Source organism: Rhipicephalus sanguineus, chromosome 4, assembly GCF_013339695.2.
Source record: "Rhipicephalus sanguineus isolate Rsan-2018 chromosome 4, BIME_Rsan_1.4, whole genome shotgun sequence".
Classification (NCBI taxonomy): Eukaryota; Metazoa; Arthropoda; class Arachnida; order Ixodida; family Ixodidae; genus Rhipicephalus; species Rhipicephalus sanguineus.
In genome coordinates this window covers 77,138,111-77,353,095 of record NC_051179.1, presented here as the reverse complement: position 1 = coordinate 77,353,095, position 214,985 = coordinate 77,138,111, and the positions used below count along the sequence as shown (strand labels likewise).

General features: G+C 47.4%; 2 protein-coding genes across 3 annotated transcripts; both read left to right on the top strand.

The window, feature by feature from the left end:
- Positions 1-55,722: 55,722 nt before the first annotated feature.
- LOC119391308 (uncharacterized) lies at positions 55,723-122,626 on the top strand. Its single transcript, XM_049415237.1, has 2 exons — positions 55,723-56,999; positions 122,261-122,626. Exons 1-2 carry the CDS (start codon positions 55,824-55,826, stop codon positions 122,624-122,626), a joined length of 1,542 nt encoding a protein of 513 aa, XP_049271194.1. The 5' UTR covers positions 55,723-55,823.
- Positions 122,298-191,288, top strand: LOC119390266 (T-box transcription factor TBX2). Of its 2 annotated transcripts, none has more exons than XM_037657842.2 (5): positions 122,298-123,167; positions 176,326-176,593; positions 187,284-187,433; positions 188,207-188,283; positions 189,194-191,288. In XM_037657842.2, the coding sequence occupies exons 1-5, from the start codon at positions 122,743-122,745 to the stop codon at positions 190,191-190,193; spliced, it is 1,920 nt and encodes a 639-aa protein (XP_037513770.1). In that variant the 5' UTR covers positions 122,298-122,742; the 3' UTR covers positions 190,194-191,288. The 2 variants fall into 2 exon arrangements, with proteins under 2 accessions (XP_037513770.1, XP_037513772.1); XM_037657844.2 differs by having other exon boundaries at positions 122,299-123,167; positions 187,287-187,433.
- The last annotated feature ends 23,697 nt before the right edge of the window (positions 191,289-214,985 follow it).

Sequence of the window (214,985 nt, the reverse complement as noted above, 5' to 3'; positions counted from 1 at the left end):
AGGACGGGGGTTTCTGCCAAGGCATCTTCTCATACCGAAGTGCAAGCTTAACCTTCATTCTCTTCGTTGAGGAAATAATTGCTTTTTTGTGTGTGTGTTTAGCATAGAAGAGGCATAGGCACGAAGAAGCTGGTCGTTCAAGAAGAAGAAGAAGAAGAAAAAAACAAGTATCGCATCAAAAAGACCGAAACTCAATGGGGTATACCAAAAAGTATTTGAGAACGAAATTCGATTGCAATGGCTGTTTCTAGCATTAATGGGTAAAAGTACAGTCGTGATAACGTCGACTGCTATATAGTGCAGCGGCGATATGCGTTCGGCTCTTTTTTTTTTACATTTCGTCTTGATTTACAAAAAGAAAAAAAATGATGCACGAATCGAGTGTTTGAAATGAAATCTGTGTACTGCATGCTTAACAACAAATGCGCAGGATAAGCTTACATAAGCCTGTTTCAGTAGAAAACTCGGGGATCAGCGCGACCAAGCGTTTCGTCACAAACAGCTGGAGGCAGGTCTTCCGTGCGTTCGGCGCCGGAGGGAATAAATTATGCACACATGAAATGCATACAATGCACCTCACGGCCGCGCGCGTTGTGAATAAGCAGGTGATGCCAGATAAATACGCATGGCTATTCTTTTTTTTTTTCGTTGAAGAGGGACATATATTCAGCAATCCTGCTGAATTCTATATATTTCTTTTTTTTTCTGCAATACAATACGAGCTATTACGCGAGGACATCGTTCTAATATCTTCGTACTGATTGTTTTTTCTGGCTATTGAGTTAGCCGGGATATTGCAGACTTTTCCCACTTTCTTGAAACTTTCGTTTCTGCAGTGAGCTAGAAGAGGAACCGAACGATCGAGGGGGCATGGCATTTTTTTTCAGTCAATACAGCGTGAGGCCAACATACTTTTCCTTCATTTCGTGGCTTCATTGTCTACTGCGCGTATGCTGTTCTGTTTTCCGCTTTTGCAGCGGTGAATGAAATCACGTGGCTCTAAGTTTATTCAGGTTAAAGCTGATCGACGTTTGTATCTTCATTCTCTCCCGTATAGCCCAAACTTTGTGTCTGCGGTTTGTACAACTTTAAATGTACAAGTCGTGAATTCAACTATCCAAATGAAGGAGCTGATGAATGAACAGCTGTACTAAAGAGCTAACGAAGGGGGCAGAAGGTAAATTTTCATGACACTGTTATGTACCAAAAGACTGACTCGTGCATTGGTACACGACTGGTGCATCGGCCAAATAACTTTGAACGTGGCTCTGTCATCATGCATGCCCGAAAGTCAAAAGAAAATTCCAGAATACTTGTAGTATACATGCGCTAAAAAAAACTAAGAAGTCATTAGAAGTTCTACCGATAGAACCGCGTTACATGTTTGCTTTGTGCATTTGTGCTGCAACACATATATCTATAGTACAACGATCGGTGCATGCAGATTTTTTTCTTCTGATAAACATTGAGATATTTCGCGGTTATCTCCGAATTGGTCTTGCTCAGCTTTGGCGGCGTGGTCGCATTTTCTGGTCCTGAGTGTCCTCCAGTTGGACAATTATTTCAGGTTTGTTCAGGCTGTGAAGCACACGTGAATGCGTCGCTATTGTATACCCATAAATGGTATATATAGTGAATACTGGTCTAGGAAGTGACGCTTTCCTGACGTCATAGCAACTATGATTGCGACACTCATTATGGCGAGGGACAACGATGAAGACAAATACGACTAACAGCAACGCCACTCCAATTTTCAAAATTTGTTCCTTATATAGAAAGTTTTCGGCAAAAAAGTCAGGCCGTCGGTATATATAATTCGCGAGGGACGAGTTCACCGCCGTCGCCGTGATGCCATGGAAATTACTGAACGTAACTGGCTGGCGCATCTCCGCAGATTATCTTGCAGTTGGAGAGGGACCTGTTCACTCGAAATACTGTTTTTCCGAGGTTGTCACATACAGTTGTACAGGTACATGCAACTTGTGCACGTAGCAACGCCAGGCACTACCATGGAATTGCAAATTGCTTGGCAGTTGTTCGTTCGTTATGTGATTTGCCTTGATACGCAATAGACTGTTTTTCTTTCTCTTTTTCCGCTTATCACCATTCAACAGGTGTTTGAATGATGCGTAATAAAAGATTACATCGCGGGTAAAGAAAGTACACCAAATGGATGCTCTGAGCTGTGCTTGGATGGGTGGTCTTCGTTTGAAAGCAATAAAAATAAAATAAAGTTGCTAAAACGGGCCGTGTGGTGTGTCTTTCTTCCTTCCTTGCTCATGTCTCTCATTTGCACGAGAAGAAGAAAGCATGTCAGACCATGTCACCAAACCGAGAGAACATTTCAACAGCTGGACAGTTTAATGGCGATTCGCCGTCCGTTTACGGAGCAGCGCGTAAAAATTGAGGGTGTGTCATGGTTAAGAGCGTGTCGCTAGTCAAATTCATTGGCAATTCAACTGCACAATCTCTGAGTGAAATCGAATATTCGAAGAGGTGGAAGTAGATCCAGTGCTTATATAGTCCACTAAATTACTTCAGTAATCACCAGACGAACGAAATGAACAAGTAGACAAAAAGAAAACTTCAGGTTATCGACACAAACATGGTCAACATTTGCCAGATAAGAAAAGGAACAGTTAGCATAAAATACCATAACCACATAAACATGTTCTCTATCTCGCTCATTGCTCAATGCGAGCTGCGAATAGCTGTGCAAAACAATTTAGTATATTTCCCGCAGTCGACAAGCCTAACCACAGTGGATACTGTGGCATCGACGGTGACGGCGATCAGTGTAAGCGTAAGGGACTGGATGGAAGAACGTGGCCGACCCAGTTTGGAGCCCCTAACTGCAGGCTTCTGATAACGTAACATTGTGTAGTCAGAGGATGGAAAGGTTAGTATAGAATTCGTTGGTGGCCTAGCGTGTTATGCATGCTTCGAAGCGAAAAGATGTGCGATAAAAAAAAAAAAAAAACGTTCATAAGGCAGTGTGAGGGCCTGTTTAACGTGCCTCTAGCTTTAGTCGCGCATCATTTTACTTCCAAGTAAAGTTCATTTGGCATGCGCAATGTATATATTACAGGTAAACATAATCCGCACAACGCAACTCGCAAATAGGCGACCGGTATGTGAACATATAGGTATATTTTCAACGGAGCGAGGGAGCTCCTCCTTTCTGAGCTGTTGCACAGGAGATATAAAGGCTGACGTCGCTGCCTCGGCAGCGCATTTTTGGGAGGTCATGCATGTTTACAAAATCCATTAGGGAATAACATTCACGAAAACGTCTGACGCAATAATGATTCGTTACATGGAAATTTTCAGGGGCTGAGTTCACGTAAATGTTGGTTCGGAAATGTTTTAGGGGCGAAGCTCCTTAAGGCAGCACCCGTTCGTCCCTCGTAGTCGTAGTAGTGCGTAACCAGTCGTAACGCTAGTACCAGATCTTGACCTCCAAGGTGGTGCCGGTGGGAGATTTTTCCTGTGCGTTGTTGAACAATAAAAAATTCGCAGCGTGCACGTTAACTAAAAGCCGAATTCTTCTGTCTCTCATTCCCCATGCATTAGCAGCCATTGGCATGTTCCAGTAGGAAACGTTAGTAGAAGTAGAAGTGTAAGTGTTAGCTAAAAGCCGACTTCTTCTGTCTCTCATTCCCATTAGCAGCCATTGTTTACCTCCAAGGTTGTGCCTGGTGAGATTTCTCCTGTGCGTGATTAAACAATAAAAATTTTGTTCAAAACGCCGTTGATTGATGAAATAAACCAACGAAAGACGCCAGATGTTTTCTAAAAGCAGAACGAAAGAACGCCACATGTTTCTAAAGCAAAACGAAAAGACGCCAGCTGCTTAACGAAAGACGCCAGATGTTTTCTAAAGCAATGGTTTTCTAAACAATGAAAATTCACAGCGTACATGTAAAATTAAAGTGAACTGCAAGTCGTCATAACTCATCGAACCTTTAGTATAAACGCGCCCGATCTCACGTCGGTGATGATGTACTGGGCAGAATTCACGGAAGATTCACGGTTTACCGATGAACCTCCGCAGCTTCGCCCACTCATCATCATTCACTCCGTGGATATGCTGTGATTTTTTTCTTTTTCTTGCTGGTGGACCGACTTATACAAGTCCGCTCGATTGGCTTATATATTTTGTTTCTTACCAATAATTCCATATTAATATGTTTTTGTGAATACTTGCGCGTGGCGAACAGCGGCATCCTGTTTTTCGGGCCGGTGGCTATATCTTCACGTTCATAATGATCAAGATATAGCCACCGACCCGAATCATGAATCATCAACAAGGCTGTGTTACACCCTTATCATCCGCGTCCCTCATGTCCATCAACTAAAGAGATCGGCAGCAGATGCTACCAGCTAGTCCGTAATTATTACCTATATAGCTTATGGTATACATATACCTATCTATCAGCACCGAAAGGAAGGAATCGGGTAGCGAACGGCGAATCGAATTTACGGAACAGAGTGATTGCGCTGTCGCCATCACCTTACTTACCCGCTGGTTTGTTAGCGAACGCGTTGTCACTACGCGATCTGCATAAATTAACAAGCGGGCGCTCTCCTCACATTCCGCGCATCTTAAGTAGCTAACGTATAAATATGATCGCCTGCGGCTGTTGTTTCCCTCTGTCTTTCGTTTCGAAGAATAACGCCACGCGACGAGGTCTGCCGGCCTGCCCGTGTACGCGTGACCTGGGAGGGGCGCTGTCCTAATAAAGAATAAAAGATAGACAAGGAATAACCAGAAGAGACTACACACAGAGAGAAAGAGTGAAGGACAAACGAAGGCAAACGGCGACCACTGGCAAAAAAGAATGCATAAAAGAAAGCGTCCGGGCGCCACCTGCACCACAGGGGTTCGAACACGTCTGCTGGCGGCCTTCCCGTGCGTTGCCGTCCTGGCGCCGCCGTCGCCGCCGCGTTGCTTGCCGTTGTTGCCGCTGCCAACGTCGTGGTTCGGAGCTGCCCATTTGTCTTTTCCCGAAAAGTCGATTGTCTATGAAAAACTCGAAAAAAAAAGGGAGAGGGGGGATGCTAGGAAGGGCGAGAATCGCTGCGCTTCTGCATACATGCGCGCGTTTTCGAAAAGCGCGCTCTTGTATACGCACGCGTAATGTCTACGCTGGTAGACAGGGAGAGAGATACGCGAGAGAACACGTGTATTCCACGTTTTCGCGCGTATTGCATACATTCGAAAATTCTTGAATGTTGAATGCGGACGCTTGAGCAATCGTATACGAAGGCCCGTCGTGTGCGCCTTTGAGTTGAGATAACCAACCGCGGCTTCACAGTAATGCACGGTGAGGGGCAACTAGGAAAACGAACATTGTGGAATGGGTACACGTGAGCTTATTGCTTCACGTCATGGAAAACCGCTTCTCCGCGATGACCACTAGTAGCAGAGACATCTGGGGTTGAATGTAAGCCATAGCAGCGACGTAGCCATCCAATAACATGCGGGCTACAGTACCTATGTATATAGATTCCGGCGTATATCTCTACGGGCGATATCACGGTCTCTGCGCACTCGCATAGCCGCAGTGTGTATGCATATATTTGCTCAAGAGATACAGCAGTCACAGGCACAGCAGTAGCTGTGTACAGACCGGTCAGGGTACTGTTTTATGTCGCGCCACTCCAACGCCATATATAAAACAGCGAGTTAAATAATAAAACAGGGCGAAAAAGAGCCTGTCCGCCACCAGCCACCAATAAATCAATTGCCATGTTGGCTTGCGTGTGCCAGCCAACATGGCACACATGGTACTACAAGGCAGACCACAATATGGTACAAGCTCTGTTGTCTTGTGTGCGCGCAAATACGGTACGGAGGATGCGGGCGAGGGAATGTAGGATGGGGTGATCCTCTCCACCTTCCACAGCTACAGGCGTCGCGGCAAGCTCCTCGTGATCACAGAAAGCGCGCGCGGCCTGTTCGAGTGTATATATACATACACATATACAAGGCGCGGCGCCACTCCGCGGGAGGCGGGCGCAACTGTGGGTAGTGCAGTGAGCGAGCAGCAGCAACCTAGTCGCGGCGGCGCCATCGGCGCCCGCCACGACGCGTCGTCGTCGCCGAGCGAGGAGCGATCGGGCAGCGAGACGCTGTCGCTCCATCTTCGCGGCCGACAGGGCGAGACCGCGAGCGACGGAACACGGATAATCCGGCGTCAATTCTCTACTTCGGGGGTACATGCGAAGGTTCCTGCAGGAGGAAGGAGAAGAAAAAGACGAAGGGCGGAGTAAGCAGCAGTGAGCGCAAGCTCATCCGCGCCACTGACCAGCCACGCGTGTGTCACTGCAGATCATTCCAGAATCGCGCGTGTCCGTTTTCTTCAAGGACAAAAAGGCGTGTAAACGATTGTCCGGGAGAGAACTCAAAGCGTGCCACGTCGCTCTCTTGCAAAGACCCAACTGCCAACGGTGTGACTCTTGTCTTGTACGGACGTGTATGTCTGTGGGCTTAGATGACCGGATCTTGGGCTTCCCCCCTGCTAGCACACACTTCTCGCTTCTTCTTGTTATCCGTGTCATGCACACCCCGTGGCGAGTCTTTGGCGTCACAGTCTCCGACGCTATAGCCAGAAAGCACGGGCATGCAGTTCTTGTGCGCAAGGAGAAAAAAAAAAAGAAAACACAAGTAGGAGTCCGGGTTTTGTCTGTTAAGTGCGGGGCGCGTCGGACCTTAGCGAGACCCACCCCGGCCACTCGCACTCCTCGAACACCCTTATGAACACCGAAAGATTATCATACCCCGCCCCATGCTGTTGGTCGCTGCTGGTAAAACCGTGAGGGACCCATGCCTGCGACTGCCGCGTGATTTGCGTGGGCGCACCCATCGTTTGTTTTCCAAATCCTCGCTTAGACTCCGAAGTGTGTCACTCGGATCGCGACTTTGCTCCCGAGGAAGAAGGGCGTGCGGATGCTAATAGCTCGCTGCATGCAAGCCTCTTTTCCAGCGTCGCGTTAACCTTGAAGCAACTTTCGAGGCAAACGGGGCGGCGAAGTCGAAGTGAATCAACGATTAGTGCCACCAAACAACGCTCCCCGCCGTTTCCTCCCACGTAGCCTTTGTTTTAGCGAAGGTGACATGCCGCAGATTTGCGTAAGTATACTGTCCGCCTAAGCTGTCGCAACCGGATTCGACTATATAATATGCCGCGCGTCCCAACAGGAACTGCAACTGTCCCGTTTCGTTCAGGACGAAAGCGCGACTCGCTTCGTGGGTGCGTGCGCGATACGCGGCACACCTACGGTGTCGTTCCTTCGAGCAATTCTTTCTGGAACGTCTTGATTACATGCAGGGCTTCTCTCAGTACTCCTGCCAGTAATCATTCTCGTCAAAAGGTCTCACTTTGCCAATATATTCTCGCAGACCACAGATAAGTACGCGATTCTATTGAATTGCTCAGCAAGTAAGACGGCTGTGTTTATGGATGATGGGAAAGGGAACGAGGGGAACGCTTAAAAGGTGGTGAAGACCGCAGTAAAACGAGGTAGTCTAAGGACACCATATGTATGAAAGTGTGTGGAGAGAGTATGTGAAAATGAGGAGACTGCAGTCGTATGGCGCATCTCATTAACGTTCCCAAAGAGGAGCGACCGAGGGTAATCAAGCGTGTAAAACAGCGACGGCACAGAAAAAAAAGAAAGAAGAAACTCGGGACGTCGATATATATGACAGGAAAGCAAGAAAGCGTACTCCCGTGTGGTGTCCGGTTCACGCCTCAAGGATTCTTGTTTCAAAGCCTCTCCGTAGCGGGAGCTCGCTTGTATAAGGCGTTGTATGGGCGCGTACAGCACACTATTAGCATTTTCATCTTCTTTGCCACACGTATAGATCCACAAAGCGAAGGCTTTTTAGATGCGAAAGTGCGCGCGTATGCAGAGGAGACGCCACACACGGATGTACATGTATATACTTAACAAGGCGTGTGCCTCCACACGTATAATTCCCGTCACCCCAGCAGCGACAAAGACAATTGTCGAACGCGCGTGTGCATGCACGCTTGCGCGCACACCGTCGGCTTGAGAGAAAGTCGATGGTCACGACTTCGAGGGAGTGGTTCGGGCTTTTTCTTTTTTTTTTTTTGCGTGTACGTATGCGCATACATGACGCGCCCTCTGGAACCCGCAAAGACTAATTGAGGCATTTTTTCTTTCGTTTTTCTGCCTCTTGTCATGCAGTTCTTCTTTTGCATCACCCGAGTTTGTTGTCTGCAAGCTGTTGAGACACCTTTGCGGAACATATGGGACGGCAAGTGCATGACTTTCTCGAAAGCGAAAGGAGGCTCCAGTAAGGCTTACGTGTCGCATGTGCGAGGGATTCATTTCAAGTTGACTGCAGAGTGGCATACATACGCCTAGCAGCACTCATTGGCTTTCAACTTCAGGGTACTTGAACAAGGCGAAAAAAAAAAACGGGACCAAGAAAGAGAGAACACAGACGACGCTGTACTTGCGACTCAGTTTATCAGTACAAAGATTTGCTTTTTAAGCCAAATAAGAAGCATATGCGCATGCCGATTGTCAAAAAGAACTCTTGTAAAAACGCAAAAAGCATGAAAACCTTGTCTCGTACACGCACGTGGGACTAATGCTGACCTTAGCCATTATTGCAACTTCATGTCTACGAACAGGCCATACCGACATGCACGCTACTGCTGATGTTAATAATAATTGTGATGATGACAATTATGTTTGAAAATGTTGGCGACATACGAACCACCAACGATGCTCTTAGCACCATGTTGGTGTGGTGTACGTATAATTGCGCAAAAAAACTCAGAACTGAAAAACGCATTAATAGCTGCAACGTCTACAACTCATCTAAGAGCTCGGATTATATGAATGGATAATTGCATAGAGAGAAATAATCATGAGCTTTAGAGAAACGATGAAATGCGTGAACCTGTTCTACTACAGAGATGAGAGAATTGGATTATATGCCAACAAAATCGTGAAAACAATTCAAAAGTAAGCTACTACGCAAAATTATAACATTGGTGAAATTGAGAAGTACAAAAATGAGGGAGGGGTGTGACAAGCATGAAATCAGCGAGAGAAACATTTCGGGATGGAAAAGGTAAGTTCTGTGCAGTGGCAAATAAACAGGGTAATATCATCAATAACTTCGAAGACGTAGTAAATGCAGCAGATGATTTCTATTGTGAGTATTGATTGCCATATGCCCAGCGCAGCCGCACCATCTCAGAAGTTTTGAAGAACAGTATAAGTCCTATTCGTATATATAACAACGAGGTTAGAACCCTATTGCAAAAACCAGCGCCGTTCCAGTACCCCCAGCGTGATACCAGCACGTTTTTTGGCGCTGGACCGCACTGGGAACACTGGTATACGCTCGAATTCACTGGGACGTCGGTGAAAGCACTGGGAGAGAGCTGGGTCGCACTGGTAGAGCCACTGGCTTCGCCGCTGTGACGCTGGCGCTCACTGGGAAGCGCTGGAGACGCTGGAATTCTCACTGGCGTGCGCTGGCACATACTGGAGCCCGCACTGTTCTGCCAGTGCTGATCAGCGCTGCTTTCAGTATTGTGCGCGGCGGAATGCTTTGGTATCGTTGAATATCGAATGCCTGATTCGACGGTACCAATAGATGCTATCCTAACGGGTCCCAAACATGTGTCTCAAATTCTAGCTTAGCAGAGAAAGACGAGGAGATGCGCACTATTTTCTTAATATACGTGATATGATATATGCGAAATCACGGTCACTCTTATTGTTTCCCTGTCGAATGTGGAGCAAAATATGTTAATAACCCAAAGCAGCCAACACTAATAATTTTGCTTTCTACCACGCTTTTTTTTATTCATGCAGTGCCAATGAAGTCATTAATTTTTGCGGAGCACGTAGCAGCAGTGAATACACATTTCGTGCATGCCGCTCATATATATCAGTTTTGCATTCGTGATGTGTTGCGGTAATGACTTCATATTTTAATGTTTATAAGTCTGGAGGCATTGGTCTGAACATACAGAGCAAATTGTTAGATCGCCGTGCAGTTGGCAAGAAGTATATGAGCTCTGGCTTCGCGACGGCCCTCCGAACGGAGGCCAGAAAAACAGCCGTCGTTCGATATCGCCACACCAGAAACGCCTCTCGGGCAATTCTCGCACTTCCACTTACTTCAGCAACACGTTAGGTAACAGCTAAAAAGGTTTCGAGGCTTAAATGTAGAAACTTCAACCATCGCAACTCATTTGCGCCGAGATCGATCCAACCCAGTGCGGCTCCCAGCGAGTGTTAGGCCTAGCGTACCGGCCGAGTCCGTCTACATGCCACCGGCGCTTCTTCGTTTAAGTACACGCAATTCCAACGTGTAACATTTACTGTAAAGTATAGTCTGGACATCCGTTAACCTAAATTAACCATTTTTTCTTGTGTACGGTGCCCGCAGAAGGAGCGATGACCATCGATGCGACGCGCTTTCAGCAACGAACGCAGGCTCACCGAAAGCAGCCGGCCGCACTCGCCGGGACTTCTCTGACTCATACTTCAGAACACATACGTGTCAACTGGTACGCGTTAGTGAACTAACACACTGGCATCTTTTTTCAACTAATTGTATTTGTTTTTGCGTAGCGGTTTTATAGTTGTAGTTATCGATAGAACTGCAAGTCAGAAAACAGACCCGCCCGCAGTAATATCGTCGCTCGCGCGAGAAATACTCAGTATGAATTCATGAAGGCGCGTGTTTATCGAACGAGTCATCATAAAGCTTCTGTACATGTTCATCATTAGCAAGGGCGAGAAACGGCTGTTAAAAATCGGCAGTAACAGCCGTCAACCTGTACGCTCCTCGATCCACTTGATATTTTTCGGAGTTAAAACGGGAATTGTTAAAGAAACCTAGCGCTCTTCCCATTTTTGGGCATTTCATTCGTTTCCGGCCATCCTTGGTTTGTGTCTAATAAAGAAGCAAGCGTGATTTGGAAAGGAAGATCGCGTCTTCCTTGTATACGCGACACGGAAGTATGAAACGAAACGCTGTCTTACTGTATTGACTAGCCCTTTTACAGCGACGCTGACTGTTTCAGCGTGGCGCAGTGGTAGAGTACTCGCTTGGAGATTGAGAGGTGGCGAGTTCGAATCCTGGTGGTCGAGTTTTTTTTTTTTTTTTTCATACGGCTTTTTTTATTGCATAAATGCTTTCTATATGACTTTCTTTAGTAATATATTTATTTATGGCACGTAAGCACCGCCGTTTTTACGCTCTAGAGCCGTTTTTCACTTGAGTACCCAGCGCCTCCCAGTAAAACGCCTCTCCAGCGGCCCAGTATCCAGCGCGACGCTGGGCCCATAATCAGGCATGGCACTGGACGCTGGTACCCAGTGGCGCTGGGTTTTGCAATAGGGAAGGATTTCTTTTTACGACAAGTCCCGTGGAAATGCGTCAAGTGAAGATGGAGTAACAGTCAGTTTGATGAGGGATGGATGAGATATTCTGCCTGAAAAGCCTGCGACCATTTACGCAAAGGCTGAAGACTTCAACTGTATCTGTAGCACCAACAAAGAGAGGAATGGAAAGCCTATACACAAGAGAGACATGAGGAAAAGAAAAGAATGGAAGACTTGTTAGTCACGACGAGCTCATCGGAGATCCATTGTATATAAACATTTGTAAGTCAAGATGAAGAGAAACCGTAGTATGTAATCTAGAGAATATCTCCCTTGGAGCTGGTTTCGTTAGGTGGTGGGATCAAATTTATTAGTTTTTCATTTTTTATTTTCTCTTTTTCAATTGAAATTTTAGTACATTTTGTTCTTTTATCTAATTATTGATTTTGGCCTACGATACTTAGGTGGCGCAGGCAGGGCATAGATTTTTTAAATGTAAATTTCATTTATTTTTCGCCCAACTCCAATTTAATGTAATGTACCTGAAGCAGAACTGCACCACCAGGCGGCCAAGGGAGCGGACCACGGGTAGAGGGCTGTCCACTTTTCAGCCTAATACAGTAAGTAATCCTTCTTTATGTGAATTGCCTTATATCAGAATGTTTATCGGAACATCACTAGGTTAAGTGGACACCAATTTTAGTTGAATTGAAACTAAGGATCATTAGTTAAAACTATTTTGTCTGCGACCACGTGTGTGTTGCATACGGTTTCAATGCGACAAGGTGGCACCACCTTAACTAATTCCATTCAAATCCACAGCAAAAAGCGACAAAGCTTCTAATAATCGGTATCGGTGGATCCTAGGAGGACCGCGTTTTTCATAACAAAAATGGAGGGTTAGGTTAATACAGGGAACTACCTAGAACTAAAACTAGTCCAAGTTAACTTAACAAGATACTTTAAGCATCTGAAGCGTTAAAATTTTACCAGAGAGAAGAGGAGTACGACATCTCCATTGTACAGGAACCATACAATCTAAAGGGAAAGATCACTGGATTTCCCATGAAACATAAAATAATAGCAAGCAACAATGATCCGAAAACAGCGACCATTGTACATAAGAATAACATTGTTTTCTTTCCAATTTTCGTTGGAGATAAACTAAGTGCAATAAATTTAAAGACGAAGCATGGAGACATTTTAATTGTCAATTGTTACATTCCACCAAAGGAACCGATTGGTACGACAATAAGAAAAATAGCAGATACGAGCAGATCACCGACAAAAAACATAGTGAGCGGGACTTTGATGCAAAAAATAAAAAAAATTGGGGGGGGGGGGTGGAAGTATCACAGATAAGGGAGGAGAAAAACTGGAAGTATTTGTCTTGAGGACGAATCTGATGATATTAAATAACAAACATTCAGAGCCGACCTTCCAAACTAGCAGAGGAAAGAGTTGGATAGATGTTACGATAGCATCAACGGAAATCTTGGAAGTTCTTCAGGATTGGGACGTTTCAAGTAGAAGATCGAACAGCGATCACAAATATATAGAATTAAACCTTTTGAAAGAAAAGCTTTATCCAAAATATAAACTAACGAAGAAAGGACAAGAAGCAGCGGAAAAAGAATTTATGGAAATAAATTGGCATAAAGAATCAGAAGAAATAAAAAAACGAGGAAGATATAGAGAGATTGGTCAATAAATTTTACAACAAGCTACAGGAGTTATATAAAATACACACGAAAAGAATAAATAGGGAGAAGAAGGCGAACAAGTTCTGGTGATGCACAGACTTAGAAGTACAGAGGAAGAAGTCAAAGCTATGAGAAAAAGATACCAAAAGAGCACAGGGAAGATGAGAGAATTCTATAAACGTGAATACTACACGGAGCACGATTCATACGTGGAGAACTTGTCTAAAGCCAAAGCTCATAGTTGGGAGAAAGTAATCTCAGAGACTACCAAAAATCTATTTAATATAGCCTATCAGATAGCGGGAGAACAAATCAAACAAAAAGTAATCATTAAAATCATGAAAAAACGGGATGGAACCTACACCACAACATTGGAAGAAACTATAAAAATAATTATAAAAGAATTGTATACAATTGATAAAACTTAGTTAACATTAGTCCGAAGGTAAGCAAAAGAGATAGATCAACCGAGGACTCCTTTAACAATGTTGACTTTACTACAAAAGAAATAGGGAAAGTAATAAAAAATGTAAAGCAAGACACGGCACCGGGTCCAGATGAAATCCGGACTCAATGAATCCAACTATTATTCAGCAAATATCAGGTATTTTTCGCGAATCTCTTCAATGCTTGTCTTAAACATAGTTATTTTCCAGCCAGATGGAAGGAATTTAAGTCATTCTCATTCCCGAAAATATAGAATTAAAAAGCCCGAATAATTTTAGACCTATAGCCATAAATTCGATGTTTGGAAAAATACTAGGAAAATTACTAAAAGATAGACTGTACGTTCATTTAAATAAAGAGGGACATTTGAATAAAAACCAGTATGGATTTAAACATTAAACATCAACTAACGCTTTAATGAAAATAAAACAGAAAATTAACCAAGCATTACTAGACAACCAGTCAGCTTCAGTAATATCTATATATTAAGAACGATTTTAATGGTATGCAAGAAAAATTTGTATCGCAATATCATAAATAAGAAGTGCCCATCAAATATACTAAAAGTAATTCTAGCAACTTTACAAGTTAGGAGCATTATCTATAAAAATGGAGAAATAATCTTAAGTTATAAATCAGCAAAAAGTACACCACAAGGTTCGCCATTTAGTCCATTATTATAGAATATCACAATATCAGATCTCTTAAAAAGAAAATTCCCAGAAGACGTACATGTCCTAGCGTTTGCCGATGATCTCACAATAATAATTAAAGCAGCTTCGAAAAGGAAAATCCAAACCAAATGAAATCAGGTTTTAAGAGTAGTATATGAATGGGGAGAAAGGAAGGAATTAAAATTCAATACAGTGAAAACTAAATTAATATTTAATCACTCGAGGGAAGTATAAACGAAGTCCACCCATATTACGTCTTGGGATGAATAAAATTAAAATGAAACCTCAGCTAAAAATTCTTGGAGTAATCACAGATGAAAAAATGTTCTTCCTCCCACACCTACAATATCTTAAAGGAAAAGTGTCTAACCGAACGATGGGTCTAAATAAGTTTACGGGCAGAAATAGGGGAGTAAAATCAAGTCAGTTACATATAATATACACTAGAGGCATAGAAAGAGTCATTACTTGCGGAGCACCAGTTTGGTATAAGAACATTGTGGTAGTCCAAATAAACCTCAAAGCAATCCGCTCATCACCGTCATAAAGTGCTACAGAGCAGTGTCAAATAATGCATTAAATGTCCTGGCTAACATAACCCTGATTCAACCCAGAATTGAGTAAGAAGTAGAATTCTACAATATTCTACATAACCATAAGCAATTTAAATGGGAAAAAAAGAATACCATTTTAACTCACAAGACATATCAACAAAAACAGATCTATGGAAAACACACCCAGCCCAGAAATTAGGTTTCCAATACCAAAAACAGATATTCCTTAACGCTGATATTAGCATATACACAGATGGCTCCAGTACGGAGAATGCTACGGGGGCAGCGTATGTGGGGATTGGCACGAATAACAAGATTCTAGAGACTAAACCATTCAAGCTACCAGACTATTCAAATAACTTTGAAACGTAAGTCTTAGCAATCCTTAAAGCATTAGGGTTTATATACACAAAGCAAAAAAAAAAATATATCAAATCTTTGCAGATAGTTTATCCACCTTACAAGCTATTAGCAACTCTGGAAACTGAAACCCATTAATTGAAAAGAAGAAGTCTAATTAAAGAAATAAACATAAATGACAAACTAATTCTCACCTACGTTAAAGGACATAGTGGGATTTTGGGAAATGAATTGGTTGACGAATTGGCAGCAAAAGCGGCGACATATGGAGAATTCGTATGAAACAAGAAAAAAGAAGGACAAAATTGAGGAAAAAAGGCAGAAAAAAAGAAACCTGACAATGAAAAGAAAGTTAAGGAAACAAATATATACTGGACATTTTGTTCTCAGTCATTGCCATCAATATGGCCTGGCCAATTTGGCGAGTATTATATGATTGACTTTGTGTAATTATACTGCATGTGCTTGTATTGATGTGATTCGAAGCCGATATAGCGCGATCTTTATTGCGTTATGATATTAACATAATCACTCAACACCTTTGTAAGAGCCGGTGGATTTAAGGAGGAGACGGGGTAGTAAATAAAAGTCATAAAAAAACTATAACAGCTGACCTGTATTCATTCAAGTCCTGTTCAGTCACTAATCAATTTGATGAGTTGTACCGTAAGTCTCAAAAGGACAGACTGAAGGACAAGCCCAACACGGACCCATCTCTCCAACAGTGGGACCCAACAAAGAGAAGAATGGAAAACCTTCACAAGAGAGACAAGAGGAAAAGAAACGAATGGAAGACTTGTTAGTCAAGACGAGCTCAACGGAGATCCATTTTATAAAAACAGTTTTAAGTCAAGATGAATAGAAACCGTAGTATTTAACCTAGAGAATATTTCCCTTGAAGGTGGTTTCGCTAGGTGGTGGAGTCAAAGTTTTTTATTTTCTCTTTTTTTAATTAAAAATATTGTACATTTTGTTCTTTTATCCGATTTATCGACTTTGGCCTGCGATATTTAGGTGGTGCAGGCAGGGCATAGATTTTTTTAAAATTTAAATTTCATTTATTTTTCGCCCAACTCCACTTTAATGTAATGTATCTGAAGCATATATATTCTGGATACAGTCAAAGTCTTAGCCAAATTGGGATAATAAAATGCAAACATTGTACAAGTTCACAAGAACGGAGCCCAGGGGCGTAGGCAGAAATTTTTTTCGGGGGGCGGGTCACCTCCTTGAAATGTAGTGGGGACGAGCAGGTAGATGTGGTCGAGTGTCATTTTCTGCTCTGTATGCTATGGCAAAAAAAAAATTTCGGGGGGGGGGGGGCACGTGCCCGGTGTGCCCTAACGTGGCTACGCCCCTGACGGAGCCACTCAAAAAATTCAGAAAATTACAGGCACATTGGCTTACTTGTAATGTTATGCAAAAAATATTCACGAAAGCAATTTCGGATAGCCAACAGTTATATTCACTTAACCCAGAAACAGTTATATTCACTTAACCCGACCCTTGAGGGTATCCTAAAACGGATTTTGTCCATGGAATCTATAAGGTAATTGAGAAACCTCTGAAGTACCACCAAGCCGTCAAAACGGATATCATGGACATGGATTACGAAAAGCTATTTGACTCAGTAGAGGTACCAGCAGCGGTGGATGCATTGTGTTGTGAGGGAATACACGAAGGAGGCATTTGACAGTACCTCATAGAGAAAATTTAGAAAGGCCTTCGACAGCTACAATATTAAGAATAACAGTCTCTACAAGAGGGAGAAAATAATTACCGTTCAAGAAAGCGGTCAGGTAAGGAGACAACATCTCTGATGCTAGTCGTTGCATGCTTAAGGCCTATAACAATATTGAAGCTATTAAACAGACTAGGAAGGGCCACAGCAGAAATGATGAGTGATGCATATCTCGTGAGCCTTATGGCTCGCAGATGGTACGTTGTCCCGGTTGGTAAAGTTGGTGATGAATCGGCACAAATTATTCAGAACCTGAACAAACTGTGAGAGTATGGTTGTATATTAATATGTGGAACACGACACCGGCGTTCGATTGTCTATGATGAAAACGAGTATCCGTGATTGGCAACCAGCTTGTATTAACTGCAAACGCAGGTTCATCTGGAGCAATTACCCGTAGCGGAACCCGATCCTGAGAAAGAAATCTACAGAAGAAAAAAAAAGGGGTTGATTATTACAACGATTCAGACTAAAAGTAATTTAGAACTATAATAATAATGGTAAAAAAAACTGGTGAAGGCTTTACACTAAAATTAAAACTTAATTCTTCGGGTTTTCCGCCCCGGAACCCCGATATGATTATGAGGGATGCCTAAAATTAAAACTTCGGGTTAGACGTGCCAAACATAAGATGATTATGTAGCATCCCTTGGTATAAGGGGCCCCAGATTAATTGTGACTAGCGGGGTTCTTTCACGTGCACCCGAATCTAAGCACGCGGGTGTCCTCCGGCTACGCCAATGCAGCGTTTTCTGGGTGTGTATAAAGCGCAGACGGTGGCTTTTACACAGGCCAAGAAATATATGAAAGAAGCAAACAAACAATGTGCAGACGCGCGACTAAATAAATAATCAATCAAATAATCAACAGGGCGTTAGTATACGAGGGAATAGAAGACGAGTGCATATATCTGCTGCACTCCCGTTCTTGTCCCTCGTCTAGTAACGCTCTTTTTCAACGGCATGGGTAGGATATATAACTGTCTCTAATTCGTTTTTCATACGCCCTAGGCGCGTTTTGGCATATCTCACTGGACGCTCGTCGTCACGACAAAGTAATACATTATACAGGTTCCCCTGCGACCGACTGTCGTACAGGCTTTCCATAAGGTACACGCTGTATATACGCACGTTTGCGTGTATACGCAAGGCACTGTTGATGGTGGTAGCCGTGCGTGTGTATACTATACACAGAACGACAGTGCGGGCCCGCTGCGGGACTGACTGGACAGCGCATGAACACGAACACTGCTATCTCCGGCCAGGATCAGCGCGCAGCGCTGCCCAGCTTCCACGTGGTTAGCCGTGATGCACAGCGCCGTTTCTGGCGAAACGATGAACGTGGGCGAGAGAGAAAGAGAGATACAAATGAGTCTGCCCGGAAGCATAAATCATACGCGATGCACCACCGCCCGAGCCGCCCAAAACAGCGATGCTGTCTATTTCTTTCTTTCTTTCTTTTAACTTTGCCTTGTTTTTCCGACTGCCATTGTTGCCGCCTCATGCCTTACCTATACTCGTCGCTTTCCGCTGGTGTACAGTAGTCACGGATTGAAACGTGACATCATCCTTTAGTATAACGACTGCTATGAGCAATTGCTCATGATAACCGCTTCATGTGACTGCACATCTTGCCTCTAAGATAATTAATGTTAGCTCTGACATAAGTGTTCAAGTAAAACTTACGCCGGTATGACACTAACCGTAGACGCTGGAAACGAAAGTGCGTGCATTACTTAGCCCATAAGTTTCCGCCTTTCAATCCTTGAGTACTCAAGGGCCTTGCCTTCCACAACATGCCACAGACACAATGAACATGAAAGCACAAAACATTAAAAAAACGAGGACACTTCGCTGGAAGTGTTTTACGCCCCTTTTCATGGCTCCTCGCGTTTTACCATACAGTCATAGCCCTTTGCCCAGCTCGATATGCACCTACAGTATCACCATTAGCGGCGCATAGTTGGTATTCCATAATACTGAGCATAGTGTGAAATCTGTACAAAGGGCAGTATGTTCGCGATTATGAAGCTTTTTTTGGCAGTCAGCCAGTGTCCCGGCCATTTATATTGCATCCTTGTCTGCTTTCGCGTTGATTGCATCTTTGCGGTACACCCTCGAGTAATGTGTTATTTCCCATTATTCGTATACTTCCGAAACCAGCATGAGTCGTACAAGAGCAAACCGCAGCTGCCTGTTTCTCAATACCCGCCTCCTTGGGATCATTTCGATTCTGCTATCAAGTTCGGATTCCCTGGATGTCGAGGGCCCTATGCAACCTGACTGCATATATTATCGGGTATACCTTATCAAGTACACTATTGTTTGCTTTATTGTCGTTGTGTTAGATCACGAAAGAGCGTCCGAAGCGTAGACAGACATTGTGTGCAAACACGCACACTTCTTATGTGTTTTTACGTAAATACAGTGTGCCCACTCGATTCTATGCTGCGCCGGTACCGATAAGGCCTTGAGTTCGTGTATGCATGTATACATACGCCTCGCGGTACGTGCAAAACTCCCCCTCCCCCTTCTTTCTTTCTTTCTTTCTTTCTTTCTTTCTTTCTTTCTTTCTTTCTTTCTTTCTTTCTTTCTTTCTTTCTTTCTTTCTTTCTTTCTTTCTTTCTTTCTTTCGTTTACTCTATATCTCTCTCCCGCTCAAGCCACACGGCCTGAGGACCAGTCGACGGCCGGTTTCATATACGTGTACACTCAGGCCTGGCCTGCTCAAATAAACTATATGCAAAAGAGGCTGGGCAAGATATATATATGTATCCATGCACAACAACCGCGGGCGAACCAGTCGCTCGCGCGCGGAGACGCCTCGACGATTAGAGCTTCGGCGCGAATCATCATTCGCCACCACCGCGGGCGGCGCTGGTGTTTGCCGTCATATCGCAAGCGTACTGCACTTTGTTTGCACTGTCCGTCTCTCCCACTCCACAACGCTGATCGCTGTCGACTACAACGCTACGGCGGCGACGGCGGCGGCAGCTCGCTGTAATCGGAGGCTCGATCTCTCGCTTATACGACCGACAGCGACGACGGCTGGCTTCTTTTTTTGTTCTGATGAGCAGGAGCGGAGCTTCTGTGCAAACAGCGCGACTCCCATGATAGGGTCGCGAACGCAGTCTGCATACAGGCGCATTACAGACACACATGCACACCGCCCCCGCGTTCTGAGCGGCTTGATCGTCGTCGCTTCCATTCTGCCCTATTCCCTCCCTCGCACGGTTGATCGCCGTATAGACCGCTGCAGAAAGGCCATACGACGACGCGCCTGTGATGTTTTTTGTCTGCGCACACGGAGGACAGCAAGAAACTGAGGCGATCGAGCCGACTTATCAGCGCCGGGGCGTCTCGCATAATACAAGCGGGCCGCGTCCGAATGGCTGCTGCTTGCTGTACGCGATAGCGCCGCCGCCGCTATCAAACGAACCGATCGTGCGCTATACATTATGCCAGCCCGAAGAAGGGAGAGTGGCAGAGGTGTGTGCGCTATATACGTACGCGACTCGTATCAGCTCTCGACAGCGCCGCGCGATGCCACTACGGCAACGATGTCAACGAATGGAGTTGTCGCAGAGCGCGGAGCGGTCCCTCGATTTCCTTCTTTTCTTTTTCCTCCTTTATTTCATGGAGTGTACGCAGGGACTCGCTTATCAACGGGACGGGGTCGATTTGTATATGTACACAGCGTACGGTGGCGTCGATTGCTCGATGGAGTTGTTCCGCAGCAAGAGAAGATCTCGGGACACTTCTCGACGATGCGAGCCCGCCGAGATTCTCAATGCGATTTTCTCGCGCTTGGCGCCCCCAGGCGGCCGGGCTTCCAAACTTTCTTTCTTTCTTTCTTTCTTTCTTTCTTTCTTTCTTTCTTTCTTTCTTTCTTTCTTTCTTTCTTTCTTTCTTTCTTTCTTTCTTTCTTTCTTTCTTTCTTTCTTTCTTTCTTTCTTTCTTTCTTTCTACGCCTCGAGTTATCCGCGTTGCGGTATACAGCCGTGCATTATAATACACGCTCCGCTCCACGCGGGCGCCCCAAATATGCATACGCGGTGAAGGCGCAGCTCTCGGCGCTAAGCATCATTAGGAGCAGAGATGGGCTGGTCCTGTCATTACGGAGAGGACGTCGATTTCGAGGGCGGACGCAGGGGGGGTCTCTCTCAGAAATGAGCTGGTTAGGTGGAGGGAAAGGGTAAATGGAAGGTGCGTATATAAGAAAAAAGAAAAAAAAGAGTGGTGCATGGCAAAAAGGAGAGATAAATAAGTGCAGGGCAACGGAGGGTGCGTAGCGAAGGCCGTAATAGGTGGCGTAAGGAAACAGAAAGAAAGAAAGAAAAAAGAAAGAGAGAAAAGAAGGAAGAAAGAAAGCGTGGATACGCGAAGCCTTTCGTGCCTGGGAACCCTTCGCGATTGGACGACGCCCCTTCTGCAATCTCTCCTTTTTCTTGGCAGCGACCAATGGTGAACAGCGCCGGCAAACCCCACGACGGCAAAAAAAAAAAAAAAAAATGGCGGAAGGGGTTTTGTTCGTTCACATGTTGCAGGTCCTCGTGAATTACGTCACGGAGGGTGCAATTCACGATGAAGCTTTTCGTTCAGAAGAAGCAACTATAGCATGATTGGCCCGCATCTGAGGCTGTTATCGACGCCGTATGCGAAGCCTCGCTCACCCCTCTAGCTGTTATAACAAGGGCGATTCTCGTGGGAAAACCGCTTATACACTGGTGGAGGAATTTCCCACCGCAAAAATTGCTCGTCGTTGGCACTCACAGCTTTTGCTGTTATATAACATCTTCTTACGCAGTTCACTGTGGCGCAATACTTTGTGAACCCAAGCTCGTGTAGGCCACAGCAATTCCTTTCAAAACGAACATGGTGGAAATTATGCATAGAGGGCGATACTTCTGTTTTAAAACCGCTGACTTGGGCTTAAGTGGAGCTGTCTAACACTCCCACCTGGGTGCCTCGATGCCCGCGCCCCTCTAGCGGTTACATGCACGAAAGTGAACCAAAGAGCTGGCGGTGGAATGAAGGTCCTTGTGGTAGCCTAATGGAATGGGTATGCGATGCAGCGCGCGTAATAAGCACAATGACGCAGAGGTCACCGCTTCTTACCCTCGGAGGTTTCGCGTGACTCGACTCACGTGAGGTATATGCGACTTTCTATATATAGTCCAGAGGTTATTGAAGAGCTACAGGTGCTTCTTGCATACTTAAACATGCAGGTCAGCTCTGTTATGCCTTTCCCGTAAGGTAGGAAACCTTAAATAGCCATACGAGTTACACCATGCTGTTTCGAAGTCGAAGTGCCATTTGATTGCTCGCAATCTCGGCAAGAGGGTGTCCCGTTAACCACGCCAATATTTCGGCGTGGCATTATAAGTGACGCTGAGACGCTCTCCCAACTAGTGCTGCGGGGATAGCGTTTTTTTCCTCCCCTACTCCTCCTGAGCATGGTAATATTGTAATATAGAAAGTTCGGTATACATCTAGTGCAAGGAATCAATGCTATAGCGCGGATGCTTCTGTTTTGTCTGTGTATTTAGTTCCTCTTAAAGGCCTACAGCACCCGGGAAAAAAAAGCAACCGTCCTTGCTCATTTCGACGAGGACGCTGACATGGATGTGCATATTCACGCAAGCAACATAGGACTCGGCGTTGTCCTTGACAAACACCAGAAAGGCGTTGAGCGAGTCATTGGTTATACAAGCAGCACTCTTTTTAAATTTTTTATTGCGCTATGGCCTTCCCTTGAGGCATAATAGTTTGTGTGTATATGTGTATCAGATGTGTGCTGTAAGGCCTGTATTGTGTATGAATTGAAGCAGTGTCTTGTGGGGACTGTTACCATCTATCCAGAGGTCATAGCTGGTCGTGACCCTGTATAGCGAAGGCCGGTTCGCAGTTGGAGACGGGACGCTTATACGCGCCGAAATCTACTATATACTCCAACGCCGAGGAAGAGTGCCTCGTGGCTAACGGACGGGACATTATGATATTTCGTCCTTATCTCTGTATGGTCGCCCGTTCAAAGTGCTTTAAAGCTATTTCCCGTCAACAACTGAAGCCTAGAACTCATCACCTGGAGGTGGCGGATAGGCTGAACCAGTCTGCCCCAACGTGGGACTAAAGCCTGTTTCACATGCGAGCGACCGAGCGGCGGGGCCCGCAGCGATCGAGCGGCAGCAGGACGCTCGGACGCGGCTTCGTTTCACATGCACCGCTTTTGCGCGGCGCGCGCCTCTGCGATGCGCAGTGATGGTTGTGGGAAGCGCCCGTTATCCGCGGGTTTCCTTTCTCCGGGCTCGCTTGTTTTGGTGCGCTTGGGTTGCAAGTTTCACGAGCCTTCTACTTCGGTGATCGATTTTTCACGCGCCTAAACCTTGAATGATGAAAAATGTGCAGTGTATCAGAGTGCAATTAAACAACTTCAGTAGTCACGTTTATTTCTGTTCCAGCTTTCTTTTTTTACCACGCAAGTCATGTTGCACGCCCATACACTTGGCCATGGAAAAGCAAAAGAAATAATTTGTTTTTGGAGTTTTAAGCTTTCACAGGGCTTTCGGTGGCTTTTGCTCTCGAATGCCGCAAGGCGTTGGTGCGCCGTATGGGCCGGCAACCGGATGCAAGCGGCCCAGTCAACGACATTGTGGGTTTGCGAAGGAGCTCGTCTCTTTTTTTTTTTTTTTTTTTGCCTATTGACATTCTGCAGTAAAGAGGCGGCGGCATTTGTCGTCTTCGGGGTACGTGACCACTAAAAAAAAAAAGAAAAAAAAAGCAGTAAACTATTCGAACGTGCTGCACCAGAGTAGTAAAAAAAAAAAACTAAAACATCTGCTGCGAACAAGTGCGGAGTGTCGTACGTTCCCCCTGTCCGGACCTATGTTGGTGTCACGATTAGATAAAAATACAAAAGAACAAAATGGCACGTGCAAACGATTTGTCTGCTTTGATGGAAGCGCAGTAAAGAACAACAAAAGGAAAAGAACGGCGTTTTCTACACTGCCAGCTCGTTACAGCAAATGTCGTCTGCTAGGAAACCGAGTCGGAGCGAGTTCCTCCCGGCGCGCGCGGCTGCTCTCGTCTCCATCCCTACAGTCACGTGCCCCCCACGTCACTGCTCCTCCATTGGTTGACCTTGGGCAGACGCTCTAGACGCGCTGCCGCGAGCGAATTTTTCCAAATGGAGCGAACAAGATCGCGCGTCCACTGGTCGCTCTAAAAAACCTGTTTTTGGGCTTCCACGACGGCAGCCGCTCCGCTCTTGGAGCAAAATCGCTGCATGTGAAACAGGCTTAAGCCGGGTGCGCGACTTCGTCGCGCCCTGCTGGACCTAATAAAAGTTGTTTTCATTCATTCATTCATTCAAACATCCGTTCACTAATATTGAAAGAATTCAAGGAAGCTTGTCTATAAATGCCCCTATGTTTGTTAATCCCATGCACTCCTGCAATAGCCTCACCGAGGCTGCAGTATGTATGAAGTGAAATAAATAAATAAATAAATAAATAAATAAATAAATAAATAAATAAATAAATAAATAAATAAAGGGTCAATATACCATCTTTCAGTGTTTGTTGACAAACCTGAGAGACCAATATATGGTTCTTTGCCTGGAGTCCGCGTCTGCAGGAGTCCGATGTTACCACCACTTACAAATCGGCAGAAAAATGCCAGCACCTTCTTGTGCGAACCAGTTGAACCTTATGCATACAATAAGGACGTGGACGACTGCGGCGTATTCCTTGGGACTCTCAGGGCATCCGACTTGACATTACGGCATATATAGCACGAGAATGCCAAAATACGCGCTCTGGTCGATCCCTCAGAAGGCGAGAATACTGCCATACTTCGACGTCTTTCTCTCAATCTCTCGACCTTCTGCCTGCGGTATGGTGTCCGCTACAGGAACGACTATATACATATATAGAGTACGAATGACACAACCTGCCTAATGATTGTGTATATATGCCTGCCGACCTTCGCGGCGATATTCACCCTTCGCCAAGCCCGTAGCCAGGAATTTTTTTCGCTGAAAACCTGGACTTTTTGAGAAAAACACCTATTTTTATCATTTATTTTTGGTAAACACATATATTTCTCCAAAATTTCAGGTGGAGGGGGCCCGGGCCCCTAGGGACCCCCCCCCCCTTGGCTACGGGCGTGCCCTTCGCGCTACAATGAGCCCACGTCTGGACACAGGGGCATTTCGTGCATCCGTGCCAGATTGCATTAAACGTACCATTGGTTCAGACTTTACCTCTGTCAGGCGCCTCCTAGGACACCATCTGATGAAATCGACATGTATCTACCGGGGGGTCCTTCTCTTGCAAACAATCGGAAACAAGTGGATCGCGGTCGCCACCGACTAATCACATACTTATCAAGATACGCCGACACGACAGCTGCAAAACGTGCTACAGACCACGACGTTGCTCAGGTTTTCGTAAACCTCATCAATTTCAGACGTGGTGCCTCATCATACGTTATCAACGACAGAGGAACTTGCGTCAGAGAACTATTGATGATGCACATCTTCAAGTTCAGTTGCACACGTGATCGTAAAGCGATTGCATGTCATCCTTGAAAGAATGAACTGATTAAACCGTTAATAAAACCATTGCTGACACGGTCATGTATAACTGGACATTCGGCATAAAACGTAATATCAATCAAATCCTCCCGTTCGTTAAGTTTGCGTACACGACGGCCGTCCAAGAAAACACATGATTCACACCATTCGGTCTTGTCTGTACGCGAGGTCCAAGCCAAGATGATATCCCTTGAATCAATCCCAACGGCAAGTAACTTAGAACGCTTGAGGAAGCCACTCAACTGGATTGCCTACGCAGATACGACACAGCAGTGCGGTGATACAGAGTCCACTATACCACAGCTTACGGCTGCTGCGCGCTTCAGTGATAGATGACATGCGCCTGCTCCCGGTATATACACTCAGCATACACTTTGGCTCATAGTATATAAACGAATTATTTCTTGCTTTGTTCGAAATGAAATGACCTTCCTCTTGTTTTGTGGAGTATACCCACAGACGATTATCTATCTTGTCCTCGTCCACCATCGTCGCTCCACATTCAAAAGCAACAAGAACAAAAGAACCCTTCCGCGGCACCACGCCCCTGCACGGCGCACGCGCTAATTAACGCCAACACGTTCCTACATGGACGGGCGTGCGTATACCATGCATCTCGAAAGATGAACGAAGCAGATTGCTCTCACCTACACACGCTGAACGCAGAACCACTCTACACGGCCTCACGCCTCGCGCAAAACCTGTTATTCGCTCGTTCGCGCTCCGCTGCAGCGTAGAGACGCCTCTCAACTGTGAAACATAGATGCACCTCCTTTGTCTTCTGGTCAGCTGTTCGTAAACGCAGTGTGTAGGACTCGGATGTCGAACACAATGCAAAGGCCCCGTGCATCTGCCGATACAGCGTTTGTCTATGCGTTACAAAGCCTGGCGAAGAGCGCGTGGGTTGCCGTCGCGTACGTTCCTGTCGACTTCGTTGTTTCGTCCACTGCAGACGGAGGAGCCCTGACAAGGTTCCCACGATCGATAACGCGTGCAGCAGACACGTGGTGCGTATGTATACAGTCCACGCGTTCTCTTTCTCTCGCCGATCCTTACGCGCTCGCGTATTAACGTTTCTTGACCGCGGGGCTACATCCATGCTTCAAGGTTGCCGCTACAGCTCTTGTTGTTTCGCTCTCGTCTTTGTCTGCTCTTGCGCGTACAGCCACTAAACTTCGTAGTTTAGCGCGTTATAGCCCGTCGCGCTGGCGCGCATCACTGTATACATGCACGCGACTATAGCGAGCACTGACGGAGGATGCCGCAACAACAACACCCAGAACAACAGCAACAACTCATCATCGACTGTCTTATTATTCCTGCGTAGGAGAAGGTATACGCGCTCCTCAGTCTAGCGAATGTCTCCTCCTTTTCCTTTTCAAAACGACGATGCCCGCACTTTGCAGTGTCGAGGTTCTCGCGTACAGAGTCATGTTTGAGATACGGCGAGCTGCAGAAGGAGAGGGTTGGCTGCGTGGTGGGCTCGAAGAACTACACACCGAGGCCAGTTAGCAGCAGCAGCAGCAGCAGCAGCATCAACAGCCGTAAGGACCTCCACTGGCCTCGCCGAGGGACCCCGCACGCCCTCTCCTTCTCTTCTCCACGGATGATCTCTTTTAATAAGGGCAGCACGCCTGGGGCCCATGTTTGCTTAAGGTTGACAGCTCGGGTCCCGCCCCCCTGGCATGCCCCGGCCGCGCCCACCGGCGATAACCCGGGTAACCCCCCTTCCTCTACCTCGAAGCATCTCCTTCCTTCTTCTTCTTCCCTTCTTCGTGCGCACGGGTTTTGGCTGCGTGTATTGAGAGCTGTAAGGGGAGGGCAGGCATGGAGGGCTTATCAGGCACGTGCACCGCACAACGCGTGGTCCTGGTGCTGGTTCCGCGCGCTTGTTTTTTCCGCTTGTCTCTCTCGTCGTCTCTACCACCTTCCCGTTGTTTGTTGCCTCCTCCTCTCCTTCCACGCCTGGTCGGAGGAGGAGGAGGAGGGCAAGCAAGAATGGATGAAATGAACGGGCGTGCAGATGATGACTGAGCTGCTCGCTACACGCGCGTTGGCCCGGCGCTGCTCATCTGCTGCTGCTTATTGGAGTAGAACACAAAGAGAAAGAAGAAAGGTAAGAACAAAAAGGGGCGACTGGCGCCACTGAGGCGTTCGTGGCCAGCTCGGTTTGGCAGGACTGGCCGTGTAGAGCGAGGCATCGTTTTTGTCGTCTCGCGCGTTGTGTCGTGGGAGGTGGATGCGAGGAGGCAGCGAAAGAGTGAGGCGGCGGATGTAGAAAAGCACAAAGAGAAATGCGAAGAGGGTTTGGAAGAGGTCACGTGTTCTGCTGAAGGAGGATCGGTTCGAGGGAAACACAGAATCCATTCACAGACAAATAAATAACCTAATTGATATTGAATTAAGATGACGTTGCTGGTGCAGATCTGTTAGCGAGCGCCAACCGATATTAGCCAGCATTCGACATCATATAGCCAACACTAGACAACCTGCAGCTAGTCAGTGTTTTCTACAGTTATTCAATATTATCCCGTACGTGGTCCTGATGAAACCCATGTCGTGGCTAAAGTAGTTAACATACACTACTAGACAACATATGGTGAAACCAGTGCTAAGTTAGCATCAACAAGCACATGATAAACAGTGGATATTGATATGCAGTCGCGCAAAGCGTCGTCATCTGAGGAGAGAAATGGCACGGTGTATGCTCCCCAGTAATTGGGAACCTATATGTCTTTGCTCATGCATACATTACCACACAGCGCTACAGGAACGCGAGAGGCAGAGTTCGCAGCTTCAGCCGCGAGAAGGCGTTCCGCTTCCCTCTGGCGTGTCTCTCGCTGCACCAAATCATTCACTTGCGCGACATTAGCTTGTCAACGACGTTGCCTTTCTGCGGCGCTTAATGCAGCAGTTTTCTTAGGCACTGCAATTGTGCTCGAAGCTGTAGGTGGTGGAGAAACACCTTTGGTGCGTGTGGAAGCTGCACTATGCTGGCGATAAGGCGTCACACTCTGACACGACGCAAAATAAAAGCACGTAACTGCGTCGTCACCGAAACGAATAACCGTTTACGCCGCGTCGCACCGACAGCCTCCGGTACGCTGAGGCTACCGTAGTGCTTCCTGTCGGCGCTCGCTATTGCCTTAGACAGTGCTTCACGGCGCCTGCCTAAGAGTGCAATGAAAGGGAGAAGGTTCGAGAGACAAAGCGCGTTTCTGAAGCATCGTGCATGCGTGATTCCTAATACACACACAAATAAATACCTTGACAAAGAATAATGGTCGGTAGCGCAGCGGGTAGAGCGCCCGGCACCTATAGTCACGGACCGCGAGTTTGTGGGTTCAACAACCAGGTCATCCGCTTCAATGAAGCTTTTAAGTGCGCAGCACTTAAAGGCTTCATTCATAGATTTCATGTGGCGTGATCACGCTAAAAATTGAGCACTCAATACAGGCAGAAACCAACGCTAGCAATGCTCAAAACCGTGTTAAAATAAACGAACAAGGTCTAAAATAATATAACTAACAGAAATACCAAGCAGTAATCGCAGTAATTCACTTAATACCGCTAAAGAACGCTTCGGAAACGTGCGGCTGACACCCGCGCCACGCGAGAGAGGGCGCCACCACCTCGCCAAGGGGGCGATTTGCTCCTCCCACCGGCGCCTTCGTCGCCACATATGAAGGGGGAAGCTACCTGACCGAACTTGCTGAATATGACACGTATCTAAACTGCCGTAACAAGCAGAAAGTAGACAAGGCGCAGCAAAAAGTAGCGTGCATGCCGCACACCGAGTTTGCGAATCTCCCAAACAATATTCTACTCGTGCCGGGGAAACCCTACATGCTTACCTCATACGCTTACGTCGTCGACGGTTTGGTAAACGGAGCAGTGGGAATTTCACGAACAAAATTCACTAGGTACCCGTGCAACGCACTTCCTCATGTTTCACAGTGGTGGCGCTCCATTTAGCGCAGGATTTGGGACTACACCAATTGCTACACCAGTTTTTCTTTTTCATGTAGTATCGCTTCGTCATATGTTCGTCGAAAATGCACCCACAAATAATTAAATTTCAATGGGATGAAACATGCAACAATATGTGTAGACTAGTTTTCCGAAGGCTTACCTTTTTGGTCTCACATGCACTCACAATCAATTTTATTCAAATGGGACGAAACAAGCAAAAATTCGTATACACGAGATTTCCAAATGCTATACACTGTAAACTATTTTGCACACTTAAAGCGATATCTGGCAAGCAAAACACCATTATTGCCTAACCAGAGTTAGCAAAAACAGGGGTGTAAGATTGTTTTGCTTCCTCAAACAGCCTTGTGATTTTCACAACAACTGATGGTTTACCTAAAACACCTTTTAGGAGCTAAAAGAGATGAAAACTTCGTGAACACCGGGTGCCGCTGGAGTCGACGTTTCGACAAGCGGACTTGTCTATTTCAATGCTTCTTCAAGACGACAAACCCGCTTGTCTTCTTCAAGACTCGGAGTTGCCTCTTCTTGTCTGAAGACAAGGGCTTGTCTTCTTTAAGAAGGCAATTCCGCTTGTCGAAATGTCGGCTCCAGTGACACTCCGTGTTATATATATGCCTTTAGAAGCTAAGGGTTTTATGGGTCATCTAAGCACCTATGACCCGTACGACATTGGCCTGATTATAATTAGAACTCGTAAATTGTAAGAGCGTTAAATATTTGGCAGGTTTAGATTAACAGATCTGTCTCTTTTAGGATTATCTGCAAGCACGCCATCAATTTACGCATATTCTGTGAATGTTTATTGTTCAGTTACGTGGAACAGCGATATCCCCACCGGAACTGAACGCCGGCTCAAGATACGATACGTGCGCCTTCTATGCTGATGTCAGCTGTAATTGCATGTTCCCTGACTGGTAGTCTTTATTTTTTCAGCTATAGAGGTGTTTAGACGAATGGAAACCCCCCCATGATAGGGGTGTTTGATTCGTGAAAATGTTCCTAGGGTGAAACGGTGTTAGTTATAGACACGGTGAAACTAGTATACCGTGGTTTACCTTGTTGGTCCAAAATGCACCGACAATCAATTTTATTTAAGTGAGACGAAACTTTCACAAATCCATATACACGAGATTTCCAAAGGTTAAAGGCTGACGTTGTTGGTAGAACATGCACCCACAATTATTTTGTTCAAATAGAATGAAACATACAAAAATTCATATGCACGAGATTTCCAAAGGCTATAGGATCGCCTTCTTGGTCGTAAATGCACCCACAACAAATTTTATGTAAAAGGGATGAAACTTTCACAAACCGACATAGAAAAGATTTCCAGAGGCTCACCTTGTGTGTCGAAAATGCACCCACAATCAATTTTATTCAAGTGGGATGAAACGTTGAAAATCCATATGCCCGAGATTTCCAAATGTTATAGCCTTACCTTGTTGGTCGAACTCAAGAGTTGCTTGTTGGGCAAGTTGGTACATGGTTACACAAAAAGAGCCACTAAAACATCGAAATAGAAAAAAAACTGAGAAGCAGAAGCAGAGACAGTGACACGTCTGCCACCTTAGCCACCTCTGTGTGACTGTCTCTACTTCTGACTCTCAGTTTTTTCCTGTTTCGACGTTTTATTGGTTTTCTTCGAGTGTAAATTGTTGGTCGAAAATGCACCAAGAATCAATTTTATTCAGAAGGAATGAAACTTATACACATTCAAAAACACGAGATTTCCAAAGCTTATAAGCTTACCTTGCTGGTAGATTATGCACCCACAAACAATTGTATTCAAATGGGATGAAACATTAAAAATTCTATATACACGAGATTTCCCAAGTGCATTTTCAACCAACAAGGTTTACCTTGTTGGTTGAAATTGCAACGAGAATCAAGTTTATTCAAAGGGGATGAAACTTTTACAAATCCGTGTACACGATATTTCCAAAGACTTTAGGCTTACCTTGTTGGTCGAGTCTGCACCCACAAAATTTTTTTAATGAAAATGGGTGGGAACATTCTAATATCCATATAAACGAGATTTAATTCCTGAGGCTTACCTTCTTGGTTGAAAATGCACCGAGAATCAAGGTTATTAAAAAGGGGTGAAGCTTTTACAAATCCATATACATGACATTTCCAAAGACTATAGGCTTGTCTTGTTGATCGCACATACAAACACAAGCAATTTTATTCAAATAGCATGATACATTCGAAAATCCGTATACACGAGATTTCTGAAGGCTATGTTTACATTGTTGGTCGTAAATGCACCCACACTCAATTTTGTTCAGGTGAGACGAAACTTTCACAAATCCATGTGCCCGAAATTTCAAACAGCTATCGGCTTATCATGTTGGTCTAATATGCGCCCAGAATGAATTTTATCCAAACGGGATGAAGCTATAAAAAATCCACATACACGAGATCTCCTAAGGCATACCTTGTTGGTCGACCATGCAGCCATAATCAATTTTATTAAAAGGGGATGAAATAATCATATACTCATATACAAGAGATTTCCAAAGACTGAAGGCTTACCTTGGTTGAATATACACTCAAAATCAAATTCAATATTCGGGACGGAAAATCTAAATATCTATATACACAAGATTTAAAAAGGCTGTAAGCTTGCCTTGTTGGCTTATAATGCACCCATAGTCGATTTTACTCAAATGGGATGGAACATTCAAAAGTAAATATACACGAGATTTTAAGAGGCTATCAGCTTGCCTCCTTTGTCGCACGTGCACCCACAATCAGTTTTTATTATAATGGGATGAGACATTCAAAAATCAATACAGACGGGATTTCCAAAGACTGTAGACTTACACTGAATGTCGAACATGCACCCACAATAAATTTTATTCTTGTAGGACGAAAGTTTAACGGATCCATATAAACGAGATTTCCAAAGCTTATAGACTTACCTTGCTGGTCGAACATGCATCCACAAAACTTTTTATGAAAATGAGAGGGAACATTCGAATGTCCATATAAACAATATTTCCAAAGGTTATAGTATTACCTTGTCTGTTGAAAGTGCGCCGAGAATCAAGTTTATTCAAAAGTGATGAAACATTTTCAAATCTATATACACGATATTTCGAAGGACTATAGCATTGCATTGTTGATCGCACATGCACCCAATGACAATTTTATTCGAATGGGATGAAACATTCTAAAATGCAAATACGCGAGATTTCCAAAGGCTTACCAGAACGAAAGAAGGGAAATATTAAGGGCTCGTTTTTCCTTGTTAGATACAATATTATTGAAAACTAACAGACAATAATGCCAAGGAAGGTGTAGGGGATGTTATTTGTAGTAATTATGATATAAATGCGAAGAAACTGAGGTCGACGAAAAGATAACTTGTCGCCAGCAGGGACCGAACCTGCAACCTTCGAATAACGTGTCCGATGTTCCACCAATTGAGCTATGGCGGTGGTCATCTCCCCTTCCACTTCATTGGGCACATATGTGCATTTAAACCTCTGAGTGTTAGCGCCGGTCGTAGCCATGGCGGCGAGTGTGGAACACTCTCTTTTTAAAACGATAGTCTTTTATTGCCTGCTAGCGTCACGTAGCACGTGAACTTTTTACGAGCTGGTAGCTGACCAATAATCTCACGCATACTACGTTAAGGCATCAAGTCTGCCAGATCGAGACCCTCGCTATGAATGAACGAAAGAATGAAAATATTAAGGGCTCGTTTTTCTTTGTTAGACAATATTAATGAGGACTAAAAGACAATATTGTCGGCGGTTCGAACAGGCTAAAAGCAGGCGGATTACCCACCGCTTCAACCGACTTCCGAACACCGCTGCGACTTCCTCGTGCGAAGATCCTGCGACGCCACGTCCACTCGCGGCTTCTACCAACATCGCATGGATTGTTCGCCAGGAGCTGGAAGCCATGGCCCCGCTACCTATCAGTCCACTGCGCAAGAGAACTTGGCCACAATCTCGCTCATTCAAGCCGTCGTGCGCCAAGAGTTTGCCAACATGGGCGTCCAAACCAACAGCCACACGCCTCAGCCTATCTACACGCCCGCCCATAACGCTGACCACCACGGCGCTCCACTTGTTGCTGCTGCTGCTACTTCCGGTCCTCGGTTCACCCCACGCTACCGCAATCCATCTGAGTGGCGCACACCAGACGATAGACCGATCTGCTTTTCTTGCTCTCGTGTTGGGCACATTTCCCGCCATTGCCGGAACAAGTGGTATTCTCGACCCAGTTTTTCAAGCGACCGCCGCCAGGATCGTAGACAGTATTCTCAGCCCACTTTTCCGAATGACCACCTTCAGGACCCTTCACCTCGCCGTTCGTCTCCACGCCCTGCACCATCCTACGCAGATGTCGTCTTCCTCCATTGGGTGTCATTTCAGCGCCCGTGCCTGAGTCACCTTTGCATACCCGTGACATTCGCAGCTTTCTTGGGCTCTGCTCATACTTCCGCCGCTTTGTCATCAACTTCGCGGACATTGCTCGGCCCCTCACGGATCTCCTCAAAAAGAACGTGGCTTTTTCCTGGGGTGAGGACCAAGAACAGTCCTTTGCGTAACTGATTACCGCCCTTACATCACCACCTGTGTTGGCTCATTTTGACCCAGCCGCTCGAACAGAGCTTCGCACTGATGCAAGTGGCCATGGCATTGGTGCTATACTCGCTCAGATACAGAATAGCACAAACCGTGTAATAGCCTACGCTAGCCGCCTTCTGTCGCAGTCGGAAAAAAATTATTCCATTACTGAGCGAGAATGTCTAGCTCTCGTCTGGGCGGTCGCGAAATTCCGTCCGTACTTATACGGACCCCCCATTCGCAGTCATCACAGACCATCATGCGCTCTGCTGGCTGTCACCTATGAAATTTCCCCGGCCACAAACTCATCGACTGCTACACCCAGAACTGAAATCGTGCACGTTTCTCGCCTGAAGCCCTACAACGGTGACACGCCCTTCTAACCATAACAGGCACCGGGACGGTGCTTTGCCGGCCGGGGTAATGTCACGGGTATGCAAAGGTGACTCAGGCACGGGCGCTGAAATGACACCCAATGGAGGAAGACGACAACGTTGTTGTTGTGGGTTTGAGTCAGAGGCTGCCCTGTTGTCCTACGATCCTGTCCGCTCTGTGCACCATTAACTCGATCAATATTAACTGAATAAATCATCCCCGTAACAATATTTCCAAGGTAAGTCGTAAATGCATCCAAAATCAATTTTATTCAAGTGAGACCAAACTTCCACAAATCGCCATGCACGAGATTTCCAAAGACTAAAGGCTTGCCTTGTTGGTCGAACATGCTGATGTCGGTTTTTCTTAACGCTCTCGCATTTAAATTACCAATGTCTCTTCTCGCCGTTCCTGGGTAGATATAACTCAACGATCTGTGGCGCGTACCCGCCCGTGGTATACGGTTATGTGCCACACATGTCTGGAGGAAAGGGTTTAACGACGCACGCGCCAGGATTTTCACCTTATTCATGTCACGACCAGACAGTCATATTCGTGGAACCCTCTTACTCTCCCACGTGACAATTTTGTTCTACACTAAGCTAAGGAAGTGATCACGAGAGCACCCAGACATAGGCGGCTTCATAGATAGATAGATAGATAGATAGATAGATAGATAGATAGATAGATAGATAGATAGATAGATAGATAGATAGATAGATAGATAGATAGATAGATAGATAGATAGATAGATAGATAGATAGATAGATAGATAGATAGATAGATAGATAGATAGATAGAAATGTTCACATTCCTTTGGGTTCGCTAAGAAATGCTTCGCATTTAATATATATGCCGAGATTTCCAAAGAATATTTCCAAAGACTGCCTTGTTGATCAGTCATGTAACCACGAGCAAATATACTCATATAGGATGGTGCATTTAAAAATAAATATACACGGAGATTTCAAAAGGCGAAACTTTGGGTTTACTATCGGCTTACCTGGGTGGTCAAACATACACCCACAATCATTTTTATTCAAGTGGGACGAAACCTTTACAAATCCATATAAACGGGATTTCCAAAGGTTATAGGCTGTCCTTGTTGGTCTGACATACCCCCGCAATCAGTTTTATTCAAATGGGACGAAAATATCGAAAATTCAGAAACACAATATTTCCTAAGGCTATAGGCGTACCCTGTTGTTGGAACATGCGCCCACAATCAATTTTATTCATAGGGGATGAAACATTCAAAAATTTGATTTCCTAAGGCTAAAGGCTGACCTTGTTTGTCGACCATGCGAGTGCGACCAAAATCAACTTTATTAAAATTTGATGAAACATTCAAATAACCATATACACGAGTTTCCAAAGGCTATAAGGCTTACCTTTTAGGCCGTAAATGCACCCACAATCAATTTTATTCATGTTGGACAACAATTACACAAATCAATATAGACGAGATTTCCAAAGACTATCGGCTTGCCTTGTTGGTCCTAATCCGCCCCTCCCCAAATCAATTTTCTTAAAGTGGGACGACGCATTAAAATCCATAAACACGAGATTTCCAAATGTTATAGGCTTACCTTTTTGCTTGAACATGCGACCACAATCACCTTAGCTAAAATGGGATTAAACATTCAAAAGCTAATATACACCAGATTTCCAAAGGCTGTAGACTAGACTTCTGGGTCGAAAATGCAGCCACGATCAATTTAAGCTTTAAAAAGTCCAAATACACGACATTTCCAGACGTTATAGGCTTACCTTGTGGGTTTCACATACACCCACAATCAATTTTATTCAAATAGGGCGAAAGTATAAAAAGATCTATACATATAAGAGATCTCCTAAGACAACCCTCTATCGTACCTTGTTGTTCGAGCCTGCACCCAGAGTCAATTGTATTCCAATGCGATGTAACATTCATATATCCATGTGCACGAGATTTCCAAAGGCAATAGGCTTACCTTGGTCGAACATGCACCCATAATCAATTTTCATATTTGGGATGGAAAATTCATATATTTATATACACGAGATATCAAAATCTTATGGCTGGCCTTGTTGGTTGACAATGCACCCATAGCCAATTTTATTCAAATGGGATAGAACTTTTACCAATCCATGCATACGATATTTCCAAAGGTTATAGGCTAACCTTGTCGGTCGTAAATGCACCCACAATGAATTTTATTCGAAAGCGATGAAAGCTTTACAAATTCATATACACGATATTTCCAAAGAATATAGGCTTGCCTTGTTCATCGTACATGCCCCCAGAAACAATTTTATTCAAGTGGGATGGAACATTAAAAAATGCATATACACGAGATTTAAAGGCTATAGACTTACCTTGTTGGTCGTAAATGCACCCGCAATAAGCTTTCTCAAAATTGGAGGAAACTTTGAAATATCCATTTACACGAGATTTCTAAATGCTATTGACTTACCTTGTTGGTTAAACATGCCACAACAGTCAGCTGTATTAAAATGGGATGGAACATTGAAAAGTAAATATACACGAGATTTCAAAAGGATATCGGTTTGTCTTCTTCGTCGCATAGGCACAACAATCAGTTTTATTATAATGGAATGAGACATTCAAAAATCAATGCAGACGGGAATTACAAAGGCTTACCTTGAAGGTTGAACATGCACCTACAAATACTTTTATTCAAGTGGGATGAAACTTTCACAGATCGATATGTATGGGATTTCTAAAGGCTATGCTTACCTTCAGGCACGTAGCCAGAATTTTTTTTCGGGGGGGGGGCCCAAGGCCTAATTGTTCGAAAGAAAGTATTTCCATGGCAAAAATAAAACAAAAGTTGCCCGGGAATATAGAAGGCCGGACGAATTTCGGGGGGGGGGGGGGCGGGCCCCCCGGGCCCCCCCTTGCCTACGTGCCTGCTTACCTTGTTGGTCGAGCGTGCGACGAGAATCAACTTTATTAAAATGGGATGAAACATTCAAATGTCCATATACACGAGATTTCAAAGCCCCTTACCCTGTTGATGGAACATGCGCCCACAAAAATTGCATTAAAATGAAGTAAAACATTAGAAAATCCATATAAACGAGATTTCCAAAGGTTGTCGGCTTACCTTGTTGGTCGAACATGCACCCACAATCAATTTTAATATAATGGGATGAAACATTCAAAAATTCATACTGGTCGAACATGCACACACAATAAATTTTATTAAAATGGGATGAAACTTTTAAAAAATCCGTACACACGAGATGACGAAAGGCTGTAGACTTACGTTGTTGGTCTAACATGCACCCACAATCAATTTTATTAAAATGTGATGAAACAGTCAAGAATCGAGCTATACAAGATCTCTAAAGGCTACACATAGGCTTAACAAGTGCAGACACAAGCGATTTTATGAAACTCGAGCAAACTTTGAAAAATTGCGATATGCTAGAGTTTTCAAAGATTAAAGGCATACCTTGTTGTTCGAAAATGCAAACATGTGGAATTCTATTAAATGCGATTACACTTTCAGAAATGTAGAAGCACAAGGTTTTTTTTAAGGTTTACCTTTATGGTCAAAGGCGCACAACCAATCCATTTTAGAAAAACGGGCTTGAACTTTCAAAAATCGAGACCTTTAGTAGGAATTTTATTATAATCCAGGGAGCTCGACTGCTGACCCGAAGATCGCGGGATCGAATCCCGGCAGCGGCGGCCGCATTTAGGTGGAAGCGATATGGTGGAGGCCCTTGTACTTAGATTTAGGTGCTTGTTAAAGAACCCCAGGTGGTCGAAATTGCCGAATTCCTCCTCGACGACGCTCCTCATAATCACATCGTGGTTTTTGGATGTAGAACCCGAACAATTATTGTAATATTAATTTTCCTGATGTGCACAATTCTACAAACCGGCTGTCCACCTTGTCCTGGAGGGATGGATCTCGACGGTCTTGACACCTGCAGGAGCGGAGCAGTGTATACAAGCATCCTTCGTTCGTTCGCGTTGCGTCTCTCTTCTAGCAGTGCTGCGCACCAGGTGTCGCGACCGTCAAAATCAATGTAGATTGCCTGACATGAGCGGCTTCACCTCCCTGTCCAGCAGAGCGCCGCGGCGTCCCACGTGCTGGCGTCGAACGTGTGACGCCACCGATGTCTTTTTAGCCAAGTTTACCACAGAAAGGTGCGTGTGCCGTTCCCAGACCCCAGGTGTTGCATTAGAGTCGCTTCAGGAATTTCACCTTTAATCGTGACGTGACTGACGAGCATGCCATGTTATTGACGTCACGACCTATCAGTCATGTTAGTAATACATTCGTACCCTTCCATGCTCACGACGTGACGCGAGTATTTAATTTCTCGCAGATTTTCGTTTCAAAACACCTAAACTGGTTCGAGTGGGACTCGAACCAATGGCTTCCCCCCCCTGCGTGGCAAAAAAAGTGTTCTACCGCAGAGTCACTCTCGTGTTTGAAATTGCTCCGGAAGAAAACACTATGAATGTCATGTAGGGCGAGGAGGGTCCTTAATACACGTAGTACTACGTGTCAGGAGCGCATAATCACACCAGGCGTTAAAACCATGCGAGTTGCGCAATGAGTGGTGGGGTAAACCACAGAGGCGTAATTAGTGATCATTGACAGCAACAACGTGAACAACGTGTGCAGCTGCGCAATTGGGCGTGTTGCCTTACACGAACGCGTAGTAGGTACTTCGTCAGTTCGCAAAACGAAAAATTATGTAGTAGTGGGAACTGTACCGTACTTGCAACTGTACTTGCAGTAGGCATTCTATTTGAAACGGCCTGTTTACACACGCACAGACGTTCTTTCCCTTGCGGAAGAACTGACATTTGGGCGATTACACTCAATATGTTTAATCTTTCCTTGCGGCATGGATCAGGTGTTCACCGAGAAGGGATGCCAGGCTGGCGATGCCAGGATATGCAGGTGATGTGAACGCAGCCATATGATACGCTATCGCGTTCTACTCTTCAAGGTGAAGCTCAAGCGTCCTCCGAGTATTGGAAAGCGCAGTTCATTCACGCGATTTCCTGCCTGATGCAGAAGTTAACTGCTGAATTTCACAGCACCCGTTTGTTATTTTTATTAGGGGCATCAGCTACGAGTGACCCTCTCGTTTCTCTTCCACGCACTTCCGGTCGAACACTTATTGCCGGTTTTCCGAATATTCAGCAAAATTCTCCTCAACATAAAACTGGTGCGAAATCGATAGTTCAAGTTAAGAGGCATATTGGATACATATGATACCGGAGCATAAGTTTACCTATGATGAGGGTGAAAGAAGTGTCAGCGTAATTAATGAAAATTAATTTTATAAGGACATTGAAAGAGTAGACGGTTTTTCTGTGAGCAGCTGCGATCGTTGCGGCACCTGGTGCAGCAGATCTGAACTACGCGCTTCTTTCTGCGTGGCCTCTGAGATCGGCTTCGGCAGCGCGCGAAACACAACGTTCACCCAAGGAATACACCAGGGCCCACCAACGCCGACGTGCGACTGTCACTACCAGGCACCGAAATCAAGGATTATGGTCGCCTCCAATATTATTGTCATGTTTCAAGGTTGGTAAGCGGAAGCGTTCAGGCTACCTCAACATCTTCGTCGCATCCTTTAAATATTAACCTGCATACCTACCCAGCTCGTAAAGCGGGCCAAGCTTTTCTATTCGAGAGCGTGGCGTGTTATTACACACGAGTGAATACGGCACACGCATGGTCAGCGAAACGCTTCTCCCTCGGTTGACAGGGCGCGCGCACGCAATGCATACGCGGGGTGAAGGGCAGAACCGGTGGCAGCGCCATGCATATTACTCGGCCGTGATCACCCGCTGAGCGGACGAAATACAAGCTGTCTGTGCGGCTATATACATACGCGTATGCATATAGTAGAGTGGCGCCGTCCGTCCCGTCCGTGGCCGAGAGAATGCTGCTAAAGTTGCCACTGCCGGCCATCACGAAAGCGAGAGCTGTTGCTGCTCGAGTGTTCGTGACACCGACAGGTCCGATCGCCGAAGACGACCGGTTGCTTGCCGTGTCGAGAACGCGTTCGTGGTCGTCTCGCTTTACGCGGACACATTCTTTCTTATGATAGATAGATAGATAGATAGATAGATAGATAGATAGATAGATAGATAGATAGATAGATAGATAGATAGATAGATAGATAGATAGATAGATAGATAGATAGATAAGCAGGACAGTGGACGTCTAATGAATTCAATGGTCTGGCACGCAAGATACAAACATCGTACGTTAGACCTGTTTTCGATGCAATGTTGAATCTGTCATTCATTTCTCGTATTTGAAATAATATCTGGGGCATTAAGTGCCAAAACCACGATATCGTTATGAGCACGCCGCAGTGGTGTACTCCGAAAATTTCGCCCCTCTTGTGTTCTTTGAGGTGCACTCACATCGCGCAGTACTACCTCTCGCTCGAGGTCGACGCAACTCTATCGTCTCTAGAGACCATAGAGTTGCTAGAAGCATTTCGTCTCCATCGAAATGCCACCACCGCAGCCGGGATCGAACCCGCAACCATCGGGCCAGCAGCCGAGCGCCGTAACCACTGCACCACAGCGGCAGCTCGAAAATATAACTCACACGACGTTCCGTAAATAATACTCGATTTCCTTGGTTCCCCTTAGGTTATAACATGAATGAAGCCCAGAAATTCCTGAAAGGACTTCTCGTCGACTTAAATTACGTGTTTTAATAAGTTGCACATCCCGATAATAAAAGTGAAGACATAATTCAGTGACCAAGTTAAGTTCCATGTGAAGTAGAAACGATGAGTTAACTGCTGTCCAGCCTGAATACATTCGCACTGACCGGAGAGAGGCGTCTGCGCGCTGATTTGTTCCGTTTGGTTCGGTTCTCTCTACTATACGGCGTGCCACATAATCATATCGTAACAACTGCACCTAACACCTTTGTTGGGGATCATCTGGAGAGAACTTCGTCCTGCGGTGGGCATAAAAATGGGTGGTAATTATGATGATGATGATAGTGGTGGTGGTGGTGGTAGAAGTAATTATCGTAATCTGCAAGTCGTCGTCGCTATCGTAGAACTAGGTCTTATCCTTCGCCCCAACAATATTTTTCTGAAGAACGCTCTAGAAGAAAGAGTACGTTTCTAAAGAAGACATAGGTAGACATACTAATTTGCATCTTGCTTAAAGAGTGACTCATTTCCTTTTATGCACACAACACAATCAGAACGCAATTGAACGGGCAGCGGGCAGTAAGAGCGCCCTTAAGAATGAGCACGCATGTATGCCACACTGCCACTATCGTTATCTCGCGAGTATGAGGTTGACGCACAGCGTTGTTTATGCAGATCTCTAGAGCTGCCCTCGTTGTGCTGTTTTTGTAAGAAATGTCGTTAACGACAGTCTTCGCATTCGTCTCGCATTTATTTTACCTAGGCACGGGCACTTCGCGTGCGTGGAGGGCGTATATTTCCGCGCTTGCGCAAATGAAAGGAACGTTTTATATAAATGTATATTTCTTTCCGTGATTTTAAAGGTGCGCCGTTGACGCTGGCAAACAACCCTGAAGCTCTCGTGTGGCTCGGTAGCAACGTGCACATCGTCCTAGTGGAACATATGCAAGAAACAAAAGAAAGAAAAAAAGAAAAAGAAGTGAAAATAATAGAAAGGCCTTGCTACGGGTAAACATCCCACTGTGAACAAGTAATCAAGCGACGAGGAAAAAAAACAAGAACTATACAGCGACGTCAACATCGCAAGGTTATTACGGATGTAACGTTGGCAAAAATGACGTATTAAAGGAAAGTCTCTAATGAGGTCTCCGTAATGAAAAAGACCAGAACGTCTTTCGCCCTCGACAAAAGTTTAGATTCTTACATTATATCACAATTATCTCTGCTATTAAGAGACATTAAGAGGAAAAGGGCCGAATAAGAGCGTGTTCGTAAAAGCAATTTCGTCCCCGCGTTTTCTTTTTTTCATTTTCTTTTACCATCTAAAGAGCCCTCCGAAGTGTTTACATATCAAAATGTCACTGAGCGATCTCATACGACTTCTTAGACCTTTAGTTGAGGCCGCTTCCATTTATGAAAATACGCGCAGGGATGGGTTAAGCACAAATACAGGACATGACGCGGATAGTTTTGTCAACTATAGCACGACTCGCGTCTAAGGCGCACATGATCTGAGTTCACATTGGTGTAACGTAGATTGCAGGCGTTTCTTGCGGCATGGTTGGTCGACGGAAGGACAGTGCTAAAGCGAGAGAGAGAAAGCAACAACTCAAATAAAATAAGGCTGCTTGATTTCTATGGATGGAGCCCATCGTCCAGGGCATCCCCTTTCTAAACTGTTGCACGGGACAACAAAGGCTTCATCGGCAGTGCCTTTTTGGACAGTCAAGCGTAATTGCAATATCCCAAGGAAGGTTACGGCGAGACCCAGAAAGCCTTCGTTGAAAAGGTATGATCAAGGATCGTCCATTGACTTCCGAAGTCAAGTTTGGAGAGACGCGTCTGCCACGACCAATTGATAAGTCTGTCCTTAACTGGAATTTAAATTGACAGTTAGTTTGGACAGTGAACAGGCTCCCGAACTAGGCAGATCTATCTATCTATCTATCTATCTATCTATCTATCTATCTATCTATCTATCTATCTATCTATCTATCTATCTATCTATCTATCTATCTATCTATCTATCTATCTATCTATCTATCTATCTATCTATCTATCTATCTATCTATCTATCTATCTATCTATCTATCTATCTATCTATCTATCTATCTATCTATCTATCTATCTATCTATCTATCTATCTATCTATCTATCTATCTATCTATCTAACGCTCACAAGAAGTAAGGAGCCTGCCCTTGGCCAGATGTAGTTATCGAGTCTGTATAAGTTAAAGGGCTGAGCATTTCGTCTATTCTCATATACGATACAGTTCTTAAGGAGTCTCACAGGCAATAGTCACGAATGTGCAAAAATACCCAGCTGCCCACAAACATTCCATAGAATGTACAGACTATACAGACGTTCCTTATAATGTGCTGTTATTGTGTGGCCAAGCAAAATTTGCACTAGAGCGTACCACGACAGCACGCTTTTAGCTAAGTACTTGTCGTTCTCAATACGATGAGCCAACCGCATTTGCCACCGCGCCGGGCGGAGAGTCGTCTATATATTCGGCCCAATCCATTCCGCGAGCCGCCGAAAACGCGGACGGTTCCGGGGGCCCGACGTGACCGCGCAATCGAACGCGCAATAGGGCCAGCAGCCGGTGACGGAAAAACCACTTATCGCCCCACCATCTCTCCCGTCTGACATCATCAGGCAGGCACGTCCCTCTCGTTTTCCTTACAGACACGGTACACAAAGGCGCGAGATAGTAGCGCCATTCTCAACGCGAACAAACGTCTCCGAGGCATGCAGTAGACAATGACCAGGCGCGGGAAGCAATAACACGCTCCTCAGCATTGTCAATTGACTGCTGCAGCTGGAAAAAAAAAGAAGCGTAAGGACGTTTTCTCGCTCAAACGCACGCATACCTCCTCCGCAGACCACCAGACACTTCACTTTGGCCCAGGTCTTCCAACACGCCCCGTCAGGATACTTTACCTCCACACCCGCGGTGGTGAATACTTTCACGCTGGCAGTGCATGGACGGCTCGCTTCGTCGTTGCCAAACGAGCTTGTAGAAAAAAGAATTAAGGAAAGAATAAGGAAAAGAAACAACGAAGAGTCAGCTCGCGAGGAACGCGACTTTTCCAAAGTAAGCACCACCGCTGCCACAGCTAGTGTCTGTTCCTGGAACGCCCCTGCTCTTCTCGCTGTCCGGAAGTCCGCCTGCCGTCAGCCACGTACGTATGCGGCGCCTGCTCCAGAACGGAGCGGTAAGTGTAACTGGAGCGGCCGTACTAGGGTAGTTGTGGCCACTAGGACGGCGAGATCATCGATGAGTAATCTTACTGAAAAACCAAAAAGACGCGTACCATCAAGGAAAAAGTAAGGACAGGACAGAAAGGGCGTCCTGTCCTCACTTTTTCCTTGATGGTACGCGTCTTTTTGGTTTTTCAGTAAGCATGTACCAACTAGCCCAACAAAAAGTTCTATTAAGATGAGTAATCTGTCGCGGACGTAAGAACTTATTCAGACGTAAGATGATCTACGTTAGGTTACGTTGGTCAGCCTTTTAGCTCCGGAAACAACGCCAGGACAGCTTGATGCATGACGAAGACAGTACTACATCACTTGGTGCGTGACGAAGCTGTCGCATACCACGCTGTCCTTGTGTTCCTTGCGCTAAAAGGCTGAAGTGTTTCACACAGGCGCCCTTTCCAAGTGGGAAAGGTGTTGTTTGGACACAGGCGGTGCTCAAATATCCAGAGATTATCTTTGAAGGTTGCGCAGGATTTTCACATAGGCAGTAAATTCATAAGCTCTTTACCAATGGTAGTCGATAATCCTCGTTTTCATTTTCTTCTGTTGTCACGTGATCTACGCGCTCGCTCCGTCAGTGTTTTGCTATGGTGGTATAATTTTTTGACAGCCGTTTGTATATTCGTGAATCAGAACATATCTATAAAAGTTGTTGCTGCGGCTGCTGTAGGATAGCCGATCCTTTCTGTCACCAAAATTCCGATCTTTGACGTTTAATTTGGAGAGAAAAAAAAATAAGAAGGCGGTCCTCGATTTCTGACTGGAAAAATGACTGTTATAATGAAGAACTGGATGTTGTCATGAGAAGCAGGTATTGGCGTCTTCTGTTATTCTTTCGTGGCGGTGCAAGCTGGCTTACAGCGAGACTTTTCGCATTTCTTAATTACAGTGGAGAGAGACGGAGAGAGTTGTGAGTATAAAAGAAAGGCAAGGAGGCTGGCCTGGGCTGAGCCTGATTGGCTACCTAGCGATGGGAAAGAGGAATGGGGAGAATTAGCTATACCGGATAATGCCGTTGATATCGCCGCCATATATAATGACAATTATGTACTCTTTGTCGTAAACGGCAAGTCTGTCCGGTAGCCTAGCTTCAGTAATTGTAGCAGCATTTTTGATGACCTTCCGTATATGCCGTACGCCATTTTCAAGAAACTGCGCCGCTGGGGACAACGACCAAAAAAGACGGGAACGGGGAACAAGACCACATGCCAGAAAACGAATTCCAATATCTTGTTCAAGGTGCAAGTATTTTTTCCTTTTTCTTCACTTGGCCAATGTAGAACTGGGCGGTGATCAAGTCCTTTGTTATTCAAAGGACCGGTTCTGTAGCACAGTATTGGTATTGTGCAGTGTCTACAAAACGCCGTGTGTTGTCAAGTGGTGACGTTTTCTGTTTTGGTGGCTTCTTGGGCTATTTCGGCATCCATAATTAAAACCACTTACGGCGAGGACTGCGAAGCACGACACAAGCTTCGTTTTAACATGCAACGCAGTCTACAAATAGACAGACAACAAACACAGCAACGCACTGTGCGTCTTCTCTCTTAGTTTTCCCTCCTTCGCACTGTCATATCATCATCCTTACCAAGCCCACTCCTGGGCAAAGGTCTCTCTCATGTTTCGCCAATCAACTCGGTCCGATGCTCGCTGCGGCCACGTATCCTCGCAAAACTTAATCTCAACTGCCCACCTATAGCTTTCTGCCTCCCCTTCGCGCGCTTGCCTTCTCTTGGAGTGCAGTCCGTTACTCTTAATGACCAAAGGTTATCTTGCCTTCTAGCTGCATGCCCTGCCCATTCTCATTTCTTCTTCTTGATTTCGACTAAGATTCCCTTAACACTCGTTTCGCACTGGACGTAACTTAATTATGGATTCTATACTTGGGTTGGTAGCGACTGCCCACTGCGTCACTGGTTTCTGGAGGTGATGTCCGAAGCGTCGTGTCTATGTGACGATCCCTCCCGGTTCAAACCTGTAAAAGCATAGTCATCAAGATCTGCTTCTGTTAACCAGAGAGAAACGTGCCACCCGATTCGGACATCACTCACGGATGTATAACGGCAGGGAATCCACTCCAGTTTGTCATACACACCCAGTGGTCATTTCGGCCTCCCTCCCGTCGTGCGCAGCGCGCTGGTCAACGAGCTATGTAGCAGCAGCATCGCGGCTTTCCCGCCGGGCGCCCGTAAGTGATCCCTCTCCGGCGGAACGTGCGCAGCGGGGACCCGCACCCGTTTCCATTGAACACGTCACGGAAGGAACGCCTTGTGTGCTCAGCGCGCATCAGCAGCTGCTTGATGACGTGATGGATGGCGCCGCGGGCGAGACGAGAAGGAGGAGGAAACCCGCGGCGCCCGGGCGGACACCACCAGCAAGACGTCCCGCGGACCCGCGCCGCGCGGTCTGTGGTGCTGCATTGATACGTCGGTCGCGGGTTCGACCGCACTCGCGAAGAGCGCATTTTGATGAAGGCGAAATGTAAAAAGTGTCTGACTGAAGTATTCAGTGTTCCAAAGTATTCCAGATTGTCTGACTGAAGTATGGCTGAAGTTTGGACACTGAATACATCGACTCATTTGGTGGAGCTGTGTCGAAAATTATGTAATACAATGAAAGCTAAGCTCTCATTCTCCCTTTCATATCGATGTATGCGCCGTTAAGTTGAAATGTTGTCAGGCTGGGCGTAGCCAGAAATTTTTTTCTGGGGGGTCCGACGACTCCCATTTAAGTACGTTCCTTCGTGCATTTGTACGTGTGAGCGTATGTGTAAACATGCGAAATGTTACAAAAATTTTGGGAGGGGCGGAGGGGGGGGGTGGCCTGTTGCACTTTCCCAAACCACCTCCCTAGCTACGCCACTGTTGTCAGGTTAATTCACCTTCTCTGGAGCTGTTCGAACGAACGCCGTCTCGAGGAAAGCCTGTTTGAGAAGCTGTTGTTGTTTAAGTGCAATTAACGAAGCAACCTTCTCTGCAAAACACGTCTTGCGTATAATTCACTTAATTCACTGGCGCTCGCTAGCGATGCGAGCGATGTGCTTGACATGCAAGCTCCAATGCACTGCAACATTATTCACAATGTTGTGCTGCGCTCAATAAACGTTGCAGAACAGCAGCACCTTCGAAATAACAAAAGTATTCAAGTATCTGTATTCCTGTATCGTTATTCCGGAATACTTTTCCTTCTTTTTGCAAAAGTATCTCCGGAATATCCCGTTACGCCCAAGACAAATGAATCTCAGCCTGTGTATTTTAGGCTTCCAGTGCGTGTATTTCGATAACTGTATTACGCAATGTTTTTTTCTGAGTATCTCTGCCCAGCCCTTCGCTGAGGCCACGTAGAAAGCAACGCGTGCTTGTGGTCTGCTCCGCCAGGTGGCGCAACAATCCCAGCTGCTCGCAAGGAGACCGACTGCTCTTTCAGTGAACTCCTTCAATTTATTTTCATTAACTATCCTGATAGTTAATTGGCCCTTATCTTATATAAACTTATGATCCCATATCGTATGTATCGAATGTAAGTCTTAACTTGAACCAGAATCATCGATCTTTTACCGGTTTTAGTTCATTTCTTCAAGACTTTTTTTGAATATTCGGAAAACCGGCAGTGCTTAGAAGAAAACAAGAGTGTCACTCTTTGCTTGTGCCACTAAAAGAAAATAACAACAAAGACATTTAAAATTCGCTGGTATACTGACCGCCTCCTCATTTCTTAAGGCGGTAAAGTGTAAAGGTTGTGCGTAGTCGGGTTGTGTCTGGGACTATAATACAAAGACAGACACAACTGGACTTCTAACCAACTGAAGTCTCTAAGTATAAGAGACGAGTATTACAGATATTAATGAGCACTAACAGACAATAATGCCAAGGAAAGTATAGGGGATGTTATTACATCCCCTTTACTTTCCTGCAGCCTTATACTAAGGTCGCGGGTTCGGTCCTTGCCGCGGGCACGGACCGAACCTACGACCTTCGAATAACGCGTCCGATGCTCTACCAACTGAGCTGACGGCCATCCCCCCGTCCACTTTATGGGGTATATATGTACGTTTAAACGTGGGAGCGTCAGTCAGAGTCGCCAGTAGCCATGACGGTGAGTGTGGAACACTCTTTTTCTGCCTGTTGGCGTCACGTATCACGTGTACTTATTACGAGCTGGCAGCTGACCAATAATCCCTCGTACCTGAAAGCATCAAGTCCACTTTTCTTTCTTCACATTTACCTTACATTTAGTACTAATAACATCCCCTATACTTTCCTTGGCATTATTGCCTGTTAGTGCTCATTAATATTGTGTATGACAAAGAAAAACGAGCCCTCAATATTTCCACTTCATTCCTTTATTCGTAGCGAGGGTCTCGTTCTGGCAGACTTGACGCTTTCAGGTAGTATGCGAGGGATTATTGGTCATCTGCCAGCTCGTAAAATGTTCACGTGCTACGTGACGCCAATAGGCAGAAAAAGAGTGTTCCACACTCGCCGTCATGGCTACTGGCGACTCTGACTGACGCTCCCACGTTTAAACGTACATATATACCCCATAAAGTGGACGGGAGGATGGCCGTCGCGGTAGCTCAGTTGGTAGAGCATCGGACGCGTTATTCGAAGTTCGCAGGTTCGGTCCCTGCCCGCGGCAAATTATCTTTTCGTCAACTTTTCTTTCTTCACATTTACCTTACATTTACTACTAATAACATCCCCTATACTTTCCTTGGCATTATTGTCTGTTAGTGCTCATGAATATTGTTTATAGCAAATAAAAACGAGCGCTTAAAATTTCCACTTCTTTCGAGTATTAAAGATGTTCGAGGGCAATCGGGGGGTGAGACAGATGTTGTACGCGTGAAAACAGAACCTTGGGCGTCGACGCGCAATCACGAAGTGCACACGTGGGCCGCAAGCGACTCCCCCGCAAAAACCAATTTTCTCCTCCCGTGCGTTCGCATCTCCCGAAAGTCACACGGCGGTACGCCGGCCGAACTTGTAAAAGCGTCGCTGTATACAGCACGACACGAGCGGCGTCAGACCAACGCGGCAATCTCTCACGAAAAGCTGCAGGCGACGTCACCGCGTTATGGCACGCCATTTCCTTAAGCCACCATGAAGCGGGTGGCAGAAAAGTAAAAGAGAGAAGCACCGAAGAAACTGATATAAGTGACGACCAGAGCGAAAATGGTAACAAAGAGAACGGAAAATCAAAAAGCTCGTCATAAGCCGGCACGGCAAACACCATTCGCGGTTCAGCAGCGAGCGCGCCGCGCACAGAGCTTGACTCTGGATGCCGCGGTTCCAAATTGAAAGGGGCAATGTAGCATGGAGACCCAGCCGGCGCCGCTTCAACACCACACGCGCGAGCAGTGCACGCGATATCCTTTCCCTCAATCGCGCACAGCCGTATCCACCGGACAGACGCAATGCGATCGCGTTGTGTCGTGTCGGGGGCGCGTTTTGATGAAGAGCCCAGCTTCAGCTTGTATACTGCAGAAGCTGCGGAGTTTGCACCGTAGTGTGTGTGCGTGCGTGTGCTTGGGCATGAGGCGCAGAATGTGCTGGGGAGCAAAAACCGTTCAACCTTGTCTTTTGGTCAGGGAGTCGCCTAGGGTGAAAGAGGAGGTGACGTGATCCAGTCACAGATTCTGCTTTGAGAGAGAGAAAGAGAGAAAGCACTCCTGAGGGAAGCAAGCAGCAGCCTGTCGTTGTTGCCGCTGTTTTCCAGCGCTGTCGGTGCCGCCAATAAAGTGCCTGTCACAAGCAGGTTACCGCCAGAGCGTCGCCAGCCGAACGGAAAGGGGCCTTCACGTCGTTCGGCGCGCCCGCTTGCCTGCCTGTCTCCCCGATTCACCGCCGCCGCCCAGCGTTCGCGCGACCCTTCTAACATCTCGCCCAGGCGCCGTCAGTGTAACGCTCAGCTATACGCTGCGTTATAAAGCAAGCAAGCGTCGCACGCCCGAGGTCGTCGTCGCCGCCGTCGTCGTGTCAGATGAACGCGCGTCCGCGAGCAACCTGACGGAAGAAAGCCGTTCTTTCGGAACAAAAGTCGCTTCCTCTCTTTCCTCCTCCTCCTCCAAGTCACCACCATCAGTTCCCTGCTTTCCTCCAATGAACCTCCCTTCTTTCTCCTCCGCCCTTCCACAACGGTTGCCATCGCCATAAAGCTCTGCTTCCTCCCCCACCCGAGTGCTGACTCTCCTTGTTCCTTCGTGCTTCCTCAGACGCGAAGCTATATACCAGGGGACCGAACGATGATCCCGGGCGGACCAATTAACGCCGCGCCGCGCTCCAGAAGCAGCAGTATGAGACAGATTGCGGGGTTCAGGAAAGTGGGAAGTGACGTGTCGTTCGACGTCACGGATCCGTTGAACCGGAAATAAAGGGAACGTCATCGCCTGCAAGCTGATGACGTCGATCTGTGCGCGCGGAAAGATATCGGTAGGCGACAGTAACGCACAATGTATACCGCGTGTTCTTCGTCCTGGAATCACTTCGAGCCTGCGGTTGATTTAGGGGTTGCCGAAACGCGCGGCGTGCGTCAAACGCTCAGACAAATTGAGACGTCGTTGTTTGGTAATTATGTAGGGGGAAATTCGGGTGATTCGCTAATTGGGTCGTTTCGTGATGTGCGTCTCTCTAAACATGGACTGGAAGTGACTAGCGGATGAGAATGAAACCTTGAGAGAATAATGCGACTAAAAAAAGGACGAGCGCGAGCTAACTTCATCTATGCAAACGAGAAGGTATGCGAAAGCTGGAACGGACAGTCCATTTTAGTCGTGAAAGAGGATAAGCTTGGGCATCTTAGTAATCCATTTCAACATTCCAACTTGGTTAACCTTCCTGCCTCTTCTTCTACTTTTTCTCTCTCTCTGCCTCTCTTTATAGCGGATCTGCGTGTACCGTTAGCCACGCAGCTGAAACAGTCAGGCAGTGGCATCCGAGAACTTAGTTTTTCGTAAGAGCACGCATGCCCAACTTCACGACAGCGTGCGGAGTCGTTGGAAGTCCGATCTTAAGGTCGAGCCACGCCGTTGAAGTTCACTACTCCCGGGAAAAAGAAACGGACGCGGTGTATACAGATGGCGTCATTATGGATAACGACGGCCGTCAACCATTGTCACTGATACGCATTATTTAGTCTACGTACGAGTTCTAAGGCTTCATCGGGGGGGGGGGGGGGGGGGGGGGGGGATATGGTCACGGGAGGATCCAGACGGAAGACCTGAAAACCGTTTCCCTTCTCCTTCACAAGACACTAACACTACCTCTTACCACGCACATACAATAAGTCTAAGCGAGCGTGCCTCCACTCAGCCTTAATTCTTAGTACTACACCGCGAATGTACGTATATCCATAGCTGGGTTACGAAAATGCGTAGTGTTGTACACGCGCGAACAAAGTTGTGTGGACACGGCTTGTTCCGCAAAACAAGTTTCAGGGAATTCGTTTTCGGAAAGCATTGCGGCGTGGCCAGAGAGGCATGAGAACACTTTCCGGGGAAACATTTTAATTGAAACTATTCGTAATTTCCTGTCTTTCAGCGTTTCTTTTTCTGGGAGAGGAGGATAATTATTGCGCGAGCACCAGCGTCCGGTTCGCGACGAGCACTCGTGAGTTAACAACCACCTTTCTCTGTGATGGCATCTGTTTGCAGATGCCGTCACTGTGTTAATAAAGGACGTTAATAAAGAGTCCTAAAAAGAGGTGCGTGTGTTTAACGTTGGTAACGGTTCGCAGCACATTTTTCCAGGCTTGAAACGGATTTCAGAAACTCAGTCGGATTCTTTCATAATACAAACTTCATCACGTCAAGAGTTTGCCGTTACAGCCGCATTCTTCCAAGCGCCTACTTGTAAAGTCTCATCAACGATTAGCTTTTTCCGTTGCAATTTTCTTGCGACATTAGACGCCGTCGCAAACTCTCGCATCGCGTAGCTCACAACAAAGTTTTAGACTCGAGTATATAGTCGCTAAGCAAAAGCAGTTAGGACAGCACAGCCCGAGTCTTAATCTCGACTTGCACGTGTGGGCTTACGGCTTGGAATCGTATAGAAAGTGGCGTGCCCCGCAAGAGTAAATTGCGTTGGACGGGGCGACTTTCTTCGCACTGTGGTAATTACGCCGACTACGCCGAGTCAGCTGTCACCGACAGAAACTCTGCAGCTTTGTTGCCGAAGGATTTTGCTGCGTCGTTCTCGGTTTTGTTGAGTCGGTTGCAACCAGCACCGGCGGTTCTGATTCAGTGAAGCTAACTTGTTTTCTCGTGCCGTAAGCTTAGAAGCTTAAACTATATGCCGTAGACGGTTGGCTCTTAGAATGCGAGCATTCTAAAAGCGTTTCCTTTAACAGCGAACTCACGCGCAATATTTGCACTTATGATACAGCGTTGCAAAGTTAAAGCAGGCTCATAGGCAGGAAACGAGCGCTTTCGACGGGGCGCTTGTTTCAATTAATTTGTTAGAAAACGCATTTTTATTGTTGGAATTTATCAGACATTTCTTCATCATCTGTACATGATCATGATCGCACGGGGCTCTTCGTGATCATCGCTTGTGGGGACACATCTGGCGATTGCTCTGTGCCTCCGATGTGATCGCGGTTCGCCACGTTTTCAAGGCGTATTAAAGGCGTGTCATATGCTACGTCACAAGTGGCGGAGGTGCCTCCACGGGTCCCCGTCCTTTACTCGCCCGCTTTACCTCCTGGAACTTCGCTCGGGTCGCCGTTTGTGAGAGCTGTCCACCAGCATGCCGCAGGATGAACCCTCAGGCACTGCTTCATCTAGCGCCTCGGCTGCGACTGCCGCAGCTCCTCCACATTGGATCGTCAGTGGGCCCCATCGCGATTCCCATCTGTTCGCTGGACTTCGCAATAAAGAGGCGGAGGATTGGCTTGGTACTGGCTTGGCTTGGATTGGCTGTAGTATAATAAATGTGCTATATTTAATGAAGCGTACCGCTTGTTTCTCGGGAAAGTAGTGACTTACGGAGGCTTCGTGTAGGATAGTAACAGTGCATTTATTGAAAGGCAGTAAGTCAGGCCTGACAGACGCATCTCTTGTTTGCAGCTTATTTAATCAGAACGAAAAAACTTTAGGAAACTAAATCATTAAGTTGAGATTCTATGATGACAATGTTATTAAAGCTTGTTTGAACATTCGTGTCGTGACTAACCTAGCTAAAGTTTAGCAAACAACCTAGAAGCAACCAGATTAAACTTCAGTATCGTCCAGTTTCGCTGTTTCAAACATTGCGCAGCTTAGTGCAAGCTCCGCCATTTTTTTTAGTTCATTCAGTGGTTTCGATTCTTGCGCCTGGGCTTCTTTGGCACTCAGCAGCAACACGTGCTTTGCCTACGTTAACAATTCAATAGGCCTCCAACGCTTGTTATAGTTTTGCAATACATCCGCCAGCAGCAATACAGCAGTCTGAATGCGGCAGTGGCTGACGGGATCGAACCTACATTTCCCTCAACAGCACAAAGCTGTAGCTGCAGATCTATTTTGGCGTTTTTTTTTTTTCTTTCTGTATGGCATACTTGTGCTACCCCGATAAGTGTGTTGTTGGTCCCATCACCTGAGCATCGAAATAATTCATCGCTGCGTGGGCTTCTCCTCAGAATGTGTCTTAATGCAGAGAAGCCAACTTCGACGAAATTTTTTTAGTGAGCGATTACCCAGATGAACGAAGAGGTGGAACCTTTTCAGGCCCGTCATAGGATATATCTATGACGTCTTTAAGCTAGAAAGCTTCCTCGGATGTCGCATATACTGATGTTGTATCAACGTAGTAACAACTGATGTGTCCTTGTATATTCTTCGAAGGACTTGATTTGGCGACTCGTGTTCATTGGCAGATTGTCCAGAATCGGCCGTTTTGTTGTTGTTTTTTATGTACGTTTATTGTTTAAGCACCCTTACGACGTGCTTTATACTGCCGGGACGTTTTTAGAGCGAAGTTTTCTTCCTATAGTACTTCAAGTTATCATGCTTTGATCACTAAACAACTTTTTGCTTGCCGAGAAGGCGCGATAGCAGTGCATACGCGTAGCCAAATGAGGGGTTAGGAAAGTTAAACACATGCCTCCCCCCTGCTTTCCCGAGTTGATTATTTCCGACATTTCGAATTTCATTCATTCAAATCCTAACTCACTCGCAGAACATTGTCAGGGGACCGTAGGCACTCGCTGACGCCTATTCTCTCGGCAGAAAGGGCTTCACCGATACGAATTGTCGTTCCAGCACGGTGCAGATTTTGCCTCCCTGCCGGCAGGTCGCGTATACTATACGGGTATACACGATCACAACACCACCAGGCAGCATACAGGCCTCGCCGATCGAATCAGCAGCGAAGGCGAAGTTGCAATTGAGCAAACAGCAGCCGCCCATATACATGCAGCGCCGTGTCTCGATCCCCGCGGCGGAGGCTCATCTAAAACCAATTAAGGCGAGCGCGCTCCCGTCGCGCCGGATGCGAAGGTCTCGGCGAGGTACGTTATACCCCGTCCCTGCATGGAAAGAACAATTCAGCTTATACGAGACGCTTTCCGAAGCGTGCCGATGTTTTGCTACGCGTCTAGTGCAGCCATGCGCGACGGGAAGTAGTGCCTATTCTTCGAGACATAACACTGCGGCAAATCAAGAGCGTACAAAACGCGTGTATGTGTATACACGAAGGAGTTTCTCATAAAGAACACCGCGGTGAACTCTGTAGCAGTGTCTTTACGTTCGCAACCAGAGTCTATATTCGCAGGCCAGCGGTGGTCCACTAAAAGGATCACCAAATTGAACTCCGGTGTACAGATCACTGCTCAGTATTGACCTCAGCAATTGTGCTTCTTTCTTCTCTTTCCATTTTGTGTCTGTTCATTGCTCCACATCTAGCATTCTACCTCCTTCTATCTGAAGTTAATACGTTCAGAAGTATAATGTTTGTTTGAATACTCACTACGCGTTTTCTTCAACAGCGAACAACTTTATGCACGTGTGGCCTCAGGAACGTAACAGTCGCACCACGTTTGATTGATCACAAATATTAATTGTTGGGATTTTACGTCCCAGAACCGCGATGTGAGTATGAGGGGCGCCGACGTGGATGGCTCCGGAAATTTATACCACCTATAGGGTTCTTTAACGTGCGCCAAAACCTAAGTACACGGGTCTCTGGCATTTCGCCTCCACCGAAATGCTGCCGCCACGACCGGGATTCGATCCCGCGACCTTCGGGTCAGAAATCGGGTACCATAACCACTGTTGTAATCGCGTCAAACGTGGCTGTGACTATTATCTGCCCTCTGCTGTTCAGTGCGCAGAGCCTGCGCACGCATCCTTTGTTGGCGCTGTTATCCTGTTAAAAGCGCGGCGACCAAGCTGTGTCGTGTCATATGTGTTTCTGCCATGAGCTGCAATAAACGGCTTTCGCATATCGGCGTCTTCATTGCAACATTGGCGACGAGGATGGGATGAAGCGGCACTGAAGCTATGGCCACCACTTACGGCAAGCTGCCGGAGTTCTGCCCGGACTCGGGAAACATCGACGTCTACCTAGAAAGGTTCGAACTATTTGCGAAAGCAAATGGAATAGACGACGGAAAGAAGCTTGAAGTCTTCCTGACCATAATAGGAGAGAAGGCCTACGTGACACTGCGTAGCTTACTGCTGCCGAAAACGCCCACCGAAGTAAAGTACGAAGACGCCAAGAAGGTGCTGCAACAGCACTACGCCCTGAAGCGGTCTGTGGTCACCGAGCGATACCACTTCTACCGGCGGAACCAGGAGTCAAATGAAACCATCGCACAGTTTCTTGTGGAATTGAAGAGGCTCGCAGCTACATGTTCTTTCGGAAATTTCCTCCAAGAAGCGCTACGGGACCGCCTAATTGCCGGACTACGGAGCGACACCATCCGATGCCGTCTTCTCGCCTTGCCCGACGACGAGGTCACCTGGGAACGGGTGTGCAAGGTATCCACCGCCATGGAGGCTGCACAGAAGGACACCCAGGACATGCTGTGCGACAGCGCCGGGGCCAGCAACGCTCAACTGTACTGGCAAGGAAGCCAAGGGAAGCCTAACGCAACAAGCAAGGTACTGGAAAAAAACTATACGCAAAAAACTGCAGTAGAGTGTCATAGGTGCGGTGGTCAGCACGCTCCTACAAGGTGTCCATTTTTAAAAAGTGCTTGTTTTAAGTGTTCTAAACGTGGTCATGTCGCAAAAATGTGCAAAACGCGAGTTGTTCATGCTGTAGAAGTACCGGCAACAGAGCAGGATTTGCAGGATTTGCTGACTATATGTCAAACAAACAGAGCAGGCAGTCCGCCTCCCATAGTAGTAAAAGTAATCATAAACGGTCACGAAGTACCGATGGAATTGGACACGGGGGCTGCCGTTACAATCATGTCTGAGAAAGACTTTGCAGAGAACTTCCCTGACCTATCGTACAACTGTGAGGACGTAAAACTCGGAGTGTACAACGGCACCGCAATCAATGTAAGGGGCGTTGCCCAAGTCGATGTGAAGTGCGGGAAGCAAAGCCACCGCCTACCACTTGTCATTGCCAAGTATGAAGAAGGGGTGCGCATGCCGGTGCTCCTCGGTCGTGACTGGCTCGCAAAGATAAAAGTGAACTTGCCTGATGCCTTGCAGAAACTGCATGAGGTTGCGCTTAAAGTAGTCGCGCCTCAAAAAACTCAAGGAGCTGTAGAATCATTAAAACAACAGCACGCTGATGTTTTTCAAGCAGGCTATGGTGCTATAAAAGGATACAAGGGTAGCATTCGCACGAAAGAGAATGCAGTTCCAGTTTTCTGTAAGGCGAGGCCTGTACCGTATGCCTTGCGAGAACAAGTGGAAAAAGAACTGGCGGAACTAGAGAAGGCTGAAGTAATTTACCGGGTGCGGCACAGCACCTGGGCAACTAGTAATCGTGCCCAAGAAAAATGGACCAGAAATAAGGATATGTGGTGACTATAGAGTCAGTGTGAACAAGTGCATCGAGGTAGATCACTATCCCTTGCCACTTCCTGAGGATATCTTTGCATCCCTGGTGGGAGGAACTGCATTCACTGTGTTAGACTTGGCAAAAGCTTATTTACAGCTGGAGTTGGACAAGCATGCCGAAGAACTTCTAACGGTTAACACGCACATGGGTCTCTTTAGATACCGGCGGTTGCCGTACGGCGTTGCGAGTGCGCCTGCTATGTTTCAGGCAGTCATGGATCAGGTTTTGCAGGGCATACCTGGCACAGCCTGTTACTTAGACGACGTGCTGATTGCTGGGAAAGACCTACCAGAGTGCTACAAACGAACGAAGGAAGTGCTAAATGCTCTGAGCAAGCACGGGATCCGAGTAAATGTGGCGAAATGCGTTTTCTTTCAAGAAAGGGTACAATACCTAGGGCACGAAATAGACCAACACGGTCTGCATCCCACGGCGAATAAAGTAAAAGCAATCCTTGAAGCACCGAAACCGAGCAATGTGACCCAGTTGAGGGCATTTTTGGGCCTAGTGAACTTCTATGCAAAATTTTTGCCCAATTTGGCCGGACAACTAGAACCGCTTCACCAGCTTCTACGCAAGGGAAGCATATGGCAGTGGTCGCGTCAGTGCGATGACTGTTTCAGGCGATGTAAGCAGTTGCTAACTAAAGAAACAGTCTTGGAGCTGTATGACGTAAAAAAGGAAATCCAGCTGACATGTGATGCATCTGCTTACGGGCTGGGCGCGGTGTTATCGCACGTAGTGAATGGCGTTGAGCGTCCGGTCGCATTCGCTTCCAGATCAATGTCACAGGCGGAAAGAAAACTATGCCCACATTGAGAAAGAGGCACTCGCCATCATTTTCGGCGTAAAGAAATTTCATAAGTATCTTTATGGCCGCAGCTTCGTTATTATCACTGACCATCAACCACTCACGATAATTTTTGAAGCTAGACATCACAGCAGTGCTGTGGCAGCGGCGCGAGTCCACCGCTGGGCCATTTTTCTGTCGAACTACCGTTTCCGCATTGTGCACAAAGCAGGGGCAAAGATTAGCAATGCTGACGGCTTGTCGCGTCTACCATTGTCTGAAAACACGGATGATGTAGATAAGATTTTTTACTTTTCTCCTGCCAGAGAATTGCCCTTAACTGCAAAGGACATCGCACATGAAACATCTAAGGACTCTGTCTTGAGTGCTGTGCGTGAAATGACATGGCATGGCTGGCCGCGGTCGGTAGATGCGCAGTATCAACCGTTCTTTGTAAGACGGTTTGAACTTTCGGTAGATGATGCCTGCTTAATTTGGGAGAACCGAGTGGTTATACCCCGCGCTCTTCAACAGGAAGTACTGTTGCTGTTACATGAACAACACATGGGAATCAGTAAAATGAAGGCCCTGGCGAGGTCAATGGTATGGTGGCCCGGAATCGACAGCAGCCTCGAACAAACTGTAAAACAATGTCACATCTGCCAGAGTGTAAGGCCAGTGGGCCAGCCAGCGCCACTGACCCCATGGAGGTGGTGCACTAACAGTTGGGAGCGAGTGCACGTCGACTTTGCAGAAAAAGAAAACAAGATGTTTCTGGTCGCAGTCGATTCACACTCCAAGTGGGTAGATGTCAAAATAATGAATTCAACAACGGCGCAAAAGACCATTGAAACAGTAAGGTCATTGTTTGCAAGCTATGGGTTGCCTCAGGAGATAGTTACCGACAACGGGCCACAGTTTCGAGCGAAACAGTTTGATGATTTCTTGCAGGCAAACGGGGTCCAACATACTTTGACTCCGCCTTATCATCCTCAATCTAACGGCGCAGCAGAACGAGCCGTGCAGACTGTTAAGCAGCCATTGCTAAAGCAACTGCTAGAGGATGAACGGAGCCACAGTTCCAGATCCTTGCAACACAGAGTTGGCAACTTCCTTTTCGCGTACAGAACTACGCCGCACACATTCACTGGTAAAACACCAGCAGAGTTATTTTTAAAGAGAAAGCTGCGGACAAGACTTTCTCTGCTCAAACCAGACATGGAAGGTACGATCAATTCGAAGTCCGAGAGAGAAGTGCGCAGTGCAAATAAACGTAGGGGAAAGCCTAGAGCATTTTCTGTGGGCGATCGTGTGCTCGTGCGTACTGTTCGTGGTGAACTTGTAAAGTGGCGACCTGGAAACATTGTGAGCGTGAAATCTCCGGTAACGTACCTGGTGAATGTTGATAAACAAACGCGCTTTGTGCATGCCGATCACCTACGTTGCACTTCTTTGAAACATGACGAGTATGTGGAAGACTGTGGTGATGAAATGTCTTTGCCGCATGCCAGTGATATTTTGGAAAAGGGAAATTGCTCAGCACAACCGCCAGTGTCGTCACCACAACCGCCGCACACCCCTCCTGTACTTAGACGTAGCACACGGGTGACACGGCCACCAGATCGACTGATGTACCATTGAATGTGATTTTGTTTGTGGGGGAGTGTTGTAATCGCGTCAAACGTGGCTGTGACTATTATCTGCCCTCTGCTGTTCAGTGCGCAGAGCCTGCGCGCGCATCCTTTGTTGGCGCTGTTATCCTGTTAAAAGCGCGGCGACCAAGCTGTGTCGTGTCATATGTGTTTCTGCCATGAGCTGCAATAAACGGCTTTCGCATATCGGCGTCTTCATTGCAACAACCACTAGACCACCACTGCGGGTCATTGGGTTCATAAAGTGATATTAAAGAAAACGAGTGATAATAAGTGAAGTGACAATAAAAGTAAGGGAAGCAAGTACAGATCCCGAGACGACGAAAGAAGAGGAGGAGCGGGGGGGGGGGGGGGAGGTGTAATGCTCGCACGAACGTGCGTATGTACGCTACATAATCAAGGCCCCCATGGTGGTGGCTGCTCTGTTTAGCGCCAAGCGTGGTTCTTTCTTTTCTGGGAAGGAGCCATTACGTCTTCATCTTTTTCTAAGAGCTCCTCGTTATACGAGCGTGAACAACTGCCTCGCGGCGGCAGCGGCTACGTGTGCGGACGCCCCGGCCTTGCACCGTGAACAAAAACCCTCGAAAGCAGGAGGCGAGACCAGGAAGGCTCCTGCGGCAGCACACGCATGATCGGGGACGATGGAAACGGAAACAGATAAGGAGAGAAAGAAAACCAGCGCTTAGAGCAATAAAAAAAAGCGGGCGCGGCCCGCCTACGGCATAATCTGCGCACTGACCATGTGTGTATTAGGAACATTATATAGAGAGGTATGCGCCAAACACACACGAACTCTTACGCTTTCATATAAGCATACACAGATACACACACGAATACATGCAGATAGACACACAGCACGCGGATCCATGCGCAGAGAGACAGACACACACGCACACACATGCGAATATATACAGACAGACACGCCACATACGGATACATACACATGCAGACAGACACGCACACATTCATACACGTGTACGCAAAATCCATGTACGCCCAAACTCACATTAGCGCGTATACAAACACACACGGATACGCAAAAACGTACACACATACGCACACACAGCTAAGCACATACAAACACACACGTGTTGATACACACACACACACACACACACACACACACACACACACACACACACACACACACACACACACACACACACACACACACACACACGCACACACACGCACACACACACACACACGCACACACACGCACACACACACACACACACACACACACACACACACACACTAGAGCACTGCACGGGCCGATTTTTCCGGCCCGGGCCCGGCCCGGCCCGAAAACGCCATGCTCCGGCCCGCCCGAGCCCGGCCCGGTGTTCTTAAATGTGGCCCGTACCCGGCCCGGGCCCGAAAGGTTTGGGCCCGGCCCGGCCCGGCCCGACCCGACCCGTTTCAGCTAGTTATGCCTTGAGCATAAAGGAGGCACTGTCTAACCTTCGGTTATTGTGAAGATACCTGCCACACACAAGATATTTTCTAGAGATTGTTTTGGGAACTTCTTTCAGTGTCACGACTTTCACTGGTACTGTGTATACTTTCGGTTAATTACGCCCGTAACACTCTTGCGAAATAATTGCAGGGCAATATAAACTATAATTGGAGTCATAGCTGGCTGTTTTATGTACGCACGCAGTAACCACGCAATCTTATTTTTGCATTTCGAATAACGACTACAAAATATACCTCCATAAACTGAAAAAAAAAAACATGGCAGATATTTTTAGTTTAAGTTTTACATCAATTGCATAGGAGCTAGGGCTGTTGAGTAAAAGTAGCAAGTCTGCAAACTTCATCTATTGCACAATGCAATGAAAAAAAAATCGGCAGATCCTACGCAGTGTGGGAATTGAGGTAATGCGAAGCAGCCAGCAAAGAGCTGCATACATCGTCTTGTTTGTCAATGAGGCTTATGAAGTCATTCATGTCGTGACATCTAGTTCGCTATATATCGCGAGATTGTCATACATGCATGCGTGTATAATCTGGTATATGCCATGGTAATGAAACATATATTCTGCTACATATATACGATGCGTGACCTGCTATTTATGTTCGTCACACACTCTTGTCATGCCATACCAATTGAGGTATATATCCAGTAAACAAAATGGCCGGGAGTGCAGCGTGGCATCTAAATCATACCCTACATGACATGCATGTCATGATTTTCGTGTTACCACCTGGTATTTATGTTCGCCACACAGTCACGTCGCGAGATACCTATTTTGGTGTATATCAAGCTAGCGAAACGGCCGCCAGCGCACCATGAGCGTGGCACGTAAGTCATGCTGTACATGACATGCCTGTCATGATTTTCATGTTAACTTGTGTCATTTATGTTCGTCACACGGTCATGTCGCAAGATACCAATTTTGGTGTATATCAAGCTAGCCAAACGGCCGCCAGCGCACCATGAGCGTGGCATGTAAATCATGCTGTACATGACATGCGTGTCATGATTTTCATGTTATGACTTGTCATTTATGTTCGTCGTAAAGTCATGTTACGCCATACCAATTTTGGTGTACATTCGATTAACCAAGCGACCAGGAGAGCACAAAGTCGTAGGCGGCTAGATAGATAGATAGATAGATAGATAGATAGATAGATAGATAGATGGATGGATAGATAGATAGATAGATAGATAGATAGATAGATAGATAGATAGATAGATAGATAGATAGATAGATAGATAGATAGATAGATAGATAGATAGATAGATAGATAGATAGATAGATAGATAGATAGATAGATAGATAGATAGATAGATAGATAGATAGATAGATAGATAGATAGATAGATAGATAGATAGATAGATAGATAGATGGATAGATAGATAGATAGATAGATAGATAGATAGATAGATAGATAGATAGATAGATAGATAGATAGATAGATAGATAGATAGATAGATAGATAGATAGATGCGCTCAAAGTCGCAGAAGTTCGCTAAGAAATGCTTCGCATTTAAAAAAACGTGCTCTAGCTGCTTCTGGTAGGAATACACCAGGCTGGGCAGCGTTACATAAATTAAAGCTGTCGTGTTGACTCCTCGGCAGGCAACTGCACCCAACGTACACAACGTTTTCGTGTTCAAAACAAGAACGTTCTTTGTCCCAACCAGGGCCGTACCCGGGAATTTTTTTCGGGGGGTGTTGGTGTGTAGAACGGCCAACTGTGGCAACTCGTGGTCGCTGTGAAGGCATGCAAATATTTGACTATAACCAAAAATGTTAAAGAATGAAAGAATTTCGGGGGGTGCAAGAACCCCCTCAACCCCCCCTTAGTTACGGCCCTGGTCCCAACCTTCTTCCCCGAGTCACCGCCACCGCAGTGCCATAGATCTGTCAAAGCGAGGCACACCCGTTAGAGAGCGAGCCACCGTCCTCGCTGTTCCCTGAAGATGGCTGTCTCGTCGTCTTCGTGTGACCGCCTTCGATCTTTGAAAATGGACTAAGGGCTTCCAAAACAACTGTCTATTAGAGCGCCGAAGTGAACCAGCCGGCGGCCTCTTTAGCGATCCCCGTCGACGTGACGTGTCGGGTGTCCGGATGAGACCCGGGCCTAATACGGGCCTGGCTCAGGCCCGAGCCCGACCCGAGCCCGAAGATCACGGGCCCGAGCCCGGCCCGGGCCCGATCCAACAATCCCTTACCCGGCCCGGCCCGGCCCGCGGGCCGGGCCGGGCCCGGGCTTTCGGGCCGGCCCGGGCCCGTGCAGTGCTCTAACACACACACACACACACACACACACACACACACACACACACACACACACACACACACACACACACACACACACACACACACACAGCTACGCTTGCAGGCGCACGCATGCACACGCACTCGAAGGGAGAGCTGCTGCTGCCTGCATACTCCGTGGTCCGCGGGGCGATCGAGAGAGAAAGAGAGGCGACGCGGATGCGGTGATCCCCCAGCGATGTCGACGAGCATGCACGGGCCCCGAGCAGGGCCACGCAAATGCGCGATTTGTTTTCAGGCTCGCCCGTCGTAGTGCGTATTTTTCGCCACCCTCCTCTTCTACCCTGCGCCGTGCATCGCGTCGCCGTGGCCAACGAGGCGCCTGCAGCTCGATCGGGCGCTGACGGCTCTCCTGCTCCGCAATAGCTGCTGCCATCGGCGTTGACAACGAGGACCCACCGCAACGAGCCATGCGAACGAACGCCCAGGCCGTCGATCGACGCACCTTGTTTGTTTGCTTATCTCTTGTTTCTTTCCTCGCGTACTGGACAGAGCTGCTGCAAGACGGAGTGCACACTGCTCATTAGAGGGTGTGGTCGATGGAAGGCGCCGATAAGGCTGCCCTCCTGCCTTCGCGAGGGACTGCTATTTAGAGCGTGGTGGTGGCTGCTCCCGCCTGCTGCTTCTTGGACCCCTCGCCAACCCACCTTGCCTGCTCACTGCCACTTTGTTCGCGAGTTTGCGAGGGAGGTAGGGGGCGAGAGAGAGCGAGAGAGCCTGTGTCGTCGTCTTCATTCCGAGCCCCACTGGGCAGCGTCTGTCTTCGGGGGGTCCTTCGCTTTCCCCCCTCCTCCTCCTCTTCCTCCTCCTAAACGTCACCGTGCTTTCGCTGTTTCGAGTTTTTTTCGTTATGTCGGGTCTGCTCGCGCATCTATAGACGCGCAAGCAGACACGAAGGCGCAGGGGGTGGATGGAAGTTACGCGAGGCCCGGCGTCGAATGTATCCGAGCAATGCAAACACATACACGAGTTACGAGGCGCCCCCGGAGGTGCTCGTTATATATACGTCGAAGCGTTATCGATGTGTGCGTGCTGCGACAGTGACAACGGCCAAAGGCATCATACGCACGCACGCACCGGAACGAAACGAAGACGGTGACTCGGTGGGGCTGCGTGCGTAATATAACAGCCTTGCACTGCTGGTTGGTGGTGGCCGCAGAGGCGATGATGATCGTTCCTACGGTGGCAGGATTTCATTTTTCAGTTTGCTTTTTTTTTTCGAGAGCTCAGCTCCCGCCCCGTTGCTCCCGTGCCACCTCGACACTATACTCCCACCCCCCCCCTTCTCCCTTTAAGCGGGTAATTATTACGTAGTCGCGCATCCTCGAGCGCTTCTATACTCCGCAGTTCCTCATCCACGCATTGTACGTTCGCGCTTGTTTACGCGTTCATTTTGATCTTCGTTATTGTTTTGTTTTTCTCTCTCAGTGCTTATTAGCGATATCTTCGCAGCGTTTGCTTTTCCTCCGCTCAGATAGCCCCCCCCCCCCCCTTTAGGCATCGCAAACAAACACACACCTTCACCTAGGCCCGCGCGTACGAGCGTGAGTTGCCTGCATACAGAGTGGAAAGGGAGAAAAAAAAAAGAGCAGGCGCTGACAAGTGGTGTGGTCTCTCGGACGCGCAGCGACGCCACGGCGAGGCTCCATTCACATCGAGCGCTGGCTGCATGCGCTACCTCGGTACGCTCTCCCGTACGTGCGTGCGAACGCTCCCGTATACGCTCAGCGTTCGGAAGTGTGCGTGCGTGCGAGCGTATCGGCTCCGCACCCGGGCCGTTGCGTGCGATCGCGACGTCGATCGCGCGTCGTGACTCTTCGTGATCAACACCGCTTTGCGATGTTTGCTTTGGGCGAGTCTCAATCATCTTTCTATTCACCCCCCCCCCCCCCACCCTTCATCTCTTTCTCGCTCTCTGCATCACCCCCTCCCGTTTCCTCAGCACTCACAATGCTCTCCGTCCCGGTTGCATGGTGGCCGTTTTTGACCCGTCGTGTTATATACGCTGATTCCCATGCATCCGCGTTCGCGATCATCAAGCAGGGACGTAATTATATGTACGGGAAAGCAAGAAGAAAACAGAGGGAACACATTGTGCCTGCATGCGCGCGTAAAAGGACCTATATGCATGCAGCTTTGGAACTGAAGCATTTGCATGCGCGAACGCTTTGTACGGAGATGATAAGCCTGTCCACGCTGAGGAGTGCATATATGGGGAGTGACGCGCGTGGTTGTGTGACTTCTAGTCCTACAAGTATACAGATAATGACAGTGCAAGAGCGGACGTGCATAGTTTCCTTTTACAGATTCTCAAGGATGTAGCACAGCTATCTTCGTGTATAGCTCAATCCTCCACGTGAACTTCGCGATGATTCAGGTGATTCAGGACGCATCATACAGTGAAAAATCGTGGTACGGAGTTCGGCAGGTATAGCTCTGTTATAAAATTTGTTGGCTCGACGTTCTAGTGCGAATAGAAAAGAGCCGTCGTACTTTGAAAATTCAGAATCGGGCATCTCTGTTGAGGCTCAGTGCAGGTCTATTCACTAAGCACTTGCCATATAGAATCGACTGAGAAGAAAAGGAACACGAACGTGGATTTCGCCTTCGAGTCGTCTTATTTAGGTGAATGCATCAGGGACCGTGCGAGTTTTCCCACTATGCTCTTCATATGCAGTTTGTGAATTAGGACGTGGGACCTTGAACTCATCCTTGTGCCTGAAGTTGTCCTAAGCCCCCGTAATAACAAATCTTCAGAGTCACGCACAATAGTACGTTGATTACCAAAGGGACGTAAGCACAAGGCGACGAGACATAAGCAAAAAGACAACGAGGTTTCCTTAACATCTTTATTTGGGATAACCCGGAGCCGGACGCTTACCCTCGCCTTTCGTTGTTATTGCATACCGCAGTCATCTCTCATGAGCTTCAATAAAGGACGTATGAGATATACTAACACCACACACGACACGACCTGCGTGTATACACAGACACCTCGAGACGAAACGCAGGTGCCAGACGGAGCAGAGAGAGAGAGACGGAGGGGTGACGGACCCTGACGGGGGCGTACAGAAAGCGTACATGCGTACATTCTCAAGCTTATGCTCGATCGCTCCCAAATGCAGCCCGTGTAGACGTGTGTAGAGAGCCACGACGTGAATTCTTGCAGCAAGCGACGCGCGAGCTCGCCTGCCAGCCGCGTGATCATCGCTCTTCGATGACAGGATAACAGAGCAGCCGTTGATCGCCACGAAGCACGAACAGAGCAGAGCAGAGGGAGAGGCTACAGAGGCCAGTCGGGCAGCATGGCAGAGCAGCCTCGTCCTGCCCCAGAAGGTCACTCTCACCGCTCGCCACGGCCGCAGTGGCCGCGTGGTTTTCGGAGGAGCGAGCGAGGCTAGCATCCTCCTCCGCGGCGTCACCTTCCTTCGTGCTCACGAAACGCTGAAGAGGAATCGCGTTCTTCGCCTCGCGAAGATGTCGGGCTATCGCGCGACCAGTCTTCGTCAAAATGCGCCTTCGCTCGTAACCAACCATTCGATGTCAATTGTTTGTGGCATGGCAAACACATTTGCTTAGCCGCAAGATGTGTACAGTCGTTAGCAATATGAGCTGGAACATTAAAGTTACCTTTTAAAGGTCATAACGGCTAAGCGTAGCTGGCAAGCGCAATAATGTCCATGAGACTGAATTCTCCCGTGAAAAGGTATCTCTGGCACTTCAATACGCCCAGTTCGTATCGGTACATTACAACTAATCGTTGAATAAACATAAATTTGGTGTTCCGGCTCATATTTTCTACGGTAGTACGCAGTGCTCTGACACGTGTCTATAAGTGTTTCTTGCAAACTTTTTTTTAGTCGAGGTTCCTTTTAACACAGCCAATGCCGTTATTCGTCCCACTGACCTGACAAAAAAAGAAAAGAAAAAAAACGAAGATGAAGGAACGGTTAATCGGAATCGAACGCAGAACCACCGAAATTATACGGTGTAATCGCCCCAGCAAGGCGAAGCAAGCGGGTGATAACGTTCGCTGTTCCTTTGATGCTGCATGATTAAGGCGTAATCGTTACACTTCGGAGCCCTAAATGGGGCTTCATGTCGAAGACTGCCAAGCCTTTCAGGAAATAGCAGCATCGTATTGTAAAGGCGCATTGTGTAGATAAGCCACTTTCTTACATAACGTCGGGCAACGGACTAAGGTCCTGTGTGCTCTGCGAGCGATGTCGCCGACAACTAATGGCACAGTGCAGGAGCAGTGAGTTGCCAAATCGAAATTCGCAAAGTGGAGAGAGCTTCATAAAAGTGAAGATTGCATTCCATCATCCATACATCACAATAACGTGTCAGTCATCTCAGTCAGTAGAGCATTGCACCAGAAAGAGGAAAAGTGCCAGTTTTGAACCACGAGCACTAAGTTTCCTTCAACTGCTACATAGTTTTTTACCGAGAAAAATGCACTGATTTTGCGTGTGTGTGTGTGTGTGTGTGTGTGTGTGTGTGTGTGTGTGTGTGTGTGTGTGTGTGTGTGCGTGCGTGCGTGCGTGCGCGCGCGCGCGCGCGCGTGTGTGTGTGTGTGTGTGTGTGTGTGTGTGTGTGTGTGTGTGTGTGTGTGTGTGTGTGTGTGTGTGTGTGTGTGTGTGTGTGTGTGTCAAAACTACATTGGAAGAAAAAGTTATGGAATGGCACAGAAGGTCAAACATTGCGGCAGCCGCGTAGATACAGCACGCCCACGGTTAAATGTAACAGAATGTGAAAGTGCAGATGTAGACCGAGATTGCGTAAACAGTTTAAAGAGCGACACAAATCTTCATCACGAATCAATATGGAAAGTCACTATACCGTACCACCTCGCATTCTATTGTATTGAAGAACGTGAAATAAACTGACATGGATTCTCCTCCTGCCGCACTGCCATACGCTGCCACGGAGCTCCCATAGCCAGACCGGTGCTACCGTGGCTGGACACTACAGATGTGGTGAGTATCACAAATGATACGTTGGTCGATGTCCAGCTTGAAAAACATTGGCACTGCAGGCGCGCACGAATGCCCATTGCCGCAGCCCTGCAACTGCCGGTGCTGCGACACAACACGGTGAAAAAAAAAAAGGAAAAGTAGCGTGATGGTTCGAAACAAACGGAGAGATGTTCTCTGTGTGTTTCTCGGACACGAACGGCATGGACTGTGGTGTGTCCACGCTGGCCGTCTTGCGATGGGAGAGGAGCACACACGCACTTACGAGCACGTGGACAAGTGTGTAGCGAGGGGGAGAAGAAGAGCGCTTCGCGATGACCGCAGTCATCCATCACTACGGGAACATCGATGGCCGAAGAGATAGGCGGTCGTGTACGACTCGCGGTGCACGTTCGGACCGCGGCAGCGACGTCGACAGCGACGCTTCAGTCGACGTCGTTTGTGGCTGAAGCCTAGCGAAACCTGGTCGACGACGAGTCACCATGACGAGTTCTCTGTCCCGTGTCCCTGTTCTGTTATCGCTCTGACTTCCACCCCCCACCCCACGCTTCGCTTCTGCAATTGTGCTTTTCGACGTCCACCTGTACGTGCATCGCTGTACGCATAGGCTGAAGTCCAAATTGCGGTCCCATGATGTAGCACTCCCATTCCCACTGTTCCAATGTGAGCCGGCACTTAGAGCGCGCATTCCTTCGAATATTTTTTTTGTGTGTGTGTGTATGTGTGTCACACTTTGTTTCACATGTTACACGGGCGTGTCATCGTTCTCCGGATCGGCCGTGCGCGTAGTGGCGGGTTCATATATCAGTGAGGAGTAGACGGCGCGTCGTTTATAGGCAAAGTGCCAGGAATATGTATCTGAGTGGCGCTTGCCAGTGACGGCAAAGGGCGCGACTCTGAATGGTGGGAAGGCAATGAAGTGGGCGTCCATGGTGATGAAGCGATGCGCTGTGCTTGCCCACGTTTCTGCATGCACGTCTATCGAGCGGGCCGTTCGAGAACAGGTAATGGCAATTGCTATTATGCAAAGCACAGAGGCATTTTTCTTTAATTTCGTCGTTGTTAGAACACGACTATTGGAAGAGCGAGTGTAGGAAACGACAGCGACTGTGGTCAGCATTTGCAACAATATTATTAAACAAATTTAACGAATCGTAGTCACAATCTCTTTTTTTTCTGGATAGTATATATACGAGCATTTTCTTTAGCAGAGTACGTCTTCGTCCTATAGGGTTAGAGCTGCGTCGACGTCTCTAATGCACATCCGGCTTACTTAGTGTTAACACTTCAGCGTGTACTTTATGCCGAACACACAGCTTGAGAACGGTGCAGTGCCTATAAACTATATACAGAGACTATATATATACAGATACTGTATACATGAGATTAAACGTTGATCTCAGGATGATAATATAAGTACTCGTGCGCGTCAGGTCTAGCTGTAGTGCAGTGTATTAACCGTGTCGAAAGGATTAAAATGTGTTGCGTTTGATTTGCATAATTTTTTTTCTAGTCTCACATATACGTAAGCGAGCTCTAGAAAGAGAGAGACAGAGGTTCTTTAATGAGCAGTGAAGCTGTTTGCTTTGAAGTACGCCGAGCATGCTACCCCATATGGTATGATGTGGAATGACGTTATCGACAGGCACAGTGCCGCGACAGATGCCAAAGAACGCACCACTCGTGCTAAATTATATATTTTAGGGAAAGTTCTACTACGCGATGTCTCCCAAGGTCATTCATCGCGTCGCAATGACGTTGAGCCGCCGGAGTGCTAGTGTGCAGACGTGACGTCACGCCACGTGATCCGCTGCGGAGAAGCGTCGCAGCTGCGCTCGCTCGAAGCTTTGCCGCTGCTCTCCTGCGTGACAAGTGAAGGTTTAAAGACAGGCTGCGAAACCTTAAAGGCCAACTCCGGCGATTTTTCGAGGTCGATGGATCTCAATGAAATTCGCTGGGTACGTTCCTTTGCACGTTTCCGTCATTTATGCCAAATTACAGGCTTGAGACATGCGCAGATTGTTTGCAAATTAACTTTAAAGATTGTCTGCAAACGCCCCCCTGGCTTCCCACAATTATTGGCAACATTGCGTCTGTGACGTCAGTATTGGGAAGGCGGCGGAAGTGACGCAGCCGGGGGCACCGCTAACTTCAGCCGTTACGGCGAGCGTCTGCTGTGCTGGCCGAGACGTGTATGCACTGCCAGTATCAGACGCGGCACTGTCAGTCGCAGAAATTACAGCTGATGCGCGGCGTGCTGTCCTGTGCGTCTGCTCGTCCCGGCTGTCACAGTTTTCATACTCCGCGCCGGCGTGACCGGCATGCCTTGCACGACTTCCGGTTCGTTCGTAACAACGTCTACGTCATACGTAGACAGTACACTCGGTTGGGTTTCGGTTTCGGTGTTACGCTTTTTTGCTTATTTAAAATTATTCTCCAATTTGCCGAGTATTTCTGCTATCGGGCCCGTAACAGGAGCGTCTCAGGAACATAAAAGCACCATTACTTTGACATGGCCAAAAAATAGCCGGAGTTGGCCTTTAAGCAAAGGCATAGTTGCCTGCGTAAACACAGGAGCAAACGGAGGCCAGTGTACGTTAAAGAGAGGCTCACCAAGCGCAAAAGCGTGCCAAGATCGAAGCTATATACTGCAATCACCATTGTTGTTTAGCAACACAAACAACAACAAGGAGAAGAAAAAGGCTTACTTCAGTAAAACACTCTGCGCGTAGTCTTTGCAAAACCAATCCAAACATGCCTTTCACTAGGGATTCATGCCTTCACTAGTTCACTAGTGAAACATGCCTTTCACTAGTTCACTAGTGAACTCAGCCAATTTGTTCATTCAGGTCATTGTCTCAAAGAGAGTTCAAGAGCGTTTGCTTTCGTCGTACGCAATTCACAGGTGGTATTTTCAATATGCGTGAAACATCTCTTAACCCAAGAGATGACTGTATTTGGTTAAGACATCTCTACTAACTATCAGGACGAAGGCAAGAAGACGAAATCAGAAAGAGGAGCCATATGCACGTGCGAACAGCAAACACCTACTCGTGCGTGGCGTGTTCCCACATGAAGGTGCGTGGGAAGCGGAAGGCGTGAGCTTCCGCAGGTGCATTCGTATATCTACAGATTAACACGACGCACCACTGTGAATAAGACAGCACTGGCGGCGCGTCGCGCCCTCTATCGCGGCAATCATGCGTGCATCCTACGTGTCCGATGTCGCGCCTCTGATAATAATCTGCGCAGTACGTTGCCTCGGTTGTAGTGAGGTTGTTGAACACCTGCTGCGCGCGCAGTGCTTTGTGCGTGTATGCCATGTGCACTGCACAAGCGGACCCACGGAGACTGGAATATTAATTAGACGCCAACGCGATGGAAGGGAAGCCATGCGTTGCTCGTGGGAAGGGTTTGTATACATATGCAATCCGGTCACGGGTGGCCGTGTGTGTGAAGGTGGGCACGGATCCCTCAGCGTGCACTGTTTATTGCAGTGCTGTATTTAGTCGTATACGAGTATAAAACTGGCCCGGAAATTTGTTCGACTGTGTGTTTTCGATGGCAGATTTACGGCCAGTGTTATCGGCATTCAGCCGGAAGATATAAATAGCAGTGTGCAGAGAGAGAGAGAGAGACAGACAAAAAAGGATTAATGATGTATGTAAAGGTCAGCATAGCCACCTGCCTGGGACGCCGCCCAGGTTAGACGGCGGTGGGTAAAAGAAACGGGGTGAGGTAAAAGCGAACACAAAACACATACGCATCGACTCTATAACACACCCACACTAACACAAATAGAGTGACATAAGAGTTAATTACTTAGTCTCATTGAGACCTGTATTCCACAGGAATCCTATACAAGCGCTTCAATTGGGCACAGTTACAAGCCACGCAAGGCCCTCACGCAGAACGTCCTGCAACTTACGTCATGCGTCATGTCGCATGCTTTGAGAATCCCTCAACACAGTCCTTGAGGTTATGTAAGGCAACTGACCCTAATACAAATCAAATTCATATACGAGAAATTCTGCTCTACGAGGGTTAGTTGGTTAAGCATATCCAGCTATCGCTCGAAAGAACGAGAGGACCGGACAGGAGCAAGAAGACACGCCATCGGTGCCTTACACGTGCCTATTGTCGCCCAGTTCTGGCCCTCTCGTTCTTTTGTGCAATAATAATAGTTAATTAAACCATCTATTGTTTAAGTACAGCGATATCTATGAGCTCTAAGATCATGGCAGTGTGCAGTCGGCGTCATGTATATATACGATTGGCGTTTGGAGGTGCCTCGCTTCAATGTGCCTGATTAATGGCGTCTTCTTTCTAGAACGCTTAGTGTTTGCGGTTTAGAACCCGTGTAAGTTACGGTTAAATCACTGCGGACCTATCTTTATTGTTCGGACTAAGAAGACGACGACTGTATATGTAGATTTGTTGTTGTTTCCTTTAGCGTACAGCTCACTCGTTGAAAGAAATCGAAGAACATGTAGAGCATGCTTCTTCATTCGAATGCTTGCACTGTTGCTTGTTCAGATGGCTGAAGGGCATTCATGTTTATACGGGCCTGGCGTGTGCCGAGGAATCATCGATTCACGAAGCATAAATTAATCGAATCGGCTCTAATAATACCCGCAGGTACTATGCCTCGTTGCAGTCATCTCACCTCTATCAAGTATATATAATGTCATATAATGGCAACATAGGCGTGCGCAGGGTTCCCCATTAGGGGGGGGGGGGGGCAAGGTTTCATAGCAGCCTCCCCCCCCCACCCCGCGTTGGTGTAGCCCAAAGGACAACATGCTCCACAGGGGATGAAAAAAAAACAGCAACAACAAATATGGAGCGGTGACGTGTTTCTCACAATGGCCCGCCTTTGGTTCGTTAACCAGCAGTAAAGATGAGAGGTAAATAGTTCTTGGAATGCAACATTAGGGGCCTTCGGCCGCCAATATCGTTAAAAACCTCCGTAGTCATAGCTGAGTAAACGTATCGGGCAGACTTCGCGCACCCTCCTTGGTGATGGGGGGGGCGGAGCCCCCCCTCGCCCCCCCTTGCCCCCCCCCCCTGCACTCTCCTGCGCACGCCTGTGACGAATACTTCGTTCTAGTTTAAGGAAATATGCCTCAATGATTACGCGTTAGAGCTTATGATGTGCTCGTTGAAAACAATGTCGTGGTATGGAAAAGAGCAGTGCGTTCACGCTGTTCACGATTCAAAGGAATATCCCAACATGTTTGTGTCCACTCGCACGGTGCTTTTTTGCATAACATCACACTATAAAAAGTCTTGTATTTTTCCATTTTTCAAAGTTTCGTAGTAATCAGATGAAATCGATTTGGGACCACTTTCGGCCTCAGTTTTTCTTTTTTTTAGAAATCTTTGGAAATCTTGTAATTATCGGTTTTTTAAAGTTTTGTAGTAATCGTTTGAAATCAACCAGCGAGCAATTTCGGCCTTAATAGTAAGCCTTTGGAAGTCTTGTATTTATCAGTTTTTAATGTCGAAATCAGATGATATTTAACCGGGACCAGCCACGAGCCACGAGCGGAGAAGAAAGGAATTTGATTTTTTAAAAGTGATAGGAAGGGTGACCCGAGGTGGATGGTTGCGTCTACATGGCCTGGTTGTTGTAAATATATCTTTGTACTCTCATGTTTTTGTTGGCTACACGTCTTTCACATGTGTCATGATATTTAAAAAATAATAATAATAATCTCGCACTTATGCGCCTGCGTTCGTTGCTTGCTTTTTCCTATATTTTTCATTTCACTGCTTCGTAAAAAAATCATTTGTTGGAAGTTAGCGCTGCGTCCACGTTGTATCTCTGTGTTCCTGTCCCTTCTGTGCGCTATAGGTGTTAAGATAGATTACCAATATGCCCAAGCTCACGTTCTTTCAAGTAATATATGGATCAACTTCGTGTTTCGTCGCACTAACAAAGCGGATCTCAGAGGCCACGTAGAAAGAGGCGCGTGGTTGATATCTGCTCCGCCAGGTGCCGCAACGATCCCAGCTCCTCGCAAGAAAACTGTCTGCTCATTCGATGAACTCATTCAATCAATTTTCATTAATTATCCTGACAGTTAATTGACCCTTATCTTAAGTAGACTTATGCTCCGACATCGTATGTATCCAATATAACTCTTAACTTGAACAATAACCTTCGGTTTTGTATCGGTTTCTTTTTTCAATTTTTTTCAGAATATTCGGAAAACAGGAAGTAAGTGCTCGACCGGAAGTGCTGGGAGGAAGAGAAACAAGAGTGTAACTCTGGGCTCGTGCCACTAAAGAAAGGACGGAAGATGTAGTTGCATTGAACGTCTCCTATACATTTCACCGCGAAGATATAATGCGAAGCAACAAGGCATCGATCCTTTCGAAGGTTGTGACCTGTGGTAACTTGCGCTTGATTCTACAAGCCTGTATTAGCTTGTGTTTGAGTCCGGACGTACAGCGCAATCATTTTGAAACCCCTAAGGGCAAATGTAAAGGGTGCTTATTTTTTAGGCGTGAGAAAAAGAAGCCAAGAAGAGCCGCGGTAGTGCAAGGAGCACATAAAAGCACCATAATCGTGTGTTCCTTTTTTTATGGAGAGGGCGCAAGTGGAATGTGGAGGGGGGTTGCTTTTACGTACTGCCTTAACGTTGAAACTCTTGCCACTGAGGAAGTGTGTCAAAATTTTTAGAGCCGTCCTGGGCTTCACCCTGCGTAGCCATCGTCCAACAGCTATCGACGGGTTGCCGTTAATGGGCTGCCATTGTCGGGTCGCGAGTAACGAGTAGCCATTGACGAATAGCCATCGGCGGCTAGTTATTGACGAGTAGCCATTGACTAGTATCAAGAGGATAGCAGCCGTTGACGGTTAGTCAGTGACGAGTAAATACCCAGTGAACAGAGCTCATATTTAGAAGTCTTACTCGCGCATCCTGCGCTCCGTTACAACCACACAGCAGCGCTTAGATAACACGGGTGTGATGGAAATTACGCTCGCGTCCGCAAATGATTTAAAAAAAAGTGGCGAAAGGTACAAATAGAGGTTGAAGGAGGAGGCCGAATGCAGGGGGCCAGTACGCACGACGCGTTTCTATGTGTGCGTATACGCACTCAACATCCGCGCAGGCGAGTGCACTGCTTAAAACTAAAAGAAAAGAAAACAAAACAGGCTGTGGCTGCGCTTCACAGCCGATGTCGTTCATCACTCCCGAGTAAGAGACCCGTGAGCACACGGCTCTCGGGACGAAGAAGGACGGGGCCGAGCTAACAGGTATAAGGGAAGAAAAAATAAAAACGTGTGCTGTCATGACTTGCGCCGGATCACCGGGCTTGGCTGGCTGGCTGTCCGGCGCCGTTTTCCACGGAGCGTGGCAGCAGCAGCAGCGGGCCTTCCATTAAAATATCAGGGCTCGTGACGTGACGTCTCCTTTCCTCCCCCTCACCCGCCCAGTTTTCTTCTTACCCGGCACCTCGGCTCCGAACCGAGTGTTACTCAAAAAAAGGAACGGCGGGCAGTTAGAGAGAGAGAGAGAAAGAAAGAGGAGAGTGCCAGTTATGTACCGCGCGCATGGAACGTGAGTCCGCAGGAAGCAAGGGGGCGCGTTATAATATGACGAGATGCGAAGAGAAAAAAAAAAAAAATGAGAGAAAAGACGACACCGTCCGAGCATGCAGGAATGAGAGGAGGAATGGAAGGGGGGGAAGGTTGATTGGGAGGTTGTGTGTTTGCCTAGGTATATAGAAACCATCGCGCGCAGCGGGCGACCTGGGCACGCAGCGCTAAACTGCCCGGGTCCCGCGACGCCCCTTTCGATGGGAGAATAAATATATACGAAACGAAGCAGGATCTAATCCCGGTCCTTCTTGGCAGGTAGGAACGAGAGAGGATAGGGGAGGAGAGTGAGTTTTGGGGGGTCGCCTGCAGAGTAAGAACAAAAGCGAGACGATAGAAAGACAAGAACTGGGGGGGGGGGGGGGGCGTTGTGTTTTGAGGGGGTGAGGCAGGCGTGCTGCTGAGACGTGGTGCCCACCCCGTAAGCGTTTATTGCCTGCTTGTGTCTTTGCTATGTTTGTTTTACCTCACCGGGAGCTCATTCTCTCGGAGGCGCCAGCACGGCAGCCCCCGTCGTAGTTCGTCGAGGCGAGCGCGCGCACTCACACAGCCGAAGAAGAAGAAGAATGAAGAAGGCGTGCTGCGGCGGGAGGCGATGATTCTCGCGAAGTGGCTCTCGCTTCTCTTCTCTGTCCGTGGGGCAGCCGTGATCAGGTGGAGGGAAGAAGAAGAAGAAGAACGAGGGGGGAGTGCGTATACAGCGAAGAAGAAGAAGACACTGCTTATACGGCAGCGAGCAACGACGCGGGAGGCTAAGGTGAGACGTCGGAGCGTTTTGTCTTCTTCTTCTTCGCTCGTCCGGCGTCCCAACGACGTCCGCCGATTGCGGGGCAGCGCAGCTCACCACGCGTGAGCAAGGCAATCGCGAGAGCGAGACGAGGATAGTAGATTTTAGAGCGAGCGGGATGTGTAGGTGCGGGGAGGGGCGAACGTGGAGATGAACGCCCAGCCCGGACGGATGGACGGAGCAGCGGACGGACGCGCGGATTCCTGGAGCCGCGCGACGCGCGGGCGATGCACGCGCTGGCGTCTTCTTTTTCCTCCTCTCTTCACTGCTTCTCACTCTCTCTCTCTCTCTTTCAACCTCTCGCGCAGTATTTACATAGCGACACGCGTCCGCAATCGGGCGGGGAGAAAAACTGAGCCCCGCTTCGTTCCGCGCGGAGTAGCCGCGGAGCGGGGATCTTGCTGCTCCCTTATCTCTCTTATCTATTGAATAAAGTTTTTCAATCAATCAATCAATCCCGTTCTCGCGCCGGTACTCAACACGACTTTGTATAACGAAGCGACAAATGCGCGTTACGGCGGTGGCCATTGTGGAGGTGCGCTTTCGTATGTCGACGAAACTCGAATCAGTCGATTATGCAGAAGGAAGAAAGGAAGGAACGAACCAGAAAGGCAGGAGATACCCAGGTAGTGATGTTAAATATCCAAGTGTCTGGTTGGCTACCCTACGTTGGTGCAATGGGAAAGACGCATAGACAGATGGGATAGAGAGGAGGTAAGGAAAGAAAGTAATTGTCGGCAAATTCACTGACGCGCTGCGTGGGATCGCACAACTATAGTCATGACTCATAAGCGTTCGCACAATCGCGTCGTCCTCGAGAAGCACAAAGGTGCCTTCACTGCCTTGTCGGCTGACGGGAGCGCTGGAGACGCACTTCTAGCAGCACCTGCACGGAAAGATCGTACACTTGCCGATAATGTGAAATGACAGTCTCGTCTCAGGAACTGTGTTGAAGGGTTCAGGTGTCAATGCGAAGTGAGCTGAGGTGACATCTCGAGATTTGACGAACAGGTCGCGTTGAGATCCGAAAGTTATACAGGGGTCACGACAAGTGGAACTGATCAGCGAAGTTCCTGCGAAGAGACGCCAGGGCTTTGAATGAATTAATACAGAAACGACCATGGGTCCCTGGCGTCGTCAAGGAAAACTGCCGCTCACCCAAGGAACAGCGAGGGTCAATGGTTCTGGATGAGCGGGTGCAGTCCACAGTTTACGCTTTACTAACGTGACTTCTTCGTTCGGGCGTCCGCGTAGGTGCATGCGGGAGTCCGCCGACCGAGGCGCGGCATTCTCGAGAAAATAAAATAAAAAGGAACGCAAAACACGGGCTAGCTGGCGTAAAGTCGCGCGTACGGAGCCTGCGGGCGCAACTGCCGGTGGTCCGCGCTCCACAGGCTGGCCAGCGATGCTCGTATGCACTCACAGACACACGCACTAGAGCACGCTCGCGCGCGAATCCCTTCCCTTCTTCCTGGACGGAGAGGGGGTGCAAGCTGTTATAAATTGTGTTTAGTTTGTCTACGGTATAATTTGTTCGCCAGCTATAATGACGGGGGCTTGGTATACGGACGCTCTAGTGGGCCTGGCAGCGCGTCCACCGGGAGGTGTGTTCGCGCACTGCGGTGGTGGCTGCAGGCACGCACGCAGCGTAGGCCGTTATCGGCGACTCATCGCTATCGCCGTCATCATCATCATCATCATCATTGCGGGCCTTGGTGCGTGTGGTGGTGTGTGGCTAAGGAGGAGGGCTGCCTGTTGAAAAGAATGATGGCCCGTCTACCCTCCTCCTCCTCCTACCTCCCTCTCTCCTACGCTCTGCGGTGTAAGAGGGAGAGAGGGAAAGCAGGCGAATGATGTTGCTCGTCGCGTCGTAACGTGGCTACACTTGCCCGGACGCCTTCTCCGCGAGGAGAGGCTCGCGGAGGCACTTGTCCATGTATAATGGATAGGGATACGCCCCGGCGCTCGTTGACAGCTATGTACTCAGACTCATTATAAAGCGTGCATCCATCGTGAAGCATGTACACCGACAGAGTCACTTAATCAGCAACGCGGTATGCTAAGATTGCCAGCGCGAAAGGACGCGTTTTTCGTTGAATGGCCAGAGCCTCGGATATTGTTACGACACGGTGGCTCGGACCGATGTCGACTTCGCGGGAATTGGGCTTGATCAGTCAATATGATGGTCGAGGTAGCTGCTGAGTTCGCAAGGTCGTGGGTTCAGTTTCCCGGCTGCGGCGACCGCATTCTGATTAGGCGGAGAAAATTATCACAACGGAGTCTGACAATTAAATGCCGAACGAGGCAGAGCAAGTTAGCTTAAGGTGTATTGAGATAATATGTTATGTGTGTTCAACATCCGTGAACTGGACGCATGTAATCGATACACCATTATCTCCCGTATGCATTGTGTGTGATGTCATTGGACTGCAACGCGGAAGGCAGTCTACAGGCCTTTGAGCCATCGTTCGTATACTATAGGATGTCCACTATTCGAGCGGTACAAGAAATAAACACAGTTTGTATGCAGAGCGCGCAACATCTAAAATATTCAGACACCTGATTGGCTTTCCGGAATTTGCCGTTTATTTTATACGCGACAACTTTCGTCAACTCTCCCACGTATTCACTTTCTCTGTTGCTCAAGGCGTCAGCCTCAGCTCGGCACTGCACGTAACTGCACAGCTTCAGCGAGACAGAGTTCGTGGTTAAGGTACGCACATGGATTCACGAAACCATGTTGGTTGCGTGCAACTCTTTCTCCCTTCCTCGTCCACTTTTCGACATAATAACCCTTCGCAGACCCTTCTGATGAGGGTGGGAGGGGAGGAGACGTTGAGGGGGTTGCACGGCACAACAGCTTGGAGCGTGCACGATTTTCTTACTCGTCGTGCTCGTGTATGGGCACTCCGTGGTGATCGCGTGCGGCGGCCACGGTGGCGCCTGGTAGGCTGCGCGCTGTACTCGTGCACTCTTTCCCAAGCGAGGATCGTTCTAGTACTCTCTCTCTCTCTCTCTCTCTCTCTTGCTCTCTCGTACACGTCGGCGACGCGTCGATAAGGGAGCGGCCCAATTAGCGCGGGGTCCTCTCCTCGCGCAGGCCGCGACAAAGACGAATACGACGAGAAAAGAGAGAAGAATGAGAAAGAAGGCCGAAGGAGAGGCGGAGAACGGCGCATTTGCATAACTCACACGCGGCGCTATAGGAGGTGTATTTTGGGAAGATATTGGGGGGTGCACCTCGAAGGCTGCGCTTGCTCCGAGCCTATGTCACTGTGTCATACATATCGGAGTAAATATTCTCGCCTCATTATTAATGAACCATAATGCCATGGGTGTTTCGTTCTACGTGGAACGTTATATTTAAACTAGTACCAAAACGATACTTTTATTCTATTTTTCCCTATGGTTTGAAGGTCGGTAACCTCCTTTTAACGCTGAAAATGGATAGCCGGCAAAACAAAACACGTTAGAACCACATTAAAGTAAGCTGGTTGGTTAGCTATAGTTGGTACCACCATTATTAGCAGCCAGAGGGGACGCGGGGGGGGGGGGGGTGTTTCGATGCCAGAACACCCACCGAACTTTTCTGAAGTTTACATATGCCCCTCTCCTTTCCTCTCAGATTTTTGTGTCGATATTACAGTGAAAGAAACTACGAACCATGCGGCTTTATTAAAGCAGAAATCATGACGCGCCCAATGCTCTACCAATTGAGCTACAGCGGCGCTCACTCTATACTTTATTGGGTATTTCTGATTGTGTAAACCTGGGTGTGTTCGCCAGTGTCACTCGTAGCCATGACGGCGGTTGTAGGTTCGGTCCCTACCGGCGGCAAGTTGTTTCTTCATCAAATTTAATTCTTTTCCATCTGTGTCGTAATTACTACACTGCAGCTAAAAAATGGAAGTAATGTCCCCTATAACACCCTTGACTTCATTGTATGTTGGTTTAATTAAGTTGTGTGTTACGAAGGAACGAGCCCTTTAACTATTCCCTCTTTCGTTCTTTCAACTAATAATTTGCTTCTTAAAGGTACAAGAAGATGGCGCCAACTCCTGCAACCATTGCGGGAGCACGGCCCAACGCCATATCTCTCCTATATTTTATATACTGCCAATTTTCACAGATATATATATATATATATATATATATATATATATATATATATTGTAATGAACGTAAGGGTCCGAAAGGTTGGAATTAAGAAAGAGCAAGCAGCAGGAAGCCAGGAAGCTTAAGTGTAGAGCAAGGAATAAAAAGCAACTACAATAGTATAGACCAATAAAGATTAGCCCTCCTCCCCCCTTAAAAAAGAAAAAAAGAAGGAAAAAATGTGATACATATTTCCTTTTTTCCTTTTTTCCATTTTTCTTTTTATGTATCATTTTGTGATACATAAAAGTACATAAAATATTGTATATGAGTAACAATAAGACGTGAGCAGCGAGCTAGCAACTTCTATTCATTTGAAGCCGTATAAATGCGGATGACAACGTTCCTGCTTTTGGGAAAGATACCCCCACCTTGCATAATTTGGCAGCACTGATTTCATTAATGAAGATTAATACATTACATTGATCGCATCTGCCTGAAAGCAATGACTCATATGCTTCGCTCTCTAATTCATAATGTTTCAGCTGCGGACGGGACGCGCGCGCCTAGGCATGCAGATATGAGAGCTATCGTGCAGTACAATTCTGAGCAGCACTTCCAAGGAACACACACATACTACCTTCGTTTTAAGTGACTGAAAAGTATGCCCACTACAAGAACCCCGAGCGACATCTTCATATACGGGCCCCACTTTACAACGTATATAAGCCAGAAAGAAAAACAAGACATCGCTGCGAGTTTAAACAATGTCCCGCATCGTTAATTCACGCTCTCCACACCCCCGCGTTCGCGGTATATAAATTGGCCACCCATGAAGACCCGTTTGCGGGAAGAACAATACAGAAAGGCCCTTCCACCCTTCCTCCACCCTTTCCTGTTCTTTCTCATACGCTTCTTTAGCATGCGGGTGCCCGAGCACTCATTGACTGCGGGGCGTTTTAAATGGCGCGGAGGAGAATAATGAGATCATGGAACACGAGAACTGCCGAGCTCGTAGCGCACGGTGCGTTACGCGCCGCGTACGCTCGCACACTTTTGGAAAGCGCGTATCAGCACGCATATATAGGGCTCGTATACGAGTGGTTTAGGCTTATATATATATACAGGCTGCTGTCGTCGGTCGCTGCAGCGGACGCTTCGCGAAGCTAGAGCCGGTCAAGCGGCCATTTTTCACTCAGCCCCCCCCCCCCCCCCACAGCAATAGCTCTGTATATGCTATATAAGCGTACGAGCGTGCATTGCAGCGGAGCTGCAGGAGGAGGCGTTCCTCAGACGTCTCCGCATACGCTGGCTTGTGCGTGTGTGTTCTTATTATCCATGCAGCGTCGATAGGCATTGTGCAGGGGAATATGCCTGTTGCGTGTGGGGGTGTTGGGAACGAGCGCGCGATCGAGCTCCAACGTCCGACTGCCGCGTTATCTGTCCAGCGAGATATATATAAACGGGAGAGGCAACATCAAGGGGAGTACGCTATATGTACTGCACCAGAGAGGAGTCTATATGGATCTATCAAGTGTGTTTGTGTGTGAACGTATAATGCGGAGGCGTGCATATATATATATATATATATATATATATATATATATATATATATAGTTGCAGCAAGGAAGTCACGTTGGCCCCGGTAGAATAAGGAACAAGAGAGAGTACGACGCACGTTGGTTTTTGCGGTATGTTTACTGACGTTTCGGCTGGTGGACCAGCCTTTGTCAAAGTAACAAGTACATGTCAACGAGTCTCCTTATAAATACGATATACATGAGATAGCATAGCATGGCGACGTAAATCAGCGATTACACAATTCACTGCGTGCAGTGCTCATGACGGTACAGTTAGATCACATGCGGAAAAAGAAGAAAAAAAAAAAAGAAAAAAAAGTACAAAAAATCACTTCTTCGCGCACACAGCATTACTATGTACGAACGCGATATCGACAATTACAATGCTAACATGGCAATATCAATGTGCCGCGGACAGTGCAGCGAGATTGTACGTTCAGTTATTGCGAGGCAAATAGATGAGTAGTCTACTCTTTTATTGGCGCGTGCGCGGTGAAATCCAATCTTGCATCCATACCTATGGTAACAGGAGTGGTGATTAATCAGCGCAACTAACTATAGAACATGGATACATAAATGGACACAATCAAAGCGGCATTACAGACAGTATTCAGCAAGCTTAATCGATGACGTAACGGGCTGTAGGTTCAAGCGCAAAGCTGAACTTTCATGGATTGTCCCAGTTAAGGCTGATGATGCTTCGTGGGCACGCTAGAAAGTGTGCCTGTACTTTCGTTTAGACCTGATGAAACGGTGTTGAATTTATAGATTAAGTAAGACTCGCGGATTTCACGATCATGATGAGAATGAAAGCCTGATTCAAGTATAGTGGCCCTGATTTTGTCGAAAGAATGCCCTGGTAAGCGGATATGTTTAGAAAGCGGCAGGTTGGGTAGCGTATTAGTATGAGATCTATGGTTGTTGAAGCGTACTCGGAACGGCGTTTCAGTTTGGCCAATATACTGTTTTTGGCAGACGGCGCATTCGAGCATGTATATGACGTTAGAGCTATCGCAATCAAAGGAGCCGCGAACCTTAAGGGTGAAGTTTGAAGACGTACTAATGACTTCCTGGGTGGTTTGCATATGTAGACACAACTTGCAACGTGGTTTGTTGCAAGGTGCACAACCAGATATTGTGGGTACATTTAATTTCGACGATGTTAACATGTCGCGGAGATTCTTTGACCGCCGGTAAACCACGCGAGGTGGTTCAGGAAAGATATTTTTCAAATGTTCACTTTGGGTAAGGATGTTGTGGTGGCGTTTCAGTATAGAAACAACCTTTGGCACTGATGCTGAGTAAGTCAATACGAGATTAGTATCAGTACGTCGCTCAGGTAAACAGTTTCCGCCAAGAATGTCGGCTCTATTCAATTGGTCTGCTCGGTCTATAGCGTCATCAACCAAGTCCGTCGGATAACGGCGTTTAATGAGAGCGCTTTTAAGTTGCTCGCAATTCGATACGAAGTCTTTGCGGTCGGAACACAATCGCTTAAATCGATGAGCCTGACTATAAGGTATACCCGTCTTGCAATGTCGCACATGGCTGCTCTGGAAATGCAGAAGCTGGTTTCTGTCAGTAGGCTTGCGGTATAGTTTTGTGACCAATTTTCCTTCGGAAAGCATGACAGTGACATCCAGAAAGTTAACCGAATACGTAGAATAATTGTGTGAAAGCTTAATTGACGGATGAAAATTATTAAATCCTTCTATAAACTTTAAGAGGGTTTTCCTCTCCATACGTCCAGATCAAGAATATATCATCTATAAAACGTCTATAAAACAGAGGCTGCAGGTCAGTGCTAGACAGAAAATCATTCTCTAGAATGCCCATGAAAATGTTAGCATAAGTAGGGCCTATTCGGGTTCCCATTGACGTGCCGCTGATCTGAACGTAATGACAATTATCAAATTCAAAGTTATTGAGTTCAAGGATAAGCTTTAATAGCAATTGCAGGGCTTCTTTATTGATGAGTCTCTCGACAGAAGAACCCTCATAAGCCTTAAGCACTGCGGCAATTCCATCGGCATGCGGTATGTTAGTATAAAGTGAAGCGACGTCCAGTGTTACAAGTATTGCACTTTGCGGAATGATAAGACTTAATATGTCTCGAAGAAAATTATTAGTGTCCTTGACAAATGATGGAAATGTCTCGGGAATATGTTTAATAACGGAGTCAACATAGAGAGACAAATTTTCGGTTATAGTGTTTATACCGGATATGATCGGACGGCCCGGGTTACCTTGCTTGTGAATCTTCGGGAGCATGTAAAATCTTCCGGCCACAGGACTGAGCGGTATAAGTGACCGAACAATTTTTCCTCAAGTTTTTTCTCCTTTGCTAGTGTCGTAAGCTTATCCTGCAAGATGGACTTAAAGTTATCTGTTGGATCGGTCGGGAGGGCTCTATAAAAACTGTCATCCGAGAGCTGTCGGGTAGCTTCCGCTATGTAATCCTTCCTATTAAGGACAACGATTGCTCCTCCCTTGTCGGCAGGTTTAATAACAATGTCAGCATTATTGGACAGCTGTTCAAGCGCTACTTTTTCCTTCTTTGTCAAGTTATGTCGGTAAGGAACACGGGTCTTGTACGCCTCAAGGACCTCACGTTGCACAGCACTGATGTACATATCGAGACATTGATTTCGTTGCGGTGGTGGTGTCCATCTCTTGTGCGATGACATAGGTAGTGTAGTATTGCTGGAATTTTCACGGCCGTGAAAGTATTCTCTTAGGCGCATATTTCGGGCAAAGTTGTCCAGATCTTTTAGAAGCTGGAATTCATTAAATCCACCTGAGGTTGGGCAAAAAGTAAGACCCCTCGACAAGGCAGTTATTTGAGCCCCAGAAAGAGTAATAGAGGATAGGTTTATAACATTGTTGCTTGGTTCAGTGGGCATACTTCTGACTGACGACTGAGTAGGGGCATTATTTGTATTAGCGGTACATATAGAAGGGTCAACGCCGTCGCGAATGAATTTATTGCGTTTGAGCGCGCTTAAGTTATTCTTCTTCTTACGCTTATAGGCTCCCAAGAATTCAGTCTCACTAGACCCCAACTGAGCAGTGAGGCGGGCTTCCTCGTTATGAAGGCAAAGCGTACGGGATTTGTAGTGATCAATAACTATGCGCAGCAATTCCACAGAGGCGTCACTTAGTACCTGTTGCCACTTGGCTTTGTGTAAAGCAGAAAGATCGCAAGTTGCCGGTTTCATTCTTAGTTGTAAACCTTTCGGAACTTTAGAAGCACTCAAGTATGCCGACAGTGTAGTGACATGCAGCTCGGAACGGATGCCTTTCTCGGCAATCTTTCTAGATTTCAGAAATGTTCTAGAAGGGTCATGTATAACAGATTTACCAGGCACTGGTAGTCAGTTGGTAGCGTTGTCTCGAGCGGGGATCTTTCGGGAAGGGTAGCGGCGGCCCAAGGACGGAGTGGTCTGTGCACATTCCTCACGAAGGTCCCGACGACTAGGACCTGGGGAGTTGCCATTGGCGTCTGGGGAGGGTTGAGGGTAGCACACCCTCGGAGAAGTCTGCGTAGCACCATGTGAGGGGTAGCACGACGCGAATTCACACCACAGTGACACTTTGTTGTCTGTGCGCTTGCAGCAAAGTTCACGAATGTGGCTGGCCATGAGAGCGACACCTTCAAAGCTTGGATGAAGACCGTCGGCAGCCAGTACACGGCCTGGGGGCAGGTGTTGGAAACCGTGGTCCAGGAAGAAAACTTTTCTTGAGTGACTGCAGAATCCACGCAGCAGTCGGTTGAAGTAGCTTGCCTCCCTGTTGCAACGTCGGACGAACGGGAGGTTGCGATTACCGCGGCGACGGTTGGTGCAACGAGGAAGAATGAGTGTTGCATAAATTCTGGAGATATTCGGCATAGTCTTCATAACAAAATCAAGCAGAGAGCGATACTTGTCGAATGCAGCTTCTGCTGTAGTTGAGGCCATATCATTAGTCCCCAACAAGAAGCATGAGGGTGTTGGCCGTTTCCGGCACAAAATTTGTAAGTGCCCGGACGTCATCAATCGTGGCGCCATTTTGCGAATGAAAGCCGGCGTCCCTTGTGAACCAGGATCAAAGTATTGGTGCAAGTACTTAGACTGGGAGTCGCCGATGACGACTGTGGAAGTTTCGGTCCTTGGAAACTTCAGGCTGATGTGCTTCAACGGCGTCGTTGCGGGGGCCATTGTGGGTGAACAGTTGCAGCAAGGAAGTCACGTTGGCCCCGGTAGAATAAGGAACAAGAGAGAGTACGACGCACGTTGGTTTTTGCGGTATGTTTACTGACGTTTCGGCTGGTGGACCAGCCTTTGTCAAAGTAACAAGTACATGTCAACGAGTCTCCTTATAAATACGATATACATGAGATAGCATAGCATGGCGACGTAAATCAGCGATTACACAATTCACTGCGTGCAGTGCTCATGACGGTACAGTTAGATCACATGCGGAAAAAGAAGAAAAAAAAAAAGAAAAAAAAGTACAAAAATCACTTCTTCGCGCACACAGCATTACTATGTACGAACGCGATATCGACAATTACAATGCTAACATGGCAATATCAATGTGCCGCGGACAGTGCAGCGAGATTGTACGTTCAGTTATTGCGAGGCAAATAGATGAGTAGTCTACTCTTTTTATTGGCGCGTGCGCGGTGAAATCCAATCTTGCATCCATACCTATGGTAACAGGAGTGGTGATTAATCAGCGCAACTAACTATAGAACATGGATACATAAATGGACACAATCAAAGCGGCATTACAGACAGTATTCAGCAAGCTTAATCGATGACGTAACGGGCTGTAGGTTCAAGCGCAAAGCTGAACTTTCATGGATTGTCCCAGTTAAGGCTGATGATGCTTCGTGGGCACGCTAGAAAGTGTGCCTGTACTTTCGTTTAGACCTGATGAAACGGTGTTGAATTTATAGATTAAGTAAGACTCGCGGATTTCACGATCATGATGAGAATGAAAGCCTGATTCAAGTATAGTGGCCCTGATTTTGTCGAAAGAATGCCCTGGTAAGCGGATATGTTTAGAAAGCGGCAGGTTGGGTAGCGTATTAGTATGAGATCTATGGTTGTTGAAGCGTACTCGGAACGGCGTTTCAGTTTGGCCAATATACTGTTTTTGGCAGACGGCGCATTCGAGCATGTATATGACGTTAGAGCTATCGCAATCAAAGGAGCCGCGAACCTTAAGGGTGAAGTTTGAAGACGTACTAATGACTTCCTGGGTGGTTTGCATATGTAGACACAACTTGCAACGTGGTTTGTTGCAAGGTGCACAACCAGATATTGTGGGTACATTTAATTTCGACGATGTTAACATGTCGCGGAGATTCTTTGACCGCCGGTAAACCACGCGAGGTGGTTCAGGAAAGATATTTTTCAAATGTTCACTTTGGGTAAGGATGTTGTGGTGGCGTTTCAGTATAGAAACAACCTTTGGCACTGATGCTGAGTAAGTCAATACGAGATTAGTATCAGTACGTCGCTCAGGTAAACAGTTTCCGCCAAGAATGTCGGCTCTATTCAATTGGTCTGCTCGGTCTATAGCGTCATCAACCAAGTCCGTCGGATAACGGCGTTTAATGAGAGCGCTTTTAAGTTGCTCGCAATTCGATACGAAGTCTTTGCGGTCGGAACACAATCGCTTAAATCGATGAGCCTGACTATAAGGTATACCCGTCTTGCAATGTCGCACATGGCTGCTCTGGAAATGCAGAAGCTGGTTTCTGTCAGTAGGCTTGCGGTATAGTTTTGTGACCAATTTTCCTTCGGAAAGCATGACAGTGACATCCAGAAAGTTAACCGAATACGTAGAATAATTGTGTGAAAGCTTAATTGACGGATGAAAATTATTAAATCCTTCTATAAACTTTAAGAGGGTTTCCTCTCCATACGTCCAGATCAAGAATATATCATCTATAAAACGTCTATAAAACAGAGGCTGCAGGTCAGTGCTAGACAGAAAATCATTCTCTAGAATCAGCCTTAACTGGGACAATCCATGAAAGTTCAGCTTTGCGCTTGAACCTACAGCCCGTTACGTCATCGATTAAGCTTGCTGAATACTGTCTGTAATGCCGCTTTGATTGTGTCCATTTATGTATCCATGTTCTATAGTTAGTTGCGCTGATTAATCACCACTCCTGTTACCATAGGTATGGATGCAAGATTGGATTTCACCGCGCACGCGCCAATAAAAAGAGTAGACTACTCATCTATTTGCCTCGCAATAACTGAACGTACAATCTCGCTGCACTGTCCGCGGCACATTGATATTGCCATGTTAGCATTGTAATTGTCGATATCGCGTTCGTACATAGTAATGCTGTGTGCGCGAAGAAGTGATTTTTGTACTTTTTTTTCTTTTTTTTTTTTCTTCTTTTTCCGCATGTGATCTAACTGTACCGTCATGAGCACTGCACGCAGTGAATTGTGTAATCGCTGATTTACGTCGCCATGCTATGCTATCTCATGTATATCGTATTTATAAGGAGACTCGTTGACATGTACTTGTTACTTTGACAAAGGCTGGTCCACCAGCCGAAACGTCAGTAAACATACCGCAAAAACCAACGTGCGTCGTACTCTCTCTTGTTCCTTATTCTACCGGGGCCAACGTGACTTCCTTGCTGCAACTGTTCACCCACAATGGCCCCCGCAACGACGCCGTTGAAGCACATCAGCCTGAAGTTTCCAAGGACCGAAACTTCCACAGTCGTCATCGGCGACTCCCAGTCTAAGTACTTGCACCAATACTTTGATCCTGGTTCACAAGGGACGCCGGCTTTCATTTCGCAAAATGGCGCCACGATTGATGACGTCCGGGCACTTACAAATTTTGTGCCGGAAACGGCCAACACCCTCATGCTTCTTGTTGGGACTAATGATATGGCCTCAACTACAGCAGAAGCTGCATTCGACAAGTATCGCTCTCTGCTTGATTTTGTTATGAAGACTATGCCGAATATCTCCAGAATTTATGCAACACTCATTCTTCCTCGTTGCACCAACCGTCGCCGCGGTAATCGCAACCTCCCGTTCGTCCGACGTTGCAACAGGGAGGCAAGCTACTTCAACCGACTGCTGCGTGGATTCTGCAGTCACTCAAGAAAAGTTTTCTTCCTGGACCACGGTTTCCAACACCTGCCCCCAGGCCGTGTACTGGCTGCCGACGGTCTTCATCCAAGCTTTGAAGGTGTCGCTCTCATGGCCAGCCACATTCGTGAACTTTGCTGCAAGCGCACAGACAACAAAGTGTCACTGTGGTGTGAATTCGCGTCGTGCTACCCCTCACATGGTGCTACGCAGACTTCTCCGAGGGTGTGCTACCCTCAACCCTCCCCAGACGCCAATGGCAACTCCCCAGGTCCTAGTCGTCGGGACCTTCGTGAGGAATGTGCACAGACCACTCCGTCCTTGGGCCGCCGCTACCCTTCCCGAAAGATCCCCGCTCGAGACAACGCTACCAACTGACTACCAGTGCCTGGTAAATCTGTTATACATGACCCTTCTAGAACATTTCTGAAATCTAGAAAGATTTCCGAGAAAGGCATCCGTTCCGAGCTGCATGTCACTACACTGTCGGCATACTTGAGTGCTTCTAAAGTTCCGAAAGGTTTACAACTAAGAATGAAACCGGCAACTTGCGATCTTTCTGCTTTACACAAAGCCAAGTGGCAACAGGTACTAAGTGACGCCTCTGTGGAATTGCTGCGCATAGTTATTGATCACTACAAATCCCGTACGCTTTGCCTTCATAACGAGGAAGCCCGCCTCACTGCTCAGTTGGGGTCTAGTGAGACTGAATTCTTGGGAGCCTATAAGCGTAAGAAGAAGAATAACTTAAGCGCGCTCAAACGCAATAAATTCATTCGCGACGGCGTTGACCCTTCTATATGTACCGCTAATACAAATAATGCCCCTACTCAGTCGTCAGTCAGAAGTATGCCCACTGAACCAAGCAACAATGTTATAAACCTATCCTCTATTACTCTTTCTGGGGCTCAAATAACTGCCTTGTCGAGGGGTCTTACTTTTTGCCCAACCTCAGGTGGATTTAATGAATTCCAGCTTCTAAAAGATCTGGACAACTTTGCCCGAAATATGCGCCTAAGAGAATACTTTCACGGCCGTGAAAATTCCAGCAATACTACACTACCTATGTCATCGCACAAGAGATGGACACCACCACCGCAACGAAATCAATGTCTCGATATGTACATCAGTGCTGTGCAACGTGAGGTCCTTGAGGCGTACAAGACCCGTGTTCCTTACCGACATAACTTGACAAAGAAGGAAAAAGTAGCGCTTGAACAGCTGTCCAATAATGCTGACATTGTTATTAAACCTGCCGACAAGGGAGGAGCAATCGTTGTCCTTAATAGGAAGGATTACATAGCGGAAGCTACCCGACAGCTCTCGGATGACAGTTTTTATAGAGCCCTCCCGACCGATCCAACAGATAACTTTAAGTCCATCTTGCAGGATAAGCTTACGACACTAGCAAAGGAGAAAAAACTTGAGGAAAAAATTGTTCGGTCACTTATACCGCTCAGTCCTGTGGCCGGAAGATTTTACATGCTCCCGAAGATTCACAAGCAAGGTAACCCGGGCCGTCCGATCATATCCGGTATAAACACTATAACCGAAAATTTGTCTCTCTATGTTGACTCCGTTATTAAACATATTCCCGAGACATTTCCATCATTTGTCAAGGACACTAATAATTTTCTTCGAGACATATTAAGTCTTATCATTCCGCAAAGTGCAATACTTGTAACACTGGACGTCGCTTCACTTTATACTAACATACCGCATGCCGATGGAATTGCCGCAGTGCTTAAGGCTTATGAGGGTTCTTCTGTCGAGAGACTCATCAATAAAGAAGCCCTGCAATTGCTATTAAAGCTTATCCTTGAACTCAATAACTTTGAATTTGATAATTGTCATTACGTTCAGATCAGCGGCACGTCAATGGGAACCCGAATAGGCCCTACTTATGCTAACATTTTCATGGGCATTCTAGAGAATGATTTTCTGTCTAGCACTGACCTGCAGCCTCTGTTTTATAGACGTTTTATAGATGATATATTCTTGATCTGGACGTATGGAGAGGAAACCCTCTTAAAGTTTATAGAAGGATTTAATAATTTTCATCCGTCAATTAAGCTTTCACACAATTATTCTACGTATTCGGTTAACTTTCTGGATGTCACTGTCATGCTTTCCGAAGGAAAATTGGTCACAAAACTATACCGCAAGCCTACTGACAGAAACCAGCTTCTGCATTTCCAGAGCAGCCATGTGCGACATTGCAAGACGGGTATACCTTATAGTCAGGCTCATCGATTTAAGCGATTGTGTTCCGACCGCAAAGACTTCGTATCGAATTGCGAGCAACTTAAAAGCGCTCTCATTAAACGCCGTTATCCGACGGACTTGGTTGATGACGCTATAGACCGAGCAGACCAATTGAATAGAGCCGACATTCTTGGCGGAAACTGTTTACCTGAGCGACGTACTGATACTAATCTCGTATTGACTTACTCAGCATCAGTGCCAAAGGTTGTTTCTATACTGAAACGCCACCACAACATCCTTACCCAAAGTGAACATTTGAAAAATATCTTTCCTGAACCACCTCGCGTGGTTTACCGGCGGTCAAAGAATCTCCGCGACATGTTAACATCGTCGAAATTAAATGTACCCACAATATCTGGTTGTGCACCTTGCAACAAACCACGTTGCAAGTTGTGTCTACATATGCAAACCACCCAGGAAGTCATTAGTACGTCTTCAAACTTCACCCTTAAGGTTCGCGGCTCCTTTGATTGCGATAGCTCTAACGTCATATACATGCTCGAATGCGCCGTCTGCCAAAAACAGTATATTGGCCAAACTGAAACGCCGTTCCGAGTACGCTTCAACAACCATAGATCTCATACTAATACGCTACCCAACCTGCCGCTTTCTAAACATATCCGCTTACCAGGGCATTCTTTCGACAAAATCAGGGCCACTATACTTGAATCAGGCTTTCATTCTCATCATGATCGTGAAATCCGCGAGTCTTACTTAATCTATAAATTCAACACCGTTTCATCAGGTCTAAACGAAAGTACAGGCACACTTTCTAGCGTGCCCACGAAGCATCATCAGCCTTAACTGGGACAATCCATGAAAGTTCAGCTTTGCGCTTGAACCTACAGCCCGTTACGTCATCGATTAAGCTTGCTGAATACTGTCTGTAATGCCGCTTTGATTGTGTCCATTTATGTATCCATGTTCTATAGTTAGTTGCGCTGATTAATCACCACTCCTGTTACCATAGGTATGGATGCAAGATTGGATTTCACCGCGCACGCGCCAATAAAAAGAGTAGACTACTCATCTATTTGCCTCGCAATAACTGAACGTACAATCTCGCTGCACTGTCCGCGGCACATTGATATTGCCATGTTAGCATTGTAATTGTCGATATCGCGTTCGTACATAGTAATGCTGTGTGCGCGAAGAAGTGATTTTTGTACTTTTTTTTCTTTTTTTTTTTCTTCTTTTTCCGCATGTGATCTAACTGTACCGTCATGAGCACTGCACGCAGTGAATTGTGTAATCGCTGATTTACGTCGCCATGCTATGCTATCTCATGTATATCGTATTTATAAGGAGACTCGTTGACATGTACTTGTTACTTTGACAAAGGCTGGTCCACCAGCCGAAACGTCAGTAAACATACCGCAAAAACCAACGTGCGTCGTACTCTCTCTTGTTCCTTATATATATATATATATATATATATATATATATATATATATATATATATATATATATATATATATATATATATATATATATATATATACACGGACACACGCGCGTACGCATTTTAAAGGTGCGCTGTTGTATACTGCATACGATATAGAAGCATTCATAGGTGAGGACACCTGTATCACGTGTACTATACGGACACCGGCTGCAACTCGCCACAGTCGCTGTGCTCGCGCAATTAATCTCCTCATCGCAGAACAATGGCCGCCGCCAGTCGCGCCTCGCTTGCTCGCCGCTAGGAGGCGCTCGTGCGTGCGCGCGTGTACTGGTGGATCGCGGACGGGTTACACGTGCACGTGTACACACTCTTAATCAGGTCTCGGTTAAAGTCGCGAAACTAGAAGAAGAAAAGTCTAGTTTCAGGGCTGCAGCTTAGCACTTCACGCAGTACGTGTTTAAAGGGGTACGCCGCACAACTCACGGCTCGATGAGCCTCGCGCTTGACCTATAGAGTTCTTTCGAAAATGTAATTCCGGCTTTCCGCTCTAACGGCTATAATATTTTTCGTTCGTTTATGCAGTTTTTTTTTCTTCGCATTACTTTAACGTTCTTGCGCGTTGTGTTCACGGACAATTTGAGTTGAAGGTTACCTTGTAATACATCACGATCTCTCCATTTCCTCGCCAGCTGGGATATAGTTATTCCCCAGCACAACATAATAGCGTGTAGCTTATAAGCGAGAAAGGAAAAGAAAAAGAAAAACAAGAAGAAGGTAGTAGAAAGTGCACCGGGAACTGGAGAACCAGTGCAGCGTGGCTAAAAGGTGCAGCCCGTTTACGGCCTGACGGTCACGGTGATTATAACGTTCGCTCGAAACGGAAGTCCCAAAAATTTGCGTCTTTCGCTCTGATTGGAAAGTCGGTATTTACAGCTATACGAGGCCATTCGTTACATACGTTCAGTATTAAAGCGACGGCCCTCGTTTATTTTAGCGTCCTCAAAACACCTCTGTAGTGACGAGCAACTAAAACTTTATAGAAAGTGTCATCCATGGACGAAGCGACTACTCGTTCACTTTTTTTCCCCATCCGATTCCCCTTTATGTATGTTCGGGCGTAAGCTCGTATGTGCGCGTGTGTGTACGTATACACCTAACATTTAGAAAGTTCACAAGGTTGAACCCCCTCAACCACCCCCTCCCCTGTCTGCGCAAGTGGAACTGTACGCCCCGCATTCGCGACTACGCTTAAAACCTACAGCGGGTGCGCCGGAAGCAGCATACACAGTTCCAGCCTTGAAGCGAAATACGTTCTCATGTGGCGGGCGCTGAGACGTTGATATACTTCGCAAATTGTTGCCATGCCGCTTGAAAATACGCCGGCCAATCGCGCACCAAACTCGCGTTGAGGTCGCGTGGGTTCTCTTTCGAGGTAACTGGCTAGCCTCCCATCAGTCGTTGCAGGCGGCTGCGCCGTCCATGACAGAGAGGGAACCTGGAGTCTGTCTATGTGGTGTTCGAGCAGGGCCAAAGAGATAGCAGGGTATTCACATTTCATTACGGAACCGCAGACTTCTGCTGCTTGCTCATCTGCCTTCCAGCTCAGCGTTCAGCGCAGATAATTCTGACTTGACCGCGATTAAGCGCCTATATATATATGGAGGGCATGAAAGCGTCGATTGCTCAAACTGTTCGGACTGCATGAGCTGGTTAACCTCTTGCGCTATCCTTGGCTCTCGGATCGGCGACACTGCAGCTTGTTCTTGACATGCTCCATGACGGTCTGGCTGCGGAAAGACGCCCCAAATAAGAAGCAACAGCTCGTAGGTATGGTGGCTGCCTTCCCGGTATTCGGCACCAAAATGCGATGTGGGAAAATACTGAAGCACTTTCTCTAGGCGCATAGCGCAGTAGCGCCCCAGCATTGCGTCCATAACAGCATAGGCGTGCGCAGGGTTCCCCATCACATCACAGGGGGCAAAGGTAGAGTCACTGGAAAATTTCAGAGTACCGCAAAGGTAGGCTGCACGCGGGCAACATTGGGCGGCGGCGGCCATTTCCCTTCCGGACCGTCCGGCGCGTTACTACCTTGTGTTGAGAAGTGACCGATCTTTTCGCCTCGATGCCGTGTTACGCTCGGCGTAACTTCAATATGTGTGTGTGTGTTTCTTCAAAAGGATATCAGAAGCGATTTCGAGTCATCGACAGTTATGAATCGACTGCGCGGTAAGCGGTGTAGCTAATGAAACGTGCGGCGAATGTTGCCATGTGCTCGCGAACTCTCTTCGTGGTTTCATCGGTCTCTTTTCGTTTCACGGCTGGGTGTGTTCGCAAGGTCCGGAGCTGTATAGTTGCATTAACGTAATGACTGTGCGAGATGCCATTTACTTTGACACTTGGTGAATGTTGACTGTATGCGCTAGCTTTGCAGTCGGTGTTCAGGTTCACTTCATAGCGCATTCGAGAACATTATCGAACATCGCGAACATTCAGCATTGCGTCTTTCGACTGATCGCTGACGCATACCTTACTTGCGCACCATGCTTGCTGTTCATTTGGGTGTTATCTGTAATAGAAGTGGTGTGTACGGTAAGTGGAAGTTGTGCGCGAAGTATTTGCCTCGGTTCGGAACGCCAGCAGCCGAACGCACGGGCGAATCGGCGTGCGGTAGGTAAGGTGCATCTTATTTTGCGAATACGTTGTCATTTCCTGACAGATAGGTAGAAAAGAGGCCATCGAAAATGATTGACGTCACTACTCGGTTGTTTCATTTCCTATTTTTAGGGGCGAAGCTCCTTAAGGCGGCACCCGTTCGTCCCTCGTCGTGGTCGTAGTAGTGAGTAACAAGTCTTACGCTTTGACCTCCAAGGTGGTGCCGGTGGGAGATTTCTCCTGTGCGTTGTTGAACAATAAAAAGTTCGCAGCGTGCGCGTTAACTAAAAGCCGAATTCTTCTGTCTCTCATTCCCCATTAGCAGCCATTGGCATGTTCCAGTAGGAAACGTTAGTAGAAGTAGAAGTGTAAGTGTTAGCTAAAAGCCGACTTCTTCTGTCTCTCATTGCCATTAGCAGCCATTGTTTACCTCCAAGGTAGTGCCTGGTGAGATTTCTCCTGTGCGTGATTAAACAATAAAAATTTTGTTCAAAACGCCGTTGATTGATGAAATAAACCAACGAAAGACGCCAGATGTTTTGTAAAAGCAGAACGAAAGAACGCCAGTTGTTTTTCTTAAAGTGTAGTAGTTGTATTTAGCCACCTCGCCCGATCGTCAACGGGCGAGGTGGACCGGCAACGGCGCGAGGACCCTGCCGTACGAGAGTTAAATCACACTAAAAGACATACTTTGCGGGCGATACACTCTAGTGAGCTTTCAACTTTTCGTCTTAATGTACATGATAAAGAAATTATTTCTACGAAAAACGCAATGCACACCTTGAGCAATATGTTTGGTTTTGGGACGCTAAATGGAACCATGAGGCGATGCGAAGCCGGAGCACTTGCACGATCGCGTTCCGTTGGCTTTCGTTGGGCATGCTGCCGACCTCGCGTCGTGGAACGCGCGTCCTGTCTTCCCTCTAGCCTTGCCTTTAATTCGCACAGGGCGAGCGGGGAATGCGGTCGCTCTTGGCGCTCTTTCGCTCGGGAGCGGACTTCTTCCTTGCATTTCAGCGATCACAAGTGATAATGAAGGGACCACGTAAACCAACAGTACAATAAATGTTTGATGTTTAATATATACACGATGTTTCACACTCTTTATATTACGTACTGGGCGCATTTCACGGAAGAGTTTCACGGTTTACTGATGATTCCCTCCGTAGCTTCGCCCCACTCATCATCATTCACCCCGTGGATATGCTGTGATTTTTGTCCTGAGTGCCAGTTGGCCCTTTTCTGTAGTTAAGTTATGCTCTTATTTTAAATCTGTCATCTAGAAACCCTTAGCACAACCTTCTCGTGTTCTGTTTTAGGGGCGTAGCTCCTCTTAGTCTAACCTTGTCACGCGTCCGTTGTCCGGCGCATCTCCCGGCAGCCGGCAGTAAACGGCAGTATCTGTCCGGTGGTGGTGTGCGGCGTGACCACCCTTACTGCGCATGCGGATACCCTCTCCACACACCTCCTCTCCACTCCCCCTCACCATTCTCCTTGTCCTCTACCCCTCTCCCCTTTCCCTTTCCCTTTCCACTCACCCTCTCCCCTTCCCCTCTCCCATACCCCTGTGCACTCCCCCTACCCATACCCCTCTCCACTACCCTCTCCCCTCCCCCTTTCCACTCTTCCTCTGAAACGCGGGCTAGACATGCCGAAATTCTCTCCTGCGCAACGCCGCGATGAGCTCGAGCGCATGCGCGTCCCCTCCCCTTCTCTCTCCTCTCCTACGCTGCCCCCTCTCGCCCGCCTGTCGACCGCGTTCCCCGCTCGCCCTGCGAGAATTAACGGCCAGGCTAGATGGAAGATACGACGCGCGTAGCGTCCCTCTTCGCGTTCCACGACGCGAGGTCGGTAGCATGCCCAACGAACGCCAACGGAACGCGATCGTGGAGGTGCTCCGGCTTCGCATCACCTCATGGTCCTACTACGCCCCCCCCCCCGCCCCTATCTTGCCTCGCGGCGCTGCGGCGCCGACGCAGGCAGCGTCGCGGCAGCGTCTTGATTGACAAAACCGACCGCTCGCGCTGCACAACCGTTCACTGACCACCCCGTGTATATAGGCACTGGATTTTGACCTCCAAGGTAGTGCGTGTGTGCGATTGCTCCTGTGCGTGAATAAACAATGAAAATTCACAGCGTACATGTAAAATTAAAGTGAACTGCAAGTCGTCGTAATTCTCATCGAACCTTTAGTATAAACGCGCCCGATCTCACGTCGGTGATGATGTACTGGGCAGAATTCACGGAAGATTCACGGTTTACCGATGAACCTCCGCAGCTTCGCCCACTCATCATAATTCACTCTGTGGATATGCTGTGATTTTTTTGTCTCCTTAATATTCCCAACGTTGCAGTGCATTTGCAAATAATTTGCTGTGTTCCGACAAAGTTTTTTTTTTGCGTTGCCAGCGCGTAAACAGCTGGGGTTCGGTTTCTGCACTGCTTTTAATTTCAACTTTATTTTTCCGTAATGCACTCTTGTTAAAACTTACTCGGCGCAATGCTTTATGTTATTTTGATCAGAAATAGCACATCCCGAAACTTGTTAACGCGCATGCTACTGCAACGCAGTATGTATATAGATCAGGGGCTCGCATGAAATCGATTCCCTCAATGCGTGCGAGGATAAGCCGATTTTTTTTTTTTTTTTTTTTTTTTTGCTGTGACCATTTCTCACCCACTAAACAGTATTGTGGGTATGCTCGGCGCAATGCAGCATTAGCAACATTTAAAAAAAAATAAAATACGCTTAAAACATTGCCTTGTACCAAGTTTATCAACAGAGTTCCATGCTTCAGGTTTGCGCAGTGGCAAATGATCATGCGACAATTGCCTTCAAGGTATACAGTAATAAACAGTTATTATTTTAATAAGTCTTCGATTTCGCTCTCGTGCGCGACACGCTTATAACTCGAAATGCATGCACAATCTGTTCAACAGATCGAGATATAAACAGCCGAGCAAATAGAAAGGTGTGTATATGTACTTATCAATATCGCTGAACATAGCGAACAGAAAAGGCGAAGTATCCTGTGGCATGAGAGCTTTTCCAGCAAAGCTTGTCTAGATCGCTACAGAAAGGAATTCATTCCGCGGCCAACTATGCAGCCACGTACAACGACGCTCTTTGACTTTAATGTTTCCCACACGGAATGCAAAAATATGCGAAATTCCCAGAGTAGCTCACCAGCAACGTTCGGTTACTGGCGAGCTACTCTCTGGCATCTGCATGACGCGTTTAAAAAAGCGATGAAGTACTTCTAGGGACCGCTGTACTGCTAAATGTCCGGCCGCGCTCTGCATTCAACGCGCCTCTACCCAAAGCGCTTGGAAGGGATATGGCGGCGAGAGGTCACGTGATGCGAGTAAGCCAATCGCGTCGGCGGCGGCGGCGCGCGGAAAACAGATGCGATACTCTGAAGTTTTTCTAGTGACTCTAGGCAAAGGTTCATCGCAGCGCCACCCACCCTACTAAGTCAATGTATGGGGCAGATTAGCGCCCCCCTCCTCTTAGGTGACTAGAAAGGTCAATGTACGGGGCAGATGTTGCGCCCCACCTCTTAGGTGATAAGGGATGGGGGCGGCCCCCCCTGCCCCCCCCCCCCTCCTATGCGCACGCCTATGCATAACAGTTCGAAAACGTCAAGCATTTCCTCCACTATTCTTTTTTGTGTTCCTGTCCGCGCTTATTCCTATAGACACCAAGGTGTACAGTGTTTGTGCCGATCCACCGGAATGGGTACGCACTACTTTCGCCCGAAAGATGGAACATTGTAAAATATAGGTAGTGCCGTAACTGTTCTCGCGCAAGCACCGCCATATCATCAGTCGACACCGGAGGAGGTCAAAAAATGGCGCGACACGGCAACCCACGCGTTACCAAGCGTCAATCGAGCATATTTGTTGGCACCATTGGATTCGATGACGACCGTGTGAGGGGCGCCTCCGCCAAACGACCAGTATCGAGCCGATGACCGTAGACATGCACAACGTTGTCGCCACAACGCTCGCGGATTTTTTTTCCCTCACAGCCACGCAGTCACGCCTTGCGGGTTGCGATGATGGAAAAGGCTCCAAGACGTCGTATAATATGCGGCCCATGGGGGCCAATTATATACCGCGCCACTAAATGCGATCACCGAGAGAACATATACACACAAAACAAAGGAAACACCCTCTCCATCATGGCCGCCGGCGTATACGTACCCCTCGAAGAAGGAGGAATCGACGCAGACGGGGGCGCATGCCCGGCTTCGTCATGGGCTAAACAACCGACAAATGACCGCGTCTGCGAGGAAGGAGATGGTTACAAATGATGGCTGCTCATTGGGAAAGAACAGTCCGTGCGTGTGGTGTGCGTACAAGCCGTAAGGGGGCGTAATGAAGATGAGCAGTGAGGAGCTAGAACGCTAATCACGTTGCTGGCAGTCTATATAGTATACGTACGTGTTTTGTGCTAGCAGTGACTTCCATGCATCGGCGAACGAAGGAACAAACTGACGTGTCGTCTGCAACCGGCGGCCATCCGTGGATGGCGCGAGCGGACGACGCGCATGAAGTGCATGTTTCGAACGCCATGCCGTCACTATGCCTGCCTGCTTGCCATGGGAGCGACAGACGCCGAATGGCAGCTCCAAAGTGCCCGTTTGCGTGAGGGCCCTGCAGCCTCGTTTTAGGCTGCGGTCCCGTGGATCTTGTCCTCCGCTTCCTTCTCACTCGGGCACACGCACATACACATTATGTAGTCGTTCTTGTGTGTATGTGTGTGCGGGCACGCCAGAGAATGTCTCTATCCTGCAGACATGCCGGGAAAAAATATGATGCCTCGGCGCCGGTCATTTGCGAGACGTTGGAACTCACACGAAGAATATGTGGGCCTCGACGTCTGCGTATTGCTGAGTAACGCCTCGGTGGTGCGAGCTGGCAAACTTGAACGGCTTGCACAATAATTGGTGGTTAAGATTTTTTTAATGGCACGTGCAACGAGTGAAGCTCTTCTTTCTCTCCCAAGCCCTTCCGGTCGAGCGCTTACCTTCCAGTTTTGCGATTATTCAGAAATAGCCTTCTAAAAAATAAAACTAGGAACGAAATCAATGGCATCTGGTTCAAGTTAACAGTTATATCGGAGCTTAACTTTATCTATGGTAAGGGCCAATTTACTGTCAGGATAATTAACGAAAATTAATTGAATGAGTTCATTGAAAGAGCGGACGGTTTTCTTGCGAGGAGCTGGGATCGTTGCGGCACCTGGCGGAGCATATTTCAACCACGTCCTTCCTTCTGCGTGGCCTCCGAGATCCACTTCGGCAGCGCGACGAAACGCAATGTTTACCCAAGGCACCAGGCCACACGAACGCTGATGTGCGAGTGCCACTACTAGACACCTAAGAGAAGGATCATGGTCGCTTCCTATTTACTTTAACAGCGAAGCTGTTAAAGCTGGCAGTGAGACGTCCGTTAACAAAAAAAAATTCGGCAGATCCCACGCACTGTGGGAGTCGATGTAATGCGAAGCAGCCAGCAAAGAGCTGCATACATCGCCCTGTTTGTCTTTGAGCCAAATGAAATCATTCATGCCATGGCATTTAGTCCACCATATATCGCATGTTTGCCATGCACGCGTGCACGCACAATCTAGTATACACCATGCCAATGAAACGCATATTCTGGTATATACAATGCATGGCCTGTCGCTTATGTTCATCAGGCACTCGTGTCGTGCCATACCAATTTTGGTATACAGGGTGTTTCAGCTAAAAAGCACCAAGTCTTAAAAATTAGGCATAGGCGCTACGCGTCTGCAACTAGCGCAGTATTGTTCTGAGCCATATAGAGCACGTCAGAATATTTTTTCCAATCCGCCAAGCTCGGCAATTAACAAAAATTGCTTAATGAACTTTTTAAATAGTAACTCTAGAGAAAACTTTTCGATACAAAAGTTGTAGCGCTTGTTCAGAAACATCGAATTTTTCAATCCGTGTTAAGATAACTCCCCTGCCTAAATTTTTTCCGGCCTTTCTTTCAAGCGCGCGAATTTTAAAAAATACCACGTGACTGCCGCCAAACGCGCGGCGCTTTTAGTGCCCTCAAATGTAAGTTGAACGAATTATCAAAGGCTGCTTCGCGCACGAAGATCGATGGAACAGGCTATCGGTGACTGCGATGGACGTTAAGCAACAAAATGAGGATACCGTTTCGACAACAACAAAAAAATTTCTTCAACGACAAAGCTGTAGCCATGCAAATGCTGCATAAGACCGTAGGCAGCATTTGATGCAGCGTAGGCATTTTTTCTTTTCTTTTCGCACCAATGAAGAAACGCATTGGAAGGGGCGAGGGTGACAGCGTGATGAAGGATCGAGATAAAAGATGCACTCACATGTGACGGCTGCTCTTTCGTAGATGTTTTTTTTTTTAGATGGTACGCCTCTATCATAATTTAGCATCCATAGCAGTCACCGGTAGCCTGTTCAATCGAACTTCGTGCGCGGAGCAGCCTTTGATAATTCGTTCAACTTACATTTGAGGGCACTGAAAGCGCCGCGCTTTTGGCGGCAGTCACGTGGTATTTTTTAAAATTCGCGCGCTTGAAAGAAAGGCCGGAAAAAATTTAGGCAGGGGAGTTATCTTAACACAGATTGAAAAATTCGATGTTTCTGAACAAGCGCTACAACTTTTGTATGCAAAAGCTTTCTCTAGAGTTACAATTTAAAAAGTTCATTAAGCAATCTTTGTTAATTGCCGAGCTTGGCGGATTGGAAAAAATATTCTGACGTGCTCTATATGGCTCAGAACAATATTGAGCTAATTGGGGACGCGTAGCGCCTATGCCTAATTTTTAATACTTGGTGCTTTTTAGCTGAAACACCCTGTATATCCAGTTAACAAAACGGCCGGAAGCACACCATGACAGTGGCATGTAAATCATACCGTACATGACATGCATAGCATCATTCGCATGTTAAGACCTCTCATTTGTGTTCGTCATACAGTCACATCGCGCAATATTAATTTTGTTGTATATCAAACGAGCGAAATGGCCGCGAGTGCACCACGAGTATAGCATGTAAATCATGCCATACATGACATGCATGTCATGAATTTCATGTTACCACCTGTTATTCGTGTTCGTCATACAGTCGCGTCGCGCAATACCAATTTGGTATATATCAAGCTAGGAAAACGGCCGCGTATGTATCATGAGTGTGACTTGCAAATCATGTCGTACATGACCTGCATGTCATGTTTCCATGTTACCACCTCTCATTTACGTTCGTCATGTAGTCGCGTCGGGCAATACCTTTTAGATGCGAAGTATCTTAAGGCGGAGCTCAATCCGGTGGTGGTGGTGGTGGTGGTGGTGTGCGGCGTGACCACCCTTACTGCGCAAGCGCATACCCTCTCCACACACCTCCTCTCCACTTTCCCTCTCCCCTTCCCCTCTCCACTTTCCCTCTCCCCTCCCCCTTTCCACTCTTCCTCTGAAACGCGGGCTAGACATGCCGAAATTCTCTCCTGCGCAACGCCGCGATGAGCTCGAGCGCATGCGCGTCCCCTCCGCTTCTCTCTCCTCTCCCACACTGCCCCCCTCTCGCCCGCCTGTCGACCGCGTTCCCCGCTCGCCCTGCGAGAATTAACGGCCAGGCCAGATGGAAGCTACGACGCGCGTAGCGTCCCTCTTCGCGTTCCACGACGCGAGGTCAGTAGCATGCCCAACGAACGCCAACGGAACGCGATTGTGCAAGTGCTCCGGCTTCGCATCGCCTCATGGTCCCCTTTAGCGGGAGATGGTGTAATTTTTTTGGTGTATATCATGCAAGCGAAACGGCCACGAATGCGCCATGACCATGACATGTGAATCATGTCGTACATGTCATGCATGTCATGATTTTCATGTTACCATGTCTCATTTACGTTCGTCATACAGTCGCTGCGCGCAATACCTATTTTGGTGTACATCAAGCTAGCGAAGCGGCCGCGAATGCATCATGAGCGTGGCATGGAAATCATGACATACATGACATGCATGTCATGGTTTTCATCTTGCCAACTGCTATTCATGTTCTTCATACAGTCACTTCGCGCAATACCAATTTGGGTGTATATCAATCTACTGAAACGGCCGCTAGCGCACCATGAGCGTGGCATGTAAATCAGGTTGTACATGACTTGCATGTCATGATTTTCATGTTACCACCTCTCATTTACGTTCGTCATACAGTCGCTGCGCGCAATACCTATTTTGGTGTACATCAAGCTAGCGAAGCGGCCGCGAATGCATCATGAGCGTGGCATGTAAACCATGACATACATGTCATAGATATCATGGCTTTCATGAGAGCACCTGTTATTCATGTTCTTCATACAGTCACATAGCACAATACCAATTTTGGTGAATATCAAGCAAGCGAAACGGCCATGAGTGCGCCATGAGCATGACATGTAAATCATGTCGTACATGCCATGCATGTCATGATTTTCATGTTACCACGTCTCATTTACGTTCGCCATACAGTCGCTGCGCGCAATAGCAATTTTGGTGTACATCATGCTAGCGAAGCGGCCGCGAATGCATCATGAGCGTGGCATGTAAACCATGACATACATGACATGCATGTCATGGTTTTCATCTTACCAACTGTTATTCATGTTCTTCATAGTCACTTCGCGCAATACCAATTTTGGTGTATATCAATCTACTGAAACGGCCGCTAGCGCACCATGAGCGTGGCATGTAAATCAGGTTGTACATGACTTGCAAGTCATGATTTTCATGTTACCACGTGTCAGGTATGTTCGTCATACAGAAATATCTCGTCATACCAGTTTTCGTACATATCCCTTCATTTAAACGGCCGCGAGCGCCCAGAGACCACGTCATGCAAATCATGCTGCACATGACATGCGCGTCATGATTTGCATGTTAGGACCAGTCATTATGTTCGTCATGAATTCTTGTCACGCCGTACCAACTTTGGTGTATATGAAATTAACGGAACGGCCGCAAGAGCCTAAGGTCGTGGAATGTAAATCATGCTGTTAATGACACGGGTGTCATGATTTTCATGATATGACCTGTCATTTATGTTCGTAATAAGGTCATGTTATGACACACCAATTTTGGTATACATCCGATTAACGAAACGGCCAGGAGAGCACAAAGTCGTAGGCGGCTAGATAGATAGATAGATAGATAGATATATAGATAGATAGATAGATAGATAGATAGATAGATAGATAGATAGATAGATAGATAGATAGATAGATAGATAGATAGATAGATAGATAGATAGATAGATAGATAGATAGATAGATAGATACGCTCAAAGTCGCAGAAGTTCGCTAAGAAATGCTTCGCATTTAAAAAAGCTCTGCTGCGCCGTTTCCATAGCAACCGCTACAGCTGCGCGCCACCTGTGTTAAAAATAGCCAAGCCGCCGCCGCCGAGCCGTCGCCATAGCAACCGCCACAGTTTCTTTCGCCGTCGCTCTGGGACAGCGATTTCAACACATTCAGAGTGGCAAGTTTTGCGCATATTCCGGATCCGCCCGCCGCCGTCCCTTGGCTGCCGCTTCTTCGGCCAAGCACGCTGGATCCAATCGCCGCCGACGTTGTAATCCCCGTGCTGCAGCGCCACGAGCTGAGGATCAAGCAGCTTCGCCGTGCCAAGCTTTTCGCAACGTAGTTCAATCTGTCCGCATTTTTTAAATGCGAATCATTTCTTAACGAACCTCTGGCACTTTAAGCGTTTCTATCTACGTATCTATCTATCTAGATATCTATCTATCTATCTATCTATCTATCTATCTATCTATCTAGCCGCCTACGTCTGGGTGCTCTCATGATCGCCTCCTTAACTTGGTGAAGACCAAAATTTGCATGGGAGGGTAAGGGGATTTGACGAATATGATTGCCGGGTCATGACATGAATAACGTTAAAATCCTGTCGCGTACGTGGTCAAACCCTTTCCACTAGACACGTGTGGCACATACCAGTTTACCACGGGCCGCGGTGTACGGGTATGCGCCATAGGTGATTGACAGTTTATATCTACCCAGGAACGGCGAGAACGGACATTGGTAACTTAAATGCTAGAGCGTTAAGGAAAACCAACAATGGCAGCGTTGACTCAACGAATTGAATAAATGAAAATTAGGATCCCTGCAGGAATCGAAACCAAGCATTCTGCGTGGCAATCAGGTATTCTACCACTGAGCCATGCCAGGTCTATAAACTGGTTTGGAAAAACAGCCTACGCAGGCGTAATATCAGTGCAACGTCAATTGTGGTTGTGGTGCTTGCTATCTAATTTTACAAGAAAGCAATAAACACTGCATGATACTCCTGCGACGTGTACTCCTACGATACATGCATCATATCAGATTAACGTCTGTAGTTCCAGTGTTGGCTCCGCTTTTATAGCAGTCTAATAAACATTACGTTTGTGTTCATATGATTCAGAAAGCTATATTGAAGCATTGCTCGACCCCGGAGGAATACATTAACGAAAGTTACATATGATATCCACATCACCGCGCCGTAAATTGCACTTAGTCCGCAAGAACGAGGCAGTGTCCACTTCATTTCTTACGAGGCTGGGCGATGGCCTCATGCTGACCGCGGATGATGCCAGATTGAGCGACAGCCGCTTTGTAGACTAGGCTACGTAGGCCACATACGCCCTGGTAGTCTACGAATACGACAAACACCATCCACTGATGTTGGTCTACGTAGCACTATCCAGGCCTACCAGCCTCGATGGCCTATACCTCACCAACGCGAAGGGTGGCTTCAGGTTCCTACTTGTCGCCGGCTCTGTCGACAGCCGATTTGCCGACGAAATGACCGAGGCATGAGGATGTAGATGCAGTCACTGACGAAGTCAAGGTGAAAAACACAGAGACGTTTCGGGACCCATAGGGGTTCCTTGTTCACACTAAGCAGGCGAGAGCCGAGTGTCGCTTTTTTATGCTAAAATGTGACGTAATGAACGGATGTAGGTGTAGGAACCGAGGCATCCTAGAATTCCAACAGCTCTACTATACCACATACTTCACCACACATGGACACTCGTCACCACGATCATGACCGGATCCTATAACAAGTCATGACCCGCTGCTGGTGCTAACTGATCACGGTGATGATGCCCTTGTTCAAGAACTGTCAAGAACTTCTTCCGCACATACACACGAGTTTGTGAAACGTGCGGCCGTTCTCGGGACACATATGTGGCTCTTCAACATATATATGTGTGCGTATAAAATTTAAACATATCTTTAGCGTCATTTTGTAACGTGTCGCTCAGTAAAAAAAGTTACGCCACAGTCACCTACCCGCCGCATGCTTCGCATAACATCGACTCTCACGGTACGTGGGATCTGCCGAACTTTTTTCTTTCGGTTTCTTTGAACACCGTTCAGCCTTTAGGCAAATGTGAAATGAGTCCTTTGATGTGATGTGCGGTGTGTATAATATGTGAAAGGAGAGGCATATAGAACGTTGTGGTTTGAATGTTTTGAGAAAGGTACACACACGAGTATATACGTACTGTTTTTGCCTGATGAGCCGTTTTCGCCACCACCATCGGAAAGATGTGCAACTACGGCTGGTAAAAAACAGTATCCCGAAACAAAGCAGGATCATATTTTATCACCTTAATCCGGCAATTTCTTTAATGTTTCAAAGAAAACAGAAAAGAAAATCAACGTGTTTTTCCGTTTTCTATAGCGCCCCCTTGCGTACCCTTTCTGCAAACATCTTGGCAATTGGAGCAACACCAAACTTCTATCAAGCATGCTGCGGTGCAGCCTTGGTCGATAGTACTAGTGCCCTAGTGAGTTCTCAACTCTTCAATTATTGATTTATTAGTTTACTCTTTTTCGTGAACTGAAGCACGTAGAGGAACTATTCGCGCAGATAATACGGACACTTTTGCACTGATTGGTTTGAGACGTCCCCCTCGGTGACCGACCGCCAAAGAGAGGGAAGACCACTCAATCCCTTTCCTAGTTTCCCTCTTGGCTACACGTCTCAATAACTCTACACACAGGGACTCATGCTGGGGCCGGGAAGTGAGAGACGCTACGACTTGTTCCTAATTACTGACACATTTAATTGAATAGTAATTGCGAATGGAGTACACACATGCTGCCCGCATACAACATCTACACAAAATTATACTACATGAATAAAACCCTCGTGATGCGTGACACAGGATACATAATCTAAATAGCTGCTACAATGCAACGGCGTGAACAATCAAGGTCATAGAGTTAAAGAAAACATAGCGGAGAAACAGGACTCAGTAAAGGTAACACACGAGGACACACAAAACGAAGTTACTATAGTGAATAAAACCGCGCAATGTCTCAACCTGCCGCCTCCCTTCCCGCAAAGTTCGTTTAAATATAGAAAGGGATGTAGCTCATCTCACGAGTGAGTCCATGATGTCGCAGGCCTAGGGGCTCGTTGTTTGGGTCGGTTTGGGTCGAGGCTCGTGAGTTGTCTTCCGGGTCGCGGTCCAATCCTTCTAGCTACTCTCGACTCTCTTGATCTCTTCCGTCCTCATCGTCTCCATCATCCTCTTCATTGCCTCCCTCAGTCGTCATCTCGTCGTCTCTACTCTCTATCTCATTCCATCCTCTGCCTCGGTCCTCATCTCATCGTCTCTCATCTCGATCTCATCTCCTCGCATTCCATTCCGTCCTGATCCTGGTACCGCGGCCGGTTTTCGTAGACCCTGACTCCGCCCCTCCGTGACACCCAACCAATTGTCACCATTTTCGCAAAATATTTCCTTGTCGATCAGTGCGTGTCAGTCTCGACGACTGCCCCCGCAGTCTACACCAGTGAAAAACACCCTCTCCAGCAAAGTAGAGGAAGCAAAAATGCAGAAGCGCCAAATTGAGAGAGTGAAACGGGCGAGCTGTCCGAGGACGCGTGAATTATGGGCGGCCAGGAATCTCGACGCTCGGACAACACGTGCCGTCTCTAATGGACGACGCGCAGTGTTCTCGAGCGCCGCATTGAAAGGCCTCTGGCCGCCCCCCCCCCCCCCCCCCCCCCCCCGCGTCGACAGTTTCCAGTGTTTGACGACCAGATGTCCACTTCGGGTTTCGACGCCTCCAACCCGGTGTCTTCCGCGCAATTCTCCGAAGTCGCCGCTTCTTCTTCCTGGAACGCCGGCAGCGGTCATCTATACGGAGAACGCGATAATGAGCCCGGGAGTCGCGGAGGCTGACGGATGTCGCGCCCGGCCCGGCTCAGGGACTACGGCAGAGCCGCATGAATGGAACCGATGAAAGGCGTTCGTTGCCCCACCATGCCATAAAACTGAAGGGCGCGCCCGGCGTCTCGTCGCTGCAGTGGCTGTATACAATAGAAGGTGTCACCCGATCCTGGTGTTTGAGCGCTGGGCCTGCGAAGACCGTCAACACAATTCTTCCAAGAACCCTGCTCCGAAATGCGCGTTCGTCACCGCAGGGGGCTTCTTTTTGCCGAAGCTTGTCTTGGGGAAATGGATGTACATCTGGAGAGGCCTGGCGCCCAGCCCGCGTTTTCGGGAACGTCACAGGTTGACACAAACTGATGCATCCGCTAATGAATCAAAACACTTCAAATCCTTACTTGGTCACACCGATGCAGTGTGGTCTTCAACGTTTAGGTCTGTGCTAGATTACAGGTATAGCATAAAAGCATTGGATGTAAATCGTATGCAAGTTAATGGATCGCACAGAAGTTGCATTCATGGAATTGAAATTACTGTGGCTACTGATAATATAGATCTGTCGTCACTCTATGCCATCTCTGGTGGTTTCTTCTGGGTTCCCATAGGCCATGTACAGTAGCTTGCAGCGAGGACCACTGACGAACAAGAAATGTTGTCAGGAGAGGAAAGAGAGTGGCGGCTTCGCGCAGCGCTCCAAAGCTCCCAGGAGAAGCCCAACCTGCCGCTTCTCAGGGTGGCGGTGGTGGCGACAGCGGGTTCGTTTCTTTCTTTTTTTTTATCCGTGGCGCTCGTCCACCGGTGGCTCACATTTCTTCTTCTTTTCTTTTTCCCCGACTCACGCGTTCTTTGCTCCCCTCCCCCCCTCCGGCTCAATTCTTGCGCTCGATTGCGCGCCCCGCTGCGTACTGCTGAGCCAGTGTCCTTCTCCTCTACTTCTTGCCCCGCACACTAAGCACAGGAAAGATGTTCCGACTCCCCTCTCTTTCTTTACAACGCCCTCCAGCAGAGTCGCGAGCTCTCCGCGAACGAGCCAGAAAACAAACTCGGCGGCAACTCCCGTTCCACGACTCGACGAGGGAATGTAGTACGACCATCAGTGAACGATGGAGCGGCAGTGTGTGTGTTTGTGTGTGGTGGGTGGGTGGGTGGGTTGGGTCAGCTGCTTAGCTCACGAGGTTACAGGTTCGAATCCCAGCCGCGTTTCACTGGCGGCAGACCACACGAAGCAAAAGAAATAAAAAAATACACACTAAATAACATCTACTCCTTGATTCTAGCACCACACAGCTTTTCTCTAAAAACAATCACTCGTCATCGCTTAAACGTTTACCAACATCATATAATGAAGACGGAATCGGTCACTTCGGTTATCGGGAAAGGGTTGTGGAGAGAAAGAGGAAAAGAGAGAGATAAGTAATGAAAAATTACCTTTCAAGAATAAAAGAAAGCAAGGCGAATTGGAAGTGAGAAAGGTACCAAAATAGGAAAATAAGACAGACGAATCAGCTGAATCTCACACGACTTCAGGAGTTCGGATGTGTGTACGGCCTCTCCACGTAGCGGGGAAGCAAGATCGACGGAGGTTCGCTCGGCGAGGCTCCGCCGCCGCATCGTGCAGGGAGCCTTCTTGGTCGAGAGAGGCCCCCGCGTGCAAAGCAAACAATCAACACGCTTGCCGCACGCCATCCACCCTCCCGGGCCGTCCGCTCGACGGGGCTAAAACAAACAACGCTACCGGACCCCTTAATTTATGGACTCGATTTGAACATGTAATTTTAAAGCGACAGATGCGCCTGCCTGTCTGCCTGCCAACGAGGTAGGCGGAGGAGGCCTAGTAATAGAGAGAGGAGGAATCCGAACGCCGTAGAGGAATGGGGAGAGAGAGGAAGCGCAGCTCCCGCCGTTTCCCGTCATGGAGGAAGGAAAACTAAGGAGAGGCCCTATCGTATCCCAATGCATTGCGAAAAGTGTGGCGGAAGTGACGTCAGATTTATGGGGCAAACAAACCGGTATGGGGCAAACAAAACAGCAGACGCCCCGCGGCGTGCTCTCCGCGGTGGTTCGCTTCTGCTCGGATTTGTAGTCCCGGCGTAAACTTAGCGCGTATTGTGCGGTTCGCACGCAGTAAAATGTTGCAAGCAGACGTTTACCAGGCTGTTCGTGCGTGGCAGGCCCGAGCGCTGCGTGCTGAAATTCTTCGCGGAGCGCTTTTGTGCAACAGTACAGAAAGTACCGGTACGTGCCGTAATCAAAAACATTCAGCCTTTGCCTCATCGTATTCGAACTCACCTCGCAGTGACTTACGCGTTCTGCTGGGCGTTAGGCCTTTCTTTTCCTTTCCCGTAGCCCGATTTCAAGATCTATTGCCCGATTAGCGGTTATTTGCTCGTGTATATGGAGTGAGCGCAGTAGCTATTCGGCGCAACGCCAACCTATAGTTGACGTAACGTCACGTCGAAAAGAAGACACCGCTGTATTGTATACGCGATCGTGCACGTAAAGTTTGTAATTCCAGTGCGCACGCAACGAGCGCACACCGCACTCCGTACAGTCACCGCACAGTCCGAGTCACCGCACAGTCCGATAACAACAACAAAAGTTTATTGCCATTTCGCTTGAACGACACAGCCTCTAAAACGTACGATGCCTTCAGCGCATGGTATGTACGGCGCGTCAGACGCCAAAAAACAGACGCCAAAAACAAAATTTCACGTGTGTTCCGAGTTGACACAACGAGTAAGAAGCAACAGAACGCACATCCGAGAGCTCCGCATGCAAATACCATGCGTTAGTGATCAGTACTGAAGCGAACGTATACGTACACATGAAAAGTGACAACCGGTACTGCCCGCAGTGCACGCGATTTGCACAGGGTGTACGCAACAGCTGGGCATTGCGTAGCTTTCCTAACGAACACACAGAAAGAGCAGCACGCGTGAATCGACTACACCGCTTGCACGGCGAAAAACAAACTAAAAAAAAAGACTGCAAAGTTTCGCGATGCGCGCATGCGCTTGCGAACGTCGCGGCGGAAGTCGCGAAATGTTTCGCTGCGCCTTCGCTAGGAGGCGATGCGGGTGTTTGCGATGTGGAGGCTTCACGAATGTGACGTCAGGGCCTCTCCTTAGTATTCCTTCCTCCATGTTTCCCGTCGCCGCGCGAGTGACGTCGCTGGCGACTGTGGCGACGACTAGCGGTTGGTTTCCGACGCGCGTCGCCATATCACGATTTAATCCGTGGGTGGTTTGAGGGATCGCTGCTTGCTTGGTGAGTGTTCTCGACCCGCTACCCACACTCCTTCGCTACTGTCGACAGGTTCGTGTTCGATTAACATTCTTACTTCTCTTGAAATGTTGCGACGGCTCAACCTCTGCTTGTATGATGATCACACTTACGTTCTTGACACACTATGCCCCCTTTGGAGAGTCTGTCTTCAACAATGATCGTCATCTCGGTTAATTGCATTTTCTATCCTGAAAACTATACACCTCGCCGCCTTCTTATATCAGTAACGCTATGTACACTCTTATAGCTCCCACACCGTTCGTGACTTGAAAGTTGGAGACGCATGGTGTCAAAGGAAGTAAAGGTACGCCAGATATAGGTGCCGATAATTGATTTCGGACACAAAGGCGCCCCAAGGGGGGCACCTGTTTAGAGCTTTAGGGCAGACGAGATCTCTTTAAAACAGTTAGCTGAACATTCCACTTCTTTTCTTTTAAATCTGTGTCCATGGGTCTTCACACGCTTTCCCTCTGTTTTGTGCATGAGACAGGCCCGTAGCCAGGGGGGGGGGGGGCGCTAGGGGCCCGGCTTCCCCCCCCCCTTCGATATTTTGTGAAGTAGGTGTTTTTACCAAAAATAAATAATGAAAATAGGTGCTTTTCGCAAAAAGTCAAGGTTTTCAGCAAGTGCCCCCCCCCCCCCCCCTCACGAAGAAATTCCTGGCTACGGGCCTGGCATGAGAGTATCATAAATCTGCCTTCCCTTACTTCTAAGCCAGGAAAGGGTATGCACGAAAGTGGAGGTTTTTCTTCCGGTAAACTTCGCTGCAACTTCTGACACCGGAGCTGTAAATGACACACCAACTTGACTTCACGGCGTACGCCCGCGAACTGAAAAACCACGTGCCCACCTACAAGCGAGTGATGACGTCACTAGTAGACACCATCATCTGACATCGTCGATCGGTCGAAGGTGGGTCGATCCTGGTGTCAGAGAAACACCAGGTGAGGACCAGAAAAATTCACTGGAGCATTTCGTACATGTGTCACCACGTCAGTCAAGTCCCCACCTTCGTATCAGTAGTTCCTTTTTTTTTTTGACTACCAGAACGAAATGATCGGCGAGAAAATAAAAACGAAGACAAGAAAGAAAGCAGTTCACATATAGGTACGCTAATTACACAAACACAAGGGACGGCACACAATATTATTATGCAATGTGAATGCGCACGTGTAGTACAAAAATACGCATGCAGTGCTGGCAGCAGTGTTGATCGATTAACCTTCCGTCTGATTGATAAAACATATTAGTCTCAGATATGTCTTTTGTTTTGTAATTGCCCTTAATCATTTCAAGCACCACATTAGCGAACTCGAAAAAGTGTCGACAGACGCTTCATTCGCTCAACACCAAGAATACCACTGGGTGCGTCCAGATAAGATCGAACACGAGGACCCGGTCACCATTCCCGATTTTGAAGAAATTTGCTGTAAGGGTAGGCATTACACCCAGAGCAACGGTTTCAAAGTTAGTTCTGCGAATAAAAATTGTGTTCGCCTGAAAAAAAAATATACAAATTTTGGCCGCAAAAAAACACTTTTCCGCTAATTTCGCGATTTCTGAATTTTGAGCGCACCTAGGGAAAAAAACGGTGCACTTCTCGGTCACAATATTTATTCCCCTCAATGAACAAGTTAAATACAATCTTATGAGTCTATTATTTTCCTTGCTTGTCGAAGTCCTTCTGAAGAAAAAAAATCACAAACGTGGCAAATCGCACAAAATATCTGTATTTGAGGAATTTATTGCTGCAAACAAGTTAAAGTGACGATAATAAAAATCAGTACATATTAACTTTGATACTTTCGCTCTCTTTTAAAATAACTTTCGTGGTTTTATCACGCTCCATTTTACTCGATAATTGGGCTGAAACGTAAGTGATTTACCAAAAACGCCGTACTTTGGAAACAGTTTTCTCAGAAAGGCCACTTTTAATATTTTTTTTTTAAATCGCTCTGATTGAATTCAGGGACGCCATCTATTATTCTGCATAAAAAACGTTGCATTATTTTGGTTGCTACGTTCGTTATGTGCTGAAACTCGGATATAAGTTGTTCAAAATACTTGTACGTGACATAATCACAAATCGGCAGCTTCACACCAACAAATGCGCAGCCAGGTGTCGTGGTTCAGCAAGCTTTGTCTCGCGATCAGCCGCTTGACAAACCCGCAGCAGCGGCCGCTCGATGCTGCGGGCGCTCACATTACACGAGTGCCGCTTCGACTGCGGATGAGCTCCGCTGGCGTGCCAAACTACGCTCAGAGGACGAAAGAGAGAGGGAATGCGTCACTGTGAAAGGTAAAGGCTGTTAAGCGCCAACAAATGTCGTAATATGCAACGAAAATTCTGCGGGCAATTTCGCAGTGAGCGCCTCCAGTAGTGCGCTCTCATGTGTTGCTTCCTCTTTTCTGATGGCCTAAAGATAATTAGGTTCACTCTATCAGCAATATATGCAACAAAAGCAAGCCATTGACATCTAAAGAAATGTCTCATACGTGCTTCTGATGGCCGAACAACTCAAATTGCAGTTGTTCTCTTTCTCGTGCAAGAACACTTGTGTCAGCCGCCTGTGAAAAGAAGTGAGTGCAAGTCCTTTGCTTCATTAAAACACCGTTTTTACAATACTCTATTGTTGTGCGTTCGCAGATATTTTCAACGCAAGCCGAGCGTTTTTCACGATATTTTGCGGCTGCGGGCATAACAGGACGGCAAAAAATAAATGCATGCAGTATTTAAGGCGCTCACTGCGAAATTGCCCGCAGAGTTTTCGTTGCATATTACGACATTTGTTGGCGCTTAACAGCCTTTAACTTTCACAGTGATGAATTCCTTCTCTCTTTCGTCCTCTGAGCGTAGTTTGGCACGCCAGCGGAGCTCATCCGCAGTCGAAGCGGCACTCGTGTAATGTGAGCGCCCGCAGCATCGAGCGGCCGCTGCTGCGGGTTTGTCAAGCGGCTGATCGCGAGACAAAGCTTGCTGAACCACGACACCTGGCTGCGCATTTGTTGGTGTGAAGCTGCTGATTTGTGATTATGTCACGTACAAGTATTTTGAACAACTTATATCCGAGTTTCAGCACATAACGAACGACGCGGCCGCTAGGCTGACTTGGTCACATTTGGCGCATTATAACTTGTTAGCAACCAAAATAATGCAACGTTTTTTATGCAGAATAATACATGACGTCCTTGAATTCAATGAGAGCGATTTTAAAAAAAATATTAAAAGTGGCCTTTCTGAGAAAACTGTTTCCAAAGTACGGCGTTTTTGGTAAATCACTTACGTTTCAGCCCAATTATCGAGTAAAATGGAGCGTGATAAAACCACGAAAGTTATTTTAAAAGAGAGCGAAAGTATCAAAGTTAATATGTACTGATTTTTATTATCGTCACTTTAACTTGTTTGCAGCAATAAATTCCTCAAATACAGGTATTTTGTGCGATTTGCCAAGTTTGTGATTTTTTTCTTCAAAAGTACTTCGACAAGCAAGGAAAATAATACACTCATAAGATTGTATTTAACTTGTTCTTTGGGTGGAATAAATATTGTGACCGAGAAGTGTACCGTTTTTTTTCCCTAGGCGCGCTCAAAATTCAGAAATTGCGAAATTAGCGGAAAAGTGTTTTCTGCGGCCAAAATTTGTATATGTTTTTTTCAGGCGAACAAAATCTTTTTTCGCAAAACTAACTTCGATACCATTGTTCTGGCTGTAATGCCTAGACCTACAACAAATTTCATCGAAATCGGGAATGGTGACGCGGACCTCGTGTTCGATCTTATCTGGACACACCATGCTAAGAAAAAAACAACTTATCACTATACTGAAAAAGTCCAATCTTCCAACACAGTGCCTGCATGTAATACGTATCTCAGGACAAAATAGATCTAACCATGGGCAATCTTCTGTCTTTGTGTTATAATTCTTGAGTTTTTTTTTTATATATTGATCCCTCAATTGCTTCCATCATTTCTATCTAGGCCCTTAGGAAAGTGCAATTTTTTTTTTTTTCAGGTTAACCTTTCCCCGTCCAACATGTCTCGCGCTGACCTTCTCGTCTGCCTGCTTCTTCACTCGATTGCTCAGTATTTATTCTACACTCAGGCAAGAATACCTATATGGCTGCTTGCATACGTGCTCGCACACTATACTACAGCTGCAAGCGGGGCCGCTCAAGACGTCCTGCGACCTCGCCGGAAAAAAACAATGGCGACCCCATATAGCCGACACTCGTCGCTGCTGCCGTATGGCGATATTATATGCCCGGTGACTCAAACATCCATGCAGCCGCCTCTTTTGTTTTTGTTCTCATCACTTTCATATTTCTCCTTCGTCCGAAGCACTCGTCATTGTTCGACGTGTTTTTCGACGAGAAAGCCGCGCCGGCCCTTGTTAATCGCACGAGCGCATGCGTGCGCGTTTCTTATACAAACGCGACCTTGCAAGGCGGTCTATATAGACGATTTTACGTATATGGGTTTCGGCGCCGCCATATTGGACTTCTAGCCTTGGCATTTTGTGTCTTTAACAGCCAAAAGAATAGTGCTACACGGTAGACGCATAGGTATATGAAAAGACACATACGTCTGGGACGTTTCATGACCTTAGAAATTTACGTCGCAATATACAAAAATAAGAACACATTCAAAAGAAAGCTAAGCTGGGCTAGTTGGTAAGCGTTCATAGTAAATTTACAGCGCGAAAAACCAGAGACGGAAGAAGAAATACTACACAGGACAAGCGCTTGTCCTGTGTAGTATTTTTTCTTCTGTCTCTGGTTTTTCGCGCTGTAAATTTACTATGTAGAACACATTCGTTTAGCAGCCAAAAGTCTCGGAGGCGCCCATGTGTCTCACGCAGAATCGTCCATATACAGACGTTTCAATAGGCTCCGTTCGCGAGAAGAGACAAACACACGGTGCATTCTCTTCCCATGCATTTATCGATTAATTATTTTCTTCTTTCATTTAATACTTTAATTATTTGTTTCGTATTCTGCTTCATAATTTACGATATCGGTATTATTATTTTTATTATTACGCGACGGCCGCCGCGATGGCCGAATGGTTACGGTGCTCGGGTGCTGACTCGATGGTTCCGGGCTCGATCTCGGCCGCGGCGGTCGCATTTTCGATGGAAACGGAAAGCCTATAGAGGCCCGTGTACTTAGATTTAGGTGCACGTTAAACAACCGCATGTGTTCGAAATTTCCGAAGCCATTCACCACGGCGTCCCACATTACCATATCGTGGTTTTGGTGCGTAAAACCTTAGCCATTATTATTATTATTATTATTATTATTATTATTATTATTATTATTATTATTATTATTATTATTATTATTATTATTATTATTATTATTATTATTATTAAGCTCATCAAGAAGAGAGATTGCTGCTTTTAGTGCGGGAACGGCTATATATATATATATATATATATATATATATTTTTTTTTTTTCAGGGAATAAATAATTGCAGGGAATAACTTCTTGGACGCCGGTATATAATATAAATAAAAAAAAGACACACGTCGAAATCAATTCTGACGAAGGCCGATCCCACGGCCGAAACGTAAAGAAACCATTCTGTTTTCCGACGTGTGTCTTTTTTTTTATTCATATATATATATATATATATATATATATATATATATATATATATATATATATATATATATATATATATAAGAAATATTCTCAAGTCCTCTATAGTACTGTTAAGCTGGTAGAACGTCTGACGCAAGTGGTGTCAACATCGATACACTGTCTGATGCAACCAACGTCAACACCAGCGAGGTGTCTGATGCAGCGAGCGCCAGAGTCTCATGCAACACCCGGCAACTCCTGCGATGTGTCTGACGCAACCGATGGCAATTCCTCACGCAAAGTGCGGCAAGCCCTCTCATCCACGGATCCAATTCCAGCCATCGACCAACGGCGGTTCCTGATTGGAGGCTTCGAACTACTGGCTGATGCAAGAAATCGGTCAGGGCCATAAAAGAACCAAGCTGCGCGGGGAAAGGGACAGCGAACGAAGAAATCCCGGATCGTCGTCGCACCTCAGTGCGAGCCCAATAAGCTGTCGGCCCCAGTGCCGAATATGTAACGCCTCTGTTTATATGTATATAATTTGCCTTAACTCACCGTCGCCTTGTCCGCTCCGTCTATCAGCTCTGCGCAGATGCAGCCGCAAGCTGAGACACCCGATACCCAACAGTACGTATAAGGAACACAGAATATGTTTAATTCGCACGGTACGCAAAGCATGCACCCACCGATGATTACACTAAATAATTTCTCAAAGACAAACCAGAACTCAATTATCAGTTATATATATCAAGAGACCCTGTGAGTTTTTATTATTAATATCGTACTCTGCTAATTCTGCATCGTTATGCAAGGTTTGTGAGATTAATAATCTCGGTGTTCTCTTTGATATTCAAACCATGTACATTGTTCTGCTCACTCTAAACGCGATGAAAAAGGCGGGGTAATTCACACTCACGGCTTTGCTGGCACGCTATTGGTGTATTCTATTTTCTAATAACTTTGCGCAAGTTGTATACACATCACCGCAGTTTCTCTTCTTCTACTTGTATGCTTCGTCGATACGGAATCCCATTTCATCATCGTTTATTGATCCCTTAAAGGCCTTTTATAAGGCCTTATAAAAAGGGGGAGGGGGGAGAAATAAATATCATAAAAGCATTTCATGATACAAATGCAGTGTTTTCAAGAATAACAGTGAAATATAAATATACAGCAGATTATGTTGAATAGCATAAGTAACGGAAATTAAGAATGTATAAGAACTATATTCCCACGCGCGCAGGTTGCAATACGCGAACGCTAATTAATACAGTATATATTTGCGCTTTCAGCCGATACTGTTGACCAAAAATAAACAAAAGAAAGGACAACGTAGAAGCTTTATGGAGGAACTGCTTGGCGCGTGGGTCAAATAAAAATAGAAAACAGCAACAGTGTGAATTTGTCTGGGTCGCGCTCTAGAACAGCAAATTCAGGAAGTCTCTATATCGTGGTTTTGGGACGTTAAACCCCAACAATTATTACTATTGTACAAAACGATAACCCTGAATAGTAAGTGTGTGCTTCACGCGCGCGTTCCCGCCTTGTTTTTACCACACATATTTCGTCTTTTACCATAACAACGATGACTTGAAGCGACATGAAGGTTTTACGAGGTAATAAAATTTATATACTTTTGCAAGGATGACGAAACAACTGTTCACCATTGCTACATAGCGAGAGCATTAAATCGGGCTTGCATTACGTTGTGTTAAAGCCAACGGTTAAAGCTTTGCGTAAAGTCGATCTGCTGAGCTTGTGCGTACCGTGCATCGGAGAACAGATGCATATCTACGAGTATAGATTTCGAATGTCTCAGCTACACTTTCAAGGGAAAGCTTATTAACCACGACAGTCCTATATAGCGTCTGAAGGCGCTTGCTTGCAGGCGGGACATTCTGGAAAACATACATATCCCGGCATGCAACTGTCACGTAGTGGTTGTGGCGTCGGGCTTCGGTAAACCCAGGGTTCAAATCCGGCTGTCGGAATATATTTACTTATTTTTATCCAGTGTGCACTATGCTGACTTCACTCGTGTCATGCGTGACGTCATGCCGCAAGCTTGAGTGTCCTCCTAATGGGAATCCGTCGTGCTAAAGCAAAATAAACGCTTTCAGCATTTAAATAAACATAGATAGAAAATTCGTAATTTTATTGGCGTGCATGCCATGAGTCTTAATACACGTGCGAAATGACGTGGGCAATCGCAAATCTACTATTACAAGTTTCATGCATACATGCTGGTGTCAGGGGCGTAGCCAGAAAATTTTTTCTAAGGGGGGGCAGGGGAGGGGGGAGGCAACGTGCAGTGTATTACACACATACACATACAAAATGATAAAATTTCGAGTGGGGTGGGGGAGGCAATCGCAACATTACGCCCCCCCCCCCCCCCCACACACACACACCGTCTGGGGCTACACCACTGATACTACTGCTCAAAAGTGGGATGGTCATTGGTGCTTCACATTGAAAGCATGTCGGCGGGATTCTTGTGACCTGTAGGCTTAAGAATATTTTGTTGGCTTCCATGCACATATAAATTTTTCTGCGATGTCTTTCGGTCCAGGTTTTCTCCTTTTTTATGCGGCGTATCCCAAAGACAGGTGCTAAAGCGAAAACACTTTGCCGCAGGCACGTAGCCAGGATTTCTTTTCGAAAGGGTGGGGGGGGGGGGGGGGGGGGCGAGGACTAATTGATCGAAGAAAGCCTCCATGGCAAAAAGAAAAAAAATGTTGCCCGGGAATATAGAAGGCTGGACGAACTTCGGGGTGAGGGGGGGCCGGGACACCCTGCCCCCCTCCCCCCCTTGCCTCCGTGCCTGCTTTGCCGGTATGCAGAACGAGCACGTGCACTAAACTTCTTTCGTAGAAGATTCACCTGCAAAGGATAAAGTACTATTATTCTGTGCACGTGACGAAGGGTTAACGATGTTCTCAGAGGAATGTGCAATAATTGGCGGTGCGAATACACAGGGAAGTTTATAAGCGAGCGCCGTCTAAGCAGTATACAGCCGTCAAACGCCCGTAGTTAGCTTCCTTGGTAGGGTACATACTTTGACAGACGTCAAAAAGGAACAGTGCCGACAGAGCATGAGTCGTGTAGGGATATTTCGCTCGGACTCTGCGAAGAAAGGGAGACGCACGGCTTCTTGCTAAACACTCCTGTTCAAGCGAGCTCATGCATCGGCGTTGCTCGGTCCATTAGCGGTGACCACACGCGGTGCGTCTATATGTGTTCCTGGTTCCCTCTACATTCGGTGCCACGGAAGTAAATATGCAGAAGTATTTGTGTCGAAATAAGTATGCAGAAAAAAGAAGCCGCTTAAAGGAGTTCCCGCACGACTTCCCCGATTCCGAGAATTCCCCCGGAAGCGGAAGAGGGCTGGACAATTGGCGACGATTTTCGAACAATTAGAGCTAGGGGTTTCCCGACAAAAGCACCGCAGGGGAAGGCGACTTCCCCCTAGCAGGGGTTCTCTGTCACCAACGGCCGCGTCGCATTCTTCTGAGGGGTCCTGGCGTCCACGCCCGCTGACTAATGCCTTCAAAACGAGCCCGACTATTGCAGTGTCAAGTGGTCCGTCGGTCCGTCTGCATGGGAAGAGTACGCGAAGTGCGCGGTCACTTCATCTTCTCCCTCGACGTCCACTGCGAACAAACGCACGCACGCGCTGCCCGACACGACGCAGATAGAGAGCTCGTCATCCGACGGGGAAAGCACCGCTGCTGGCGGACGGCAAGCAGCAACCGCCCCCCTTTTTCTGAGGAAGCGCGAGGCGGAGGGAGAAGAGCGAAGAGGCCCGTCGGCCACACCACGGAAGCACAGGCACGGCTTCGACGGCGCCGACCGGCGGCGCCGACTCTCGCGCCTCCCGCGGAGGCGCCGGAAGGTGGCGCCAGCTGGCGGCGCCGAGGCGCGGCGCCAAGCGCGCTCCCATTGGCCGCCAGCGCGCATCTCATTAGGCGCGCGCACCGAGGCGCGGCCCCTCCCGGCACCCCCCACCGGCACCCTCCTTGCCATGGCACCGCCAGCCAGGCAGCCAGGGGCGCGATATTCTCACCATTCTCGCCGCCCCTCCTCGCCTTCCCCAGGTCGCGCCGCCTGCTGCGCGAATCCTCTCTCCTTGCACGCTGCAACGACGGCTCAGCTCGCGATCCCCACCACCACCGCCGTCGCGGCAACAGCCCGCTGGCAGCACTCGGGCCAGTCTGCGGGCACTGTCCAAGCGACGCGGGTCGGTCGACGATCCCGGCGGGCGATCAGTGATTCTTTTCTCCTCCGGCGTCGTCGGCTCGCGAAAGGTCTGGCGCCCCGTGCTTGGTGCTGCCCCGGGTGCCACCAGTTCACCCTCACACCCCTCTCTCCCTCCTCCGGCCGAGAGGAGGCAGGCGATGGCGCTGCTGCCGGCCCCACGCCACCGCCGCTGCCGTCGCAGCAGCCGGCGCCGATGCTTCTGACGACGCCGCGTACGTGAGCGTGCGGCGACTGCGGTCGTCGCGGCCGGCATCGTGTGCATTTGACGTGTTCTCCGGAGAGTAGTAGTAAGAGCGGTGGTGCGCGACTCCCTTCCCCGATGCGGGTGGAGCCCGAGCTACAGCCCGGGCAGTGCATGGCCTTCACGCCGTTCCTGTTGCCCGGCGCCACGGCCAGTTCGAGCCCGCCGGCGCGGAGCCCGTCGGACTTCTCCATGCACTCGATACTGAGCCAGCAACCGCCCTATCTGCCCCTCGGGCTGCCGCCGGTGTTCGGTGCCGCGCCACCTCAGCTGTTCCCGGGTGCCGGCCCCAAGCTCGTGGGGCCACCCGTGCCGCCGCTGGGCCCGCAGGCGCAGCTCACGCCCGAGGAACTGCTGGCGGCGCGCCACTTGCGGGCGCCGCCGGGCTTCGAGCCCGAAGACGACGGCGTCCAGGACGACCCCAAGGTGAACCTCGAGGGAAAGGACCTGTGGGGACGGTTCCACGAACTCGGCACTGAGATGATCATCACAAAGTCAGGCCGGTGAGTGGTCGAGCGGCCTGATCGGCGAGGCTCTCGGTTTCTCGCTTTCGCTACAACTGCTACGCAGCTGAATACATAGCCAGTGACACAGCCAGCAATATTTTACGGCGGGAGTTCGGGGGCGGTTTCGTTCGAAGGGGGCGCTTCCTAGACAGGCAGTGGTGGCGGTGGGACGGGTGTTGTCATGCGTCCTTTTATGCCAGTTATCCTATGTGGTGGATAAAGCATTCTTCGGGGTAAGGGGGAGGGGCGAAAGGGGAGGACTTGAACGTGCACCCCCTGGCTGTATGGTTGTACGCCATATATGGCGCTCACTCACGCCTGCTACCAATTCTTTTCTGTAGAACACATAGCTTTTGCAGTTCGCGGATTGACATTATGAGAAGTGAGCGTCGATCTGGGCACAGAGAGTCCCTGTTGTCGCTTATAGCAGTGGAGCTGCTAGCGCCGCTTATCTTTTTTGCGCGATAGATAAGATTAGCGAATGAACAAAAGCTGTTCCTCGATGAGAATACGAAAACTCGATGCGGTGTGTCTATACGCGTACGCATTCAAGCGATTCGAGAAAGCAATTCATTAGGACGGCACTGTTTGCGCGGGGAAGAGTTCTATAGTCGAATACGCGAATGCAGTACCGCTCGAAATGTGTAGTTCTGTACACGGCCAGAGGGCCTGCCAGTTTTGGAACATTATACTACTAATCGCGAGATGGGAGAAACAATTTTTAAAAGCGTGCTTGATATGTTTGAGAGGTTGAAGTAGGCGTGTTTTGACAGCTGCGGCAGCACTATTTCGCACTTCGCTTCAGCGTTCGCTGCCAACCACCGGTGAATCACCGGTGGAGGTTTAAAGGATAAGCCTTCTCTTTCTCCGCCCTTCTAGTGTTTATACCCGCTGTAGAAACAAAAATTAGACTGTCTGCTATGTCGTTGGACTCGGTGCTCCGACTCCATGCTTGTGTGTTATGAGGCGTAGCCTCCATTCAATTTGCGCGGTTCAGTCGAACGCAAAGTGTTTGCTTGTTTTCTATTTAATGCATGTACGATGACACACTGGGCCCCTTTGGTACGGTGCCGCGGCGTATTTCGCGAACTTCAATTTGTATATCGTCGACGGTGCCCAACGCTCATGCTTGGATTATACGATAGCGCTGGGAAGCATTTTTATATATCGATACTGGCACGCCCTTTGTACGTCACTGTTATGGCACAAAGGCGGCGTACTGCTTTACTCCGATAAATACTTGACGAGCGCTTCGCAACATTTATGCTCCACAAGGCATGGCGCATGTGCCAACGTTTTTTTCTCCCTACCTTTCGATTAGGGAACTTTCAAGTCACAATCGAGACGTATGTTTTATACGGTCTTCAAATTGTTAGATTGCATACATTTATAGTGACACACAATCACAATAAGCAATAGTATGTCACCGGTATTTTTATAAGTGCGTAGAGAGGGCGTCTGTTTGTCAATGCAATGCCGGAGATTAGACAGACCGCTGCCGGCACGATCGCTCGCTCCAGTTTAGAGCGCAAGATAGTTTATTTACGTTTCTTGCAATGATTCGATTGTGCGCATATAAATGGTATACATCTTATACTGTTATGGTAAAAATCTTTAGATCTAGAGACAATCGGTTACGAATAAGACTGCAATCATTTAAATGTCGTATTATGTCTTTGCACGCTTCCCGCGCAACCATCGCCAGCTGTGAATCGTATGTAAAAGAAAACCGCTGCGTGAAAGTTATGGTACATCGTAACCGCGCTTTATAATTCATATCTCAAAGCGCGTATAGTGTATATGTGGTTAAAGTGTATGTACACTTTTAACCCGATATATGTCTATACACAGATACAATCTACAACAGCTAATCAGATGCCGCCACTTATTATAACTTCTCATAATCTCTTTATAGTTAGCGCTGTATATACACGTCACAACACTTTACGTATAGTTCAGTTTGTCCAGAAAAGCTTGACGTATACATCGGTTCATTCTATCAATTAGCATGGCCGCGGGCGCACTGTTGTCAGCGAGCGTTCAATTGTAGGCCGCTCCTTTTGCATATAAAGTACATGGCTGGTTCGTCGGCTGCCATGCATTACTATAATATACTCATTGTCGCTATTTGTTGTAGTTATAGACTTGTATTATTCTTACGATCTTAATTATCACGCGTAAGGACTACGCTTCGTGAGTACATACAGGCCAAGATTCGAATGTATGCTAGCACGCGGCCGTATTGAGGAAGGCTTCGAGACGTTTGGAATCGCACCTGGATCTCTGAGTTCGTTTTATGTCCTCATTATTAACAGCCGAAATGCGTCACATTGAACTGGTACACGAATACGCGCATAGTATACATTGACTGCATGCTTATCATGTCTGAATTGCGTTATTTTAATTTGGGCAAATCAAACTTAACTTTTAGCGTAAGCGTTTTTAGCTTATGAAGAGTTTAATTCGCTTTAACGCAATTCGGAACGCATGCGCACGTGTGAATTGACGTTACGAACGCGCACGCACGTACGCTGTAATCGTTATTTTTGTGAAGTGGTTGTCAGGAGCATTTGCGGTAGTTGCTGCGTTTTTCGTCCTTTTTTTTTAAATACCGCATTATCATTCATACACCAACACTCATGCAACACCAACACTCCTGCACACAGTGCTGTCCAATAATCCCGTAATAAGGTCGTCATATCTTGTGGCGTGTATCAATGCGTGCGCACTAGACGACAAGATAAAAATAAGGGATATCGTTGAATCCGTATGTGTGATCTTGTTTCGACAATTGCTCTTTTTATTATCGACACGCGTTTCGAAGATATCGTGCGAATTAGAATAAATTCGTAGAATGCATACAAGTTGAACGAAATAGGTGATATATATATATATATATATATATATATATATATATATATATATATATATATATATATATGCAAGTGCCGCTTTAAGCTTTTTCGATTTTGCGGCCCAGGTTCAGTGTTATTTCGCACTGTTCCTCGTCTCGAATTTCAGGTATACGTATTCTGTATACATTCAAGATGAACATCCATATATGCGGACTTCATCCTCCAAATTGCAACACTACGGTACATAAGTTGCTTTATCTCATACAACAAAACCACAGCTGATTATCGAAGAAAGTATGCGCATACTATAGAACGTATAGCTATCTCACAGTGTCTTATACTTCACCAACACTAACTTACAGTATACTAACTTTTAGAAACTCACTTAAGAAACTCTTGTGACTTCGAGCTATACACATGCGGCTTGGTTTCGGCGCATGCATGAGCTATACCGTATATAAACTGACGCAGTGTGCTGGGCGCACAGAAAGCTTGGCCGAGCGAAAGTCAGAACCCCGCTTCCGTACTATTTCCGGAGTACTTACTAACAATAATGCTGATTCGTATACCGGAAGCCAAATCTCGTTGTCTTCTAATTATGTAGCAGCGGGATCATGCAAACTCACGCGAAGCTTTCGGTGTCTCCCGCATATAAATGTAAATGAGCAGAACAGCCCGATGCACACTGTGTAGCACAAATTGAAATGGGTAATCAGAAGATCTGTTACGCGAATCTACATATATTTGCCACGTGCAGCCGGTCTTTCTATATAGTCGATTTTTAAAAATGAAGTGATCCAACTAATGCGCACGTTTGGAGTCTGAAATACAAAGACGAGTGAACCAAGAAAGAAAGAAAGAAAGAAAGAAAGAAGGAGTGCATTGTGTTGTTGTTTGGGAATTGTTCTCAATTGAATTTACGCTAATGGTACATTTTATTGCGCACTAACTTTAATCCATTTCGACATTACTATGGATTCGATTGCGTGGATTATTATTCCTGGGGGTATTATACCCGGTCGTTACCAAGGTACACACACGTGCGCGCGACATCCAGGTGCACCAAAAAATAATGCACCTGAATGTCACGCAGATTTTTATTTCTCCGTCACGCGCGATTTTTTGTAGGCAGCAGCAGCAAGTCGACTTAAACACGGTGTAATTTTTATAACATCCTTTGTAAGAGGTGCGTATATATATAAGCTCTGAAAAACCGTTTACTGCAACACGCACGATGAAACGGGCAGAACGCATATGTGTGCGAGTTTCCCTGCGTACGCGGAAATGCTGCTTTCAGCGTCTTGCTTTCGCGATTAAACTACTTTGTCTTCGACTTTCGTAAAATCCCGGCAGGTCATAAAAAAACGGACTAACCGAGCCGCGATATCTATATAAATGCCCTCTAAGGAGGATAACTTCAGCGTCGACAAACGCAGGCGCTGCGTAGTATACGCTCTTAATCAGGTTCTGGTTAAATGCTGGCTATATTCAGGAAACCAGACAAAAAATGTCCGGTTTCCTGGATATATCTAGCAGTTTAAGCGGGACCTGATTAAGTGTGTATTAGCTTCTTGCGCCACGACTTCTCCGCTGTGTCGAAAAGCGCACTTTTCGGGGTCTCGGCCCGTCTGAGGCAATTAGGAACGGCACTCATTTCTTCTTATCTGCAAAAAGCATCGTGGGTGGAGGGGTGAAGTGGGGGGTACTTGCGATAGTGCGTGTGAAGGCATGAAGCTGGGAGTGAAGCTTGGATATAGGGGGAAATTGGGGGTAGGGGGAGGGGAAGGGGCACTCGTTGAAGGTGTGGATCGCAGGGGCTTTTGTGGAGCGAGTCGCTAATGCAAGTCTTGTGTTTCGGACGCGCTTCGCCGCGCGCCAAATGACGCTCGTGTGAACGACTGCTGGCCGCACGAACTGCGTCCTCTCATGCACGTGCGCGCGCATACACTATATGTAGGTGCGTTTATGTGTATATCTATCCATAGCTTTCTTGTTTGATTGTGTCTTTATAAGTGCACCTACGTGCGTGCAATGCTGCAGTGTATAAAATCACTGCAGGAAGTCTGCAGCATATCGTCCGATATATGGGGAGCGGCTATAGAATGCCTGTGCAGTATGTAAGCAGCTGGGTAACGCAACTACAGGCGGTTAAATCCCCAGTGTATTGTCGTCATGGTTATTTCTTCTTGTGTCTGCAAATGAAGCAAAACACTGGCAGAAAAATAATTATATGCGATGCAGCTACCGCCGTCTGTAGCTCTGAATTCGGCCACCTCTGCAATGATAAAAGAAATAATATTCGGAGTTTCAATTTCGTACATCGATCGCAGTTTCTTTTTATGTTGTGGGATGTCATTTGAGTACGGGTGCAGTGGCACTTTGGTTAATCGCCAGAGTAATATTAAGCTAAACCAAATTTCCTTTGCCTATTTTGTTTTATACTGGCGAAATAAAAATCCGCGCCTTGTTTGAGAAGTGGACAAATTAGTTTTGATAATATCGGTCGAAACTTCGTTTCAATGAGAAAAAAGAAGAAAGCTATTCCGAGAAACTTCATACGTATCTTGTGCCCTTTTTTTCTTTCTCTCTCTTTTAAGTGACGTCTGAACGGTTTCTATGGATCACACGTGAAGCTGCGGACCTTAGTATTTCCGTCTAACTAATGTTTACAGATATAATCAAAAAAAAAAAAGTCTGAACTTACGTCAAGGGACCGCAATGAATGAAAGAAAATGAACTGATTAATCGAGCTGTATGCTTCACCTATCGACTCATGTAAACAGAAGCGCGAGCCTTTATTGTAAAGAACTAATAATTCCACTAACAACTTCTATAGACTTTCTACATTTACTTTCAATGAGCTTAGCTCTTTGCTTGCTTTCGATCCATAGAGATACAGGAGACCGTCACTGAACTGTGATTTACGAACTAATGATCAAAAAAGAAAAAAAAAACGAAAAGCAAAAATGGAAACGACGCTCGTTATAGACGCCGGAGAATTCCAAAATTTATTGGTCTGCAAAAAAAGTGCTGTCGCGCTCATTACTCGATGTATCTGTGCTCAAAATATCGCGATAAGGAAACAACATCGCTCTCTCGATGGGCTGGTACAATCAATAATTTCTGTATTTTGACTTACTTTACATGATTCACATTCAGTCGCATATATATAGTCAGCTGTTTCTTACAAAAGATATGATTCCGTGAAGTGATAACCATCCATATTACCAGTACGGCCGCACATTTGCATTCAGCAACAGCATATATAAGGTACATTTAGTATGTCTTTGGAGTTCAATGGAATATTTGCCTATAAAACTTGCTCGCAAAAAGTTAAATAAAATAGAACCCTTTGCAGATTCGCTGACTATAGTGTATGCCTGGTACAAAGTTTTGTTGCTAAGAAAATGTTCGGGGAACATTTGATATACCTGCTCACAAAAGGCATCCTTCTTTATATCTCGATTGTATGCGCTATGGGAATCAATTAAAACGCCCTTTACCTTTCGTAAATCATAACGAAAGTCAAAGACAACACACGCATATGTGTTAGTATGCATACACATTGACAATTCTCCATTGTCCACTGAGTTCAATGAAGCGAATGGGCTTTTAGACCACTGCATCTGGTCCAGCAAACGCTTTTGCCCTTAAAGGAAAAAAACTGATGTACAGCATAAAAAAAATGGGGGTTTGCCCACGAGTGCACTGAACAGACCGTGTTTTCCGGAAGGTGCGCGGACGGCTCGCAAGGAAGCGTTTCGCATTCCGCTAACTTATCTGCAAGATATTTGCTTAAGTGACGCAATTCCACACGTAAACTATGTGGAAAGAGACGCTGAGGTGGAGCAGTTGTTGATCAGCTCTGTCAAGCTGTAACCACTCGTCGCTAGCAACGTCATCACCATCACCATGTAACTGTAATCAAAATGACAACGTTATCGACAATTGCAATGACGTCGTGTGTACCCTAAGGGCATTTATAAATGACATCATCAATTCCTTACTGATCAGTGAATTATGTATCACGACACAAGCAGGCAGCAAAGTATAGAAACCGCGAAATTCGCAGTATGTGGTTTTCGTTCGTATGTTCTGGTTGCCAAGGGCTGCGGTCGATTCTTTGGCATATTAAGAGTATTTTTGTTGAGTGTGGGTCCTGCACTTAAGTGCGTCGATAGGCTTGAAGTGTGCGAACAGCAATAACGAACGTTAAGCTCAGGCACTCAGTGCGAAATGCAAGAGCGTATGTATAAGCAAACGAGAAGAAATAAATGCTTTACCTGTCTTCAGTATTTTGAGGCTGAAACTGCAGGTTCACTTCTGTGAGGCCCTGATGCACTGTTTGCATTGCACGGCATATCGTGCGCAAAAGAGTTTCCGCTTATATAGCTCACGCACTGCAGTCGGCACTCCCCTTTAAGAACTTCTAAGCCATGTTATAAGTGCACAATGCAAATATGTTAACTCAGCACAAAGTCTTGCACGCGTCGTGCATTAGGAAGATTTTTGTTTACTTTTAATTTGCACCGTATTTCCCCAAGATGTTCAAAGGCGGTAGTAAGGCGAGCAATCTTTTCTCTCCATGCACCCTTACACCAAGTGCGTGTGCGCGCGCGTTTGTGTGTGTGTGTGTGTGTGTGTGTGTGTGTGTGTGTGTGTGTGTGTGTGTGTGTGTGTGTGTGTGTGTGTGTGTGTGTGTGTGTGTGTGTGTGTGTGTGTGTGTTAACAAGAAGCGCCGTACCCCTTGTCTGATGAGGTTTGATTAAAGTTGCGCACCGAATGACTCAGTACTGGTGGAATGTCTGAAAGGTATAGAAAGCTTCGACTGGCAACCGTAGTCCACTATTTCTGATAAGCTATGTATAAGCGCTTGCTTATTTCGTATGTGTTCTGTTTTTTTTCATGCTCTGTGCGATAAAGCAGCATTTGAGCATAATGAATTATGAAGCGAACGTGACTTGTAGTCGTAAAAAACCGATTCTCAAATCAACATTGAATACAAGTGACAATCCCTACGGTTTTTATAAGCACCAATCGCGCCTTTTCAGTGCGTTACAATTGTCCTCTATAGTTTCTTATGGCTTGTTTTGGCTAGCTCGTACATCTTTCGGCGGCCTGATGCGCCCTTTACGTGTATGTTACGAATATGTTAATCTTCACTTGTGCCAACATGCTCACGCCATGAATAATTGTATATATACATTCTCATATTCGTGGGCTATGTCCAAGTCGCTTGGTGCGACGTCTTTTCCTACGTGCAACGTATTCCCAAAGTCCAGGGCCTCTAAAACAACTAGCAGTAATAATAATAATAGTGGGCGCTCACACACACACACACACACACACACACACACACACACACACACACACACACACACACACACACACACACACACACACACACACACACACACACACACACACACACACACACACACACACACACACACACACACACACACACACACACGCACGCACGCACGCACACACTCCTATGTATAGCATGCGAGCTTGTATAGCTAACGCCAATCTTATTCTTGAAAAGCTTCATTTCAAGAACGGTATTTAATACTTTACGCCCTATATAGTGTCGACGTTATGCTACTCGATCATTTCCTTATAGTTAGTGCCCCTTATGGCTGAAGGTATAAGAGAAAGAATAGTAATACAGAAGCACCGTATACATAAAGGTTTGCCGTTAACTATGGTGCACTTGTAGCGCTCATGCGTGCGTAAATGCACCGTCGTATATAAAGCACAATCCTTTTGGCGCAACTCGCTCCAGAGCACGTGCATGAGATGGCGTGGAAAATTGGTCCTCGTTGCGCCCCCTACCGTCGACCTCTCGCTCCCTCATCTCCATTTCTTACTGTATTCTTCGTCTTCCTACCTTCTTCGTGAACGCGTACACTATAGTGTCGAATATATTGCGCACATATGCTTATCCACACGGTACGTACGAGCTCAGCTGCTCACGTGACGATCGTGGACGAAGTGTGTGTATATATATATATATATATATATATATATATATATATATATATATATATATATATATATGCAGGATGGATATCAACATATGGAGACGTCTCTGTTTCCTTCTTTTCTGTGGTCTGTGACGTTCTGAAACGAGGAAACGCCGTGCCGAGGCGAAGACGTATACTATATGTATAGTAGTCACACGGTGTACACTCGTGCCCGTTGTATATGCGAGCACAGAATGAAGCGTGTTCGTTTGCGCGTGCTTCTGTAACGCTTTGCAACCCTGCGTGTATATACCCTGACAGTAAGAGAAGGAGGAAGAAGAGGAAGAGCCGGTAGAGGTGGTGGAATGTGAACGGCGTGGTGTGTGTTAAGTGTTCGTGAGATTTGTTCGTTTAGAACTGCTGCGCAGCGCACGTCTATACATACAGTCTCGATCCTGGGCCGGCTGCGCCAACACACGCTCCCCTGACAGATCACGATCACCGATCGCAGTGCATAGAGTCGTCTTCGAAGAAACCTCTTCTATCTATCGGTGTGAGCGCGCGCGAGCCGCGCCATCGTGCGTGCGCCCAGCGACAGGCTGCGAGATAGAGATGGACGCCCGTCAGCTGTAAAGCCTCGCAGCCTGCTTGCTTGCGTGGTGGGCACGCAGCAGTCTGCAGGTACACGCTCACCGAACACTGATCCATCATGGGTTTTGAGCTTCCCGTCACCTTCCGCCGGCTGCTGCAGAATTGGTATTTCGCTGTACGTGCGCGCGTGTGTGTGCGGGAGCATCCGTCAGTGTGGCGCAGAGACAGCTTGAACGGAGAAGCGAAGCCATTTCAAAAGTCAATAGCGCACACTCACGCCTACTTAAAATTAACCGTGGTCTTTCTATAGTATACACGGTCGATCGTGTTAAACACACTTTTTTTATTGCAGAGAAATAATTAATCCTGTCCCGTACGTGGATGGCGCAAGCGAAACGTTTTCCCCGTGCCTGTACGTTTAAAGAGAGTTGCGTATGAACATATACAAGACCTGCTCTCAGTCATAGGTTGCACAGTGTTCTGTTCTGTTCTGTTCTAACTGTTTTGCTGTGGAGAGGTTGAGGTCCATATTGCCTCGGCTACTCCATATCACGAAGTTATGCAGCGAAGAAAAAAAAAAGAATAATACTGAACGGTACCTAAACATGAACAATCCGAAAAAAAAATCATACCAATACACAGTTTGCTTGCAGCAGTTCACACTGTCATAAACTGTTCACCCGCACACCTTCCTTTTATACTAACAGTATATGCACTAACACATTTCATATAAATCAATCCCTGGCTGTTTATCACAGGCGCTTATCCAGTCCGGTCTCCACTAAAAAATCTCTCAGGAAGATGTTCGCCTTTTTCTGAAGATGCATCTCAGGCCATGGTCCAAGTAATTTCTTTAATGTGAGGGGCCGTCTGTCCAAACTTGCTAATTTCTTCTTTAATTTTTCTCTTTCATTCACGTATTTAACGCACTCCAAAAGAATATGGCGAACATTTTCTTCTGCTTGACCACAATGGCATTCCGGGGAGTTGGATCGATGTATCTTGTGCAGGAAGCTGTTTGTGTAGGCTACTTCCAATCGAAGTCTGTGGATTAAAGTCTCTAAGTGTCGTGGGAGATCTGTCGCTATGAAAAATTTTCTGTGTGGATCAACTTCATAAAGTACTGATTCCTTTGATTTAGGGCTATCAAACCACTTCTCCATCGAACAATGGTTAGCTCCTTGCGTTATAAAATGTCGAATATCCGCCCCAGACACAGGGATTGCGCAATCCCGTCCTTCGTTCAATGCTTTCTTCGCGAGGCTGTCAGCCTCTTCATTTCCCTTTATTCCAGTGTGACTGGGTATCCATTGGAATACAACGTTGTGACCCTGCGCGGAGGCATATTCCACCGTTTCTGCAATACATTGTGCTATTTCACCATTTTTGTAAAGTGATATCGCATTTCGCACAGTGTTCAGCATTGTGGCATCATGATTGCTAATTCTTTTCATTTGTTACCGAACGAATACGCTTAAGTTGTACACTTCCAACTGATATGACCATATAATAAGCACAAGGCAAAGGCTGATTCAAAATCTTAGCTATCTATTGTGTGTGTGTGTGCGCGCGCGCGCGCGCGCGCGTGCGTGTGTGTGTGTGTGTGTGTGTGTGTGTGTGGTGTGTGTGTGTGTGTGTGTGTGTGTGTGTGTGTGTGTGTGTGATAGTAATATCCGGGGTTTTGCGTGCCAAAACCACGGTATGATTATGAGGCACGCCTTAGTGGAGGCCTCTGGAAATTTCGACCATCTGGTGCTCTTTAACGTGCACTGGCATCGCACAGTACACGGGCCTCTATCATTTCGCCTCCATCGAAATGCGAGCGCCGCTGCCGGGATGGAGCCCGCGACCTTCGGGACAGCAGCCGAGCACCATAACCACTGTACCACCGAAGCGGACGCTGTGCGTGCGTGTGTGCGGCGAGTGTTTAATTTGACGTACAACGCCACTTGGGAAGAATTATCATGAGGATAGATAACCCATAGGCTATAAGATAACGTATAATGCGAAAACCAGGAATTCAGCAGCAATCTATATTTAACAGCCAATTATTCTTTCTTTCTTTCTTTCTTTCTTTCTTTCTTTCTTTCTTTCTTTCTTTCTTTCTTTCTTTCTTTCTTTCTTTCTTTCTTTCTTTCTTTCTTTCTTTCTTTCTTTCTTTCTTTCTTTCTTTCTTTCTTTCTTTCTTTCTTTCTTTCTTTCTTTCTTTCTTTCTTTCTTTCTTTCTTTCTTTCTTTCGTCGACACACTCGTGATCCTATATAGTGCCGATCGCCGCCAACTGACATTCACTTTGCTCGTGACACGCAGACACTTAACGTACTGGTACTCCAACATGGCGTTCTTGGCGACGTCAAGGCAGCATAATCACGTGCCGATTAATCTGCTTCAATGTGATAACGACGCCGCTGGAAAGTTCTTGGCCTCTGTGCATCAATAACGAAAGGAGCTGCATGCGGTGTGCTGATAACATTAACGTCACATCAAAAACTTAGCCCCACCACTCCCTTCCATGTTATTACTCCAACATGGCGCTTTCAATGACGTCAGTGCAATATGCAGGCATTGAAGAGGTGGTTGTGAAAAGCATCGACGGTAATTTTTTCAACCATGGAGATATCTGCAGACGTTTATAGGTTACCTTTACCAGACTCTCAGCTTGCAAAGTCTAATTCTTTGATCAGATGCTCTGTAATTGCGTGGAGACGACACCGAAACACAGTTTACATCGATCTATATGTAACTACTTATTTTTATGTTTGCGCCTAACGCTTGCTGGTTTGTTCAATTGGTTTCTCTTTGTGTATACCTGCTAGCACGAGAGTCGATGCGTCTATAGGATGCAGCAAACGCGAAATACAAAATGAAGAAGTTTCGACAGCAACAAGACGGGTCAACTAAACAAAAACCCGAATTTCGCCATTATACACCACGGAGCCATGTGGCGGTTTACTGAGAAAGTGTGCTGCGGAGCTGCTTGTGAGGCATATACCAGGAGGCAATGTTCAAAGAATGCGCGGAACACGGACGGAGGTGTACTTTCTGAATTTACAGCATTCGCGGCGTGTAAATGAAAGAGATAGAGAGAAAAAGAAAGGAAATGCAGTACATGCAAACATGCACGGCGAGGAAATTAATATGCGTATCGTTGTTATATTTCAGCGAGAAATAAATAAGAAAAAGGAAGAAAGTCACGAGGCTCAATGGCCGCAAACCGCGATTAGACGATCCGCGCTACGCACTGTATGCATAGGGAACAACTGCGCGCGCATGGGCATTGTTGCGGGCACTTAGAGATAGATGCACAACGGAAAGAATGGATGCCGAAGAACAGCAGACGACACACACAAGTTATATATATATATATATATATATATATATATATATATATATATATATATATATATATCGTCTGCTGTAGCTAGCGGGGTGTCGTGGGGGAAGGGGTGGCAATCAGGGTTTCTGGCGTCAACGACGTATAAGAAAGAAAGAAAGATATAAAGCAAAAGGGGTGGGGGGAGTCCACTGCAAATGACGGGTCCTGGCGCATCGACGCCACACATTCGAACGCAGGTGCCACCAGACGGCAGCACCTTCCTCGTTTATGAGAGCACGCCATGCAGGCCCTCCAGCAGTAGTCGCGCATGTCTTGCGTCCATATGTATACCATTATGCTCCGTTGTCGAGTCGTGCATGGTGAAAATCATACAAACACACAGCTATTTGGCGCTCGGCATCGTAATGTCTTAAAGTGCGGGGAGGAGGTCGTTATGTAGGTGATAGGGAGATGGCTTCTGCATGTATTGCGTATACACAGAAGCTGGAGAAGCAAATGATGTGCGGTGACGATGTATATAGCGATGACTGCATGCAGAACATTCGCGCGTTGTTCGCCATGTGTTTATGTAAGTGCCACGCAGGGGCGCCATCTGTGTACATACACATTAAATAACGTATAGCGGGAGACACGAAGCAGCTATCGAGACGCAGATTTAGGATGCAAATTGCACTTTTCGCCGTCACAGACGAGGCCTTGCAGTGCCTTTATCATTGTTATGGGCTGTTGGGTCAGGGCGACTGCAGTTGCTTTTGTTTGGCTTTTTGTCTTTATTGTTTTCCTTTTTTTATTGTTAGGCCTGTATTGTGTTTTGTAGACGTCTATTTTCTTCGCGAATCATCAGGTTAAACGTTCGGCTGACCGCAATATGGGAACGCTCCCCGATTTGCTTACAAACCTGCGCGTGCATGCCCAGGTATATGTCCGAGCGCATATAGGGACGATTGAGCTCACTGCGTATGCATGCTTATGTTCCGCTGCTAATTGCACTCAACACTACATATCGAAGCTTCGTCGCATTTGCACTGTGAGACGACAAAAAATTGGGGGCCGCTTAAGCTTCGCCTTTAAGAGTTGAACACGATGGCGATATCCTGCCCCTAGTGCGCACTTCGAACACTTCGAGTGTTTAACAGAATGCGTGCACTAAGGTGTGTGCCTCATGTTAAACAAGAAACTGTTTCGAAGTTGCGATGCACCCACTGCGTGGCCTTAAGGGAATACGCGCAGTAACGTGTGTGCCTTTTGTAATGGGTGGCAGTCTTTAAACCACCAAGTCGTTAGGATATTGACATGGTGTGACGCCCGATGGCAATGTACGCTTGTACCACGCAATATTACTGCGATATTACATCTCGTACTGTGACACCTGTATACAGGACGCGTATTTTTGCGAAGCATGAAAGTTAGTTTCAGTGCAGCTCCAAGCAGAGGCGTGGCTGTGTGGTAGAACACCTGCTTGCCACGCAGATGGCCTGGGTTCGATTCTCACTCGGGCCCAACATTTTTATTATTCATTTTATTTGCAGATTTTTCGATTTTTCGGTCACGGACAAGATGATGATTTTTCGCTCACAACCAACGGTGCCGACGGCGGAATTTCTGCGATACGAGCTCTTTAACGCTATCGCGTTAGAAAGAAAAGCGACACAACGGGCCACTGCATACTGCTTCGCCTGGGCTTAGTCATATAAAAAGATTTTTAAAAATCTGGTTATGCCTAGGTCATGACACCCTGCAGCGTTCTGTAGACAATTTTGTTTTTTGGACAGCATGTCTCGTTTCTTGTCCGATACAAATACCACCGTCCGACGCGAACAGCTTCCACGGTGTACGAACCTTTAGCTTCTGTAGCTCAAGAATCAAAGGCGTGTGTGGATATCCCTTGGGCTTCTACAATGCTGCACGCAACTATTAGAACTGCGCACAGACGTAGGCGTGGAAGCGTGAACATGAAATGGCCCGTACGCTTTGAGAATCCGCTTCTATACCTCACGTATTTCTTTCCATCCTTCTCAGTGCGGCGAAGGGTTAGAGTAGAACTGATGAACGAACGTGAATTAGTGGGCTTTTTACTCTGCGTTACGTACCGTAAAACTCACGAAGGAAAGAAACTGTTGGATAAGCTACGTAGTTATAGTTCGCGGTATATATATCTCGAGCACGGTTGCTAAGAGTGGGTGACTTCGAGCCTGAGCGTATCACGTCAAACTCAATCACCTGATTATGTGTTCATATATTTCCTGCTGTTCATCCTATCCTTGATTCCACTGCCCGACTCCTTGGCAATAACAAATCGTCTATTGTAGCATTGCAAACTCTGTTTAAGGTGTTCGCTTTCACGCGATACGCCAGGGCCGGGTGGAGTCGTTTTACAACTATACAGACGTAGCTAGCCCTGAATAAAATCTCCGGTTTTCCAGTAATGCTATAGCAGATGCATACCATTTTATGTAGACATGCCAAGGGTCGCAGAAGTGTTGAAAGGCGGGCAAGTTGGTATAGGTTCATACTGAAAATTGGCAGCGCAAACAAACGGGACACAGAAGAGGAACACAAACAGGCGCAGACTGAAACTTGGATTTATTCACAGAAGATAATATATACCAGAAAAAACATGAAGGGAAAGGGAAATACATGAGGGAAGGAACCACCATAATCAGGTGTCGTCCATAAACGAGATTTCACAATCTAAAAGCGATATAGAAGGTGAGCTGACACAACTATCGATATTCTTTTTAATGCGCCTGTTTGCGCCTGTTTGTGTTCCTCTTCTGTGTCCCGTTTGTTTGCGCTGCCAATTTTCAGTATGCCAAGGGTCACAGCGACACGACCAGCTATGACCGCTGGATACACGTTAACACATTCCAAAAGAAACTGCTTCACTTCATACGCAACACCGGTCTCATGGCACACATACATATATATATACAGACGAAATATTATACCTTGAGGGAAAGTCTATAAAATAAAAACAAAAATATTAGAGACAAGAAAGGATATTCCATGATTACTACAGCAGAAATAAGTCCTCGAAAAGAAGACCTCTTGGGTTTCGCCAATGCTGCGTAGCTCAAACATTACTCCGCAGTAAATTAGCGACTACAATTATCTAGGGTTCTTGGCCGTCTCTGAAGATGGAGGCGACGAAGTGCTTCGGCGCAGTGCGATGCCGCGAGGCACCGAACCCGCATCTACGCCTTCGTCAGGACGGCTCCTTGCACGAGAGAAAGGTATCTCTGCACGCTGAACAACTCCTATATGTTGAATGCCATCACGTATAGCGCATACGGCATGCAAGAGCGCTCGCGTGCGGGAGACAGAAAAATCTAGTAAGAGGAAGAGGCCGCATCGTTGCAATTGCACCGCGCTTGGACGGCTGTACACTCGGGCTTCTGTGGGAATGAAACCAAGAGTAGTAATGTAGAAAGAAAGAAAGAAAGAAAGAAAGAAAGAAAGAAAGAAAGAAGAAAGAAAGAAAGAAAGAAAGAGAAACGTTCGCGCGTCATGAAAGCTTTGAAAAGTGTGCCCTTTCTTTAAAGGAATCCGTGCTTATAGAATCTTCACTCCCGGCACGGAAGCATGTGCGTGTAGCGAAGCCAACACAAGACAAACACTGTGTATACGGCCGCTCAGAAGGACAGGATAATGAGCACACTTGGTTTCGGGTTTCACACTCTTCCTCGTCTCCTTCTTCTCCTTAGCTTCGCATCGCGTTGTACGTTTAAGCGCCCGGCTGCCGACGCCGTGAGATGAATTTTGAGTGACTCTGATACCGCGTGGTGGTGTTGTTCACTGTATACGCTCCCATAGGAGACGCAGTTATGCGTGCCTGTATAACACACGCAACCACGAAGCCCGTTTCACCTAGCTCTTCCCACACGAAAGCAGCAGGTGGGCCTCCTTAATTTTATAAATGCCTTAATATGCTTTTATATACCCCGTAATTCGAACCTTAATCCCTTTTGCCTTGTCTCGAACGGCTGGGATCCATTAATATGGTCTCTCCCTCGCTCGCTCGATGTATAAGCACGCGCTGGCCTTTCTATGAACACACTATTCGCATGCTGTATGTATCGCGTGTATGCTCTTGAAGAAGGGAAGCGTACGTGACCGCCCCCCGGAACACGCTATGCGTATATATGCACTTAGGTTCGCTACAATTTCAGCAGGACTGCACATTTGGCACGTTGGCGTTTCGTCCCGCGATCGTGAGTTCTTGCAAGGGAACTGCTGCAACGTTACGTGTTTAGGTCACGTGTCTGAAGATACGAAACAAACGCGTATACAAACACTCTGGCACGCAGATACAGACGTGCGGCCAGGAACACAGAAACGCACACGAGGACGGGGATTCACACACACACACACACACACACACACACACACACACACACACACACACACACACACACACACACACACACACACACACACACACACACACACACACACACACACACACACACACACACACACACACACACACACACACACACACACACACACACACACACACCGGGAAGGAATTTTCGTAGAACTACGCATAAACAATGGCATACAAAAATGCAGAAATACAGGTGTACTCACTCACGTGCACAAGCAGCTATAGTCACTTACAGACACACAGTGCATACGCGAATACAAACACGTATATCTACAGAGAGGCAGACATAGGGACACACGCGTAGGCAGGGACTCATGTACAAACACGCACAAACGTACAGACACAATTCACGTACGCAAAACTCACGCATATACACATTACTGGAGCATGTTTGCGTATACTTTCTCGAGATCGTGGATAGTAAACGTAGCCTGCGGCTACAATATAAGCTTCAGGCACTCGACCGAGTGGAAAGTATAATGAACTTCTCGGCGCAAAAAAGACGGCCGGGCCATCGTGCACGCATACTCTGGAGGACAAGAAAAATGACCGAACCTCGGATGCAGTGCGCGCGCTTGGTGAGCGAATAATTGCCCCCGCGCCTGCGTGCAGCAAAAGCTCCTCTTTATATACGGTCGAGATCCATTTAACGGTGGCCCGCCCCGCCACGTGGTGGCGCCAAGGTGTCTGTACGTACGTACGTGGTGCACTGCGGGGGCAAACAGACCACTCGCCACGGCTTGGATGGCTGTGGGTGTGTGTGTGTTTGCAGAAGGCAACCTGATGCAACTCCAGAGCAATTGGCGCTTTCGTATGCTCTATTTACGTGAAGACGTGGACTGGAAGTCGTCTCATTTCCACAACCGTGATTAGTATTGAAAAGGAAAAAAGATTTGTCATCCACCTGTTCGTGCGGCACGACGCTATGAAGCGAACATGTGCATGCAGGGTTCTCAGAAAACAAGCTTGGCTGGTCCATTGGGACTTCGTGCTATATAAACACAGATTACAAAATGTTTCCTTTCGGTGAACGTCCCTTTACCTTGCGGACTTCCGCAAAGTTTATTAATGCGTAGAGAATCTAGTTTATGAGAAAAAGAAGAAGCAACCAAGTTGTATCCTTTACGGAATATCAGCATCGCAGACGTAAGCAGAGGCAATCGTGGCGCCATCTGGGAACATTGAGTTCAACTATAGAGCGTACGCACTGCCTGCTGTTGCAGTGTATTCGGGCTGCTTGTGCCATCTAAGCTGATTTTGTAAATCCGTTGGTTAGATTATACTGACGAGGTGGGCTTACCAAAATGTTTACTATTTCACATTGATAACCAATTGAAGAAGCTTCAGTCTGTCTTTGCCTCCCGATATGTATGTATGTATGTATGTATGTATGTATGTATGTATGTATGTATGTATGTATGTATGTATGTATGTATGTATGTATGTATGTTGGAGAGAGAACGGACTAAATTCAGAACTGTCTCACGTGCAACACGTGCATATATATAGTGAAATAATAGCACGCGCATCCACTCCGTCAGAGTCGCGCAGGCCCCTCTCGTCGGCCAATATATACGATATGCGAAGCAGCGCGCGGTGGACGTTCATGTATATATGTACCGGGCCCCCGGTAGAGAGTGGTGTGTACACAGACGTGGTCGGCCGATAACATCCGCAAGGCCACGCTGGCGCCTCTCTCGTGGACTGCTGCTGCCCGACGTTATTAATGAGCAGCTCCATTGGCGGGGTTAACGAGAAGAGACCCGCGAAAACTTGCCTCCTGCTCCCTCCTTCTCGCCTCCGTACACGGCAGTCCGGACGGGCAGCGTCCAGGCACGACGACGACGACGACGCCTCGAGCTCGTCGTGTATACCGTACTTACTCGCGTAATAGCCGTGCCCCGTGCATCACTTCTGGGTTGAGAAGAACGGATACCTGGGCGAGTTTTTAAGGATCCATGACGGCACTTGGAAGCGCGAAACAATATACACAAGGACAAGACAAGCGCTCACTTCAGACTGAAGTGTGGTTTCAGCAACTGGCCAGGTTTCATCGTACACCGAAATGCAATATCAACAGGGAAACGCATGCGTGCATGCGCGACAACAAACTAACAAAGGATAAACAACTGTCAGCTGAAAGATAAAAACCATGACAAAAAACAAAAGCTACCTTTGGCGCATGAGAGTCACAAAACTACGGTGAAAAATTCTGTGATTTAAAAACACACAGGTTCGTTTGGTTGGCTAGGTTAGGTGTTTGCCTATACAGGTCACGTGATCTCGCTTTGACCAATCAGGTGTAAGCGGGCGCGTTCCAAAGCTAAAGGGGCGGATTTGCGAGAACACACGTGATCTCGCTAGAAATCACGTAACGCGAGGCGTTCGCAGAAACGCCGTTGCCAGAGCAGGTAGGTCACGTGATCTCGCTTTGACCAGGCAGTCTTGCCCGGGGACTGCTGCCTCTGTTCGTGTCTTCCACTGTTCATGAATTACCTACCAAATAAGTTCAGTCTGGCGTATGTTAATACACACACATTGTGCGCAAACTTTGGGAATCCGAAACTGTATAGAGGAAGAGTTGGACCGCACTGTACTAAATCTATAACGTCCGTATAAGTCACCTAATGAGTTGAATGTTATTGCATGGATGTCTAAAAGCATGTTGCATAGGCACCGAAGACTGCACCAACTGCTGCATTCGATATTGGAAACTGCTGAATTGGTGCTTTCTGTGTTGTTACATGCAATAAGCAAGTTTATACTATACCTGGATGTTTTTGTGCTTCAAATAGCCTGTGAATACTTGCTATGTTGTAATGTGTCTTCGCTTATGCGAAGTCGGACTGTATATTGTTACGCACCGTCTACCTAAGAGAAAATGAGTATGGTGGGCATCACACAATATACCAACCTTTCCTATACGCACATTTCTTTTAAGGTGCGAATTTTGCACGAGTGAATACGGTATATACCTGCGCGCGCACTGTGTAGACCGTGTTAAGCGCGATCACTAAGGACGCACTACATACAGACACACGCGCGGGGTCGCTGCGCATGCTATCGGTGGAATCTATCTCGCTCACGCTGCCGCTGCTGCCGGCCGCGCGCGGCCGTGATTAGTGGTGGTGGCGCGGAGCCGCGATGTAGACCGCGTCGCTCGCCGAGATCGCTCTCGCACCCGATCTAGCATAGCGCGCGCCTCCGTCCGTGGCGCCAAGGCCGACCGCGCACCTCTCACCGCGCTCCTCCCATCTCCTGCCACGTAAAACCATCGTCTCGCGCGGAGCATTATTGCGCACGTCACCATTCGTCAACCATATCGTGCGCGCGAGCGTTATTAGAATGCATGTCCGCAGGATTTGCTCCTGGGCGCGCGAGGATTTGGAATATGTACGCGTGCGCAGATTTTGAGAAAAAGAAATGAACGAGAACTTTTAAAAAATCACTGTGACGTCATGATGACGTCATACGGTGTCGTGATCGCACGATGATGATGATTTTTTGCATCACTCGTGTTGAAGACGCCGACGGTCACTTTTCGTGTTTGATGAGGCCCCTAAGTCTTTCGCCTCAATATAAGAGAACGTTATTAAGGCGAAAGACTAGGCTCTTCATCAAACTTGTAAATTGACCGTCGGCGCGTCAACACGAGTGATGCAAAAGATCATCATCACGTGATGAGATCATAATGACGTCACAAATCACCAAAATTTGTACCGTCGTCATGACGCCACCATCGCGTCACATGATGACGTCACCACTTGACGTGTCCGGGAAGCCAGCCTATAACTCTGCATTGGGAGAGGTAACAAAAGTAATGTGCCATTCTCGCCATCACATACTTAACAGCTTGTTTACGCGGGATTCACTCGAGCACTCTGCTAAATCATGTATGACAAGGCGCAGTCACTATTTAAGGTATGAGGCGGTGGGAGTTGGGGAGAGGGTGGGGGGAGAGGGCAATGAGGTGAGCGCCCCCTTGTCTCCATTTTCGTAACCGACGCCTCTGAGTCTATCCGTGTACGCGATATCCACGCGAATCACTCGAAAGCTCGCCAGCCATAATCGCACTTATACACGCGGACGACTCTCCGATGCAACGGCGTGAGCCCCGCCGTGCGCGCGTGCATTACTATTCCCTCCGCGGCACAGATAATCGGCCGCCGCGTGTCGCCTTTATTTCCTGCACTCAACGTTATCGCCGTCAGAGCGAGAAGCACGTATAGGGCTATCTGCATATGCGCGACGCGTTCCGGCTGCCCCGTCTGTGAAAAAGCACGTGCCGCAGGGCGCGGAATAAAAGCTCGGCGTTAGAGAGAGCCGCTCGCATGCCTAATTGAGCGCGCCGGAGAGGGGAAGCACAACGACGCCAATTAACACGCGCCGGCGCTAATTGTCGCCGCCGAACAGCAGCGCAGAGCGGCGTGACGCTCGTTCTTGCGTTACCTGAGATGCCCTCGGTTGTGTTTATACACGTGGCCGTCTGGAGCCCGTCTCGATATAGCTTCCAACTTGCCTCTATCCGTTTCCGGTTCTTGTTTGTTCATTTTGTTTTCTTTTTAATGGAACTAGGATTACAGCGACGGAATCGGCTATACCCACACTACAGAAAGCTCACGTTCACTAGAATTAGTGCAACGTTTATGAGAATAAAATTCCTCAGATGCAACGAGCTTACTATATAAGCTATAGTAGTAGTAGCAAAAGCTATTTTACTTTAGGGTATGGGATGGGCGGGTTCTCTAGCCCAAGGCTTCGCTGGCCTGTGCATATCTCTCTGGGCCTGATCGAGTAGAACAAGTGAAAGGATGCTCTATTGAAGGGATTGTGACGTACGCAAATAAATGCGGTAAATAGTTGAAAGCGGTAATACGACTTTCCATGCAACATGGTGGGTGATGAGCTTTAGAGCAGCATTCTCCAAGAAGCAGGGGAAGCCAGAACTGTCTGTAGCGCAAATGCTATATGTATAATCTGACACCGTTTTAATGTAACGTATGCTGCAAACGTCAACAGCTTGACTACCTGACTGCAGAGGCGCGTAGTGCCCCTTCTAGTGCGCATAATCATTTTTTTAAAGGGACACTAAAAAGAAACAATGAATTGGTTTAGATTCATAAAGTGTGCTCGTAGAAATTCTGTGTAGTTTATTTCACCACCATAGGTTTATTATTAGAGGAGAAAACAAAGTTCAAAGTTTCATTTTTAAATTTCGCGCCGAACTTTGTAATTCGTGACGTAAGAGACTTCAAAGAGCATTTAACGTATTTTGGCGCCATTGGCTCGACGAAATTTCCACAAACTCGTTATGTCAAGTCTCTGGCCCCCTCAGAGGACAATGTACTTCGATTTAACCGATTAGGCTCAAGCAGGCGCCGTCAAAAATATGTGACGTCACGGCAAATGGTGCGGGAATTCCAAGGTGGCGTCGCCACCTGTGTTTTCTTTTTGCGCGTTTTCTCGCTTATTAAGCGTCTTCGGGCAGAAAGCGTGTTTTTGGTATCGTGGAAGACTACTTTACTAATGCCAGAAAAATCGTTTTTCTCTTTAGTGTCCCTTTAATGTGTGTAAGGGTGGTTGGCGTCAGGTGCGATGGCCGCTACTCTTTCTTGAGGTTAACAGTGCATTTTAAAGACAGTCGGGTATCAGAACAAACGAACATACATTACAGAACCACTATAAAGCTGGAAACATAAACAGGCAAGATAAAAACGAAAAGAGGTTGAAACGTACGAACACTTTGTTACAAAATGACATGTGCATTTTGCGTATAATTGTGTTCTTCGAGCGTGTATTAACCTCGGTTAGTGAGCTCTTATGTTGTGTGCTTCTATCTCGTCCGTCGTGCCTTCTCCAGCTCTCTCAGTTCTTCAAACAAAACAGAACACTTAGTTCACATAAAGGTTCGAAATAGCTTATTATTCCTTTATATCAGGTGACATTATGAACCCGCTATCTTTTGACTCAGAATTTGTACATATATCACGAGGCTTGAGTTGATTTTCTGGCCCCATTGAAAAAGGTAAGATTTCAGAGCAACTATAGCCGCTGTGGCGATGCATGTTGAGCTCGGACCAAATAACGTTGCATCGCAGGCGCCCATACATAGCCACCTTTTATTTTTACATACCTGCATACATACATAATCACCTCCCATGAGCCACATCTCCCAGCAGCATCTTCGCCTTACGGCAATCAGCGATTCTGACATGGTACCGTATTCACAGATTATAGCCGCGTGGATACATTGACCATAATGCATCTAGACATCTTCTTCCCATGCGCTGCGTGCGAACTCACGCCGTATACCCCTCTACACGCGTTAGCGCACGCCGTGGTGCACTTCCACTGCGTGCAAGCAACATAATATAAATCCGCACCGTCGCTCACAGGCAGCGCGGTTATTAACTATCACACGTTCTCTGCACTATACTCCCCTCACGTGCACACCCTTCTTACCCTCACCTCGACCTCAATTTGTATACACACAATCACTGGCCACTACCTGTTCCTCTAGCGGCAGCAACAACGTATATATACAACGTATAGCGCTGTTTTACAGCGCCAACAAGTCCGCTGGCGTTGCAGTGATGTTGCTGCTTGCATATTACTACACAAGCGACGTATATAGATTGCAGTGAGGTACGCGCTATCTTGCGTTTTGAACAGGCCCTTCGCCTTCGCTCTCGCCTTGCGTCCATGGTCGCTGTTTGTACACGACGTTGCTTGCATGCACTGTAACTTTGAGCTGTATACTGCTCTCGTTAATGCTATGCACCGCAGCGACGCCGCGGCACTTCGGTATACGAGCCTACAGCGCAATGGGTATGATACGCTGCGCTTTTGCTTTGCCGTGACACGCATGCATACGCATGCGCCGTGCGCGTATAATTTATGCGCGCGGCTATATAACGCCGACAGAGCGGAAACGGCAGCTGCCACGTGTCGTAGGCTTCCGCATAATTTGTAGCGCACGGAGATTATGTTGTCACTTTCGATAACATGAACTCCTTCTCTGCCATCCCCCCCTTTTAGGGGCGAAGCTCCTTAAAGCGGCACCCGTTCGTCCCTCGTAGTCGTCGTCATCGTAGTAGTCCGTAACAGGTCTTACGCTTTGACCTCCAAGGTGGTGCCGGTGGGAGATTTCTCCTGTGCGTTGTTGAACAATAAAAAATTCGCAGCGTGCGCGTTAACTAAAAGCCGAATTCTTCTGTCTCTCATTCCCCATTAGCAGCCATTGGCATGTTCCAGTAGGAAACGTTAGTAGAAGTAGAAGTGTAAGTGTTAGCTAAAAGCCGACTTCTTCTGTCTCTCATTCCCATTAGCAGCCATTGTTTACCTCCAAGGTAGTGCCTGGTGAGATTTCTCCTGTGCGTGATTAAACAATAAAAATTTTGTTCAAAACGCCGTTGATTGATGAAATAAACCAACGAAAGACGCCAGATGTTTTGTAAAAGCAGAACGAAAGAACGCCAGATGTTTTTCTTAAAGTGTAGTAGTAGTAGTTGTATGTAGCCACCTCGCCCGATCGTCAACGGGCGAGGTGGACCGGCAACGGCGCGAGGACCCTGCCGTACGAGAGTTAAATCACACTAAAAGACATACTTTGCGGGCGATACACTCTAGTGAGCTTTCAACTTTTCGTCTTAATGTACATGATAAAGAAATTATTTCTACGAAAAACGCAAGGCACACCTTGAGCAATATATTTGGTTTTGGGACGCTAAATGGAACCATGAGGCGATGCGAAGCCGGAGCACTTGCACGATCGCGTTCCGTTGGCTTTCGTTGGGCATGCTACCGACCTCGCGTCGTGGAACGCGCGTCCTGTCTTCCCTCTAGCCTTGCCTTTAATTCGCACAGGGCGAGCGGGGAATGCGGTCGCTCTTGGCGCTCTTTCGCTCGGGAGCGGACTTCTTCCTTGCATTTCACCGATCACAAGTGATAATGAAGGGACCACGTAAACCAACAGTACAATAAAAGTTTGATGTTTAATATATACACGATGTTTCACACTCTTTATATTATGTACTGGGCGCATTTCACGGAAGAGTTTCACGGTTTACAGATGATTCCCTCCGTAGCTTCGCCCCACTCATCATCATTCACCCCGTGGATATGCTGTGATTTTTTTTCATTTGTGCTGTGCATCGGCAAACGTATACCATGCTTGTGCTCCTTTAATTTCTCGTGCACGCTGTTGTGAATTGTAATGGGCAGTTCTATTGATACAAGGGGATTATAAATATTAGAAACGTTACCAGCCATGAGTCTGTACAAGTACAAAAGAATCCAATACAAGTGTCCTATATCATACAAGTATCTTACAAGTATCAATACAAGAATCCTATACAAGTACAAAAGAATTTCTGCGCATGCTAAGTCGCCAGGGTAAGCTAGCTTTAAAGGCGCCCAATAGGGTGTTATTGATCGCGAGGGAAATTAAAAAAAAAAAAATGTTGTGTACCCAAATGCTGTGTATACCAAGAAAAATGAAATAAATTGAATTGAATTGAACCCAACCGATATTTCCTTCTTTGCTAAGCCGCTTGGGCGCGCTTGCGCGTAACTCCCTAATAGGGAAGAAAGCTTTGGATTAGCAGGCGATAGCGGCGTGCGTGCTCCACTATTAGTACTTTATGTATAGATTCCTTCTGAAACTGAAATTACTTGCTTATACCAAAATTAAACTGCGCCTACACGACCGTTCGCAGTGGCCCGTAACTTAACGCTCTTCAAGAACGCTTACTGTTATGGAAGTGGGCTCACTAATTATCTTTTAATGCTGATGAGCAGCACTGTAGGAAACAAATTGTTTGCACGTTATAGAGTACGTTCGTGGAAACGCGTGCCACGTAATAATAGAATACACATTTCGCGCGAGTCCTCCAAGCTGGCTACTCTGCGAGGCACTGCTGTCTGCCCAGGCTGCGGCGCATCTGTCGCGTTCCCAAAACCTGAGTTCCGCGTCCCCGTGGCTCCACCTCCCTCCATTCCCCCTTCCCCAATCCTTTGCCCCTTCTCTAAACTATCGAAAGAGAGAGAGAGAGAGAGAGAGAGAGAGGAATAAAAGAAATAAGCTATAGTGTTTCAGTCTGTAAAGTTCGAAGGTGAATTTATTCGCTCTCTGCGACTGATCGCTTCGCAGTGGCGCCGCTTTCAGCACAATTGTGCCGTTTGTCCCATGCAGTCTTTGTCCATTTTGAATAGTCCTGTTCTCTTTCTGTTATTTCCACTTGAACGGCGTGGTACAGAGCTCAGAGTTTTAACCATCGTTTACCTGTTAGTGCTGTTACACGTTACATACCTGTATTGACCGATGTGGTACCTCATACCGTTTGCTGAAATGTTCTAACTTCTCTCTCTTCTCCTTATCTCCGCATTGATACGGAATGTTCGCTATGCTGTTGCGCGCAATACTCTGCATTTTTTTCCCTACGTAATTTCGTGCACGACAGGCTTCCCCAGATAACAACGAGAATTATTCCTCTCTCCTCTCTTCCTTACTTTTCTGTCTCCCCTTACCCCTTCCCCAGTGCAGGGGGTAGCAAACCAGATATTTTTTCTGGTTAACCTCCCTGCCTTTCCGCATTACATTTCTCTCTCTCTCTCTCTCTCTCTCTCTCTCTCGATAAAGTGTTCGTTATCTCCCTCCTTACAATCAATAATGTTCTTGTGTACTCTTCTAACTTACAAACCGTCGTGTGTGTGTGTGTGTGTGTGTGTGTGTGTGTGTGTGTGTGTGTGTGTGTATTTTTCATCTCTACAAGTATCGACTTAGAAGCGGCTGACTTTCTTTTTCCTTCTAATATACAGAAACTCGTGCGCCTCACCCAGTCCTCCTTTTCTCTCTCTCTCTCTCTCTCTCATTCATCTGTAGCGTCCATTACACCAATAGTTGCGTGCACAGAAACCCGCCTCCTCAACTTCTCAAACAAGTGAACACGCAGGATGACGAGAGAGAGTTCACGCAAGAACGCCCGTGCACGAAAAATAGAGAGAGAGAGGATGTAGTTCACGCACAAAGGGAAAAGAGGAAAGGGCAAGAATTACGGCTACGGAGGCGCCGCCGATCTGCAGCGTGCAGCAACCGCGCGCTTGCAACTTGCAATGCTTCCTCGCGAGGCCCCTGGAAGCGTCTTGTTCGTTCTATTCACGCAGGGCGATCCGTCTCTCAACACAATGGAACGGCGGACGCGCCCGCACTGTCCGCGAGATTGTCGACGTGCGCGTTATATAGAACTGTATAGGGCACGCGTCCAATAAATGCAACCGGCCGTCCTAGCTGGCATGTTCCCGCGGCGGCTAGCCCATCTCTGCACGCTATAGTGGCTAGATCGGCACGAGCGAAGCGCGCACATGCGCGGACACGACGACACAGTCTTCTTTTTTTTTCTTTTTTGTCTTTTCTTCGCGAGCGACTTGACAGATTGATAAGCCGCGCGTGCGGCGCCTATATGCCTTCGCTATATATGCCTGTACAATTCTGTCCTTTTCACAGGATATAAAACAGGCTTAGCGAAGAAAAAAAAAATAGACCGCGCTAACTCGTCATACTCGTCAGGCCGCCCCCTCTTCTGCATGCGCCTCTCTTCACCCATCTTTCTTTCGGGTGCCACGCAGTGATGCGTTGCTCTGGGAGCGCGGACAATGAAACTGGGGCAAGGCCACTGGCGATGATATGTTTACGCGTCCGATACGACAGTTTCTTCGCTTTTCTCGTTGTTTCTCGCGAAGTCTCGATCCTTTCGCTTCTCCTTTTGTACCCTTCCCTCTTATCTCCACGTGGACTTCTTTTTCTTGTCCTTTTAATTGCGGAGCGGTTTGAGGGACCGTCCTGTCGTCGTCTCGTTTTGGCCGTTACGCAGGTCCTACGTTTGATACACGTAAGCCTAGCAGGTTGCACGTTTGGAACGCCAGCGCTTGCTTGCCCGGGAACGCCAGCGTCGTCGAAGGGATAATTCGTCTGGTCGAGCCAGCGAAGCGACAGCGAAACGCCAGCGTCGGCAGTCAGATAAAGATCTACTGAAGAGATAAGCGGAGGCGAAATGCCAGCGCCGGAAGTTTATAGATGCACCGCGCTCGGAGCAGCAAAGAGTACAAGGACAGTATATAGAAAGGTCACCACAGAATAAAAAAAGACACTATCGCAAAACAAATCAGGTAATCACGATAAAAGAACTGAAAAGCATATAAAATATCAGATAATCACAAGAAAAGAAAGGAGCAGACAAACACGAGGGAAACAGGAGAATCAGTGCTCCGCAGTTCGTACAGCTTTCACTTCGCATGGAAGCTTAGATTTCTTTTCTTCTGAACATCACCGCACGTCCTTGCTTGACACGCGCGTGCCTCCACGGTGAAAACAAGCGGTGTGCGAGGCTCGTTATAATGGAACAATCGAAACGCGAGCCCTGCATGACGAGAACGGGTTGACGAATCGCGAAGAGGTGACAGCGGTGTGACACCGCTATGCTTTCCGTGTGCACCGTATCGCGTGTATTTTTGGCTAAAGGCGTTTGTGTCGGCGCTTACATATATACGCTGCGCCGGACGAATTCGCGGAAACGCGGCGCACGTAACAATTCGGAGCAGTGAAAAACAAGCTGTCATGCGAAGTCTTGTGACGCGTGTCGCAACGACGGGAGCGCGCGCCTTCGTATGATGTATAAGTTCAAGACACGTGGACATGTAGCGTGGGACGTGTTGTTCACTACCCGCATTATACACATATAATATTACGTTCATTATCACGGTGGGCATCTTGCACTCTCGCCGTTCTGCAATCCCACTGTTCTAATGTTAGCATCACCGGTAGCTGAACTCTTGCGTACAGATGCATCGTCGCAAACACGCACACCTTCTCCATTTTCAAGCGGCGTATCCTTGTGAAAGTTTCATATGCGATGGGTTTCACTTCTTGATTACCGCCATCGCATCATCCACATACTCTGCGTATACATAAAACTTCAATTCCAATATTTTATTCCTTTATTTCAGCATTCATCTTTAGAAACACAAATGCTACGACAGGAGCGAATTGTAGTCCGCCGCGGTGGTACAGTGCATGGTTACGGTGCTCGGCTGCTGACCCGAAAGTTGCGGGTTCGATCCCGGCCGCGGCGGTCGCATTTCGATGTATAGGCGAAATGTTAGAGGCCCGTGTACTGTGCGATGTCACTGCACGTTAAAGAAACACCAGATAATGGAACTTTCCGGAGCCCTTCAGTGTGGCATGCCTCGTCATAATGATATCGTGGTTTCGACAGGTTGAAACACTAGAAGTTATTATTAATTATAGGAGCAAATCGTAGTTGCAGGAACGTGTTACAGCTATACAGCATAAAGGTCGTTCATCATGACGAAAGTATGTTACACGTATACATCAGAAGCCGACATGCGAGCACATCACATCGTCCAACTTATTGCACACGTGCGGCGTCCGTGACATAATCGCGTCCTTGGATTGCACACCGCGCGCGAACCAGCGCAACGCGCCGCGTAGGTCGACCCTCCGCACAGAATTAAGGCGCCCCTCGTATAACTGCAATTAACGGGACGAATGAAAAACAATCCGAAACTGCTGCATCGCGTGACAGGCCACTTCGACGTGGAGTATGCACGCGGCAGAGCCCGACGCAGCAGGAGCGGTCTTGCCGTGCGTCTAGACCAGACCTGGCCCGCACACTCTTTAACTCTTTCCGTTCATTTTAATGGGTATACAGAACAAGGGTGTGTGTGTGTGTGTGTGTGTGTATGTGTGTGTGTGTGTGTGTGTGTGTGTGTGTGTGTGTGTGTGTGTGTGTGTGTGTGTGTGTGTGTGTGTGTGTGTGTGTGTGTGTGTGTGCATGGACGGGGGAGGGGGGTCTGGAAGCAGCGCTTTTCTCACCACAGCCCCAGGCGTTTATGGACGTGTACACCCAACCGCTCAGCTGTGTATATGTGAGCATGTGCGTGTGCAGCCTATGTACTTGCACCAGAGTCGGTTGTATGCGTGAGCAAGTGGCTGGCGCGTTTTCTTTTTACGAGGCGAACCACCCAGCAGACTGGCTGAGGAAAGTAGGCAACGACATGTGTGGCCCCAGCCTCAGCTTCGTGCGACCTTCTTTACAGTATAATATAGTATGCACATGGTTTGCTGGCCGTATCTTCTCCCATAAAAAAAAAAGGAAGCTCGTTGTTGTCAGCTGGCGCGCTTTTATTGGTCCGCGCGTTGGTGGCCAGTGGTAGCTTTTACGGCCTCACCTTGTCACGAAAGTGCCGCTGGTGGCGATGTTAATGACTGCTGTACGACTACGCGGCGGCGAAGAGGCGATGCTGCCAGCCGTTGCTGTCTTATGTGGACGGTAGTTTTACGGGAGTGGCGGGGAGTTGAGGGTTTGGCCGCGCGTGTGCGTTAAACCGTGTGAAACTAGACTTTTAATGGGAGATGGGGAAGGGGTGAGGGTGGGGGGATCGCATTAGCTAAGTGCGCGCGTAATACGGTGCGGAGTAGCTCGCAGCATATGTTCAGAAAATATGTAAACCGTGCTGCTTTTGCACAAATTTTTACTATTTCTTCGAGCCAGGTATAGTTACTCGAAGGTTCGTGTGAAGGAATTCAACCGAAATACGCCAGTATGGAACACAATAGAAGCAGCAATCATTATAAAGAGACAACAGGTTCTGTTTGCAAGCGATGCGCATTGACGGCCTGTTTAAAGGTAGGTAGCTGATGATTAGCAGAGAGTGTCGCTCCTGGATGTTCTACAGCTAGATTAAGATCTACAGTGATTGATAGACAGTTAAAACAGAGGCGGGGGGGGGGGATATCCATAGAAAGTTATCACTGACAGTTTAGGACTTGAAACGGCAAGGAATGTCTTGATCGATCTCTCTCTCTCTCTCTCTTTCATTATTGCATCATTTCTCTCGACACATACACATACGCACAGACGTGCGATAACTAGTACTGCTCCGCAGCATTTCCGAGCATTGTGGGGAAGCACCCATGTACCGTAATAACAGCCACGTAATGACGACGATAGAGAGCGTTCCTCCGGATGACGACGATAGAGAGCATTCCTCCGGAACAACCACTTCCCACTAAAAACGACGAATGTTTGCGTTACTATAAAACTGACCAAGCTACTGCGGGGAAGCCCACCTTCGTTGCGCCGTACAGTCATTGCTGGCCACACGTGCAATCGCATCGCGTGCACCGCGAACACGTACGTAATAGAGCCGCGAAAGACAAGGCTTCCGGTCGGCGCGGCTGTGAAACACTCACAGGCTTCACCTGGATAGCGTGCAGAGAGCTCCGTGCGTGCATTGGGCACGTCAGCAATTGACGCCTCTGGGGATGTTGGGTTGTAAAAAAACCGAGCGCAGACCAAGTGTAGGCGTCATTCACCGGCAGCACAGTTCCCAACACCAGCCTGTGCGCAGAGAGTCAAAAGAGAGCGCGCGGTAACTGCCGAAATCCACGACATGCATGTCCCAGAATGTGTATACACTTACGTGCATATATACACTTCGAGAGGCAGGCCGCGCCCGCATGTGTGCACATGTACGTATTAAGAGAGTTGCAATGATTCGGCTAATGTAAACTTTACAGATACGGCGCATTGTGTGTTCGTATGTATGCGTGTAATACACGCATGTTCGCGTTTGTTACTCCACGCCTGCGTACGGCTGCAAGTGAGAATGGCCAACATGCGTGGACGCGCGTGCCAGCCTTTCCTGCGCGAATGCGGGGCCCCCTGCTCTATTGGCGTGAATGTATCCATGTGTGTACGCGCGAAAGTCAGTGTCTACGTATAGCGTGCGTAATGTGCGTTGCGGTGGCGCGCGCGCGAACACCCGCTGGTTCTTCCTTTGTTTGTAGCATGTATGTATTATAATGGCGCGGAAGGTGTTGTTCACGGTGCTGCGTGAACTCATCAAACAAGGACAAACGTCGTCTTCGTATATATGCTTGAGAGTGCGTGAGTATAGCACTTATATACACAGAGTTGCACGCGTGCGTCGAAGGTGACGAGGTTCGTATATATGCGCCAGGTTGTGGTAACTCGCAGCGGAAAGCGAAAAATGTTGCGCTTGCTCATTCATTGTTATGGCTCTCCGATCCAACGGTTGTAATGTGGCCTTTCTTTCTTTCTTTTTATCCCTTCGTTCTCTTTGTTTCATTTTACACCTTCTTTCGCAAATGGGCGATTGTGGCGACGTTGTATAGGGCCGACCTCGCAGCGCCGAGGCGTATAGCGCTAAAGGTGTTTGCGTTCCGCTCGTTTTTACCATCGTTATTTTCTTTTTCCTCGTGCTCGTCCGCGCCGTCTGACGGTCATTCGCGTGTGCGCGGCTGAGACGAGGTTGTCTTTACAAGATGTATTTGTTTCTTCACTTCGCATTACGAGAAAAAAATCTTGATGCGATTCCCTCAAGAGCACCGGAAATTGTAACATACATGTGTGGCATGTTCGCGTGTTATGTAGAATACGCGTGAGCGAATTCACGGCGAATCGGAATCGCTAGGGTTGCTTAGTTCTTATAGTTATTTTAGCAACATGCATTGCAGGGAGGGCGAGTACGCGTAATTTCACAGACGCTCGGAGACGAGCACACATTTACAGACGGCGACGACGCATGGTGAAGGGTCAGTGCGTTGTCCTTTGTCATCTCCCTCGGCCCTGACTATAAGTTTGTGCTCGTTTCGACATATCTGGGGCGTCATTTGTTACTGATAGCTGTTTCGCAAACTTACGACGATCAGTGTCGCCCTTATCGGTGTCTTGAGGCATGCCGGGACGCTCCTCCCTGTCAGTGAACTTTTGAGTGTGACTGTCGTCGTAAAGCAAACCAAGAGTCGCGGCGGTTGTTGACCTATACAAGCCTGTGACAACTGCACGTGATTAGGCGTTGCGAATCTGTCGAGTAATCTTGAAGGTGGAACAACATTTGCGCATGCGCAATGTGTTCTCTCCTCCTGCAGCACCCCTCATACACCGGGACGGGAGAGTGGGCCCGCTTTTATGCCTATATACTTGTGATGAGTTAATGCCAGTCTTAGGTCCTTAGCACGGTCAGTCGCACAGGTTCATTACTACTTTATTTTTTTGCTCGATTTCTAGTCTAGACTCCTCTTATTATAATGTTGACCTCGAACCCGCCGTATCCTGTTCCTATAGCAGTCCGAGACCAAGAATGCCCGCGCTATATATTTATACGGCATTTTGGGAGGGAGCCCTGTTGCAGGGCGCTCGTAAGGATAAACACGGTGAGTCCCAGGTGTGAAAGGGGACGCCGAATTTGCGGTAATTGCATACTCGTGCGTCAGCCATGGACACTTGGAACGAGCCCTCTGATGGAGTCATTTTCCGCGCGTCGTTATATACTATACCATACACGACACGCCCACTGCGGTGCTATTTTCTCCCCATCACATTGTCGCCGTGCGAACGGTGATTCACTTATTGCTTCTAGGGCTTTCGTCATCTCCTTCTATCTCATGCCTTCTTCCTCGCTTGCATCTCGCCTGTCCACTACTTCTCTCTCTCCCTATATCTCATTTCCCTCGTTCACTTTGCCCTCCGGTGTTCTTACGCATTCCGCTGGACCATTAGAAGCAGCATACCTCGGCTCGTCTTGTCAGCATCATCGTGGGTCTGTCTTAGGTATAAATTCACCTGCTCAGAGAGTCTGACACGTCTGTTCAGGAGGCAGAGACTTGTGTGAGCAACCGACTGACGTTTATCGATATAGTCACCGCGTTCTTATGGTGCCAGTATACAGTTGTTTCGTGACGAAATCTCTTATGCACTTACCGAAATCATGCCTCGGTAGGAGTTTATCCAGAATTTCGATTTTGGGGGAGTGTTAACAGAACGCGGGGGAACGTGTCGATGAATGTCTGTCTCTGAGAAGGAAGCGGAGTATATAGGGTTGGTGGGGAGTAATGTTTCGGGGGGTGTCGGGGTTCTCTTGAGAATGTGCTTGGGGTTTGTTGGGAGGGAGGGTATATCAATCCTTGTGTCCAGGTGTGCCATGCAGAAGTCGCAAAAGAGGTCATTTCTCATAGTTCCCTTCCGTTGAGCTGTGCATGTATTACGTGCGAACAGGAGAACCGGGACCTTTCGATGATACGACATTTCTCAATTGTGCGTTCACTCCCGTCTCTGGATGAGGCGTCCTCAATGTCAACCAGCCGATCAACCAACTCATCTAATTAATTGCCTGCACTGCTGTCTATACGGCCCAATCGGCTATATACACAATCTGCTAGACGAGCCAGTATTCTTTTATCGACTTCGGTTAAAACTTTACTTCGTTCATTAATTCGACTCGCGGCATAGAAGGTGCGATTGTGGACGTGTGTTTCTCCTTTAGCATTTCTCGTCAGCAGGCCTGCTGGACTGTTAGCCTCCGACGAAATGTATATGCGATCAGCTGCAATGACATAAAGAGATACAGATAGAAGAAAGATTGGTAACCATTTAAATCGTTGAAATGAGATTCACGCAAGATAACTCGGCTCTCATAACAGCGGATAGGCCCCAATAGCCGACATTAGCCAACAGTATAAGCCAACAGTAGCCGTTATTCAGCCCACGCAACCCTACTATGAGTGCATACGTATAGCTCACATTACTCAGTGGTGGTAGTATTCACATAAACACGGTATAAGCTTAGTTCGATCAGAAATTATCGCCGACACCATCGTACTTCGCCATAAAGAAAGTGGGCGCGAAGGGGCCCAGAAAGACGTTTCCTTCAAAAACACGCGTAAGATACATGCAGTGCACCCACATATAGTTTCAGCGTGCGTTGCACTCACGCTTATAGCGACCGCGTCTCAATTATACGGACTCGCTCGCAAGAGGCGTGCCAACATCGTGGCCATGACTCTCCCCTTGTTTCCCGTGCATATATAGGCATCTACACGAGCTTGCATATCCGTCATCATCGTTCCGAGTGCGACGAATTTCGCTCGCCCCAACGATGGATCGTTTCGTGACGCCGAGCGTTGTTATGTGTAGTATACGCATACGTAGACACGAACGTCCGATAGAGGCGCTGAAGGATTACGTTACACGCTTATAGACAACCAGCGCTATTTCTCTTGCCTGCCTGCTGTCCCTACCAGTTATTATTTTCTTCAACGCTCGCCATCAACGCGCGTATTTTTACTTCCTTTTGTACATATTCTCGCAGTGTCTACGACAGACGCATCATTTAAGCGTAATCTACTCTTGTCATCTTCGTTGCATAGCTCGCGTATTCATGCATGACAGAACTGCGCTCGAACGGACGTCCCACAATTTCCTTTTTATAGTTTTTTTTTATGTACTGGACCCAGACTCGCGATTTCGCGTGCCGCACCTGAAGCAAGATTAGCGCGTCAATGTCGTTGCAGCTGTTAGGTGCCACGTTTTCGAACGCGTAATATGATCCCAACACTTGGAGTATGCGCGTATTCACAATATGCGGAATATTCTCCGAAGCAAAATACGCTGGGACCATGGCAAGATAACCCAAGCAAGCAAAAGAGGCGAGAAGTTTTAAGAGGGGAAATAAACAGGAGATTTTTAGAGTGGTCTCGAGATTAAAGAAAAATAAACGCAGGAACGGTCTTTCTGATCTTAAGAATCACTAAAAGCGTCGCGACATTCAATTCTAAACATGTTCATAAACGTTTTGATAACTTCGAAGCTGCGTGACAGAGATTCGATAGAATTCGACTTTTGCACGCATTATTCGGTGTCCCGTTAACTTCTGCGGCCGACCGCACACGTGCATTATGTACGTACACGCGAACTGCTATACACACACCCATTGGGGGATTGCGTGCGCGCGCCTTATATTCGGGTATACGAGGTGTGGGTTTTTACGCTTTTTCGGCGTCCGCGCCGCGAGTCATTCTTTGAAAGTGCGTGCGCGCACCAGAAACCCGCGCCGTTTACACGATAGCATAGACACCGACACCGGCGCCACGCATTCACTCAATTGTTCGCGGCTTCCGAGTTTTCAACCATTGTTTTGTGGCGCGTCTGCGTTTGCATGTACTGGATTGCGTGAGCGCGCGTGTAATATGTGGGTCGTTCTCGCTGCAGCGTTCGTGGCGCGTCACTTTTGCCTATATACGAATGCACAAAACAGTGAAACTAAAGGAAAAAAAAACAACAACAACATAGAAATGGTGGTGAGATGACAACCTCGCTTTAAAGGCCCATGGGTTTTCGTGCATGGAATACAGCAGCGAGAATCATACCCTCCAGTCTTTTTTTCTTTTCTTTCTTTAAACTATTTCCCCTCTTTTTCTCTTTCTTGCTTCTCGTGTATCCGACGAAGCGTTCAACACAAAAGTTTAATAATGGTAGAGACTTTATACTGCTATATATATGTATCGTCAAGTGAAGTTATTCGCGCTATGCTTCTAAGTAACCTAAAAACGAAGCAACTTAGGAGCACAGCGGAATAAGTAAGCGTTGAGTGTCGCGCAGTGTCGACCGACGGACCGGCATTCATCATGGGTATTACCTACAGAACTGGTATATACCATGATCTCATTATGCAGTCACGAAATCGTTCAGCAAAGTGTGCGATCACGATTCCTTTTGCACTTCATTTTAAGTGGAGCTCTATATATACATCTGTTGCAACAATATTTTTGTTTCAGTGCCAGCCGTGCACATATAGCTTATGCCCGACGTATTTTACGCTATTCGACACTTAGCGACGAATCGGTGCGTCGACGTCGCAAGCGTTTGACGAAACGGAACGGCGATCGAAGTTGCTCTAGTTCCGTTTACCAGGGATATACTCAAGAAAGTCGGGCACTTTGAAGTTATCACTCTATAAGCGGAGGTTTTCTGATATGCGCGAGCACGGACACACCACCGCGTGTGCCCATCAGCGTTTGCATGCGCACTTCACTTGTTTTTTGTTTTTTTTTTCTTTTCTGTCGAAATGCTTACAGATGCACGCAACGATATGTGCGCGGCCAGCTTTTTTGTTATATATATATACATGGAAATAGCTTCGCATCCTGCGTATAACATGCATGCGCGTCGATCCTAAAGTGATCCTCTTATATGCACCAGTCTCATGTTTTTCGAAACCACCTCTGCGGTACAGCTCGTCCGTCGATCTGCGCCTGATGGCGCCTTGACATGCCACCTACACATATCGCGCATCGACAGATCAAAACAAACAAACAAAATCGGATGACCTTCCAAGTGTCCCCACGCTACAGTGACGCACGAGCTGTATGCATGCATGCGTGCCATGTTTTTCTGAGGTATAGGCGATGCATTGAACACTGCGCACGAGAAGCGATCCGATGTGTTTTTTTTTTTGTTTTTTTCCTCATATATGTCTGCTTTGAAGCATCAGCAAATCGAACCTATATGCACGCATATACCACCCTGCTGTTGCAAACGTGCGCTCGCCGAATGGCGTGGTTTAGCGCTATATTCTGCAGCGTATAGGGAGAACAGCATTCCGCGACCGTTTTGCCTGTGTTCACGCAAAACAAAACAAAACAGAACAAAGCAAGAAAGCTTGTGCGTGCAAGAGTACACGACATGTGTTAGTATTTAGCCTGCGTCTTCTATATACATGTGGCTGAAGAATCTGTGGAAAACTATATACATCGGCGCGAACAGACGGAGTCGTGCAGAAAAACAAAATACTTATTTGTGTCTTGTATACACGACAGAGATTTAAAAACTTGTTGCGTTAACACTTAGTATATGATAGAGACCAACTCAAACGACTGGGCATTGACTTTTGATGAAACAGAAAACAGATATACTATGTAACTGCTTTCTATCATATAGTACAATTAAATATATACTTTTGCCGTCACAGTGTAATGGGGGTCGATAGAAGAAATTTCAAAAGGCCAGGAACAATTGTGACAGAGAAATTACGGAGCTCTGCAATGCTTGCCGGTATGCAACCTGTGCTTTTCTCGTTAGCAACTATAAAATGAAATAACAAAAATAAGAAAAAAACATAGAAAATAACAAAAAACATAGAAAAGATTTCCCTGATTAGCTAATTTCAGGCGCGCAGAGATGGTTCAGGCTTTTGCATGAAGCAGAAAAAAAGAGAGAAGGAGCAGTAAGGAATCTGACGTCAGTTTCGCACTGATCTCCACGCGTTAGCCCCGAAAAAATTTGGACAAACAAAATATACAGGCGGATAGAGCGTCAGCGGATTGCGCGCATGCAGCATATATATAACTACATATGTATATGTACACGTATACATGTATAGACACTCGGACATGCGCGCAATATCCGAACGCACGCAGAAACGCGGAAGCGGGAAAAGCTTGTTCTCTCCCGGTCACGTTCACGTATACGAGAGGAAAGTTGATTGCCGCGCCATATATATTGGGAGCATCCGCCGTTTTTCCACACGTCCACCTGCGCGCATGCACACCTTCGTGGCGTCATACGTGATGAGCCACGACTGGTGGGCGACGAGTCGCCGACGTGCTTGCACCGTCGACCCTATATAGAGCAAAAAGTGTGTGTGTGCGACCGTGCGCGCGCGCTTAACGCTCTGTGATAGACACGTATAAAGCAATAGCGAGAGAAGAAGGAGATTACAATGAACGAGAAAGAAGCAGAATCACAGCGATTGAGTGCAGAGGTGGCTCCGCGTTCTAAAAGAGATGTGTTCCGAGCTGTCTGCAGCGAGACGTGTAGCGGTTGCCCTTGTACATATCTACATCCATATGTACACGTGCGAATGTAGCGCGAAAACCACAAAGCGAGACGAAGTACATAACTTTTGGCTCGGTTTCCGCGCTTATTAGCGGAGGTGCGGTGTTAGACGGTGCCGCAAATGAGCGAAGCGAATTAAGATAACAAGATAAGAAGGGGGGGGGGAGACAGAGGTGGGGATGACGCCAAAAACATAACGGAACGATGTTGTGGAAAGAGTGTCAAGTGGAAGAGTGAGCTATATCACCGATGTAAACGGCAGCGTGCTGTTTGGCTCCCATAAACGCAACTGATGAAGAACGCATAACAGTCAAGGTGACCGCAATTAACGCATTACAGAATTTGTTGGCATGCGTTATCCCCAATTTCTGTTCTTGTGTTCTTTTCCCTTCTTTACAGGAAAGCACAAAAAATCCTCTTCGTTTCCGGTTTAAACGAGAAACCCGCTATTTTCTCGTTAGCAAATATAAAATGAAATAAATAACAAAAAAAGAGAAAAGAGTTCCCTGATTGGCTATAATTTCAGGCGCGCAGAGATTCTAGCGTGCAATACCTGATTGCTCGCACCTCAGTGCGTTATTTTTTTCTCTTTAATACTTCTTTCAACTCGGGAGGAATTGCTGTAACTCATCGCTAAATCGGAAACATCGTGTGATCGCTTGCAGCGATCGCGTATGCGTGACCACGCACACCGCGTGCATGCAATCCACGGCGCATCGCTGGTGCTACAGCCCCACTCGAAAGTGTGCGACCGCGCGCCGTAGTGTTCGTGCGTATGTGTGCGTTTGCGTATGCTTTTCGATAATGGCTCGCCGCGGTCATCCGGGAGGTGGGAGCGTACGGGACCCCGACGACGTACCGTCATGAATATGAAAGATCTTTCGTCGTCAGTGCGTGGACAGCAATGCAGGAGCTTTTCTCACTGTATGTGTTCATATATCTCTCTCTTTCTCTCTCTCTCTCTTTCTCTACGTGTTAGCTGCGGTGATGTCTCTATCCTCTAATGCGTGTACGTGTACGCTAATCCCAGCACGTTCCGCAAGAGCTTCCCATGGGCGATCGTATGTTTCACGCCACTCATTTGATTTCTTTCTTTCTTTCTTTCTTTCTTTCTTTCTTTCTTTCTTTCTTTCTTTCTTTCTTTCTTTCTTTCTTCCTTTCTTTCTTTCTTTCTTTCTTTCTTTCTTTCTTTCTTTCTTTCTTTCTTTCTTTCTTTCTTTCTTTCTTTCTTTCTTTCTTTCTTTCGTTCGTTCGTTTTTACGCGTTCGCTGGTCATATATGCAAAAGCGCCAGCGCTCGTACGCGACGGTGTTTTTAAAAGAGCCACCGTTTTCCCCTTAATGTCTTAATCTCATTATGCCTTGAAAAAATGCTGGAAGCCCGGCTTGGGGCGTACTGAGGCTTTCAGCATCAACTTAAAGGAAGAGTGAATGTAGAAAAAAAAAAAGAGGCGAGAAAAGTGGAAAGAAAGGCTAGGTTTTAGCTGCCTATATACTACGTGTTCTGACTCTTTTATAAGATAATAGAAAAAAAAAATGTTACGGATAAATTAGGCTCGCGCTGAAACAAAAGGCAAACGAGGTAATAAAAGAATAGCAAAAGTTGAAAACGCGAGCGTGTTGGATCCTTAATCGATAGAGTCATCAGTTCGACAGGCCATTAGCGTTGATTCGGCTTATGTGGGAGCCCCGGCCGCGCCTGTAGAGCAAACCAGAAATTCGTATAAGGTAAAAAAGATAACAGCAGCGAAATTGTCGGGGCAAATGTGAGTATAGCGTCGTTTTCTTGTATTTCTTTTTTTTCTCTCTCTTTCGTTTAATGATGTATGCGTGGTTTCACATTTAGATCCCCGCTCGGCTGCTGTTTGCCATATATTTTTTGTCCGACTCGCTTAGGTTTTCCTGCTGCAAAAAAAGAAGAAAAAAAGAAAGAAATGAAACGGAAGAAACAACAAGCAAATAATGAAGCTCCCTTCCTTTAATTTTAAAAGTGTGTACGTATATGTGTTGCATGTGAACACTTTTCTGTCAAAACCCTAAGTTCCTGAAAGTGGTGGTGTTCTTGCTTATTTTCCGTGTTTCCCGCTCAGTGTCTTTATTCCTCTTTTCTTTTTCTTTCTTTTTTTTGCTTCCTGACCACAGAGGCGCTACACTAAAATGACAATCTTCGAATTACCGGCGGTCGTTATGATGCAGAGTGCGCGCTGCCTTCGCCGCCCACCGCAGTGTATATATACACACATGTGTAGACCCCACACCCTAATAGAGTTACCAAACTTTGTTGAGGAGCATGCATAAAACGGTTTTAGGTAACGCGATTTTCGGAAACTGAGCGCAAAGTGAGGGCTGGGGTAACGGAAGCAAGAAAAAAAGAAAAGTGCCCGTGGCTTTAATTGGGGGAAGCGGCGGCGGTGAATTTGACGAAGTGTTGCGCGCTTACAGCTCTCCGCTCTACATTATGCAAAACGCGTGTACGTCGTCCTGTAACCTGCGCAGCGTTCTTCTTCTCGCTCTTCTTCGTATTGCTCACATCTAATGCAAACATAGTCGACGTTCCATCTTGATTACATGAGGATGTTACGTAATTTAGCGTGGATTATATTAGCTCATCACGCGCATACCTTGAAAGCTGCATGCAGGAAACGCAGGCGCCTGTATACAGTGCCGCCGTGCTTACGAAATGTCGTCATGGTTATATAACATATGTACGCGTAACTATACTCTATAGGTGTTCATGTGCCAGCTAACATATATTTGTAGTTTGTTTTGTTTGGTAGTTACTTGTAATTTGCTATCCGTTGTGAATTGTTATCCTGTTGGCATGCATGCGGCGCAGCAACACACAAGGAACTGGGCGGGAAGGGAGGGGGGGGGGGGAGTCAGCGTTGCAATGGGCATATAAGCGAAAACTTCGACTGGGGAGGGGACAGTGTTTGGGGTAATGATCTTTCACGCAAACGTGTTTAGGTGCGGGCTATCGCCGAAGAAGAACAAATAACTGTAAGAGACGCGTAGATATCGCTTGGACACGTCTCTCTGTTCGGCGTAGACATGTATACAGGACTTCTCCGATACACATCCGGGGGCTGCCTGCTGCCCTTCCGTTAGTTCGTGCAACACCCCTTTAAAAAAAAAGTATATTACAAAGAAAGGCCCGGTTGGGGAAAGAGCCAGCTTACAAGCTGGACTCTCTATAATAAATGACTCGCTAAAGACGAGATAAGAGTTCGGCGCTTGCGAGGCGAGACGTAGCGCGTATGTATACATACTTGTAGGCGCAGCGCGAACTGAGAACAGGCCGCTATAGGCACAGACTGCTGCTGCTGAAAGCGTCAGGCTTGACGCCTCCCTCGCGCAGCGTACGCACGCCCTCTCTCGCTCGCCGGACGAGTGGAGAGGAGGACGTTTAGCGTAATAAAGCGTCGCTGCCGTATCCGGCGCCGCTGTGGCTGTTTTTTTTTTTTCTCTCCCCCTCCCTTATATATATCTTCAGTACTCGCGCCACCACGTCGCCTCTATAGCTGTTATAGTCTTATACCTGCGAGATAACATTGCCCGATAAGGAACAGCCTGTTTGCTCAAGCAATGGTGGCCGCCCACCTTATTAGAGCAACGCGTGTGCCGTATTTTGCCGGCGTATAAGAAGAGACCCCTTCGTATACGTGCTACGGCTTTTGCTGACCTTGCTGGGGAACAATAGAGCGCGTGAATGTGAACCAAGCTGCGGTGTTCGTCATAGTTCGCATGGTATATGCATGCGGTGTTGTGGTGCAGCACTGTGGACACCACTGTTACCCGTGCCGTGCAGTGCACTGAAGTATAGTGTACCTCTTTTTGCAGGGCCATAGCGAGGGGGGGAGGGAGGGGGGGGGGTTGGGAGGGTTGAACCCCCCCCGAAATTTTTCGATTTTGCGTGTGCATATATACACGCACTCATACAAGCGCACGCACGAACGGACAAAAAGGATGGTTGAGTCCTGCACGTTTCTACTGACCTCTTGTCAGTTTCCGACTGCGGATGGGAAATGCAGACTATGTGCCGGTAAATACGACATCTGGGCGAGTTCGAGGGAGAAAAAAAGATAGAAGTTGGGAGGTGAAGCGGTGTTACAGGGCCGTGCGTGTGTACGTTTCGAGCAGCACTGTTGTGCGCGACGGCTTGGGAGCGGGGGGAACGCGCGCTGCGTGTTCACGTATACACGAGCGATGACCGAATTGAGGCAAAAGGTGGTTTGTGCGATCGGCGCACCGATGCCTCGAATGCGTCGAGACAAACCGGCGCCCGTCATGGCTGTCACACGCGGCTGCTATCGCGGCTCTCCTAATTAACGCTGCGTGATTGATCGGTAGAGGAAAGGCGACAGAGGAGAAATGAAGATAAGAGGACAACACAGTGTATACGCGCAGTGAAGATAAGGAAGCGAAGTCCTGCAGTGAAACAGCCTGCTAGGGTTTAGTCTGTCGTTCGCGTATACTTTCTGACGTGGCTTCATTTTCAGGTATCAGGTGCTCTGAGAAATAATGATTTAAAGAATAAGAAAAAAGAGAAAGGGAGTCATCGCGTTTGGTTCTCATTATTTTAAATGTCCTCTGGCAGTGCAGTGAGATAGCGTGTGTACTGCCATGTTTTTAGGATCAATGTGCCAGTGGACTGTCTATTTAATGAGTGAACCAAGTTTCATCCGCATCTCGTTAATAGGCGACCTCATGATAGTTTTTTTTTCTTTTCTTTCCCGTTAAAAAAAAAAAGCTTGGACCGTGCATTAGGAGCTGTTTGCGTATGATAATGACCGTGTTAACGATGACCATGTGCTTTGATAAAGAATGTAACTGGGAGCAATGGTTTGGCCCCTTTCTTTATGACATCATTCAAAAGCTAGACGCAATAAAGTTTTCTGTGCGTGTCTGCATATACATAGAAACGGTCGCACCCTTTTGGTCAACGCTTCATTTTTACTTATTCACGAGCTTCATTTTGACTTAAAGCAAACAAAAATGAACTCCGAATACACCAACCATCGGCACCTGCGAGAGTGTTTATTTGGGAGCCGAGTGCGGCAACCGTTGAATTGTGGCGCGTAACGTCAGCTATTTGCAATTTGTGCGTGGTTTAGTATACCTCGCGCAGACTCAGAGAGCCGTGGCGTATATGTGCCCGCATTTCGGAGGCCATGTAGCAAGCAGTATAGTACTGTGAGAGTAGACGAGGACGACGTTTGCGCTCATCACAACGAAGCACCTGTTTTTGACAAGATAGGGTCATTGTCTGAGGGTCCAACAAAAGGGGACGGTGTTTCTATCGCTACTTCTTTACCAAATTAGTGCAACTAGAAGGATAAATTCCCGGAACCTGTTGTCGATTCAGTGGGAGGTGTACTCTGACATTAAACCATATAATTAGCGGCAGCAACTGCGGCCTTTTTTTTAATAGAATCGGTCACATTGATTGTGTTTAGCGTCCATGAGTAGGATGACATATATTGTCATCATCAGCATCACATCAACTTTACCGACAGTATAACCGGTACAACCACGGGACTTTCATAAAGGATCCCCTTGTTTGTCCGGACTACGGATCAGCCGCTATACTGTACATAAAATCAACGTCGTTCTTCTCCACTGACTTTCATGTTCGGAACGTTATTCTCACAACCATGTCGCGTGTCCGTTATTATACTTGATATAGTTGTATCATGTTACATTCGATGGCGGTCGGAACAGCCGGCACCACGTGTAGTCCACTCGACTTCCTGTTGTGGATATTATCTACACTTACGCAGCGTCTCATCCACGACAGACCACCTTCCGCCTCCGTGAACCGCTCCTTGCAGACAAGGTATAAAGGCGCATGCGCACTTCAACGTCGCGATTACACACTGCTGTACCTCGGCTTTTCCGCTGCAACGCGCAAACGACGGCGACGGGCATGAACGCACACTACAACACGGTCGCCATATCACGCACGAGTTACAGTTCGCACGTGAACGCAGAACGTTGGAAAGAATAAAAAAGAAAGGAAAAACCAAAACAGGTGAGCTACAGTACGGAACCCCGCGCTAGTTGCCCGCGCCCACCGAGGAAAAGAAAAAAATAAACGTGTTAATCACCGCCCTGTTTCCCATCGTGCGCGCGGCGATTATCGCTGGTGTTGCCACCACTCCATACGCCTAGTTTTATACGCTTCACGCGTGGATTAAGGCCTCTCTCTCGGCGGTGTAGATCTGGAAAAGTCCGCGCACTGTGGCGGCAGCAGCAGCAGCGGCGAAAGCTCCGAGCCGCGCGGATGATTTATGAGCCGAGAACACGCGACGGCCTTGGAAGAAGCACAGCGCGCGTCCCCCTTTTATCCGAGCCTGTCTTTCCATCCTCCTTTGTTTTCGTTCCTTTCACACTCTCCCTCACCCACCTCCTCTCCCTCTTCGTCTACGTGAGGCTGTTTCTAAACCTAACGCCACCGTCTCCGGTTTTGGGTCTGCAGCTACCGGAAACAAGATGGAGCGTTGCATGTCGTCGCACGTATACACATACACACACGTGCGCACAGAAAACTCGCCATGGACAGACCCATGCGTGAAGTGGTGAAATTAGCGCTGGTTTCGGAAAAGAAAAGAACGTCCCCGCTCGGACGGTGTGTGGGAGGGCGCATGATGTGCGTAGGCAATGCACGCTCTGCTGACTATCTCTCGTTATATATGCGTTCGTCATGGTTAGGTGAGGTTTAGGCACTTGAATGCGCCGCGTAGGAGGACGTCGAGGTGTGGAAGCGTGCACTGCTCATGGCACACGCATTCACATTCGCCAAGCAAACACACACGCAGTCCGCCACCTCTGGGATACTGTGTACATATTACGTGGGCGACGACCTAACGTATGTAATAGAGAACTGTATACTATGTGAGAGCAATGGAGAGGGGGCCCTTTAAAGGAGATCTAACAACGCGTGACAGTGTTTGCGAACTCAGTGGGGTGTCTTCAGGAGCGGTGCCCCGCTATGCGGTAGTCTAGTGGTTGTGGCGCTCGACTGCTGACCCTATGGTCGCGGGATCGAATCACGGCTGCGGTGCTGCATTTTCGATGGAGGCGGAAATGTTTGAGGCCCGTGTACTTACATTTAGGTACACGTTAAAAAACCTCAGGTGGTCGAAATTCGCGGAGCCCTCCACTACGGCCTCCCTCATAATCATATCGTGGTTTTGGGACGTTAAATCCCGGATATTATATTACATTATTATACAGGAGTGGCGGTGAACATTACCAGGGAATTACGTATGGTCTCATGCGTCGTGCATATTTTAATTAGTTGTACGAGAGTATAACGTGCGTTCTGTGACACAATTACAGGCTGTCCGGTGTGGCAGATATTGTGGCGTCGTGTTCCTTGCTTCAGCTTTCTTCTTTTCCCTCCTGTAAACTTTAACCGTATTTTTCAGTTCGGTGTTCTTTTGTATATTCTCTGGCCGTACTGCCAATGCTGCAGGTGCGCCGATTTGTTGGCGACGTACTCTTCTATGTATACGTGTGGTTGACATATTCCCGTGTTTCCTTTTAAGTATACTGCTGCTATAGCATTTGGTGCAGATTTTCTTACGTTGTCTTATATATTTTACGACGTCGCGATTCCTGGCATCAATCGTCCTCGTCTCGCGACAAAACGCAAGTGAAAACCGTCATCAAACCGACACGCCGCAGAAATATGAGTACTTATTTCTCGAAATCGGTGCAAAACACATGGATGCTTCCTGGTAAATAGACAAGACTTGATTGTATACTTGCTAGCCGGCGCTTGATTTACGTGAATCGGAGCGTACACCCTAGATATTTTTTTGTTAAGTTACAGTATGATAGTACAACGTTTATAATCTTAACATGACACTTTACGTTACCACGTTAAATTAATCTGCGCCTTTTGGACTTGTTTTACTAATTCTATGTACACATACACAGAAAGACACACGCTGACCCATCATATGTACTGTTCTCCCAATTCCGACTTGTGCAAGGCGCAAATCATCGTTGCTTTCTTTGGCCGAAAAAACAATCCCCAAGGCCGGCGGCTCCGTGCGCATGCGCACTCGGCACACAGCTGTCATCTCAGCCCAGCGCGTGCACCTGCCATTGTGAGCAAGACGTATAACCCAGCGGCGTTGTCAGTTAAGTGTGTGGGCAACTGTGTCGAGCCACGGCAAGCGCGTGTATATCCAATGCGGCGCCCCTCGCGCCATGACCGTTGTTTCAACATCGGGACAGCGTCAAGAAAATGCAAGCAAAAAAAAGGAGCGCCAGTTAAATATACATCTATATCCATATTCCTATGCATGCCGAGGAGAATGGAGCGTTCACGGCGAGCCGTTTAAATAAATTCACGGATGGGTTGCCTCGAGGGCGCGCAAATTCTGTTTGCGCACTGTCATATAATCGCCGTATAGACGATGATGTACGTTCTTAAGAGCGACTTTGCGACATTGAGGATGCTTAATTTCAAAAGCAAGCATTGCTTCCTTCTTCCTCGCTTCCTTAAAGCTTTCGCGTGGATCGGCTTTATACACGCGCGCAAGCATTCATCATTCACCGGCGACGCGATATTGCCTTACTGCTATGTATGCATATGTATGGCGTACGCATATAACAGCTGTCTATTATAAAACACCTAAAGCACTATAGGCTACCTCCGTAGGAATTTGCGTACCTCGCCTTCCAATGTACGCAAGTTAGCTTACCTTTCATTTGCCTGTCCGCGACTAGAACTTTCCTTGTCCGTGTGGTCGCCTCATCAGGAGTACTTAATTAGCTTGTTCGAAAGTATTAAAAACAGGGCAGCCCGGTTTATTGCTTGCAATTATTATCGTTATGCCAGTGTACCCCAAGTGAAGCTTGACATTCCTCTCCAGAAATTGGAAATACGCAGAACCACTTCCTTGTTTTGTCTCTTCCGTCGGCATGTCTACACTGATAAGTCACACTACCTGCCGTTTCAGCGAGCCGTACGCACGTCTAGACGCCTCCATAACAGCCAAAGTTTAGTTCGAGTTTTCGAACGAAGCTTTGGCTCTGGATACACGTATGTACGCACTCAAGTCACAGACAGACAGACAGACAGACAGACAGACAGACAGACAGGCAGGCAGGCAGGCAGGCAGGCAGGCAGGCAGGCAGGCAGGCAGATAGATAGATAGATAGATAGACAGATAGATAGATAGATAGATAGATAGATAGATAGATAGATAGATAGATAGATAGATAGATAGATAGATAGATAGATAGATAGATAGATAGATAGATAGATAGATAGATAGATAGATAGATAGATAGATAGTGCACCGTTTTCTGGTGGCCGTTCTTTTTTATTCTGAAGAAAAGAGTCATTGCCGTTGATGCATTGCCTTTCCCACCGCCGGCGGTGCCCTGTCATGGCGGCTGCATTTCGAAGGAGAGGAAGGAAGGAGCGCGCACGCGTGCAACGCACTCTTGCGGCCGGCGGAGCGATTCCCACTCTCGCTGTGCGTGCGTGTATGTCTGTGTGCACGTTATTTTAGTGAAGACGGGTGCGCAAGTAGCGTTTCGCAGCTGCGTGTGCGAGGAAATCGTCTGACGCCGCCTGCGGCGCGCCCGCATCGGATGCACGCCTGAGCGCTCGTGTGATTGAGACGTTCCCGCAGCTCTCGCATTGCGCGCAACCTTATATACACACTCTAGCCAAAGGAAAAATAAAGAAAACAAAAGCTCCGCATAGCTTTAATAAAAGAACAGGTGCTTCCTACACCTTTATCATTCCATCTCTTTCAATGGACATGCTCTTCTTCATGTGACAGTGCGCGTTTTATACAGTTGTTTAGCTTTCATTTCGAGCGATGTATCAACGCTTAACCGCCATGCTGTCGAGCTAGGTAACACATGCGTATACAGTGTCGCGCTGTTAACCCGCCCGTATTACTGTCTTTTTCTTTCCCGTTGACATTTGGTCAGCTGCTCTCGGATGCAGTCCACGCTGGGTGTTTTAGTCATCGGCTTCCAGTGGGAACACGCGAAAGAACGCCGCTTCGCGGTGTAAGGTAGCGATGACGCTGCTGCGAAGTGAAACCCAGTAATGCAGCCCTGTTTGCGAACGCTCCAGAAAATATTAGATCTAACAACGGACATTAGTGCTAGTAAACGCTTTCGTTAACTTCCGTTTTCGAGAGAATATATCTCCCTCTGATGTGTTGCAAGTGTCGCAAGCCCTATATACATCACACGCGTCTATAAGGTTAAGTTGGCTGTTGCATTTATTATGTTCTTCGGAGAACTACAGTTTCTCGGGTTCAACGCGTTTATATATAGGCTCTGAAGCGGGCTTCAATAATCTTACGAAGTATACGTTATAAGCTTTACTGATAGTAACTCCAGAACACCGACTCGATATGGTGTGCAACATCTCAGTTTAGAGACAATCCACACTGGACGTGTACGATCGCCTCTTTGCATTTAGCTGGAGAAATACTGTGTTCGCATCTCTAGACAGACCGTCTTCGTTTTATACCCTATTTATAGTTCGTAATCTCCACATCTGTCAGGTTATAGGCTTTCTCCATGAACGTGTGCATCAATGGCAGCACCACCGTGGTGCTCGATAGTGTGACGTATAGGCGGTTGTGTAATATGCCTGTAGTAAACGCTTACACGGATGGGCGTGGCGAAGTGGTTGTCGCACAAATTGTATACACATGATATCTCAGTGCTGCTTTGCAGTGCGGGCATTTATGGCGTGCCACTTTTGTAGCGACGGGGTGTATTCGCGGCATCCGCGTGCACGCAGCGAGTAAATTGTAACGACTGCCAGGCCGAGTCCATCGATGCATGTGTAGACTGGAAGCTGAAAAAGATATATGTATCCCTGTGTATAGATAAGGCTGATTATTCTCTCATACGGCCTCCCGGGAGGCTTTTACGACGAAGGCTTGGGCGCAGTGACGTCGGGCAGGCTTCTTGTCTAAACCGGTCATTATATGGCCTCGTGCTCTGAAGTGGACCGCACCCTTGTTTAGTCCTCGCTGCCTACACGTGTTGTATATACATAAGCGTACAAGCGCACGCGCACTTTACCACTTTTTGGGTGCATTCACGCCGCTTGCTCGACTAAGCACACGTCGATCGCGAGAACGCTAATCATAATTTTCTTTTGATTATCGGAAAAAGATGAATGTAGAGATGACATTGGGCACAATTTCGCTGATGGAAGAAAGCCAGCGCATGATTATTTATCATACATCTTCTTGGCTTGCTAGTTTGTACGGTCCAGGTCTAGGTTGTGTGGTCTAGGTTGCTAGGTCTGGCACACGTCTAGGTCTAGGTTGCTAAGGTCTGGCACGGTTGCTAGGTCTGGCCGCACGAGACCGAATACGGTCTCGTGTGGCATTATATTGCGTAGTACAGGGCGTAAAAAAGAGAAAGGAAGAATAGGTGGTCGAGACTCCGGGCAGGCTTCTCTGCAGCATCGCCCTCGGGTCTATATGAATGCCGCTATGCAGTTAAGCCGGACACACAGGGAACTGAAAGCTCTAAAAATGGTTAGCATTTCCATGTTCGCCGGTTCTCCGTAAATTTTGTTGTAGACGGCTATGTTGTAGATAGCAGAAATGCCAACAAGCGCGCACCGTTTCGAACTCAACTTGAACGGACTGTTAACAATTGACCTTTCATTCCACACTGCATCTGCATTCAGAGATACAGGCACGTAATGGCTGCTAGTATGCACGCAGTCCCAACGTGCCGAAGGCGCTTGAAAGTCTAGCGCCACTGATGGCATCTACACGCTTTGCTTTCGAACACGACATTTGTAAAGTAGAGCATCAGAAGCCCCTTCGCTCTGCTCATCAAGCATTTCTCCTACTGCGAAAGCAGCGGTGGCTTCACCGCGGGCCGTAGAGTATGGGAACGGAGAGCGCGCGTTAGGAGCGAGTCGCCATTTCGTGTGATCAATCGCGAAATTGAGTGCAACACCGCACGCGAACGTGTCGCCACAATACGTGTGACGTCACAACCTCTCTCGCTTCACACCTATTGGGCCGTATCGGCTTTATTTGGCAGCCAGGGCTCCTTTCTGCGATTATTATTGGCCTGAGGAAATTTGGCTCCGCCCCGCGATGGCCCCCCCCTTCGCACTCGCCAAGCGGCTTCACCGCAAGACACCCACAGCGCCCGGTCGACGGTGTCGGGCATTCTTTTTCGTTCCTTTCTCGCCTGGAAAAAGCCGCCAATGTTGACGCCTTTGGGTGGCGCGTCGCCATTGGCCGGCACGCAGGCCGTTTCCATGGCAACCCCCGTCTGGGCTCGGGAAGTGGGGAGGGACATTGTTCGGGGCCGCTATCGGGAAAGAGGGAGAGAGGCGTGTTTTTTGGGGATGGTGAGGAGTTGGGAGAGGGCGCATTTTGGGAGCTGAGAAGCGGCGCGCTGCTACAGCACGGAGATGGGTGAGGGGGGGGGGGGAGGGTATGAGGCAACCGAGGGAGGTGTTGTTCGAGCCAGGCGCTTTTCTCCCCTGTCAGACGCACGTAGCAACAGCTGCAGCTTTCACAGGGTTCCACGCCCTGACTCGTTCCCACGGCTGGCAACACACAAAGGGAGGGGTGCGCGTTTGCGCTATCGCTCGCGTACGCCTAGTGAACGCCAGGCCAAACAGTCCCTATCCGCGCTACCACCCGCCCGCCTGCTCCTTTTTCTTGCGAATGAATCGAACAATACTGACAGCGGGGCAGCGCTGGCGGGTCGTACAGAAAGATGGTTGCATGAAAGGTCTTGCTCGGGATACTGCCTGGAAAGACAGCCCAGAGTTGGAAAGGAGGAAGGGGATGGGGAGCATGTAGGGAAAACGATGGGGCTCAGAGGGCGCTGTCAGAGGATGATATCAAGAAAAAAGAATGTAGATAACGAAGATAAAGGAAGATGAGGGAACGAGGGGGACACGGATCGGCAAACTGGAGCGGCGGCCGCTTCTTGTTTCTGCTAGAATGGCTGGCTTCCACCGCCGCTGGAGCGGCGATTCACCGCAGGGCATCCAGCCGCGCGCGCCCCTTCCTCCCTCGCCGCCGGTGCGCGGCTCGCGGTTACCGGCTTTCATACGGGCTCAATTTGAGCCGCTGGGCGTAGTATACATAAAAGCACGAAGAGAATGGGAAGGGGAACTGGCGTATCTGATGTGATTTTTTCTTTCTTTCTTCGCAACTCGCTCGTGTAAATCCCGCCAGTTAGTATAAGCCTTGGGTTTGGCATAGGAGGGGAGGAATAATAAAGAAGAGTACAGATGCAATGCTTAGTTTGAAAGAGAAATATGACAACATGTGTCCACAGATGTCCAGAAGCGTTGGAGTACAACAATTGTCCCCAGAGTTGCAAACAACGCGCGTCATGAGACGGGTGTACGAGCAAGCTTGCTGTCTATAATTTGTTGCGTATCAAGCGTTCTATGGTCTCATCATTACCGGAGAGCGTGAACTCAAGACGGAAGGACCACAGGGAAGAACACAACACAAGCGCTTTTCTCTGCAGTCCGTCTCGAGTGCGCGCTCTACGGTAATGATGAATCCGTATACCAACTTGCTCAGCTCTCTGTTTCGTTCTACGGTCGTATAGTCAGGGGGAGCAATGATATGCCTTTTGTTAGACCCCGTGTAAACCCGGTTTGAATGCACCATTTGTATATCCAACGCGTGCTCTGCGTATACAGTGGAGGTGCAGGCTAACCACAGCACGAATTCATTCTTTTCCTGTGCTTACACTCTAAAAAAAGAAAGAGTACCTTGACTCTTTTTGCAAGTCACGCATAGGCGTGCGAACAGGAAGGGGGGGGGCGCCCCCCCCCTAATCACTTAAGGGGGGTGCGCAAAATCTGCACCGCACATTGACCCTTCTAGTCTCCTAAGAGGGGGGGGGGGGCGCAATATCGACCCCATACATTGACTTAGTAGGGTGGGGGTGGGGCACTGCGATGAACCTCCCCCCCCCTGATGGGAAACCCTGCGCACGCCTATGGAGTCACGTACATGACTCTCTTTGAGGAGACATGTGAACTCTCTTTGGAGACCATTACACTCTCGTTGGAGAGTCATGGAAGCCAAAAGACTCTTTAAAGAGAATGGTATACGTAGCAAGTCAGGACCCACTGAAAAGAGCAACACGCACTATATTTTTTCTTAGAATGTACAAGAGACGAAATCACAAGCATAGCATTTGGCAAAGAGCAGTTGGGAAAGTATAGTCACAATGGTCTAGCAGTTGGCAAAGTGCGCTGGGTGTTCACGCCTTCGTTCTCTCTTGCCGTTTCTTCCAGGCGGATGTTCCCGCCTTACAAGGTCCGGGTGACGGGTCTGGACAAGAAGGCCAAGTACATCATGCTCATGGACATTGTGGCCGCGGACGACTGCCGGTACAAGTTCCAGAACCGGAGATGGGTCGTGGCGGGCAAGGCCGACCCCGAGATGCCCAAGCGGATGTACATACACCCGGACTCGCCGTCCACGGGGGAGCAGTGGATGCAGAAGGTGGTCTCCTTCCACAAGCTCAAGCTCACCAACAACATCTCCGACAAGCACGGCTTTGTAAGTACTCTCCGCTTTCAACTACAACATTGTCTAAATTAACACTCACTCTGGGAGTGTTCAGAGATTCCGTTGACCTTTACGAAAGGCGATGAGCCTAAGAGTATTTCTCAACTACACTCTAAGCCGCAAAGGTGCGAAATGGGGGTAAGTGCTGCATTTCGTCCCCGCAACCGGTAGTTCGTCCCCGCAGGGATTAACTGCAAGACGAGGGTGCCGTGTGCAAAGTGAGGGAGGAACTGGTAGACGCAACGTTTACTCCCATGGAACTTTCCGGCGCAGTGGCGACCTCAAACGAATGGTCAGCGTGCGCGTATTCAAAGAGTCCGCTAAAGAAATGAACTGTTAACAGTTTATTTAAGTGTAAAAGGTCTTGTCAACTACGGCAACTGCGGCAGAAGTAAAGTAATATCGTTCATATGGCATAATAATAAATGTGAAAAAGCTTTCACACACACACAAAAAAATGTGCTCGCGCCCAAGCTTTATCAATGCGCTGCGTGGTGTTCTCGTCGTATGCACGGCAAGCTAGGACTCGGCGGTTTTGCGGTGTGTTGTAGATGTGTTCTCGTTTCGTGGTTGCGATTGCTGTCACTTGTGGTTCACTGAATCATCTTCGCGTTGTGGTAAACGTGATCTGCTACTGGAATGAAGTGTTACCCTATCGAAATGCTACGCGCCGACTGGGACATCGCCTGAGAGGTGAGTGTAAACAAGGCTGCCATCACTCCGCGTGATTTTACCTGTGTGCAGTTGATATGTAACGATCACCGCTTGTTTAACATTCACGTTCTGCGCGAACAAAACACGCATGATTGATGAGCTCGCGCGATACAGCGTCGCGAGTGCGCCCCGCCTGCTATAGAATTACAAGCATGATGGTTGGGCCATCGAAACATGGTAACCTCGGTGAAGGCTCAACATTAGCTGTAGGAAGTACAGCTGTTCAAAAATAGCTTTGTTTTCAGTGCTGCCCAAATAAGCGTTGTTTATCAGAAATATTCGCGACTTTTTAAAAGAACATTCACGTGAACTCCGCACGATATCTTCTATAGCAATGTAAACAAGTCATTTGGGAAGATTGGCTCTTAAAATAGTATGTCTAGCTAGAGGCTTAGGACCGCTAACACGGGCAGTCGGCGACGGCATCGGCGATTTCGCTCGTTTGTAGCGATGCTAGGAATAATTTATTTTTATATCTCTCAAATGAAGAGCAAGCTTCATTGATAAATAAGTGGGCCCACTAGCGTGTCGCTGTGAAAGCGTGAAACGTTAAACCCCCCCCCCCCCCGAGGACGGGTTTTTCTAACTTCATAACACATTCTGAACTGTTCCATTGCACTATATGGCATGTTTTGTGAAAGAGCAGTTTTCGTCTTAATTTTTACGCATGCAGCATTTCTAACAGACGCCTTGTGACGTAACTGCAAGTGCACGAACAGTTCTGCCGGAAATATTAATGCTTCTGCAATTACTTTTTCAGGAAATCGATGAATGAGAGCGTTGCGCCTCCTGAGAAACGTCTTCAACATCTTGCTGCTATGAACACGCTCTCAGCAGCTGTCGATGTTGCACTTCCTGACGTCGGCTGGACAGCATCCATTCGGATAAAACATTGCACTTTTCATTGTCTCTTCTATAATGCAGAGAAGCCATCCTATCTCCTGCATTCAACAAAGTTGCTCAATTTATGTGTACACACGATGCTGCAGAATTGACACGAGTCGTTGAATAAACTTGGTTGTTTCTTTAGACGTTTTCGTTTTTTTGTCGTTAAACAGACATTTTCACTGAACGATATAACCAACCGTGTTCTGTACAGTGAGAAGCGAGCAAACTTGGCACGTCGACGGGAGCATACATGAGACGATTTGTATATACATACATTCATCAAGCGCCCAAATTCGCTCGAAACACGCGCGCAGAAAAACCAATCCAACGCGTTTTACAATTTCATGAACGTGATCACCGAATGGTTGCTTGCGAAACACTGAAGGCTGAAGTCTAATAATATAAGGAATCTTGCTACTTTGACTAACATGGCAGAACGCGCAGCTTCCAGACGGTGCCTGTACATATATAGCCCCGGTAATATTCACTCTGCTGCGTACTGGCATGTGGTATAGTGGTTAGCGTACGCGACTGCTGATTCAATGGTCACGAGTTCGAATCCTGTGTGTTTGTTGTGAATTTTCTGTAGTTTACTTCTGAATTTATTTCTGTATATTAATTGTGTATGTCGTCAAATGCGTCTATCAACCTCCAAATCCTCGGTAATTCAACCAGAAACTGTAATAAACTGATTTTTTTTTATCCAGAAGGAGGAACTGTTAGTCCCATCAGGGGTAACAGTTCGTCCCTATGCAGCTACCATGCAATAAATCAGTTACTCCCTAAAGGGGTAACTTTTACAACCCGACATTTCGTCCCTCAAAACAACTGAGCACTAACAGTTCGTTCCCTGGCAGTTACTCCCTAAAGGACGAATCGTTCATCCTTTAGGGAGTAATGGTTGTGGCAGTGCAGTTACCCCCCAAAAGGACGAACCACAGACCCTTTTTCGTCCTTTGCGGCTTAGAGTGTACACGTCTCAGTAGCATTACTGAGCTGCATGTACCAGGAGTCACCGGTTACCACAATCAGATCTTTGTTTGAAATCCGGGACTATTAGCAAGAGCTTGTTATATAGTCAAGTCGCTGGGGCAGATTGTATAACGTATTTACCAGCAGGCCCACAATAACCGTACACGTGACCAGGCTCGTGACGTCGCCTTCGCTTCACTGTGTACGTTCGCTATACATAACTGTAGGCACTACGCATGACTTCGGAGGATGGGTGGCGATGGTGCCAATTTCTGAGTATCCTTTATAAAAGCGAAGGAGGTTCATTCTGGAGAAGAAGTTTAATCATATACATGGCATTGCGTATGCGACGAACATGCATTGTTAAAAGAGGCAGCCTGCATATTGCGCTTTGTGTGTCGCGTTCGCTTGTAAATCGTTGCCGTATAGCAGCCACACGCCTTAATGTAGGTGATGCGTTACGCGTCGAAGAGTGTTCCCCGTCGCATTGTGAGATACGGGACATATCGAAAAGCCAAGAGCTACGTTTGTACTGCCGTGGCTTTCTGCTCGACCAAGTCTCTCGTGCCGACTTTGCGGCATTCGTTATATAGGAGGACGACTGCGTAGAAGGCCGAACGTGCCTGCCTCGAAGCGTCATTGTTGAAGCACTATTTTCCGAGCGTGCCCATTCCAATATCGCCAACAATCGATTATATACGCTGCGAGCTCCCCACGGGAGCAGGAGAATGTAGACCAGCGGTTTACCGTCGCCCGATGCGTGACGGTTCTTAACGTGCATTGTCTTCGACCGCGCACATTAGTCAACGAGGAAAAAAAAATGGCATCTCTAGGCCGTGCGTCATGCGAAGCCGGGATGACGACATGAAGCCCCTTCCCGCGCTGCAGCTTGGCGAGCACTGCTTAGAGAACAGCCCTTGACGTTCCTTGATATATATGGTCACCCGGCAACCACTTATCCTGTCGCCGAACCGCTGCTAGGCTTCCGCGCGCTTTGGGCAGAAGCGAGCCGCGAGAGAGAGAGAGTGAAAACGCCTGGAGAAGCCAGCGAAGCAAGCGCTGCCACAGCGCTGCGGCGGCGGTCATTTGTTAGGCGACCCACGAAGCGAAATGTCATCAGGGGCGCCCTCGTTTCCGCAGCGCGCTACATTCGACACTGCAAGCTCGTCGTCGCTTAACGTTCAGAGCCCTCGAAACCCGCCTTTCACCCCTCCTAGGCCAGCCTGCTTCGGAGGCCGAGAGTGTGGAGGAGCGGTTGGGTATCGCTATCGCAATAGCGGCATGCGATCGAGGGCGATCCCGGAAAGCGGGCTTTGCTGCAATTCCTCCGACGCTGAAACACACCGAGCGTGTACGAAAGGAGGAGGGGAAGAAGCCCTTCCCTAACGACTTGCGCCAGGCGCCGAGTGCTGCATGTGTATATATATAGCATTTGCGTGTGTATACCTAATATGTGAAGTATTGCAGTATTGTTTCGAGTAGCCCGTAACACACAACGGAAAGGCAGTTGAGGCGCGCGAGTAGGGTCTTGCCCGCCCTGCCGGAGCACAAATGCGATTTCCCTGTTTCCCTGCGCCGAAGGGAAACAAGATAAAGAGAGGAGGGAAGGGCCCTCTCTAGGGAAAGACGAGAGGGGGCGAAGCCTTCTTGTAGGCGGCGGGAATATTGGCGTCATATATCAAGCGGCCGCCGCTGCTGCCCGCCCGCCTCCTTCCCCACTCCTTGGAGTGGCGCGCGCGCAAGCGCGGGAAAGCTTTCAAGGCGAGGCGCCTTGCTTCTATTCCTCGGGCGCTCGCCTTCGCGCGGCGCGATCGATGGCGGCGTTGCCGCGGTGGCGTCGAGCGCGCCATGTTGGCTGCTCGCCCCCGCTTCAGCTCAGCGCTGGCCGGCGGCGTGGGGCCACACGGTCATGGCCTGGCGGCATCGATTTGCTCCTTACGCCTTCCTCGGGCCAGCAGCTTTTCTTTCTCGCTCTCTTTCTTGGGTCGCAGCTGTGCAAGGGCGCGGCGGCTGCAGGCTCCCGCTTGCGTTAGCGCGATTTGTGAGCATCCGGATCTCTTTCTCTCTCCCTCTCGCGACGCCTCTGTACTGAGGAGGACGCCTCGAGGCGAGATGGGCCGCAGTTGCTGAGACCTAGGGTGGCGCCACGAGCCGGGTCGTTGACATCAGAGCTTGAGATTAGCGAAAGCTTTGACCCGGGGAACGACAAGTGACACTGGAAAGATGACGAAACCCATGGCTGAAATAGTCGGCCTCATGTCCCTTGCGACACTCACTTTTCTGTTAGAATGCACGCTGTCTTGCTCAGCTGGCAGTTCCACTACTCTATAATTCCACTTCATATAGATCCGTGGTCAAGCATAGGACTCTTTGGTGGTGGTCTGGGGTGTGTATAAACCGGCTGGTTAGTGTTCGTGCACTCAATGTCCTCAGTTCACATCACGGTTTTTGTAAAAACACAAGAGAGAGAGAAGGAGGCAAGGAAAGGCGGGGAGGGATAAAGGGGCGAAAAGAAGAAGGAATAACGCGTACACTTGGAGGAGCATATCCAGTCTACAAGCGGTCGCAAAGACCTGTTGACATTAAGTATTTCAGTAACGCTTCGTTGCTTTCTGCGCCAACCTCAAAGTATTCCATGATTGCTGTGGCGAGCCTTTGCTATGCATCTCTGCTTATATACAGCGATGGCACCTAAGGTATTCGTATACAGTCTAGGCTTGTAACGAATCAGCTGATTTATCGACTGGCACCGGTTTCTCCACGCGTTGTTAAAATGTATAGTATCTTTGAAGGGTGGTGATAGCTGATGAGGAATGACTCAGCTTGCACGAGAGTGCGGTTTACCTGGATTGCGCATTGCATAGTACACATGCCACGGAACGATAACGAGCAAGCGAATGTCGAATGCGAACGTTTCGCCGTGTTCTTCCGATGCTCGCATCCCGGAAGACACTCATTTTATATATACAAACATCATGAAGGCGATCTTGCGTAAACTTAATATATTTGCTAACAGTTTTGAGAAGGAATTATTGTACCAGCGTCTTCAGCATGTATACATGTAGTTTAAGCCAGTATGTTATTCGTGTGCCGGGTATCACGTTACGCGCAATTTACACCGTATATTAACAACAACAACAACAACAACAACAACAACAACAACAACAATAATAATAATAATAATAATAATAATAATAATAATAATAATAATAATAATAATAATAATTGGTGTTTTATGTGCCAAAGTTATGATTATGGGGCACTCCGCAGTGGAGGGCTGCGGAAATATCGACCATTTAGTTTCCATTAACGTTTACTGACATCGCACAGTACACGGGCCTCTGGCATTTCGCCTCCATCGAAATGCGACCGCCGCGGCCGGCACCGAACCCGCGACTTTCGGGTCAGCAACCACCGCACATCAAGAGATTATAAAAAATCCTTGAAAATGGGGTGGCGCCTTAGCCGTCGTTTCGACAAGTGTTCTTGTCTCCTTCAAGGAAGCAACGGTTATGAAGTTACACCCGAATGTAGTATTTTCGTTCAACGCTTCACGGCGCGTTTCTGAGCTTGGAACAACGCGACCCTTTAAAGCCACACCAGGAAGAACGAGTCACATGAGCAGCCGCGTTTTTACGCTCTCAGATAGCGTGTAACCCAGGCTCATTTGTTCTTCGATTTCCTCCACCCACAGGCGTCATCTTATATTGTCTCGATGCGAGCTCCCGGGTTTTGAAGGCATCGTTTCTGGCAGCCCTATAGTTTCCTCATCCGAGGTGTAATCGATGTCGTTGGTTGCGCGCGAGCCTTTTCTCTCACTTACGCGCATCTCGTGGCGTCAAAGAAGTGCACGAGCAACGCCGTGCGCACGCTATACATGCAACGCGAAGAGATCCTGATGACCGCGTGTGTAGCGAAGATGAACGCTCGGAGACGGCGATGGCCTTCATTGAATTGATTTCTGGCGCCGCGCGATCATGATTACATGTATAATCCAGTCTCGAAGGGCGGGCTACCAGCAGCAGCACGTTCTTGTTCGAAAATGACGCCTCTGTCTACACGAGCCACGTTTCACCTCTGGCTGCTTGCTTAACGACTCGATCGCGCGATGATGGACGCGTCGAGTTCCCGCAAGGTTGGGTTCTCGCATTCGCTGATTATACTGCGTGCGCGTAGGGAGCTTAGAAGAAAATTACGAAGTAAAAAGAAAAAAAAAACAGGAACGAAAGAATAGCACGGGCATCGACAAAACACGCACACCTATCTACGACCTTGGGACGTGTCACGCGCCCTTCTGATTTTCCTTTTAACTTCTGTCTTATTCTCACGTCTTCTTTGTTTTCATGTAAGTACGGAACGCGCACATACGCTTCTACAAGCCAACGAGATGATGCCTGTTGGACACTCTACGCAGCTCGTTATGTGCGTCGTGAGTGCCCGAGTGCGGCTTTGTATACTTCTCACCTGCGTGGGTACGCGCGTTGATTAGCTTATGTATGTATATACACAACGCGCGCAACGCGGCGACTGCATGCATATGAGCATCGGGTGAACAGAAGCTAGGTCGTCAGATGGGATGGCTGCGCAAGTCCTAAGTGCGCCTGACCGTGAAGCGACGGCGCGAGGAAAATAGAGATGATAGAATGAGAAGTCGTATAAGGCAAAGGCAGGAAGGTTAACGAGACTCAGTCCGGCGCAGGCAAGGAATGAGAAGAGGTGAAAGGAGACTGCGAGAGCAAAAGCTGGAATAATGTCTTCTTTCGAAGGCCCTTATCACAACGCCATTAAGTTTCCTGGCACGCAGTACGCGGGAGTCTTTCAAGTACTGCGGAGTTCGCCGCATTGAGACTTCACGCAAGTGAAAGTTTCGAACGGCTCAGATGAATATATCGTTTACGGTGAGCGTTCTGCGCAACACTGAGGAAGGATAGCACGAGCTTGGTGCTGAAGAAGACGACGCTGCAGGTAGTGAATACAGCCTGATCTGTGTACTTATCTTAAGAATCCGCCTTTTTTCACAGTGCCAAGAGCATGCGCGCTTCTCCCAGCGGAATATTGGTACCGTCTCCGCAGGCCTCTTGATCTCGGAAGCTTTCGTTCTGGCGATCCCGGTTGTCCTCGATCACCACGCAAAGCTCCGACCCTTTGCTAAAAACGGCAGAGGGCAGCAAAGGAAAAAGTAAAAAGACGTATTGTGTAAATATTCCGCAATAAGAGTCTTGTGGGAATTCCTCCGGTAACATCTTCGATAGAGGAACGAAACGGTGATGGGTGATCCCTCGTACACAGGGGCGAGGAAAAAAATTCTGTGGTTTGCACATATATATATATATATACGTGGGTGTGCTTTATATACAGATTCTTTCAGTCACGGTTCTTCCAGTCCGCAAGAAAATAAAACGAAGTTTGAGTCTTGGAGGCATACGAGCAAGAATATCCGTTGCCAAGGTCGACGAAAACATAACACCAGTTAGTTAGGACGGGTTATAATAGCGATAGAGATTATTGTTTTCACTCGCGGTTGATGCTGGCCGCGTTCTTGTAAAGTCCAATTTAAAGAAAGAAAAAAAAAACGTTCCAGCACTGAGCTTTAGACGCCAGTTGAACCTAAGTCACAGTTTCGGCTTTTCTTCAGCGCTTGGTCACTTGTAAATTTAAGGACGATAAATAATGAGTTTCTATTGGTATTCATTCAAACTGCGCTACCCTTCAAGAGAGTAAGAATAAAGAAAAATATTATACATAAAAGCACAAAAAAAAGGAATCTTACAATGGACTTGTCAACTCAACCATGGCTTGACCCAACGAAGATTCAGTAAGTCGTCCCCAAATTTGAAATTCCACAAACACATTACGCGTATACGTAGCAGTCAACGTTAGACCGAACACATACAATCCGTTTACCTGTCCCCGTCGTCTCGTCCAACCACCATTTGCCGTCTCATTTGATACTGTGCATGTCATTTTCTGCTTCGTCATTCTTCGTTCTGCTTTCAACGTGATTTGCTACATGTCCTCCGAACAACAGCCCACTACATGTTAGTATTTGCTGGACACGCCGACTATATACACATTTTTCTTTTATTTCTTGTTTTGTTCAATTAGATACCATCGGTCAGTGTTCTTAATAACTGGCACTTAAAGCACGGTCGTTTTATATAGACTCCCGAGGAAACTCTTGATTCTCTCTCACTAGTAGTACAGATGCGCCCCTTTTGACTCGAGATCTTCGACCGCGGGCCGAGGTGGCAGAGAAGGAGGGAGAGAGAGAGTGAGAGTGGGGTGTCTCGGACGACGCCATTGGCCGGCCAGCGGCAGCCATGCGTGCTGCGCACTCCGAGAGCCTTGCTCGCGAGCATCTCTCGTTCATCCAACATGGCGGAGGAAAAAGTGTCGGTCCCGCGATCGATACTTGCGGCACGTCGAGTCGAGCGTCAAGCGGAGAGACCTCGCAGCCGCCCGAGGTGGTGTTGGCCCGAGGCGCTGGAAGAATCGCCCTCCACGGCGACCGCTCTTGGCGCCAGCTTCGCCGCTGCCTGGCATGGAGTGGTTTTTCTCGGTATGGGAGGGCAGAGGTGAAGGAGCGCGCCGCGGATACAACCGCTGCCGGCGCCGCGTATCCCGCGGCTTGGAAAAAAATCTCGGCTCTGCCTAGCGAACCCAGTTTGGGGAAAGGGAATGGTGATAGGGAAAATGAAGAACGAGGAGGTGGGAGTGTAGTTTTTAAGAGGGACTGTGTACAAATCAGCGGCAGCCGCGGACATTGCTGTTTCGAAGCGAAACATGAACATACCAATGGCCGTCGGCAGATTAATTGATGCGAATGATGGGAAATGAACTAGTTTATGAATTATCCTATTACTCAGCTCTAGAAGTAAGTACACCTAGAATCTGGGAAAATATGGTAGTTTAGAGGCTGCATGATGGTGGTATGGGCTGGCCTTAGCTGGCGTAGCTGGGCCTTAGGAAAAGATTGGCCGAAACAATGGGGAGGGGGGGGGGACCACTGATTATCCAGTATGAAAGTTCTGGTTTGATATACTTGGGGCTTGAAGCTTGAGGGTGGGCGAGTTGGAAGGGTAGGAAGGCCAACAGGAAAATTCTATATGGAGAGATAGATAGAATTCTATATGGATAGATAGAGAGAGAGAGAGAGAATTTATTTGAAGGCAGAAAGGTCGGCCTGAGCTAGTGCGCTCTGGATAGCTATACCAAAAGGATAGATAGAACTACTATTGTAGTCGTCATTAGGATGCATAGGTGGAGTTGGGCACATAACGCATTGTGTAAAGCGGGTAAATCTGGTCTAAGCATTATGTACAGTGCAACAGATTGATGAGACCAAATGACGGAACGTGACATCGACGACGGCAGGGTGCGTGGGATCACAAACATTTCTGAAAGCCGTATACGTCCGTGTTCACAGCTCATGCGAAACGCACGACAGGCCCAGAAACCGTAGACAACGGGGGATCGGAAATGCGTCTCTATTCAATTAAATACCGCGAACTTTGAGTGCTGGTCGCCTACTGAGGCGCGTCCTGGGTATACGCAGCTATCGGTGATTCGGCTTAACCACGAAAGCTCTAGCGTTGTTCATGTGGGCGTGCGTAAAATATTGCGTATCGCTGTTAATCAGGTCATGCGTAAAGTGCTAGATATGACCAGGAAATTATAGGCCGTCTAGTTTAGTTTTCCAGCCCCGCCACGGTGGTCTAGTGGTCATGGCGCTCGACTGCTGACCCGAAGGTCGCGGGATCGAATCCCGGCCGCGGCGGCTGCATTTTCGATGGAGGCGAAAATGTTTGAGGCCCGTGTACTTAGATTTAGGTGCACGTTAAAGCACCCCAGGTGGTCGAAATTTCCGGAGCCCTCCACTACGGCGTCTCTCATAACCATATCGTGGTTTTGGGACGTTAAACCCCAGATATTATTAGTTGAGTTTTCCAGGGCCTGCACGATCATAAAGAGTGGTCTTAGCACAGCCTTTTTCAGTGTCATTGAGAACGTAAACTCGTCTACTGTATTTTGCTTTATTTGCGAGAGTGCGCAATGTGCAAGCAGCGGCAGCCAATATTAAACCGTCGCTATCTTGTCTCGTTTCAAGCAGACCATCCTGAACTCGATGCACAAGTACCAGCCGCGGTTCCACCTGGTTCGGGCCAACGACATCCTCAAGCTACCGTACAGCACCTTCAGAACGTACGTGTTCAAGGAGACCGAGTTCATCGCCGTCACTGCTTACCAGAACGAGAAGGTGCGTTTACAAAAAGTGCTTCGACACGCCTTCTTGTACCGTATATACAACGTTATACCGCTTAACGTGCAAAAGTATATTGCGGGTTCATACGCTTAAGATATTGCTGTGCATGCTTTGTGTGATATCAAGTGTGGCGTGGAGGGCTATATGTTTACAGAGCGAGGTCAAAAAAAAAAAATAAAGCGCTGCTTAGATTTTATACTCTTGCATATGGGTGCAGATTGCGGACCTTGGGAAAATATGAAAGAATAGGATCAGATTCTTTCGAGATCAGGTGCGGGAGTATGTAATAGAGTTTTGAGAGTTCCATCTAGTGCTAAAAGAACCAATCTCTCGGTCTCAAGGGATATAAGCCCCGAATGTGCTTACGAAGCAGAAGTCACGAAACTAGAGAGTTATTGTTTTGGTCATGTGTTTCGAGCTGCCAGTTCAATGGCAAATGGCAAATCCTCGCTAACCAAAGAACGTAACAAAAGGAAAACAAGGTCGCCCGTGTGCGTGATTGTTAGATGGTATTCTTCAAGCCACTGCGGAACACTGCGCTGAGCTAAGTTTAATTTAATAACTTGTATGAAATTCATCTCGTTCATTAGTACATTGAGCCGTTCGACGGTGACGCGATGGTACTTAACAGAAAGATGCCATTATATATGTTAGTGTTGTGCCGTTCTGATGGAAACGTGTCAACCGTTTACATGATGCACGGTAATTTACGGGCGCGCACATTCTTGATCGTCCTACTAATTATTTTGTCTTGATTTCACCCACAGATTACGCAACTGAAAATCGACAACAACCCCTTTGCGAAGGGCTTTCGAGAAACTGGTGCCGCGAGGAAAGACAAGAAGTAAGTCACAGAAACGCTTGCTTGTAAACTGCTTTCATTTGAGCGATACAGCGGAGCCTTAGGTGTTCGATCATGTGCAGGCTTTGAACGACAGATAGCTATGCACACGCCACCAAATTAAAGCTGACAGAATATTTGGCGTGGTTTAATACCTAAGGAAGCAGGTGCATTGTTCACCTTCCGCAGTGAGCGAATTCTGTGACCACTATGTGATGGTGTGGAAACGTTGTGTTGTAGTTAGCATGCTAAATTTTCTTACATTTGCTCGTATCTTTCTCTGATGGATGAAGGTTGCACTAACTAAGCATCGAGGCAGGACTTGAGCTCCAGTAATATCACACATTTGTTTCATTTTCATATTTGTTCACGAAACGAACTTGCACCACTATGACCGCCTGGTCGTCAAAGAGAGCGCTGTAGTTTTCAATTTATCTGCAGCTTTCATGTTATGCTCGTTACATGGTTCGTCATGAGAGTGTTATAGTACTTATAAAAACCTTGCTTCACAAAAGCTCTCTTCATTAATAGTCTACGTTGATTAAGGGAACGGCGTCACAACAGGTAAAACGAGATGCGAGACTTGAGAGGTTTCGGAAAGCACCTACCAGTATAGGTATAGAGCTGAGCGTGTCGTTCAGGAGTGCTTCGTCAGGCCCAAGACATATCTGCCGTGAAACGTTCTCCAATATCTTCTTTATATATACTACATTTCGTTTTGCTGAATGGGTGTTCAATTAAAATATCTTCAACTGATGGAAGTACAGGAAGTGAGCTAGGTATAGAACCTTCATCCAAGTCTTGCCGCAAGTGCAGTGCAGAAGCGAACAAAATTAATTACTACATTGTAGCAACGTCACTTCCGAGTTCCTGGTAACTAAACCATGGCTTCCGTCTCCTTCTCCTCGGGCAGGAAGTACGCGCTGCCTCCGGCCTCCAAGTCACTTCCGGGCGGCGCCCTGGCGCCGAGCGACGTCAGCTGTCCGACCAAGATCGACGTGGACGACTCTTACTACAGCGACGACGACCGGCGGACGGAGCAGTCGCTCTCGGCCGACGAGGCGTCGTCGGTGGGACCGCCCGGCGGCGACCTGTCGCCGAGACTGCACGGCCGTTCGCCCGGCTCGCCCGACCACCCCGGCGGCTTCGGGGACTACCTGCCCTACGCGGCCGCCGCAGCGGCCGCAGCCGCCGCCGGCGCCGGAGGTCCGCACTCGTCGTTCCCGCTGCAGTACCTGTACAACCAGAGCCTGTACCAGCAGAGTCTCATGCTGCAGGACATGCTCATGTCGTCGGCGGCCGCTGCAGCGGCCGCCGCGGCTGCCTCCAACAACGCGTCCCCGACTTCGGCGGGCGGACGGCCCGGCGCGTCGCCGTTCGGCTTCAACCCTTTCTCGGTGCGCAATCTCCTCATGGCTAACGAGCAGAGCTACCTGAAGGCGCCCAGCCCGCTTAAGGCGGCGGCCGACGAACACCTCAAGAGTCAGCTACGGTTCTTTCCCTACCAGCTACCGGCGTGGCGGTTGCCCACATCGTCGGGGGAAACGTCACCTCCACCTCCGCAGTCTCAACCTCTTCCTCAACCTTCTGCCGTGGCGCAGCCACCGTCGAGACCCGGGTCCTCCTCTCCGCCGACCTCAAAGAGCTCCGGAGTTATTCCACCTTTCGGAGGTCTTCGACAGGAGAAGATGTGTCTCCTGAGAGACGGCTGCACCGGAGGGGAAGACCCCTCGGAGAGGTCTTCCGCACCTGGTAGTCCACTAGCGGCGACCTGCCCGACTACGTCTCCACCGACGACGTCGGCGTCCATGATGATGATGCGGGACCGCTGCTCCTCGGCGACTGCGAACTCCGCCTTCGAAGACGGCAGGGTGCGTCGTGACTCCGAGGAACTGATCGACGGCAATGACTGAGTGCGACCTGGGTGGCGACCGGGGACTCCCACACGTGGTGTTGTCGCGCCGTGAACCGTGACCCCGCTTACCCGCTGCGGTGCCTGGTGCGGACGTAGTATGCTGTGTACACGACGCTCGTTACTCCTCTGTGTGCTATAGGCACATGAGCGACTTCGCGTCACGCGAACTTGTCGAGAACTCTGTCGTGCTCTCGCGATTTGAGTGAGTGCGTGGGTGTCTGTGTGTGCATAACCCAATGCACTGTGGTTAGAGAGTAGTCGGCCGTACGCCTTCTGACTCTCGAATGATTCGCGTTTTTCTTTTTTTAAGACTTGTTTTTCTTGAGCTTAGTTCTCTCTACCCCACCACGATTGTCGAAATGGCGTACACACACGTTCACGCCATTTCGGCGAAGTGTCGTTGCGAGTGTTCTGCAAGTAATAAGAGTGCGCGTAGAAAAAAAGGAAAAGCGCCATTTTAACGCAGGACGTTTCGCACTGTTTGAAATGAATAGCAGCAATCGGTACTCTGTAGGGTAGCCTTCCTCCCCACCAGTTCAATTTTTATTTTTCGTTTTTATCACTTCATAGTCGCATTTGCTGCGAGTGCCCCGGGTGACTTAAGCGCAGCGATTCTAGCATGAGTGCTCAGCGCGAAAGTGTTTTCTCTCTCTCTAGCTAAGGCTCTGCAGCTTCGGTTTCGTTGGTCGAGTGTGCTGACAACGCAATACAACGAATAGAGTGCGGAATAATAGTCGCACACCACGAATCGCTTCTATATTATATCCCCACTGCCACAGATCCTCAAGGAACATTAATCGCTGTTCTTAATTCTCTGCATCCAACCCCTCCTACTCACACCCCCGTCTCCAATAAATTATTATGTTGTTGATATTGCTCTCGAACATCAGAAATCGGCCTAGGAATTGATGGCACAAGGCGTAGGAGTTACCATATTATTTGACTGATGGCTGGCAAACTGATGGAAATAGCCCCGCCACGGTGGTCTAGCAGTTATGGCGCTCGACTGCTGACCCGAAGGTCGAGGGATCGAATCCCGGTTGCGGCGGCTCCATTTTCGATGGAGGCGAAAATGTTTGAGGCCCGTGTACTTAGATTTAGGTGCACGTTAAAGAACCCCAGGTGGTCAAAATTTCCGGAGCCCTCCACTACGGCGTCTCTCATAATCATATCGTGGTTGTGTGACGTTAAACCCCAGATATTATTATTATATCGCTCCAGCCTCCATTAAATTATTATGTTGCAGATGTTGGTCTCGAACAGCAGAAATCGGCCTAGCCATTGGTGGCACAAGGCGTATACGCATCTATATTTAACGAAATTCCGCTTATAACGAAAATTCTGGCTGTCATACCGATGGAAAACGTGATCCCAGCGGAATTTACATTAGTATTTATGCAGAGTTTCTATGCCTTTTTTTTTTGGCATATATGAGTTACACATTTTAGACCCCTTCAGTGCCTAATGGAGATCAAAAAAAAAAAAAAAATCCTGCATTAGGAATAACCCGAGTGAACACATCCGTACAACAAATCTAATAGATCAGTTCGCACTCGCTATCGCGTTCATTAAGCCTTAGCATTCACGTGACTTCAAACGACTCCCCCCTTTTAAACAGTCCGTACGTCATTTTCGAGTCAGCTCTCGAAGCGAAAATAAAGAAGTCCAATAGCAATTCTGCAAGACCGAATACGCCTTGTCTTTTTCACAACGGGGGCGTTTGACGAAGGCATACACCGACAAAGACAGTAACGAACTCTGTTGAGGGCCTTGTTTCGTAATTAATATCTTGGTTCTTGGAATCCACAAAGCCTGAAGCAGGACTCGAAGGTCGCTGGATCGAATCCCCGGCCTCGGCGGCCGCATTTCCATGGAGGCGAAACGCCAGAGGCCCGTGTATTAAGATTTAGTTGCACATTAAAAAACCCCAAGCGGTCTAAATTTCCGGAACCCTCCACTACGGCGTCTCTCAATCATATCGTGGTTTTGGGACGTAACACCTCAACAATTATATTGTTATTAGTTCACGTGCTACGTGACGCCAACAGGCAGAAAAGGCAGAAAAAGAGTGTTCCACACTAGCCGCCATGGGTGCGATCGGCGCTGACTAACACTCCTAAGTTTAAATGCACATATATACCCCATAAAGTGGACGGGAGGATGACCACCGCCGTAGCTCAGTGGTATATAGAGCATCGGACGCGTTATTCGAAGGTAGCAGGTTCGGTTCCTACCGGCGGCAAGTTAGCTTTTCGCCCGCTTTACTTCCTTCACATTTTTATTCTAATTACTACAATTAACACCCCCTATACTGTACTTGGCATTATTTTCTGTTAGTTCTCATTAATATTGTGTCTAACGAGGAAAAATGAGCCCTTAATAGTCATCTTCTTTCCTTTATTAGAGCCTAAAGCATATGTTCTATAGAGGTCATAGCAAAGTGATAGAGGGAGAGAGAGCGAATGGAAATTCAAAGCTGGAGCTGCCAACCTCGCAGCACCCAATACTATATACTGTACATAGAATATGACGCGCAGTAGTACCACCCGGGGCATCGGGAGCAGTCCTTGTTTGTTCGTGGGATTTATGCAATACTCCGCACATCCGCATCGTGTCGCCTCGAGCGCGAGGCGGGTATAGTCCTGCGTATGCATACCTTGTCTAGTCAACTGCTGCATCGACGCACGAGTGAAAGAAGTAATAAAGACAAAGACACAGTAATAAAAAAGGGGGCGCAATGCAAAACGCGAAGTCAGGACTCGGAATCGCGCAGTTTGCTCGCGCGCGATGTCGGGAACTTCGCGCTTGAAAAGTTGCGCCGGCACATCTCTCTCAGTCTGCGTGTGTGCTGCTGGTGCGTCACCTACCCGACTGTCGCACGTCACGTGCTACGTCACGTGTGTCACGTCACGTACTAGACGACGTGGCACGTCTGTAGTTCATTAGTAGCGCACGGCTTTGATTGTTTTCTTTTATTTTCTATGGAAGATTCAGACCTTGAGTGAAGGTGTAGTTGACACTGAAGCGTATATAAACGAGGAGTGAGTCAGTGCACTCCGAGGAATGTTTTTAGAATGGGAGTGTCTAGCGTTACGTCTAGACGTAACGGTACGAGCCGTTGCAGTTACGCCTGGACGTAAGAATAACGAGTCTTAAAAGTTACGTCCAGCGGGGCAATACAAATACAGCCCGTTAGACCTACCGAACCGCTTGGCCTCAGTGGCGCAGCGGCTAGCGTGTCGTGCTCGGAACTGCGAGGACGTTGGTTCGAACCTCGCTGCTGCTGCATTTTTTTTTTTTTGTCTCAGGTGTTGCTGAAGTCTGTTGCCAGAGAAGCGCGACGCGGCTCTTGGGTTACGTACGCCTCCGCCTGCCCCGAAGGGGCAGGCTGCGCGGGCTAAACAGCGCGTGGCCGCGACAGCGGCCAGTAGCGCGTGACCGTGACCCTGCCAACCGGCCATTGAGCGTTAGCGAAATGGCCGCACTCGCGAAGCGAGGGCGAAGCCACGATTAGGTTGCCGCGCCGGAAGGGCGCAGAGGGCCTTCACTGAGCAACAGGAAAATAATGTACTCACGTTTGTGGAAAGCCACATGACTAGAGTCCCTAGATTTTCCCTGCTCTTCAACAGGGAAAAATCTAGGGACTTTAGTCTGGACGTAACGATAGCGGTGACTACAGCTACGTCTGGACGTAACCCTAGCAACAGCCTTTTAGAATTCTACATGACGGAACAGCCTTTTGTGAGAAGCAGATGAAATAAAATAAACGCATTAAAAAATTTTAAGAACACGCAAGTTAAGTAACAAATCGCACGTAAGAACTATCGCCTATGTGGTGTCATCACTCTAATCGCATTCACGAGTCAGCTTGATCGTCTATTAACGAGATGCTAGAAATATTTTGTAAATATGGGCTCCACGTCACGGGCAGGCTATATGCTAGTAAATAAGGTCTCGAGTGCGCCAGTAATTAGTTCAAAGAATGGACAGAACGAAGACGTAACAACCGCGTTTACGTGAACGCGACAGTAGAGAGCTCCGTCATTTGTCGGTTCTCACCACAAAGCACGACATCTGGCGTCGTATTCAAAAAGAGCGTGACAGTAAGATGCATCGCATCGAGTCGAGTTGACCTTGAGTTAGGACTCTTCACGACCGAAAGCGCTGCAAACCACCGGCGCGTAAGGTCGAGTTGGAAGCACGGTTTGGGTACCTGCCACGATGTGCCGCTACCGTATACGCACTTGACTCGACGCGACGCGTCGTGGTGGGAGACGAACATGTCGGGTTGGGTCAATACGATGCGCCTCTGTTTCTCGCGCACCCGGCTTGTGACGCCGTTGCATTTAGGACCTTGGGTGCTAACCGAACTTCTCTTGTCTTTGCCGGAAGGTTCGGGTCGTCACGTGATGCGCACACACGCAGCGCATGCGCAGCTGCGCACTGAGACATACTGAGCGCCACCGCTCTCTCGCATTCTCTACATGTATACATATACGTCAACTCGTTTCTAGTTTTCGGGGGCTATTATTTATTTAGTTCTTTGTACAAAAAAAAAGAAAAAAATTGTTCCTGCCTACGAGTGGGCGTCTCCCCCCAGCCTCCGAAGCGTGTGTTGTGGCGACGTCTGCGTGAGTGTGTCCGTTGTCCGTGTTCTGTTGTTGGAATTCCTAAGTTTGTGTGTTTGTTCGTTATGTAACGGCATTGCGCAGACTGCATGTTCGCAGCAGTTACACCTTCTTTTTGCAATTCGGTATGCGCCATGTTCACGAGTTGCGCGACTTGAGCGTTCCACCTCCTTGTGTGTTTGTTTTGTTGTTTCGGCAATTTTTGTGTAAAGTCGTGGACGCCCTCTCTGCGTGCGATAACGCAGTACCCCATGTCACACCGACAGTTGAAAGACGAAATTAAAAAGAAAAAAGCGAAAGCATTACACTGAAGCCAAAAGAGTCTTTGTGTGCTTTATTCAGTAGTTGAAATCACCAAACTTTCTCTTGCAATAAATAAGTTGCGAAACAGGGGGAAAATGTGCCCGATCGAGTGGCAGAGCATAAACGGAACTATAACGCTAAGACCGGATCTAATACTACCTAATAATGTAGCGCCAAACTGGTCGGAACGTAATTGAGCGCCGATGAATTTCACGGTATGCTACAACGCAGACACAGTTTGTTACATCATAATCAGCGCATTCACTGATCATATCTTGTTCAGACCTTTTATTATATGCATGCAGTATATTGCACCGCAGCCGCAAAACGGCAGCTTTTCGTTTTTGTTTAGTTTTTTAATAATACTTCAGGGGATGTTGGCGCTTTTATGTAGGGCCGGCTACTCCTTTCCCCAGATAATGTAATTCGCGAAAACCACAGCCATGAAAAAGAAATTAATAAAATCGCACCTAGAGACAGTTCACCTATATAAAACAGTCAAGGCATACAAATAAAATCAGCACGAAGTCCATGAAAAACAACATAAAATACAGTCCATGCAGTATCATAACACTCTAGTTCACATAATATGCAGTCAGAGGAACACCGAATATGTTGAAAATAACTTTACACACAACGTCCAGCCACTTAACACTAAAATTAGTAAATTCCAGTCAAAAAGACACGTAGTACGTTTACACTTGAAGCGACGCTTAACGCGATATGATCATGTCAAAGTGTGTACATAGAATTAGCTTAAATGGTTTTCTCAATAATAGTCACCGCAAATATTCGGCACTCCACCTACGAACTAGTACACATTACGAGTGATTCACACAGACTACGAGTAGATCAACCATACATGGACTACTCGTGAATTTCCTGCGAAGTTTACCACGTAAATTGTGTACATTTTGTACGAGCGAAAGTTACCAGCCGCTTTATATTTCTTTCACTTATCTCATAGAGCATAAAGTTCGAATTAAGCAGTTTTCTGAGAGTTCTTCAAAAGCTGTCGAAAAAAACGTCTTCATTTTTTTTAGTAGAGCTATATAAGGTGGGCTAGCTGGCGTTCATTCACCTTTAAAGGTGCGCTGAGTGAACACAGACACTGTAAAGAAAGGAAAACGCAGAACACGCGACGCTGCGCTCAACGTCGGGTGTCCTGTATTTTTTCTTTTTTGTTCCGTGCAGTGTCTGTGTTCCCTGAGCGCCCCTTTAAAGATCTGTGCACTTCATTTTTGTTTGTTGCTTCCGCTTTTGACTGTTAACCGAACGATTCCCGAGTTTATGCACAGACTACAATGCGCTGTTTCCGACACTCAGTGCTGGAATGCCGACCCGAACTGTCTGCACAGCGAAAATCATTTAAGGCCTTACTGAACTTTTTGCGTGGCAGTGGCCTATTGAATAGGCTTTAGTACTCCCGCTCTACAGGTTCCTTTGGTGTATATTTATTTTATCGCGCGCCTGCTCTTCTCTCCGTTTGCCTTTCCACCTTTCTTTCCCTTTCCCCTCCCCTTAGGGTAGGGTAGCAAACCGGATGCTTCAATTTTGGTTAACCTCCTTGCCTTTCTCTCGTTTTATATATCTCTCTCTCTCCAACGGTCATGAAACACCGAAAACTTCAGTACAACCATTTGCGGTCAAACGAATATAGACTCGCATTACATGCATTACATCTATATTTTAAAAAAGGAAGAAAGAAGGGAAGGAAGAGACAGAAAGGTTAGCCAGTTCTTAGACGGGCTTGCTACACTGTGCTGGGGAAAGGGAAAAAATCCTTAATAGACAACGGAGGGATCACTCCAATTTTTATGCGGGCCGCAGAGTTGATGAAGAAGGAACTACTATCTATCTATCTATCTATCTATCTATCTATCTATCTATCTATCTATCTATCTATCTATCTATCTATCTATCTATCTATCTATCTATCTATCTATCTATCTATCTATCTATCTATCTATCTATCTATCTATCTATCTATCTATCTATCTATCTATCTATCTATCTATCTATCTATCTATCTATCTATCTATCTATCTATCTATCTATCTATCTATCTATCTACGTAAATACACGCATACATATATATATATATACAGCTCGGACCATCACAGGACATGTGGCCTCTCGAGAAACCATTAAATGTACCGTTTACACATTACATTTGCGTGTTCATTTTGCACAGCAATGCATGGAAGTTGGAACTGACCATCGTCGCAACTGGTCTCTGCCATCACTTTGTGTCTTCATGAGAAAGGTAGGTGAGCAAAGTATTGCATTGGATAACAAACGGGACCCTCATTCACGAAAAAGCTGCAGTTCGTGGAAGAAAATTTCAGTTAGCCCAGGCATTTTATCAGCGCATGACCGAGATTTGGGCACATGTGCTCGTGTCGCCATCTCTCGGCGGCAGCAGCGGTGCCCCGCCATAACTGAATGTCAACTAGGCGAAAATAAAATTAAAGCGGACGAAAAAGACTAGTTATTAAAATCGACCACCGGTTCCATACAGCAGAGATCCATTAGACAACCGGCAAAATTCTAGGTGCGTGGCGTGGCGAAAGTGGCGTGGCCAACTGTATATAGCACTTGCGAGATGAAAGCTTAGCGAATACGGCCCCGTGGTGTAAACTAACCAAGATCTCGATAGCCGAAGCTGGCCCCACTGCGGGAAGCACCTGGAGAACGATCAACAATGAGATATAAATGAACATCCTTGTAGTCGACCCGACTTAGGAGTGCACTTGATGCGGTTCGTAAGGTTTGGACTTTAATGCACTATCATCGCCACAGTGGCGAACGTGAAGCCACGGATGCAATGCGGCAGGTGATGTGACGTAGTCACAGGCATACGACAAGAACACGGATCTTATTATTTCCCTAGGCGATTATCACAAAGGAGTTATGCAAAAGTCCGCGAGTTGAAAGAGAGTGGTGTAAGGAAAAAAATAAGGCATTCAGCCGTTTGCAGCACGACGCTGCAAGGAAACCCATGCGGGTTTCTAAGCGAGATAGCTTGGCACTTGAAGCCAAGTTTGTCTTTTTCCGGTATTCGAAATTAGGACGATGACCGTCGGTGTCGTTGTGGAGTGGCCAGGTATACGGCTATTTCCATTTTCTTGTATTTTTCTGTATGGATGTCACTGAAGGACAGTTGACGCACGGGATGCCATGCAGCAGTCAGAACTAGAGAGAGGAATAAGAAAATACAGAGAAGAAACCAAGGAAAATAAAAAAAGACAAAATGTAGAGAGTTGAACAAAGCGCACGCCCGATTGGCCAAGGTGTACACCTTGTGAAAGGCAAAGGGGTATAGGTAGATGCGACAAATGAGGAACATGAAATATATTCAGGAGCTTTAGGCATTGCACATTCGAAATAGGGTGTACAGAAGAGTTTATAAAAACAAAAGTACAATGAAAGATAAGAAAGGAGTATACAAAAGAGCTCAACCAGGGCGTCAGGCTTTGAGTGTGCAGAGAAGCTTGGTGGCGCTATATTTCTAAAGCTCCCTAATAAAGACGGAGTCACTGTGAACCCGCTTGCATAGTAACGATAGCCGACAACCGCGGCAGTTCGTGTACAGTTCACTTCTGCCTTCAAGAAGCCCAAGAACAAACAAGCATAAGCGTGTAAAAAAAGCACTGCGCATGTCTTTTTATTATATAGAACACCGACCTAGGCCCAGATGAAGAACAAGAAGAAAGGTAATCTCGATAGAGGTATAACAAAGGGAGGAGTACTGCCAAGTTGGTAAGTGCTGCCGTCCGAGTTAGAGAAGTGCCCTGCAAACGAACAAATGCGGCGTGAAGAGGGCGCTGCAGGCGATCTCGGTCCACGGACGGAGCGAAGAGGCTCTGCAGCGAAACGATGGCCAGACGCCGGAGCGAGCAAACAAGGCGAGCGAAAATGATCGGGCAATTTATGCGAGACGTGCTCGGGCCATTGGGGGGAAAAGCCCCCCAAACTGCTGATCATTCAGACCGAGTGGGTCTCCTGGCGTATCTATACGCTGCAGTCTCTCCCTCGATCTCTTTCTCGCTCTCGAACCCTGCCTCGCCGAGCGCTTTAGCAAACAAAACTATACGGTCAGCGGATTGTGAAGAAGGAGGTGATCGTATAATGAGGGGTGTGGTGAGAGAGGGGGTTACAGAAGAAAGGGTAAGGACGGATGTGAGCAGTGAAGTTGATTGCGGAGGAGACGACAGGGAGATCCGAGCGAAGAACAGTAGGCAGCTGTATCGGCTGCAGCCTCCATGCATGGAGTGTCTCTTGGCTGGCTGGATCTCCCATCTCCGCTGCTCTGTCGTCCACTAGATGCAATATCTTTGCCTATCCCGTCGCATCGTTTCCCGGGCCTACCGGGCTTTCATTTGTATAATTCCCCCGCGCTGGCCTCTTTGTATAGGCGCCCTTGATGCGCGAAAGAAGGAAACCTGCTGCAAACCCCGCGCGGAATTGCTTTAATGGACGATTCGTGAAGTTCTGTTCAGTTGCCCCGTGGAGGACTTCGTTCAAATTTAACGCGCTTATCATTCACGTAGTTTTAATCGGCACGGCAACAGCACTCAAGCGTCAGGAGATAGCTTGATTGTATGCAATACGTTTTTCAGTGTAATGTATACATGAAGAATCACCGGCGAGCTGGGCCGAGCTGTCGTGTCTAATGACTGCAAATCACGAAAGTGCCAATTCTAACGAAAAAAAAAAGTGTTGTTTTAGTGCTGTCTTTATATCACTCGGTATTTTCATATACATATAGTATTGTAGTAGTTATAAAACCACAATTGGTAGTATTCCTTTTAAAATTTTTTAAATTTGCTTCCTGAGGTATAGCAATTGAGTTCTGTCGCATTCCATAAGCTCTACCGCATCTGCCCTTTACAGAAAAGTGGCCTGGGCCTATTTACTGTTGAGCATCTCATATATATGCGTAGTAGTTTTGCAATGATTGAGTAATGGAGGCGTCGTATGAAGCTCAAGAGCATAACCAGAACGAAAACAACAGTTACATTGAATAAAGGCAGATTCAAATCGGCATGGTAAGTATCTATACAGCACAAATAAAGTGTGCACACCACTCGCGTACTGCTGCCTTCTTTGGCTTCATGTTGTGAACTTACACTCCTTACGTCGTTCGACGTATGTTCCATTAAGTGGAACGTTTTCTTCAAATATGCTGCACACACTTTTGAAGTTAAACGTATGTGGAAGGAGATTAACAATATAAGGAGGAACATAGAAGTGAAAGGATATATGGCCTTGACCCGGTTGATCATGTCGTGCGCTGTCCTCCGCCTGCCCTAAATGAAACCTGCACACGCGCCTTCGAAACCGCAGGTCACACAATGTTGTCATCAGTGCAAGTTTGTATGTATAACGTTATGTGCCCCTGTGGCATAATCATTCCGCTAGCCCTTCGACGGTGTGCTTTCCACGACACAACTCAATTCCGCAGGCCGTGCGCACGCAAGCCGAAGGGTCAAACACTACAGGCTCGAAGAGGAGCTTAGCCGGAGTTCTATGCAGACAACGACTGCGAATAGACTCTGAGCGAGGCATACGTACAGTGTGCTCACCCAGTTCAGCCTTCTGTGCTACAGTGTGTTTGTCCGCGGCGTGGGTGGAAAAGGGAAGTACAGGAGCGTGTCCCGGGCATTATGATACAGTTTATATGAACTCGAGCCAACGGGGTTCAACCGAGCGCGGCCTGCTTCGTGGAGTGCTTGCCTTTCGCCGTACACCCAGCTATAACGACCGAACATTCGTGCAGGAAAGGATGTACAGACCATTGCAGAGTGGGGGAGGAGAGAAGATGGGGGTGCAGGAAAGGGGCACACTCGAAGGGCGGCTAATCAATGGATCCCCCGGGTCCGTCCTTCCATAATAAATGCCCCGATTGCATTTCTATTACTGAGGGACACACCGGGCAAACACATGGCGACCGCTGCCAGCAGCGCGCGCCGCCACCGCCGCTGATCGCGGACCATGGTCCGCACGCAACGTGGTAATCAGCCCCGGATGATGTGAGGGACGAGGGTGCACGGCCCTGTATGCGTGTGCATGTCCGGGACCCCTTGCGCAGTATACACCGCCCAAACGTTAGCACCGCCTATAGGCCAGCGCTAAGCATCGCTCTAGAAACCTATACGCTTAGCGAAAGGCGCGTGTAATCTATCCTGTGCGTCGGCACGACCGCCTGCCACGTTCAGTATAAGATACACACACTCCACTGACGGACGATGATGTTTGTGTTTCCTCTTCTGTCTGTCTGTACAACCGCGCGTAGTACTCCGCGCCACTCGACCGTGTACATAGGAGACCAAGGTTTGCTTCTTTCTCTGTACAATGCGCGTATGCAATTGGGCAAGGTCCTCGATGTGTACACCTACATTTAGCGGCGTCTGACGAGCACCTATACGCATACGATCCGCCGAATTCGTCGCACGCACGCTGTTCGCGTGTGTGCATACGTGCGTATTGCAGTGGCCAGCCGGGCCGACGATAATGGTGTGAGACCACCCCTTTATGCGAAGCGAGATGGTCTACTCGCCCCGCGCCTCGGTTTTCTTTCTCCAAAGCCTGCGCGCGTGAGTGTCATGTGCGTGTGTGTGTTGTGGCGAGTTCGATCAAGGCGAGAAGGAAGCTGCGGGGCGAAGCCATCCAAATGTGTGTGTCTGTTCGTTTGTGCGCGTGGAAAGAAGTGTGCGGACCGGGGTCTGGCAGGCAGCGCTGCTCTCATTACGTAAATGGTGTGTGGGTCGTGGGTGAGACGGTGTGCTCCGAAAGGGGGGAGGGGGGGGGGTGCTGGAAGTAAAAGGTGCAGAGACAAAAAAGCTGTAATGATTTCCAGAGCTCCTCGTAAAAATAAGACTGCGAGTGGTCTCTCTCCATCAGGCGCGTGGCGATTCAATTATGCATCGGCTTCAGCGCCCTCCCCCCCCCCCCCCCGCCCACCCTTTCTTTGCTCGAGCTTCTACTGCTGCGTGTGGGCCTTGGAGAATCGGTGCATATAGCATACGGGCAGGAAAATGGTTCGAAGCGCACACAGTGGATATATTCGCCTTGCAGCCGTGTGGAAGAGACAAAAAGCTATGGCCTCCCGGTTACGTTCTGCCAACGCTCAATAGAAGCCAACCTTCGAACGTGTAGGTAATGGATCGTTAGCGTGCAACTTATAACGCAACGGCTGAGCAGAGAAGAAGATGGGGGTTATCGCGTAGCGGGAACCTGTAGCTTTCCTAAATGCGACTATAGTACGATGGGACTCGAACTTCATTATCCTTTCTGCTGGCTTCCTGAACTTAACGTCCAAGGATAAAAAAATAGCGTGCGCATGAGCACGCGTGTGTACGTGGGTGTGTGTGTGTGCATGCGTGTGTGTGTGTGGAAGCTACCCTACCTTTCACATAAGACTTCTTTCCGTGATGACTCTTGCGTTCCACAATCAAAGCAGCGTGCACAAACCCGCCCGCAACATATTTCTCGTAAGAGAGAATGGTGCTGTTCAGTAACCCGATATAAATACTGATATTAGCATAATCTATCTAATCAGACGACCAACGATTAAAAAGACGTTGTGTGGCACATCTCTCGCTCCTGCCTGCACTAAACCATTTGATAGATATTAAAAAAAAAAGCGTTTTTTATAACTTCGTCCTGCCGTCTGACGCAGTCGATGCGTTGTCAATCCATTTATAGCTGTAGTATCACGCATAAGCCCCTGGCAGATAAAAATCTAAGGCATTATTTTGTCTTTAAGCCCACGAAAAGACTATATTCTGGTTACTGTGATCAGTCATGTCAGCAACACGATTAAGATGCACAAAGCACCGAGAGTGCGAAGCGGCTGCGTATAATGCTAATGGAATACCTGAATGATAAACTTGATTTCCTTTCATGTTTCTTTTCTTTTCTTTTGAATTTGTCAATTAAATCACGAATAACACTAATACGTAACATCGAGGGAGAGAGAGATAAAAAAAAACAACAACTCGTGCACGTTGCTACAACAGGTTTGACCACAGCCTCGCAGAAACCTGTCAGAGACATTCTTCTTGCAGTGGTCGTTAGCGTCTCCACGCCTCTCTGCTCACCATCGTACTTTTCTTTCTCTTTCATCAGGTGCTCACACAACCGGAGTCTCTAGGTACAGTAAGTCACTTCCGCAAGTCATTCATCCTTCATCAGGAGTGCTTGAATCGATGGTGCCCCTGAATTATACGGTGCGCGCTTTAGAGAAAAAAAAAAAGCGAACAAAAATAAGAACCCAACCAGGAAAACAATCACACGCGACGTCTCCACGTAATCCCTGCAGCGTTTTGCGGCGCTGACAAATGGCTCGGCCTGTGCATACCGTGAACTATACAAAATGTGCCTGAGAGCTTTGGCGTAGGTATACGTTTAAAGGCACGCGACGGAAACCTACAAAATGTACAGATAAAAAAGATGCGTTCCATCATTAGGCTCGTCCTTCCGTGACGTCTTCCTTATTAGGTTCCCGACACTAATTAATCAGCTCGACGATTTAGCTCTTCCGTGCACACGGTTCGAACACTTATTAGAACACGATCCGTCACATCCGAGGAGCAGCTGAGTTACGGCTGTGACCACTATAACAGGAACATTAAAATTGATAAAATTTGAAAGGACGCGTAGAAATTTTAACAAAAATAGATAGGTACATAGACAGATAGAGAGAGATGGGATGGGGCAAGTCAAATTGCAGCGCAAATGACACGCCACCCAAAACCAAGACGGTCATTTTTGTGTGCTCATTAATCAAGCAAGCCATACATTACCTTCGCGTCTTCTTAATCAATCAAACGCAGGTCCGCAGGCCTTCTAATAGCTGCGTGGATGGCGGGCGCTGAGATTTTCCTTTATACGGCCTTCGCATCGTTCCTTTTCTTTGCAGAAGCTCCGGTGTTTCGCAAGCTATAGTTTCCCAGTCCTATAGTTTAGCATGCATCATTTAGCAACGGGCGTTGCTAACTGCTTGCGACTTCGATGACAAAGCCGATAACGTGCATCTATGGTTACCGCAGGCTATAATCTGTGTTGACGAGTAATTGCAGGCACGTATGCAAAAACTATTATTCGGGATGCCAGCACGTACAGTGCGTGCACTGTAAGCGGTGACTTGCGCCACGCAAAGTACTTTTGAAGGCGCTTTGCAACCGACGGGGACAGCACAGCAGACAGATAACAAAAATTCTCCGCCTCTCTGAATAACTGCAACCCCTATACAGCGGCGCCACGTGACGAAACCTTAGTAACTATGCTCCTCTCGTCGGTTGTACATTTCTTTTGTCTATAAAACAGGGGAGGAATAGTGCCTTAGGACCCAGAACTTCGTTTTTGAACGGCATTACCTGTTCCGTTGCATACTGAAGAATCATTCATCTCATTCTCAGCCAGATTATGCCCCCTGCAGGAGGAAGGACTCTACCAACGATCTCGGATCACCCTATCCTGGGCGAGCTGATTTCATTTTTATCCCAGCGAATTTCCTGATTTCGTCGCTTCATCTAACTCTCTGGCTTCCTCGACTGCGTTTCCCATCCCTTGCTAAACCGTTCTGTTGCTCTTTCTGCTCTGCGCATTACACTCTAAGAATTGTGACTCTCTTTTTATACATGTGAGAGTCATATCTGTAGCACTCCCTTTAGAGAGGCAAGTTGACGCTCTTTAGGAGAGTCGTGCATTGACTACCTTTTGGAAAGTCGTGCGTTCCACGACTCTCCTAAAGAAAGTCAACGTGCGTCTCTAAAGGGAGTGCTACAGATATGACTCTCACATGTATAAAAAGAGAGTCAAGTGACACCTTTTTTTTCTTAGAGTGTACGTGGCCAGCCCAGGTCCATTTCTTTCGCTTGATGTCAACTATAGAATATCCGCTATCCCTGTTTGTTCCCCGACCCATTCCGCCATCTTCCAATCTTTTAAGGTTACTCCTACCATTTTCCCATCAATCAATAAACCCTACGAAGAAATACTATAGAGCAAGCGTGTTTGAGGTACTTCTCTCTCATTCAACGACTTCGTTTTTGCAGGACATATGACGGTGATGCTGAGGGGAAAAGAAGGGACAGTGCATCTGATCTGTGCCGGGCAGGTCACGTGACGGTATACTACCAGGAAATAACAGAGAAGGCCACGAACTTTGTAACGACACTATACGTGACATTACGCGAAAAGAAAAGTGGACCTGCGTAAAGTACGCGTATACAGGGACAGACAACCGGTGGTCAGCTAGAACATCGAAATGGATACCTATAGCTATGGGGAACACAGCCGATATTAAGGACAGCAGATTGTTTGAGAGGGGGGGGGGGGGTGATGAGAGTAAGTTCGCAGACAAAATAAAATCGGCTCAACTAAGACAGGGTAAATCGGAGGTAATTGGGAGACGCCTCAGTCCTGGAGTGGATACGTAGTAATCTGAAGGCGATTATATTGAAGATGATGATGATAATAATAATAACCGAGGTGTAAAAGGACACATTATTTTTCTCTTCTTTTATGGCGCTTCCTCCTTTGTTGTATCGTCTTCCTTACCACCTTTCTTTGTTCTTTTTTTTTATATCAACATTTCTGTCCCTCATAAGTAAGCGGAAGAACAGCACATTTGTAATTATTCTTCACATTGAGATATTTCTGGTCACATGTTTCGCGTTGCCTCTTGTGATTCAAGACCGCTGTGCTTTAAAGTGTGGGCAAGGGCCCAGTGACTGTTGTGTGATCGCATTATACAAAGGACTGTGAGATGAACTCTTCGGCAAAGTGCGAACGTTTCTTGTGTTTCTTGTGTGTGAACATTGTTGTCGACACGTGGACATTATGCATGACGTGAAAACATTCCTTCTAAAATGACAGTGCCGTGAGTGAGTGTTGAGTGAGTGTACTTTTATTTATAAGTTCGTGACGCTAATTAATAAGTCAGGGAAGAGGAGCAGCCGGAGCCATGTATAGGCACCAACCTCTCCTTAAACACATTAAAAAAAAAACCCTGACACGCTCTTCAACGGAAATGTTACACTACAGCTATAGTATACTTGCTTGGCTTTTACAAGGTACATCAGGAGAAACGGCTTTCCACAAAGGCCGACGAGGTGTACGTACCGCGCCAACCGAAAGCTTTCAAGGCCCTAAACTGCCTCCACAGACCTCGAATTCGGAAAACCAAGTGCGCTCCGGTTACTGGGCGAGACGGTTAGCGACAGACAATGGTGTATACAAACACGCGCGCGCAACAACAACACTTGCGGGGCGGCAACGCCACGACAACGGCGAGAAAGTGTAAAGGATGCTAATTCGCTTTCATCGGGAACGACGGCGCGAGCTTGCTCGTTCAAACACCGCACGCACGGTTGCACAAGCAGTTCGCGCGCGAGCGAGCGCCTACGCGGCGTCGAATAGCTGCAGCCGCTCTCGTGGGGCGCCGTATACACTTTGTGCCGTTTGTGCGTGAGTAGGCGACGACGTGAAACAAAAGGCGCGTGTATACGGGCGGTTTGCGCGCATGTGGGCTCGCCTTCGCAACAATTGTAACCGAGCAATTTCAAAGTGCGACTGTGGCAGTGCGTTCGGCACTCAACTCGCGCACTCGTTTTATTTATCGTTTGTTCTGAGCTTTTTTTCACGCAAAAAGCGCTCGTGAAGGGAGCAGCGACAAACTTTGTGCCCCCCTCCCCTCCGCCGCTTTTAGTATTGTGCTTTCCACCTCGCAACCACGCGAAACTTAGTTTTCAAGTAGAACGACAGTTTTACGCAACTTTAACCGTTCGGTTACGTGGGCATAAGACAGTTAGAAGGCTGAAAAAGAAGGATGCGAGGGGTTGTGGGTTGGGGCCCCATTGACAGAAAGAGTTCTTTCGTCCATTTTAATTAATTTGAATTTACGTCATCATTACAACAATACAGTTAAAACCAACATATAATGTCCCTAGTGCTCTCCTTGACTTCACTATCTGTTGTACTCAATCGGTTGTGCCTAACAAAGAAACGAGTCCCTATAGAATTCCTCGTTTTTAGGGGCGAAGCTCCTTAAGGCGGCACCCGTTCGTCCCTCGTAGTCGTAGTCGTAGTGCGTAACCAGTCTTACGCTTTGACCTCCAAGGTGGTGCCGGTGGGAGATTTTTCCTGTGCGTTGTTGAACAATAAAAAATTCGCAGCGGTAGCTAAAAGCCGACTTCTTCTGTCTCTCATTCCCATTAGCAGCCATTCTTTACCTCCAAGGTAGTGCCTGGTGAGATTTCTCCTGTGTGTGATTAAACAATAAAAATTTTGTTCAAAACGCCGTTGATTGATGAAATAAACCAACGAAAGACGCCAGATGTTTTGTAAAAGCAAAACGGAAGAACGCCAGATGTTTCTAAAGCAAAACGAAAAGACGCCAGCTGCTTAACGAAAGACGCCAGATGTTTTCTAAAGCAATGGTTTTCTAAACAATGAAAATTCACAGCGTATATGTAAAATTAAAGTGAGCTGCAAGTCGTCATAACTCTCATTGAACCTTTAGTATAAACGCGCCCGATCTCACGTCGGTGATGATGTACTGGGCAGAATTCACGGAAGATTCACGGTTTACCGATGAACCTCCGCAGCTTCGCCCACTCATCATCATTCACTCCGTGGATATGCTGTGATTTTTTTGTTCTTACATAGTGAGGCTGTAGGTTAACTGATGACACTTCGTTCAAGAAGGATTGTTATTGGATGGATTACACTTTTTGACGGATACTGATAGCGGAGGACATGACAGACACCTCATTTCATCTATTTACTCTAGGGGCCCAAACGCAACGAAAAGCAGTGCGCGGCATGACAAGGAAAGAAAGCAAGATATATATTTCAACTGGGTAATAGGGTTACAATTAACTTGTAACAAGGACTTTCTTTAATGTGTGGCATCGACGATGCAAGCGGGGCGGCTGTTGCAGTCGACGCGGTTTGTGGGAAACGAAATAATACAAATGTGAGTTTAGTGCAGGTCAGATTTGCAGCCATGATTGTTTCTAGAAGAAATGTACCACGGTCGTGTCAACTGTGTAATGCCACATTTTTCGAAATAGAGACGCGACATCTTGCGACAAAGTGACAGGATTGTAAATGTCACGATATGGATTTAATTAAAGTCGCGCTTTCCAGAAAGACCGACGAGGCGTACATACGGCGCCAATCGAAAGGTTTCAGGCCCTATAAACTGCCTCCACAGACCTCGAATTCGGCAAACCAAGTGCGTCTGGGTTACTCGCGAGCCGGTTAGCGACAGACAATGGTGTATAATTGGACAAGGTAAGACAAGCTGCAAGGATCTTAAAAACATCTTGAAATACGGAGACACATATTATACCTTGCGTGGCAGGAATGTCTGAAACAGTAATATTCCAGCGAAGTGTGCACAACGTGTGCGACGTGGGCACAGGTATCCAATGCTTTATTATATATGTTCTTGCGTCTGTTTCGATGTTTGTATTGTACATTTGTATATACACTCGCACAATGTAAATATTTCCGGGGGGGGGGGGGGTAGACGCCCCCAGACAACCCCCTTGGCTGCGCCACTGTGTGAGAGAGAGAGACTTCAATTTCGAGGCGGGCATTTATACACGATGATTCGATTTGCGTTTTAAAGTGTGTGTGTACGGGGCGAGGTGTACGTTGTATACACGTTTCGTTACAGTTAAGCTGACATATATATGTGCATATGTCAAAATACTCACCATCCGCACACTGCGGTTACCAACGACTAACATAACGCCCTGCGAATACCAGAAACTTTTTCTTAGCACGGTCTCTCGTATACGGAGAAACATATATTGAAATCTATTGGCCTACCGGATAGAAAAAAAAAAAGAACAGCTTCTGATATGTATACCTACATCTCAGCCTTTACTGAAGGTAAAATCTTCCTCTCTCTCTCTCTCCCTTCAGCAAGAGCACTTTCTAATTGGACGGCGTTTGGGCGCAGTTGGCGCATTCTCAATATCGGTGACATCACGAGGCGATATGACATTGCTATTCCTGACTTCGGCAGGCTTGATTATATATATATATATATATATATATATATATATATATATATATATATATATATATATATATATATATATATATATATGTGAGGAATGAAGTGTCCTTGGATCCAGTCGAATCAATGCTTTGCGAAGTAGAGGACGTGCAACACGGAAACCTTTTATTAATCCGACGTTTCAGCCGGGACCCGGCTGAAACGTCGGATTAATAAAAAGTTTTCGTGTTGCACGTCCTCTACTTCACAAAGCATATATATATATATATATATATATATATATATATATATATATATATATATATATATATATATATATATATATATATATATATATATATATATATCGCCAAGATTGGCTAATATTGCCTAGCTTTGTAGTTAACGTTGGCTATCGATGGTTGCAGCTTGAGTTGTGTAGTATTAAAAAAAAAGCAAGTTTGCTGAGTACATAGAGAGACGGAGTGCTTCTGCTTTAGATATGAAAGGAGTTTGTTCAGGAAGACAAGTGACAGACATATGGCACTGTAATAATGGGAAAAGTGTACAATGTAGCAAGAACGCATCTGCGTAAACACACACACACACACACACACACACACACACACACACACACACACACACACACACACACACACACACACACACACACACACACACACACACACACACACACACACACACACACACACACACACACACACACACACACTTGCACATCCGGGTCTACGCGCGATGTCTAACGTTAGAGCAGAACCCAATTCCGTTGGCAGTGATCCGTCAAGGCAGAGGCGGTCTGGCACCACGCGTTCGAGGCAGGCGGAAAAGAGTTTGGGCGGTGTTCAACTGTCATGACTCTGGCGCCGTGCAGCTCGCTCACCTGTTCTTCCGTCTTCTTCGCGGCCGTGCTCGACAAACTACGCATAGTGAAGGAGGATCACCCGCCTAGCCCCCATGCATTGCACGCAACCAAATCAGGCGTGCAAGAATGCGCTCTCGTACAGATGCAGACAACTGTGTCCGATCACTTCGCTGTATAGGCTTCACAGCAAGCCCTCGGAACAGCATGTGTCCTGAGGTCCCCAGTAAGTTTACTTGAATATTCTTGAATTTTTTTTCGTTTCTTGTCTCTATTATTAACTTCTGGTTAACCTCCCTGCCTTCCTCTGCTCTTTCTCTCTCTCTCTCTTTGAAAGAAAAGCGTTCATTCAGTCACATTCTCGCATACAGCAGATAACGTGAAAAAAACAGAGCGACAAGATGGTCAGTCGTAGTTATCTGAAAATGTGAAATTCGCCTTGTTGTCCAAAGAAGGATTGGCCTCCCCATAGGCGTGCGCTGGGTTCTCCATCAGGGGCGGCAAAGGTTCATCGCAGCGCCCCCCCCCCCCAACTAAGTCAATGTATGGGGCAGACTTTGCGCCCCCCTCCCTTCTGGTGCCTAGAAGGGTCAATGTACGGGGCAGATTTTGCGTCCCCCCCCTCTTAGGTGATTAGGGGTGGCGGCCGCCCCCCCACCCCTGCTCCCCTGTGCGCACGCCTATGGGTCTCACGGCGAAGTTCTAAAAGAAGTCGGGCTTCCATCTATTCTTTTGTAGGGTAGCAAACCGGGTATTATAATTTTGGTCGACCTCCCTTGCCTTTCCTTCGTTTTATTGCGATAGCAATTATATGGACAGTCTCGGCTGGATTTTGCCGTCGCCGTCGCCGCCGTCATGCACCGTATATGTATAAGTATGTATATATATATAAAGGCCCCAAAGAAAAATAACTCAGAAAAATGCTTCCGAAGCGCGGAATCGAACCAGGTACCTCTTGCTCCGCAGCGAGCGGCGCTATCCACTACGCCACGAAACGCAGATCCTCCACGTAACTAACGGCGATCGTTATATACACACCATTTAGCGCTGGACGGACTCAGAGACAGAAGGCGATAATAAGCGTTTCTTCATTACCAGCGAGGTGGCGCTAGTAGCCCGGCGGGCGCATTTAAAAGTCGTCGGAGAGCTCGCTCGCTTCTTATATTTGCGCATGGGAGAAGCTTGCCCTTCCGCTGTCTGCTCGCGCGGTTTTCTCGTGGCGCGGTGTAGAGGAATGTTTCACGCTTTCACCGTGATGTCCGCGCTCATGTTACGGCGCGTACGAATGCCACTCGAGCTCAGGGACGCCGCTAAACGAACAAACAGAAGATGAGCGCGAACTATCAAGTGTCACAGCTCGACACTTGAAGCACGCTAGTTTCCTTCGCTGCTTCGGCCGCCTCTGCAACAGAAGCGCTGTTCAAACTGAGAGTATCCATTGGCGAGCCTCACTTCGTATAGCATTAGTTCCTTGCTATCGCATTCATTGCTTCGCCCTTGCGGCGAAACTGTGACTTTTTTTGTCTCTGTCCCTACCCAATGGATCAATCGAAATCTTGATTTCTTCCTGTCGTCTTTTATATTCTTTTATCTTTTTTCCTCCTTCCGCGATAACTTGCACAGATCACATATCTGTGTGTGCATAAAGGAACGAAGAAGAGAATACATAGGGCCCCCTTGATGTGTTTTAAAGGGCGCCGATGGAATAAACATCTGTACTCGTCTGCGGTAACAAAAAAAACATGGCTGATCCCTCCGTCATAGGAATCGGTATAACACGAAAGTGAAACATGCCTTCACAGAAGTAGTGCTTATTGTGTAATGATATATGAGAGCTTGTACAACGTCTATTCGTGTTTGGCAGCTATAGCACCGTTTGATGTGGATGCACCCATGTTGACAGCATGTCTCTATCGCGACGACTAACGCCCATGATCATGATTAAACCGTTGTGGTAGCTGACGGTGTGAACATATATTTGGACACAGCGAATCGTGAATTTCGCGTAAGGATGATATCAACAAGCTCATAATCAACACTGGTACCCGGTATGCACTTCTTCAAAGCGTCGTCAATTAAGGAGAGAAACGGCACGGTGTGCGCTTTCTAGTAATGGGTAGCCGACGCCTGTGCTCATGCATACACTAACACACACTGCGCTTCAGCAACACGGGAGGTAGAGGTTGGTAGCCTGAGCCGCAAACGCGTGCGTCCCGCTGGCCTCTGACTCGCAGGCGCTGCTCTAGCTCCACCAAGGCACGACATTCGCCCGTCGAAATCGCGTCCTTTCTGCAACGCATATTGCAGCAGTTTTGTTAGTCGGTGCTCTCGCAATTGAAGCAGTCGGCGGGGTCGGCGGCGGAGAAATCCCGTTGGTGCACGTGGAAGCCGCACTACTCCGATGAGCCGACGCACGCTAACACGAAGCCAAAGGCAAAGCAGAGAACATCGGCAAAGAACGTAACTGCGTCAAGGGTGCCTCGGCGACGCCAGCGCGGCCACTCCTACCTCTCCGGTATCGAGACGCTTTAACCATGACCTCAGATATAGCGTGCAATCTCGGAGTAAGCGCTAGTAAGTGTCTATCCTGAAGCATTACTTCTTTTCACCTCTCACAGACGGCGGCACTGCCCCGCTCCGCCCGCCGCGAAAGAGAATCTGTGAAAGATATAAGGCGCGTTAGCGCCATGCATAGCATCTCCCGAGATGGCTTAGTGGGTAGGGCGTCGGGCGCTTGCCGTCGCGGCCGCAACGTCGTGGGTTCGATTCCCAGCGGGGCATCTTTTACTTGTTTTTCTTTCTCACCCGTTGGTGTCCATTTTATCAACGTCATATCCGTGACGGATGTACTTGGTGGACCCCGGCATAAAACACTTTCGTGTTAAAATCTTTCAGATCCCAGGCCGAACATATCCCGTGATCTTATAGGCTAATACCTCAGTAACCGGACCGCCTGCGAGCGTGATGGGATTCTGTCCACGCGCCGCCAAAAGAGAAGTGCAGTGCAACCGAGTAACAACTCGATACCTGCATCGACCTGGAACGAACAAACGAAAGATTCGCCGAGAGCCACGTTACACTGAGTTTTGTTCTATGGAAACCCGATGCCCACGACTCAAACGAAGCAGCTTCGTAGAAAACCGCTGTGAAGAACGGAGGCGGACGATGCCACGGAGCCGCTAAAAGAAAAACACGGCGAGCCTATACACAGGCGCTTCGTGCGTATTTACGAAAGCAGCGAACAACTCCCGCTGAGCTTTCGACACTTCCTTGGAAGAAGTGCGCTCTTGCGTGCCCGCATATACTACTCCAACCTTTGTGTATCTCCGCTCTATTTTTGTTTCACTCTTTCTTCGCTCCTTATATCTTTTCGTTCTTTCATTTTCTTCTTTCCTTTTCAACCGGGCAGCCTTAGGGCTCTTTTAAGCTCAGGTATCGCTTTTGAAGACCCCCCCCCCCCCCGCCGTTGTTTGGGAGACAGCAAATCAAAGCCACGACGAAAGGCGCTCTGTTTATAGACCCGGTTCGCTCTCGGAGCGTTTTACCTTGAACTTGTGTTTCCGTTTTCATTCCCCCTGACACTCCCTCCTTGCGGTCTCTGTCTGGATCTCGTTCCGCGCTTGTTCAAATAAGCGAAGCCGCGGTTAGTAACGCCTGAGCGCGCGCTTATCCAACTCCCATTTAGACCTTCGTGCGCGGCGCGCTTGCTTTCAGGTCGAAGCGACGACGTTCGAAGGTCGTGTATTGTTCTTGGTGTCTGCCGTTGTAGCCCCGACGTTGTCTTACAGAGACACTAAAGTGAAACAAGGAGTCAGTTTAGAAAGATAAATTATTCTTGGAGCAGTTTGTTGTTAATTCCGCGGTTATATAGGTTCGTTACACACGTCTGCTTTCAATAGGTTTGCGTCTAACAAAGAAAACGAGCTCTCTTGATCCATTGCCCTCCTTTCATTCTTTCATAACGACGGTCTTGTTCTGGCAGACTTGATACCTTCGGGTAGTATGCGAGGTTTTATCGGTCAGCTGCCAGCTCGTAAAAAGATTACGTGCTACGTGACACTAACTGGCAAAAAGGAGTGTTCTACACTTGCCGTCATGTGTACGAGCGGTGCTGACTAACACACGCAGTAAAACACGCCCAGAAGTACTCATTAAAGTGGACGCGAGAACAGAACATAAACAAAGTTTTTCCAGTCAAACAACCGCCGCTGTAGCTCAGTTGGTAGAGTATCGGACGCGTTCTTCGAAAAATTGTCTTTTCGTTGACTTTAATTTCTTCACATTTTGCATCACAAATACTACGCTACCGTTAAGAGACCACAAATATTGCCCCGGTATCTTCCTTGGCTTCATTGTCCTTTGGCTTTGTTAGGCTGCGTCTAATAACGAAAACGAGTTCTTGATCCACTTCCCTTGTATATAGTTCGATCCATACGTTAGTATCAAATGCGGGGATTACTGCTGTAATTTTTGTAGACAACAGAGCACCACTCGCTGTCCCGTTTCCTTTTCTGCCCCCTTCTACTATATCTTGGTGTAGGCTAGATGACTGGGTGAATCCATGGTTAACCAGCCCGGTTTATGTTTTCTCTATGCCTACATCCTGCACATTAAAACGGCAAGCGACCACCTGGTTTCCGTCGCAGCATGCCCTTCGACGCAAACCTTCTTTTGCTGCAAGACGTAGGGTAGAGAGGTAATAGTGTGAGGTAACGAAAGGCACGTTTAACAATAGTTAAATATTAGAAGAGGAGGACTGTGGTAATGGACCATTGCGTTTTCAGTGCGAGCCAGGGGCGTAGCCAGGGGGGGGGGTGTTGGCGGGGGGTTCAAACCCCCCCCCCCGAAAATTTTCAGTTTTGCTTGCGTATATATATACGCGCACATACAAACGCACGCACGAACATACATAAAGTATGGTCGAACCCCCCCCCCCCCCCCCCCCGAAAAAAATTT

Excerpts from the sequence above, each read along its gene's own strand:
- LOC119391308 (XM_049415237.1), top strand. The coding sequence starts at position 55,824 with ATGGCCACCACTTACGGCAAGCTGCCGGAGTTCTGCCCGGACTCGGGA. Across the intron at positions 57,000-122,260 it reads CCTTGCAGAAACTGCATGAG|GTCGCGCCGCCTGCTGCGCG; the intron begins GTTGCGCTTAAA and ends CGCCTTCCCCAG.
- LOC119390266 (XM_037657842.2), top strand. The coding sequence starts at position 122,743 with ATGCGGGTGGAGCCCGAGCTACAGCCCGGGCAGTGCATGGCCTTCACG. Across the intron at positions 176,594-187,283 it reads TCTCCGACAAGCACGGCTTT|CAGACCATCCTGAACTCGAT; the intron begins GTAAGTACTCTC and ends TCTCGTTTCAAG. Across the intron at positions 188,284-189,193 it reads GCCGCGAGGAAAGACAAGAA|GAAGTACGCGCTGCCTCCGG; the intron begins GTAAGTCACAGA and ends CTCCTCGGGCAG.